This window comes from Alternaria dauci, chromosome 8, assembly GCF_042100115.1.
Source record: "Alternaria dauci strain A2016 chromosome 8, whole genome shotgun sequence".
Taxonomy (NCBI): Eukaryota; Fungi; Ascomycota; class Dothideomycetes; order Pleosporales; family Pleosporaceae; genus Alternaria; species Alternaria dauci.
The window spans coordinates 2,314,013-2,557,700 of NC_091279.1; the positions used below are offsets into that span (position 1 = coordinate 2,314,013).

The 243,688-nt window shown below is 52.7% G+C and overlaps 67 protein-coding genes across 67 annotated transcripts; 32 read left to right on the forward strand and 35 right to left on the reverse strand.

Moving 5' to 3' along the window:
• Window positions 1-1,457: 1,457 nt before the first annotated feature.
• Window positions 1,458-6,573, forward strand: ACET3X_008690 (uncharacterized protein; the record flags this gene model as incomplete). The annotated part of the gene is made up of 7 exons (XM_069454891.1): window positions 1,458-1,736; window positions 1,804-4,492; window positions 4,599-4,863; window positions 4,997-5,026; window positions 5,085-5,122; window positions 5,184-6,101; window positions 6,155-6,573. 7 exons carry the CDS (start codon window positions 1,458-1,460, stop codon window positions 6,571-6,573), a joined length of 4,638 nt encoding a protein of 1,545 aa, XP_069304292.1.
• Window positions 6,574-10,102: 3,529 nt separating this feature from the next.
• On the forward strand, window positions 10,103-12,106 carry ACET3X_008691 (uncharacterized protein; the record flags this gene model as incomplete). Its single annotated transcript, XM_069454892.1, has 4 exons — window positions 10,103-10,252; window positions 10,397-10,649; window positions 10,697-11,098; window positions 11,148-12,106. 4 exons carry the CDS (start codon window positions 10,103-10,105, stop codon window positions 12,104-12,106), a joined length of 1,764 nt encoding a protein of 587 aa, XP_069304293.1.
• Window positions 12,107-13,022: 916 nt separating this feature from the next.
• On the forward strand, window positions 13,023-17,766 carry ACET3X_008692 (uncharacterized protein; the record flags this gene model as incomplete). Its single annotated transcript, XM_069454893.1, has 4 exons — window positions 13,023-13,219; window positions 13,376-13,457; window positions 13,506-13,820; window positions 13,867-17,766. 4 exons carry the CDS (start codon window positions 13,023-13,025, stop codon window positions 17,764-17,766), a joined length of 4,494 nt encoding a protein of 1,497 aa, XP_069304294.1.
• A 630-nt stretch (window positions 17,767-18,396) lies between these two features.
• Window positions 18,397-21,957, reverse strand: ACET3X_008693 (uncharacterized protein; the record flags this gene model as incomplete). Its single annotated transcript, XM_069454895.1, has 2 exons — window positions 18,397-20,145; window positions 20,197-21,957. 2 exons carry the CDS (start codon window positions 21,955-21,957, stop codon window positions 18,397-18,399), a joined length of 3,510 nt encoding a protein of 1,169 aa, XP_069304295.1.
• A 1,720-nt stretch (window positions 21,958-23,677) lies between these two features.
• ACET3X_008694 (uncharacterized protein) lies at window positions 23,678-25,012 on the reverse strand (the record flags this gene model as incomplete). Its single annotated transcript, XM_069454896.1, has 3 exons — window positions 23,678-23,910; window positions 23,965-24,877; window positions 24,935-25,012. The coding sequence occupies 3 exons, from the start codon at window positions 25,010-25,012 to the stop codon at window positions 23,678-23,680; spliced, it is 1,224 nt and encodes a 407-aa protein (XP_069304296.1).
• A 234-nt stretch (window positions 25,013-25,246) lies between these two features.
• ACET3X_008695 (uncharacterized protein) lies at window positions 25,247-26,456 on the forward strand (the record flags this gene model as incomplete). The annotated part of the gene is made up of 5 exons (XM_069454897.1): window positions 25,247-25,502; window positions 25,566-25,679; window positions 25,747-25,879; window positions 25,935-26,219; window positions 26,420-26,456. 5 exons carry the CDS (start codon window positions 25,247-25,249, stop codon window positions 26,454-26,456), a joined length of 825 nt encoding a protein of 274 aa, XP_069304297.1.
• Window positions 26,457-27,238: 782 nt separating this feature from the next.
• Window positions 27,239-27,940, reverse strand: ACET3X_008696 (uncharacterized protein; the record flags this gene model as incomplete). The annotated part of the gene is made up of 1 exon (XM_069454898.1): window positions 27,239-27,940. One exon carries the CDS (start codon window positions 27,938-27,940, stop codon window positions 27,239-27,241), a length of 702 nt encoding a protein of 233 aa, XP_069304298.1.
• A 1,284-nt stretch (window positions 27,941-29,224) lies between these two features.
• ACET3X_008697 (uncharacterized protein) lies at window positions 29,225-30,716 on the forward strand (the record flags this gene model as incomplete). The annotated part of the gene is made up of 5 exons (XM_069454899.1): window positions 29,225-29,534; window positions 29,604-29,812; window positions 29,871-29,988; window positions 30,050-30,197; window positions 30,266-30,716. 5 exons carry the CDS (start codon window positions 29,225-29,227, stop codon window positions 30,714-30,716), a joined length of 1,236 nt encoding a protein of 411 aa, XP_069304299.1.
• Window positions 30,717-33,526: 2,810 nt separating this feature from the next.
• ACET3X_008698 (uncharacterized protein) lies at window positions 33,527-36,739 on the reverse strand. The gene is made up of 3 exons (XM_069454900.1): window positions 36,616-36,739; window positions 35,953-36,559; window positions 33,527-35,851 (listed from the first exon to the last, which is right to left on the reverse strand). The coding sequence occupies exons 1-3, from the start codon at window positions 36,683-36,685 to the stop codon at window positions 34,018-34,020; spliced, it is 2,511 nt and encodes an 836-aa protein (XP_069304300.1). The 5' UTR covers window positions 36,686-36,739; the 3' UTR covers window positions 33,527-34,017.
• A 3,950-nt stretch (window positions 36,740-40,689) lies between these two features.
• On the forward strand, window positions 40,690-41,976 carry ACET3X_008699 (uncharacterized protein; the record flags this gene model as incomplete). The annotated part of the gene is made up of 6 exons (XM_069454901.1): window positions 40,690-40,826; window positions 40,930-41,172; window positions 41,232-41,295; window positions 41,354-41,479; window positions 41,534-41,604; window positions 41,658-41,976. The coding sequence occupies 6 exons, from the start codon at window positions 40,690-40,692 to the stop codon at window positions 41,974-41,976; spliced, it is 960 nt and encodes a 319-aa protein (XP_069304301.1).
• A 196-nt stretch (window positions 41,977-42,172) lies between these two features.
• ACET3X_008700 (uncharacterized protein) lies at window positions 42,173-44,552 on the reverse strand. The gene is made up of 2 exons (XM_069454902.1): window positions 44,353-44,552; window positions 42,173-44,275 (listed from the first exon to the last, which is right to left on the reverse strand). The coding sequence occupies exons 1-2, from the start codon at window positions 44,436-44,438 to the stop codon at window positions 42,517-42,519; spliced, it is 1,845 nt and encodes a 614-aa protein (XP_069304302.1). The 5' UTR covers window positions 44,439-44,552; the 3' UTR covers window positions 42,173-42,516.
• Window positions 44,553-44,882: 330 nt separating this feature from the next.
• ACET3X_008701 (uncharacterized protein) lies at window positions 44,883-47,573 on the forward strand (the record flags this gene model as incomplete). The annotated part of the gene is made up of 1 exon (XM_069454903.1): window positions 44,883-47,573. The coding sequence occupies one exon, from the start codon at window positions 44,883-44,885 to the stop codon at window positions 47,571-47,573; it is 2,691 nt and encodes an 896-aa protein (XP_069304303.1).
• Window positions 47,574-48,329: 756 nt separating this feature from the next.
• Window positions 48,330-53,325, reverse strand: ACET3X_008702 (uncharacterized protein). The gene is made up of 4 exons (XM_069454904.1): window positions 53,039-53,325; window positions 51,750-52,983; window positions 51,588-51,696; window positions 48,330-51,536 (listed from the first exon to the last, which is right to left on the reverse strand). Exons 1-4 carry the CDS (start codon window positions 53,182-53,184, stop codon window positions 51,439-51,441), a joined length of 1,587 nt encoding a protein of 528 aa, XP_069304304.1. The 5' UTR covers window positions 53,185-53,325; the 3' UTR covers window positions 48,330-51,438.
• A 1,106-nt stretch (window positions 53,326-54,431) lies between these two features.
• ACET3X_008703 (uncharacterized protein) lies at window positions 54,432-58,639 on the reverse strand. Its single transcript, XM_069454906.1, has 6 exons — window positions 57,586-58,639; window positions 56,487-57,403; window positions 55,787-56,438; window positions 55,563-55,736; window positions 55,400-55,511; window positions 54,432-55,343 (listed from the first exon to the last, which is right to left on the reverse strand). Exons 1-6 carry the CDS (start codon window positions 58,519-58,521, stop codon window positions 54,649-54,651), a joined length of 3,486 nt encoding a protein of 1,161 aa, XP_069304305.1. The 5' UTR covers window positions 58,522-58,639; the 3' UTR covers window positions 54,432-54,648.
• A 2,061-nt stretch (window positions 58,640-60,700) lies between these two features.
• Window positions 60,701-61,996, forward strand: ACET3X_008704 (uncharacterized protein; the record flags this gene model as incomplete). The annotated part of the gene is made up of 2 exons (XM_069454907.1): window positions 60,701-60,752; window positions 60,805-61,996. 2 exons carry the CDS (start codon window positions 60,701-60,703, stop codon window positions 61,911-61,913), a joined length of 1,161 nt encoding a protein of 386 aa, XP_069304306.1. The 3' UTR covers window positions 61,914-61,996.
• A 2,028-nt stretch (window positions 61,997-64,024) lies between these two features.
• ACET3X_008705 (uncharacterized protein) lies at window positions 64,025-65,308 on the forward strand (the record flags this gene model as incomplete). Its single annotated transcript, XM_069454908.1, has 1 exon — window positions 64,025-65,308. One exon carries the CDS (start codon window positions 64,025-64,027, stop codon window positions 65,306-65,308), a length of 1,284 nt encoding a protein of 427 aa, XP_069304307.1.
• Window positions 65,309-66,158: 850 nt separating this feature from the next.
• Window positions 66,159-68,915, forward strand: ACET3X_008706 (uncharacterized protein; the record flags this gene model as incomplete). The annotated part of the gene is made up of 1 exon (XM_069454909.1): window positions 66,159-68,915. One exon carries the CDS (start codon window positions 66,159-66,161, stop codon window positions 68,913-68,915), a length of 2,757 nt encoding a protein of 918 aa, XP_069304308.1.
• Window positions 68,916-70,482: 1,567 nt separating this feature from the next.
• ACET3X_008707 (uncharacterized protein) lies at window positions 70,483-71,739 on the forward strand (the record flags this gene model as incomplete). The annotated part of the gene is made up of 1 exon (XM_069454910.1): window positions 70,483-71,739. The coding sequence occupies one exon, from the start codon at window positions 70,483-70,485 to the stop codon at window positions 71,737-71,739; it is 1,257 nt and encodes a 418-aa protein (XP_069304309.1).
• Window positions 71,740-71,966: 227 nt separating this feature from the next.
• On the reverse strand, window positions 71,967-73,492 carry ACET3X_008708 (uncharacterized protein). Its single transcript, XM_069454911.1, has 3 exons — window positions 73,297-73,492; window positions 72,380-73,242; window positions 71,967-72,305 (listed from the first exon to the last, which is right to left on the reverse strand). The coding sequence occupies exons 1-3, from the start codon at window positions 73,379-73,381 to the stop codon at window positions 72,015-72,017; spliced, it is 1,239 nt and encodes a 412-aa protein (XP_069304310.1). The 5' UTR covers window positions 73,382-73,492; the 3' UTR covers window positions 71,967-72,014.
• Window positions 73,493-74,089: 597 nt separating this feature from the next.
• ACET3X_008709 (uncharacterized protein) lies at window positions 74,090-74,530 on the reverse strand (the record flags this gene model as incomplete). The annotated part of the gene is made up of 2 exons (XM_069454912.1): window positions 74,090-74,382; window positions 74,431-74,530. 2 exons carry the CDS (start codon window positions 74,528-74,530, stop codon window positions 74,090-74,092), a joined length of 393 nt encoding a protein of 130 aa, XP_069304311.1.
• A 2,092-nt stretch (window positions 74,531-76,622) lies between these two features.
• ACET3X_008710 (uncharacterized protein) lies at window positions 76,623-77,986 on the reverse strand. The gene is made up of 2 exons (XM_069454913.1): window positions 77,641-77,986; window positions 76,623-77,566 (listed from the first exon to the last, which is right to left on the reverse strand). The coding sequence occupies exons 1-2, from the start codon at window positions 77,971-77,973 to the stop codon at window positions 76,925-76,927; spliced, it is 975 nt and encodes a 324-aa protein (XP_069304312.1). The 5' UTR covers window positions 77,974-77,986; the 3' UTR covers window positions 76,623-76,924.
• Window positions 77,987-80,140: 2,154 nt separating this feature from the next.
• ACET3X_008711 (uncharacterized protein) lies at window positions 80,141-82,017 on the forward strand (the record flags this gene model as incomplete). The annotated part of the gene is made up of 3 exons (XM_069454914.1): window positions 80,141-80,302; window positions 80,377-81,180; window positions 81,235-82,017. 3 exons carry the CDS (start codon window positions 80,141-80,143, stop codon window positions 82,015-82,017), a joined length of 1,749 nt encoding a protein of 582 aa, XP_069304313.1.
• A 428-nt stretch (window positions 82,018-82,445) lies between these two features.
• On the reverse strand, window positions 82,446-83,985 carry ACET3X_008712 (uncharacterized protein; the record flags this gene model as incomplete). Its single annotated transcript, XM_069454915.1, has 2 exons — window positions 82,446-83,758; window positions 83,865-83,985. 2 exons carry the CDS (start codon window positions 83,983-83,985, stop codon window positions 82,446-82,448), a joined length of 1,434 nt encoding a protein of 477 aa, XP_069304314.1.
• A 731-nt stretch (window positions 83,986-84,716) lies between these two features.
• On the forward strand, window positions 84,717-86,096 carry ACET3X_008713 (uncharacterized protein; the record flags this gene model as incomplete). Its single annotated transcript, XM_069454917.1, has 4 exons — window positions 84,717-85,068; window positions 85,119-85,734; window positions 85,784-85,829; window positions 86,010-86,096. The coding sequence occupies 4 exons, from the start codon at window positions 84,717-84,719 to the stop codon at window positions 86,094-86,096; spliced, it is 1,101 nt and encodes a 366-aa protein (XP_069304315.1).
• A 337-nt stretch (window positions 86,097-86,433) lies between these two features.
• Window positions 86,434-87,423, reverse strand: ACET3X_008714 (uncharacterized protein; the record flags this gene model as incomplete). The annotated part of the gene is made up of 1 exon (XM_069454918.1): window positions 86,434-87,423. The coding sequence occupies one exon, from the start codon at window positions 87,421-87,423 to the stop codon at window positions 86,434-86,436; it is 990 nt and encodes a 329-aa protein (XP_069304316.1).
• A 940-nt stretch (window positions 87,424-88,363) lies between these two features.
• Window positions 88,364-89,218, forward strand: ACET3X_008715 (uncharacterized protein; the record flags this gene model as incomplete). The annotated part of the gene is made up of 1 exon (XM_069454919.1): window positions 88,364-89,218. One exon carries the CDS (start codon window positions 88,364-88,366, stop codon window positions 89,216-89,218), a length of 855 nt encoding a protein of 284 aa, XP_069304317.1.
• A 137-nt stretch (window positions 89,219-89,355) lies between these two features.
• On the reverse strand, window positions 89,356-90,901 carry ACET3X_008716 (uncharacterized protein; the record flags this gene model as incomplete). Its single annotated transcript, XM_069454920.1, has 3 exons — window positions 89,356-89,408; window positions 89,462-90,421; window positions 90,478-90,901. 3 exons carry the CDS (start codon window positions 90,899-90,901, stop codon window positions 89,356-89,358), a joined length of 1,437 nt encoding a protein of 478 aa, XP_069304318.1.
• A 1,498-nt stretch (window positions 90,902-92,399) lies between these two features.
• ACET3X_008717 (uncharacterized protein) lies at window positions 92,400-94,137 on the reverse strand. The gene is made up of 3 exons (XM_069454921.1): window positions 93,656-94,137; window positions 93,492-93,606; window positions 92,400-93,445 (listed from the first exon to the last, which is right to left on the reverse strand). The coding sequence occupies exons 1-3, from the start codon at window positions 93,973-93,975 to the stop codon at window positions 92,879-92,881; spliced, it is 1,002 nt and encodes a 333-aa protein (XP_069304319.1). The 5' UTR covers window positions 93,976-94,137; the 3' UTR covers window positions 92,400-92,878.
• A 2,314-nt stretch (window positions 94,138-96,451) lies between these two features.
• ACET3X_008718 (uncharacterized protein) lies at window positions 96,452-98,567 on the forward strand (the record flags this gene model as incomplete). The annotated part of the gene is made up of 2 exons (XM_069454922.1): window positions 96,452-98,450; window positions 98,539-98,567. 2 exons carry the CDS (start codon window positions 96,452-96,454, stop codon window positions 98,565-98,567), a joined length of 2,028 nt encoding a protein of 675 aa, XP_069304320.1.
• A 2,868-nt stretch (window positions 98,568-101,435) lies between these two features.
• Window positions 101,436-102,000, reverse strand: ACET3X_008719 (uncharacterized protein; the record flags this gene model as incomplete). Its single annotated transcript, XM_069454923.1, has 2 exons — window positions 101,436-101,732; window positions 101,779-102,000. The coding sequence occupies 2 exons, from the start codon at window positions 101,998-102,000 to the stop codon at window positions 101,436-101,438; spliced, it is 519 nt and encodes a 172-aa protein (XP_069304321.1).
• A 280-nt stretch (window positions 102,001-102,280) lies between these two features.
• Window positions 102,281-104,391, forward strand: ACET3X_008720 (uncharacterized protein; the record flags this gene model as incomplete). Its single annotated transcript, XM_069454924.1, has 3 exons — window positions 102,281-103,279; window positions 103,350-103,426; window positions 103,674-104,391. The coding sequence occupies 3 exons, from the start codon at window positions 102,281-102,283 to the stop codon at window positions 104,389-104,391; spliced, it is 1,794 nt and encodes a 597-aa protein (XP_069304322.1).
• Window positions 104,392-105,708: 1,317 nt separating this feature from the next.
• ACET3X_008721 (uncharacterized protein) lies at window positions 105,709-106,931 on the forward strand (the record flags this gene model as incomplete). Its single annotated transcript, XM_069454925.1, has 3 exons — window positions 105,709-106,004; window positions 106,079-106,743; window positions 106,816-106,931. 3 exons carry the CDS (start codon window positions 105,709-105,711, stop codon window positions 106,929-106,931), a joined length of 1,077 nt encoding a protein of 358 aa, XP_069304323.1.
• Window positions 106,932-106,957: 26 nt separating this feature from the next.
• ACET3X_008722 (uncharacterized protein) lies at window positions 106,958-107,437 on the reverse strand (the record flags this gene model as incomplete). Its single annotated transcript, XM_069454926.1, has 1 exon — window positions 106,958-107,437. The coding sequence occupies one exon, from the start codon at window positions 107,435-107,437 to the stop codon at window positions 106,958-106,960; it is 480 nt and encodes a 159-aa protein (XP_069304324.1).
• Window positions 107,438-111,289: 3,852 nt separating this feature from the next.
• Window positions 111,290-113,375, reverse strand: ACET3X_008723 (uncharacterized protein; the record flags this gene model as incomplete). Its single annotated transcript, XM_069454928.1, has 2 exons — window positions 111,290-113,228; window positions 113,281-113,375. The coding sequence occupies 2 exons, from the start codon at window positions 113,373-113,375 to the stop codon at window positions 111,290-111,292; spliced, it is 2,034 nt and encodes a 677-aa protein (XP_069304325.1).
• Window positions 113,376-114,589: 1,214 nt separating this feature from the next.
• On the reverse strand, window positions 114,590-117,487 carry ACET3X_008724 (uncharacterized protein). The gene is made up of 3 exons (XM_069454929.1): window positions 116,773-117,487; window positions 115,813-116,565; window positions 114,590-115,762 (listed from the first exon to the last, which is right to left on the reverse strand). The coding sequence occupies exons 2-3, from the start codon at window positions 116,420-116,422 to the stop codon at window positions 114,711-114,713; spliced, it is 1,662 nt and encodes a 553-aa protein (XP_069304326.1). The 5' UTR covers window positions 116,423-116,565; window positions 116,773-117,487; the 3' UTR covers window positions 114,590-114,710.
• Window positions 117,488-117,824: 337 nt separating this feature from the next.
• ACET3X_008725 (uncharacterized protein) lies at window positions 117,825-119,252 on the forward strand (the record flags this gene model as incomplete). Its single annotated transcript, XM_069454930.1, has 2 exons — window positions 117,825-118,216; window positions 118,271-119,252. 2 exons carry the CDS (start codon window positions 117,825-117,827, stop codon window positions 119,250-119,252), a joined length of 1,374 nt encoding a protein of 457 aa, XP_069304327.1.
• A 583-nt stretch (window positions 119,253-119,835) lies between these two features.
• ACET3X_008726 (uncharacterized protein) lies at window positions 119,836-121,238 on the forward strand (the record flags this gene model as incomplete). The annotated part of the gene is made up of 4 exons (XM_069454931.1): window positions 119,836-119,961; window positions 120,052-120,263; window positions 120,475-120,658; window positions 120,756-121,238. 4 exons carry the CDS (start codon window positions 119,836-119,838, stop codon window positions 121,236-121,238), a joined length of 1,005 nt encoding a protein of 334 aa, XP_069304328.1.
• Window positions 121,239-121,355: 117 nt separating this feature from the next.
• Window positions 121,356-122,732, reverse strand: ACET3X_008727 (uncharacterized protein; the record flags this gene model as incomplete). The annotated part of the gene is made up of 5 exons (XM_069454932.1): window positions 121,356-121,703; window positions 121,761-121,864; window positions 121,925-122,117; window positions 122,172-122,467; window positions 122,522-122,732. 5 exons carry the CDS (start codon window positions 122,730-122,732, stop codon window positions 121,356-121,358), a joined length of 1,152 nt encoding a protein of 383 aa, XP_069304329.1.
• Window positions 122,733-123,575: 843 nt separating this feature from the next.
• On the reverse strand, window positions 123,576-125,579 carry ACET3X_008728 (uncharacterized protein; the record flags this gene model as incomplete). The annotated part of the gene is made up of 1 exon (XM_069454933.1): window positions 123,576-125,579. The coding sequence occupies one exon, from the start codon at window positions 125,577-125,579 to the stop codon at window positions 123,576-123,578; it is 2,004 nt and encodes a 667-aa protein (XP_069304330.1).
• Window positions 125,580-132,595: 7,016 nt separating this feature from the next.
• On the forward strand, window positions 132,596-133,380 carry ACET3X_008729 (uncharacterized protein; the record flags this gene model as incomplete). Its single annotated transcript, XM_069454934.1, has 4 exons — window positions 132,596-132,646; window positions 132,699-132,731; window positions 132,797-132,866; window positions 133,010-133,380. 4 exons carry the CDS (start codon window positions 132,596-132,598, stop codon window positions 133,378-133,380), a joined length of 525 nt encoding a protein of 174 aa, XP_069304331.1.
• A 344-nt stretch (window positions 133,381-133,724) lies between these two features.
• Window positions 133,725-134,978, reverse strand: ACET3X_008730 (uncharacterized protein; the record flags this gene model as incomplete). Its single annotated transcript, XM_069454935.1, has 2 exons — window positions 133,725-134,928; window positions 134,976-134,978. 2 exons carry the CDS (start codon window positions 134,976-134,978, stop codon window positions 133,864-133,866), a joined length of 1,068 nt encoding a protein of 355 aa, XP_069304332.1. The 3' UTR covers window positions 133,725-133,863.
• Window positions 134,979-135,248: 270 nt separating this feature from the next.
• ACET3X_008731 (uncharacterized protein) lies at window positions 135,249-137,139 on the forward strand. The gene has a single exon (XM_069454936.1). It carries the CDS (start codon window positions 135,278-135,280, stop codon window positions 136,610-136,612), a length of 1,335 nt encoding a protein of 444 aa, XP_069304333.1. The 5' UTR covers window positions 135,249-135,277; the 3' UTR covers window positions 136,613-137,139.
• A 1,224-nt stretch (window positions 137,140-138,363) lies between these two features.
• Window positions 138,364-140,272, forward strand: ACET3X_008732 (uncharacterized protein; the record flags this gene model as incomplete). The annotated part of the gene is made up of 3 exons (XM_069454937.1): window positions 138,364-138,726; window positions 138,782-139,343; window positions 139,395-140,272. 3 exons carry the CDS (start codon window positions 138,364-138,366, stop codon window positions 140,270-140,272), a joined length of 1,803 nt encoding a protein of 600 aa, XP_069304334.1.
• A 2,745-nt stretch (window positions 140,273-143,017) lies between these two features.
• Window positions 143,018-145,650, forward strand: ACET3X_008733 (uncharacterized protein; the record flags this gene model as incomplete). The annotated part of the gene is made up of 3 exons (XM_069454939.1): window positions 143,018-143,451; window positions 143,501-145,236; window positions 145,643-145,650. 3 exons carry the CDS (start codon window positions 143,018-143,020, stop codon window positions 145,648-145,650), a joined length of 2,178 nt encoding a protein of 725 aa, XP_069304335.1.
• A 3,500-nt stretch (window positions 145,651-149,150) lies between these two features.
• On the reverse strand, window positions 149,151-151,708 carry ACET3X_008734 (uncharacterized protein; the record flags this gene model as incomplete). The annotated part of the gene is made up of 2 exons (XM_069454940.1): window positions 149,151-150,541; window positions 150,616-151,708. The coding sequence occupies 2 exons, from the start codon at window positions 151,706-151,708 to the stop codon at window positions 149,151-149,153; spliced, it is 2,484 nt and encodes an 827-aa protein (XP_069304336.1).
• A 754-nt stretch (window positions 151,709-152,462) lies between these two features.
• ACET3X_008735 (uncharacterized protein) lies at window positions 152,463-154,157 on the reverse strand (the record flags this gene model as incomplete). Its single annotated transcript, XM_069454941.1, has 1 exon — window positions 152,463-154,157. One exon carries the CDS (start codon window positions 154,155-154,157, stop codon window positions 152,463-152,465), a length of 1,695 nt encoding a protein of 564 aa, XP_069304337.1.
• Window positions 154,158-158,279: 4,122 nt separating this feature from the next.
• Window positions 158,280-159,356, forward strand: ACET3X_008736 (uncharacterized protein; the record flags this gene model as incomplete). Its single annotated transcript, XM_069454942.1, has 4 exons — window positions 158,280-158,319; window positions 158,388-158,639; window positions 158,691-159,287; window positions 159,343-159,356. The coding sequence occupies 4 exons, from the start codon at window positions 158,280-158,282 to the stop codon at window positions 159,354-159,356; spliced, it is 903 nt and encodes a 300-aa protein (XP_069304338.1).
• A 2,145-nt stretch (window positions 159,357-161,501) lies between these two features.
• ACET3X_008737 (uncharacterized protein) lies at window positions 161,502-162,973 on the forward strand (the record flags this gene model as incomplete). The annotated part of the gene is made up of 4 exons (XM_069454943.1): window positions 161,502-161,541; window positions 161,607-161,803; window positions 162,457-162,651; window positions 162,713-162,973. 4 exons carry the CDS (start codon window positions 161,502-161,504, stop codon window positions 162,971-162,973), a joined length of 693 nt encoding a protein of 230 aa, XP_069304339.1.
• A 108-nt stretch (window positions 162,974-163,081) lies between these two features.
• On the reverse strand, window positions 163,082-165,593 carry ACET3X_008738 (uncharacterized protein; the record flags this gene model as incomplete). Its single annotated transcript, XM_069454944.1, has 3 exons — window positions 163,082-163,122; window positions 163,744-164,589; window positions 164,639-165,593. 3 exons carry the CDS (start codon window positions 165,591-165,593, stop codon window positions 163,082-163,084), a joined length of 1,842 nt encoding a protein of 613 aa, XP_069304340.1.
• A 1,003-nt stretch (window positions 165,594-166,596) lies between these two features.
• Window positions 166,597-170,221, reverse strand: ACET3X_008739 (uncharacterized protein; the record flags this gene model as incomplete). Its single annotated transcript, XM_069454945.1, has 5 exons — window positions 166,597-167,761; window positions 167,811-168,897; window positions 168,944-169,211; window positions 169,261-169,501; window positions 169,678-170,221. The coding sequence occupies 5 exons, from the start codon at window positions 170,219-170,221 to the stop codon at window positions 166,881-166,883; spliced, it is 3,021 nt and encodes a 1,006-aa protein (XP_069304341.1). The 3' UTR covers window positions 166,597-166,880.
• Window positions 170,222-171,314: 1,093 nt separating this feature from the next.
• ACET3X_008740 (uncharacterized protein) lies at window positions 171,315-172,828 on the reverse strand (the record flags this gene model as incomplete). Its single annotated transcript, XM_069454946.1, has 7 exons — window positions 171,315-171,454; window positions 171,502-171,706; window positions 171,761-171,954; window positions 172,006-172,360; window positions 172,415-172,498; window positions 172,554-172,726; window positions 172,783-172,828. 7 exons carry the CDS (start codon window positions 172,826-172,828, stop codon window positions 171,315-171,317), a joined length of 1,197 nt encoding a protein of 398 aa, XP_069304342.1.
• A 5,632-nt stretch (window positions 172,829-178,460) lies between these two features.
• On the forward strand, window positions 178,461-179,996 carry ACET3X_008741 (uncharacterized protein; the record flags this gene model as incomplete). Its single annotated transcript, XM_069454947.1, has 3 exons — window positions 178,461-178,592; window positions 178,642-179,103; window positions 179,157-179,996. 3 exons carry the CDS (start codon window positions 178,461-178,463, stop codon window positions 179,994-179,996), a joined length of 1,434 nt encoding a protein of 477 aa, XP_069304343.1.
• A 239-nt stretch (window positions 179,997-180,235) lies between these two features.
• ACET3X_008742 (uncharacterized protein) lies at window positions 180,236-181,174 on the reverse strand (the record flags this gene model as incomplete). Its single annotated transcript, XM_069454948.1, has 1 exon — window positions 180,236-181,174. One exon carries the CDS (start codon window positions 181,172-181,174, stop codon window positions 180,236-180,238), a length of 939 nt encoding a protein of 312 aa, XP_069304344.1.
• Window positions 181,175-185,733: 4,559 nt separating this feature from the next.
• Window positions 185,734-186,500, reverse strand: ACET3X_008743 (uncharacterized protein; the record flags this gene model as incomplete). Its single annotated transcript, XM_069454950.1, has 5 exons — window positions 185,734-185,784; window positions 185,836-185,899; window positions 185,962-186,125; window positions 186,187-186,342; window positions 186,399-186,500. 5 exons carry the CDS (start codon window positions 186,498-186,500, stop codon window positions 185,734-185,736), a joined length of 537 nt encoding a protein of 178 aa, XP_069304345.1.
• A 1,919-nt stretch (window positions 186,501-188,419) lies between these two features.
• Window positions 188,420-189,526, forward strand: ACET3X_008744 (uncharacterized protein; the record flags this gene model as incomplete). The annotated part of the gene is made up of 1 exon (XM_069454951.1): window positions 188,420-189,526. The coding sequence occupies one exon, from the start codon at window positions 188,420-188,422 to the stop codon at window positions 189,524-189,526; it is 1,107 nt and encodes a 368-aa protein (XP_069304346.1).
• Window positions 189,527-189,964: 438 nt separating this feature from the next.
• Window positions 189,965-191,441, forward strand: ACET3X_008745 (uncharacterized protein; the record flags this gene model as incomplete). Its single annotated transcript, XM_069454952.1, has 2 exons — window positions 189,965-190,574; window positions 190,639-191,441. 2 exons carry the CDS (start codon window positions 189,965-189,967, stop codon window positions 191,439-191,441), a joined length of 1,413 nt encoding a protein of 470 aa, XP_069304347.1.
• A 331-nt stretch (window positions 191,442-191,772) lies between these two features.
• Window positions 191,773-193,280, reverse strand: ACET3X_008746 (uncharacterized protein; the record flags this gene model as incomplete). The annotated part of the gene is made up of 3 exons (XM_069454953.1): window positions 191,773-191,883; window positions 191,979-193,200; window positions 193,261-193,280. 3 exons carry the CDS (start codon window positions 193,278-193,280, stop codon window positions 191,773-191,775), a joined length of 1,353 nt encoding a protein of 450 aa, XP_069304348.1.
• Window positions 193,281-193,454: 174 nt separating this feature from the next.
• ACET3X_008747 (uncharacterized protein) lies at window positions 193,455-195,621 on the forward strand. Its single transcript, XM_069454954.1, has 2 exons — window positions 193,455-193,656; window positions 193,716-195,621. The coding sequence occupies exons 1-2, from the start codon at window positions 193,516-193,518 to the stop codon at window positions 195,600-195,602; spliced, it is 2,028 nt and encodes a 675-aa protein (XP_069304349.1). The 5' UTR covers window positions 193,455-193,515; the 3' UTR covers window positions 195,603-195,621.
• A 1,314-nt stretch (window positions 195,622-196,935) lies between these two features.
• Window positions 196,936-199,394, reverse strand: ACET3X_008748 (uncharacterized protein). Its single transcript, XM_069454955.1, has one exon. It carries the CDS (start codon window positions 199,363-199,365, stop codon window positions 197,458-197,460), a length of 1,908 nt encoding a protein of 635 aa, XP_069304350.1. The 5' UTR covers window positions 199,366-199,394; the 3' UTR covers window positions 196,936-197,457.
• A 2,131-nt stretch (window positions 199,395-201,525) lies between these two features.
• Window positions 201,526-203,638, reverse strand: ACET3X_008749 (uncharacterized protein; the record flags this gene model as incomplete). Its single annotated transcript, XM_069454956.1, has 2 exons — window positions 201,526-201,535; window positions 201,582-203,638. 2 exons carry the CDS (start codon window positions 203,636-203,638, stop codon window positions 201,526-201,528), a joined length of 2,067 nt encoding a protein of 688 aa, XP_069304351.1.
• Window positions 203,639-203,957: 319 nt separating this feature from the next.
• Window positions 203,958-205,890, reverse strand: ACET3X_008750 (uncharacterized protein; the record flags this gene model as incomplete). The annotated part of the gene is made up of 2 exons (XM_069454957.1): window positions 203,958-204,540; window positions 204,589-205,890. 2 exons carry the CDS (start codon window positions 205,888-205,890, stop codon window positions 204,409-204,411), a joined length of 1,434 nt encoding a protein of 477 aa, XP_069304352.1. The 3' UTR covers window positions 203,958-204,408.
• A 12,552-nt stretch (window positions 205,891-218,442) lies between these two features.
• On the reverse strand, window positions 218,443-219,753 carry ACET3X_008751 (uncharacterized protein; the record flags this gene model as incomplete). The annotated part of the gene is made up of 3 exons (XM_069454958.1): window positions 218,443-218,456; window positions 218,518-218,946; window positions 218,997-219,753. The coding sequence occupies 3 exons, from the start codon at window positions 219,751-219,753 to the stop codon at window positions 218,443-218,445; spliced, it is 1,200 nt and encodes a 399-aa protein (XP_069304353.1).
• A 1,521-nt stretch (window positions 219,754-221,274) lies between these two features.
• Window positions 221,275-224,101, reverse strand: ACET3X_008752 (uncharacterized protein; the record flags this gene model as incomplete). Its single annotated transcript, XM_069454959.1, has 7 exons — window positions 221,275-222,369; window positions 222,447-222,584; window positions 222,630-223,042; window positions 223,089-223,473; window positions 223,608-223,757; window positions 223,811-223,880; window positions 223,962-224,101. The coding sequence occupies 7 exons, from the start codon at window positions 224,099-224,101 to the stop codon at window positions 221,275-221,277; spliced, it is 2,391 nt and encodes a 796-aa protein (XP_069304354.1).
• A 586-nt stretch (window positions 224,102-224,687) lies between these two features.
• On the forward strand, window positions 224,688-225,262 carry ACET3X_008753 (uncharacterized protein; the record flags this gene model as incomplete). Its single annotated transcript, XM_069454961.1, has 2 exons — window positions 224,688-224,724; window positions 224,775-225,262. 2 exons carry the CDS (start codon window positions 224,688-224,690, stop codon window positions 225,260-225,262), a joined length of 525 nt encoding a protein of 174 aa, XP_069304355.1.
• A 678-nt stretch (window positions 225,263-225,940) lies between these two features.
• ACET3X_008754 (uncharacterized protein) lies at window positions 225,941-228,604 on the reverse strand (the record flags this gene model as incomplete). Its single annotated transcript, XM_069454962.1, has 7 exons — window positions 225,941-225,994; window positions 226,045-226,062; window positions 226,108-226,840; window positions 227,122-227,335; window positions 227,387-228,359; window positions 228,418-228,495; window positions 228,560-228,604. The coding sequence occupies 7 exons, from the start codon at window positions 228,602-228,604 to the stop codon at window positions 225,941-225,943; spliced, it is 2,115 nt and encodes a 704-aa protein (XP_069304356.1).
• A 375-nt stretch (window positions 228,605-228,979) lies between these two features.
• Window positions 228,980-230,651, forward strand: ACET3X_008755 (uncharacterized protein; the record flags this gene model as incomplete). Its single annotated transcript, XM_069454963.1, has 2 exons — window positions 228,980-229,867; window positions 229,917-230,651. The coding sequence occupies 2 exons, from the start codon at window positions 228,980-228,982 to the stop codon at window positions 230,649-230,651; spliced, it is 1,623 nt and encodes a 540-aa protein (XP_069304357.1).
• Window positions 230,652-232,470: 1,819 nt separating this feature from the next.
• On the forward strand, window positions 232,471-233,638 carry ACET3X_008756 (uncharacterized protein; the record flags this gene model as incomplete). Its single annotated transcript, XM_069454964.1, has 2 exons — window positions 232,471-232,688; window positions 232,747-233,638. 2 exons carry the CDS (start codon window positions 232,471-232,473, stop codon window positions 233,636-233,638), a joined length of 1,110 nt encoding a protein of 369 aa, XP_069304358.1.
• Window positions 233,639-243,688: the final 10,050 nt, after the last annotated feature.

The window sequence follows — 243,688 nt, forward strand, 5'->3', positions numbered from 1 at the left end:
TGAAATCGATCTGTAAGAGTTAGCATTGGCCTACAAGCTGCAAACAATGCTCTGTCCTCACCGTACGAAGCTTACGAAATACTGTAGCTGCGATGCGCTAAGATCCCTGCTGTTGTCGGTGTGGTCGTGAAGGTTTCCGGCATAATGAACCTAGCCTTCGCTCAAAGTTGCTTCGCTACCTAGGTACGTTCCCTCGCCCGTGGTGGAAGTAGACGCATGCGTGGAATAGAACGCTATTTTCACTTCAACTATCTAGTTACGGAGTCGGTCGTATAGAGGTTGTCGATGATTCTGGCTAGGAGTAGACGCTGGGTCGGTGTTGCGCAGACGCTGCATCGGGCCGCCACGTGAAACCCGACGCGTCTAAAGCACGAAAAGTCGCGTCTCTCGAAGCGCGTTGCAGAGGAACATGATACGACGTCGATACGATGAATATCTTGATGGCACAGTGAATTCGTCTTGGCCTCCTCGGGGTTCCCTTGCTTCCTGAGTGCGTATGTGCCTAGGTATACATCACGCTCTTTCTCGGTCTCTGAATCCGATATCCTAAGACATTGGCTACATGACGACGTTGAGCGATGTAGAGCTACTACTCTCTTTGCCGTTTTTCGCTGCAGTATGTTGATGGTCAAACACTACTGATGTTACTGGGCCTACTTAACTCGGATTGCTAGAAGATTGCGAGTCTAGATGAATACAAGGAGCGAGGTCTCGTGTCTGGCAATGCAGTCGCAGCATTCCAGAAACTTCAGGACTGGACGAAGCGAGACGGAACGAAATAGGTGGGAGACGTGATGGGCTTTTGCTTTTGAGTAGCGTGAATGGAACCGGTGAATGATCAGGTAGCAGCAAAGCAAGAGCCGTTGGGCGGGCACGAAGTGCCCCACCACTTTGCTTTTTCAGATAACAGGCCAACACTACGGCCGCACGAGATGGACAAGAGACGATATGGCCCGAGTTGGCGACGAACACATTCGTCAGTTGTTTGCACAGGTTGTAGTTGGAAATGGCATGCGCACGTGATGTGGTGTTCTGACGTCTGCGAACGTGTTCGGCGGGATGGGGATCGGACAAAGTCCGGCCCATCGGGTCGCGACGTTTGCGGACGAGCTGCACGTGGCGACGGTACCTAGGTACGCGCCTCCAGACGGCAGCCACACCGCCGTTGTGCCGTACGGGATTGCTAATTCGATGGATGCAATGAACGCAAGCCGTTGATATCGTCGCATCGTCCATTACCACATACAAGAGGCTAGTTGCCCGTCTAGCTTGCGGCGTTATCGGGAGTTTGGGCTAGTAAGCAGCCATGATTATATCATACCGACGGCCCGAGCTCTGTACTCAAAAGTGCCCTCGCGCCGCGACCGCTCACACACCTTCTCGCCGCTTTCGACGCCCTGGTTTGCCTCCACTCTGCGATACACAGAGTCTCGGCAGTCACAAGCACCATCCGATCGATGCAGGGCCAACAACAAACGCCCTTTCTCTCCAGCATCCCGCTCGCGCATGGCTATCTGACGGCCTCGAAGCACGACCGGCAGCCACTATGCGGTAATAGCGAGGGCTGGGGCCCAATCAGCCCTATACGGTACGACTTCACACCGTGTTTCCTCGACGTGTGGATAGCCGTGGTTGGCGTGTTTGGGATTGTGGGTGGAGCTGGCGCGTTGTGGTATCTGTACACCAAGTGTCCGCCTCAGCCTGTCAAGCGCAATTGGCACTTTTTCGCCAAGTTGGTATGGAATATATCTTGAGACCGTCAGGTGACTAGGGCGAACAGTGGCTAACCATTTGCGCCGCCAGATATCTCTCGGTGCCCTCATTGCCACCACTGCTGTGCAGGCCGCGCTTCAGATCGAATACTACAAGGACGTATGGGCCAGCGACTTCCGTTTCTGGACGTCCATCATCACTATCGTCTCCCTCTGCGTCGTCTTCTACATCCAGTACATTGAGCACTGGCGCTCGCGAAATGCCAACGGCGTGGTTCTCTTCTACTGGCTCTTCCTGCTCCTCGCATACGCTGTCAAGCTCCGCTCCCTCGTTTCGCAACAGGTATATCGCGAGCATGTGGCATACTTTGCAGTCTTCTGCGCCAGTGTTGGGTTGGCCGGTCTGTCATTCGTTCTGGAATGGCTGGTTCCGAAGCGCATGAGCGACTACGACATGCTTGGCGATGACGATGAGTGTCCATATGAATACGCAGACGTCTTCTCCGTCTTGACATTTGGCTGGATGACACCTCTGATGAAGCAAGGCTACAAGACTTTCCTCACCCAGGACGATCTCTGGAACTTGCGAAAGCGCGACACAACCCGACACACCTCGCAGACATTCGAAGATGCTTGGCAATACGAGATGGAAAAGAAGCACCCTTCACTGTGGGTGGCAATGTTCCGCTCATTCGGTGGTCCTTATTTCCGCGGCGCTGCCATCAAGACTATAAGCGATGTCCTGAACTTCGCTCAGCCTCAGTTGCTCAGACTTCTGATCACCTTTGTCGATTCGTACCGTAAAGACTACCCCGGACAACCTCAGCCTCTCATTCGTGGCGCCGCGATTGCACTCGCCATGTTCGCCGTATCTGTATCCCAGACCGCCTGTCTGCACCAGTACTTTCAACGCTCTTTTGAGACTGGTATGCGCATCAAGTCGTCGCTTACGGCTGCCATCTACTCCAAGTCTACGCGTCTATCCAACGAAGGTCGTGCGTCAAAGTCAACTGGTGATATCGTCAACTACATGGCCGTGGATACACAGCGTCTGCAGGATCTTGCACAGTACGGTCAACAGCTGTGGTCTGCCCCATTCCAAATCATCTTGTGCATGCTCTCACTGTACCAGTTGCTTGGTGTTAGCTGTTTCGCTGGTGTAGCTGCCATGTTTGTCATGATCCCTATCAACGGTGTGATTGCACGATGGATGAAGACATTGCAGAAGGAGCAGATGAAGAACAAGGATTCGCGTACCAAACTGATATCTGAGATTCTCAACAACATAAAGTCTATCAAGCTCTATGCTTGGACGACCGCCTTTGCCAACCGTCTAAACACTATCCGTAACGACCAAGAACTCAAGACACTGCGCAAGATTGGTGCGACTCAAGCATTCTCGACCTTCACCTGGTCCACCACTCCATTCTTGGTCTCGTGCTCAACTTTCGGTGTATTCGTCTTGACGCAGAACCGTGCTCTGACGACTGACATTGTCTTCCCTGCTTTGACGCTCTTCAACCTCCTCACGTTCCCGCTTGCTATCCTTCCCATGGTCATCACTGCCATTGTTGAGGCTAGCGTAGCTGTTGGCCGTATCACTGGCTATCTGACCGCCGATGAGTTGCAGGACGACGCTGTTATCCGCGAAGACGCCGTGAACGAGATTGGCGACGAGTCGGTTCGCATCCGCGATGCTAGCTTTACTTGGGACAGGAATGCCGAGCGCCGAGCCCTCCACGACATCAACTTCACCGCGCACAAGGGAGATCTCGCGTGCATCGTCGGTCGCGTCGGTGCAGGAAAGTCGTCGCTGCTTCAAGCAGTGCTTGGTGATCTGTGGAAGATTCATGGAGAGGTCGTGCTTCGGGGAAAGACTGCCTATGTTCCACAGTCAGCTTGGGTTATGAACGCCTCTGTTCGCGAGAACATTGTATTTGGTCATCGTTGGGATCCTCAGTTCTACGAAAAGACTGTCAACGCCTGTGCTCTGCGAGATGACTTTGCATCGCTTCCCGATGGTGATCAGACCGAGGTTGGTGAACGGGGTATCTCACTTTCGGGTGGCCAAAAGGCCCGTCTTACACTTGCTCGTGCTGTGTACGCTCGCGCGGATATCTATCTTCTGGACGACTGTCTTTCAGCTGTTGATCAACACGTCGGACGCCATCTTATCGACAACGTACTTGGTCCCAAGGGTTTGCTTGCGGGCAAGACCAGGATTCTGGCAACCAACTCTATCCCGGTCTTGATGGAAGCAGACATGATTCTGCTCCTACGCGAAGGCAAGATTTTGGAGCGAGGCAGCTATGGACAACTAATGGCCATGAAGGGCGAGATTGCTCAACTGATCAAGACATCTCAAAACGAGGACCAAGGAGAGGATGATAGCACCCGCACATCTGATAGCATCATGAGTGATGAAGACTCTACTGTCTATGGTGGTAGTCCCACTGGTGAAGACGACGAGGAAGACCAAGCTGAAGCTGAGGCGGCACAGGAAGGTGGCGCGCATCTTGCTCCTTTGAGAGTCGGAGGCGGTACGGCCCGCAAGTCGAGCTTCCAGACTCTTCGCCGCGCTAGCACTGCAAGTTTTAAGGGACCTCGTGGAAAGCTGACCGATGAAGAGGGTGGCGCGTTGAAGAGCAAGCAGACCAAGGAGTTTTCCGAGCAAGGCAAGGTCAAGTGGTCTGTATACGGCGAATATGCAAAGACCAGCAATCTTGCAGCCGTCACAATCTATTTGCTGCTGCTCCTGGGCGCCCAAACATCATCAATTGGTAAGTTGCAGAATCACGGGTGCTTGCAAACCATTGCTAGCGTGACCAGCACGCTATTGGCTGGTCACTTTTTCGTCTTCTCGGGGTTGACGCTAACATCATGCAGGCGCAAGCGTATGGCTAAAGCATTGGTCCGAGATGAACCAGAAGTACGGTGGAAATCCTCATGTGGGGAAATACATCGGCATCTATTTCGCGTTTGGTGTAGGATCTGCTGCCCTTGTCGTCGTGCAGACATTGATCCTCTGGATTTTCTGCTCCATCGAAGCTAGCCGAAAGCTACACGAGCGGATGGCGTTTGCCATCTTCCGCTCTCCAATGAGCTTCTTCGAGACAACACCTGCAGGACGCATTCTCAACCGATTTTCAAGGTAGGTCGTCTTCCACATTTGGATTCATGCCCGCGGTCCGGCCCTCGCCCCTTGATAGCCGTGTGTTCGCCGTCCCGCGCGCATGACCCTGGACCCAGTTTGCATAGCGGCATCTGGCTAACTTGCTTGACAGTGACATTTACCGAGTCGACGAAGTTCTAGCGTGAGTTGATTACTACTCTTCGAACCAATGCCAGTGGCTTTCTAACACGTACCTCTAGCCGAACGTTCAACATGCTCTTCGTCAACTCCGCTCGAGGTATGCAACCACCCCACATGCATCCCGTTTTGTGTCACAGTTGACTGACTGACCGATGTAGCCGGGTTCACCCTTGTCGTCATCTCGTGGTCGACCCCAGTCTTCGTTGCTCTCATCCTGCCGCTCGGCGCGCTTTACCTTTACATCCAACGGTATTACCTGCGCACTTCGCGGGAGCTTAAGCGCCTGGACAGCGTTAGCCGCAGCCCCATCTATGCCCACTTCCAGGAGAGTCTCAGTGGTATGAGCACGATCCGTGCGTACAACCAGCAGAAGCGTTTCGAGATGGAGAATGAGTGGCGTGTCGATGCCAATCTGCGTGCATACTACCCTTCGATCAGCGCCAACCGATGGCTGGCTGTTCGTTTAGAATTCCTTGGCTCAGTTATCATCTTGGCTGCCGCTGGTTTCGCTATCATTTCCGTTGCTAACCACAGCGGCCTGTCGGCTGGTATGGTGGGTCTGGCCATGTCGTACGCGCTTCAGATTACGCAGAGCCTCAACTGGATTGTTCGTCAGACTGTTGAAGTGGAGACCAACATCGTTTCTGTTGAACGTGTGCTTGAGTATGCCGCGCTACCCAGCGAGGCGCCTGAGATCATTTCCAAGAACAGGCCGCCAATCAGCTGGCCGTCTCAGGGTGCTGTCACTTTCGACAACTACAGCACCCGATACCGGCCTGGTCTTGATCTGGTGCTGAAGAATATCAATCTCTCCATCAAGCCGAAGGAGAAGATTGGTGTCGTGGGTCGTACTGGTGCGGGAAAGAGTTCGCTTACCCTGGCACTGTTCCGCATCATCGAGCCTGTCGAGGGCAACGTCAGCATCGACAACCTCAACACCAGCACCATCGGCCTTCTTGACCTCCGTAGACGCCTGGCTATTATCCCTCAAGACGCCGCGCTCTTCGAAGGTACTGTGCGCGACAATCTCGACCCCGGACACGTCCACGACGATACCGAACTCTGGAGTGTACTAGGTAAGTCTTCGTTAGTCTGTTTACCAGACGCACTATCTAACTGACCCCCACAGACCACGCCCGCCTCAAAGACCACATCTCCTCCATGCCCGGCCAACTCGACGCCACCATCAACGAAGGCGGCTCCAACCTCTCCTCCGGCCAACGCCAACTCGTCTCCCTCGCCCGCGCCCTGCTCACACCCTCCAACATCCTCGTCCTCGACGAAGCGACCGCCGCCGTCGACGTCGAAACAGATGCCATGTTGCAAACTACACTCCGCACTAGCATGTTCAACAATCGGACCATCATCACCATTGCGCATCGCATCAACACGATTCTGGATAGCGATCGCATCATTGTGTTGGATAAGGGTGAGGTGAGGGAGTTTGATACGCCGGCGGAGCTGGTTAGGCGAAAGGGCTTGTTTTATGAATTGGTAAGGGAGGCGGGGTTGTTGAATAGTTTGGATATGAGTCAGTCTTCGAGCTGAAGGGACTGGCGTTCGCATGAACTATGATTGATGCGTACGAGGTCGGGGGAAGATGAAAGAGGGGTTGCGGACCAGTGGGGAAGGGGCGTTTCCATAATTGCGCGCTTTAGAAGAATGTGTGGAGAGGAACCGCGCGGATGGTGCTGGTTTTGGGGTACTGAGTTACATGTTTGTGTAGTGGGAGGCGGAGAGCGGAGGCGGAGAAAAAGAAAAGCAAGTAGAAGATTAAGTTAATCTTAGTAGAAGTGTGTATAAAATTGTAATACTGGTTTTTGACTCGCAATCTTTTTTCTGGAACCGAGCATGCTTTGAGGGTGTTGGGTGGGTGGATACAACGCGAGGGTGCTGCGGTATCATGGTAGTACTTTCATGTAAATCGTATCGTGAGTAGTAAGTCAAAACAAGGTACTTTTGAACCATCGCCGCTTTGAACAGGCGTAATGGTAGATTGGTGTCTTGCTGGGTCGTCGGTATCTCACGAATCATTATACATGATATCATATGCCATGTTATGCGTGAACAGCTGTTGCAGCCGCGGAACAAAACATTCCATTTTAGGCGATACATTGTTTTACATCACATGCAAAGTCAAGCGGCACAAAACGACCGTTCGTACGATACATGTTTTCTCATGTTAATTCTACTGAGAAGAAAGGCATTTGCTGGCCATTCACTTACAGCCAGGTATCGGAAGGCGCTCGGATGTTTACTCCCATGGGAGAAAGCTCGGAAGGATTCTGTTTCTTTACAGAAGTGTCACAGCGACCGTTATAGTCACATGGTGAGGCGAGATAGCTGACCGGAATCTGGAATGCGATTGGCATCTCATGACTGCAGCTACCCGACACGAATTCGAACACCAGAGACAAGGCTGTCAACTGCAGCGGTGAAAGCAGTACCTAAGCGCGCTTCTCCCATGGGCGACACGAACCGAATGACGATAGCCAGGTGACCATCACTCTATTCCATCTATCTTTGGCACCATGGTTACTTCTCCATCGGAGAAAACGTTTCATCACCCCTACCTTCCGAACCCCGCAGCCGCCGTGTATCGTCATCTAGCGGTGAACGTTATGCACTCCAATCCAGCATCAAGATTGCCATCGCTGAACGCACACTCGTGAAAGATTGCCGACCCAATAGCCGTCTATCCAGCTCGCTCGTCGCACATCATGGTACCCATGCACTTTCGTTACGAAGCGCATGCGTTTACGCTAGTGGTAACTCCGCGCGGAACCGGACGCCGAAGCCTACCGGTACGCGAGTACTTTGTGTGCAAGGGACATTTTGCTACCTTGCTGACACGAGGGCATAGAGCAGTGTGTCACAGCCTTCCGTTGAACAAGGCACATCACCTTCCGCTTCTACGCGGTGGCGCATATATGCTGGATGCTAGTGAGGAAAGATCAGTAGCGTGACTGGCTACGAGGCCCAGTCGGGTATCCGGGGCATGGGTCTGTCATGCGTGTAGGCCAGGTTTAGGTTGTAGGCTAGCGGCCCGTAGCCGTGTGAAAAGAAACTGTGTAACGGTGCGGCACGTTATCTCCACTTCTACTGTTCCAGTGTGGCGCGGTCGAAGAAAAATCCAGGTTCCGGTTCTGGGTTGTCGTATACGGTATGAGCTCATGGCCAAGTCGTGTGAGTTACGGTGGGCTGTTTGCGGTGAGTGGAATCCCTACGTGCCGAGAGTGAGGCAGCAGGAGGGTAGTTGCATTGTGCGGCCATGTGCAGAAATTAGTCCATATACGTACTGCAACAGTGCGCAGGCGTTAGCGAGATGGGCAAAACCTGTCTAACTTGTCTTGGGCGAACTCGCATAGCATCATGTCGATAAGATGTATCAAGATCGATTCTCATCTCTGGCCAGCAGCCTGGTAAGCGGGTGAATGGGCGAGGACCTGGCCGAGATCGCAAGAGATCCTGTGAAGGATTTTTGTATACTTCGTTTGGATGCAGTGCTTGGCGCTATAATGGGCGTCGTATAGTAGGGATGGAGACCCTTCGGCTTTTTGGAGGCGTCATTTCCGTGGTTCGGGGATGCGGATACGTCTACTTAGCGCTCCTGCCACATGTAATGCCCACGCCTCGTGCTGTATACTCCAACGGCCGTGCTATGGTTGGCAGCGGCAATGTGCTAAGTGAGGGTGGAACAATGGGGACGATCCAGAGATAGATGCAAGGCGTGGGATGATAGGTGCCTAACCGGCTTCTGGCCATGGGCGAGACGCCATCGTAAATTTTGTCGCAGCGTGGGATGTGTAGATGTGGGGTTGAGAAAGCCGCACCAGTTACCAATACAGACGCATAGTCTGACGTCAATATAACCTCCGGCCACAGTGATGGTGAGCATGCAGTCATCTCTCAATGAGCTCCTGATCAGAACTGCTAATCGTAGATTGGCGGTCTCGAGATGCGATTTGCATCATGGAATCCTCCACAAAGACCCCGAACATGCCATACGACACGCTTCGACACTAGTGTGTATACACCCATACGCAACAACGTCAGGATCCCTGCCCTACCCGCAACTGGCCACCTCTTCCGGTTAGACGTCGACTGAGCGGAAGCGCAGGATATCCAGAAGAAGTTACATCGTGCAGTCGGGGAAGTGGATTGACGCCAGAGCCAGGTCCACAAGCCTAATCCAGACCCTAGGTCGGTTCAAGTCTCTCAAGACTTAACGGTTACTGTAGCCTCATGTTCAACGTCCGCGGACCAAGAGTTTCATGCACTGTGCTCTGTGTGTTTGCTTGAAGAGGTCAGGATGCCTGCGAGGGTAGGTGCAGTGTGCAGGAGATAGCAGTCCAAAAGTCTAGGGCTTGTCATAACGAACTGAAGCCTGCTTTATAACCTGAGAGCCTGGTTAATACATTCGGTCCTATTATTGTTGTTCCATCAAGACCTCGTTCGTTGCTTTTTGTACCCTTGATACTGCGGCTCTGCCTGGGTTCGCAACATCTGCACCCACGACATTCGAAAGACCGATTAGACTTGGGTGTTGTCCTCTAATTCCGCAAACAGATCTTTCCGGCTGGCTACTGGTACCTCATCCAAGCACCTTCGGTGTGTTCCATAGGATTGTGGCGACATTGATCTTTTCGCTGATGAGTGTAGCTGCGCCTTCGCACTACTACTGAACCCAACACCGAGCTCAGGCTTATCTCGGATCTGCAACCAGAAGAGGGGCATCTTTCGTTCGCCCAAAAGTTGGGGTGTGGTCCGCAACTTGCGCTTTTAGGTAAGCAATGCCAGCGCAGGATGTTAAGCGAAGCATGCGCAGCCAGAGCTATGCACAGCGAATCATGTCTCGATCCTCCCCACCATCTCGTCCTCTCACTTCGCTTCGATATTTTGCTACAATGGGATGGTTCCTGCTGAGTATGACATGTCAACTGACCGGTGGACAGCCTATACTTTTTGTTCTGGTCGGGCGCCGAGGAACGACGATATATGCGCATCTCTTAGAGAAAAAGTTCTGTCGAGCAGTTCGCGGGTTCCATTAGCTGCAGCTCCATAGCTACCCACCTGCATGGCGAAGTTCCGGCCCGTGGACCCATTAGCCCCTCCCGCGAGCGACCGGCAGCCAATGCAGACGAGCGACGGCGCTACTATGATGGGAGACTATCGTGACGTAGACTCTTGGGCGATGGTTCGTGGTGGTGAAGTCGAGCAGTCGTCTGTGAGTGTTGCCTTTTTTTTTCATGTCTTGGGGAGTTGACGATGTTTTGGCTTGCTCCTGCGCTTTGAGCGGCTGCAGTGACCAAACTACCGGGACCCTGGTATTATCGGTAATAGCGATGGGCATATATGCTGAATCCTTCAGGCAACATCCTCGGAAGCTGTCCAAACCGCCACCAAGCACAAAGGACTAGAAGCAGATGTCGCCACTCCAATACCCATTGGCTGTTGGAAGGTCATCTCGCCCAACGGCCGTGAGGAGCGCGTCTTCAAGCCGATTCCCGGCTTCGAACATTTGTTCAACGGCCCAGCACAGCCGCAGCGAGTCTCACGTCCGGAAGAATCGCCTGGGATTGTTGTGCCGCCAGTCTACCAGCCTGTCGTATCCCAAGTACCGGGTAAGATAGAATGCTTGCTCTGAAAGCTCCTTCGCTAACTGGTCCAGCTACGCCAAGAGAAGACCAGACGAAGAAGCGCAAAAGAACTCGGCCACAAACAAGAGCAAGAGGACGCCCAAGTCAAGCCGTAGCCTGGTCGCTAAGCGAAGATGACGATGACGAACAGCACTACGACGGAGATGTCACTGCGCTGACGGCAAAGCCCTACACCTTCTACATTGGCGATGTGCATGAGCTCAAGCGCTTCTTCCGCAGACGGCTGGACGAACTCACCATGAAGCCAGTACGGCCCATCGTCACAGCTTGGGTCAAGCTGCTGGAGCCGAAGCGTTTGGCCAGGTTCGGGCCGTACCACAAGAAGCTGCCTCACGAACAGCCCCAGAAATGTACCCCGCCTTGGTGGCCTCGGGATGTGCCCTATGAAGAACCCTCTCATCTGGACAAGGATGGTAAGCACTCATTCCTGTTTGTGACTGGGTCTCAACTTACTCTACGCAGGTCTGTTGACGTTGGCGGTCGATCTTATGCTCCAACACCGTAATATCGACATGTTCAAGCGTACTATGGACTGGGCTAGCAAACTCAGGACCGCAGCGCACTACGCCGTAGAAGCCACACCGCCGGATCAGTTCTCTTCGTCCAAGGGTTCTGCCTTCAGCGAGAGGATGCAAGCGCGAGCCCTGGACGAGATCATCCCAAATCTTTTCGACGTTGCGCAGTTATACCAGGAACATTTGGCGAGATATTCCCTGTACGAAGGCACAAACAACCGAGATCCTGGTATAGGCAAACATGTCACCTGGCAGCCACTTACGAGGCCGCCGCGCCATGCACCCGGCCCTAGGAAGCGCCTTCGACAGACCAACATCGAGCAGCCTCCAAGGATAGATTACGATGCCCACGATTCCGGCCAAGAGACCGAGGTTGACAACACCACAACCGAGTCGCATCTGCGGCTACAGGGAAGCATGCGGGATCCGCGGCAACAGACTCACGTCCCCGTTCATGGACCTCCAGCTCTGCATGCACAACACATGCATGCAGGCAGCTCCACGACAACGCCCAGTACCTCGTTTGGTCAGTCGATGCACGCTCCCCACCCGAGCGACGACATGGACTTGGACGTCAAGCATGTGCCATACCAGGATCAGACTTTGGGCCAGAGCAACTTCCATTACCACCAGCCAATGCAGTTCTCCGCTAGTCAGCAAAGCTATTGTCCTGTCTTCCAGGCTCAACAGGTTGTTGGCGACTCATCCGGTGTAATCCCAGCGTCCACATGTTTATACGAGCAGCCATTCTCCCTGTTCCCAGCTTTCCATCCTCACGCCGAGATTTCAACATCTTCCGACAGTGCTGGGTTTCCTTATTACCACGATATATTTGCTCCGTCAGTTTTTGTGGACTTGCGGAACGTGAACAGCGCTAGCTGTCACCCAGAAGCTTCTCACAACTAGCCGCCTGCGAATTAGCGTGCATATCTTGCGATTGCCTACATGATGATGTCTTTGTCCTTTTGTTGCTAGTTTTCTGTTTCCTCGATACGACTGATGAATGTAACGTTCTCTTTGCTCGTCTTGTACTGCTGCCACGTTTGTCGAGCTTCTGTTCCAGCACAGCAACTGGGTGGTCATGCCATGCTGGATGCTTCGGCACACTTGCTGGGACATGTTTTGGTGCGATTTCTTAGCTCTATCTTTCTCGATGGTCCGCGTCTTGCAATATACCCCATACGACGTCACGCCGCTCACGACTGCATTGCAAGGACCCTGGTACAACGGTTTACGGCTGCGTGGTGGAGGATGTAATTGAATACAAAAGGAGCATGCTTGGTTTGGGACTGTTCTTGTTAGAAGGCGTTGTCAAAAGCTTGGGGTAGTTTGTCTTTATCGGAGAGGAGGCGGGAAGGTGCAAAGGGAGATAAGTGGTAGAAAAGACATGTCAGTACGAGACATGGACAGAGAATATTTCGGTCATGTTAGATGTCGAATCAAGATATCGAGTCAAAGCGTTCCTTGGATGCGATGCGTGAAGTTGTGGGTGGCGCTGAGGAGAGAGGGGTGAAGATGATTGGGGCCGGAAGTGTGAAACTTAGCGCGGATACTCGGAGCTCCACAGGTAGCTAATGCCAAGGCGCCCGACCGCGTCACGGGCCCGGGCTCTGAGCTCACTGCTCGTCTGGTTCGCGACTTTCATGGGCCTTTGTTGCATTGAGCAGCAACCGCCAGTCGCATCCAACCCGACTCGGCCAAGCAGCAAAAATCACGACTGTTCAATCTCGCGTGCACCGAACCTCTTTTTCGCATGCACACCGTTCGTGACGTTGACGTGGATTGACCGCGAGCTAACACTTTCCGTCATAGAGTCGCGACCATGGCGACACCACGAGGCGGCAGAGGCGGCGGCGGAGGCGATCGAGGACGCGGTTCAAGAGGCGGCAACAGCTCGAATGCGCATCGCGGGCGCGGCAGAAACAATGCGCAGCACGAGGAGCGACCGGCGCAAGGCCTCTACACACCTGGCCAAGGACGAGGACGGCATTCGGATGCGAAGAACAACCACAGCAATTCGTAAGTCTGCACCCTCCCTCTGACCTCAGCACAGGGCGCGGGCGGTCCGATGGCGCCGTCACCAGGAGCACACTACACCACCACCATCGTTGCCATGTCTGCCAGACGAGCGTCTCCCACGGCCGCTCGCGGCCTATTCTAACATGCCTCTCCCAGGAACGCCTCCAATGCAAGCCACTTTGGCGCGTCGAGCACGCCATCCTTTGCGCCCCACGAATATCAGAAGCGACTGCAACACGTAAGGACCATGGCTATCCCGGCAGTTGTCCAGTACTGACCGGCACAGATCAAAGCGGAGCGCCCCAAGATACGCGAAAAGTTCATCCGCGATGGGCTGATGAACCCAGAGGGCCAGATGCGCCTCGTCGACTCCGTCAAGCTATACGGCCTATGCGAGGAAATGTGTCCGGAATACGAGCGCGTGCGCCGCATAGTCGAACTGGACGTCAAGGCGCCAGAATGCACACCCGAGACCCAACACCTACCGTCCCGCAGTCAGCGCATCGCAGACGAGTCGCGCATGGTCAAGGCATATGCGCGCTCGGCGGCAGGCATGGACGTGGAGCTGGTCTCGGAGATCCGGTCGCCGGCCACCTGTCTGGTAAGTTCGCAGCCGTTTATACCTGTTCGTGATTTAATTCCTGCAGAGAACCCTCAAGTACTTGTACGGACGCCTAGATGAAGACGACTTCCAATTCCTTCACTCGTGGCTCTGGGACCGCACACGCGCTGTTCGAAAAGACCTCCGCACCCAACGCATCGAGAACAGAGCCGACATCGCCATCCTGCTCACTTCCCTCGAGTACAGCGCCCGTTTCTACATGCTGTCGGCCCACCACATGGCACGGAGTACAAAGGACGATTACTCGCACCAACAAGACGTCGAGCAGCTGAACCAGACGCTCATCTCACTCAAGGAGCGATACGCCGACAACCGACGCGCCAACATCATTTCAGAATGCGAAGCCGAGTTCTGGGCATACCGACTGATTCTAGCCCCCATCTACGCCAGCACCCAGCTCGAGAATGAACTCCATCGTCTACCAAACGACCTTCGAAACAACCCGCGAGTACAGACCGCTTTGGAGATCTTCCGCCTCCTCAAGACCATCATCATTCACAACAACTACAAGAGCTTCGTGCAGTGCCAGTCCAACTGGAAGCGGTTCTGGGATCTGGTAAAGTCGCCGAGGGTATCATACCTCATGGCATGCGCCGCCGCTATATCTTTCAACAGGGTCCGCCACGTTGTGCTTGACGTAGTATGGCGTTGCTATCGAGTAGGCCTGTTCAGGCATCAAGTCCCCGTCGAGTTCTGGACAACGGACAAGCTGCGAGAGGTTCTTGGTATGGACACCGAAAAGGAAGCCGTCGAGTTCTGTGAGGCGCACGGCTTCGTGTTCGAGGTCAACGAGCAAGGTCGCACGTTCATGGACATCAAGCAGAAGAACTTCAACCGGAAAGCCGACGTTCTGCCCAAAGCCGATGTCAAGCCCCAGTTCTTCTCCGAAACGATTGTCGAGGCAAAGCGTTGTGGGCGCCCGTTATCGGCTGTCATTGCAGGCCTGACCGTCCAGGAGGCCAAGAAGGGCGGTCTGTCTGCTGCGCAAGCTCAGCAAATGGATAACCAGTCTTCACTTTTTGTTCCGGAGACCAGTGTCTTCAAACAACAGCCTGTGGAGACAAAACCTTCCTTCGGCAACCCTGGTTTCAATCCGGCTGCATCTCCCTTCCAGCCTAATGGTGCTTCCACACCATCTCCAAATCCGTTCGCTAAAGCTATCCAACCCGGCCTCTTCGATCCTTCGAAGAACAGCATCCAATTTGCGCAGCCCGCGGAAACAAAGCCCAACCCGTTCCTGCAAAAGAACGCCAGTCCATTCCCTTCGGCATCGCCTGCACCGTCAGAGAACCCTTTCCTGAAGAACACTGCTGCGCAGATGGGATCTACAACGCCACAGACTGCCGCGAACCCTTTTATGAAGTTCAACAATGCTGCGCAGTCAGAATCAACAGTATCAACGACCCCCGCGAACCCTTTCTTGAAGAACAATGCCGCCCAGCCTCAGTCTTCGACACCTCCGACTCCAGCGAATGCGTTCATGCCGGCATCGTTTGCACCCTCACAACCTAAGCCTCAAACTCAACCAGAAGCTTCTCTTCCCGAACCCGCAGTACCAGCAACTACAGCGACACCCAAGCCCGCTTCTGCTTTCAACTTCACTGGATCGTCATTCACTTCCACTCCTGCACAAGGACTGCGTCAAAACGGATTCTCTTTCACCCCTGCGGGATCTCCACCCCCAGCCGGGACATCTTCACAGGAGGAGGAAGCAAAGAAGGCGGAGCAGGCGAAACAGGAAGCCGCTGAGAAGCAACGAAAAGAGGACGAAGCACGTCAGCGCGTACGGGAGGCACAACAGGCAAGGCAGGCGAAAGAAGCAGAGCAGAGGCGACAGCAGGAGGCGGCAGAGGCTGCTGCACAACAACAACGACAAGCGCAGGCGGAGCGAGAGCGAAAGCTCCGCGAACAGCAAGAAGAGTTGGCACGACAGGCAAAGCTACGTCTACTGCAAGAGGAGGAGGCGCGGGCAGCGCGGATACGAGAAAAGGACGCAGCATTGCATGCGCTTACGGCGGATGTAATGTTTAACCCTCAGGAGGGACTGATTATGCAGTTTGTCGAAAACGATATCATGAACATGGCCAAGGCGGCTATGATGACGGTTGAAATGGAGAGGAGAGTGGCGATTGTGGATCGGAAGTACGAAAAGTATTTGGAAGAGTTGAAGCGAGCAGGTTTGGCCAAGATGATGGCGATGGCGGAGAAAAAGAGGCGGCTACAAAAGGCACGGGAGAGGAGGAGGCGACTGAAGGAGCAGCGAGCGAAGTCGGAGGTTGGGGAGGACGAGCAACTAGCAGATGCGCCTGCACCAGTACAACTGGCGGTCTCGAACGGCAAGGCGTCAACAACGGTGCCACCAGAGGGACGAGCATCATTACAGCAATCTGTGGCTTCTCAGAACAGTCGGCGCGCCAAGCGGACACAAGAACGTCACCAGGCTCGAGCCTCGGAGACAAATGGTGTGAGCCCGAGCAAATCAGCACCAAAGCCGGTCAACAGCACGGCTCCTGAGGCTGCATTCGACAAGAGCACGAGCAACGCCAGTACATCGATTTCCGCGTACTCGCAGGCCTATAAACAAGCAGTTGCAAACGCACCCGTCGACCGCACCGAAACTGATTGGTTCAGGCTACGGGCCAGAGGCATTGATCCAAGCAAGCACCGCAAGCGCAGTTTTGACTTTGGTTCATCGGACGAAGAAAAGCCAAAACTGATCGATTCCAAGCGACCCAAGTTATCACCGGATTCTCCTGCGCCAGAGCATCAAGAGCCGTCTGCGCCCAAGACTATGCTTGAGGAGCAGCGTGCTCGTGTCGAAGCCATCAAGGAATCTTTCAGGAGATCAGCATCTTCAGTATCACCTACTCAGTCCTTCAACGGCGCAGTATCTTTCAGCGGACGGTCTTCGTTTAACGACTCAACAAGCAGTCTCATTGCAAGGGCCCGGCAGACACTGGCAAACTCAAAGGCCGATATGCCACCACCCTCGTTTACCCCCAGCAGGTTCTCGTACCGACGAGAGTCTTTCGACGGTAACGCCGGCCAGCTCATCGCGCGAGCTAGAGGTCTCACGTCTCCCGCCGCCTCCGCATCCAACGTCCAACACGACTGGAGTCGCAGTGTACCCAACCTCGGCCTCTCTGCATCGCAAACCCAGCGTCCTACATACGGTACATCTACGTACGGCAGCACCCTCCGCACCAGCACCTCGACAAGGGACCGTCCAGCATACTGGAATCGCACGAGCCGCTTCGTACCCCGCCATCTCTACGGCCAGGGCGCAGAAGCGGTTCGCGCGTACAGGATCGAACAAGGTCTTAGCAAGTCGCCCGCTAGCACTCGGCCTGCGAGTACGGAGCCTTTGGATGTTTCGTCGCCGATACCGACGCAGTTGTCGTACATGCAGCACGCGGAGACGCAGACGATGAGGTATAAACAAGAGCAGTATGCGGGCGATTTCTTGTCAGCTAGTAGTTTTCAGAGCGTCAATGGGGATACTCGGACCGATGATGTTGGTATGATTGGTAAAGAGGATGGGGGTCAGTTGTATGATCAGTTTGGCGCTACGGACTCGTATCCTGGCGCTCAGTATACTTGTCCTTCTTCTTCTTCTTCTTCGCAACAGCAACAACAACAATATCAGGCAAAGGAAGAGTATTACGACCGCGACGCAGAACAAGATGCGGATTCGGAGATGCTCGATGGCGAAGAAGATGAGGAGTTGCTTGATTACGATGAGGAGGAGGAGGAGTCTGAGATTGATGGAGAGGAAGTTGATGAAGATGAGGATGAGGAGGAGCTGGAGTCTTTTGACGAGGAGGACGATGAAGATGATGAGGAAGATGGCGGCAGTGCTGATGCTGTCGGTGGGATCGAGAAACCGGGTGCGACTGAGGACGACGCGATTGAGTTGTCGGATTAGGTGTCCGGTTCTACGGTCTCGAGCTAGAAACCTCGTTCTTGGACTGCGATGACGGCTGGAGAAGTTGGAGGTGGAGAGGTGGAGGTGGAGGTGTATCATATAAAATACTTTGTATGCATAGCGAGGGCGTTTCTTTGTTTTGGTTTCGGTTTTTGATGTTAGTTTCCATCACAGGAACAAGGCATAGCGTGGGTTAGGGACTGGGAGGGTATGCATGATACCCACATGGGCGGGCGAATTATATGATGGGTGTGCAAAAGAGAAACCAAGTACCACATGGTGCGAGGGGATATGTGTAAGAATATGAAAAGGTTGTCGTGTGGCTTTGGGTAGTTGAGTGATTGACTCCATGTCGTGTGAGAGAACTGCATTTCGATCCTCAATGTCGAGGAAGACGTAGTTGTGGATATATATATGGTCGACTTTCAACGATGGTGACGATGGTGGTGCGGTTAATCTGAGTGGCTCACTTCAATGTCGAAGAGATGGATGTTCTAATATTACTACGTCTGCACACCACCGTCTAAAAAACGCCCAACTACCCTTTTGCAAGCTACCAGCGCTCGATACCCCTTCTATCACCAAATTCTGGGGCCAAGTCGTCGTCAGAAGCTACCGTCTCCACCCCGACTATTCATCCGTCCCTTGAGAATCTTCAACAAGACTCCTAAAGTATCCTCCAGGGAGCCTCAGCAAATCCTCAGGACAACCCGATTCGACCACAGCCCCCTTTTCCAAAACAATAATCTTATCAAAGTCCATAACCGTGCTTATGCGATGCGCAATAACAAGCATCGACGCAAATCCACACGTGGACAGCTCACGTATAGATTTCTGGATCGCAGCATCGGTATCCGGATCCATGGAAGACGTTGCTTCGTCGAGAATGAGGAGTTTGGAGCGATCCACGATTGCGCGCGCAAGACTGAGTTGTTGGCGCTGGCCTTGGGACAGATTCTCTCCCCCGTTGAGAATGGGTTGGTCGAGCAGTGGTGGACATGGGATAGACGTCGTTGCTTCGTGGTGGCTGAGAACGACGGAATCAGCGTCTGAGAATAGTCCCATTCCGGATACCATGTCTGCTTGTTCGCTGAACCAGTCATCGGAGCCGGGCCAGTGGACGCGGCCTAGCGCGTGGAGGAGATCTGTATCGTCGTGGACACTAAAAGGATCGAGATTAGAGCGTACGGTACCAGGGAAGAGATGCGGGTCCTGCGTGATGATGGAAAGGCGCTGACGAAGCTGTTGGAGTGTCACCTCCGCTATGTTGATGCCGTCCAGGGTAATGGAGCCCTGTTCTGCCTCGAGGATCCGAAAGAAAGCCATGGCGAGAGTTGATTTCCCGGCACCTGTGCGACCTACAACTCCCACGCGTTCGTTTGGTCCAATGTCGAAGCTGATTCGGTTCAGTGCAGGAGGCAGATGCGGTGCGTGCCGGATGACCAGGTCGGAAACCTGGACACGGCCCTCTTCCGGCCAGGCCGCCGGTGGCATGCGTCCGCCGCTGTAGTTCTCGTTAGGGATCTTGGTATATTCGAGGACGCGACTGGTGCTCGTGAGTGCAATCTCAAGAGCGCCAAAGTTGCGTATAAAGGCACAAATGGTGTCTGTGTAGCGGAGCAAGAAACCTAGAGCGAAGCCGATCATGGCGACTGTGATACCAGGCATTGAGATGATGACCAGGCTAGCCATGGTGACGAAAGCAGATCCAATCAATGCCATGCGGCAACCGAACCAGGAGTTGATAAGCCAGAGGTTCAACAGTGCTCGTGTGTTGTCGTCTACCATGGTTGCAAACTTGGTCGTGTATCTTTCCTGTAGAAGCATGGACCGAATCGTAGGCAATCCATCCATGGCGGAGCAGAAGCTCTCTAGGACGGGACTTCGGCTTATGTTGTCGAGATGCTTCAGTTTGCGAGCCACTCGGAGGAACTGTTTGGCAGTGTATGCGCACAACAGAAGCATCGGGATTGACATGGGTAGTATCCATTTGCTGACGGTAGTGCTCACGCCAAAGATAGCGAGCAACATCAAGGCGCTTGTCAAGGCACCGCCAAGGATTTGACCGATTTGTTCATCGAGGATCGCTGTATCGCTCGTGAAACGATTCATTATCCGACCTAGTGGATTTCGTTCGGTAAAGTCCATTGGCGCAAGTAAGACGGCGTTGAGGAGCATGTCGAATAGTCGTCTTGATGCGTTCAACGTACAATAGTACGTCAGGTAGTTTTGCCCAACACCAAAGACACATGAAGCTAGTGCGAAGGCTACATATATACCCAGGTACCATACAAGGCTGGAGTCGTTCTCATGCCATGCGGTGGGTGAGCTGTGGGTTGCATGTTCGTCCTGCTGCACCCAACGGGCGATCCACCATGACTATCGTGTGTCAGTATCAATGCCATCGGCATCCAACTGTGTGAAACATACCTGGCCTACGATCATAACAACGTAGCTTACATAGGCTAGTAGAGCGAGAAGGAGATACCAGGCATTTCCCATACACTGCAAATATTGGATCAAGGTCCTATGTTGCGATCCAGAAGTTTGTTCCTGCTCTTCTTCGATATATCGGTAAACCTCCACGGCATCAGTGGACTCGGTAATGGGGAATGGCTCAATTGACGCCACCGAGAGAACAGAGGCTTTGCGGGCATGTCTTGATGCGGCTGTCTTAGTTGACGCACGACGACGTCTCGGTACCATCTCATTCGTTGTGTGAGTGGTTTCATGCGGCTGTGCGCGGCCACAACGCTCTGTAAACCTGCATTCGTACTGGCCTCCGCTAGATAGCGATATAATGTAGTCCGCATAAGGCATATAGAGAGAGGGATGATGTGAGGCCAAGATGACAGTACGCCCTTGCACAATGGAGCCACCCAAAACATTCTCCGCTACATGAAGAGCTGTATGGGCGTCGATGGCGCTGAAGATGTCGTCCAGAACCAGGATAGAGGCGGGAGAATAGAGAGCACGCGCAAGTGTGATGCGTAAGCGTTGTCCACCGCTCAGATTCACTCCGTGCGGCCCGATCTCGGTCTGGTCGCCATCCTTGAAAGCCGCTAGATCTGTTTCGAGAGCACAAGCATGAAGTACTTTGTTGAAACGCCTTGCTTGCATCGGGAAACCGAACGTAATGTTGTCCATGATTGTACCAGCTTCGATCCAGGGAGCCTGCCCGACGTACGCGATGGACGAATTCAGAGGCCAAGAGCGACCTGGGACTGCTGGCGTATGGGCAGTGACAGAAGGTTTCGTGATGTTACCAGCAACCAGTTCGCACTCTCCAAGAACTGCGGCTAACAACAAGCTCTTACCAGATCCACTGGGCCCTTCGATGACACTTATACCGCCAGAAGGAAAAGATAAGGTCATGTCTCGGAGAGAAAATACATCTGGACTCGATCCATTCCAGCAAATGGTCGCATTCTGGAGACTGATCTCATCATGGTTAGTCGAGGGGAAGCATTTGTCGGATGCATAGAGGTAGTCTTCAAGACGCTCCAAGCTGTTCAAGGCGCGGATCCAACCGGTTTGCAGTTGCGGGATAGCCCCTAGGGTGCTGTTGATCGAACCCAATATGGAAAGGCTTGTAAAGGCTGTGGAAGCCTTCAACTGTCCAGTAAGGTATGCATGTATCGATATGACAAGCACAGAAAGCAGGATTGGGGTCATCGTCCAGATCGCGCTCGAAGCCATGTTCCATCGATTTACCGCCCATAGACTTGCCAGCTCTTTCTCTCGCTGCTGTGTGATGTATGTCGACCAATGCTGCTCGGCTCCAGACAGTTTGATTTGCCGAACTCCTCCAAGAGCGTCTGTGAGGGCAGCCACGCGAAGGTCCTTTTCCTCCATGAGGTCTATCTGATCGCGCGCATGCTGCTTTGCAATAAGCACGTTGCCAGAGAAGAGCAACACAATCAAGATGATGCTAGCGAGCAAGCTTTGCCAGCCCATAAGCTGCTGAATGAACCATCCAGAAATGACCAGCTTGATTACAGCCTCGTAACCTCGATAGACGTCTCGAATGCAGTTTCCAATCTGCTGCGTGTCCAACGTGACAAGGCTGATGACGTTCAAACTCGCCGGATCTGTCATCTCAGAGCCATCTTCATTGTCGTATTCTTCCAGTGCCGTGGAGACGCCACGTAGCATCTTATCGAAGAGAAGCATGGTAAGTTGCTTCTGCATCTTGACTCCCAGATTTACACTAGAGACCCAAACAGTCCCTGCATCCATCAAAGCGGTACAGATTATGCTCAGACCTAGACCAAGAACCCATGGAGCAGTGGTGATGAACTTGCTTTCAGTGTCAGAATCTCGCTCCAGGGTCCTGAGTACACCAAGAAGCATCATCTGAGGTGCAAAGCTGATGACAGATCCGAAAATCGTCATACTCAGTTGCACAACCAGTTGTTGAGAATTGGTAGAAAATAGGTCTCTCCAGAGTGATCGGTCATCGCTTCGAAGTGATTTGTATTCGTAAAATCGCTGCAACAGATGTAGTGCGCGTATCGTGTGATTGAGCTGCGGAAGGTTGTATATCTTCGGCGACTGTTCCGTCAAGAAATTGCGTAGCGCAGAACGGGACCAAGAGAAGAAGATGATGCTGAATGCGGACGTCGTGAATAGTCTATCGACCAAGATTCCCTTCCAAAAGACATCTGGGCGACGTGGCAGCAGCAGACCAGAAACGCATGCTACGAGGGCTGACAAGAGCTCGACCGCTATGAGGATGCGCTCTCTGTTTCCTAGTATACTCCAGCTCAACGATCCGGCGTAAAGGCCGAGGAAGAGAGCGCATGAAGCATTGATGCAGTTTATGCTTCCGCAGACTGCCAGAACAAATCGACGTGGAGAAGATAATTCGGTGAACAAGGCCACAGATTGTAGCATCAAGTTGATCTGGAAGCTGGACGTCAGCCTTGTGTTCATTATCGCTCAAGGAGGATTAGCGTACCCATATGCCAAATCGGGAAAATCCATTGAGAGAGGTACCGTGGTAAGAGCCGACCACAATCAGCCCAAAACAGGCCAAGCTACCAATGAAGGCATGCGTAGCAAATAGCGCTCGCGGCAGACGATCTGAAAATGATTGTAGTGATTCTTTGGAGGCTTCTCCATCTTCGTCCTGATATTGCTGCCCACCATTGAAGGACGATTTTGAGAGATCTGAGCGCCGTAGCCAACGAAAAAGATGAGTGTAGGCTGGGCCGCTCAAAGCAATCGCTAGAATTAATTGAACCGCCTGGACGATGTCGAATGCGCTCCAGGTGACGACCATGGTATCGCGCCTTTTGACAAGGGATATGCACACGAACTGCAATGATTACATAGGAGAAAGGAACAAGACCAGAACGGGTTCTTAAGAAGCGGACGAGATTGAGGCAAAGATGATCCTCGTAGATGACATGGCCATAGCGCTGAAGAACGAGTGATGGATTAAACGCGCCGTCGTCGTAGCATTTTGGGAACGATCTGGGCGCTACCACTGCTTCTGTCGTAGAACAAATCTGAGGACCGTGCTATTCGACAGATTACTGGGAGCGCCTGACTCATTGTATATGTCCACGTCACACAATAATAGCAACCAACGCATACAAGAGGGAAAATGGGAAGAGTCAGTGTCAGTGCCGTGATACTGGCATCACCTGGGCAGACATTCCTCCTGGAGCGTGGCGGTCTGGCGATTGTATGCCCAGACTAGCTTCGCAAAGCTTTTGGAAAGATATATTTAGTGTGGCTGCGGAAAGCATGCCGACGACAAGCTGAGCTTTTTGCTTCTTCTACGCGTAAAGGCACGAGCAATGAGGTCCGCGTTACTTAGTATGAGAAAAAGAAAGGCGAAAACAAATTCTAGCGATCTAAATACCACTTAGCGTTATAATTGTACGCGCTGCAGGTATCCGTACTAGATGAAAGTTTTTTGACGAACAACAGAGTGAGCCCCAAGGTTATTCAGCCGGTGTACCTCAAGACAAGCGTCTCGACACATCAACGCAGATCTTTGACCACGCGCGCGAACCTCGTCTTCATACTTGTGAATAATGCGCTCTCTATCTCCCTCGTTGGCGTGGATAGCATCAATCGCTTGCAGAAGATTGTTAACATCCATAAGGGCGTGATTGAAACCTTCTCCGCGGTCTACACATGTCAGCGAATCTTCCTCGATCAGCAAAACAGGTAGATAATACGAACATAGAGGCATGGTATGCGCCGCATCGCCTGCCAACGTGACTCGTCCCTTGGATGTGCCCAGCGATTCAGCATGTGGCAGCCACCAGAACTCCAACGGAACGTTGATAACTGGTCCGGAGCTATCAGATAATATGTCCTGAAAGATCTTCTTAAATGTCGGGTGAAAGCCAGCCGACTTTTGTCTCATCAAGTCAATGCGCCCGCCATCAGTCTTGGGGATATCCGCGTGCCCGGTGGAAGAAAGCCACGAGAGACATATCTGAACACGCCACACAGGGTCTGTCAGAGCGGGAGCACCATGGTTCGGGCGTTCCATGACAGAGAACCACATCCACACAGGGTTTGACGGATGACAACCCTGAAAGAGTGTTTTGTCCAGCGCAAGGAGTGGTTTCATCTGGGACTCGGTGGCCAGTGCCTCGGTTCCAAGGAAGCATGCTGGGATGGGCGTAGGTTGAGAGAGCGGCGCGCCGTATTGGAGCGAGCGCACGGTAGAATGGCAGCCGTCGACTCCGATGAGAAGGTCTCCGCTGTAACGACTTCCATCAGTGAAGTCTACCCGAACCCCGTCTTTCTCAACTTCCAATGACGATAGCTTCTTGCCCCATATGATTCGCTCCTCTATTCCTTCCATGAGCAGTTTGCGGAGGCGTCCTCGAACAACTCGCATGCGATCGCCGTATGTCGGAGGGAGAGACCACTTCGGAGTGCAAGTCTCGAGATTCATGAACGTAGAATGACTATGGTCGTGTCCTACGGTTTGGTCTATCCGGGTTGTATGTAGGCGGTTCGCAAGTTCGCTGGGAAGGAAATCCCGCAATAGTGGCAGACTGAAGTGGATAGTGAGAGCCCATCCTTGAGAACGGCTGGACGAGGACTCGTCCCTCTCGAAAACAAGAAACGGTATTCCTTTCTAGTTCTTCCGTTAGTGATCTTGAGGCCATAATGAAGTACTGGACGCATTGCATACCTTCTTTAGTCCTTGCGCAAGGGCAAGTCCAGCTATGCCGGCTCCAACGATAAGTACCCTCGGCTGGTCGTCTTTCATGCCTGCGAACGCCGAATACCAAAGGGCGGTAAATGGAGAGAAAACAAATCAACAATGGAAGAAAAGATTGCACCTAGTGTCCAAGGTCACGCGCAAGGTCTTTGGAAGTCGAAAGATAGAATCGAAATGCGCCTGATATATGGATGCGGCGAAGGCTCGGCTTTTTAGTTAAAGAGGCCTCAGAAACCGATGCATATTGGTAGCGTCACTCCACTTCCAACATCCTTCCGCACCATGTATGCCTCGAAACACCAGACGGCTTTGGCATGCTGCCTCCTGCTGGTGCTTGAATCTTCAGCACAGTCTCTTTTCAAGGCGCCTCTTCTGCGCATCATAGAACTGAACTTGTGTCGTTCCTACCACCTGCAGCTTTCTCCTGGAACCCTGCTCTCGGATGGCGATCTGAGCGAAGAGAACTGTAAGGCGATCGCCATACAAAGAGACCTGGCCATGATCAACGCATACAACGTAACCATATCATCGCTCATTGGTAAGGCTCCGATTCAGCATTCTTCCATACTTGTCACTCAGATCGAGAACTGACAAAAACCAGAAATCATGACCGCATTCCCTTACGCATCGCTTTGCGCACGATTCAGCCGACGTTGGATCTTAGCAGCCAACATTGCTGGCACCGTCACCGCCTTCACGTACACCATATGCATCGGTAAGCCCGTCACAGTCGCCAGTTCCCACCCTTGACCGACGGCAAAGTTGACAAACCCATGATGCAGGCTACTATCACCAAATCTTCAACATCAGGCTCGTCCTGTGCCAATCCCTGTGGCGCCTCTTTGGTGGTGGGGACAGTGTTCTGTTGAGCATTGCCAATGCCTTGATCGCTGAGAGCCTACCCGCAAGTCATCTGTACCACACCCACAACGCCTTGTTTAGCCCAGCTTTTGCTAACCGATAGATGCAGGAGCAAGGTGCTTTTTCTCCTCAACGCCATACGTCTCGTCGTAAATGCTATCGGTCAGATGGTGGGGGCACGCCTCATGCAAGAGAACCTGTGGGCGCCTGCACTAACGGGCATGACGATGTACTGCCTAGCCTTCCCTATCCTCTGTTGGATATCCGATCCCCAGGATCGCGCGCGGCGGGCCAAGGTGTCAGGCGTCGAGTCCGACGAGGCGACAGATCTTCTGCTTGCAGACGTCAGCGCTAGGACGAAAGAGCGCAATGGGTCGTCCCTGCGGCTAAACATGTGGGCACCGATGACCAGGGCGGTCTGGCGAACCTCGGAGCTGTTTCGCGAGCCCACGACGGCCATGGCGCTCGCCATTGTTTTTCTGAATGAGCTGGGACACGGTGTGAACAGCATTGTGCAGCAGTGGAGCAGCCGCAGCTTTGGATGGACCCTCGCGCATACAAATTACTTTCTGGCTGGTCAACGCTTGATGGCAGCCACGACGCTGGTGGCATTCTCATGGGCGTTTCATAGGCTGCAAAGGGTAGGTATCGCTAGCGCGAGGCTCGACATCGGTCTGGTCAATGTTTGTCAGTGGCTCACATTGGTGGGAATGTTGACGGCTGCCATATCATGCCTGAGCGGAGCAGAGGGAATGAGGGTGGTGGTCTTCGTATGCGCTATACTCGTCTACATGATGGGGTGGGGCATGACGGGCGCATTGCAGTCAAGCATGACAAGGTCGATTCCAAAAGCGCACATTACGATGCTCTACACGGGTCTCAACGTGGCGGATCGGATGGCGGGTATCGTGAGCGGCCCCATGTTTGCGGGACTTCTGACAGCGGGGATGCAAAAAGGGGGAAGATGGACGTACCTTCCGTTCTGGGTGTCAGTGGGCCTCTTTGTCGTGGTAGCAGTGTTGACAAGGCATGTAACAGCCTGGTTGAGCAGGGGGGTTGAAAATGCAGACGAAGAAACTCGGGTAGCTGTATGAGGGATAGAAGGCACTAGGACCTTGTTGGAGGTTCGCGTGAAGCATGGTGTGGAGGGGTAAGGGGACCGGGTGACTAGCTGCTTCACACCATAACGACATGGGCGGGCGGGGACGGCACGCGTTTTTTGTTTTTCCTGGACATCTGATACCTCATTCGTCATTCATCTATGGCTATCATCGACCTGTCCTTTTCTCATTCGTGGCGACCCATAGGCGACGAGTCGTTTACACCCATCCCAACGTAAATGACACAAGCGATGTCATGGGCCGTGCAAAGGATAAGGAAGACACGGTGAACAAGCTGCACCTAGATAGCTGGCTAAGCAGAAAACAAAGCAGGACTGACATAAGCGGCAATGTCGAAAGCGTCGCCTTGGTGGGCCACGCCAATCTCTCTGATAAAGGCAGTGTCATCGGACATGTGACCAGCCTCGACTTGACCTCGAAGAAGAGCAGTAGGCTGTACGAAATCGGCCAAGACATGTTTGATGATGGCGCCATCGTTGCAAGGCATTTGGTGGGCGAACCAGTAGAGCTTGCTCCTCAGCTGCAGAGGCAGAATGTCATATACGACCATGCAGTAGCGCGATTGCGGGTGCGGGTCCAGCCGGTACTTGGCCTGCATGTGTGCCCACAGCGTGGCGTAATGGCTCTGCGGTGGCAGCGGTACGGCCCCGTCCATGGTGAGGTAGGGCTCTACGGCCGCAAAAGAAGCGTGAGAGTCGAAATAAAAGCGACTGTACAGCTTGATGCGGGGGGCTGGGTAGCGTGTCGCGTCGATGCAGAGCATGCGAGGCCGCATCACGCTCGAGGCCTGCGAAGCCAGGTATTGGCGCATCTGACCCCAGTGGGCGTGGATGTCTGCTGGCAGCAGGGCGAAAACATCGTCGAGGAGGTCTAGTAGACGTTGCGAAGATAGACAAGCAGGGAGAAGCCAGTAGAGCTTGCCGCGTGCACCGGAACTTGTCAGGTCGAAGCCGACAAAGGTGGATGATGGGCTGCACAGCTCGCACGGGACCATGGTGGGAGCGGCTGAGTCAGCAGAGGACAGGGGGTGAACGGTGTGCTCCCAGTGGGCGAGGCGCGCCGTCACCTCTACCCACACGTCTGGCAGCATCTCGACGCGATAGCCCTCAGTCGGTTCGATCCGTCGCAGCCCATTGATCGTTTCCAGTGCAGCAGCAAGAGATGCCGATCGGGTGAGGGCCCCGTCTAGCGGAATCAAGTCGACCACGTAGCGGACCGCGACCGACGTCCTGCCGTTCCAGCTGTAGCTTAATTCAAGTGGTGTTGCGTCGCATGTCAGCGCCGACGGATATGCAGGGCGCAGCGGAGACGATGATGGCTCGCGACCCAACCAGCCGCAGACATGGTCCCTGAAGAATGTCTCGTGGGCCTTGATCGTGTCTTGAGCGTACGATCCGCTCGCACTCAAGGCGTGTGTCAAGTGCGAGCTAAGAAGGGCAGCCCACTCGATCCGTGCCTTTTCAGACTCGCCATCAACATGATGCGCGTCGCAATCGGGCGCCATCCGAGCTCGTCACTGCTCTAGACACAGGATGATGAAGAAAGAAGGAAAAAAGAGGCTGTTCGGAAAGAGGTATGAATGGGCGGTTGCACTGCGGGAATATCTCAAAGCTGTCTGACCCAAACACGCCGACTCTTGTTCGTTACCGGGTGGGCTGGGGGACGTAACCATGCTGAGAGACGCGCCATGGCAAATTTATACCTCAGCCGAAGCGAACCATCTACATCGCCTGCATCGCGTCCACCCTGCGTTGCATATCCGATTCAGCGCAAGACGATCGTAACGCTTGCCATATTCAACCGCATGGTCCGTCTGCATGTCTCCGACTCGCGTTGTTAGCCTGATCAGTACAGTCCAAGCATATGTTCTACAATTTCTTGCCGCTCTACGACCTGATGCGGAGATAGCGGTACAATTGGTTGTGGTATGAAGAAGCGTAGGATTTGGATGATTGCAAATGACCATTAGGGAAAGATGGCTCTTTCGATCGAGACCATATCACTCAGCAGCCTACGGCGCTTGGGGAAGGCAGCAAGAAGAAAACCTCACAGAATGCAGGAGGTCCATCCATAAAGCCTACCTTCCGTCTTGAAGGCGCACCCAGCCCACTGAATACGAGTAAACCGTCTCTTGGATGCCTGTACTGACCGCTCTTCCAACCCCACATCTCGACGTCAAATAACCCAATACTCGGCACAGCAACCACTCCACCGTGTAGCCGGTGTATAAAACTGGGGTCAGAGAAGGAACGTAGTGTCTCACAACCTCAGAGTCACCATGCCAGGAACACTGCTTCCTAGCCACTTTTCTTTACACTTCAGCATCAGGCCGAATGTGATTGCTTTTCCAAAGTACCAAACGACCACGTCAGACCACGAGAAAGCACGGTCGTCCATTTGCCTCGATGCCAACGAGAATTCTGCGGGTTCATGTCTGGTACCCGCGCCGGGATATGAGCCTTGCATCAACAGCTCGCCTAACCATGGCATGCCGCAAGCACCGATCAGTCTAAAGAACCTGCATCGATATCCGTCCGCATCTCAGGCTTCCCTGCGTCGGCAAATTGCGCAGTGGCGAGGCTTAGAATGTAGGCTTTGCTTTCTTTTCCTCCCATTATCGGCCACACCGAGTCCACTAGCTTACCGTTCATTGTCAGCCCCTGATCAAGTTGGCCTTGGGTCTGGTGCTTCAGACGTGGTTGAAGTCATACTCCGAATGACGTGTACACCTGGTCGAGACAAGATCCTGCTCTCGCCTCCTACGTTTGACCTGTACAAGGTTTGCGCCACTCTCCAAGGCGTTGAAGTGAAGGAGTGCATGCAGGATGTAGCCCAGGACGGGACGTTTCGCGTCCCAGTGGATCAGGTCGGTTAAACATCACGTCAAGCCACACATCCCGCAGGGCTGACCGCCTTTGTTGCAGATTTGCGCCGCACTGTCGGAGGACGACAACATCAAGGTGCTGGTGCTAGCGTCACCCGGCAACCCGACAGGCTCATTGATCCCGGTGGATCAGATACAGCGAATACTTGATCTCAAAGGTTAGTTGAGGGCTGCTCCTAGTCTCCACCTCGATACACGCTGAAATGATTTGATCATTAGCTTTCAAAGGAATTGTCGTGATCGACGAGGCCTACATAGATTTCGCACCAAACGCAGGGCGAGCCTCGGCTTTGCAGCTTTTGCCAAGATACAACAATCTTATTGTTGTGCAATCTTTGAGCAAGTCCCACGGACTTGCTGGAATCAGGTAAGTCGACGGTGCAGTTACTGCCACTACCTCTTTTTCACCTTGATATCGTTCTGAAAATCGAACAGGGTCGGCATGGCCATTGCGCATCCTGCCATTATCGAGCTCTTCTCAAAGGTGCAAATGCCGTACAAGTTGTCAAGCGTAGTCTTGGATCTTGCCGAACGAGCGCTTTCGCGAGAGGGGCAGGCCTGTGCGATCGCGCTGCAGCACCAAGTCATGGTTCACCGAGCATCTCTGGTCAAGATGCTTGCAGATCCTGTGTTTGCTTCCAATGGAATTGGCGCCGCTATTGGAGGCCAGGCTGCCAACTTTGTGCTGGTACCAATTCTTGTTGGGGGTCAACGAGACGATGCGAAAGCTAGGCAGCTGACGCAGCAGCTCCGGGACCGGCACGGTATCTCGATCCGATATGTTGGTGCGCAGGCCGGTTGCAAAGGCTGTGTGAGGATTACAGTGGGTACGACGGAAGAGATGGAAGCGCTGCGAAAGGCCCTTAACACTGTGCTTTTGCAATAGGACGATGAAACTTTGACAATCTTGGCTGATGGTTGCATGTGCGTGCTTGGGCTAAGTGGTTCCTACATGAAATTTGTCTCTTTCGTAATTTGCGCTTGTTCTTTTGAGACTAGAGCCGTTCGTCCCAGTGTGGGGCCCTGCGCTAGGTCAGAAAGCCCATTCCCCCAAACAAGCAAGCTTCCGCGCAACCACGAAACTAAGACAAGAACCCACTCCTCCCACATCTCCACTAACTATTGCACCGGGGTGACAAGAAAAAAGCGCCACGCTAGCCAGTCTGCATAGCCGAGGTATGCCCAGATTACATACCTTGTATAGGAAATGTATAGGAAATAAGCGATTTTAGCATTATAGAGGTATATAATTATTCTATCTTATTATTAAAGCTTTATATTTATACTATAGGAGCTATTTAAATGATAAACGTGCTGGTAAAAGACGCAAGCACAACACTGTTAAAAGACACTATAATAAATCGCGGTAAAGGTGTGTTTCCTAAATACCTATTTTTACTATATATAGCTATATATAGTAAAAATAGATAGGTTAAAACTAAAGCCCTAAACTTTAAGTGGTTCTAGACAGTCGCGGTAACGTTAGGGAGAAGAGGAGTTAAAGTAGAAGAGGAGTTTTTTAGTTAATAACTATAGTTTAGAGCTCACCTCTAGGCTTATAACTATAGTACTTAAGGCTGTAGAAATATTTAAGTAACTACTAGCTCTTTAAATTTCTATTTCTTAACTTCTACTTTAATACTCTATCCTAAAGCTTACTACTAAAGAGAAATACCTTCTTTAATACTATGCGCCTTATAACGTGCAATTACGTTATAGGCGTTAAGTAGCTATTCCTAGAGTTATAGATAGTACTTAACATTAATACTAATATAGACGTAAAGTACTAGTATACTAAGGATTAAATTAGCTTAAACTATAATAATCTTAAGCCTTATAGTGTCTTAAGCCCCTTCCTAGACGCCTGCCTCTCCTCTCTTAACTTATTAGATAATACTACTAAGGACTAATATAAAATTCTCTTCTACACAGATAGTCTGTTTGCCGTAACTCTTATTCGCCTAGGCAGCGTCGCTTTGCTAGCCAGCACTAGGATAAACACAGAAGCGAGGTCATACTATAGGAGCTATATAGACTTAAATCTTATAGTTATAGTTACTAAGCATTACTTTTTACCTAGATATGTAGGAAATGCTGTACTTATAATACCTAATTAGGTATCTTATTAATACGCTTTTATATTATCTTAATAGATACCTAACGCTATTTATATTATAGCTATTTCTTAAGCTAAGTAATACTATTAATATTATAAAGCTAACGCTAGGATTAGGTGTAGATATAACAATTATAGCCCGTGCCTTAGAGTCAAGGCCTGTACTTTGGCTAGCGTGGCGCTTTTTTCTTGTCACCCCGCTGATTGTGCTTCCCGAGATGCCTTGTTCGGCATGAATCGCCGTGTATTTGTACCGCAAAAACAATATTGGCCTGGGTGCTGTTGCATGATCATGCTACTCCCAACTCTGTCCCAATGCATCACGTGCAGTCAACATGATCTTGTAGTGTACCTACCAAGATCTATATGCGACCACCGAGGGGCCGTACAGAGCAAGCATAATCAATTCATCCTGACCGATACAGGCCTCGATGCTTATTGGAGCTCATTGGAAGAAGCAGTCTTGCAAACACAAGGTATCATGTCGGCGCAACGTGCTATTAGCGGCACAAGACGATGCAGGCTCTATGCGGATAGAGTACACTACAACCAGAGTCTTTTGGGCAATACCACATGTATCATTGTTTTGGTTTTGCCGTGGCTACTCATTTCGAGTTACTCTGCGCGAGGATCTGTCCACCCACTTCCGTTATAAAACACTGACCGCACTCAGTGTGTCACGCGACTTATAAGCAAGAGGCACGCTGTCTAAAATCCCCAGAAGATATATTGTATATACTTGACGAGAAACTCTTCTTCTTATTCTTCAATCTTCAATCTCACCGTCTCATTCGATCTCCGGAACTGCGACGACCAGCTAACGCAATGCAACACTTTCGAGCGACATCACTCTTCCAACCTTCCAACTTGGCACATGCCATTCGGAAGACCATGGACCCTTTCAAAGCACCTTCCTACCTCTTTGGATCAATCATGGCTTTCCCGCATACCATGGTCGCTCGAACTATCGCTGTCTTGGGGATGGATTTTGTCATGGTTGATGCATTGCATACGTAAGTAACAAACACCATGCATTGTGCGCTCGCATCTAATTCAAGACCCAGTCCAATTGACGCCGAGAACCTAGTCCGCATCATTCAGACTATCAACTTCTGTAGCGAAGGCAGGACAGTCGCCGTCGTGCGGGTCCCGTCTGCACACTCAGATCTGCTAACGCACGCCCTTGACGCAGGTATGTGTACATGTGCAGACTTGGCTGCATATCGTGCATACAACATTTGTATACGCAGACCGACTTTTCAATCCTGCAACATTTTCCTCTAGCAGAAGCTAACCATCGGATCTTCGTCTCCGTTACAGGTGCAGCAGGAATCATCTTCCCGCATATCGATACCGCCGAGCAAGCCGCCGAAGCTGTTTCCAAGTGTCGATACGCGACCTCTGGTGGAGACAGGTCTCTATCGCCATGCGCCTTGGTCTCTGGGATTACTGATACAGCTCCACACGGACTGACACATGATCGAGTGGCGGATAGCCACATAGCTGTCATATGCCAGATCGAGAGCCAGGTGCGTGATCATTATGAGAAGCCGCTATCGCGCTGCTTGCTAATTTGACGAAGCTTGCAATGGAAAATGCGGACGCCATTGCCGCCACGCACGGTGTAGATTGCCTGATGCTAGGCCCGGGAGACCTCCGCCTCTCGCTGGGTCTTCCTGCTCGGAAGTTTGGCCAACGCGACGACCCAAGGTTTCTTGAAGCCGTGAATCGACTCGTTGAGGTAAAGCATAGACATGGAAAGCCTTTGATGACTGTGTCCTTCAAAATCTCCGCAGAAGAGGATTCGTGGATACAGCATTTCAACCTGTTGCTCGCCACTGCAGATTTTGTGGACGTAGTCAAAGGTCATCAAGCTGCTTTGGAGACCATTAAAGGTACTCTGGAGGGTCTCAATCAGAAGCCTTTGCCGCCGGTGAATGTCAACGGGAAGATTAAGGAGCGTCGTGATAGTCACGAAGAATCGGTCTGATATGATCATTGGTATTTCGCGTTTCTAGAATGTACTTCGTCTTCTACATCGAAGTGTCTTGGATTCTATCTACCAACAAATTTAAATACCTTGCCACCAAAACGTTGCTTCGAGGGAATACACATCTCGTAGAAAGATTCCTCTGCTACTTGTTCCCACAAGCACATTGTATTTCCCATCCTCACATACCCAGCGACCTTCTGCTTCGTCCCAGAATCCCAACGCGTATTTCAGTTCCATGTCTATTTCAACGGTGGTAGTGGTCTGCTTGAGAACATGTGTCTTCTCAAAGCCCTTTAGCTCTTTCACCGGACGGCCGACGCTGGGTTTCTGCGGCTCGATATATACTTGCACCACTTCTGCGCCGTCAAAGTTGCCGATATTCTCAACCTTGACTTTTGCCGTAATCACTGCCTCCTCCTGAGAGCCGTTTACTTCAAGTTGAAGATCTGAGAGGCGGAACTCAGTGTAGGACAACCCATGACCGAATGGAAAGAGCACGGGCTTTTCCATAGTGTCGTAGTAGCGATAGCCTACGTACACGTCCTCGGAATATAATATGCGCTTCCGCTCCGCTTGGCTGCACAGATACGTCGGGTTGTCGCGCAGACAGACGGGGAAAGATAGCGGTAGCTTTCCGGATGGGTTGACATCGCCGTACAAGACATCGCTAATCGCGTTTCCTGTCTCGTTGCCTCCATACCACACATGCAACAGCGCCTTGGTGCGACCGGCCCATGGCATTGTCACAGGGCTTCCTGAACTGATGCAGACGACCGTATTAGGGTTGGCATCGAGAACACTGTTGATGAGGTCGCCAGTGTGCGGTGGGAGTTCAATGTCAGGTCTGTCTGCGCCCTCATTCTCCCAGTCTCCCATGAGACCTGCGAGAACAACGACTTGGTCGACCTGTGCCGCTAACTTGGCAGCTGCGCGAATGGAGGCAGCAACTTCCATCTGATAGCATCCACCGAGACGTATTCCGCCGGGATGAAATGTGAGTGGAGAGTTCTTGATGAGTTCCGAAGTGTGTGCTCCGGCCCAGTGAACTAGCACGTGGTATGTCTCTCCTTTGGTTAGGTGAACAGTGCCTACCTTCTCCACGGTACCCGCTCGGAAGAAGCCTTCGCCAAATTGCTGGTCTTTCGTGTTGTCTACCACGAGCTTTCCGTCGAGATACAGGTTTGCGGTGCCTTGTACGCTGACGCCAAAGTCGTAGGGTCCCGTTTCTGTCGCTACAAGGCGACCTGAGATATCCACGTGCCAGTTCTCACCATCAATTAGCTTCATGTTTTCGTAGTTGAAGAAGTATCCGCAGGAGTTGAGAAACTCGTAATGATCGACTGGCGTGCGGTCTGCAACGGTCGGCGGCTTGTTGTAAACGAACATGTCGAATCCAGGCTTGCCCTGACTGGTCAGGAGTTGATGGCCTAGAAGAGGTTTCTCTTTGTGGTTATAGATCCCTCGAGAAAACTGCACATTTCCGTTGCTTCTCTCACTGATAGCCTCCAGCGGCGTTACAGCGTAGTAAGGTCGGAGATGAGCGATGCGTCCACCTCGGTATGCCGCAATAGCAGCATTTGGACCTATCACAGCAATCGACTTGTCGGGATCTAGGGGAAGTATGCTCTCTTCGTTCTTCATGAGTATTATCGACTCAGCTGCGGCCCGACGAAGTAGTTCGCGATCTTTCTCACGATTCAAAGGCTTCTCGGGTGCTTGTTCCGGTATGTTGGAGCTAGCAGCTTCTTTGATCATATTGAGAACGCGTCGCACGCAGTCATCAAGATCATGCGTGCTTAATCGATTCGCCAGCAGTGAGTGTAACAGATTTTTCCCTCTCCATTGGCTGGGTCCGGGCATCTCGAGGTCTAGGCCTGCTCGGATAGGAGCTGTTGTTGCATACAAGCCGTGCCTACACATCCAACAGTTAATCCTGCTTGTCTTCTAAAGATCCTTAAAGGACTACGTCCAGTAGACATGGGTTCAGAATGAGGACTGGGGGAGTTCACTAACCAATCGCTCATGACCAGACCACGAAAGCCCCATTCTTTCCTCAAAATGTCGTGCAAGATTCTCTTGTCTTCTGTGATGTGAACCCCGTTGATCTTATTGTACGCCGCCATGATTGCGCCCGGATCACCGATCTTGATCGTTAACATGAAAGCCATGAGATAAATCTCTCTTAATGCGCGCTCGGTGACCATGCAGTTCATACTAAAGCATCCTTGTTCCTGGTCAGAGCAGAGGAAGTGTTTTGGTGTAGCCACAATGCCTTTTTCTTGGATCCCGATGCACATATGTCCTGCGAGTGTTCCCGCAAGAAGAGGATCCTCTCCAAGCGCTTCATGCCCTCGCCCTGCAAGCGGAGACCGCGGGATGTTCACACACGGTGCTAAGAGCACGTGTGTTCCTTTTGCAATACATTCATCGGCCAGTAGCCCTCCTATCTCGCGAAGTAGTTTCCTATCCCATGAGGCTGCCAACGCTGGTCCAGTTGGCAGGCATATTGTTGGCGTAGAGTTGAAGAAACGTGTACCTCGCACTGTGTTCGGGCCGTCGCTTGTCCGTAGGGAAGGAATTCCGAGACGTGGGATAGGTACGGTGTGTGCAAAGTCAAGTCCTGCCACCTGGTAAGCCTGAGAAGATTGGGGCTAGTACAAGCGACAGTGAACTCACCAGCTGTTATGTCGCATTTCTCAGCGACAGTCAGCCGAGAAAGAATCTCTTCCACGTCGATATCAGCCATTGGATTGATGGTTGCAATACGATGAGAGAATGGTGATGACCTTCTTTCGTGTCGAAACCACGTACACTCTACGATGGGCGTAGCAGTCCCATGCAAGCAAGGGTCTGGAGGCTTCTACGCCAAGTCTCTGATCAATGAGGTAATCTGCCCGTTGGATCTTCTTTAGCGCAATCTTCTGCATCGATTCTGCTGAGCTCTAAACCTATTCTATCTCAAGTACGCGATTCGTGCATGTGGTTGCACTGCATGGTATCTAAGCACCCCTTGACCATGGCGTATTCTACCCGTATACCAAGTGCTCATTCGCCGAGGCAGCAGTCACGAAGAATTTCGAAGTCGGCACATAATTCTCTTGCCACTCCACCACAAATTCCAGTCCTGTTTCTTTTGTCCACTTCTCTACCAATGGCCGAGCTGTGACGGGAAGTGCTATCTTCAAAGACGCTTGATACCACCAAGGAAATATACCAAACGCCAACATGACTCGGGGTATATTAGTCCGATTTGGCATTCCTGCATGCCACAATCTCAGGTCTCGCAGTACTAGATCTCCTGCTTTAACCGAGATCTGCACCGGTGGAAGTATCTCCCGCCGTTTGCTGACAAGCTCTGGCTTGATGGTTGACAGTCCACCTGGCGAGTCTGGCGAGTCAACATGATCAGCCATGCTGGTGTCTCTGTGGCTCCCCACCCACACTTCTGTGCCGCCGTTCAGAGGATCTGTGTCGACAAGATAGAAGTTTGCCACCAATGCGAATGGAAATCGGAGGTGTTCATGGTCCAGATCTGCATGAACAGTTTGCCGTTCGGTCGAAGAAAGTGCTGTGTTGCCATTTACGTAAACTACGCGCGGATTCGGTCCTAGAATCGCAGCGCTGATGGCCGCTGTGAAAGGGTTCGCCCAAATCGACTGAAACATGAGGTCTGGGGAGGCAGGCGGCCTTTGCGAGATATTCCGGGTAGGTTTGCCTTGATTGAAATGCGTTGATGGCTCGCTGGCCAGCTGTTCAGATCTCTCGGCCATGACGGAGTTCAGTTTTGTTACAGCAGCCTTGTCCACAACGTTTTCCAATACCACGATCCCGTCCCTTTGGAGAATCGATACTGCAGCGCCGACAGTCTCTGCGCTTGGAATTTGGCATGCTCGTTCCGGATCTGGTACGACGATACGCTGGACTTGATTGGAACGCATGGTGGTGACCGATCTGAGAGATTTGTCAAAGAGAAGCCTGCCTTCTGTCTCAGTACAATCGCGATGGTTTAATCAGGGAGGGCGAGAAAAGAGCGGATGGCGGAATGTTCGTTTACGGTATAGCATGCTTTTCGCAAAGCAAGACGCACATGACTGTTTGGTGCTTTGATCGTGCAGAGAAGACTGCTTGGCTGAATCTCAAATTCATTAACTAATCCTAAAGGTGCATGGCAAAAGGTTAGACCGCGAGTGGCAGTATCATGGCGAATCGTTGATCATGATGACACCCTATTGCACTACTCTGATATGCGATGGTCGGACGGCGCACTGGGGGAAGCGAGATCCTTAGCACGGCGCTCTAGTGCAGCACCGAATGCAGATTTCGCCTTCAACCATTCTTTTTCTGCGCCTCTCTCATCCAGAAGCCAGCGGCAGCTTGCAACCAATCCCGCCCCTATCTCACTCAGAGGTGCGTCGCCGACTTGCGTATCGAAGAATCCGTACGTCAATCCGTTCGCCAGCGACTGTCGCGACACCAACTGAGAGGCTGGCCGCCGAATCGCGTCGTAAACCTCCAAAGCATGCGGCAAAGTAGCCACCGTCGTCCTCGGATCCTCGAGCAATCGAGCTAGGATATATGCATCCTCGATGCCTTGGCCCCCACCAAGGCCTTGGTGTGGTGTCATGGCGTGCGCAGCGTCACCGATCAGACAAACCCGGTCCATCGCAAATGCAGGCAGTGGGGCTACGACGTGGACTGCCCACCGCGATGCAATCTTTGGGACGTGCAGCAGATCGTTGAGGTCTTGTTCCCAACCCGCATAACGCTCAGCGATCTGTGCCGCCGGAATCTCGGCAACCCATGGGCCGTCGAACGGGAGCGGGACCCCGTCCGCAGCGAAGACGTTGTCGTAAGCGGTTAGCTGTATTTCGTCCCTGACCAGGTTCGAGGTTACATGTCGGCCCGCTCCACACCACTGCAGACATGTCATGAGTCGTTAGTTGCAGACACTAAAACGATGGAGACGGCGCCTTACGATCCTGAAGCCGCGTAAGGCAACGCTGTTTGGACACCTCTTTTCGACCTCGGCTCGGGGGCAACTCATCCTGTATGCATACTGACCGCTGAATTGAGGCGCAGACAGGGTATGATTTCCCAGGAACATGTGCTGTCGCACTCGGGAATGGACACCATCGGCTCCGATAAGCACATCAGCTTCGAACTGGCTACCGTCTTCGAAGAGCAGAGTGACCTTTCCCGATTTGCCTTGAGTGTAGGATCTCAGCTTTTTGTTGGTTTCAATTTTACATCGTCCAGCGTCAACATGCGTGTGGAGTATGTCAAGCAGGCTGTCTCGAGGGATAACCCGGGGCCCATGTGGCACCTGGCAAAAGTCTTCTCCGCTTGGATATATATCAGACTTTCGAAGGGCCGGACCACTGACTAGGAAGACATTAGTTTTGACAGATATCGGGTGGCTATGAGGTTGAAATCCTCGGATGTGTTTCCTGCTAGACTTGCCTTCTGACCATGGAACACATTTCAATCCTCTAGAAGTGCATTCTCCATCGAAATCCATGTATTCGCCAAACAGGTCCCAGAATCTTTTCCACACGGCGACCCCAGCGCCGATAGCACGGATCTCAGGTTTGCTCTCGAAAAGATGGACCTCGGTATTTGAACATCTTGCCAGGAATGCTGCAGCTGTCATCCCCGCTATGCCACCCCCACTAAGATAGATCAGTGAGATTCAGATACTGAGAGTTTCTATGAATAGGCTTACCAGATCGCCACCTGTAAAGAAGGTTTCGTTCCAGGCACTGCCATCATGAATCAACGATGGGAAAGAATGGAGGATTCGATGCGAGATCGGAAGACTACGACGTGAAACTGAAGTACATCTATGAGCATACTTATCAACGAGCGATGCCCAGTTTGGGCGTAGTGGAAAGCACGTTAGCATGCATACGTAATGCGCATTAACACTAGCTAGCTGTAGCATATCGGTAGCAGCTTAACACGCGTGAACTCTACCGCCACATATCTATCACCCGGCGTCTCCCTATTGACGTACTAGCAAACAAAAGAGTTCACACTAGCTGTGGGACTCTGTTCATCAATATGCCCCGTTCCCATATCGTACTCTCGTGCAAGGCAAACTGGAGTAAGTGCAGACGTTAGAGTGCCTAGGCATAGATCATGGCGATCTAACAAAACATGTAGGCCATCTCCGCTCCATGTGCATCCTCTCCGCTCGAATAGTGCATTCCAGAGCCGTTCATATCACGATCTTAGTTTCCAGCTCGGGCAATGTTGTGGAAAGAGTGGCCCAGGAGGTTTCCAGATGCGCGGATGTTGAGGGTGTGAATGGTGCCAGTAAAGTCAGGTATGTCACTTTATTTTGCAGCAATACCTTCCACCTATCGTTTTAATTCATATTCTGTACTCATTTTAGCCCAGGGTCATTGGTTTGTCGACAGAGGCTACGGACAATGAAGCTGCGGATCGGCCCTTCAAGCTTGTCTGGAAAGCTCTTATGAAAAGTGAAGCCACCACATGTAGCTATACATTGGAACACTTCGAGGCAATTCCACCACCCTCGGCTGTGGTACTTGATGTAGGTTTACGCCCCTTTCTCAATTTCGAGGACTCAACTGACTGTCATGAGTAAAGGGATTCCAACTATCATGGCTCGAGATCATCCGATCCGAACCTTCGCCTCCGCCCATTTTCCAATGGATGATGGCATTTTCAGGAGGCTTCATGTACATGTGCGGCCCTAGGGAATCACGGAAAACAAGTGCAAAGTCCATGGAGCAAACCGTACACGACTGCGATGAGGCGGTCCTCATCCCAGGCATGCCCCCAATGACATGCCGCGATCTGAATCCCCAAGACGTAGGGGACAAAGCAATCAAGATCCAGATTGCTGAGACCATCATGAAACAGTACGTACAACATGTAATCGACTTTGTCCGCTGGTAACTAACAAATCAGATTTGCACAGGAAGCAGACGGCCTTTTGACAGCATGTGCACCAGAGTACGATAGTGTACAATGTCTCGATGCCATATCGGATTGGATCGCATGTCAACGGGATCGAAAGACGTTCCATCTCGGTCCCATGTTGCCACTTGTTCCAGGCACTGCTACCTTCTCTGCCAAAGCTATCGAGGTTGAAATTGATACATGTCCGAATGGTTCTGGTATCGCCGTCACTCGGTTCTTGGATCGATGCATGTCATCTCATGGACGGCATAGTGTTTTCTATATCAGCTTTGGTACGGAGCATTGGTATGTTTGCTTTCTATCAATGACTTTGAGATTACAAGGTGTGGTTAATCATGTCCTAGGCCGTCTTCTCTGGATCACCTCGAAATCCTTCTTGATGCCATGATAGCCCGTAAACATCCCTTTGTAAGTATAGTGACATCCTACCATCTCTGGAACAAGGTTCATCTAAGACGCCGTCTAGCTACTAGCGCACGCACACGCACACGCAGACGCCCAGACCATTTTTAAGCTAAAAGACAAGTACCTTGGTAACGAGAATGCACTCATCCTACCATTCGTGCCGCAACAAACCGTCCTATCACATGAGGTATGTCATTCCCCATCTTATACTATCTGGACAAACGTGATCCTAACCTCCCAGGCCTGTGGATGGTTCATAACGCACGGCGGCGCAAACGGCGTCATGGAAGCGCTTACCCAAGGAATCCCAATGTACGTAACAGCAACACCACCATCACCACATCCGCATACTCACATGCATTCAGGATCGGGTGGCCCTTTGCCATTGATCAGCCTTTGAATATCGCACACATGGCGCATACCATGGATGCAGGTTTTGAATTGACCCAGATGCGAGCAAACTACTGTCCCGTAAAAGGAACAAGATCTGACGACATTCCACCCGATATGAATACTTGGGAAAAAGAAGTTGGAGACGTTTTGGCCGCGACTTGCACAGCTGTGGGTGAGAGGAAGCGGAAGAATGCTGTACAGATTGGCAAAGATCTTGGGAGAGCGTGGGCAGAAGACGGGGGGAGAGCTAGACTACAGCTGTCTAAGTTTCTGGATATGGTGGGCGTTTGATGGGCTGGTGATGGGAGGAGATGGTGGTATTTGCTTGTAGGCATGGCTTCAACGTTAGCCTCGCCTGGTCAAAAGAAGTCAGTCTCGACGACTACACTTGCCCTTATCTTATGCACATCCAAGACCTGACATCAATATGCATAAAGATACAAGCACTACCCGAAAGCTCAAGTATATTCCCCGTGTCATAGAGCACATCCATCATAATCATATTCTCTATCTCTGTGTAGCGGAGCTCCTGCTTAACAACTCCAACTCTAACTCCTACTTCTACTCCTGACTCCAACTCCTACTCCTACTCCTAACTCCTACTCCTACTCCTATAGTACTGCGATGACGCATATCAGCTTGAGCCAATCACAACTTCCACAATTCTCAACGATCTGAACGATCTGGTTTTCTCAAAATGAGAGAACTCGCAAGTAAAAGAATGCTACTCCTACTCGCACTCATGCTTAAATATACGCATCACCCTCACGCTCAACTACATTCCCCACATCACATACCCCACACATCTCATTCACATCCTCCACTACCCATCTACACCGCCACCACACCCTCTCCACCCGCACCTTCAACCTCAACCTTCCTCTTCTTCTTCCCATGATGCCCCCTCGCCTCGACCCGCCCCTCAACCGGCAACACCCTTGTCGCCGTAAAAATATACCCCTCGGCCCCTCCCTTACTCGTCATCATAGGATGCGTCCGCCCAGGAAGCACCTGCCACTGTCTCGCACGCGCCGTCTGCAACGACGGCGCAAGCAACAACGTCGGGTTAACCGGGAAATCTTCTTCTTCATCATCTGCATTGCCGCCTTCGGATGTACTAGCAGGTGTATCAACATCCTCTTCTCCTCGCTTGCGATTCTTGATCCCGTTGACATGTGTCGTTGTGGTTGTTGTTTGCGGCGGCGGTCCGAATTCGCGAGCAATGTATGCGGCTCTGCGTTCCTTGGAGTATAGATCACAGAGTTCGACGAGCGGTTCGACGTTGGGGTTGTATACGACGACTCTGCCGCCTCCTCTGACTAGCGGAACGAGTTCTTTGAGTACGGTCTTTGCGTCCATGGCTGTGGCTACGACTAAGCCGTCGAATCCACCCCGTCTGGTCTCATCTACAACGCCCTTTACCCTCTCCCACCTCCTCCTCTTCTTGTAATACGTGCCCCGTTTCGTACTTTTCATGCTGGCCAGCACCTCTTCGGATATTACCTCGGGCTCGTCGTATGTAGGGTCGTCTTCTGGGTGGAGGAGCGCGAGCCAGGATAGAGATTTTAGGTGTTTGTAGAGCGGGTGGTCGGGGGTTGGGGCGCCGTAATCGTAGCCAAAGTATTTGAGGTAGGAGAGGTTTGGTTGGTTGTTTGGGTGGAGGACGGTGAGGGTGTTGGTTTGCGCAGACATTTGGGGGACGTGTGGGCGAGGAGGTTTTCGGGGGCGGGCGGGAGGATCTGAAGGGTCGGCGTCGGGCATGGCGGTATCTGTGTCGTTTGTTTCTGGGGGGCCGCTCGTCGCTGTCGCTGTTGTTGGCGCTGTCGTACCATTCATTTCAACATCCTCGGCCTCCTCTTCCGAGTCTTCGTCTTCGTCCTCTGGGTAGAGAATGCCCATCTTCTCTGCGAGGGCTGCTGTGACGAGACCTCCTGTATCGTCTACCACGAGCCATCGCCCTCCTCCTATCTGGCTGACACCATCTTCTCCGGTGAGGATCTGATTCGTGGCTCCCGAGTGTACGTTCGCCCAGCTGTTGATCAAGCCCAGTAGATCTTCCCTCAGCTCCATGATCTTGTATGCCTCCTTCTCCAGCACATACTCTGTAAGCAGCCCGACATCCATGGGCAGCGCCGTGAAGCGCTTCATGTACTTTTTCGACTTTCGTAGCGTGTACTTGGCGAGCGAAAAGCTCGTCTTCTCGTCAATGGCATTGTGGGAAGCCATGATCTTTGCGATAATCTCCTTGCCGGAACCTGTGCCTGCCTTCTTCAGTTCCTCAATCTCGGCCATGGACAGCGCCTGCCGCGACGCATCGTCGACGGTCAAGCGGTTATTCCGCATCAAGACCTGCCCGTCTTCACCAACAATGTCGAATCCCGCAGCGCCCTCGGCATTCTCGTCGCCTGTCTCGGCGGCGGGCGCATGGTCTTCGCCTAGAGCTTCGGCATGAAGTTCAGATGCTGGCACGACGCGCAGCTCCGTCTTGGATTTGCCGTCGTCCTTGTCGAGGAGTTCGTAGGTGAGGTAGTACGGTCGGCCGAGGAGAAGGTTCGAGTTGAAGGTACCGAATTTCCCAAGATTGATGTTACTGGGAGATAGTCAGGATGGGCTCAAATAGAGTACATGTGGATGTTCTGGGGGGCTCACGCCAGCTATGCGACGTACGTGTTCGGTGTGATCTCGACTATCTTGAACAGGTCGGAGGGCAGTCGCAACGCGACGTGCGTGTTTGGGCGGACAAAGGAATGCATGGCGAGCTCGGTCGCGGCTGTCAGGTTTCACTATGTCATGTGCGACAACGACTATGCGTGTCGTTAGATTCCCCGACACTGCAGTCCAAGGTTGCGTGGTTGGCGCAGATGGCGAGGTGAGTGAGCTAGTGAATTTGTTGCAAGGAATAATTCCGAGCCGCAACGCCACACTCTACGCCACGCCGCGCCACGCGCCAAGCACAGCCACACGCTGGTACGTCATGTCCATCCGCCTGTACGCGACTTCCGCATATCCAACACCCTGGCCGCGTATGCTACTCGGGTCTGCTACGTCGCCTTGATTGCTTCTTCCCCAGAAGCTCTACTTCGCTCCCAACTCTCCTCCAACCGCCTCTTCCACACCTCTCGCAACCCGCGCTGCGCCGACTACCGCGCAAGCTTCACCACATTAATCACATCCAGCCTGCGCCAGCACCGCCAAATATGGTGCGTCGAAATTCAAACGACCCCGACGACGTCGTGCCAGCGCCCCTCTCCAAGGCAGTACCTCCATACCCTACGACACCCTCCGACGAGCACCCGCCTGCGTTTTCCGTATCTCCAGACCATGGCGTCGACGCACCCAGCACGAGCAAGTCGCCCGCCTTCAACATCAAAACGCCAGAAGAGACCCGTCTGCCCGACGACAGACACAACAGCGACTCTGACTTTAGTGACGACGAGTGGAACCAGTCCGACGATGACTTTGAAGACGTCAACTATAACGACGTGCCTGCCGCGCTGAAGCCGGCTGCCGGAAAGAGGCCCCCTGTGCCCTCGACTACACACGTCACCGGTGGCCTCCCGGATGCCTTGAAGCCAGGGCCACCACCCGGAATACCCATCAAGCGCTCGCAGGACAGCATGTCGCCTATGCCTACCGGCGCCAGTGCCGCCTCGTACAACGGCAGCACTGTGTCCGAGCAATCAACCGGATCCATCCCGCTCAAGACCAACAATCCCTATCTCAAGATGCAGACGACCGGCCAGAGCGGATGGGGCGATGAGAGCAGCGACGCCATCTGGGGCGACGCGCCGAGCCAGGCATACAAGTACGAGGCACCCGTAGAGCTGCCGGCGTTCCAAACGCCAAGTACGCCTTCTCACGAGATGAAGAACTTAGGGTTAGATGACCACGCCCAGCCAGCACAGTCGAAGCCGGCAGAAGAGCCGCCTGTGATTGCGGTCAACTCGCCCACCCCTCGGTCGGAACATCCCGAGGCGTCTTTTGATACAAACCCATGGGAGCCGGTCTCGCACGATGGTCGTGCTGAGACTCCAGCATGGACACCGCCGCCGCCTCCAGCAGGCTTCCAGAATACAAACTCGTATACTGCGCCAGCACCACTAAGCGATGCCGCCGTTCAGAACACAAGCTCGCACACTGCGCCTGCACCCATCGTCCCGGAGAATACGCACATCATAGATCCGACGCCTCCACACTACACGCCGAACGAGACACCGCCTATCTTGGAAGGACCTCCGCCAGCCCTTCCACCACGTAGATCGCATGAAGACATGGCGCCCACCATGGCGCCCAGGCCCATCGATACAACTGCAGGCTCTGCCGTTGCGCCAGGCCCAGAGTCGCCAAACACTCGGATGGAGAGACAGCGAAAAGAACACTACCAAATCAAGCACATCCGCTGGCTCGACCACAACACCCAAGATATGCGTGTTTCGCCCATCCTGACGCAGAACCTCAACGGTCCTTGTCCTTTGCTTGCGCTCGTCAACGCACTGGTCCTCTCCACCCCTGCCAGACTCGACACCGCTCTCGTCGAGACACTCCGCACGCGCGAGACAATTAGTTTAGGGTTACTCCTCGATGCCGTCTTTGATGAGCTCATGTCCGGCCGACGAGGCGACGCCGCGCAAGCCTTGCCCGATGTGAGCGAGCTATACAAGTTCCTCCTCGCTCTCCACACGGGTCTCAACGTCAACCCCATGTTCGTTCCGGACTCAAACATCCCGAGTGACGGCCACACTACACTCACAAACCGAGCTGGCGCGTTCGAAAACACTCAGGACATGAAACTATACCGCACCTTCAATATACCTTTGATGCACGGATGGCTGCCAGAGGCTGGAAGTGATGCTTACGCTGCTTTCAATCGCGTTGCGCCGAGTTACGAGACTAGCCAATTTGTGCAGTTCCAGGAGGAGGAGCTGAATGCAAAGTTGGGCGCTGGCGAGAGTTTGAATGAGGATGAGCAGCAGATGTTTACGGACATTCATGCTATCAAGGAGTTTTTGATGAGGTGGCCAACCCAGCTTACAGACCATGGTTTGAGAGTCATCCGTGAGAACCTCCAGCCAGGTCAAGTCGCCATCCTATTCCGAAACGACCATTTTTCCACACTGTGCAAGAACCCGCGAAACGGGGAGCTGGTTACTCTGGTCACAGATCAGGGGTATTCGACGCACGATGAGATTGTCTGGGAGAGTCTGACCGATGTCAATGGCCAGGGTAGCCAGCTCTTCTCCGGAGACTTTCGAAGCGTGGATAACAGCACGGGCAATGCCGGAACAGCAGCTCAGGAGCAGCCCCACGACTACGACAACGGACAAGGCTGGACCACCGTACAAGGCCGTCGCGGCAACAACCCACAATCCAACGTCCCTCAAGACGCCGACATCACATCCCCCGAAGCGCTCAGTAGAGCCGAGCAAGAAGACCACGACCTGGCCCTCGCGCTCCAACTCCAAGAAGAAGAAGAAGACCGCCAGCGACGCGAAACCGAACAAAGAAATCGTAATTCCGCGGCCCCGCCACCACAGCCGCCCCGTAACCAAGGCAATCCTGTTATCCCCCCACGCAGAAATAACATCGCGGGACACCGTCCTGCAGGCGAACCTGCGCCGCCGCCACTATACGAAGAGGCGGTGCAAACACCACAATACAATCCGCCAGCGGGCCATCCAGCGAATCCCGCGGCGCCGGTGCCGGGGCAGGGCGGCAGTGCGTTTCAGGCGTCGAGTGGTGCGGGGATGAATGGGCTGCCTGGTGGTGGTGGTGGGCGTCCCCTTTCTAATATGATGCCTGGGGGACGGACGGGTGGACGGGGTAATGGAGGTAGGAGGCAGTCGCAGGGACAGCAAGGGGAAGATCGGGATAAGTGCGTTGTTATGTAGAATAGAGCGATTTCGCTGCAGTTGTGGTGGGCGATTGGGAAGGTTGGGGGGTGGGAGCCGGGGAAATTGGTGGGAGACTGGGAGACGGTGAGGTTGACGAAGGGGGAGGGGGGAGATGGAGAGGAAGAGGCGGGGAAGGGACATGAAGAGGAGGATGTGGAAAAGGGAGAGGGAGAGAGGGAAGAAGAAGCCGAGAAGAAACGGGACTGAGATGTGGTTTTGGTGACGATCATTTTGCTGACTTTTTGTTTTCTCTCGTTAGGGATGATGATGATGATTTGGTCTGTCGGTGGTGTACGATGAGTTAGTGGGCAATGAGGATGTGAACAGGTATGCGGATGAGGACGAGGATTGGCGTTTGGCGGAGTACGGATATACCCGTTTTCTGTTTCCTTTTTGGATGTTGTATTACCAGGTATTCTTGAATCAAGACTGCTGCAACTTGTCACACTTGCTTGTACATGTATAGCTCGACATGTCTTTTGAAGTTGAACAGCGTGGTATCATATTTTTTTTTCATTCTAGGAAGTTAGAGGGACCCAAGATTTCTCCGCTCACATCTGCACTACAGTCCTCGCCACTTGCGACATTACACATTGAAATGCATATCCCAATCCATTCTCTCCACCCCAATCCAACCAACTACGGTGGAACCTCCTCCACGTAACCCATTTCCATCTCCTAGAGCATACAACTCACCACCTTCCCCCCTTATGCGACCTCAGCGCCCCCAACTGCCTCACCCTCTCCCTACTCTCCATACCTCTAAGCTCCCTATCCCACTCCTCCCTTTCTTCCTCTCTCCCACGCCTCTCCCCCACTCTACCCTTCGATCGCCGTGTACGCAATTCCCGTTTCCATCCCGACCCCGACCGCGTCGTACTCCCTTCCAGCACAACCGCTTTGCTGCGATTAAATCGTGGATAGATCTCCTCCTCATCGTCATCGGATGATTCTTCTTCCTGAGCTGCGCCCTTGCGTGACCGAGCGAAGGCCCATAGGTCTGGAGGTGGTTGAGTAGCTTGGCGTTCGGAGGAGGTGGCGGCGTATCTGTTGTAGCGGGGTGGGGGGATAAGGATGGAAGATGGGCGGGGTGGGCAGCGGGGTGGTGAGGGACGGTGTTTGGCTAGGGTGGTTTGGAGAGAGGAGAGTTTGATGGGTGGGTGAGTGGGTGGAGATGAGGATTGAAGTGATTGGGATGGCTGGCGCGTGTGCTCGGGTGTTGGTGTGGTTACGTCTTCATCTTCGTCGTCGTCGTTGTAGTTGTCTTCGTACTGGGAGCCGTGGATCTGAGCCTCTTCGTCGTTGGAACTGGAAGCGCAGATGACCTTGTCGTGCTCGTCGTGGCCATCCTGTTCGACCCCCGTGGCGATACTACAACGCCAACTCTTCGTGCTGCTCCCTTCGCCTCCGTCCTGCTCTTCCTCGTTCTCCCCACCTCCCCGTAAAGCGGGATGCATAAAACCATTCACCACCAAGCCATTATCCTTCACATCAACCACCGCTACATCGTCCTTAGGATCAACCGCCAGACCACCCTCTTCCTCTTCATAAACGACGTTTTGTCTACCCCTATTCCCCCGACTTGCGAATGCAGTGTTACTCCCACTGCCGCCGAGTCGCATCTCCGCCCTCTTCCTCTCCATCATCTTCAGTTCATCGGCCCAGCTACTCAGATCCTCAATACTAGGACCCTGGCGACGCGTGCCACGTTCCTGCGGACTAATCAAGGAACTTTGTCTGGTCGACGAGACACTGTTGTTCGAAGTCTCGACACTAAGACTAGGACGGGATCCCGTCGTCACGTTACTGCGACGTATACTGTGCCCACTGTATGAATAGCTGGTCGAGTACCTGGGTCTACGAGCCTCAGCCGGGTACGAGTCGACATGGCCATGGGTATGTGGATCAGACGATGCAGCGCCGGCTAAGAGGTTCGAAAACGTATATGTCCGGTTACGAAGCGGTAGCGTGTCGTGGGCGTTCGTGGGCTTGACAAGACTGCTAGACGACCGCTGGGAGAACGCAGTATCCAGATCTGAGTCCCGGCTACTGCTGTATGCCGTCGAGCTGTTCGTCAGCGGCACATCGAGCGTCGATCCACTCCAGCGCTCGTCGGCCGTCTCAGCGCTATTCCTACCGCCCAGGCTCCTGAGAAAGTTTCCGTAGTCGTAGCCTTCGTCGTCGCTATCTTCTCCATCTCGCTCCCTCTTTCTCTCCATTTCCATTTCGATATCGCAGACAGCCTTTGTTGCCCAGGCCAGTCTAATACCGCCCTCTCCAACCGCGATATCCCTTCCCTTCCTCCTCTCGCGATTCATCCGCAGCAAATCGCGCTGAGCCTCCAATATCGTCATCAATTCCCCCGTGTTCTCATCACGATTAACCCAAGCATCCACATCCCTCAACATCCTTCTCTTCGTAATCCTATACTGCCGCAAACCCTCCGCCTCATCATCCGCATACCGCTCAAGCTTACTCGGCAACATTTCATCAACATGACCCGCCACCGGCCCCGCCATCGCATAGCTCGCCAACGTAAGTTCAGCAGCCATCAACGTATCTCTCGGGCTCACCATCGCCGGATGAATAACATCATTCTCCGCGCTAAACGAACGCCGCAACGCATGTCGACTAGCACACAACTGCAGCGCCAGCTTACTCACATCGCTCCTAGCATCTTTATACGCCGCTCTAGCGCCAGCCTCAATGCACGTACCTGGCTCCCACTGTTCGCCCAGTGCACCCGTAACAGGCGTCGTCGCACTCGGCGTCCCGGCCGCAGAACTTCTAGGCGTGAGAGAAGCCCAGTGCCCGCCTTCCGCGAACGCGTTCTTGACAGGCCCAGATGTAGCGGACAGAGGCGTAACCGGGCCTGCGGAGACGACATCCCAGCGTGGCCGCGGTGTACTCGGTGACCCGGTGTCGATACGCGGGAGGTACGCTGGACGCAGTGGGTGCGCGCCCGTCGGTGCAGTGAAGGACGAAGAGGTGTAGAGTCGTAAATGGCGTCCGTCGGGCGTGGGAATGGAGTGGTACGGTCTAGGTCGTGGACGACAACCTAGGACCATCATGTGGTCTTCGCGGTTCACGCGCTCTATGCATTTCAGGACTTGGTTCCATTTAGCTGTGGAGAAGTGGGCGGTGGTCCAGTGTCGGACTTCCTCCCAGAACCTGGCGTGCTGCTCTGGAGTTAGACCTTTTAGGCCTGCGGCCTCGTGTCTGGCGATGAGCTGGCCGGTAATGGGGGAGATTGCGCTGTCTGAAGGGGCGGTTGTGATGCTTGGCATGTTGGACTTATCGCATGGCGGGTGTGGTTGTGGTGAGTGTGGTAAGTGCGATGGAGGCAAGAGTGGAAGAGCCCAGGCAGGGTGATTTACAGCCATACGCGTCGTGAAAAGACCGACGGGTGTTTGGAAGGAAGGTGACAGCGAGATTGGACATTGCGGGTGATTTATTGCGTGGCGCGACTGTCACACGCAAGGAACGGAAAGCAAACGCTCAAAGACCAACTCGAGGTAAACAGACTCGGTGAAGAGAAACATTTGTGGATACGACGCAGAGAGTATCCCTGCAAAGGAAACAAAGTTCAAGGTTGGAGACGCGAAAGTGAGACGTAATATTGGAAACGTGTGAGCAGTCGAGAGAATCTTTTTATCCAGTTACTCTGGAAGTGAAGTTGCGAAACGAACATCGTCACTCTCATCGCAACAGCCGCATACTACAAATCGTAACGTTCCGGTGCTCAGAAAACACCCGCACAAGCAGAAAATCGAAAGCAGACAGACATGTAAATATAATTGACCCAGAAAGGTTTTCCAGGTGGTATCCAACCTTTTAAACTCCGCCACTGCAGATGCGACATCTAGTCTAAGAAGGTAAAAAGATTTGTATGTACAACATTGAGAGCGCGATCGGCTTCGCGCTCTTCAATGACACAGGAGATGTTGATTTCGCTGGCACCTGGAGAAAGTCAGCGATCTGGTAAGTGTGGTTGTGAGTAGCGCGCCGTACCCTGCGAGATCATCTCGATGTTGATGTTGTTTTCGCCCAAGACGCTGAAGAATCTACCAGAGATACCAATCATATTCTTGAGCTGTTTACCGACCAAGCTCACAATGGCCTGCAGACATGCGTCAGTATACATCTCGTGCATGTCTTACAACAACAACTTACCATGTCAGGTACAATGTCAATAGTACCGAGTTCTCCGAGGTCTTCGACGGCGCCCTGGAGATCCTTGCTCTGGATCTTGTACTCGTCCTCGCCGCCGCCACTCAAGAGCGCAGACTCAGAGTGCAGCGCCATGGACACGTGGACCTCGGAAGAGGAAATGAGATCGACGGACAAATGCCAGCGGTCCAGGATGCTAAAGATGTTCATCAGGAATCCGTGAGCGCGCGTACGCTTGTTACTGTGTACGTTCAGGACAACAATGTTGTGCTTGATAGTCACAGCCGTAGGCCTTTTTGGGCCCTCGAGCTGCGTAAGCAGGCTGGCGGACCTGGTACGGAATAGCTTCCCGTCGTGGAGGGGTGCGCGGTCGTTGATCGAACCAGGGTCATCGGGGAAGATGACGGTGCCGGCGTTGCGCGGGTTCATGACGTTTTTGATGCGGATGGGGATGCGGGCGCGGATGACCTGCTCCATGGTGAAGGGATGGATGACCTCGGATCCGTAAAACGTCAGCTCAGCGGCCTCGGAGGGCGTGACGGTGGGTAGCAGCGCGGCGGTAGGGACCTTGCGCGGGTCGGCGGTAAAGATGCCATCGACCTCCTTCCAGACCTGCAGTTCCTTGGCCTTGGTGCCAACCGCTACGAGGGCAGCGCAGAGGTCGGTGTAGCCACGGCCGATGGAGTTGAGCAGTCCGCCGGGAATGTTGCCAAAGTAGCCGGTGATGACGGGGACCTTGTCGCCGCATGCTGCCACTTCTCTGCCCAGATCCTCGGCCAGCTCCTTGTAGAACATGTCGTACAGGCCGCCCTTGACGGGCGCACTGAACTTGACGACGTCGCTCAGATCGACAAACTGCGCGGGCGTGCCGCGGTCATTCAAGAGGGCCGTCATGTACCGGCAGCTCAGCTTCTCGCCCTTGCTGATGATCTTGTCCTCGGCGCGGTTCGTCACCTCCTCCAGGTGCTGGGCCGACTCGAGGATCTTGATCAGACTCTCGCACTCGGCATTCACGTCGTCGATGTAAGCCGCCAGAATGTCTGGGTTTTTCAGGACGTCCCTACCCGCCTGGACGTGGTCGGCGCGGACGGCCTCGACAATGTCGTCGTAACCGCGGTGGTTTGGTTGTTCGGCAGCACGAGCGGCGCGGAGGAGGCGGTTGGTGGTTCCCTCGAGCTTCGTGTTTGAGCTGCGTGCGGAGCAGACGATAGCCGTGCGGTTCGTCTCAAGGCCAGCTCTGGTGTCCGGTCAGTGTCTGTCTCTCGTCTCGTGCGCGTTGGCATGCGACCTACTTGACGATGCCCGCTATGTTCTCCGCGAACTTGCCCACGCTTGTACCCCCGAACTTGAGCACCACCCAGCCGCCCGGCAGGTGCTTCTCTTCCGTGTGAGCTATCCGCTCCGACTCGTGTGTGGTTCCATTTGTGTATGCAGACATATTTGCGGTGGTGGTTGTGCTTGTATCAATCAATTGGTACTGTGTGGTTTCCTGCTGGTTGGTATAGGGTTGGTGAGAGTGGGAGACGTCGTGTCTATATGGTATGACGTGTGCAGAGCAGAGCAAAGTCTGGAGTAGTGGAGAGCGTGTGAGGTGTGAGGGAATTCTCAATGTCTTTTAGTGGGGCCTGAGTCACAAACTTGACCACTCGCGCCGCAATCGGCTGCACCGCCCGCCCGCGAACCACGACACCACAACCCTTGGACCGGTACAAGCAAAACTCCACGGCACGGGTCGGCGCATGCATTACTCCTCTCGGTAACCAATCATGCTTCTGCAACTCTATTACTCCGCCCTGCACCGCATTCTCTGCCATCCGCGCTGAGACACGGCATCGTGACACGTGACAGCTGTCGTCGCGTGTCGGCGCCTTGATATTCTGCCCTTGTCCGCGCCCGGGAGTCGCGAATCTGGGCCCTCGGCAGTTGGCTCCTTGCCTGGCCTCTCCATCCCGTGCGTTGCATGTGCAACGCGACTGCAATCACGCCAATTTCTAGTCGTCTCTCATCCACAGCAGATGACCTGAAGGGACTATACTCACGTTCGCGAGCTCATGTTGCAAACGCGGATCCTCACCAACGAGATGCGGACCCTCACGAGCCCACGAGAAAGACACGGAACCACACGCGGAACATCATCGTCGACACGATGCGGAACCTCATCCACCACACGCGGAGCTTCACCAATGAGACACGCATCTCGCCGGAATCAAGATGCAGCTATGGTCGCACGTCCATGGCACTTGCGCTTCCTACCAATATCAATCCCAGTCCGAGATTCAAGCGAATCTGGTCCCAAGATACCCCTCTACAGCAGAACAATCTCCGTAAAACCTACGAGGCACTTCTTGACATCACTAGAGCATGGCCATGTCGACCTTCTAGCTTCCCTTTATGCAGCTGCTCCGTCCCGATAGTTTCGGGGGTGGCTCGCAATATGCTGCCAACCTCTTACACCATGAGCCACGAGACCTGCACATCACTAACCCTTGGCATTTCGTACAAGCGCAAGCTGCGTATGGCGGAGAAAACACCGAAACGGAAAACTGTCGTGTGAGTGGTGTGCTAGCACGTACGATTGATGAAAGCATCCGCGACAGCACTTGGCACAGTCCACGCAATACACTACTGCTCGACCTGAGTCTGGTGATAGGTAACTGGTGCGCTACCGGAGCGTCATATTTGTTGTTCTCATCCGAAAGAGCTAATACCAAGTACTAAGTACCCTGGTAATCACCTCATCTATCTTCTCGCTCAGCCTTTGCACAATTAGGAGCAATGCTTCCGGCTCTCAATTACCCTGACAAGCAGTTCCAGTGTAACTCCCTGGGCTGAGACTCAGCCATTCTAACCCAGTCAGTCCACTAACAAACCAATGCCTAGAGTATCAACCCCTCTCCCACCGCTACGCCCTAGCCGTTTTCCTCAACGTCTTCTGTATACAAGCACAAAGCTCCGGTATCCTGAACGGCTTACTAATCACATCATCCATGCCCGCCTTGAGCGCCACCTCTACCTGCTCACTCCGCACATTGGCCGTTACTGCTATAACAGGTACATGCGCTCTGACCACACCCTCGCTCTGCAGCTCCCTGATCGTCCGCACACACGTCAATCCATCCATCACAGGCATCTCCCAGTCCATCAGGATGAGCGCGAGAGCCTGCCCAGACCCATCAGATATACAGTACTTTGTCGTACGCAGATACTCGAGTGCTTCCCCGCCGTGATTCGCTACCGCGACTTTCATACCCGTATTCCGCAGCTGCTTGGCCAGGACACGCTGGTTGACTAGGTTATCTTCTACGATGAGCACGTACAAGTCCTCATGCGGTATGTCGTTTGCGAGCACGGCTGGTTCGAGCGACTCCTCCGCCTCATTGCGCGCCCGACTCAATCGCAGCGTTTCCTGTGCACGTATGCTCAGACTGACAGCCGCATAGCTCTGTGTGCGGTTGAAGTCGGGACGCAGCGTGCTTCTGCGGCTCTTGACGTAAAAGGAAAAGGTGCTGCCGACGCCCGCTTTGGACGCGAAGCCAATGGCGCCGCCGTGCATTTCGGTGAGGCGGCGGGAGATGAAGAGACCGAGGCCGGAACCGCCTATTTGCTTGTTAGCAGAATGTCTTTGTCTGTCTTCTTCTAGATGGGATGGGTACCGTAGTCGATGTGTGTTCGTGGCGAGGTTTGCGAAAAGCGGGCGAAGAGGAGCTCGTGTTCTTCGTCGCTGAGGCCGCGACCCGTGTCCTGTACTGAGAAGATGACATAGATCTTGAAGTGTTAGCAGTAGCTCTAGCACGTATTGCTTCAATGACAGCTTACAATCTCGCCCTTTTCCCAGTCTGCTTGTAGCGTCGCTGCCTCGGAAGCTTCCGACGTGCGAGAGAACGGCACGCTGAAGCTGTGCGTGGGCTGCTCAAGAGAGATACCCAAGCTCACAGAGATTTGCCGTATCTCCTCGAGCCGCGTGAACTTGATGGCATTGGTGATGAGGTTCTTTTCCACCTGTTTAGCTCTCGCCACTTCTATACACATTGCGCACTTACAATGAGTATTTGCAACACCCTCGTCGGATCAAGCGACACACGGTCCACGCAAATCTTGTTGCACGATTCCTCGAGCTGGAACTTCAAATCCACGCCTGCGGACCTGGCTTCGCCGTCAAACATCTTCACCGCGTCTCTGGCGATGGAATCAAACTTTACGTCGACGGGCGTCATGACAAATAATCCAGAGTCGAGTTTAGACATGGTCAGCACGTCGTCGACAATTGTCTTCATATGCTTCGAGCACTGCACAATCGTCTCCGCCGCATCCACCGTCGTCTCCAAGATACTCTGGTACGCCTTCTTATAATCCGTCGACTTTCCAAAACTCTTATGCGCCGCGATAATGCTATCTGCGCATTGCACAATCGCAGAAAGCGGGTTCCGCATCTCGTGGGACGTGGTGTCGATGAAGTTTTCTAGACTGCGCTTCGATTCTTGGGCGCGTGTGGCTTGTGCTGCTTGCAGCTTCTCGCCCCATTTTTGCTGGCTGATGTCGGTGCAGCAGCCGATGATTTCGATGACTTCGCCGTCGGAGTTGAGCTCAGGGAAGATGGAGGTTATGACCCACATGGGCTCTTGCTCGGGGTATAAGTCGTCGAGGTTTTGGCTGGGTGCGTTCCAGCGTTTCTTGAGGCGCAGCTCAAAGGATCTGGTGGGTGTGAGCTTCGTTATCCAGCGCGAGATGGATGTGACTTACTGGTGCTGTTTGGTCTTTATCAGTTCTTCAAACTTTAGCTGCCCCATCTCGACAAAATCGTCGTCGATGAGCATCTTCCATGCGTCGTCAAGACCGATCGATGGGTCTACAGGGCCAAGCATCTCGAACCAGGCTTCGTTTCTGTATGAGTAGACGCCATCCATACCTATCAGGAAAATACCAATATCCGCGCGCTCCGCAAAGCGTTTAAACTTTGATATATTCCGCTCAGACTCTTGCTGAGACAGCGTCAACTGGTGTTTGAGCTGGAATTTCATAGCTTCAGCATTCGCAATCGTCCGCTCTCGGCGCCCGATATCCTCTTCATGGAGCAGAATCGACGTCAAGCACGTAGACAACAGTCGGCTAGCAACTAGAATAAACTGGAGATAGTCTTCGTCAAACGGACGCCGAGGATTAATGCCAATGACCATGAAGCCGAGAATATTATCCTTCGACGACGTCGGATTCAATAGGCAAATAGCCGCTGCTCGACACGGATCACCGAAACCTTGCCAGTCGACATCTTGCACCAAGGCCGCAGCCACAGGATCCTGATCGAAACGAATAATTATCGGCTTCCGCGCCGCAAGGGCCTGGCGAAAGTACGGCGTAAATCCATGGTCTTGTTGGAAATCAAGATGATCAGGACCTGCTGGTGAACCTTTTGGCAGACCGAAGGAGCCGCGCAGCTTGCAGTGTTGCTGGTTCGTATCTGAGAAGCGTGTCCGGCTTGATTCTGAACCGTGGCCGTCGGCTTCGGCGGAATATAGGAGAGCAAAGGGAACGTCTTTGTCGTTGCGGGCTAGAACTTCGGTTGCGAGGACCCAGTAGGTGTCTGTGTTGCGTGCTCGTGGTATTTCCTCGCTCAGCTCTAGGAGCGTGCGTGAACGTCTTTGCGTGATGACTTGCTTGGTCTATGCGTTTGTTAGTGATTTTCATGGCGGCCTTCAGTAGGTGGAAGTTATTTCTGGAAACGCAAGCATGTGTTTCCATAGTTCTTCCAAGTGGCGTGAGGTTTTTGCTGTCTGGTGATTCCACGAGTGTCGAGGACGAAGCGGCAAAAGAAGAAAATGAGGCCATGAAAAGCATAACTTACCGTCTCTACCAAAGGCTCGTAATGCCCCACCGTAACACCCTCGGAATCAAATATAGGTATAAACTTTAAAGAAAAGTATGTTTCTTCCATGAAGCCGTTCCGCACCATATGTATAACCGTGTTCGTCATCTCTACAGTCTCTCCCGCGAGATTCGCTTCTATAATGGGGTCAAAATACTCGGACCAGACCGAAGCAAGAGCGACACGAGCACTCATTCCCATGCAAGGATGAAAGCCGCTCAAGAGCTCAATCTCTGCTTCGTTGTAGATCATGATCAGATCTGGTCCGTAAAAAACTACCGCAGGCCTTGGATCCTGCATGACGAGGTTGGCAATGCTTCGTAGTTGCGCTGACCAGGATGACATGGGTCCAAGAGGAGTGGAAGCCCAGTCGATGCTGCGCGCCCATGCCGCGTGTGGTGTCAACCGCAGAGGCGGAAGCTCGTCTGTCCAATCAAAGTTTGGTGCTTTTGGTTTGGACGTCTTTCGACTCAGAGGCATCATTTCGGAGCCTTCGCTCCCTGCGTACATAGTGGTGGGAATACCGCTGATGACGTTCCACCGGTCGGCCACGTGAACTCTCATCCAGTTGAATCCGTGGTAGAGAAGAGGTTTACTCGTCGTGTCATGTTCCAGAGACCAGCTTCGGAACTCGGTGAAAAGAGCATGTTCGTTCTCGTTGGTACTAGATGCGCCGTCATCGCGTTTTAGTTGTTGCAACAGGCCTCCAGGGTCGGTCGCGGCCATGGCCAAATTCCAGTATTCCAAAAGACATCCGTTCTCAGCGGTCAAGCCATCTGGCGAAGTATCGACAACAAAGGTTGGTCGTGGATCCAGTTGTAGCAAGTCCAGCATGCCGACATGATGCAGGGGTGACGTGCCATTCTGAAATGTTGGTTCGAGAGGTCGCTGGTCGCGTAAAGGCAAGGCCGTCATGATTGGGCTGATCCTGTCGCTGCATGTGGCCGCCTGTCCTCCTCTTGCGCGGTCACTATTGATGATAATGCCGTGTTAGATTTTATTCTTGTCGCAGCCATGTGGAAGTGGTGTCATAGGATTCTAGGTGGGCTTGGAAAAGTGGAATAGATCTAGGGGCCTAGGCCGGCTATGTGGATCAGCCGCATTGCCACCAGCCGGGTTTAGCGCCGATTCTTCGCGGTATCTCGAGGACGCGTCCATCTTCTGAATAGTAGTACATCTTCATCACCTACCGTCTTCAAATTGCTGTTATCATTTGCGAATTTTTTTACTAGCGAAATTCGAAAGGCGCGATGGGTATAAATATTAGTTTGTTGCTTACTGACGATAACATCCGATGACGTCGCTCCTCGGCCAGGGATCCCCGCTCCACCACTGCGTCACGCCTTATCGGTTGTAGGACACCTTGAGGTGAACTTTGAGTTCTGACATAAGCGCCTCTCACTTTGCAGCGTCATCCTTATCGGTGGTAGGGAGTACGGCACAGCGATAGTCATCTGGGGTGGCGTTGAAGAAGAAAATTGGCAGCCACAACACGCCTATGGCAGGGCTAATCTCATAGCTCGCCATGAGATTCCCTGTCAACCGAACCTTCAACGGACTTCATGCAGCTCAGCTTCAGCATAATGCGTGTCCAGATCGGTAAACAAGGCCTTTTACTGATCGTCAATCCCGCATAAGGCTACGCGAGGTCGCTACGCCGGTGTATGATCACACATCTTGCTACTCAGCGTCGTCGATATGCTTAACAGATGGAAATTCACATACCTCCGCTGTGATATTTATCATCGCCATGATCGTTACTGGGCCGGTGGTCGCCGAGCCCGTCATAACAGCCTGGGAGATGGAAGATTTAGAAGCCATTCTGAGTGAATACATTAAGTTGCCAGTTACGAGGTACAACATACCCGCACCAGCCAGTAGGTTGACACCGACCGTCAACACTCTGAGCCAACAATCGCACCCACACCCAAGGGCTTTTGTACAAGTACACAAGGAAGAATCGACGTAGTTGTAGCCCTTGCGGCCGCCGTTGTTGGGGGATATCGATCTTCTGGTGTCTGCGACGTCGTCGAAAAGCTGATGCGACCAAGGGACCTGATATCGTGATATCAGAGGTGGAAGATCAAGATCATTTGCATACTGGGCGCAAATGGTACTTTGGTGGGCGATGGAGATGCGAGGTTGATACCCAAGCGACCCCCAAAAAAGGAGCTTGACTCAAAAGCGGTGGACGTCGTCCCTGAGCCACCGGCTGAACTGGAACCACATGAACCTGACTCCGATATCACAGGAAACGAGGACGGCAGATCTCTTGAGCGGGTGTGGTATAGTTCCACATGGCTCTGGCTTTGTCCATTTCCGGTCCACCAGCAAACTGCAGCGAAAATTACATGGTGTCCCCATCCCCTTTGGCCCAACACGGTGCGCAATCATTGCTATGGCACGCCGATTTGCGAGTTTCATGTCCTCAACCGACCGATTGGGTCGCTTGCACAGCTTGCACATGATATTGCAACTCCTGTCGCAGCGGCCTCTTCGTCTCCTTGTGGTGTAATGAGATTGCGATGGCGATGTTGGGTCTGTAAGGAAGAAAACGCACTCATGTCCGCCTTGGTTCCAGTAATCTCCGTTGCGGCCTCGCGAATCACGGTGAAACAAGCTTCTATGAGCAGGGAGCGTTTCATGAATCCTTCATCTACAAGCCGCCCGCACTAGCCTCGAACAAGCCGAAAACGGGTCTGACTATGACCCGTTTCGGTTTAGTGCCGCCGTCGCGAATGTTTCAAACCGGACTTTCCATCACCAAACGGCTGTCATGCCATCCGACGTCCTGTCAAAACTGATCAGGCCTGCAGGTACGGCTTGCGCGATACTCAATGTGGTTGCGCGCGTTTCCTGGATATTGACGATGCGATGTGTTCGCGCTGTCTAGGAGCCGAGCTAGGCTTTGGAGGAGTATCCGCCGAGTCAAGTGGGATTCTTATATTGTCTGCTGGATCCCGTTGTGCCAATCTCTTCTTGTTGTTCCATCGCTCACTACAGTCATTCATTCTTCGTCTTCGTAGTATCTTCCTTCGTTTTCATCAACTTACAGCTGGTCTCTGTTTCTTACCTTCCAAACACATACTTCAGAATGTTTGCCAAAACTACTCTTATGAGCGCGCTGCTTAGCGCTGCATCTGCTGGTAAGCTTCTCCCTGTATTGTGTACGAGATCAGGTACTGACCATGGCTCTAGAAATCCTCTGGGATGGCCGCTTCAACGACATGACCTCCTCCGCCGAGCTGTCCGAATGGTCCTTCTCCAACCCCGTCGGCAGCTACCAATACTACATCCACGGCTCCGGTCCCGTCACCGACTACGTAAACCTCGATGCCACGTACAAGAACCCCGCCGATACTGCTTCGGACCAAGGTGTCAAGATCACCATCGATGAGACCGCAAAGTGGAATGGCCAGACCATGCTGCGCACCGAGCTCATTCCCGAGACCAAGGCTGCCATCAACAAGGGCAAGGTCTACTACCATTTCTCCGTCAAGACAGCGGCTGAGAACGCGCCGACCGCCACCAACGAACACCAGGTTGCTTTCTTCGAGAGCCACTTCACTGAGCTGAAGTATGGCGCGTCTGGATCTTCCAACACCAACCTGCAATGGCACGTTGGTGGCGTCTCCAAGTGGGATGTTGAGCTCGTCGCAGACGAGTGGCACAACGTTGCTTACGAAATCGACTTCGATGCTGGTTCCGTCTCGTTCTGGCACTCCACCGGCGCTGATGAGTTGAAGCAGACCGCTGGTCCGTTCGATGCGAGCACCCAATCCAACGGTGCTGACTGGCATCTTGGTGTCCTAAGGCTTCCGGGCAACGCCGACAAGGACGGTGCTGAGGACTGGTTCTTCAGCGGCGTATACATTGAGGACGGTGAGCTCACTACCACGATTGGGAGTGGAGCTGCCGCTCCGGCCCCAGAGAAGCCTGCTGCTAGTGCTGCTGCGCCTTCCAAGATCGCTTCTTCTGCTGCCCCTGCTGCTACTTCTTCCAAGGCTGTCGTTGCTCCGGCCTCTTCCAGCGCTGCGCCTATCCAGACTCCCGTTGCCTCATCCGCGGCTCCGGCCTCTTCCGCAGCTGCTCCCGTCGAGACTCCGGCTGCTTCCTCTTCTGCCGCCGCCGTTTCCAGCGCCGCTCCCGTTGAGACTCCGGCCGAGACTCCCGTCGCTTCGCCTACCTCCGCTGTAGCTCCCGTCGCTACTCCTACTACCGGAGCCGGCTCTGACGCCAAGCTCCCCGAGGAGTTCACCATCAGCGAGTTCGTCGCTTGGCTCAGGGCCAGGACTGGCAAGAACTAAGCACGCATCATGTGCGCGCTCTGCCTTGAGTATTCAGCCAATTGGCATCTTGTACATTCATGTAGATATCTTTTCTCTTCGCTAGCTATTGCAATATATTATTCGCAATCCTTTTCCTATATGTTTGGCCACTGAGAATGGTGGTTATCGCTAGTCAAGTCCTAGACTAGGTCACTTGTCGAAGGTCTAGTGAGAAGAGTCTTGATGCGTTGTTTTCCAAGCTTACGTTTTCCACCAGAAGCCCTTGTCTCTCTCGGTTTTCTTTCCTTACGACCACTCCTACGTCATTACCCTTGTCGCACACAAAGTCTGGACTCGGGTGAGATTATCCCTAGACCCCTCGCGAAGACAACACCAAGGCCTACAATTCCATATATGAAACCTCATGGAATCGGACAGACCGAGACTTCGCCGTGTACTCGGTTGGAGATCAGAAGCTATAGGGTAGAGTCCAGCTCATGCGGAATACTTTGACCCGCATCATGCGACGTCGATGTAGAATATCTCCGAATGATGCATATCTGCAGGAGGCTGACAAGAAATGCTAAGATGGCGGTTTCAAGTCGTTGATTTCGTCCGAGAACCAGTGGAACAAGGATCACTGACTTTAACGCTCGACTGTTGACCCTGTGCCGGCAGTCAATACTAAGAGGCTTCCAAGGTCTTGTCGTACTGCAGACATCGGAGTGGTGTAAGTGATTTGGCCGTTCGAATATGCCTACGGCCGAATGGTACCCTTGAGAGAGCGGCTTGCATTTCGTTCTGGGATTATGTGTAGATATAGACACTGGCGGTCTCCCGAGTCTCGAACGATTGTTGGCGCTTCCTAGGTTGCTTGGTAAAAGTGGACGAATCTCGGTGACATCTTGTCCCGAGGTAATATACAGTCGTCGCCCCTAGTTCAATTGCATGGAAGAAAATCAGGCCTTGGCAGGCGTCAGGCCTCTGGAATAACCTGCAATAGAGGTTTTTCTAAAATCTGGGGTTTCTAAAGCGTACAAGGGGAGCTTATTAGACGTTGGGATGTCTTAAAAAGGTTAAGAATTACCTCTGTAAATTGCTGCTTTTTGGCACCAAGCAGTTGAACTGGGGGAAGGCTGTACGCATCATCTGTATTCTAGACACCTAACCATGATTGATTCGGAACTATCGAGTTTTGCATTTCAAGACTAGAATCTGCGAGGTAAGCACCGATCTGCCGGGGTGATCCTGGGGTACATGGTGAGACGCGCATCGTGCGAAGCGGTGCACTACCGGTAGTTCACTAAAAAGGTCCGATCGGTCTGGCTGCAGCCAAGTCTGGGGAAGACCTCCAGTAGATTCGTCGCGATCTCAACAGAGCATCAGGCATAATCGTCGTGCCACCCGGGGCCAAGAGCGACCCAAGATGAGAGAAGACATTGTTCGCGACCCTTGTCCGCAAGGCGTTTGCCGACAGCATGCTAAACATAGTCAAACCGAATGCGGCGGACCTCAACGTCGGCCAAATTTCAATGACCCCAGACCCAGTACCGTCAGCCTTAGCACTCGCAATACAGAGCCTCATTTTACAAATCTTAGAGGGGAACCGTATTTCCAGAATACGACCGCATCCGCATACGTAAGGCAACGTGCGCAACGGCTTTGCACGCGGACATCAACGAATACAAGGCGTCCGATCGCAAAACCCACGCTATGAACCCAAGTACGGACATCATGTGGGCATCTCCAGGGGATCCGTGAGGGCCATCTGCCGTGTAGTCCAGGCCCTCAGACCCTACACTCAACACTAAAGAGATTCGCCGCACGGAGAAACACAGAGAAGACTAAGGCTTTGCTTGCGGTAAGTGTCAGAAGTGCAAACTTCCGCACCGTATCAAAGCTGCAGCTTCACGGGAGCCGCGAGGCTCCGAGGCCAGAGCAATGATGGTAGGAATGTGTATATAACTCAGCAGGGAGATGCAGTTAAGAGGCATCAATCACGAAGAAGCCACCTCTTTGGAACACTTACTACTCTGCATCCTTCCCAGTTACTTCTATCTGTGATAGTTGGCATAAGAGAGTATCTTTCTTTGAACTATTGTTACCACCGTTCTCTTTCTCTTCACGATACACATCACAATATACCCACAATGTCTGCCCGCACCATGATACGGCGACCAGCAACGGTCCGCACTCTCTCTCACGCATCCACACGCACCATTCCTCTCCGCCGTCTGGCAACAATGGCCAATACCAAGATCGGTAGCATGCCACCCGGTCACAAAGCGGTAGTGGGCCACCTCCAGACCTTCGAGCTGCCCGAGTCATTGAGCGGCAGTGCCTCCGACAAAGCGCTAGGCAAGAGCATGATCGACGCATGGAAGCGCGACGGCATCCTGCAAATCTCAATGGATCCCATCAACCGCAAGCTCGCTGACGCGGCCTTCCTGACAAGCAAGAAGTTCTTTGCCCTCGACCATAAGGAGAAGGCTGCTTGTCTCGATGACCAGAGTTTCGCGGGCTACATTGCTTCTGGCGAGGAGATTACGGATAACATCGCTGACTACAGCGAGATCTTCACTGTCACAAAAGATCTCGCACTGTCTGATCCCCGCGTCCAACAGAAGTGGCCATGCCATGGCCCGTGTCCATGGCCGTTTACGCAGATGAAGACCATCATGCAAGCGTACATGGACTACCTCGGCGAGAGCGGCGAGAAGATGTTGCAACTCATCGCTTGGGGCCTTGGTCTCAAAGACGGAAATGCTCTGACAAGATACACCCAAGATGGCTGGCACCACATGCGCGTCCTGCGCTTCCCTCAGGACAACAAAGTCAACGGCAAGGGTAAAGCAGGTCGCGGCATTGGCTCGCACACTGACTACGGTCTTCTTGTCATTGCCGCTCAGGACGATGTAGGCGGTCTTTTCATCCGCCCTCCCATCGAGGGCGAGACATACGCCAACTGGAAGGAGACAGCCGCAGGCAAGAACGAGGATGCTGATGGTTGGGTCTACGTCCCACCTGTTCCTGACGTTTTCACTGTCTTCCCAGGCGATATGATGCAGTACATCACCAACTCTTTCCTACCCTCCACTCCCCACAAAGTCGGTCTTAACACCCGTGAGCGCTTCGCTTTCGCCTACTTCCACGAGCCTAATTTCTCGGCTGTTATGAAGCCTCTGCCTGGATTCGAGGCAGGTCCGGAGCCTACCGAGGGCATTCACTATGGAACCCATTTCACCAACATGTTCATGCGCAACTACCCGGAGAGGATCACCGCTAACCGCATGAGGGCTGAGGGCAGGATGGCGTTGTTGGAGTCGCCCAACCTGAGGTGGAAAGATACGCCTGCTATGGGTGCGCAGGATGTGGATGTAGACAGCACTCTCCCCGCGGTTGAGTCCATGAGCGAGAAGAGGCAATCCGCCTGACGGTCATCTGTGGATGCTTTTTGTTTCCCTCAAGCATTTTATTTTTAGCGTTTAGATTAGGATACCGGCGTTATACATCTGTAGTATGGCTGTTGTTACAAATCAATATTTACCAAGTTCGTCTCATGACAGTGCCGACAGTTGCAAGTGATGACTTCATCTTTGCATCTTGACATACATACTGTAGAATCTTATTGCTTAGCGCTAGGTATGCCTTGGTAGACTGCTTTTATTTGCGGTACGTCTCTACATGAGAACTTCTTTTATGTAAGGGGCGTATGGATTTCGGAAGTCGTGAGTGGCTCGTCGGTCTTTGGTCATCACTATACCACCAGGGCATGGTTGATTGCCTCAGTCTACCAGGCCAAAAAACTGCCCAACCACCCTGGGGTCGTTCAAAACAATGAGTCAGGTAATGATCTGAAATTGTTTGCTGTAGTCAGTATAACACTATGTCTTGAGCGTTCGGCTTACCATTGCACTCTCCGTCGCGACTGATTTAAGTACCACTGAAGTGATGAGTGTTCCTTTGTACCAGATTCTAGCACACCTTATAAGTCTATCTCGCGCATCTACCACTTCTATATTCGCAATATGAACAACTGAAATCACATTGGATAACGCTTTCTGGGTCGTTTAACTCAGGTTCCGCGAAAAGCTCGGATCTTGAGTGTATACCTCTAGTGAATCCCACGATAGTCATGCGCCGACGTCATGGCAGTTGCGCGGTGCGTGAATGACCAGCGCAACCCCAGATCTCAACACTAGTCGGTTCCTTTGACCATCTACTTAAATCTACCCATCGACTCACCACCTCTTTCTAACCACACCTTGCGTTCCACTCACGACCATGTTGAACACAATGATTGTCAAAACAAAGGCGCCGCGCAAGAATGCTAACACGACTATCCCCAGGATAGACATTCACCAGCACTACGCAAAGTGCAAGATCGATCGCGAGAACATCGCACGCCGCCAGGAACTATCCGAGGAAGCGCAGATCAAACGTTTCCGGGAAAAGTCCGCGCACCAGGACAAGGCCGCTCACATCGAGAACCAGCTTCCACGCTACTGGACCCCGGGAGACAAGGTTAGTATCCAGATCAACATGAGAGAGGATGCGGATGCTAAAAAGATACAGAAGCAAGTGGCTGCCCGTATCGCCGTCGCAAACAAGACGATCTGGGAAACAGCGTTGGTTGCAGTCGCGAAAGACAACCCGATTGCCACGTCGAAGACAACTTCCAACTCTTACAGCAATCTCGACAAGTCGAGCCCTGAGCCGGAGAGTGACAAGCGGAGCGCAAGTCGCGAGACCGCCGAGACCTCGCACTATGGAAGCTACTACGGCGATACAGCGGGCAAGCTCAGTAAGCTGTTGGTCCTGCTCAATGGCGAGTGCATGAACCTGCACGACGAACTCAACAGTACGAGGCAGCAGTTGAGCGAGAAGCACGCTGAATACGAAGCACTCGAGCACAAGTACGCCAAACAGCGCGGTCAGCGCATCAACGACAAGCAGCTGGTGGATCACTGGGCCCAGGAGGCCGCTGACGCAGAAGTTCACTGCGAAGAAGTCAGTGACGCCAAGCAAGCCCTGGAAATCCGTCTTGTCGATGCAAATGAAAAGCATCGAGTCGACCTCGAAGCAAAAGACTGCGAAATCGAGACGTTGAAGGCAGAGCATGACCTCGTCGTCAAAGCCAAGGACGTAGAAACCGAGAAGTGGTACCAAGCCAGTCTCCAGAAGGAATCTACGTACCAGAACAAGTTCGCAAAGCTGGTTGCCGAACGTGAGGAAATTCAAGCCAAGGCCATCCGTGAAAAGAGGAAGATCTGGAAAGCCAGCAGGAGCAAGGTTGACGATCTGAAAGAGAGCCTTGAAGCATGGAAGACAAAGTACGACCAGATGTCAGCCGACTCTGATGATGCTACCGCCAAGAACGAGGAGACTATCATCAGCCTTGTCGCACGGAACCAGCAATTGGAGTTGGAGTATGGAGCCATGAGGCAAGTGCTACAAGAAAATTGCACAAGAGGGTCCGACCTACACCTGCTCAGCCAAATCATCGAGGCGAGTACCGCAAGCAAAAAGGAGTCCAAGGACCTTCGAGCGACGGTGAAGCGGCTAGAGGAGCACATTGAGAATCTTCTCGATATTATCCAGAACCTTCAGAATGTCTGCGCACGACATCGAGAAGCCGAACAGGATATGCGAGCTGCATCGAAACGTGCCCACGATATTGTGCAGCTCTTGGAAGACAAGCTAGCACTCACGAAGACTCAACTTCGCGATGCCACGAATCAGCTGGAGAAGATTCAGCAAGGCGCTATTCCAGCAGGCGCCCATTGCACCGCGCTCGATGCGCTTGAGCAAGAAAATGAAGACTTGCGAGAAGCACTTCAAACCGAGCGGAATGACAAGATGGAAATACAAGCCAAGCTGGATAAGCTTGACAACGAGAATCTCGGTCTTTCCATCGAGTACGATAGCATTGAGGCTGAGCTGATTGAGCACAAGAAGTCCAGCAGTACGCTTCGCGATAGCACAGAGGCGGCGATGCATGAGCTCAACATGCTCCGAAAAGTGGTCCAAGGTCAGCAAGGTGCTCTCGGTGAACAAGATCATCATGAGCTACTGAGTCTGGTGAGCAGAACCACGGAAGAGAACCGGGGCCTTATTGAATCAACAGCAAGGATGGAGGCAAGGGTTCAGGAGATGGAGCAGCATAGCGCGACCATCGAAGACAAGTCCGAGAGCGAGGTGATGAAGGCCAGGGACAACAGTGAGTTTTGGTTCCACCTCTACTATAACGAGGCCGTTTCGACTACGGAGCTTTTACATGCTGAGATTGCCGCCCTCAAAGCAGAGAAAGGTGAGCGGCATTTTGTCGAGTCAGCTCCGCCCGCGAACCCAGTCGTGTACGACCGGAAGATGCTGCCATGCGCTACCATGTACGGTCTTGCGGGCATCCCGGCTCATTTGATCACCTCGGCTGTGTGCGATGCTGAGGGCGTTACACACCTCTCGGCGACCATGGAAGCTTTGCAGATGCTACGACCTCTGGGTTGGCAACCAGTCGCTGTCGCGGGTAAAGTCTGGCTATCGAAGGTGGTAAAGCCATTGTCCGAGAATGATGCCGCGAACCAAGTCCAGACCAGCCGTCATAATGGGAATATGAGTGGCACAGGATCTGGACAGTCCTCGATGAGCAACACCTACAGGCCACGCAACCACCCCACGACTGTTAGCTCTATGTTCTACCAAGGTCTGCCGACGGACTGTTCGGAGATGCCAACACCATCTCCGATGGACACTCCAAACGAACAATTGCGTGGTTTTGTCATTCCGGAGCGTGGCGACCAAGTTGTGGCCAGGCGCGAAACCACGCGATCAACCACAAAGCAAACCCCAGAGCCAAAGCCTCGAGCTGCACACCGAGCTGCGGAAGCCTTCGCCATCGACGCACCGCGAGCACCCGAGTGGCAAGCATCGTGGCTGAAGATCGATAGCAGGATGACGCGAGAAGCGTGGGAAGACGAAGAGCTTGACTACGATTTCAAGGTCAACTGGATCAGGCTCAACGTCATGAAAAAGGGCCATTGAACCACTGGTGATGCGCACTGTCACACTGAACGAACAGTCCGCATTATTTGGACGCGACGAAGGCGATAGTGCAACCAGCGGGTGGCGACGCGACGCGATAAAGCCAAGATGACATGATCGTGGGATGAACAGGCATGCAAACAGATAGTTGCAAATAATCAGAGGGACGCAGAGATACCCGGGCCTTGAAGGATATATATATGGTAGGATGGGATTGTTAATGATGAGGAAGGGTGACAGGCGAGGTGGCCTTCGCGCGCGGAGTTTCTGCCCATGATCGCGCTAACTCCTTCGGGGCAACATCTGGGGATCCGAGGATGACACATTTGATCGGCGTCGTACATATCAACGTCGTTTCATCTTCTGGAGTTATTGTTACCAATTATAATAAAATGCCATGAACATAAGCCGTTTCAATGCCCTTGCGCTGTGCACGAATGATCGCTTTACTATATGAGCCTGCCATACTCTTCTTCCACGACCCCACACTTTCCGTCCACAAAATCTCCACATCTACGCAAGGACACGTATCACAATGGCGCAATAGAACACATCTCTTATTATATGGCGTTCAAATCACTGCACTAAAAATACAGTGCGCAGCCTCGCTTTAGCAGGACGGTACGTGTCGCGATGGACGACGTCATCAATTCTCTCACCAAACGGCCACACCGCCGCTGCTACGACGGAAGTGCAATGATAGGACCACAGCTTGGGCACATATAAACCTCGCATTCAAGCGCTTTCTTGAACTCTACATCTCTGCAAGCAGCTGGACGATGCTCTGCCAGGAGCGTGAACTTTTGACGCGACAATATTGCTCTCACTTTCAAACCGCGCCGGCCACTGAAACGCCATCGCGCACAGCATGCCCAGATAAATGAACAAGTAACGCCATATCGTTCAATCTCTACCTACCATGTTCGATTGCCAACGTCATTCGCAGGTATCCTGGCTCGCGGTATCGTCGCCGCCCGCCGTGCTTGCATCAGCACCTCTTCACCCACCTTCACCCACCCACCCACAACACCGCAATCGCGCCAGCAGACACGCAGAATGGCAATGATGTCGTTTATGGGCCGATACATTCTCCGGCGTATCCGTTGCCATTGTTGCGTTATTGAGCCTTTTCTGAGCCAGTCAGGTCTGCCTGCGCCACAAAGTGAAGGTGATCTGAAACACAACCTTATACCCCAACCACCCCTTCTACGCAAACCGACACTTCAGTCTAGCTAGACTGTCAGCTCTTTCGAGAGGTTGGGCCAATGGCGTCCCGTCGCTGCCTTTCACATCGCCAAATTGGGTAACATCGTACCCACGACCACAACGAGCACCGCCCAAGATAGATAAAAAAAAAGTGAGCGATTTACCAGTTTTATACCCACAGCACTGCTAGCGAGCCCTCAATGGCTTAGACGAGGCCCAGACTCCTTCTTTCAGAGCTCTCCTAGTAGCCGCCGACTGCGATTTCCGTCCTTTCTTCCTACAATCCACACGACTTTCTGATAACATCCAAGCCCATCTACTGCTACTTTCATACTCTATCTCATACCCAGTACTCCGTACCATGCCTTTCAACCAGACCCCTGAGCGTGCCTTCCAGCAGGTTGCTGCCGGAATGGATTTCGACGCCTTCGACATGTTCACCGACAGCACGTACTTCGACGACGACATGCTCCCCTCTGCCGACGTCCCCATCCCCTCTATTGAGTGCACCAACGACCTCCCGTCCAACTTCTTCGACTCCGCCTTTGACCTTGGCCTCGACAATGAGGGCATCCACGCTGACATGTCCGTCTGGCCTGTCGGTGAGCTGTTGGAGTGTGGTGACGATCTCCCGGCTGGCCCGGTTGATCTCCCCTCCTCGCCCCCTGGCCTCACTGAGGTCCGCTCGGTCCCCTCCTCTCCTCCATCGTCAGGCGCCATTGAGGCTCTCTGGAGGCCCTTGTTAGGTTCAAATCCCATCAAGGCTGCCCTTCTAGATCCTCTGACACCCTCCCGCGCCCCCGTCAAACCTCGTGCGCCCAAGGCGAAGACGTCGGTGTCCGCCAAGGTGGCACCAAAGCCCAAGGTCACCAAAGTCAAGAAGCCCGCGAAGCCTGCAAAGGCTCACAAACGCACCGTTTCGGCCCCCTCCGGCGCACCTCGTAGTGTGCAAACCCTCTACACCCTCCCCTGGTCTCAACTCTCCCAAGAGGAGAAAGGCCTTCTTCTCCTTCCCCTTCTCCAAGGAATCGACCCAAACACGGGTGACAAGATCAACGAAGCCGGCAGCCTCCTTCCTCCGCCTTCCTTTGAGATGGTCGCCGACGATGTTTTCGGCACTGGCGATAACGGCGCCAACTTCATGGACAGGTCTTCTCCCTTGCCATCTTCAAGTCCGACTGCAACCTCCACCATCGACCTCACTGGCGATGAGCACCCCGTCTCGGACGCGGATGCCGCTGTCTACCGCGCCTGCCAGGCTTTCAACATCCAGCACGAAGCGCAGAAGAAGAAGAATGCCATGTCCGCGGTTCCAGAGTTCAACTTCGACATCCCTGACTTTCAGTTCGATGAATCCAACTGGGATATTTATGACGGCTTCATGCCTGCTGTGCAGGGATTTGGTGGCCACTGCGGCAATGGTGTCGTTGACAGCTTTGTTCAGCAGGCTACGACTACCAGCGACAACGGCAATACCGGCTACGCCTCACACGTTCCTGACATGGTTGGCACTGGGCTTGTCCAGATGCCGGTTCCTTCTGGTGACTATGGACGGAAGCGTCAGCAAGAGGCTCTTGATCGGAACGCCATGCTTCGTGCTGCTGGTCGTCGTCGCTAGAGTTTTGGATGCTGTGGTGGTATTGCTTTGCTTTGTTCTGTTTGGTTGATGGTACGGTTTTGTAGGATTGGTTGGTTCAGCCTGACCGACATGATGTCTGGTCAGCAAATATGGGCGTTGGGCGCACTGAAAGGATAGAGATGCTGATATGAAACGTTCACGTTGAGTAACGTTGAGCATCGGATGAGCTTGAGCAAAAGCATTGATAGAACAATATACAGATATAACCCATCTCCTCCCTCCTGTGGTGGTTCATCGTCACCTTGCGACAAGGTTCAGATTTTGGGTCCACCGTTCTGCCTATGCTTCTCAAACAGCCCATACACCCCTTCTTCCCACTTCCTCGTCAAGGCTGCACATTTTGGATCACCTGGCGGCACTACCTGTCCACCATAAATCCCACAAATCCCCGTCTTACGATCGATCCACCATATCAAGTTGGGATAGCCGCCCCAATGCATCGTGCCCGCTTTCTTGCCGTCGGGCGCATCGGATGTAATGATTATGCCGCCGAGACCGTGATCTTTGATCAAGTCTTTAGGAGTGCCACCCATTGCGTTGTTGTTCTTTGAAATTGTTACTCAGAATGCTCTTCAAATTTGGACTGGAAGGGACGAGCAGGTGAGGAGGAGAAACATACCATATCGTCCTGCACAACCGCATTCAGCATCTCGCGACTCCCCTCGCTCAACTGCGGCTTGAAAAACTCGTCCAAGCTCGCCTTACTCAGGATCTTGCCCTCACCACCCTCGTCGCAAGCCAACACGCCCTGCAATACCTTGATGTACTCTGCCACGCAGGTAAAACTGCCATGCCCACCCATACAATCGCTGACTTCCTTACCTTCCCCATCCAAATACGGCATCGGCGCATCACTATGCTTCACCTTGCCCTCCTCCGTCCTCTCACTCATATTTGCCTTCCTACCTTGTAAATCCGGGCGCGTGGACGGGAAGAACGTAACGTCAGTCATACCCAGTGGTCCCCACAAATTCTTCTTCATATATTCTTCGAGTGTGAGGCCAGATATGCGCTCGACAAGTAGACCGGCGTAGTCGATACCAGGGCCGTATGTCCAGCTGGTACCGGGCTCGAACATGAGAGGGCAGTTGAATCGCTCTAGTAATTTCCCGCTGGAACTGGGGAGCTGCTTATGGTACTTTAGCCACGCCGCTGCTTTCGGATGGCCCATATCCTCGTACACCAGGCCGCTCGAATGTGTCAAAAGGTGTCGCAGCGTGATTGGATTCTTGTGCTTCTCTTCAATCGGAACGCCCTCGTCGGTAAAGCCGGTCAACACTTTGAAGTCTTCTAGTTCGGGGATGATGCGGTAAACAGGTTCGTCCAGAGTCACCTTCCCGCGCTCAACTAGCTGCATAGCGCTGATAGAAGTCATGAGCTTGGTGCAGGATGCTACCCACATGATGGTGTTGAGATCAAAAGGTTTGGCGCGAGAAGAGTCCATGGATGTGGCCCCAAAGGCTTTGGAGTAGGCAAACGATCCTGTTGCTTGTCAAAAACGGCGAGCAGGGACTATAAAGAGTAGGGCGTGTTCACCATCGCGGCTTTTAGCTGCCATAGCACAGCCGGGGATTTCTTGCGCGGCGATGGCGTCTTGGATGGCGGTTTCAAATTCTGTCATTGCTGCAACTGGAATGGGGGTCACACTGTTCTCTGGAAGACTCGGTAAAAGACAGATTTCTAGTGTGCTTCTTCGATGTATAAGTACGAAAACACGCTAGTGCTGGGACAAGTCCGAAAATCCCGAAAGACGTATCCGATGTCAGAAAGTCAGCGATCCATATGTCAGAATTTCCATTTTGGACCTAGCGCATCCGACACGGATCGAGCATACGGCAGACTGACACATAAAAACTTTCATCATAGCGGTGCCGCCTGATGTGCGCTGTCGGATCTTCGTCCGTTGTATACTGCAACGGGTACCTCGGTTCACGAAGGGCTGGGCTTGAATGCTCTAGCCGTTAGTCACAACGTCGACAAGACGGCACCGGCTCATCGACTAGGCAGCCACAATGAAAGCTTGAGAACAATTACATCGCACCTCGGTTGCTTTGAGACTACCTGTTCCTCCCGGCCAGCCGATCGCATCCGTCCCACCACACGCAGTAGTGAAACAATGTACCGCCGTTACCAACATTGATCGTCTTTCGCAACATCGCATGTTCCTGACGACGAACACGTAGCGTCCAGAACGCTCTCACCCATCTCACCAAGAGTTCATACTCGCTGGGCTCGCGCAATATCTTATCTTGTCATGCATGTCCATCTGAACTAGAGTCCCCGTCGAACCTGTGTTGATGATCAGTATCGGGCCTTTGTACGCATGTGCTTAGTAATCCTCGCCAACATACTCCTCGAAAGGTCGAAGCTGACCTGTAGCCTTAAATCCCCATACTAGGATCATGAGTCCGTCTGGCAGGCTGTGAAGTTCCTCGTCGTTCTTGTAACTATCCTCATTCCTAATGACTTCCGCCATGCCTCGTATCATTGTTGGTCCGTCTTCTGGTTCGGGCTCAGGATGAAGGTCGAAATGGAATTTCCGTGGGCCAGGATCGAACATCTCCACAGCTTCGGTCAAGGTACGGTAATCGAGTATGGTGAGGTTTTGCATCGGTTGGATGTCTAAATGCTATTAGTGACGAATTGATATGCTACAGTCATGACACTTACTGCCAAGATGACAGTCCCATGTATGGCCGTCGAATTCTCCACAGTCCATACATGGAAGCTTTTCCAGCCCTTTCATGTAGGTGCGTAATGGCTCGGGCATCTCATCGGTCGCCTGCGCGCTCACTCTCTCGTTTGTGTCATCTGCGTGGGGAGAGCGTACGTCTAAATGACCGGACTCCTGCGAAAGGCTGGGCTTGTTGTCAGAAGGCTGCTTGTTTCCGTGATCAGTAGATGCCGGCCTATAAATCGGTCCTGCGAGAGTCTCTTCTGGTGCAGATGGTTCTCCAAGCGGTGCTTCTTCAGTACGAGGAGGTGGTGAATCTGGTTGAGGCAGGATTGGGCTGCCCATGCTATCCAAGGAAGGCTCATAAACTCTCCTAGGGGGTGTCGTTGAGTTGGCATGGCGAGGCGTGTCAGGCCTGATTATTGCTTGACTGTCGCGAGCATTCTCGGCGGATACAGAAAGCGAGATCGTGTTAGCTACCGGACTAGAGACGCCATTAGCAGGAGCCGGTTTGGAAATAGTGACGGATGTGGTCGCTGCGCTACATGGCACTATAGCGTGCTTCTCACCCACCAGCGGCGGTGTCTGAGACGCTACGATTGGGCTCTTATGCTCTGGTTGGGCCCCAGTCGCAGCATACGGAGATTGATCTGGTAAGCTGGAGGAGCGTCCAATACTCGAGCTGCGAGAAGACGGGTGAACCCAGTTGTGCTGTGAAATGCCTTGGCCGAGATTTGGTGAAGCTGGTGACGTGGACGACTGTAAGCCCCACTCCAATGCAGCGCGTGGTATTGATGGCACGTTTCTGCCAGCACATGAAGTGGGTAGTAACGACTTTGAAGCTGGCGGAGTATATTGAGGAGGTTCTTGGTCTTGGTTGAGCGTAGTGTTGGAAAGGCTCGGGAATGCACTTTCTTGGGACAATGGACGCGCTGCGGAAGGCCGTGTCGGACGCTCCTTAGTAGCGCTGGGTGCTTGTTGTGATGGCGTAGCTCGCGCTGCCTGTGAGATCTCCTTACTTCGAGCTCTTGTAATTCGACCTGCGGGAGACTTTGGTGCTGCTGGTACTGAATTCTGGGGCTGTGACGGATTCAAGGTTTCTGGACGTGGCGTTACAGGCGAGACAATCGGTTGATCTGGTATCTGGTTCGCTGGGTCATTTATAGCCGGTCTCTGTGCTCTGTACTTCGCTTCCCAGTACTGCTTCAATCGTGGTTTGGTGCTTATGGGGTACAGCGGAACCTGTCCTCGTGACGACACCGGCAGACCGAGTAGTAAGCGCAGTTCGTAGATAGTCTGGAGATGCTGTGACGGAGTGCCTGATAATGCCATTTTGAGATTGGGATCGTTGGCTCCCCTGATCCATCGAATGAAGATCTCGTCGAAGCTTTCGTCTGTGGATTCGGCAGCGCAAAGCACATCCTCGGGTGTGGTAAAGCCGCGGGCATGGGCGCGCCGGTCATCGTCGACAGACTGAAACCTCCAGTATCCGCCTGCTAAATGTGATGTCTTCAATTGTCGTACGAAGTGATCGAAATCACCGTTTGGTGTTGTCGCAATGCCGATATACGCCGTTTCGTAAGGCATGAATATCGGCGGATCGATGATGTTCGATTGGCGCGGCAAGGAAATATTGTTAACAACGATGGATGGTTGCACGTTGCGGTTGGAATAAAACTGTCGTGGTTGCTCTAGGTGGGAGGCGATTTGGAAAGGTGGTCAAGGTAAACAGTGGGATGTCGCCAGATTTTGGAAGGCATGCGCTGGAGAATGACTTGAAAAGCGAAAGAGCGCGCGCGACTATTTCTAGTATAAAGTGCACTCGCAAACATCTACGACTGCTTTGTAGATGGCATCTATAATGTGATTGATCTCTCGCCGCGTGTTTACCGCTCATGCTATGGTGCACGTGCGAGGCAGTTGCCTGGTGAAAGTGGACAGGCATCACCACACAACTAGATGATTGTCAAATGTACGAGGAAAAATGTACAAAGATTTGATGAGGCTGATCGATAAATGAGAGAATACTTCACCTGCCCTCTGCAATGACACGTGGTATGAGACTGTCGCGCGAATGCTGTCCAGAGCGCTGTCGCAAAGGCATCGTCGAAGCCGCGAATCAGTCAACTACTCTGCAACTTGGATCTTATGGAATTCAACCGGTATCTTTATTGTGGTTCATCCCGTAGGCATACCATACAGACAACAGATGAGAGAGATGAGATGAGATGAAGAGACCCTGTTCTTCATTGTTGTTCCGTGTGGTGATGACGTCATAGGTTCACCTATCGTTCTGCCCGCCTCAGCTCTTCCTCGCAAATCCCCTTCGTCTTGTCATGACCTTCGAATCTACATGCATGACGACCATTGGAATGAGGAAATGGATTCTCACTCTCTAGTGATATTGCAAGCAGTCGCTGAAGGTCCGACAAGCAACACTAGTCGCGCCTATCATCTGTGCCTCGGCATGGCGTCACCCTGTAGCTAAATCTACAGCTTCCATCTGCCAAACCACTCTAGGATAATAGGCGTTGCCTCCGCCTCCTTGCAAGTCAGCACACCCTCGTTATCGCCGGTGTCGCCGTTGGGGAACGAACTAGGCCAATCATGACCCAAGTTCTCATACTTGTAGTGCACAACCACATCATCCCAACTATAACGCGTAACCTTTCTGCCCTCGTCTTCCTCACAAAGATAGCTCGTCTTGTTTGCGCTGACATCGAGTCCATCGCGTCTAGCCCAATCATCAACCCACGTCGTTACATCAGTCGAGTTGGCGTTTCCGCGCGTGTTGATACCACCCGCGTACGGAATCGTAGCATCCTTCAGCCCATGGAATTCCATAATCGGCACGCGTCTACTAGGCTCGCAAGGCGGAGGGTGCTGGTCTGCGTCCAGGTAGAATGCACCAGACACAGGTGCGAATGCAGCGATACGTTTCGTCGCTTCTGCATCGCAAGCCAATACGCCGGTGAATCCTCCGCCGTTCGATTTTCCAGTCGCGTAGATCCGGGATGCGTCGATGCAATATGTTGACTGTAGGTGGTCGAGAAGCTCCAGTGTGAACGTTACGTCGTTTATTGAGACCGGAGAGTCGGGGTCGCCTTGATATTGCTGAGTGCCTTTTGCGTTCTGGAGAACTTGTTAGCATGTCATTTCAACTTTTTTTCAGCTCGTCGACCGGGCTTGGGAGGGGAGTCGTGTACAGGTACGCCTTCGAGGTATGCGACGATGCCATCGAAACCGTAGCTTGCGTTTGAGAACCGGCTGAGGGCTTCTTGGTATTCTGCATCTTTACCACGGCCATGGAATGATAGGATGAGTGGGACGAGAGTGTTGTCGTCGTATGAGGGCGGAATGTGTAAGCGGTATTTGCGAGGCGAGACACCGCTTGTGCTGTCCAATGTCAAGTCGACGGATTGATCGAGCTTGACGCCTGATGGAAGTCGCTTTTGACAGCCGTTATTAGAACTGGGTCTTGAGTCAAGGGCAGCGGCTGCTACCGATAGCGTCGCGAGGACAGATAGTGTTGCCTTCATTGTGGTGATACAGTACCTGCGCAAACTCCTAGAGCTCAGATCGCATATTTATACATTTCTGAGGACGTTCAGGCGCGCCACAACGTCACATGCGCACGTAGTGGATATGCCTTTCCTCATTCGGGTTGAGGGCCGTTGATTGTGCCTTACGGCCCGCATTACTAACCTTTAAGCTTCGTGTACAGCGCCGATCGCAGATCCGGCCAGGTCTTTGAAATGTAGATTACCTCGATAAGTTTCTAGAGCAATCTTCTTCAGGATCCGGACATCGTCCCGGAGTTGCAGATAAAATATCCTACGCCAAGTCTCGAGACTAATTCGGTATCCTGCCGTCGTTTTCGTCGCCATTTTGCACCAGTAATCGGCAATCTATTCACTCAAGTCTCTACCGAAACGTTCCAAGGAGGACCATACGGCAGCCGCTTGAGTGCCGGCATTCGTGTCGCTATCCTGGCGAATCATTCAAACAAGGGAGAAAGATTACAAGCAGGGGCGATATGAAACTGTTTGTTACATGCAAGACGTGCACAAGTTCCGCCCAATGCATGGGAAATCATCGTCTATTTCCTCATCAAGTCCCGCAGGTGGATAGTGACGACAGGAGGTGCTGGTGAGGAGAGAGGCACGTGCACCTTGGTCTTGTCCTACCGGACCCGAGAAGCATCACTGGCCATTGTTCTGCAGATCTGGCGACCACATTTCTGCTTTGCATTTGCGCAAGCAGTGCAAGAGTCCGACTCGCATCGCAACAACATTACCAAAGTTATGCCTTCTCAGTATATTTCTCGGGACTACATCAGATCAGTCCTTTCTTATGCGGTCGTTGAGGTGTAGTCAGCGCGCATTTGTCATCTGCTGAGTGCATGCTCATTGGACAGAAGTCTGGATGGGGGTGACTAGTCCGGTATCGACTACGTCGTTGGCAACGAAGCATTTTCGTCTCTCTTCAGCGCTTACGTCCCTGTCGGCGCATTAGAGGCTTGCAACCTTATCCGTTTAGACGTCCCGTCCGTGTCTGACATCGGTCATTCGATATGGGTGACAGGGTCTTGGAACTAGAACAAGTCTCCTCGAAGCTTTACATGACCAACGTTGTTGGCTACATCTATCTCTTCATCCCCTTCCTGTTTCTCGTTGTGAAAGGCAAGGTGAAAAAGGCCATCGCCATCGCGAGAAGGCCGGCATTAAGAATGGGTATGGTGGTGCATTTCTCCACCGGGGAACCAATCTGTAGCTTTGAACCAGGACACATGTATCGTTACTGCAAGTGGGGCTTGTATACTTTCCTGGTGAGCTTAGAGGAGATACCCACGAGGATTAGTAACAACAACTAAATATCCAGAGGAAATATACTTTGGCGTGGTTGAGAATTGCATGCTTTTTCCTCATTACCTAGGTAGGTACAAGCCACTGACACGCAGCGACGTTCAAAACACCTTGGAGAACGCGGAAACATCTTTCATCGGAACTTAGGTATCGAGACATTGCATGTAAAAGAACCAGCATACGTCTCTTGAGCCATAATTCGGTGATACTGCTGCTGGTAATGCTCGTGTCGTGGTCAGAGTTACAACGGTAGGTAGTCACTCCCGGAAAGCCATGGACACCCTGCCAAGCTGCGCTAACTCCATCGGGATGCCACTCACACAGTACCATGGAACGCAACCCACGATATACGCAAACACATTCGGGGGTGCAGAAGATTTTCGCATCTCAGCTCGCGGTCCTCGGATGCGCAACATGCAGTATGGTCAGTAGATAGCCCGCAATGAACACAAGACGATCGCGCAGGTCCCCACCAATTCCCGGCGATCGTTCATATGATTGGTCCAACTCGCTTGCAACTTCCTTGCCTCTCAGCCCGCCCAAACGCATCCGCTTGTTCACGCTCGACATCGCCGCTCACCGAAACCTTTTCCATCGCCAAACAGCACCCCACGCCCTCTTTTCATCACTTTTGACGCGATAAATCGCATGCCGAGGCCAGTGCGACACTTTTGACACCCATATCAGCAGTATTGCGGCGCGTTGGTGGTCGGATTAGCGCTTCTGGGAGCGTGACTCTTCTTCGCTGGGCCGCCCCCAGGCGCCAGATTTGCACCACGCCCCATACGCAGCCCAAACGACCCAAACATCTGTCACGTGCATCTCGCTGCGACAACAAACAATGACGGCTCGCGCAACTGGGCAGCGCTTCAGGCAGCGCAAGCTTTCGACCAAGCAGAATTTACCCGTCGTCCGCGAAAGTGAGGTTGAGCAGCTTGCTGACGACGATGCGTCGCGCCATATTCCCAAGGTTGAGACCGGTGTTGAGAAGGGCGAGGAGATTGTAAGTCGCGCTAGTCCGCTTTTGGCCTCCACTTCCCCTGCCCAGCATGTTACACATACTTACATCATTTCTAGGAGCACCATCTACAAGCCGTCATCTCCGCCGCCCAGGCAGCTGCGCAAGGCGCGACTGGCGGGAAGATTGCACAACTCTACATTCCGACTCCGGATGCTGTCGCCAGCACACTGCAATATGAAGATGTCTATCCAAAACGGTTTACACAACCTGCCACTTACATACGGTTCTCGTCAACCGTTGAGGATACGTCCGGCTGCCCGTATTGCATGAACAGTGATGATGTTGCCTTTCTCAAGTCGTACAACCAGAAGAAGGGCAAAAACAACCATTGCTCAGAAGACGAGTTCGAAGAGGTTATGAACTTCTTCGAAGAGACCACAGCAATCAAGCAGCCGTATGCCGCGGTCGACAACTCGTCTGCTCTTGCCTATGAGGAACTTGAAGCCGAGTTTGATGAGACCATCAGCGAGTCGGCGCGGCGATTCGCCAAAGACATCTACCCACATTGGAAGAATCAACGGTTACTAAAGGGCAATCGCCCGCTGATGCCCTCACTGAAGTTCGAGACGAATCTCGAAACCGATGATGCTGACCCGTATGTTTGTTTCCGACGTCGTGAGGTCCGACAGGTCCGCAAGACGCGTGGTCGCGACGCGCAAGTAACGGAGAAGCTCAAGAAGCTGCGGAAGGAACTGGAAGAAGCTCGTTTGCTGATGTCGCAAGTCAAGCGACGCGAGGCAGTCATCAGAGAACAGCTTGCCACAGACAAGCTCATCTTTGAACAACGCCATGCCGTCAAGGAGCTTAAGCGCAGGCTCAGCATCAAGGGTGATGACGATGAACTACTCATCACTCAGAAGGTATGTTGCAATGGACTCACCAGAGTTTTTGCCCAGTTGACTAACTCGTCACAGCCTGCTCCTAAGCCCAAGAGAACTGCCGATGTTGAGAGACAACGCCAGACTCTGCCAGGCATGAAGCCTTCAAACACACGTCCAGACGGGCGTCTTGTCGATGGTGATATTGTGTACCTCGAAGAGCAGCAAGCCAAGCGCACCGAGGCCATTGATAGCTTCATCGAAGACAACCTGGTCAAGCACCAGAAGTGGAATGTGGGCTGGGTCGACGCAACATGGCGGCCGATCACACCACCTCTGGAGCCGCCTGCTGCGAAGTCAGACTTCCGTACAGTCTTTACGGAGAGTCAGCTTCCCACGCCTCCTGCATCCGTGTCTGATGGTGAAGGTGCTGATACAACAGCAGTGGTTCCGTCAAGTAAGCAGACAGATCCACGGAGAAGTGCGCGCATACGTTTTGCCACTCCTCCAGATGACGTTCCGTTCCATGACCAATCTCGTTTCCGTCGGAGAATCGGTCGAGGCGGGCGCATGATGATCGATCGCCGAGGCGTGAAGCGTCAAAAGACCGAGAGAGTAGACGACCGCTTGGCCGACCGATGGCGCTTCTCCGGCGACAGCAGTGAGGATGATGAGACATACCCCGTCGACTGGACAGACAATCTGCACATAAGATATCGCATCATGATTGAGCGCCAGGGCGAGAAGACTGCGGTCCAGCAGCCGCCACCGAATCCGAATCGCCGGTCCATTGAAAACCACAATCGATCTGCCTCGGGCCATCTCCTTCCTCCTACGCCGACGACAGCTACTGGAGCTGGAGGTCCGTCCGGGAGGTAAATATCCGCAGTTTACAATGTCTTCTTCTTTTAGCGCTTTACTTCTCGACAAGTTATACCCTTTGTTTTCTATTGGCTCGGCGGGCTGGCTCCAAAGATCTACCAAAGTTATGTACAGTAGCCTTTTAAATTAAGGAGGAGTGGGGAAATGTTGGATGGTTGGTGTATGTTTGGGAGATGGAGGGTGTTGCGAAGGTAGCCTGGACACATAACAAGTCAGCAAGTCGATACTTGGAAGTACATATTCAGACGCCTGAGGAGGTGCCGCAAGGTCTTTGATCGGCGACAAAAAAAATCAGAAACTTACCTTACTCATTCTCAGATCTTAGATCTCGCTCTCACGATCCGTGTTGTTGTTAATCGTCCCGTCAAAGAACTGTCGGTGACGCCGCTCACGACGGGTTTTGATGCATGCAATGATCTTCTTCTTTACGCTCTGTGCTTCTTGCCCATACCGCCCATCTCCACATCCCCCTCTTCGTCAACACCCCTCTGCCTCTTCGCCGTCGCCGCACCACCATCTCTTGCAATCTTCTCCGCCAATGCGTCTTTCGTGTTGGCCAAAAGCTGTTTCTCGCCAATACGCACAGCCTTGGCCATAGCAAATCTCCGCTGCTTAGGCGACGCCGTTCCGGCAGGCGGAACCTCGCCAAATGTTTGCAAGTCTTCTTCCAGCGTTGTAGCGTACTGCGCGATGCGAGCCTGGACGATGTGCAGTAGCAACTCCGCTCCTTGGCTGGTAATCTTCTCTGGTTTCGGCAGCTTGCCTTTGCTGGAAAGACGCTCAAACTCTTCAGCTGGGAGAAGCATACTCTCGACCAGCACGACGAGTTCGGGGGAGAGACTTTCTTGAAGGGTGAATGGTGTGCTGGCGACGATATCGTAGCCTGAATCGATGACCTCTTGCTCGTCCAGGTATTCTAACCTGTCTTCGTGCCAGGTACCCTCCTTAGTTAGAAGATCAGTGACGATCTCGGCAGGAATCTCAACAACGTCGTATTGTGCGTAGTTGTCGGTAACGTAGCCGTATCTTCTCAGTAAATCGCTTCGGGGCAGGGAACCGTAATCGTTGAAGATCTCACTGCCGGCAGTGATTGGTTTCAGTGCCTTCATCTCTAGACAGTCTTTTTCGTAGAAGAGGCGCGCGTTGCACCTATCTGCGTCGGCATTGAGCATGTCGGCGAGCGGAACCATGCCTTTGGGTAGTGCAGCGTCTTCTTCCTCCTCGGCAAAACCCTCGTCGTCCACATCCTTGTTTGGTGTCGCGGGCTCAACATCGAATGCGTAAGCCATGATCAGACTGCCCATTTTATGCATCAATTCCAGGTTCTGTGGGCTGCGCATCTCCTTGGCTTTGTCCTTGGCTCTCTCATCCCCACTAAATATTATGTCCGCAAATTCTTCTATCACGGGTAGTAGTTGCTCCGTGAAAGCTTCATCTGCACCTTCCTTTCCGATTTTGCTGAGCACGGCGCTGGCTTGGAGCTCGGCTAGCTCGTCGTCGGACCAGAACATCAGGGTGTTGAAGTCGGTGGGGAGGACGGCAAAGTAAGGAGCCCAGTTGGAAGCGCTACCATTGTGGTATTCGTAGAGCATGATAAGGATGAGCGAGAGCCAGGGGCCGAGAAGCGCAAAGGTCGAGGCGGGGATTTCGGTACTCAGGATGCTGTTTTCGACGCTGAGGATGGAGGCGCGGGGTATGCGGAAGAGGAGCTCATGTTCGGCGATGTCTTGGGTCGCGACTGTTTGAGTTAGCTTTATTGTTTATACAATGTTGCAAAAGTTCGTAGCGATGGCGGGTGAGTCTGTAGTGTCTGGGTGTGATGCTGGAGTGGAGTAGCTACTTACCAACGCCTCGTCCGGCATCCTTGTTTCTCAGATCCTCCAATTTGATCTTTGGACTAATTTCTGCTCCAGATTGCTTCAGCCATGCCAGGAAGTTCTGGCTGGCGGTGTCAAATTCTGCCATGCGCAGAGAGTCTGGTGCGATGTGGGACGTTTTGGAGAGTTGGAGGATTGGATATTTGGTGGATATTCTTTAGCGGCTCCAACGGGGAACCGAGGCTGCTTGGTCCGAGCGGAGTACGAATTGCCGTGGCTGGGATGTGCAAGTTTTGCGAGGTCCAGCACAAATCTTTTTGAGACTGTGTGGAGTAAGGCACGTTTGGAAGATGGGATATTTCGAGCTGATTGTGAAGACATGTGAAGATCTGTGAAGTAATTAAGGACTTTGTTGTGGTAATGATCGGACCCTGCAGCACATGACTAACGGCGGTGACGTCTGCTCGTGCACTCTTCAAATGTCGATTTGCTCGCTGCATGCGCGCAAGTTGATGTGTCTTGATGATTGTGAGCAAGTGACCATCGCGTACACTCTCGAATGTAGAAGAGAGCTTGGTTGTAGTTTTCTTCCGATATTTCCTGAAGCCTTCGCAGGTTGGAGGCCGTGTCCGTGGTACCATGCCCCGCTGATCGAGAAACGTTTGCGATCGTCAAGTTTCGTGTCGGCAATTCTCCAAACTTACCAGAGATGAAGCATTCTGGCAGATGCAGCTTACGTCGTAGAGCAACCGGCCAGCACCGCTTGCCGAGCGGTGGCTTCAGCCCTACCATGCATGTCATCCCTTATCGATAGCTTTTTCCAACGACACCCCGCCTCGACGCGCCAAACACCAACATCAAACCGCGACGGCCGCCACAATGATTGCCATAGGACTAGAAGGAAGCGCCAACAAGATAGGCGTGGGCGTCATCTCTCATCCAGGCCCAAACAAACCTCCCATCATCCTTGCGAACCTGCGACACACATATGTTTCCCCGCCCGGCGAAGGCTTCCTGCCCAAGGACACAGCGATACATCACCGAGCATGGGTTGTGAGGCTAATCAAGCAAGCTGTGCGACAAGCAGGAATCAAGATTGAAGATATCGATTGTATATGCTATACCAAGGGCCCAGGCATGGGTGCACCGCTACAAAGTGTTGCGCTTGCAGCTCGGACGATCAGTCTATTATGGGGGAAGCCCATGGTGGGCGTGAACCACTGCGTTGGCCGTTAGTCGTTGCCACTTGACAGTCCAAATCTACCGGCTAATGCGTACCAGACATCGAAATGGGCCGCTCAATAACGCGCGCCGACAACCCCGTCGTCCTTTACGTATCTGGCGGCAACACCCAGGTCATCGCCTACTCTGCCCAACGGTATCGCATCTTCGGCGAGACCTTGGATATTGCCATAGGAAACTGCATCGATCGGTTCGCTCGCACACTGATGATCCCTAACGACCCATTTCCTGGATACAATGTTGAGCAACTAGCCAAAAAGGGAAAGAACCTGGTCGATTTACCATATGGAGTCAAAGGCATGGATGCAAGTTTCTCGGGCATCTTGGCTGCAGCGGATCTGCTGGCGCGTGGATTAGACGAGTCACTACCGGACGCGAAACGACTAAAGACTGAGGACGGAGAGCTGGTCACGCGAGCAGACATGTGCTTCTCTCTCCAAGAGACCATTTTCGCCATGCTGGTCGAGATAACAGAACGTGCTATGGCACATGTTGGGTCGCAGCAGGTGCTGGTCGTGGGTGGTGTGGGTTCGAATATGCGGCTACAGCAAATGATGGGCATCATGGCGAGAGACAGAGGTGGAAATGTGTTTGCGACAGACGAAATGTTTTGCATCGACAACGGCATCATGATTGCGCATGCGGGTTTGTTGGAGTATGGTACAGGGGTGAAGACGGAGTTGACAGATACGACGTGCACACAGCGGTTCAGGACTGACGAGGTGTTTGTGGGGTGGAGGACCGACTAAGGTACGCTTTTCTCTTAATATGATACCCCGTTCGACTCCAGAATTTCGTTTCCGGTGCAAACATGGATTGCATGTTTAGCATAGAAAGATTCAGTACCGTCCATGGCGATGTGCGGAGTGCATATGGTGTTACATCCTACTTGCGAAAGGCGTATCCACGGCTAAATGACGTAAGAACTAGGCCAAGGCGCATGTAATACAACAGTGGTCCGTGACCGACGCAAAGGCAAACATCAGACCACCAAAAGTCTCTGGTTATCGCTTCTGACCTGTCCAGCATGATCAGTAGACAGCTCCAAGAGCACTTGAGGAGCCATGTGAACACCCACAAGGGAGAATAGATTTCAGTACAGTTTTTGCACAAGAAGGCATCCATGAAAGGCGAAGAGTTCTAGTATGATGAGAGTCTTTTTGTAGTATGTAAGTGCTAGTAAATACATGTGAGAAACGAAATTATCTTTGCCTTTGTGGGCGAGAAGATTGGGAAAAAGATTGGCACTAAGTCCCCATTACGAACATGGCCCTACCTCTCCCTTTGATTCATTTTGAATGGCCAATCACTTCGCACCATCATCCCCACAGTTGACCAGGCCCACAACGGCCGCTCACAGCTCAATCGCGACGATCTTCCCTCCCTCAACGATCGACCCATTCACCGGCGCAGAGGTTCCTCCATTAGTAGTAACATATAACACATTACGCGCACCCTCCGTTCTCCCAAACGCAGCCGAAGTCGCGCCCGCCACATCGGTGGAATTGAGATTACCAGCAAAAACCGCCTGAGTGCCATCCAACTGGACACGCGTAACCACGTTCTCAGTCATCTCAGCCATATAAACTGTGCCATCCTGATCAACAGCGAAATCATCGCCAAGAACGCCTTCAGCAATGACTTCGTATGGCCCTACGGCTTTCCCACTGGCACGATCTACGCGGACGCGGCAGACAAGTTGACCGGGGCTGTTGTTGTAGTACACATAATCTCCCGAGAAGCGCAGGCCGTTGATACCGATGAGGCGGTTTAAAGTCTGTTGCGCTGCCATTGTGTCGTCTTGCAGAGCGATTTCGTACTCCAACGTCTTTGTGTCGACGCGCCAGATGAGGCCGAGCTCAGAGTCTGCGACGAGAATTATTCCGGCATTGGCGTCCAGAGTGGCTACGCCGTTGAGGAGGCGCGAGGATGCGAGGTTCACGATCTCGGAGACGCGGCTTGAAGATTCCTCGTTCATGTCCACGCGCCAGATGCTGTTCCCGCCTACGACCATGAAGACGTCTGGCTCCACCTCACTGATTCCGCTGGTGTGATCGGCAGTGGTACCAGTGAAGCTGTGAACCAGTGTGGTGGCGTTCGATGCTGGTGGTTGGGAAGGGTCGACTTCCCAGATCTCAGGCGGCGTTATCATGGTAAGGAGGATTTTGCCATTTGCGCGTACGGCGAGGTTTTCGATCCATGTTCCGACGGCATATTGAGCCAAAGTGACAGGTGAGGACGAGGTTGTTTGGGATACGGCTCTGGGTTCGGGTCGGAGGCTTGTTGGTAGCGCGAAGGCGACGGAGCCGACGAGACCTGCGAGGAGGAATTTGTAGGTAGACATTATGTACTGAAGCGGTTTGTAGTGATTGTTGCGAAGTGAGAGGCAGATGAGTTGTACAAGAAGGGAATATTGCGTTCTCGTGGAAATATAAAGCCAGACCGTCGGTGGTCACGGACTACCTGCTGGACAAACGATGCCGGGCGAAATTGATTGCTCCATTGCTTCCCTTTGTCGTCATGGACCTTCGCACGAAATTTGACAATGTTGAGATTCATGCACTCGGTGCTTGGAAAGGTGTAGATCCATACCAAGCAAGACGATCAGTGGTCACGGACTACCTGCTGAACGAACAGACTCGGGCGAGATTGTCTGCCCCATCGCTCATCTCTGTCGGATTTCGTGCGGAGGTCCATGGCGAGAGTGCTAAGGTTCGTGCACTCTGTGCTTTAGGAAAATGTAGAATCATACCAAGCAAGTAGAGTTATGATTCTGGTAATCTCCAGCGGCCATTGGGCCCCGGGGCCGCCGGGTGCCGGGAGAACCGCCGTGTCGTTTCACGTGCGCGTTCCGACGGCAGCAGCATGACTTAGATAATATAGGGCCGTGATATTTTAGGAACAATCAAAGAATGGAATCTAGGAAAGAATTACAAAGTGATACCATGTCATCTAGGGAACGATTAGGTGATGCTACTTAGCTTCCTCACCCATTTCACTCTTTGTAATCGAATAGTAATCTTAAACTCCAACTTTGAAATCTCGACATCCAACTTCTCACAAAAATGAACTCAAAAGTCTACATTAATAAAGGCGTGGCTATAAGTCCCTCTAATTGCAACACTACATAGCTCGAATCATACATAAAGCCACAGTATCCCGTCTACTCTCGCACCACTCAACTTCCGCCTCACCAACTGCCCAAACACCAAAATGGCAAGAAAAGACATAGCCCCAGACTTTCCATTCGCGAAAAAAAAACAGTCAAAACCCTCGACTCATTCATGTCCTACATCGACACAGGCAACCCCAACCCAGCCGCCCCAACCATCATCTTCGTGCACGGAAACCCAACATCCTCGTACCTCTGGCGCAACATCATCCCCCACATCTCGCCCGCCGCGCGCTGCATCGCCCCCGACCTCGTCGGCTTCGGCGACTCAGGTAAAATGCCATCTAACGGATACTACATCCACGAACACATCGAGTACTTTTCCGCCTTCATCAGCGCCGTCGTGCCCGCGAACGAAAACATCATCTTCGTACTTCACGACTGGGGCTCAGCGCTCGGCTTCGACTGGGCGCGAAAGAACGAGCAGCGCGTGCGTGGCCTCGTATTCATGGAATTCACGCATCCGTTGATGAGTCCAGACGACTTTGCGGGCTGGGACACGTTTAGCAAGATGCGCGACCCAGAGACCGGGCGCGACCTGGTTCTTGAGCAAAATTTCTTCATTGAAAGGATTCTCAAGCATAATGGTACTTCGGGTGTGGTGTCAGAGGCGGTCATGGAACACTACCGTCGTCCGTTTTTGAAACCGGCTGATCGCGAACCTATATGGCGGTTTCCGAATGAGATTCCGCTTGAAGGTCGTTCGCCAGAGGTGGGCATGATGATTTGGCAAAACTGGGATTGGTTGAAGGCGGGCAATAATCGGGTTCCGAAACTGATGTTTTGGGTGGAGCCGGGTATGTTGGTGCCACCGCAAAAAGTCAAGGAGATTTCTGAATGGATGGGCGATATGAAGGTCGTTGGGCTTGGGCCTTCTCGTCATTTCCCGCAGGAGGAGTATCCTGATCGTATTGGCGAAGAGACTAGGAAATTTGTTGATGGGATCTTAGCGAACAAAACAGCTTAGGATACTACGAGATTACATTAGTACTCCGCCCTTGATCACACCAGTCCTCCATAACAGATAACATAATCAATGATTCATTCCATTCCATTTCATTCCACTCGTCTTACCTAAGCCGATAATCCTCCTCCTGCAGTATCCTACAGTCCCAAGCTCGAAACCACCAACGCAACATCCTTAACGACACTTGGACCTACGCGCCATAAGTCTCTTAACGCATAAAAGAGCCAAAGTTCAGGAACGTACTGCCACTTGGTTTCTGCGTGCTAGACCGTGGTGTAGCAGGCCTTGCCTTGTCCGCCATGTCATCTCTCGCCTGCAAAGTGACTGGTTTGAAGGGTTGGAAGGGTATGGGCTGGTATCCCTGTCCTTGTCCTTGTGATTGAGATGGCTGCTGCGACTGAGACTGAGACGGCGAGTACGAGTACGATTGTGACGACTGTGGCTTCCAAGGCGTAGGAGACCACGCCATAGTGTTGGAAGAAGTAGTAGTAGGAGCAAATGTCGTTGGTGGCTCTCTCGTATACAAACCAGACGGCTGCTGTTTCGCCGTCGAATACGTGAGCAAAGGCTCACTGCGTTTTCTATGGATGTTCCTGCGACGCGATTCCTGAGCACTCGCTTCCAGCTTGTCGGCAATCTTGCCTGTCTGCGCCGAATCCATCGTGAACCAGCCCGCGTCCAGAATCTGCTGGGCTGTAGGTCGATCTGTAGGAACAGGGTTGAGGACCCAGCTCAGGAACTTGATCTCCTTCTCTGGCACGCCCTTGGCTTTCAGATGCTCCCAGTGCTGGCCTTCATGATGGGAACGATCTTGATAAGGAAGTCGACACCCATCATAATAATCCAGAGCCCCGAGCCCGAAATCATGTGCTATTGCGCGTTCGACTGAACGTTCTTTCTGGCCCTGGCCTGCGTTTCCTTGCAAGAGTTCGTCGTAGAGACCGTACTTGTTGAAAGAAGCTTGCGCTTCGAGGAGCTGGCAGTAAATCACTCCCCAGGACCAGATATCTGCTGGTTGGTTGATTTCATTGCGGAAGTACACTTCGGGCGCGCGGTATACGATGGGCTGAACGAGGCCTTTTGCTGGCTCCATGACGATTCCTAGGTCACCGAGTTTGGCAGTGATGCGGTCATCGCCGATGTTTGCGTCGGCGTTGGGTTCGTTCTCGAAGCCGCTGAGGAGGATGTTCTGCATTTTGAGATCTTGTTCATGTTAGCTGTGTTGGCTCGTTCAGAGCGAGTACTGCATTTAAACGTACCTGCATACACGAGACCTTGTTGGTGTACGTCGCGCAGGCCCAGCAATGCAGAGCGCATGATGCCCTTGAGCTCCACGTCGCTAAACTGACGCTGCCTTCGTGCATCCCAGAGAGTAGACTGGAGGATCTCGAGCACGATGCGTGGCGGGCCACCTCTAGTGGGCGGGATACGGTCTACTTGTTGTCTGATTGTTGGAATGCCCTTGAGAAGCTCGTGCATGACCATCTCGTGCTGGAACTTTGGCCATCCATATCCGACGTCATCGTCTCCGGGCTGCTTCACAATGAAGATCTTCTCTTGGGAAGCCGCGTCGACGGCGACCCAGACGTTGGCCTGGCCGAGGGGTTTGACAAGAAGGTACCGAAAGCCGTGTTCTCCGACGAGCTCGGCGCCCTCGCGCATCTGAAGAATTGCTCCGACCATTGTGAGGAGTGGTGATGTTCAGGCGGTCAGGGTTCTGATGTATGACGTAGAAAGCGTAGTTTGGTTGTAGACGTGGCAGGTGATCAAGTCGCGTCCATGGAAGGTGATGTGAGGAGAGACGAAGAGACGTCAGGTACGAGATCAGGATATGAGAAACAAGTGGATCTGAAAGACGGGTACCGGCTGTCAACTTCTAAACTTAGAGAGAGGAGGCGAGGTTCCAACATTTCGCAGCTCCAGAGTTGAATGGCTGCTTGTTTGCGCAAGTGCTGGACGATGACGGAAGGCTTGTAACGGTTACGGAAGTGGCGGGCTGGCGTCATTGGTCCGAGAGCAGGTCGACGCAGCAACATGATGATCTCGCGTTGTCGATGGTCAATAAATTTCAGGCATTGTTGCAGTTCCTTCAGGAACATGATGCCAACAGCGAGGTCCTCGCGACTTTTGATACGTTGTCGCAAAGGGTTAAGCTGGTGACCAGGGAGGATGTAGCGAGGCGGGAGTGCCGGCTGATCCCGGCCATCCTCCTACAACGCGTCCTGCTCACCTTGCCAAGGCTCTATCGTGTCCGGCATCGTGTTCTATCCCTTTATTTCAGATGAAACTCTACCAAGGCCAAAGTCCAAAGTCTTCTAAAGCTGTAGAAGGACTCCGGTTAGCGAACAGCAGGGTTGCTGAGCCTCTCTGGAGACGCGTACCATTGCGATGACTATCCAATCGGAAAGCTACAGTGCGGTTCCGTATGAGAAGTCGCCGCGGATCATAACACTCTTCCAAATGCGACGACCTCTGCACAAGACTACTCGCTTCTGTTCATCCATCGCGTGTTCAGCCCTAAGCTCCCGCCATGGCCCTCATCAGATTCGACTGGTAGAAAGCCATCACCTCCCTTACACGACGCCTCCCCCACCCCTGCATAAAGCCGCCCTCTCCCGTACAAAAAATAGCCATCGCTCTCACATCAGATTGCCACCTGTCTCACGTCTCACACTAGGTAGATGTGGACCACACAGCACTCCGCCTCCCCTGCGCCTTCCCCCCCGCCCACCCGCGCATCAGCCAATCGCGGACAGGCTCGTATGATGCGTATTGCCCCACCCGTCTGTTCGCATACTTCTTCACTGCAGACCGCGTGGCATGGCAAGGGGGTTGGGCGTGGGAGGGGAACAATAATCGATGGTTCCTGATTAGTTACCTATTTGAGAAATTGGCATGAACTTCCCGGAACGGCCGAGCTTGGTTGAGCGTCGAGTGAGAATACCTGGGAGTCGCTATTGTGGCTCGATAGCGATTCGTCTCTAGTGCTTCACAACGACGTACCTCTCGCGAGAGTGTAGAACTCGTGCATACAGTATCGTTCATGGCTAGATCGTTTGACGGAAACGTATGATGCGATACGAGAACAAGGACCAGGTGCTGAGAGGAATGCGGCAATGCCAAAACTCAACCAAGCCCACATAACCTTCAAGTCACTAAGCGCGGGTGCTCAACATCGCCCTCTCCAATCATGCAGCTACATTCTCGCATTAACATAAGCGATAAAGCTTCTTCTACATATCTACATACAACAGCGTCTCCAACAAGACCGAGCTCTTCGGTCTTTCTGAACTTTGCCGGTCCCGGTCCGGTCCTTCTATAATGAAAACCCCAGGGATCCTCTCCTCAACAACAACCACAACAACAGCGGTCCAGCCTCTTCCAATGTGTGTACCCAACAGCGCCATTGCCGCCAATGTTATTCTCCTGCTACCCACAAAGCAAATTAAAACAAGCTAGGAAGGCATTCTACCCTTCGATGGAAAATGATATGGATAGAAACGAAAAAAAAAGATCAAGCGTAGAATAAGAAGGGGGATAAAAAGTGCGAGGCGGCCGCGATCCGACAAGAAACTCCGGGTAAATGCAAGACACGTGATACGGACATAACGCTCAAACAATGCAATGCGCGAAACTCTTCTCAAGAGTTCTCTTTCTCTCTCAAACCTCATGTCGGTCGTCCAGCTCGAAGCTCCTCTTCTGGCTGATGCGGCGGTAGAATGGCATCCTCTGGTTGAAGAGGCGCATCTTCGGGCTTCCGGGACCAGTAGATCGCTTGTTGAGCACAAAGAACTTGTACAGCATACCCAGTATCGCGAAGCCAACCACGAACCCGAGGATCGTGACCAACAACCAGTGCTTGGCGAGCCAGAAGATGATCTTGACATCTGTTCTGTGCCAGCTGTTGCCGAGGTGGTGGGTGAAGAAGGACCACGAGTGGTTGTTGTATTCCTCGGGGAAGAGGATGCGGACGCGGTCTGCGTCGACGGGGGAAGCGTTATTGTAGTGGCGCCAGACGAGAGACAGGAAGAGAGGGCCAGTGGATGCCATGACGGTGATGTAGGGGAGGGGCCAGCGACGGTTGTAGTCGGTCAGAGAGTCGATGGCCTTGAGGAAGAAGGGGTGGCGGGGGATGGCACCCATCGCGTCGTTGGAGATTCCAGTGGGGATTGTGCGGCGGACCCAGGCTGGGTAGGCGAGAAGAGGGTCGAGGCTGCGGTTGCATCCCTAGGATTGTTAGTATGAGGTGGTTGACAGAGAAGAATGTACGCACATCGTCGAGGTCGATGTAGATTCCGCCAAAGTGGTGCAGAACAAAGTATCGGATGGCATCGGCGCGCTGAATGGGGTACGGGTAGCCGTCAAAGGTCTCGAGGAACCACGGGTATCTGAGCATGTTAGCGATACGCCTTATCGCGTTCGTATTTTCCGACATACTCAGCAGCGATGAACTCGCGCGACTTCTTGTCGGTCCACAGCTTGTACTCGTAGTCGGGGTGGAGATCCAAGCAGCTCTGTTGGGGGCCCTTCCAGTGCGCGGGTATGCTCTCGTTGATGTACGTCTGGTGAATGATCTTGGGGATCAATTGCGGCGCCTCATTGATAGCGCTCGAGTTGGGCGCAGGGAGCTCTCCGCGGAGAATGGCATCTTCGCGGCCAGAAGCGATCAGAAGACCGAGTAGTGTCCATACGCTGTGTACTGCAAAGCCGAGGACGACAATGGTGACGAGCAGGAATATGGTGACGCCTCTCCGCATGGTTGCTGGTATTGTTCTCTGCCTCCTTTCCCTCGGGGAGCGTCGTGCACGGGCTGGGGTGGTGGAAGAGAGCCGAAGTCGCGATGGCAGTATAGCGATGTAAAATTAAAAGAGGTACAATTTCAAGCTTCCGGCAAGCATCAATGTCCGTCTAGTACTCGGCGGGAGAGGGAGAGAAGAAGGGCAGAGGCGTGAGACAAAAGATGGGCGTCTGCTGCGCGCTCTAGAAGGAGGCTGTGCTCGGACTGCCCAATCTCGCTTATCCCGCAGACCCCTGTGCCTGGCCGATCTCCAGACCCACGTTAGCGCGGGTCGCTCTTGCCCCCTCCAGGCACTTCACATGCCAACACGGGGCGAGATGCGAACACACCGGCCGTGACCGTTGCGGTGAATGTCCTGCTGTCTGCCTTTGCTCCACCATGTCCGACTTTGTCTTCACCGTCTAGTCAGCAGTCATGTACAGCCTCGTCTCACACTCTCGCACCAAGCTCTACACTCGGTCTTTGTCGCGAGAGGCTGTGTCGTGAGGCATTTCCGTCCCGCCTATAACGCGCCCTTGCAGCACACTACGTTTCCCATGCTCGCTTTCCACATGTTGTCCACCTTTTTACGCATCCAGCCAAGAGTAGCACACAAGTCACCTACGTCTACCAAGAAGCCGCACATTACCCGCGATAAGCCAGCAGCCGCTGCCTACTACTAGCTGTTGCTAGGGTGTTTGGCGGGCAAATTTGCTTTTACAACCGCGGCTAGTGGAGCATGGCCCACCGAACTGGAGAAAACCCAAGCTTTGGTGGGCTGGCAAAGTGCTCGACTGCAACCAGTGGGGAGTGCATAGTACACAATGCCGCGGTTATTACTTGAACTGGTATTGCAACCTGGGCTGGGTATTGCGACCCTGGTACTTGTTCGAGACACTTCACGGCTGGAAGCGAGCTTCATGACGTACGAACCAAGGCTGGTCTACGCAATGACGATGGATGTCCAGAATTTGAGAGCTTCGCGGCAGCGGGCAGGTTTACACTCGGTTGCACCACTGTTTTCGGTCTGTCCGTTACGAAATTCTTAGCTTACAAGAAGCCCTGTTTGGTTTAGCGCAGTCTTGTCATTCGAGCAGCTACACAGACACTACTAAGACTACTTATCAGAATTACTTATATCATCATCTTATTTAGAGAGCATTGCCGCAAGTGTCGTTCTCCCACAGTTGTCCTGGGCTTGACGGCCGCTATGATGCCCGCCAGCCATGGCTCCACGGCCACTTTTCTTCCTAAGCTGTCCACCATGTTCTTACCCATCTCTTTCTCATTGACAAGCTTGTCAACCAAGAACACCGGTTCTAAGAGGCTGCTTATTCAATCCGCGTGCTGCGGCAAGCGCAACCCTTGCATCGGAGAGCGAGGTCATATCACGTGACTGAAGTCAGCGGCTTCCCTCTAGGCTTCGGCGGTATTGCTAAAACGGCAACAACACCTCACATCCATCACGGATTCTACAACTGTTGTTTCTCTTACAACACACAAGCGATCGTGAAGACACACACGAGATATGCGACAATGCACGCATCAGGTTATTCGCGAGCCCATTATGCTCGAGCCGCCAGACCCCTGGTAGTCTAAGCCACTGCCTGCACGCCTCAGCTCATCACCTCCAGCACTTCAGCCTTCCCGTACCTAGGCAGTAACACTTAACACAGTCACTCCAACTCCGACTCCGACCCTCGTAGGCACCACAAAAACGCTTTCTCATATCGTTCGTTGCCCGACAAAGTGCCTGCTTCGAATGCCTCTCGATGCGGCTTGTACAGATAAAGGCCGACAGCAGCTTCAGCCTTGTCAACCATGAAAGCACCTCCACCCCGCCCTATGCGATACTGTCGCATACTTGGGGCGACGATGGAGATGAACTAAGTTATGACGATATGCGCAACGAGACAGGAAAAGAGAAGAGCGGTTATGCCAAGTTGCAGTTCTGTGCTGAGCAAACCATCAAAGACGGCCTTCAACATTTCTGGATCGACACTTGCTGCATCGACAAGTCAAGCAGCGCGGAGCTTTCAGAGGCTATCACGTCCATGTTCCGTTGGTACAAGAATTCGGCCCAATGTTACGTGTACCTAGCAGATGTTACGACGAAGAAAAGGAAAGCCGACCACTCACCACCCGATCACGAAACGCCCTGCATCACCTGGATCTCGGCTTTCCGAAACAGCAGATGGTTCACTCGAGGCTGGACACTTCAAGAACTACTTGCCCCTCGCGTTGTCCTCTTCTTCTCTCGCGATGGAGAGCTGCTTGGCGACAAGTTCAGCCTAGAGCAACACATCCACGACGTCACGCGTATTCCCATCCCTGCCCTTCGAGGAGCCCCCCTACACAGCTTCTCTGTCGATGACCGTATGTCCTGGGCTGCGAACCGTATCACAAAGCGCGAAGAAGACAGTGCGTATTCACTGCTCGGAATATTTGGCGTTAGCATGGCGCCAATATACGGAGAACAACAGGCAGCAGCATTTAGGAGGCTTCGGAAAGAGATAAGGGAGGCTACTCAGGACCAAGGTCCATCTTCGGACGACGGAAAGAGGCAAGCACTCATGGAGTCGCTGCGGTTCGACCAGATTGACGCGCGCTATGCGACAATCAAGAACGCCCATGCCAAGACATGCAAGTGGTTGTTGCGAAAATCAGAGCATACTGAATGGCTTGACCCGAAAAAACTTCATATCCATCACGGCTTCCTGTGGATCAAAGGAAAACCAGGAACCGGAAAGTCAACATTGATGAAGTTTGCCTTCAGCCAGGCTAGCAAAACAAGAAAAGACAGCGTTGTGATTGCCTTCTTCTTCAATGCACGAGGTGACGTCCTCGAGAAGACTATCATCGGAATGTATAGATCACTTCTACTGCAGCTTCTCGAGAAAGTTCCTACGCTACGGTGCAATCCCCGCTCGCTGAGCCTGATACCATCGACTATCAGCGCGGATTATCAGTGGACTACGTATTCGCTAGAAGATCAAATCCAGCAAGCTGTATTAAGTCTCGGAGAAACACCCGTGATATGCTTCATCGATGCGCTTGACGAGTGCGGACAATGGCAAGTGCGGAGCATGATCTCCTTCTTTGCGAACCTTGGCGAGCTCGCAGTTTCATCCGGCAGGTCCTTCCGAGTCTGCCTGTCGAGCCGACACTATCCTGAAGTCACGATTCCGACAGGTATCAGTTTAGTGCTCGAAGGACAAGAAGGCCACACCCAGGACGTCAATAACTACCTTGAAAGTGCGCTAAAGATCGGAACTAGTGCACGGGCACAAAAGATTCGAAGGGATCTACAGGAGAAGAGTTCCGGTGTGTTCATGTGGGTTGTGCTTGTGACTGACATCCTGAACGAAGAGTATGACGGCGGCCGGATGTATGCTCTTGAGCGAAGATTGAAAGAAATCCCAGCAGATCTACACGAATTGTTCCGGGACATACTCACACGCGACTCAAAAGACAAAGAAGAACTAGTACTGTGCTTACAGTGGGTGCTCTTCGCCCGGCAACCATTGCAACCAGAGCAATTGTATTGTGCAATCATCGCTGGAACTGAGCCCGATGCACTCGCCAATCAGCACCATCAGGACATGACACCGGATATAGTCAGAAGGTTTCTCCTTAGATCGTCCAAGGGTCTTACTGAGATGACCAAGTCCAAGAAAGAAACGGTACAATTCATACACGAGTCGGTACGAGACTTCTTGCTCAAGGAGAATGGTCTTAGCAAGATCTGGCCCGAGTTCAGAAGCAACTTCCAGGGCCAAAGCCACGATCGATTGAAGCAGTGCTGTTTCAACTACATTAGCATCGACATTGCCACATCTTTACAGCTTCCCGACGATCTACCGAAAGCGACCTTACCAGCGTCGGCGGACTTGCGCAAGTCTGCGGCCGAAAAGTTTCCCTTCTTGGAATATGCTGTCCAAAACGTGTTGTACCATGCCGACACAGCACAAGGCGGAGGCATCTCTCAGGCGGACTTTCTCAACAGTTTTCCGCTTCCCCGATGGGTCAAGCTCGACAACCTATTTGAGAAGCACCAAATACGGAGACATACGCAAGGCGCTAGTCTTCCCTACATACTAGCTGAGCTGGATCTGGCGAATTTGATCAGAGTTCTCAATTCAGCCAGCTCTTGTATGGACATTGAGAAAGAGCGCTACGGTTGCCCTCTTTTCGCCGCCGCTGCTACGGGCAGTGAACAGGCTCTCGACCTGTTTCTGGAAACCATCGAGGTTCAAGATATCTATAGCAGCCTCGTTGCGGAAGTGGATGAACAAATATCCCAGCGTAAATCAGCGGGGCGCGCTGCAAGCCGTGACTTTGTGTACTCAAAGTCGAGAAATCTTCTCGTCAATGCGGGAGGGCTTGACCACCATAGGGTTCTTGCGGTGTTGATCGCATCAGGGAAATTCAAGATCGATTCGCAAGACTCGGACGGTAGGAATGCGCTGTGGTGGGCTTCCAATAATGGCTTTGAGATGCTGGCGAGGTTGTTGCTTGCTGTAGATCCTGCTATGGTCGACAGTAGAGACAAGAAAGGCAACACCCCACTGACTGCAGCATTGAATCAAACCAATACAGGGATGGTTGAACTACTGTTAGAAAAAGGCGCTGACGTCAAGGTGGGAAGTCCTCGGAGGAAAGCACTCTATTCAGCTTCATTGGGCGGTCACAGGAAAATCGTGGCGATTCTACTCGAGCAAGGTGCAGACGTTGACTCGCTGAGTGGATATTATGGCCCTGCACTCCAGGCAGCTACATGTCATAGCCACAAAGAGATCATAGAGCTACTACTAGAAAAGGGCGCTGATGTTAATGCTCAGGGTGGAGTTTATGGGAACGCACTCCAGGCAGCTTCAGTAAATGGCAACAAAGAGATCGTAGGGCTACTACTAGAAAAGGGCGCAGATGTTAATGCGCAGGGTGGACATTATGGCACTGCACTCCAGGCTGCTTCAGCCCTAGGCCACAAAGAGATTGTAGCGCTACTATTGGAAAAAGGCGCTGATATCAATGTTCAGGGCGGAAAATATGGCACTGCACTCCGGGCGGCTTCAGTCAGAGGCCACAAAGAGAGCGTAGAGCTACTACTAGAAAAGGGCGCTAATGTTAATGCGCAGGGTGTAGGACATGAAACCGCACTTGAGTCGGCATTAGCCGGTGGCTTCACAAAGACCGTAGCGCTACTATTGGAAAAAGGCGCTCATGTTGGTAGTGCGCTTCAACGAGCTACAAAGGAAGGTCGCTATGAGATTGTGGCGCTGTTCAGAAGCATATCGAAGCGGGGGGCATCTAGGTAGCGTCATAGTTATCACCTCTTCATCTTCAACTATTCTAATAAACAGTGACTGAGTGATTGATATCTCCCATAAATCTCCAAGAAGGGCTCTGTTCAAGGGTAGGCGTTTCCCAATACTTGTTAGCATGATGAGGTCGATCGTCTAGTGGCGTCTTGTGAATGAAATGTCTCTTTGCACGTTCGAGCGGGCGAGTTACTGACGGAGTCACTTGCCCTGAGAGTGCAACAGGAAGATGTCCGCCTTTGACGCAGCTGGTGGACAGCGGGCCATGGAGTGATGAATTTACCAAGAAGTGCGCCTATGGTCAGTGGGCCGTTACTTCCCGTCGAATTTTCTGCCATGGGGCATACAAAGGAAGGAGCGGTGCAGTGCGTTGACCTCACCATTAAGCAGTTGCAACTCCAGGACCATGCACCTTCGCATGTTCACCCCTTCGCCATCATCATCCTAAATATCTCACCTACGACCTATGTTTTCTTACTAGTCATGCTCCTAGCTTCCTCTCCTAATTGAGTCGCGTGCGACTAATACTCCGCATGAGTCCTCTTACCACGATGATTATCACCCTAGGACTCTGGATCTTCCTCGTTGCAGTAGCCACAGCAACACCAGTTGTAGCCAATGCGCCAACCTTCATCCAGAATGCGCCTGTCATCTATGGCGAACCACCCGGGCCACGTACATCGTTTGTTGTAACTTCCAAAATCTGCATATGTTTATTATCTGGACTACTTGGTAAACATGACTCGTCGCCACGTCTACTGCAACACTACGACTAACACGCCTAGGATACCGCATTCGAGTTCTCAACGGCCATTCGTACAAACGCATTACCTTGACTCAGGTGTACGTCTTCGTCCTCTACTTCCTTTCGATGGGATTCGTTCTCGCTGCTGCAATCGTCAATAACGGGCTCGGGCTCAATACACATGGTGTGTGCAGGATAGCGATGAGGATATGCATTGTCTTTTACGCCGGCAGCAAAGTGAGCATGTACGTCGGCCTTCATCCCGAACAGCATGTGAATATCGTAGAAACAGCTCACGGGTTCACCAACAGGTATCTATTCCTCGTCGAACGAGCACATGCGCTCCGAGCACCTTACATGTCCCGCTACCACGACCTCCTCTGGCTATTCAGCACAATCGGAATCATATCGAGCCTCGGCGCCGTCGGCATCGTCGCATTCGTCTTACCCGTGTACTGGATGTCTGAAGAGGACAAGCGCTGTCGTATCGGTGTCAAGCGGTACACCGGCGTCCCACTATTGACATGCGACATCATCATCAACGTCTACCTTACGCTCGTCTTCGTCTACCTCCTCAGCCCGTTGATGAGAGGCGCACAGCTCTCGGGCTCGAGTGTCATGGGTCGTTTGGCTCTGTGGATCGGGAATACGTGTGGTCGAGCAGAGCGCAAGGTCGCGGTTGAGCTTCGGCGGTCGAATCAGGTTATGACGAAGAAGGTGGAGAGGCTGCTTTGGAAGACGTGCATTGGGTCGCTTCTCGTTATTGTGCCGACTGCGGCGAATCTTACGTCGTTGTGCATTCTTCAAGGAAATGAACTGGCTTTTGTCAGTTGAGATCCAAGAAACTCAGAACTCACTCACTGACATGTTACTGGTGGCAGGTTTGCCTTACTATCTGCACTTTTGATGGTATGTTGCTGCTTAATGATTTCAGATTTGGCTGACTCGTGTTGCGACAGTTACATGGGCTGCTGTGGTTTTCCACTGGCTCACGATGGCTGGTACCGACGAGCGAGAAGAGACTTCTGCGACGTGGGTGACAACCTCTTCGTCTGTTCACAGCTGACGCGTTGTAGACCATCGGCACGCCAAAGTGCATGTACACCACGTCCACGGGCTGCTCCGCCTCCTCCAGTGCGAAAGAAGTCATCAGTATTATCGACCCTGGACTTGGAAATGATGTCGATCGATGCGGACGAGGACGAAGAGGAAACTGCTTCCGGTGGCCCAAGTCTCAACAAGATTGACACATCGACCGCGAAGAATAACAATTCTGGCATACGTTCGGAAGCGCATTGGAGAGACTCTGGACATTCTACCCTGGTGGCTGATACGAACATGTCCAACAACGCGGCCAATCCGCATTGATCCTGTTCAGAAATCCGAATCCTCCTCTTCGATGATGACTTGCGAGAGCAGACCCCGCCTGCGAGGCCCAGGGACCTTTTTCAACACTACGGGCGTCGCACTGGGGGAGTGATCGATGCACTCCTCCTTCTTCACACGTCGCGCAGCTCTATATTCAGCAGCTGTTCTGCCCTGTTCATGCTCTACGGGGACAACAGTTGCATCGATCTTTAGAGTTGATGAGAGAAACCTAAAGACGACGAAGAGGACGGTGCCGGTGATGCATCCTATCAGGCCGGCTGTTCCGAGGTAGACGTATAGAGTCTGTGTAATCAGCATCAACAAATGAAGGAGATACTAAATTGAATACCTCTATTCTCTCGAGCCACTTGGCGCTGAATGGTATGGACAGCACTCTGATGATGGCCTGCCCAAGGCGGATGAAGGGTAGTAGGAAGAATGTGGTGACGTTGTAGAACGGCCGCAACAGAATGATGGCTAGATTGATGAGTTTACTGATGGGGAACCAGATCACGTGTGCCAATACGACAGCGACGCGTGTGACGACGTCGAGGACGGTGGCAGCATCCATGGCGGCAGACGTGGTGATGTCTAAGCGTGGGTGGAGGAGGCGCAGGCGACTCAGGACAGGGCCGACTAGGGCGACGATCAGCGTCATTGGCTAGTGCGGCGAGGTGGCTATCGGCGATTGAGTGGCATCAGGCATGGAAATCTTGACCCCTGTGTCCCGCTGCAGCTCCCTCCAAGCAGGCCGGCCTAGTAATAGCTTGACGGGTGCGTGGCACGCTCTCTGACCTCAATCTGTCGTGATCTCCCCATGCACTCGACCGTCGCCGTCGCGTCTCGTTGTCATGGGGAACCAGAATTCGCGGTCGACGACACCCACGTCGAACCCGCAATCGCCCACCAACACCAACAACGTGACTGCATCACATGGCCCTGACCGTCCGCACAACCACCACCCTCACCACCACCACCACCTTCCCCATCTCCACCCCCCACACAGCCAGCACCACTCGGCCCGCCGCCGCGAGTCGATCCAGGCGCTCAGTGCCGCCAAAGCGCCTGCAGCTCCCAGCGTGAGCCTCGAGAACGCAGAGAGCCATCCCACGTCGGCCCGCCCCATTTCGCGTGGGAGGGCGCAAGCCGGAGGGACTAGCACAAAGGCCGTCACGACGCAGCTGCGCGCCGCCCAGGACCTGTACAACACCACCAGAGCAGCAGCAGACAGTATGGGCAACGAGCAGAGCAGCCACAAGGGCCACAGGGACAAGGACAAGCACCACGTCTCGCCCCGCGATGCAAACACGACCCCGCCGTCGCAGCCCGCAGCTGCTGCTGCCATTGTACCTGACACCGTCGCCGTTCAGCAACAACAACAAGAACAACCCGCCGCCGCCGAAGCAGAGATGGAAGCTACACCCGAAGTCCCCGCCCGCTCGCCCTCGCCCTCGCCCACCCTCCCCGTCGACGTCCCCTCCTCGACCTCGCACCCGGACCCCCGCGCCCCATCGCCCTCGGACCTGCCCTCGCCCACCTCCGCCTCCCTCACCGCCGACTACCTTCTCCCAGCCTCGGCCTCGCAATTCTCGCGGCCCCCGCGCCTGCCCCTGCCCATTGAGGAAGAAGTGCACACGCCCGGTAGTCCCATTATTGCGCCGCAAGAACTCGCTGGCTTCAGCGGCGTAGACGAGATATGGACGCCGGTGCATGAGAGCGATGCGGATGGCATGTTGCCGCGGCGGAGCTCCATGGTGAGTAGTACGACGGCGGGGGAGGATGAGGATGGGGATTTGGGCGAGGAGTTTAAGGGGGGTGAGGGGAGGCCGACGGTGCCGACGTTGATTGAGGTATGTGATGCTTTCAGTTTTTGTTTTTTTTGGAGTCGGGGTGTGGGAGATTTATGCTGACTATGGATAGTGGGAAGGGCCTGGTGAGCGGGTTTATGTGACGGGAACGTTTGCGGGGTGGAATCGAAAGTACAAGTTGCATCGCAAGTAAGTGGATACTGGATTTCCTGGAATATTTTGGGGTGGACTTTGTCTGCATCAGCCACACGGGTAGAGGCAGTGGAAGACGACTCTTTCATCCTCCCTGCGCATACCTGCCTGCATCTATCCGTTCGTGGCTGTTGGCTCCACTCGGCTGAGACTTGGTCAATCATCACCCAGAGGCTTGAACTCTTATTCACGACTGCCTCTTTCGAGGTTACACTGCACACCGACAATACTGACATGTCTATAGCGGCCCCAGCAGGAAGAAAGATGCCCTCTCCGCCTACGTCTCCGTCACCCCAGGAACCCACCACCTCACCTTCCTCGTCGACAACGACATGCGGACATCCGACAAGCTCCCCACGGCCGTAGACTACACCAACATCCTCGTAAACTACATCGAAGTTCCCTATCCAGAACTCACGCCTCTCCCCGCCAGCCCTCCAGCTGCCGCAGCAGCAAACGACCCTCTAGACGACTCGGCAACACCCGTCCAAGAACGCGAAGCGCCAGTTGGCATGTACCCGCCCCAAGTCCTACCACCATCCCCACCCCAAAACGCAACCACGAACCCAATCCCGACCGTCACCGCACCCCCCATCGAACCGAACAAACCAGTCGTCCCCGAGCCAACGAAGAAGTACCACCAAAACATCCCCCGCTACCTCCTCGACCTCGACGCGCCCGAAGAGTCATCCCGCTTCGCCCGCGCAAACGCCATGACCAACAACCTTCCTACTCCACCTACGCTCCCCGGGTTCCTCGGCAAGAGTATATTGAACGGGACGACGCCGATGAAGGACGATAGCAGTGTGTTGATTCATCCGAATCACACGGTGCTGAATCATCTGGCGACGAGTAGTATTAAAGATAATATACTGGCGACGAGCGCAACGACGAGGTATAAGCAGAAGTTTTTGACGACGATTATGTATAAGCCCAAGGAGGAGGGTGGGGAGGTGTATTAGGGGGGGATGGATTTGTGTGTGAGCTTCGGCTTTTGGTGCTGCTAGTTTTGGCTTTTGCCTATTGTGTCTATATTGTATCGTGTGTTTGTTGGGTTTTCTTTCTGGTTCTGAGAAGGAATTTCTGGGAGCTGGGGAGTTTTTTCTTTCAGTTCCATGGTTTTCTTTCAGGGAGCGGCATATACGCGGAAGCTATGAGTTTATGGGTTTTTCTTTTCTAGGTTCAATACCCCCAGCGGTAGGTCTCTTTCTCTCTCCTCTCCTCCCCTCGTGTTGGTCCAAGGGTCGGGGTATGATTGCGGAAAACAAAATGGAAGGCAGACATGCTAGCATCGCGGGAAAGAGTATAAGCAATGATTGTGAGAAGATGTTTGTATGAGCTGCTGCGAATCATCGATGGGTTGTATGTGCACGTAATATCGCGGTCATGTGATGGATGGATGTACTTCATGACTAAGCAAGGGCGCGGTACAACGCGAGGCAAACCAAGCATCGGAAAGAAAGAATAAAGGGCCAAGCCAGGGATCCTTCATTCCAAGACTCTTCCAACCGTATCTGTGAGACAGTCTACTCGCGCGGAGACCGTGAAACAGTACGCGTTCCTTTCGCACAGAAAGCGGGGCAACATGGCTCGGAGCCGACGGCTCCGCTTTTGGAGGGAACATCCCCAACGTCAAGATCGCGCGACCCCCTGGTAGAAATGGCATTATGTTGTACCTGCGATCGGATTGGAGAGAGTGCAGGGGATATGGTGTGAGGAGAAGTTGTGATAGGGCGGATTTAAGGTTTTACTTCCCCCCACTTCGAGAAGCGTGGTGATCGCGGTTTAGCAGTATGTCCCGTTTGGTAATGCGACTGCCGTCAACGCAGGGATGGCATGTGAGTCCTGGTCTGAGGTACAGAACGAGTAGCTATGTATTGCCGCTGCGCAGTGTAATTGAGACTCGGTAGCTGGCAGAGAGGGACGATGCATTATGGAAGTAACGAAAGCAGATCAAGGACTCGAAACAGTAATGTAAGTTACAAGCTTCTTCTACGAATGGGGATATGGTCCGATTATCTCGAGAGGTACCTGCGGTGCCGACGAGCGGCCCCCCTCATCCTCTTTTGTCAACACGCCATGCAACTTCCGGTCCGCCGCTGAGAAGACATGTGCGGAGCTTGGGGGGATGGGAGATAGGGTCGCTGGTTGTATAAAAAGTACCTTGCAGTCACCTTCCAACGCCAGATGATCTACATTCAAGAATTTGGTATCTCTTCCCTTGGCTCGATTCACCCCGTCACTTTCAATCCGGAACCAGAACGACATCGTACTCCACAATGAAAGCCCTCATCTACAATGGAGTGGGAAAGTGCAAGATCGTAGACAAAGAGATCCCCCGACTGAGTGGCGGCCTTGATGCTCTCGTCAAGATGCAACGAACCACTATCTGCGGCTCAGACCTACATATCTTGAAAGGCGACGTCCCAACGTGCACTCCAGGACGGACACTGGGCCACGAAGGCATCGGCGTAATCGAAGATGTTGGACAAGAAGTCAAGAACTTTAAGAGAGGCGATCGCGTGCTAATTCGGTGTATCACGTGCTGCGGTACTTGTCAGTTTTGTAAGAAAAGGTAAATCTAAACACGCACATCCATCGCATTTCAAGAAACCTTGCTGACATTCACCTTTTCCCCTTTGTTACCAGTATGGCCGACTGCTGTACAAACGCCGGCTGGATCCTCGGCCACACCACCGACGGCACCCAAGCCGAATACGTCCGCATCCCCTACGCCGACACCTCGCTGTTCCCTGTCCCACCCAGCGGCGTCGACGACCGCACACTCCTCCTCTTCAGCGACATCCTGCCCACAGGTCTCGAAGTCGGTGTCCTCCGCGGAAAAGTCCAACCAGGCTGTACCGTTGCGATCGTCGGCGCGGGACCCGTCGGTCTCGCAGCAGGTCTAACAGCGCAATTGTATGCGCCGCGCAAGCTCGTGTTTTTCGATATGGATGAGTACCGGCTCGGTGTTGCGAAGAGGATGGGGGCTACGCATGTGTATAATGTGAAGGATGTACGGGGTTCAGTGCGGGAGCTGGTCGCGGAGCATATCGATGAGGCGGATGGGTTTGATGTTGTTATGGAAGCCGTGGGTATCCCTGTGACGTTTAATATGTGTGAGGAGCTTGTGGCGAAGGGGGGCCATATTGCGAATATGGGGGTGCATGGGCGGAGTGTGGATTTGCATATTGAGCGGCTGTGGGCGAGGAGTACGATGATTAGTATGGCGTTGGTCTCGGCGCATACGATTCCGATGTTGTTGGGGTTGTTTGCGGCGGGGAAGATTGATGCGAGTGCCATGGTTACGCACGGTGAGTTCACTTTTTTTCACATGGTACGCGTTTTGGGAGGTGGTTGTATGTGCTGACAGTTTGTGTTCGCAGACTTCAAGTTTAGTGATATTAAGAAGGCGTATGACCATTTTGCACGGGCGGCCGAGACAAAGTGTCTCAAAGTCAGTATTGAATTCGACACTCCGGGGCGAGAGCAAAGGTTGTGATAATTCCACCCCTTTTTTTTTCGTCCCTACGTAGAACTAGTCGACACAGAACCTTCCTTGGCGCACTTCAACGTCCACTGTTTCGCATGCATCTCAAACGCGCCCCTTGAATTCGCATACTCATTCGCGATCTTGACTTCCACCGCGCTCTCCAACTCAGGGTGATCCAGCAGCGTCCTCAGACTCATCAGAATCTTCTCCATGGTGTGGTTGTGATGCCAGTCTTCTCCCAGCATCTTCCAGCTCACGACTCCCGTCCTGCTGTCGATGTTGGGGTGGTAGATTTTGGTTGTAAAGTTCATTTTTGGCGGCTTCTCGGGGTAGTCGTCGGTGAATTGGATGTGGAAGGCGAACGTACCGCCTTCGTAGGGCGAATTGTCGAGGCCTTGGAGCGTGCCGGTCCATTCAAAGATGTCGTTGTGTTTGAGTTCGACGTGGTAGCCTTCTGCGGGGCTTTTGCGCAGGCTTTGGAATTCCTTCTCGAGGCGTTTCTTAGTGGGCGTCATGGTTGGTGAATGATTTTGAGGGGTGAGACAGAAGTTACAATGGATTATTTCTGCAACACGTCGTGCAACTCAAGAAAAAGAGGTGTTGAGGTTACTCGCGGGTTTTGGCGTACGTCATGGTGCGTGTACTACCACGCCTTAGTTCAACGCGACTGCCAACGCTTAACATCGTCACGATTTACGAACTGCACCAAGGGGGAAAGAGATCGGATTTCGGCTCCAGAGTTGTTCTCGTCGCTAATCTGCCTGCTGGTCCTATTCCTAGTGATGACAACAAACAATCCCATCCGATCCTCGATCTTCCACAACAGACCTACCATCCATGTCTAATAAGACCTTGCACTACTCTAATCTACCATTCTTTGAGAAGAACCTAAGTAGGACATCCGTCGCCATTGAATGGAACACAACGAGCTGAGTACACGGCATTATCCTGTGTGTTGCCGCCCCACTCACGGCAATCGGTAGGAGTCCACGGCGCTTGGGTAGTAATACACTGTACCATGGTTCTTAGCTCTCCTGGAACCCCGCTTGCGAAGCGTGCCAACACATACCGATATCGTGTTTCCTTGGGCGTGAAAACACGCCCTTCCGCCTACTGCTTCACACGGTCGACCCGCGAATATAGCACCTTGGTTGCCCGGGGCGGGGGTAATGCGACACTCACAGGCATATTGCTGTGGATCGTTCTGGCCGAAAACACAAGAGGCACTGAGGTTTGGTCAACACGCTACTAGCGCAGTGATATTGCGCATAGAACGTACCTAGCAAGTATGCTGGTGATGAGGAGGTGGGCCTTCATGATGGCTTTGAAGATAGCGGTAGAACTGATTGATAGAGGGGTAGTAGTTGGAGATGACTTGTGGATGAGAGCAGAAAGATCTGGGAGGACTTCTCGTTCTTTATAGATTCACCGTACTGTCTACCTTCACATCAGTCTACAGTATCATCGTCATGCTACAAGTCCAGAGATGGAGCAACGTCACATTCGTGCCGCGATCCGCTGGGCAACGCTGACAGCTTTGATGTGAGCATATTGACGCCCGCTGACATCCGAGCTTAATTACTACTTCTGGGCATTGATTACAAAACCTCGGCAGTTTTTCCTTAATTGGAATAAAAACAATCATATTGTAGTAATTGTAGTCCAGTGCACAAACCAAATACTTCACGACGAAATCTTTAACCCAAGAAAGTCACAAAGTGATAATTCTTTTGTCAACACTTTGGGCAGATCTCTCTTGCAATAGAATTGAACATCTCTATCTGGATTATGTACTCTCGCTCTCGGTTTCTGACGCGGTCCTTTAACAGTCAGCTAAGAGTTAGGCGCGATGAAACCGAACAGTGTATCCTTGACCTCCAAAATGGCAAGGCAGGTCGTGCGATTACTTTACAGAGTATCTGATCCTTCTAGTATCAACTTGGCATAAACTGTTACGTACCCGAGTCTGCCTCGCAGTGAAGTAGTCGTCACCAACATCGGGTGCCAAGTTTGCAAGTCTCCTGACTTTTTGCATGTATCAGCTCATAAAACAAGAGCAATCTAATCATCCAACCAAGAACATGCGGCCTTCTGGGAAGATTCAAGGCAGATAGACAGTTTGATATTGCCCTGAGACTGAGGGGTAGAAGCTGTCCGATGAAGACGTGAGATTTCTTCGCAAAACGATCGAGTCTTGTCCTCCTAGATACCTCTGCCTTTTCTCACATGACGGAACTTAGTCCTAGTATCAATTGAGCACATTGTACTGTTACAAAGACAACAGTATCCCGCTTATATACGATATTAATTTCAAGTCAGTGCTGTTCTGTTCAGTATCTTGCAAGTCCCAGCCGTTAGAAAATATGATGCTGACTGTTCCCACGAGCTCCCCGCATCAGGTTCGGTGGTATTAGAACCTTCAGAATGGGGAGATACAACTCCATGTAGCTGAGTTGGGCTTGGCCGGGCTTGATGCCGGTGCAATGAGGAGAAACTGTCCACGGCATATGCACGCCTAAGTGTTGAAGAAGAGCCAATGGCGTCTTACATACTTGAGATATTCTCTATATAAACTACTCCCATTTGCATGGTCACTTATACATCGCTCACCTGTCTTCTTCTCTCTCGCAAAATAACTGATTGCATCCAAGTACTTGCTCATCGAGGCATCCCAACTATTCCGCATCATGCATTTCAACCTTCAAGTCATCAGCCTTCTGGCTCTATCTTCCATGGCATCTGCTCTGCCTTCAGTACCTCTAGCAGAAGAAGGCGCAGTGGGAGACGCTCTCAGCCATCCGCACCTGGTGACAAGGCAGCGACAATACAGTTGCGTTGGATTAGATGAAGGTTTTGCGGGCGAGTGTTTACTTGCAATTACTCGATTAAGGCAGCTGGAGAGCAATGGATGTAACGTCTGGAGTAAGCATGCCTATCTTCGTATCCTTTCCACTGTGCGGGACTAATTGGAACGTAGCTTGCATTGGTGCCAATGTCAATGTTATTGCACAGTGCGCTCTCGCAGCTGGCATGGACTTTGCAAGTAAGTTGAGATTCGGCTCATTTCAACTTGTTCTAATACTTGTTTGCAGATCCTATGCAAGATATTGCATGCATTACCTCCGCTTTTGCTTTCGAAGGAGCGTGTGTTTTCTGCAATTAAGCAGACTCTTCTCACGGTGTGCGGTCGATTGTTAGTCCAGTATGATATCCACTCGCCCAACACTCAAGAGTCACCGTATGACGCTCGCGCAACTTCGCGCTGACAACAGAAACAAAGGTATAGACATGAAAACAATATCTATTAGTATCAGAAGCTTCGTAGTAATAGAACTTATACCTATGCGATCACTTTCTCGAATTCTGCCGCACATCAGCCACCGTAGGAGATGTCAACTCCCTCGTCTACCACCTCTTCATCGTCGCAAGTGTGGCCGCAAATCGGATAATTCCTGAACTCAATGCTTTGGCTAGAGTCGGGAGGATTCTTTGGATATGCAGGTATCCACCTGTTCCGTCATCTCATCGTTCCGTAGTCCGGTCTGGGTAGCGTAAATTCTGTATAGGTATGTGGTCTTGGCGCTACCATCCCGCGCACTTTCAGCAACGAGAACCACAACTGAGACGCTTCATTCTATACCTCGATTAATTCAGCCACCTTTGAAGCTAATTACGAAGATCTCTTGATGCCATACGCATCGCAATCAGAACATGCCGGGTATTTAGCGGGGGCATCCCATCTTAACTCGGTAGACTTACGCATGCATTCATCTCGAACAAATTACGTATCAGGTCTCGTGGAGACATTACGCTTTCCACTTCGCACGGCCTTATGCGATTGCCTTGAGCGCCGTCCAAGTCGGAAGACTGATGTCTGGGAGGCCATGAAGAGGATGTAGTGATTTGACAATCTCGTCCACGCTTTCCTCTTGATCCATACAGAGGATGTCTGTTAGCGATAGTGTCAATGGTGATGCGAGAGACGTGAACGACTCATCAACTGAGTCATCGGGGCCAACGGCCACGTGCTCAAAGTCTAACCCCTCGGCTGCTGACGGAGCGTTTCCGACTCCAATGGTCTTGAGAAAGGCATCTCGCTTAACGACTTTGTCACACTCGGCCATGTTCAGTCTCGCGTTCGCATCGCTGGAGGCTTTCTTGACAACGGGCTTCCAATCGTGGGGTGCAGCACCTCAGATTTGAAGAAACATAACCAGAACACGTCCTGATGAGATGATGAATAGAAGGAATCGAAGATGTTTATATCAGAAAGAAGAAGACTTAAGAAATACACATCCGCCACATCCTCACAGCTGCTGCATATTATTAGTCCCTTTGTAGATTAGTCGAAGATCAAACAGCGGAGCTCAGCGCGTAGAATGCGAGAATTTCCTTCGCTTGCTGGGAGCATGCGCATCACCCTCCACATTCGCCCTGTCATCACGCATCCACACATCACAGACCGGTAGATCATCATCGGACAAATATCCATGGTGGCGAAAGAACTCAGGCGGCGTCTCTTGGACAAGAACGGAATCTTGGTCATGGTCTTCAATCTGCTGCCGTTGGCGATAAGTGTCAATGGGTGTCTCGCTTACCAGAACGGAGTCGTTCCCTGGCGGTGGCGGAAGATGTTCATAGTATCCTTGCTGTGAGTAGTCGTTCATAATCCCATTCAAGCTCTTCTCGGAGTCATCGCTGTCACCGCTGTCATCTTCAGTGACATGATACATACCTCGTCCGGGTTTGGATGGAGCCTTTAACTGACTGGCGAACTGCGATGCCTCATAGTCTTGCATGATGGATGGCAACGGCGTGTTTACACGCCAACGTTGAGACGGTAGGGTCGTCCTATGTGTATCTTGAGCCCGGCGCAAAGCGAAGGGCCGCGAATTGGTGCCTGGACTCTGAACGCCACCGATGAGACCAGCCGCAGCGCGGTTATAGATCGACTTGGGAATAATGTCGACAAGATCACGGTTCTCTTCGCGCGGTTCCCAGTCTGCATTCGCCTTCGCGTACAGGTCCTCAAAGTCTTGGGCATACGATGTAAACCACTCGTGATCGAGAGCCTCCGACGCTGTCATACGCTCTTCCTCCTTGAGGACAAGCAAACCTTTGATGAAGTCTTTTGGATGATAGCTGACATTGGCCCACGACGGATGATAAGGATCGTCCAGGTTACTGAGGTCGCAAATGGCTGCGAGGCCCATGATTACCCCGCGAGGGTTGGTGTCATACTCCGGGTGTCTGCGATCGCTGAACATCAAGTCGCCTGTAAGCACAGTAGCCGTAATCGAGCCAACAGACCACATGTCGACAGCTTTCGAGTAGCCGTCATCGACTGGAATCGCCTTGTTGAGTCGGTGAATCTCAGGCGCCGTGTACTCCAAGGTACCGACGTATGAGAACATTCGGTGGTACTTGTTGTTCTGTGGTGGGTTCTGGCTGTTCTTCCCAGGAAGGAATCTAGCACTGCCAAAGTCGGTGATGATGACGCGAGCGCCATATTCAAGAGATGACATGAGTATGTTGTCTGGTTTCAGATCACGGTGTACGATGTCTTGATCGTGGAGGTACTCGATTCCTCTCAAGACCTGGTAGATGATAAGCGCAGCATGCAGACCATCGATCCGGCCGTCCTCGAACTCGATAAAAGAAAACAGGTCGCCGCCCGTGACGAGCTCTTCAAAGATGTAGATGGTGTTGTTACTCCGAAAGACCTTTTCGATGGTGATGATGTTCGGATGGCTAAGGTCCTTGAGAATGTCAAACTCGCGAAAGCACTTGGTCACTCGCGTTGGCAGTTGTTCCATCTCCGATTTCTGCAAGTTTGACATCGCCAACGTGTCGTACATTTTGTCCAGTTGGATCATCTTGCATGCAAGCTGTCGCTGTGTCTCTTGGTTGATGCCCACAAGTACCTTGCCATAACCACCCTCGCCGAGCAAACGCCCAGTAAGGAGATAACGCGATGCAAATGTCTGTCTCTCCCGCTCCTGGATGGCGGTCAACTTGACTAGGTCTACCGGTGTGTTCGAGTAGTAGACTAGAGTGACGGTGTCTGAGATACGCATCTCATCCCTGTCTTCTAGGAGGAAGGTGCTTTTAGGGCCCATCAGAATGCCCGCATCTTGCGACGCTGTGTATTCTGAATTGCTCTTTCTGAGGTAGGTACCATTTGCGGAGAGATCTGTCGCGTAAACGAACGGTGCGATCTTAGCAACTGGGTCCTGCTCATAGAGAATGCAGTGGATGCGCAGGTGCTTCCTTGAGATGGTGAGGTCCTCGACCCACGAGTAGCGACTGATGGTAGGATTAGAACAATATCGTATCCAGCTCAGGACACAGCGCTCACCAGAGCTCTGGATCCCTCCCAAGATAGAACTGCTCGTTCCCACACACTTCGATCTTGCCTCCGTGCGCTCCTGCATCCGTTAGTTTGCGGATCATGATTCGAGAACCACGACTCACCATGTGAATTCTCACCCGCGACCTGGACATGCAAGCTTGCGACTGCCTCGCCCGCCATCATACAGCATCTCCCTTCTAGAAACAACGCTGCTTCGGAATGATGTTGGTGGATGATTGACGCTTGACGCAAGGCAGGTGACGCGGCGCGTGAACTCCTCTTGGCGCCTGCTCCAGGGCTGGACGCTAATCCGCTTTCGCTAAGCGAGCCCCGCACCCACCTAGGTATTTCGTCCAGCTCGTTCCTTCCTTTGTTCTACACTCACGACACTCATCTCGACAGCAATGTAAGTTATATGCAGCCAGCCACGGCGGCGCTCGCGACACTCAATTGAGCGCAACGACTGCTCTTTGAGTGTCCTTGCACTCGCCGTCAACTCCGCACTTGTCAATTGCACAGCCGCTGACCTCATATCACAGCCCGCCGACAAGATGAGAGCCAAATGGAGGAAGAAGCGCGTTCGACGTCTCAAGCGCAAGAGAAGAAAGACTAGGGCTCGTTCGTAAGTTCTCACCATATCCTACCGCCAGCACTCCCGAGTCTAACAAATGGTTCAGCAAATAAACGTCTCGCCCCTCAATCTCAGCAATTCCAACCTCAGTTCTGAAGGATCACGATCACTAAACGACACGTTTTCTACGCACGACCTTCCGACCAGCTCGCATCTCACTCGACTACACCGCGCAATCTAACCCCAAGTTACGTCATACGGCGGATTGCGGCACGCGAGCTTTCAACTACCACTTCGGAGGGTGACGACTGTGCTGGACTGGGGAAGAACGTCATGGAATGCTGGTCAAGCGCCTGAATGGCACATTGGGTTCTCACGGGAGTTTATCTGAACACTGATTACGACGGTCACTCTAACACCGGCGAGTCTTCCTCTTGCGGAGGCTGGCCTTTGACTGATGCGTCGCCATGTGGACATGTGATAACGGAATCAAAAATGCTTCACGACAATATTGCTTTCTCTGTGCGTGATGTCGAGTGACGATTCGTGAAATGATGCAATGTGCGCGGACTGGGTGTTAGCCGATCGGGATGCTGGAATGCATGCGACTTATCGATAACAATATGTACTAACAGTCAAGAGGACTCAGGTGCGAGTGTACAATGCAAGAGTTCTCACGCATCCATCATCGAAAGTGATATTTGTACGAGAATCGGTTTGGCAAAGATCTCATTACTACTTTACACTACCACACAAAGAAAAGAAAGATACCCGATATACTGTGTCAAAAAAATCCGCAATTACCCATGACCACAAAGAAAGAAACCCATCCTTCCATAGCCAACCAAGCAAATAATGTTTCCCATCAAGCCCAATCCCTCATCTCCCTGTCCTCCACCTCACACTCACTCCCACCCTTCTCATCCCTCCGCATCTGCACCTCCCTCACCACATGCACACTATTCCCCACCCCATGACCGCCGGCAGCAGTCGTAACCGAAGACGGACAAGTTTCCTCCGCCCAGGCACGCGCATACACACCAGCTGGTGGCTTGACAACAGTCGACGAAGATGAAGAGGATGGCTCTGTAGGATCCGTGGCGCGAGTATGGTTCCAGACGGGCATCTCAGCGATACTGCGGTGCGAGAAGAGGGGGAGGAGTGGGCCGTGGAAAGACGGGCGGGCGAAGTAGCGGCGGAAGAAGGAAGGTTGGGGGGATGTGGGTGGGGGTGTGTGTGAGATGTGTGAGGTCGAGGGCAGAGCGGTGTTTTGATGTGAGAGTAATGTGTCTTGTGTTGTGGCGGTGTGGAGACGGGGTATAAAGTCCAGGGCGATGGAATCTTGGGTCGTAGGGTCGGTGGAAATATCCTTTGTAAAGTCTGTAATGGTCGATTCGGTGAGGGTCGATCCGGTGAGTGTCGACGATGATTTGCTGGACCAAAGCATACGCTTTGCCTTGCTGGAAACATTCGAGGTCCAGGTCCTTGCAGCCGAACTCCTCTTTGGCGTACTTGTGTCTCTCGATTGAGCGTGCAGACTAGGCCAAATCTTGCCCACTCCCATTCTCACCAGCACTCGCCGGTAATGCGCATTTGCATCGACGCCCGTGCCTAGGAGACAAAATGTAACATATCCCGTAGCAACCTGGACCCACTTCTCGAAGCTAACAACCCCCATAACGGGGATCCTGACGATCTGGCTTAGAGTCTCGGGGTTGTGAACCGCAGACCAGGAATAAGGCGACGTGATCCATGATGAGGTGTTGACGAGGAGATAAATGGAGTAGGACAGGTAAACAAGGACAACGACTAGACTGAGGATGAAGAGACGGACAAAGCGTGACGAGGTGGTGTTGCGGGCAGCGACTAGGCGGTGGAATTCACGGCGGTAGCGATAGAGGCGGTAGACGAGTAGGCCTGTTGGGTTGATTAGTTGAGATAAAGTTAGAGGAGCAGGTGAGACTTACAAGCCCAGTAGGAAGCGAACAGCATGCCGATGGTTGGCCACATGAAGCCCAAGACAACGCTGGGCCATGAACTGTCGTGAGCCGATATACATCCGACGATGCCATAGATGAAGTAGCGGGCGGGTTGCACGACGTAGTAGAGAACGATCAAGAAGCCTGGCACAACCCAGCACCACACAACCTCCCAGATCTTCGCCCACATCCTGCTCTTCGGGCTCGTTGAAACCGTCATGTTGTTCGTATCCATGACAATGGCGAGTTTGCGTATGACGAGCGCCACCGAAGCTGTCATGCCAACATAGCTACCCACCTGGAGACGCACATGGATGTCGCACCAGCCAGAACCATCCCACCATTCGTTTACATTATCGCGAGGCCATATGAGTGCGTTGAAAGAGTTGAAGAAGTTGGCTAGGATGATCCAGAGGATGAGGGAGCCGGCTGCGATGTTGGTTTGGTGGAAATGCCAGATCATGGGGGCCATGCAGAGGAGCCAGGATGGAAAGGCAAAGGCGGGGAAGATGATGGCGGAGGGGTAGAGAGGGGCGTCTGGTCCGAAGTATTCTGGGTGGGCTCTCATAAACGCCTCCATGCCAAGTGTCGGATCCATTATGGCTGCGGAACTCGGTGTAAAGAGGAGGAAGAGACAGAGCAGGGTAGATAGTCTCTTGTGATGCTGCAAACCTGGAGGCCTGAATCCAGTCCACGAATGTAGCCGTCGTTGAAGAGATGTCCTTGGAACTGTCGATGCTACTATCTCCAGGATAGATTGTCAGGTGGTGTCGAGGTTTTTAACGATGGGAGAGATTGTGATGAGAAGAAGAAACAGAGTGGTGAGCAGTCAACATGCAGCATGGTGTAGTCCATCACTCCATGCTGTGCCGAGTATGTCGAAGTTGAATAGAAAGTTCCGATGTCTCAAGCTTCAATACGGCTCAATAGGATCTCTCGTCAACTTACGTTCACTTGGGTGGTGAAAACCAGCCTGCCGCCCGCATAGCTTCTTTCTTATTGCACCCGCCAAAGTCAATCACAGTCTTTGTGAAACGAGCTGATCCGTCGCTTCGGCACAGGGGTGCCTGGTGCTCGCGATATCTGGTGCGGTGCTGTGGTGGCGCGGGTTGTACCGAGACTTTGATTACTCCGCATTTGGGTCTGAATAGGAAAATAGCACGGAAAGACGATTCGTGAATAGAAACCCAGCAAGAAGGAGACGAGACATGTCTGTGATAAGTAGTGCAAGCAATCAGAGAGTAGAGGAAGAGGAAAGGAGGTGTTGAGTCCCCGCATTCGCGGCATGGTTGCAGGTCGGGTTGTACGCGGGGTTTATCCAGATTATCCAGTCTGGCAGTGACATGCGTCCAGGAACCGGTGTTCAAGTGTCAAGTCTTGTGTGTATCTGTCGCCATCGGAGTCCGACAGCGGGTGTTGGTGGATGAGAAACACCGAGCGCGAAGATACCAATGACAACTTCTTTTCATCGAGTGCCATATTGCCTTTGCTATCTCAGCGCTTCGTCGTCTCGTCCGTCTCTGTGAGATTAGCTGGGTTACACGGCAGCATGGTGACCACACGTGCGGCACGGTGGTCGTCACTATCATGGTCTGATTGTGCGGGGATACAGGGTACGGCCAATACCACTTGACAGCACCCGGTCGCCGCGAAGGATGCCAAACGAGTCTGCGAACGCGTCGAAGGCTAGGCGATAGCGCATGTGGTGAGGTGGGTGGGAGAGGGTCCCAGCTCTACAGCTGACCCAAACAAGCCATGACATGACGTAAGATAGACGACTCGTTCCGAGGCGTCTTCCACTACGGCACACGACCGTCTCGGTAGTACGTGTGCGCGCCACCAGAGCCTCTGCGATGCTTCCACGGCGCCTACAACCATCGCCATCAGGTGACTCGCATCTCTGTCACGTCGCGCCTTCTTGAAGCGGCGTCTAGGCACCAATCGCCCACGCTGTCGTCCACGTTGCTTCTTCCCAGCGAACCAGTTCCCGGACGTCCGTCATGGACACTGCGCCCGCCGATGGACAAGGCATTCACCCCCAACTTCGCCAGCGGATGCTGAACCGCGCCGCTACGTTTGCTGAGGGTGCGCGGCCGTCTACTCCACCTACAGCGCCCTCTCGACGCCGCAGTTCCCTCGTTTCCGACCTCTCCGACTCGCGCTACTCGTTGCGATCGTCCAGCGACAACCTGCCCAGAACGGGTGGGCGGAGTGACATGGACAAACATGCGTCTTCGGATGAGCCGTCACGGTGGATTGCGCTGCCTGTTGTGGCGGCCGTCGTGCCTGCCATCATTGGACTGACGGTAGACAACGGCGCAGATGTCGCTACAGATGTGTTGATATTGGTACTTGCGGGGTGGTTTCTGCATTGGAGTGTCAAAGTGCCATGGTGAGTGCAGCAATACAGGAACTTCACATGTACCTCATAGCTGATGTGATACAGGGACTGGTACCACGAAGCACAGCAACGACGATACCTAGACGACGATACAGATGATTCGACATACGACGACACGATACACGAGGAGGACGAGGATGCGCCGGAAAGCATCAAGGAGCCTGTAGGGGACTCGCAAGATCTAAAACCCAACCCTACAATTGACGCGCCGGCCTCGCGGGCGCAAAAGGAAGCCCGCGAAGCATTGAAGCGATCAGAGATGCTAGCATTCGTCGGCTGCTTCCTAGGTCCGCTACTCGGCGCCCTGCTCATGCACACCATCCGCGGCCAACTCATGCGCGCCGAGGGCATAGTATCAGACGCAAACCTCAGCATCTTCCTCCTCATTGCCGAGATACCGCCCGTCAACCGCCTGATCAAGATGCGGACAGAGCGCATCCTCCACCTCCAGCGCATCGTCCGAGAAGCCCCAAGAGAGCCAGTTCGATCCGCAGACGCACAACAACTCTCGCACCGGATATCGGAACTAGAGGGTCGCATTGACGGTGCGCAAACCACCAACAACAACAACAACAACAACAACGAGGTAGACGTAGAGAAAATCAGTGCAGAAGTCCGGCAAACAACCCAACTCCAACTCGATGCCCTCAACCGCGCAGTCAGGCGCTACGAAAAGAGACACATGGCGCAGTCCCTCCAGATCGAAGCTCGCTTCCAAGACCTCGAGGCACGACTGCAAGATGCACTGGCCCTGGCTGCCGCAGCTGCTAGGACTGGCCAGCGACCCGGCGTGATTGCGTTGACGCTGAGCTGGATCGCTGGTACCATCAGCTACATGTTGCAGCTGGCTTGGGATATTGCCATGTATCCCTTCCGCACAGCTGCAACTGCGGTTTCAATGGCTAAGAGCCTGTTTGTGCGGGATGAGCGGCGGGTGAAACGGAAGGGCAAGGGCGGTGGAGCAGGGCAGATGAATGGGCATATGGGTGTAGCGACGGGAAGACTGCAGGCGAAACCTACGCGATAGATTACTTTATCCTATGAATATACCTATGTCTATTCTTCAGACTTTGATATCAAACTTGGTGCTCGTTAGTCTCCATCAGCGCCGTGTACGCTGTCTGTCGGCATAAATGTTGCACAAAGGTCCGCGATAGTCGGCGCCGATGCCGGCGACACAGGAGACTCCGAACTCCTATCACTCACGAACCTTTTGCACACGCACGCTGCGACTACCTGGAGTCGTCCGAAGCAGGTAATCCGAAAATGCAGGTACCGTGCATGCTCCCGGGATGGGATTACCGTTTTTTCATTCGTCCAACCGCGTTAAGAGAATAGTGACTCGATTTACTACACACTACGTAGGGCCCGGCTTTATACGAAGTACCCCGCCCCCACTTTGATAGCTAGAGGGTTGTTGTATGGCCGTTGGCCGATGTGACATGTAACGTAACAATCGGGATTGATACTGAACTGATTTATATATACTTTGCTCTTAGGTCGCTGCTCTTCCATCCTTCTTGGGGTTTTCATTTCGTGAATTGAATATTCCTAGCAAAGGTTACAAACTAAAGAGCAAGGGAACAAACAAACAACAAAAGAATACCAAAATGACCCTAGACTCCGACATCAAGATCCCCGCCGCGAAATTCGACCGCAGCACAATCGATCCGCAAACCCTCGCGTTCAACGAGAAACTGATCAAGATCTGGGCCGACGGACCGAGATGGTACGAGGTACGTTCTCCTTCCCCCCTCTTCTCCCTCCTCCTCCTTCCCTTCCTCCCCCTTCCTTCCTCTCCTTCTCTTGCTCACAACATGCGATAGGTCGGAGCCCCAGCGTACCGGCAAATGCGCTGGGAAGGCAAGACGCCGCTCGCTAAGCCGGTCGTCTTGCCAGAAGGTGAGAATGGGTCTTTGCCGTCGAGGGATGCCGGAAGAGAGATTCCGTATCGCGTGTTTAGGCCGAGTGGTGGGGTGAGTAGGGGGGTGCATATGCATATCCATGGTGGGGGGTGGGTGTTGATGAGTGAGGCGTAGTAAGTTGACATGTTTCTTTATTGTTTTCTTGAATGTAAGCCATGAGGTGTATGTGCGGTAAGGATGAGTACCTAGGTTGGATATGATTTGTTAGTGTCTCGTCAGACGGCTGGAGCAGTTTCCAATGCCGGAGTCAAGATTTCAAAATCGGAAAAAAAAAGGAGGTACAGGCAAGGGAGAAGGAGAAACTAATCATGTTATTTTGTTTAGCCAAGATCCCTACCTGAAATACCAAGCCGACCACTTCCAAGTCACAGTCGTATCAATCGGGTACCGCCTCGCGCCCGAAGACCCCTGGCCCGCGGGCGCAGAAGACTGCTACGACGCCGCCGAATGGCTCGTCAAGAACGGCCCATCGGTTTTCGGCGGAGAACTCTTGTTCACAGGCGGCGAGGTAAAGTCAACAAATCTCCCCCTTCCCTTGCACCATCTCCCCATCTCACATTCTGCCACACACGTTAGAATTATTCTTTTACTAACTTGGAACACAGTCCGCTGGCGGCCACCTCGCCTGCCTCGTCGCCCTCCACCTCCTTGAAACAACCCCCAGCTTCTCCTTCAAAGGCCTCCTCCTCCACTTCGGCTGCTACGACCTCTCCACTTTCCTGCCCCACGTACACCACCACGAAACACACCTGATCATCGACTACGACGTCATGAAAGCCTACATCGACGCGCTCCTGCCCAACACCACAGAACTGCAGCGCCGCGACCCGTCCATCTCCCCCTTCTGGGCTGATCTGCGTGGCAAAAAGTTGCCGCCGGCGCTGTTTACGTGTGGTAGTGAGGATCCGTTGTTGGATGATAGTGTGATGATGGGGGCCAAGTGGGGGATGTGGGGGGGTGAGAGTGTGGTGAAGATTTATCATGGGGCGCCGCATGGGTTTATTGGGTTTCCGCCGGGGACGATTAAGAGTGTGCAGGAGGTTTTGGATGATACGGAGGAGTTTGTGAAGAGTAAGATGGGTGTTTAGTTGTGGTTGGGATGGAGAGATGGGAAGTGGGTCGTGGCAGATGTAGGACTGGTGTGGTATCATGACAATATACATTATATTAACACATCTTCCATACGATAGTTACAAGCGATCAATCTACGGCGCACATAGTCCTGGCCCGCCAGCGCCCGGTCCGCTTCCAGTGTACAACATGCCGTTGACCTTGCCATTCGGACATTGCGCGCTTGGTGTTCCCGACCCGGTGCCGGGGACAGAATAGTAGCAACTACCTCTAGAGAAGTATGCCCACTGACCGCAGCCTTGTGGGTCGTTGAAGCAGGCTAGGCAGCATTCGGAAGGACTCTGAGTGTTGCCACCATCTTTCAAGGTTCCGGGTCTTATGACACTGATACCGTCTACACCGGCTGTCTGCTGGGGGCACAGCGTCTCTGTTGTTGTGCTAGTGATGGTGGTAAAGGCCATGGCGGTGGTGGTCGATGTTGCCTGTAAAGCGTTAGTCAGCTGTATATTATACTCGGCGTGATGTGGAGGGGTACGTACGGTAATGGTCGGCGTTACAGTAGTCAAGTCCGTGACGGTGAACGTCGTAGCGATGACCTGCGTCACAGTCTTCGCTGTGGGGGTAACGCTGACGGTGCTGGTAGCTGTCACAACAGCAGCAGTCGCTGTTTGAGTTCGTGTGCTTGTCACAGTCGTTGTCTTACAAACGGACACGGTCTTTGCTGGGGGCGCAGACCAGACCTTTGTGCACGCTGGGCAGATGAGGTTCTTTGCTACGCCGTTCAACCACCACGGCGGGCTGACGTGACGGGCCTTGAAAGTTGGAGCTGGAGCACTGGGGAAGCTCAAGGTGGTTGACTGTGTAACAGTTGTTGTGGCTGCTGAGGTGATGGTGACCTGGAGATTGTTGTCAGATTGGAAGGTTCAACGCATACAATGTTGGGAGCTTACTGTCTGAACATCTGAGACGGTGACAGGGGCATCGGTAAGAGTCTCCTTTGCTGTCTCCGAGACCGTAGTCGTCTGCAGCACCGTGGAGTCTGCTGGCGCGTCGCCGGTCGCCGTTAGAGTTATAGTAGTTGGTGCAGGAACGACCGAGGTCGTAACAGTTACAAACTTGGTGAAAGTCTTCAAACTGGTCTCCGTCACGGGTTTCTTTGGCTGATATGCCGGGCAAAAGCCATTGCAGAAGCCATAGCCATTGTGTTTTCTCAGGAGCTTCGCAATAGCATCTTGGCTCATTTGGTCTGATGCAATAGTCAGCAATTGAATTACCAGGATTGGATTGAAGCTCAACTTACAGGTGCGCTTTTCGAGGGCATTTTCTCCGTGCTCGTCAATATGCTCGACAACCACCTTGTGCGTCTCCGGGTCCGCGTAAGCAATATCGAATGGGCCGGTGCCCTTCAGTTCTGGAAAGACCTCAAGCGCGTGCGCTTCCTCAGCAGCAACGTTCTTGGTGATGAGGGCGGCAACGGCGAACAGTACGCTAGTGGGCTTGAAATGAACCATGACTGCAGCTAGTGAAGGGGAAAACCGGAGTGATCAACAATATCAAACAGCAAAGAACTGGCACATTAAATACCAAAGACTCCCCTAACAGATCGTTGACCATTGCGAGGTCGTCTAGATGCGTGCTACCCCTAAGCAGCAAGCCTCAGGGCACACATGCAGTGCCACCATTACGGTCAGTCGACGCCGTGGCTTGAAAACACCAGCTGAAAAGCCACGACGAGGCCATTGAACTTATAACTGAATGCCAATTTCCCAGGCACAGTGTGTACACGCAAGGATTCCTAGTCGAGTGCCCCTTCGCAGATCGTGGAGTAGTGCGTGAGCCTCATCCAAGCTAACTCTTTCGGGATCGACTAGTCCATGTGGCTTGCATCTGGACGTGCAGCCTAACTGATTCTCAATCTTGGCTTCCGATCGCCTAACTGTATTCCAACGATGATTCCTTTTTCGAGTGCAGCCTTGCTGTAGTTCATGCCCCTGTGATCGCTTGGCGGAGACTTGTCGAGGGGATTCACGGTCGAGAGGCTGCCAGGCCAATGAGCACATCGTGTCACTCCGCTCTCGCAGTCTCGTCTTTGGTCCAGCCTTGCGGCGGCGTTGGTGTGTAAATGATGGACTGAGATCGTCGCGTATTGGTCTGGAATGTAGCTTTCCTATATCATGCCCGGTAGCTGCGATGTGGTAGGTATAGTTTATTAGGACGACAAGCCTCAATTGAAGAGACTACTCGATCAGTTTGCGTCGGGACTGTCAAGACAATCCAGAGGGTGCTGTATGTTCCTGAGCAGCTGATCAAAGCGAGAACGACGAAAGGCACATCAAGCCCTGGCCCAGGCAAGCCTACGCCAAATTCAAATACTGCGGCTCCTCCGCCTGGTGACGAAACGGGAACGCGAACCTATTCCACGCATCCACCTTCGCCTTCTCCTTCCTATATCGCGTAGGGGACCTGATCTTATTATGCAGCGGCCAGAAAGACGTCGGATCGAGTACATGGCCACTGCCAATCAACCGAAAGACTGGGCCGCTAGTTGCTTCACTCCAGCTAATCTGTCGGAGTATGAGCACCATAATGAGTCCGTCGCGCGTGTGGCTCCGGTTCCAACCTTCTATTGGTAAAACCCGGTCGCCTGGTAACAGGGCCATGTTGCCGCAACCAACACCGTATACTTTTGTGATCGGATCTTGGAAGCAAAATAGTTCTGATTGGCCTAGGTCGTCAACCAACTCCATCATGAGCCTTCCAGCAGAGCCGGTAGGGGATACGTAGCGTGGTGCTGCACTGTGTTGCAGGTCTGCCAAATGTTCATCGAGGCTCGCCAGGAAGTCTGTAAGGGAATGTTTCGGCTTGAGCGCTCTGATCATGTCGATGAGAAAGTTGGTATCGCCTGCTGTCTCCGTGTCCTCGGCTTTGGAAAAGTACTTGTGCAAAGGATGTTCAGATTCCAGTACGCTCCCTGGCTTGCGGAGCATTTCGTAGAGCGGTAAAAGCTGCAACGCGATCGGAGTTTTGTCGTCATTTGCCTTTATTGAAGTTTTCAGTTTGACGGAATAGAGATCTTCAAAGCGTCCGTCTCTTGCAGGTCTCTTGCTGTGGACTTCCATGCGAAGAATGCCTGATGCGGATTCGCGGACACCGAGCCATGGATAGTCACGAAGGGATGGGCGTAGCTGCCACGTCTTTTCCGGGGCAACGCGCCAGTCTGGCACCCAAGAAGGCCAGTCTTCCCGTCGGGGAGAGTACTGGCGGGAAAGCAGAGCTTCCCACATTTGTACGTTCGTGTCGATTCCATTGAAGCAACTGACGGCGAAAGCCTGATATGATTTGGAAACATCCAGGGAATAGTCAATGCTCATGGAAATAATCCGGTCTTTTCGTGTCTCATATGAAATGCGCCTGGAGACAAAGTCTTCTGAAGACTGCGAAGCTCCGTCAGCTTGCCGCACATCAGTGGCCATGCTATACACGGCGAATATGCGATCTCGCTGGTCTGTGCACCCATACGGCCTGAACCTTTCTATCAGATCAATGATTTTGGTGGTCATGGAGCCATCATCGGGCGTGTCGTTCCAGAGAGAATGGAAACTCCACAGTTTCTTGATGGTGGCAATGGCGTTCCAGTTAGCCATGTCCTCAGTGTTGAGCCGGATGGTGTTGGTTTCACGTTCCATATAATGTAAGGCAGCGATGAAGCGAGAGAATGTGAGCTCTGTTTCGCCGCATATCAAGCAAATCTCCATGCTGAAGACGACCTCCTGCACTATCCAGAGGCGTTTAAACCAAGGAAGACCCAGAAAGCGGAAGACGTCGCTAAAGTCTCTATGTTTATGCGAGCTCTTATTCGGGACCCGGAGTTCTCGCGACAGGCGGTCCATTTTCAGCATTCCATTCTGTTCGCGTTCAGTGTCGCCACCGGGATCGACCCAAGCCATTACTCTTCGAGCACCTCGAAAGATGCTCACCATGAGAGGGATCTGGACTGCTTTTTCGCTGTTGTCGACCTGGTTGATGCTCGCAGCATCAGCCCAGAGAATTCGGTCGCGGTCGGTACGGCGCAGATGCCTCAGAGCGCGGTCAAGGTTCTTGGTAACAAACACCTGTGTGCCGTCGTCGACATGAAGAGCAAACGTCAGTATCGGCTCGCCCCAGGTATATGATATGGCTTCGTAGCATCCTTCGCTGTCCTCGAGTGATGATGAGAGGAAGTTGATGCGCAGGGGATCGTCTCCAGACGAGGCGGGGTGCAATGCGATCAGCCTGATGTGGTCCCGGTCTGGGAGTGGCTGGTACACATGTCTGCGGACGCTGGGGTCATCGGAAAGAGAATCGTGGCGAGGGAGCATCGAGGGAAGGAGCCAAGAAGTGGCGCACGAGGACGGCAGGCGGAAGCGACGTATCCAAGGGAAGTGACTGCGCGGGTTCTTAGCAACTTCCCATTTGACTCACTAGAACGGCACCGTACAACAGAAGGTGACGATGTACATACCCGGACCACAAGTCGACAAACCTGACGGCTTTGCTCTATTGTCTTGACGTGTACTGTTATAACCTACAAGGCAGTTTAGTGTCATGTCAGCTGTTCAGCCGCTCCTACTATGAGGCACCACGGGCAATGGTTAAGCAGGCTGCAGCGCGCCTAGCGACGGAGACATGCAGCTGCAGGCGTGAACGGTATGGCTGAGCCAATCATCGAAGCGGCCTATGAGATACTGGGCGGCGTGATAATGCGGTTAGTGACTTGTCGCTGCTTCACGGCTAGCCGGGAGAAATCCGGATCTACTCTAGTTGTGCCGCAGCCGTAAGCTCTGCAGTTGTTCTTTACTCTATTGCTGGTGGTGTTGAGTGAGTCGGAATGGGAGCACGAGGACCGGCGACAGATCCCGGGCTAGCTCCAACGTCATACACCGCACGGCCTATCTCCGTGCCCCAAAGCGACGCGACTGGAAAACTTCGTGTCTCACAACGACGCCCAACAATGGCCCAGTAGCCCACGACGGCAAACCTCACGAGTCGCAATGGCAGACAACGACAGCCCCGAGCGGCGGCGACCGCGCAGAATGAGCGCCATGTACCGCCGTGGCTCCCACCTGAGCGAGTACGTGTGATAGGGCCCCAGGCCAGCTGCACGGCGCGACTAATGGCGACAGCAGGGCCAGCTTCATGGAAGACGTCGAGATGGCGCAAGATGAGGTATACGAACTCGGGCCCATGCCTCCTCCTCCACTCCCACGCCCTCCCTCACGCCCTGCACACACCCCCCGTGCGCCGACGCCTGGCCAGCAGCTGACGCCCAAAATCCAGGTCTTCTCCGGTCCCATGAGCGAGAGCATCCCCACGAGCGTATCTGGCTTCCACCACCGACGGTCGCGCGCCGACTCGAGCGCCAGTCTGACGAGTTTCGCCTTTTACGACGAAGAGCAGGATTCAGAGGGTGAAGATGAAGACAGCGCCATTTTGGAAGACGGAGAGAGCACATACAACAATGGCTATACCGTGTCGGAGCTGGAAGACCTCGAGGCGGGCACATCGTCGCACTCGTCGCAGTCACCGACACCGTCGCGGCGGAAATCGAGCGGCAGCAGAAAGTCGTCCGAGAGGCCCCTGCTGCGGAGGAAGTCGTCGGCAGGCAGCACAGGCTCGGGCATCGACTGGCGAGGGCGCAGGTCCAACCAGAAGATCTACATCATGACCGAGGACCTCACCATTGTCATCGCCGGCTTCAAGACATCCCCCTTTGGCTATGCGCTGTATGCGCTCCTGTGTCTGGCCACGCTGGGCCTCGGCTGGCTGCTCTTCAGATGGCTGCCGCGATGGAGGGTCGCCATCATCGGAAAGACGACGCCGCTCAAGGAGTGCGACTGGATCGTCACTGAGAACCAGTGGGGAGAGTTTGCGGTGCAAGACGTCAGCAAGCAGACCTACGGCCGCTCGCTGTCAACCGTCTTCGGCGACCCTGAAAAGGGCGGACCGAGGGAATGGGACGAAGAGGATGACCCGCTCATTGGCGAGCTGAGATGCCTGGACTACCGCTACATCCGCTTCGTGTACCACCCCATCAAGGACAAGTTCGTGCTCGCAAACACCTGGAAGGATCCCACCTGGACCGACGTCTCGGCTCTGCGCGAGGGTCTTGACAACGACGAACGCGACTACCGCGAACTCGTCTTTGGAAAGAACGTCATCGACATCGCCGAGAAGACCATCGGCCAGCTGTTGGTCGACGAGGTCTTCCATCCCTTCTACGTCTTCCAGATTGCCAGTCTGATCCTCTGGTCCATGGACGAGTACTACTACTATGCTTGCGCCATCTTCATCATTTCGGCAGTCAGCATCGTCACCACGCTCATCGAGACAAAGGCTTCCATGAAGAGGCTACGTGAAGTTTCAAAGTTCGAGTGCGAAGTCCGCGTACTGCGCAGCGGCTTCTGGACCCACGTCGACTCTGCGGAGCTTGTCCCTGGCGATGTCTACGAAGTCACCGACCCCTCCCTTGCCTTGTTCCCCTGCGACAGTCTGCTGCTCTCTGGAGACTGCATCGTCAACGAGAGTATGCTGACTGGCGAATCTATCCCTGTCTCCAAGATTCCCATGTCGAACCACGCGCTGGAACTGCTTGACCTCAGCGCATCGGCGGTTCACCCAGAAGTCGCACGACACATGCTGTTCAGTGGAACCAAGATTATTCGCGCTCGCAGACCACATGAGGACCACGTTGACGACGAAGCTGCTGCGTTGGCCATGGTTGTACGCACTGGTTTCAACACAACCAAGGGCGCGCTGGTCCGATCTATGCTCTTCCCCAAGCCATCTGGATTCAAGTTCTACCGCGACTCTTTCCGGTACATCTCCGTCATGGCCTTTATTGCCATGATTGGCTTTGTCGCATCATTTATCAACTTTGTACATCTAGGTCTCGCGTGGCACTTGATTGTCGTGCGAGCTCTGGACTTGATCACCATCGTCGTTCCTCCTGCGCTGCCGGCCACGCTTACCATCGGTACTAGCTTCGCCCTGTCGCGCTTAAAGCAGAAGCAGATCTTTTGTATTAGCCCGCAGCGGGTCAACGTGGGCGGTAAGCTGGACGTGGTTTGCTTCGACAAGACTGGAACCCTCACCGAGGAGGGTCTGGATGTACTCGGAGTCCGCGTAGTCGAACGGCCCAGGAACAGGTTCAGCGAGCTACTCTCAGACGCCTATGACATCCTCCCAGCATCTCAACATGACCGCGACCCGACAGTCGAGTACCTAGCGCACAAGACTATTCTATACACCATGGCCACCTGCCACTCGCTCCGCAAGATCGACGATGAGCTCGTAGGTGACCCACTCGACGTCAAGATGTTCGACTTTACCGGCTGGAGCTACGAGGAGGGAGAACAAAAGGCCAGCAACGGTGGTGACGACGACGAGCAGAAACTGTCGCCGTCTGTCGCTCGACCGCCGCCAGGCCGAGAGTACGACGTCGATGATGTTGAGGACGAGACCAACAGGAAGCAAGTCGAGCTCGGTGTGCTGAAAGCCTTTGAGTTTGTCTCCCAGCTACGTAGAGCCAGTGTCATCGTCCGACAATTCGGCTCAAAGAGCGGACAGGTGTACGTCAAGGGCGCGCCCGAAGTCATGAAGGAGATTTGCCGCCCTGGAAGCTTCCCCACGGACTACGAGGAGCTCCTCGCGTTCTATACTCACCGCGGCTTCCGCGTCATCGCCTGCGCCACCAAGACGATTCCCAAACTGAACTGGCTCAAGACACAGAAGATGAAGCGTGAAGAAGCAGAGAGTGACCTGGACTTTGTTGGTTTCATCGTCTTTGAGAACAAGCTCAAGGATAGCACCGCGCCTGTCATTGAGGAGCTCGAACGCGCAAACATTCGCAAGGTCATGTGCACTGGCGACAACATTCTCACTGCCATCAGTGTAGCGCGCGAGTGCGGCCTCATCAACAAGACCGCGCATTGCTTTGTCCCTCACTTTGAAGAAGGAGACTCCCGCACCGCGTTGTCGAAACTCTGCTGGGAAAGCGTGGACGATCCCGTGTTCAAGCTCGACGACAATACACTTAAGCCCCTTCCACCGCCACCCGAAGCCGATGTATCGCTTCCATACGATATCTCCAACCTCCGCAACTACAGCCTGGCAGTCAGCGGCGACGTCTTCCGCTGGATCGTCGATTTCGCGTCTGAATCCACGTTGAGAGAAATGCTCGTCTGCGGCCAAGTCTTTGCACGCATGAGCCCAGACGAAAAACACGAACTCGTCGAGAAACTTCAAAGCATCGACTACTGCGTCGGCTTCTGTGGCGACGGTGCCAACGACTGCGGTGCCCTCAAAGCAGCAGACGTCGGCATCTCTCTCTCCGAAGCAGAAGCCAGTGTCGCCGCGCCGTTCACGTCCCGCCAATTCGATATTAGCTGCGTCCCGCAGGTCATCAAAGAGGGGCGCGCAGCGCTCGTGACTAGTTTCAGCTGCTTCAAGTACATGTCGCTGTACTCTGCTATCCAATTCTGTTCCGTCAGCTTCTTGTACGCGAGCGCGAGTAACCTCGGCGACTTCCAGTTCTTGTTCATCGATCTCGCACTTATCTTGCCGATTGCGATATTCATGGGCTGGTCCGGCGCGTATCCTATCCTATCCCGCAAACGCCCCACGGCGAATCTGGTTAGCAGGAAGGTGCTTACGCCGCTGCTGGGTCAGATGGTGTTGTGTATTCTGGTCCAGTATCTTGCGTTTCATTTTGTCCAGAAACAGGAGTGGTATGTGCCCCCTGTTGTGGATCGACAGCATAGCAATAGTCTGAACAGCCAGAATACGGCGCTGTTCTTGACGAGTTGCTTCCAGTACATTTTTTCGGCTGTCGTGCTCAGCGTGGGGAAACCGTATCGTGAGCCCATGGCACGCAATTTGCCGTTTGTGACGACGATTTTTGTTACCCTGGGGGTCACGTTGTATATGTTGTTTGATCCGGCGGCGTGGGTGGTGAGGGTCATGGAGTTGACGTTCTTGGATACGAAGTTCAAATGTTTTATTTTGGCCCTGGGATTGGGGAATTTTGCGGCGGCGTATCTGGGGGAGAATTTGTTGTTTCCTGGGTTGAGTAAGTGGATTGGCGTGGCGAAGGTGAGGTTTGGGAGGAAGGGGATGCAGAAGAAGAGGAAGGAGTATAAGGTTATTTTGGAGGGGATGAGGATGTAGGGGTCATTGTGGTGGGTTTTGTGGGTTATGGAGAATGGGGATTGGCAGGGCGTGTATGTGTGCATGTATGTATATGAGGGATGGTGTTTTCCTTCTGCATAGAGAAAGAGAATAGAGGGGTTCTGTTACAAAGCCGTTCTGGTCATACTGTCTTTGGTTGATTTCGGGACGGGATTGCTCCGTCTATGTGCATGTCCGCCTTGAACTCACCAGCCGGGGTTGGAGGGTGACTGTTGGGATTGGTGGGACGCGCCATCGCACTTGGCCAAATTGCAGCGTCGATGTGTTATGTTGTGTTGCTGTGGTGAAATGGATGGAATGCGTGAGGTGAACGATCCGTGTGTTTGATCGCAGAAGTGATGCATGTGTCTCGATGGGTACTGGGAGGAACGCTGCGTTGGGGAATCTTTCCTCTCTTGCTTGTCTCACGATATGTAGGGCTTGAGATGACTGCTTTTGCTCTGCTAAGGCTTCACATAGACGGTTGGAGGTGTTGAGATTAATGGTAATATTGTGTGTGTTGAAAGTATCTCACCTAGCTCACGGCTGCTAGCATCATTCCAAAGCACGCGTATCGCAACGCAACTAGAAGACAGTTGTCCGGTTACGTAGACGGGCCGGATGATCTCAGCTGGTTATAACAGTAATCATAATCGCGGACATTTGAACTACAGGACAACAACTGCGCTTTTCAGCGACAGTGCTATGCAATCGGATACTACCTGTGGACGTATCGAACTTCACGTGTCTTCTGATATGCGCGCAGCCAACATGCTCTTGTGACAGCTCTTCCAGTATCTGTATGTTTCCATGGCGGTAATCTCCCATCAAGCTCACGGTGAGGGCGGACTTGTTCCTAAAGGCTGGCATATTCGCGTTGCCCGGCAACTCACTCTCACCTCTCCTCATCGTCCGAGACCTTACCTATGTATCTTGCTGCTGCTTTCCTAAACCTTCCCGACACTCAACCTACTTCTTCAGCACAGATTCTCAAAACCAACAAGCGGCACACAGATTTCAACAGAGATCTTCCCAAACCGAATTCCAGATCAGTCCGTCTACGACAACTAAGATGCCTCCAAAGAATAAGGTCGTTGCTGATGAAGGTGCTGAGACTGCTGGCGATGGCGTGAGTACAGACATTTTACAAGCATTCTTTCCAAAACTAATGTGTACGGAGACATTTCGCTGGACACCCGAGAACGAGCGCGCAGTAGGTCATCCGTTCAACCCGCCAGTGCATAGCATACTAACTCAACTCGCAGCTCTTCATCTTGATCATCGAGCGCCAACTCACCACGGACGACTACCACAAAATCGTCGAAGCTCTGCCACGTAAGCTGCTACCCACCCATCCCTAATTTCGAAACAGCGGTTGACCCATACCAGCTGGCGCCAACTACAACGGCGTCCGTCAGCGTATATCCAAGTTCCGCAAGGAGCAGCGTGCGCGCTTGGAGGAACTTGGATGGGCTCTGCCGGACGGCACTGCTACCAAAGCTGTTGCGAAGACTCCTAACAAAACCTCGAACAAGCGCGCTGTCGATGCTGGCAACGGAGAAGAAGATGCAGATGCTGCAGCAAAGTCTCCCACCAAGAAACCGCGTGCCAGGAAGCCCAAGAAGGAGACTGTCAAGGAGGAGATTGAGGAAGAGGATATGGCTGATGGTGTTGAGATGGAAGACGGAGGTGTCAAGGAAGAGGTGGTTGAGTATAATGTCTAGGCAGTTTGTGCATCGTCGAGGGGAGGATTTGGAGGCGATTGATGGTCGCTGACGGGTTTCCGTGATAGCAACATCCGTGATAGGGATACATGAGACATATGGCGGCTTGATGGCATCGAATGCTTGCATCATCTGCGGGATTACCTATACTGAAATGTTAATTTCTGTGCATTCTCTCATGTTCTTTTCCTCTTTCGTACACTGCAAGGTGAAGGTGATCGTTCCCCAGCAACGCGAATCAAAACATCACTCTCACCTCACCTCTCTCTGCGCTCTTTGCACCTGTCCCTGCCTATTCTCCTCTCGAGAGAGATATTTAATCCCCTCACTCTGCCTGTCTCTCGACACCCGCTTCCATCACTCTTCTTCTCTCTTCCTCAAGTATCTCTTGACCGCAACCCACGAACCTTTCTCAACTCCCACATCAACAAAACCCAGTAACAATCATGCCACCCAAGAAGTCTGTCGCCAACGGCGATGTCAGTGATGCTGGTGGTGTACGCATATCCTCGCCAACCTTTCCGAGCTATAAACTAACAACTACCCCAGCCTTTCAAATGGGAAGGTCCCAACGATCTGAAGGTAACACCCTCCACCCACCAAAACATCCATCCAACCACCACACGAGGCCTAACAAACCCCCATAGCTCCTCCTCCTGACCCAAGGCCGCTATGTAAAGCCAGACGAGTATCCCCAGTTATCTTCCGCATTCCCCGGTAAGCATCTCCCTTATAACCCGTATCCTCCCTCCACTCCCTTCTTTTCTTTCCCACCTTCCCCTCTAAATCTCCAGTCCATTCCTTGTCCCCTCTCCTCTCTCCCTAAACACTGAAACTAATCCTCCCTCCCTCCCTTTCAGGAACCTCAGTCGGCAGCATCCGCAACCGCATTTCCATGCTGCGCGTCAAGCAACGCGATCTCTACCTCGAGCTCGCGTGGGAGCTGCCTGAAGGCGGCGCCGGCCACAGTGCAATGAAAGCTACTAAGAACGGCAGCGCGACGCCCAAGAATGGTACCCCGAGGGGCAAGAAGAGGGTGGCAGATGGTGCGTTTGATGATGTGTCGGGCGAGGAGGTGAAGACGCCGAGTAAGAAGGCGAGGGGTCGGAAGGCCAAGGGTGTAGAGAAGGAGAAGGAGAGTGGAGAGGAGGGGGAGGATGGTGGAGTTGAGGAAGATGATGTGTCCATGGGTAAGCGGGTCAAGGAGGAGGAGGTGGAGGAGATGGTGTAGGCATTCTCTCCCTTCTGTTTCTCGTTCTCGATGACTGGTTCGATTTTCGCTCGGTACGGGATATATCTACATCTTGGGATTGTAGTGGGGAAACCGGGACTGGAGGAAAAACGTCTTGTCATGAGCGGTTTCCCATCTTTCAGCCTGTTCCAGCGAATTCGGCGCATGACTGATAGCGCGAAGAAAAAAGGTGCGCTGAGCAACAAACTCGGTACGCCGATCAACAAAAGTCAATTCATGGAAAATAACCTCCTTTTCTGTGCGTGTTAGGACCATATGTCTGAACTGATATTAGCGTTCTCATTGCGACTAATAAGATCAGCAACAAATAGAACAGGAAAAAGGTGCATATGAGCTGTATTAGTTCCTTCCCAGCTCTCATGATAGGTATCAAACGCCCTACGCCACATAATCTCAATATCCTTCATCTGCGCCATGCAATGCTATGCTCTAGAGCGCCCATCACCACCCTGGGTATCTGCCTCATTTATCGCCCTTCTTCTTGCGCAGCGACTGTCCAGCACCCTCAAAGTGTTTTGAGTCCTTCTGCTCGCCCTCCTCCTCTTTACCCTTGAGCGGCTTGATCTCGTACCCAAAGAACAGTTTGTTGGGCGGCAGCCTAAGCGGCTGTGGGCCGTTGGTGCGCCGTACCGTAGGGGGTGGGTTCGATGACTTTCCTGCGACGGGTGTGGAGGCTTGGGGCGTGGGCGCCTTGCTGCCTTTCTTGAGCAGCTTGTGGCCGGTGGTAAGGAAATTTGAGGACGTGGCCTTGGCTCTGTTTGCGGCGGTTGTTGACGATGGGGCAATGGCGGCGTAGTTGATTGCTTCTGCCATGGTGCCGTGGGGATGAAGTGTGCCGCCCTTGCCGGCCATGACACTGCGCGGGGTGCTTGTGCCGCTCGTTCTCTGTGGTTCTTGGTAGCCTACTGGTGGAGCAAAGTCGACTGAGAGATCTGTCTCGATGGTGCAGACGGCTTTGCTTGGGTGCTCTGGCTTGGCTTCCAATACAGCTATGCTGTACACATTGTCGTTGTATGAAAAGGTGAAGATGTCGCCGATAGTGACGCAGGCAAAGTTCCGGAATGCATTCTCGAGAACGGCTTTGGGATCGGAGATTTCGAGGAAGGAGGAGTCTTGAGGCTGCAGCTTGACGAAGGAACCGAGCGGGATGTCGGTCGATTTGACTTGTAGCAAGTCGCCAGGCTCCAGCTGGAGCGTCTCCATGAGCCAGTATGGCAGGTAGATCTTGCCCTCTTCGGCTATAAACTCCAGTACACCTGCATGTGACTTCTTTCCATCTGCCTTGCCATTGATGAGTTCGAAGATCATGGGATATGAGATGTGCAGCCTGGTGAGCTTGTCGAGAGCGCTAGGAGGGAGGAACACTTTGCCGCCGTGGTTTGCCTCATGTCGCTCGGGGCCGGGCAGCATGGCGATGGGATAGCATCGGAAGTACTCATCGAAGCGTCTCGGAGCGCCGCCGCGACGGGCGGCTAGGGACTGATACATGGCCATGGGATCGTCTTGGTCGTAGAAGTTTGGGTTGAACTGTACGTGGTGAGTTTGGATAGAGAAGGTGGAGGGGTCGCTCTTACCATTTTAGGTATGGAAGAAGCGGCTAGAAATGTAGGTGGTGGATTACGTCAGTCAGACCGGGTGTTATGGTGAAACGGCGAGCAGGCGGTAGAAGTGAGGTGTATTGCATTCGATCAAAGGCCGTGGAGATGACGAACCATGGTCGCACGTACAGCGGGCCGTTGATGCCAGTTGCGCTAAACTCGGAACAGCGCGATCTGGCCCGAGCTCCAAATTATCGCGTCTCGTGAAGACGTCACTGCCTGATTGCCTAGACTCACTTTTTTGCAAACCTCAACTCCAAATCACGTTCACTGTCACCATGGCCAGCTCCAGCGGAACTTACAACCCCGCGCGGCCAAAGCGCGCAGGCGAGCAGTTCACGCGAACCCACCACATGGACGGCGACGAACCATCGACCAAGAAACCCCGCTTCGACCCGCGCAATCCTTCGACGCTCGCTCCAGATGCAGCCGACGATGAAGATCCTGCGCTTGAAGCCGACGTTATAGGGAAGAGCGCAGGCATCAAGCGCAACGCCGTTAACATCGACGGCTACGATTCGGACAGCTCGACGGAGAACTTCGATGCGCGCGCAGAAGCCCGAGCGAACAAGGACGGGCCACCAAAGACCGAAGACGATGACGACGACGACATGTTCGCAGAGGAGGACAAGGACGACGACATGGACGAGGAGTCGCGGAGAGACCAGACGAAGAAGAAGACGCTGCGATTCCTCGACGACCACGAGATCGAAGGCCAGGAAGCTGACAGCAAGGCCGGAGGTCACGTCGCTGTCGACTTCACAAAAGACCCGAAGAGCAGGACCGAAGACGTAGAGAGCAGCAGCGACGAGGGCGACGACGAGCTGCGCGACCAGCTCGATCCCGAGCTGGATGAGGACGTGGCGAGAGAACTAGGCGCGGGCAGCAAGAAGAAGCATGCGCCCAAGCTGGATGCTTTCAACATGAGTGCGGAGCAAGAAGAGGGCCGGTTTGATGAAGCCGGCAATTTCGTGCGCAAGGCCTTCGACCCGGATGCTGCTCAAGACTCGTGGTTGGAGGGCATATCGAAAAAGGACATCAAAAAGGCAAAGGAAGCACAGGACAAGTTGGATGCTGAGCGAAAGGCTCGCGAACGGGCAGAAGACTCCATCGTCACCAGCGACGTCTTGTCGACCCTCATCGCACATCTGGACGTGGGCGAGACGCCCATGGAAGCTCTCGTGCGCTATGGCAAGGCGGCACCGAAGAAGCCAGCCAAGAGCTGGACCAAGAAGAAGAAGAGCCAGGCCATGGACGTCGATTCGGAGCCGTCACAAGACGCTGCAGCCATCAGGGCAAAGGAGGTCATCGACTCCATAACCGAATGCGCAAGTCGGCTGTCCGATCGCGGCGTCGACGACATCTACGAGCTTCCCCGCGAGTCCATCATGCGACAATATAAGCGCGAGACGGGAGAAGATTGGAAGAACCCGAATCCGCAATCAGTGCAGTGGGAGTTTCACTGGCTCAATGCACCAGAGGGAGAGATCAACGGGCCCTACGACCAAGCGACCATGCAAGCATGGGAAGCCAGTGGGCAGTTTGCAGCGGGTGCCGAGTTCCGGCGCGTTGGCGAGACCGAATTCTCGCGACTGCTTGACTTTGAAGACTGAATAGGTATACGGTGAATGTACAAAGGGGCTCGTCTATATTGCAATGTACCCTTGCCAAACCAACTCTAGAGGTATACACGTTATGCTACGATAAAAGTCACCAAGGAGAGAAACAGTATACCTTTAGGGTTTGGCATAGGTGGGTACAAGCCATGAAGCGAGCTCCTTTGACAGCACAGCCACCATGGCCTTTGCCTGTTGCGTAATCGTCGGCAGGAGAGCGACAAGTCGCTCTAGAGTGTTCTCTAGCCAGCTGGCTGGATTCACATGATCACCTATGCATGCGGGCTAAGCGATCCTACAAACCACTTCTGCTGTGCTTAGCCAGTCGGAAACTTGATAAAAGCGGGCAGCCGTCGTGATCGTCTGGAATGGCCGAGTTGATGCTTAATTTTGTCGAGTGAGGTGCATGGTATGTGTGAGTATGTAGTGCGACGACGTTGGAGCATTTTTGGCGCGCCTGCAGGCGTTGAGCAGCGGTGGAGGGATTGTACACAAACCCATGACTACCAGCATATAATATGAACAAGAAGTGTTTGGTCAATCCCTATAATATGCAGCCTTATTCCAGCGTGCACATCTGGGGTGCAGCTCGATAAACTGTACCAGGGGAGATTGCCGGGTGGCAGGGTGCAGCTGACGACGGCGCGTGTGCTCATCATGCACCCCGAGCGTCTTCGGAGGATTCTGGCTAGAGCAGCAGGTACCTCGAGCTTGTGAAGACAGCACACGTTGCCGTGTTTGCAACGCCGTTGATATAAACGTCTGCTAGGCAAGAGGCAGCTGGAATAAAAAAGTATAGCTGGTGCTGTTTCCACGTTGTTGGCAGGGAGCTAACGCTACGGCCCGCGACCTGGCGACTTCCAGAACGCCGGGCCATCCCTCTGTCGCATTTTCGTGAGGCTGGGCCGGCCGTGATGGTCGTCGGTCGGTGATGTGTGTGGCCCATGAGTAGACATGGGCATGGGTAGTGGGTAGTGGCGAGTGTGTTGGGCTGCGGTGACAGGACTAAAATACCCTTCTTCAGCACAGATGTCTGTCTAGGAGACGTCTTGTCAGGACGCGAATAAGCTTGGGAGCCGATGGACAAGTCAATACCAAACACGAAACCATGTGCTCTCGACGTCGCAGCGGCCGCAGCGGGAGATGGCTTCACGATTGGCGGCGAGGCGCGGCAGCCAATCAAGGGGGCAAAGCGGGCGACTCCTGACCTGGCCAGGCGTTCCCTTGGTGCTAGACAATATTGAAACCTCTCAGCTTTGGTGCAGTCGGGCCCTCTTGGGTTCAAGTGCACGTGTGCAGCCGTCTCCCCGCGCCGTTAGTGGGTTACAGGACGACTTTTGCTTCCAAGCGTCGGCCATCCTCCCTCCCTAAACACGAGCCTACGCATCGCCGTCGCGTGTTAGCGATATTGAAGCCTCTCTGACGTCTGCTAGCCTGCGTGTTGTTCGCGTCGTCGCCCCGAAAAAGTGCGGCTCGAAAGGGGAGCGTGTGGAAGCTGGGTCCGCCAGACATCCCTGATTATTACCATCGCCAGCCAACCCTCGACCACGCAAGCTCGAGCGCACGCCGACCCCTTTTCCCATCCCTCCGCTCCGACCTGGACCTGTTTGCGACGGTCGCCTTCCGCTCATTTCACGACATTACGAGCTTGGACCACGTGCTACTCTTAACCTCCGTTCTTAATTTTCCCTGTCCTCGCACCCCCAAGCCCGCTCACCGGGTCTGTTCCTAATCTTGCCACGCATATAATGTACGCCTCGGGCTACGACCAGTCCTCGTCGCGTTCGCCCATTGCCCAACGAAACCAGCCCCAGACCGGCACGCTGCACCGCATGCCTTCCCGCCAGTTCGACGCCTATGGCCAAGTGCCACAGGCCACCACCAACATGTACGCCCAAGACGACCATCAGCGCTCCTACGACCAGCCTCGCACCTACGAGCGCCTCAACCAGACCATGCACGCCGGCGGCTATGGCTACGACATGGGCGCGCCCCAGGGCTGGAACACAAACGCCTTTTCCCAGAACGGCGGCCTGGGTTCGCTCGGAGGAGCCCAAGCTGCACGCATCAAGTCGCAGCAGCGCGGCGGAGGGCGCAGTGCCCTGCCATCGGTAAGGACGACCGCAGACATATTTATTTTGACCCGACACTGACGACGCCGGCCAGGGATGGATGGATCAGCAGCCTCAGGGTCTGCCTAGCTTTGCTCTGAGCAACAGCAACCTCAACGCCATGCAGAACACGAGCTACGGCCACGAAGTCGATGAAGAGCTCATCCCCACCGCCATTGTCATCAAGAACATCCCCTTTGCCGTCAAGAAGGAGCAGCTCGTCTCGCTCATGACAGAGCTGCGTCTGCCCCTGCCCTATGCCTTCAACTACCACTTCGACAACGGCGTCTTCAGGGGTCTGGCGTTTGCCAACTTCACGACCGCCGAGGAGACGGCGGCTGTCATCGACTCGATGAACCACTTTGAGCTTAATGGCCGGAAGCTACGTGTCGAATACAAGAAGATGCTGCCACTGGCCGAGCGCGAGCGTATCGAGCGGGAGAAGCGTGAGCGTCGCGGACAGCTCGAGGAGCAACACCGGCCTCTTGGAGGCGGTGGCGGCGGCGGCGGCGGTCTCCAGTCCCAGGCCTCGTTTGGCTCTCTTGCCTCCCACATGCCAGCTACATCGCCTTCGCCTGTTTCAGCCATGCGAGGTGGATCGGCACAGAAGACTGTTGGTATGTTTGACTATTCGATATGCACCAGCAACGATGCTAACTGATATTTAGATGTCGACCTAAACGACCCTCAAGTGCTGCAGTTCTATACCCAGTTGCTTTTGTTCAAGGAGACCAAGGACCGCGACAGCATGACCTTCCCTCCGAACCTAGCCCCCCTCCAGCGCCGCACCGTCCACACCCTAGCCCACCAGCTCGGCCTGGCCCACGTCTCCAAAGGCACCGGCGACCAGCGCCAAGTCCACATTTTCAAGGTCCATGACAACCAGGGCCTCAGTCCCCCCATGCCCCAGATCCCCAGCAACCACATGGAGCAGCCGCGCCGCAACCTCAACCGCGCCGCGACCACCGACTTTAGCGATGTGCGCGCCGAAGGCGGCTTCTACAACGCCTTCAACAGACAGCCATCCGGTCTCCTCGGATTCCCCGACAGCCCGGGTGGCTTGAACGCAGTGCCTAACCTGCGTGGCGCGAAGTCGTATGCGGATCTGAGGTCGTATACCCCGTCTCCCGCGCCGAGCACAGCTAGCCATCCTATTGGACGCCCAGGCGGTATATCACTTGAGGGACTAGGGTACAGTGGAAGCTCGACGAATCCCAACGGTACGCCTACGACTGGCTCGATGAGCCAGCGCGACGACAGTCTGCTGGAGCGCGAAATGAGCCGCATGCAGCTCGGCGGTGGATACCCGCAGAACAGCAGCAGCCCGAGGTCTCTGCGCCAGATGACGAGCTGGGATGCTCCGGGTCCGATTGGTGGACATCGCTCCTTCAGCACAAACTACGACGACAGACCGTCCAGGCAGCCTCGTGGACCGCTTCCGGAAAGGGGGCAGGGATTTGGACGACCGAGACAGAATGGTCATCAGAACCGCAACTCTGATGAGCTTTCGTCGCAGTCTAACGTCGAGATTCTCGTTGGCCAATAGTTTCCTCGCACCCCCTTCTTCAGCCCACGCCACACGCTCGCAGACGAAAACGATTTCAGTCTTCGCACGTTACATCATCACTCCTTTTCTCAACGTGCGAACGGCGCCCATGAAGGAACGAACGAACCCCACGCTGAAAGAATTTACAGACGCGACACAAAAGACGGAACGAAATTATTTTTAACGGCCTTTTTCTCGCCCGCCTCTCCACCCACCACAACAACAACAACGACAAACAAAGAACCCATTCGGTGCCCTCGCTATAACAACTCCCACTTGCTGGATTGAGAAAACTTTTACGATGCATACGAAGAATGATGCTACGAACGGTAGAGAAGACATTGTCACTAGTATATTCAGATCCAGAACTAAATCGGGCTCGCTGCCCTTTTTTTCCCACTCATATCCTCTCCATCATCATCATCATCATCAATCATCATCATCGCCCAGGCCCCCTTCATCTTCTCCCCCCTCTTCCTCTAAACAGAAAAAGCATTAGGTTCATTGTTGATGAAAATGTATCGGGTCGTTTTTTGTGTATGGGGGAGACTTAGTGGTTATTGTTGTTTCTTGCTATCTATTGCCCTTGGTTCTTCGTTTTTTTTACACTGAGAGGTCAGGATGAAACTTGCATATATAAGTTGTGTTTCTGGTTTTTATTATTTAGTTTTCTCTTTTTTTCTTGCCTGTCATTTACAGTTTTTGGTTCTGTTTTTCAATCGCTTCCTTTGTTACTATAGTCTTTTGGATGGTGCCTGGTGCCAATGTCCGGTAATGGAAGGTGAATTGATTGATTGTTGTGCTCTTTTTTGCAAAGTTTTTGGTTTGTTGCGTGCTGTTCTTGGGCTTGTGCTCGACGTGGTTTTGGTGAGTGTGCAAACTCTGTGATGTGAGAGAATGTGCTTGGAGGAATGTTGCTGTTGCCGGTTTTGAGTCGAGTTTAGTGCCCAGGATTCGCAGCGACTGCGGCCTGACTGCATGCCGTCTTACATGTCATGGCATCATTCATCATCATCGATGCAACGCTGCGTCCTTTCGCCCTGTATCATATTACCCAGGCCACCCTCCCGATCTCCAGCAATCCCCAGATTCCCATGTCAACGATCTTCGGCATGCTATCTCGGATGCCATTTTGTTGAAATTGCATGATCAAGTCAAAACCTGATGTTGGACCTCATGGCATTCACGGATCTACTGCTCGACATCATCCATCGCCGATACAACCTGGTAACATGCCTGCACCGGCCGCCTTGTCAGGGTCACTCTCCCCGATTCCTAGTAAATTTCAGATTTGCACATCACTCATCTTATCAACGCCGAGGTTGCCATCACTGATGCCATCCATGTTCATGTAGGTATCGTACGTTCACGCTTTGGCCCGAGCAGTATCCTAGTATGGTACGGTGCCCGCATGACTAAGGTCAACTACCGGCGCCAATAAAACGGCTGCTACTAGCTGGCACCTCTCGGAGAATATACGCGTGCCAGTTCACCCACACTCTGTTTACTCAATAAAGAAGCTTCTAGAACGTTCGACGTCTGGGACCCTGGGCCGTAGGATTACTCGCGCTGTGACAGATCGTGATGAATATGTGCTCTCCATCGAAGAATGTATAGGGGATCTGTTGTCCGCCTGTAAGGTACAGGATTGAGCCGAGCAAAGGCAGTGGGGGTCTTTGTCAGTGTCAGGTCCGGCGCCGGAGTCCCTGCCTCGAACCTTTACTCGTTCCGTGGCCGAATCTCGATGAACATGCGCTGTGATCGGCTGAATATATGGGAAATCTGTTGCACAGCATCGGATTTCAAGGCACTTTCCCATCGTTCCACCTCGAGACGGGCCGAATGCAAATCATGCCGGAGATCATGGGTCGACGTGGCTGAGGGGAGGGGGGCTGGATGACAAGTTTTGACGCCTGCATGGCGTATGGAACGGTTTGTTGGGATGATTTCCCGAGATATGTATACTAGGTGTAAGTAGTCAAAAGCGGAGGACGTTGGCAGTGGTACGACGGACAAGTCGCACGTCGGGCCGCGAGTCATGCTAGCGCGGGACTAAGCGAATGACGCTGGCAGTGCGGTGAAGTCCACTACTGATCTCATCGCGAGCATTCGTACGCGACAGCGCCGTCGCTGCCTTGCAACACTATCCAACCCGCTCGTCTCAAGGCTCCCAACGCATCTGGACACGTTGCGCACTGCGCCTGCCCTTCACCCTCGCCATTCCTCTGGTCGGCCCTCCCATTGGACGCCCGTACCCCGGATTTCTCCACCAAGAAGTTAAACGATCGGACTCACCTTCGTCCGCCGACTGCCAGCCTGCCCTGCGACGCCCTTTTTCGCTCACGACTGCGCCATTTTCCAGAACCGCCTTCTGAGACGCTGTATTTGCGCCTTTTGCTAGAACAGCCTCCGATCCTTTGTTCGACTCGACCAAGTGTTTGGAGACAATTGCCTGGTGGTGGAGTAAAACTGCGACAACGAGACAACAATCTGGACCAGGCCCTCTACATAATCGTGACAGCATCGGGCTGCCCGCGGGTCGCCATCAGAGACTGGCGCTGATTCCATTCGCCCATTTGCACTTTCCACGGCTTCGCGACTTTCACGGAACCCAACAAGGCTGGTAGCGGCGCTCGAGGACAAGCGAAGAATCTTCTCAAGCGACGGCATCGCCCGGATACATACAGGAGACGACACCCATCCAAAATATCACACCACCCCGCCACGCGAGGCGCGCAGACACCAATGACGAGCCGCAAGCGACGCGCGCCAGGCGCTTCACCACAGCCCCCCACTCAGACATACCAGCACGACATCCCCGCGCCCACGGATCCCTACATGGACTGGAGCAACCCCACGGCCGGCACAGATATGAACTTTACCGACCCGCCGCTATACGACAACTACGGCCAGAGCATGGGCGGGGGGCACAACCGCGTCGTGTCGCTCGACGGATATACCGACGGCGCCGAGATGACGGGACAATTGGTGCGGCGGAACACGAATCAGCAACTCGCACCAGCGCCGCGGCGGAACCAATGGGATGGCTTTGCTAGTCCGACGCAGCAGTGGGAGACGGTGGACGACGACGACGAGCTCGAGCAGAAGGCGGCTATTGCGAAGAAGGATGCACAGGCGAAGCGGAAACAGATTCCGCCGTTTGTGCAGAAGCTGAGCAGGTGAGTACTCATGACATGGTATTGGAGAGTGGTTGACTGACGTTTATAGTTTTCTCGATAACAACAAGAACGAAAACCTCATTCGATGGTCCGACGACGGCAATTCTTTCATCGTGCTCGACGAAGACGAATTCGCGAGGACGCTTATACCCGAGCTCTTCAAACACAACAACTACGCGTCGTTTGTACGGCAACTGAACATGTACGGCTTCCACAAGAAGGTCGGACTGTCGGACAATTCCATGAAAGCAAGCGAGACCAAGGCGAAAGCACCCAGCGAGTACTACAACAAGTACTTCAAGCGCGGTCGCCAAGAACTACTGTGGCTAATCCAGAAGCCCAAGAATCCCGTCACTGGACCTAAGCGGAAACGCGACGAGGAGAACAAGGGCGATAGCGATGAGGACCGCAAGTACATTCAAGACACCGGCGGCGGAGGCTACGTCGAGGAGGTGGCTGTCCGAGGCAACGAGCAAATGGCCATGATCCCGCGGTCTGAATACAACAGCCTGCGGGTCGAAGTCAGGGAGCTCCAACAGCAACAGAAGCTCATTTCCAACGTTCTCACCCAGATCAAGCGCCAGAACGAGGAGCTGTATTCGCGAGCGACGTCATTCCAGGCCCTGCACGACCGCCACGAGAACTCCATCAACGCCATCTTGACATTTCTCGCTACCTTCTACAATAGGAGTCTAGAGGGTAATGCGAATATGAACCTGGCGGACATGTTCCCTGCGGCACGGCAACAGCCTCACGGTAATGTCGTGGATGTTGATGACTATCCAATGCAAGATGCTCACAAATCGCCACAACTGCAGAGAAACAAGAAGCCACTGGCGATTCTGCCCGCACCAGTTGCAAACCAGCAGGATTACCTTGCACCGACGACTACTGGTCGTGCTACAACTATGAGCCCAACAGCACGACCCCTCGCCAGTCCCATCACACGCCCAGGAAGCCGCCAATCAGTATTCCGACCTTCCGTCTCGATGAATCGCCAACAATCACAACCTTCCTTCGCCCAACAACAGCAACAACAACAAGGCCGCGAAAGCATAACCCCTTCACAAGTCAAGCCCGAACCCGCTCAACAGAACTCCCACCTCTTCCCCGAAAACTCCGCCATCATGTCCGCCATCCAAAACGCAAACAACGCAGCCGCAAACCACTCCGCCACCAACGGCATCAACTCTGTCAACGGCGCACCCCCAACCGACTTTGACTACGCGGCCGCGCTATCCAACTACCAAACCGCCGACGGCCACGTCCCGCTCACGCCCCAACAACGCAACGACGTGCTCTCGCAAATCGTAAATAACGCCGGCGCCCAGCATACTAATAACACGCTTACGAACCCACATCCGCCGGAGATGGATCGCTTGTTGGGCGATCTCGCGCAGTACCAGGCGACGCAGCAGCAGCTGGAGATGTTGCAGAAGTTGTCGGATCAGCAGAATGCGAAGATTCAGGGGATTCATGAGCGCATTTTGCCGTTGAGTCCTACGGGGCAGATTTCGGGGTTGGAGGATGGTGGTGCGAATGGGGATGCGGGTGCTGGGGGGTATTTTGGTGGAGGGGAGAGTGGAGTGGGGGAGCCGGGGGGTTACGATCTTAATATGGACTCGTTTGTTAATGATGATGATTTTTTTACGGCGGCGGCGGCGGGGGATGAGATGGTGGGGGGTGTGGAGCAGAAGGGTGGTGGTACTGGTGTGAATGGGCATGGTGGCACGGCGGCGGCGAACCATGTCAACGGTGGGATACCGGACTTTACATTCGATGACGGTACGCCGTTTGATGTTGGGGATGCTGCTGGGGATTCTGCATTTGATTTCGCGGATGCAACGGGGACGACGAGCACTGCTGCTGGTGCGAATGGGATTGTGGGAGATGAGGATGCGGGGTTGTTGGGGGTTAATGGGGTGGGGGGAGGAGGGCATGGGCATCATGAAGATGGGAGTACGGGTGTGAACGGCCTTGCGACGACGAGTAGTAGTAGTACGACGTCGACGTCGCCGGCGGGGAGTGCGACGGTGGAGGAGGTGGAGGATGAGACGAGGAGGGGGACTAGTAATGGGGGTGGAGGGGGTGGGAGTGGGAGTGTGAAGAGGAGGAGGAGATGATGAGGAGGCGGAAGAAGAGGAGGGCTGTCTCAAAAGCTTTTGTTTTTTCTAACGAGCTGCTGTGGTAGAGATATAAGAGTCGGGGATTTGAAAAAGGGGGGAAACGAGGAGAGTTGTGTGTATGTGTGTTTCCTTGTAACGAAGTTTATGACTTTGGGGATTGGGGATTGGGGGAGGGGAGTATGTAACCGCGTTGTTGTGCGGTGCGGTGTTTGGGACAAGTTGTTCACATGGCCCGGGTTCTTTTCTTCTTCTTTTCCTCTTGTTCCTTTTTTCTTTTCTTTTTTTCTTTCTCATAACATATCTGGCTTTCTGTGTAGATGGCTATAGTGTATAAGCCCCCGGAATATAGATACCCCACTTCTTTAGCCGCTGGTGTTTTGGTTTATTATGTGACTGGGTACGTGAGAAAGCTGCTAGAGTACTACTCTGATGCATGCACCCTTTGACGAGCCTTAGATTCTGATCTATGACTACTTGAATGCTATTGCTAATGGACTTGCCAAAAGTTGTTGCAAAGCTGGCTGCCGAACAGGCTTGAGATGGTACAAGAAAGCTCCTGCAAGCTTCTTAGTGCCCGTTGTTTCATTGACAACAGGCCTTGCGTCTTCCGCCTTTTCCAGGCAGCTCAACTCCAAGAATGCTCATTGCAGCGCTGGCCTTTGGGACCAAACGCGCTGGAGCAGTAACTGGGATAATGGTCGCAGTCAGTATTTCTATGCAGACACCGCTACTCCGTCGTTGTAGCTAAGCAGCAGATCCATCGCCAGCAGTATCCTTGTATCTTCATCAATTAGCAGTAGCTTGTCTACGGGGACTTCTCAAACGCCAAGTGCCTCCTCGTCTCTCTGAAGCTGCTAATTTGTCACTATTAGTAACGAGTTGTCCGGCAGCTTAGTAACTTTGATGCCAAGTTCACCGAATCGGGTTCTATCGTCCGCTATCAACTTCGCAACTCTATTCTCGTTGGAGGTGGTCGGTGACTCTAAGACATTGTTCTCATCGGAAGCTCTTACTAATCCTAGATACACACATACCTACCCCTGCATCCACAACATCATCTTCGGAGGTGGTTTTGATTACCGTCGTTTCATGGTCCGTCAAGCCATCGGTCTGTACTTCCATGAGGAGTAATGTTCTGCTTAACCCGTCATTCGAAGACATTACTGGCTCTGAACTCCGTGGTTGCATTCAATGCTGATCTGAAAGAAGAGGCCGCGCGTACCCTCATCAGTTACCAGCGGCTGCGAAAAACGCATCTATATATGCCAGGTAGAATTACGCAAGCTCGGTCACTCCTCATGAGGCGAGTACGCCAGACTCTGCATGCGTTCTACACCGTGCGAGAGAACATCTTGACCTTCTGGTACGACGTTTACTTAAATACCGACTCCGTATCTTGCTTGTCGACGTCTAGGAGGTGTCAACGTGTATACCGACACTTTGACGAGCGGATAGCCTAGGATCGTCAAGTGGAAAGGACCGATTACAATCACGCCGTTGGTGCCGTCGGGTAGTGAGGAGACGTTACGTTTTGACTTTGACTGTAATTCATCCGACGCGGTGCTGTGGTCTCGAGTTACGTGTCCTGAATGAGCATGGTGTCAAACGAGGAGATGTTGTTACCCCGTTGCGTACAACTATTTGTAATCACATCTCCCTTCCCGACAGGATTTTCAACCAGGTCGCAAAGAAATAAAAAGCTTAACCAGCGCATGTACCCGCGGAAAACACAAATTGTGATGGGTGGAGACGGAGATGGATCTGTGTATAGGCTCTACCGGGCTGACTAAGATGGGACGAGCTTAGTGTATACGCGGCATCTGCCATGCTTGGCAGTCATGTGACAGAACAGCAGAGTTGCCTAGGCTTCCCGATGTCTCCTAGGCTGCTTCCCATCAGGTAACAACATCCGCTGCCTTGGAAGCGACACGGAAGCCTTGAGAGAAACTGACAGAGTCGTGACGACGTTGAATGCACAACTCCAGACGACTGCTGGGGAACCTCAGTAGGCTGGCGAGGTGTGGTAGGCTAGGATGCCCAGATATTTAGGGCTGACATATGGTCGTCAGTGAATCCTAGCGTTCGGCACCGCCATTCCCTGCACACGACACCATGAAGCTTGTTGCTAATCAGTAAGCATCGCACTGCAGAGATGTACGCCCTGTCTTCTGCTACGCCCATTGTGTATACGTACTCCGACGATGAGCCTCGGAATATCTCATCAAGATCGGCCCTCCTCTTTGACATCGACAGACGCCTCACCATTCTCCCGTGCGTATAATACCAGTGCCGCGGATAGCGCAGTACCGTTGTCGCAGTGGGCGAACCACAGGCCGCAGCGATCCAGTGACCGCAAAGCCATGTGCGCCGCTGAGACATCACCAGGGTCTTAGCAGGCGGCACTGGGCCGCGATTCGACAGCCAAGATGTCTATCTGACCTCAAGTGCGAGGCGTCGTTCGGTGGCTTGATGCCCGTCGACCTGCTCCCTGCTTCCACGCGGGTGCCGGCGGCCAGGTAGGCCCAATCTGATCTGGATCACCAATGGGACAGCTTCCTGTCGTTGGAGCGCACCGTTTGACTAAGCAGGACAGCCTCTCTCGAAACCTCCGCTAGGCGCAGCAGAGAAAAGACAGTGGTTATGCTTCACACCATGCAAGGGTCATCTCCCGCTAATCCCGAACCCGAACCGATGCCTACAGAACATGCTTCCGCAGCCTATGGAGATGGTCACATTGCTCATATACCTTCACTTTGATTTCCCATGTATCAATGTATCTCTCATTTCATCAGACGCACTTTGCGCAAACTTGCTTCAAGACATTACCGTCGTTGGCCCGAGCTCCATCTCCACAGCATGTGTATTCGCGTAGTCGAGAAGTTTCCCGTCTGCGGCTGTATCTACCATACGCATTCAGTAGACCAGTGCGCCTACTATGGACGACACCCCGTCATTGAGAAGATCATCTGGGTCGGCGCGTCGTGTGAGAATCACAAGAAGTGCTAATGCGCATACCAGCAGAAGAGCATACGTCAACATTTTGACTGTGACTGCTGATCAGCATCGACAAAAGTACAATGACCGCCTTCCAGACTGACGGGCGAAGCCCATTCCAGCATACCAAGCTAGAGCATCGGTCATCTGGTCAGGGGCAACCGGACACAGAAGAAGGTTCGATCACGCACAGAAGCAATGCAGTCCGTACGTTCATGGTCATGTCTAGAGCACTCGAAACTGACAGACTGGTGCAGGTGGCGTTCGACGCAAAAACACCCTCTCATTCATGCTGGGCTTTGCTGGACAGTACAGAGCACAACCGTTTCTCAACGAGCAACTGAACCCGAGTGTTCGGTGAACAAAAGGACCTTGGCCCAACGCACGAAGGAGCGCTCCGTTTAACCCAGCACGAACACCGTTGGAACCCAACAACATATACGCACCAATCATCCAACAACTGCTACATCACTTCCAAAGACTACCGCTCCCACCAACACGACGAAAACCCAAACGTAGGAACCGGTGCAGGATCTATTCCAGAGCTCATGCGCCGTAGTGGCGACACGAGTCATACGATCACTGCTGGATAATGTTCTGACGTCTGGGATACCGCTCCTCGTCGCGGGATGGACTTGTGGCAACCACGTCCTCCGGTCTCCCACGTTCTCTGGTCCTCCCGATACGAGCCGACTCGCCGTCTACAAGTCCACTGCCTCCCGACGCCCGACTAGTTCGTCCACTGTTGTGGTAGGTCTGAACGCTCTGCATGATTTGATAAGCAGCGGCACGATCCTGAGCGCTGGTACGAGGATGCTTTGGGGGGTTTCCAACATCGACCATGCCCGGTTCGTCGCGCACAGGTCGCGCTGTGGTAGCGCGACTCTTCGACCTCGTGGGACGGTCGCTGTATTCAGAGGAAGATCTCCTAGGAGCGGCGGGTCGCGGATCCGCCTGGTTGACAAAGGGGAGAGATTCTCTGAAGGCCAAGTTCGCCGTTGCGCTGATAGTACGAAAAGGATCAGTAGGGGGCTCTGTGATCAGATCGAGGGCGCTCAGGGCATCGTGCAGCTCCTGATCAAGTGGGTACAACTCAGCGCCTGATGTTCCCTCTCGCGACTCCTGATACTCCAGCGCCTGCCTCTGTCTCTCCGATCCCTCCCTCCCTCTTCGCTCTACCAGGGCCTGCCTCTGCGCCGCATTTCCAAAACGATGGCGACTTGGGAATATACCCAGTGTTGACAATGATCCTTGTACACCACGTTGCGTCGCCTCGAGGCGCGCAAGGTCTTTTCTCAGCTCGTGCTGTGCCAAGATCAGGAACTGTAACGTATCGACGTCGGCTTGGTATCGAGGGCCTTGAGGTATGCTTCCAGACGCCTCAACGCTATGACAGTGCGGACACTCGTGTGCATGGTCAGTGTCTGGTGCTGGCGTCAAGACGGATACTTCTTTCAACGCCGCTTGAAGCACCGCTTTGTTCTCACGATACTGCTCGGCTCGGGCCTTGAGTGCATCATCTTTGAGAACGAGAGCTGGGGTCGTACTTGCTGCTTCGATCACCTGGAGGCTATGGTCTCTTGGCCGATACTCATAGGTCCAGGCGACGAATGGATCTGGCCCTAGAGGAGGGCTGAAATTACTCGGAGAAGGCAACATCTTGCTCAGTCGTTCGTGCAGCGGCACCTTCAGATTCTCGTACACAGGACAGGTGGAAGGATTCGGTTCGGCATCAGGATCGTCGATACATGTCGCTCGCCTAGCAGCTTCCTCGTTCATGTGCTTGGTTTGATCGATTGATTCAAAAAAGACGTTTGATACTTCGTACCGGGGGTAGCCGGAAAGGGAAGATTGAATAACGGTGTATCGACCGGGCTTTCGTTCGGAGAATTCGGCCGGCTCGCTGTGTCTGCCTTTGGGTGGTATCGCCGACTTAGAGCGATCGGGTTTGACACGAGTGAACCTTGGATCTATACATGCTGGTCAGCATCCGACCACGGGCCTTGTAGGTAGCGTAGCAGGATAACACGCGACCCGGACTTACCATTCCCGGCCAAAATTTCATCGCCCGTTTCGTTTATTCCAGCACTTGTACCGTCCCAGAACGTCCTCACGTCCTCCCACCACTGCGCAACCGATAAGTCAAGAGGTGACGCCGAAGAGTATACAGAGTCTGGCATCCTCACATTACCCTGGTTGCTACTCGATGCAACAACAGGAGGCGGTGTCAAGAAATTCTCCCCTCCGATCAGATAATGCGATAGAGGCTGTAGACGGGGCTCTTCTTCTTCCTCGTCCCCGCTCCCCCAGTCATATTCTTCTTCATCTCCAATGGCATGCTCATTGTCATCTCGTCGAGTGATTTGCTCCTCCAAGTCATCTAACACCGTTCGACTACGCTCTACACTAGGTCTAAATGCTGCCTGTTCCTGCTGTCGTCGGTCTGCTTCCACCGTCTCATGATCTAGCAATTCGGAGAGTTCATCCGTCGCCGAAACGTACGAGTCTGCAAAAGGAGACAGTTCTGAAGAAACGGATGGTGATCTGCGGCCTTTGCCCCCCTCGCGCGTTGGTTGGTCGAACTCGCTGGTAGGCTGTGCAGAGAGAGATGCGTGATGAGTGGTATGTGGCTTGTTTGAGTCGTCTAGCTTGTTCACGGGGGCAGATGGCTGTCCAGGAGTCCTCAGGGTCCCAGCTTTATACAAAGGTATTGGTAGTTGTGACGCAGAAGACAGTCCTTTGGCTTTGTCTGGGTTGGGGACTATGGGCCCTGTAGCGGCTCTTGTGGCTGCTTCTGTGGTACGTGCTTCGTACGCTGCGATGCGTGCAGAGGTCAGTTCTGATCTTTTCGCTGAGCGGGGTGGAGGAGTAGGTGTGGTTTCTGGCGAGGCCAAAGGATTGGCGTCATTTGCAGGGAAGTGTGGTGGGGCTTTGTATGTAGAGGAGAAGGTGTTAGGTCGCGGTATGCCAGAAGGAGCCTGGCCCTTCTTGTGTGGGCTAGGGCTGAATGGGGAGTGGAGGGGAGGGGGAGAGGATGCTAGAGAGTCGTTGTTGTCGTTGGGACTGGAAGAGAAACTAGCCTTCTGGGATGGCGAGGTATAGGGCTCGTCTTCATCGGAGACCCAGGTGGCGGGCATGGGCTCGTCGTCTGGTAGATGCGGGCGCGGAGAGGAGGTTGTAGCTGCTGCTGCTTTCTCGCTTGCAGTAATAAGGCTGTTAGAGTGGTGGTTCATGGTTTTTGTTGAGCTTCACATCAGCAGTGAATGAGGGGACTGGTTGGGTCCTGTCGTGTTGTATTTTACAGGAGCTTCCTTTCTGTATCGTGGGAAATGGGGAAGCGGTTTGTCATGAGCAGAACACGGCGGAGGCAACGTCTTTACAAGGACCCTCGATTACATTAGCTCGCTCATTGATGACACTTCGAACGACCGAAATCAGCCTCAGGGTCATCTGATGATGTTTTAAGGCACGTATATGATCAGGATCAAGGACGTTATGATAACACGATGAGATCATATTCTCCACAAGAATAGCGACGGAAAGGATTTCATAGCTCGCTCAGGAATTATTTCGTACTCAGTATTGACGTTGTGATTGACCTTAGTGGAAAAGAATTGTCTGTAATATACAGGACGCGAGCTGTCATAGTGGTTCACAGAAGAAGTTTCCGTCGCTAAAGGGATGACAGAGAACAGACAGAGGCAGCGGCTGTACATGTTTTTCTCTGTTTCTCCGCTACATATAATCTGCCTTCAAATGACATGTTGATACTTCACCAAGCCTCGAGTTCCGGTCCAGGGTTCACATGATGGAGCAATGAAGTCAATAGCCTCAACACAGACTGACCAACCAGCATGAATAGCTTTGTTTATTCAATTATCAGCTATCGCTTCACCTGTCTTGGTTGAAATCTGCGCTTGGCACGCTCTCAGTCTCCGAGATGTACTGCTCCAAGCCCTTGTATCTCCACCGTCCAAAGTACGCCTTTGGCGTGGAAGCTGGGCAATCCAGTCCAGATCCAGCCCCGTTGCAAGTAGCGTAGACGCCGATCAGGGTGCCTACAAACGAACCCGATGGACTTAGCTGTGCTGTTGAAGCTCTGCCAAATGAGACTTGTTTCGACTTGCCGCTCGCTAGAATTGCCGAGAACAGGTACGTTTTGGGATCCGGCATCGTGATCTGAAGCCGAACTGATTTCCCGTGCCAGGACTTCGGTACGGGCGTCTTCTTCTCCTGCTGCTCCGTGGAGTTATAACGCAGATATGTCGTCCCATTACTGCGCGCTAGTCCGAGCTGAATGTTTGCCGTTTGCCATAGGAAAGCAGTGATTCCAGCTTCCTGGCCGTTGGAGTTGGGGTCGAACGACAAATCCACGCTGAACTTGAATGTGCTATCGGTCTGACGGCGTCCAATAAAGTTTACAGCCCTAGAAGCCGGATCAGATGTGTTGGATGGGCCGGCAAGATTATTGCGACCGAGTGTGACTTGTAGGCCTTTACTGGTGGTCTTGAAAGCTCCATCGCGGGGAACACGCCAGTACACCAGATTTCGTGGTATCGCTGAGCCGCGAGGAAAGTTGTATACATCTGGGTCTGAATTGAACGGCCCGTCACCTGGAAGATCTCTTGAGCGAGCAGGTAATTGCCAGCCCTCCATCTTCCCTCGTACAGGCTGAAACACTGGCCAATCGCCAGACTCCCATGTCACAGGCGTGAGCACGGTTTCACGGCCCATGGGGAAAGAAGTACCGTTAGGACCCACGCGCGTTGCGAGTGCGACAGACCACCATTCACCGTTGTTGTCTTGGAACAGGTCTGCGTGGCCGACGGTCTGGAAGTATTCTGAAGTACCGCGATTCGTGAGATGAGGATTGAAAGGGCTGGGCTCGTAGGGTCCAGTAATGTTCTTAGCGCGAGCCATGGTGACAGCGTGGTCTTCTGCTGTTCCACCTTCAGCGATCAGGAGGTAGTACCATCCATCTTTCTTGTAGATATGTGGGCCCTCTGGCCAAACACCGCCTGTTCCGTTCCAGAGCTGCACAATAGGTCCCATTTCCCCAGTGTCAATGTTCATCTCTTGTAATATGATGCCCTGAGTCGCAACATACACCTTGCCGTCATCATCCCAGAAAAGGTCGGGATCAATCTTGCCAGCCACAAACCTCACTGGATCGCTCCAGGATTCGTCATCAAAAGGATCCGTAGTCTTGAACAGCACACCTGCCAGGTCACCAGATCCTAGGTACTCGCAGATCACGTAGAAAATACCCTGGTGATGCCGGATAGTCGCTGCATACATGCCCTCCTGTTGGCCTTCGGTGGCATAACTGTAGCCTGGAAGCTGAGATTCGCGGTTCCATGCGTGGCTTATATGTTTCCAGTCTACCAAGTCTTTTGATGCGTAGATGGGCAGTCCGGGGAACGAGATGAAGGTAGAGGTTACGCAGAAGAACGTCCCGTCCACGTTGACGCATGATGGGTCGCTGTGCCAGCCTGGAAGGACCGGGTTGAGGAACGTCGAGTTTTGCGCATGAGTTGTTGTCAAACACGCAAGAATAGCTGTCGTGACCCTGGTTAAGAGCCGCATCGTGTACAACCTCAAAGCGTCTTTACAGACTCTACGTATACGTTGCACCCGGCGATACGGAAAGCTTTATGCATACCGGTGGGCATCAGATGCAGATGGTACCTAGGTGCTACCCGCTTGTTGGGAAGAAGCATGATCGACGAATACCTCGTATACCGGCTGTACTCATTTAGCCAGAGTACTCCCGCGGTGCTGGAAAGTTAAGCAAGTAACATTTTTTGCCTAGTATGCGGGGAAACACGATGAGCTGCAGAACCACCGGGCTTAATGAGCCTCAAGATCCGGGGAGGGAGGGGAAGCCGATTTTGATCGTCGCAATCTCACGCAATGACGTCATAATTTTTCCGGACCTCACAATTTTGAACAAAGTGTCATGACTATTCATTCGCAACGCTGTATAAGGGATTCATTCGACTAGAAAGAACAAAAAAGCCTATCATTCCTCGACAGCGATATGATGCACGTCTCCACAATGTTCTTGCGTGGACTTGTCCCTCCGGATATAACACGGTGGCATGTGATGCGCACCGACAGGAGAAACGACCGCATATAATGCTGGCAGAACTGAGCAGGGATGGTACAGGATTTACCTCCTGTGAAGATTAGTGTGTACACAACACGATCTTTTCGTTCTGACAACTTACGACCTCGCGTTGACCTGACACGTTTGGTGCAGCTTCTATTCGCTTGAAGAGGCTCAAACTCTTTTGCTTCTATGATCATCTGGACAAAATCTCGAAAGAGCATGCGTGGTCGATATTGCGGGACATGTGGATGGCTTGTATCTTTGGGTCATCGTAAACCAGAGGGTAGCTATGGCGTTGATGACGCTCATGACCACTCGCTCAGGGACCCATCGCCAGATATGCCTGGACCGTCTGGACGAAGCAATCGACATCCTTGATCTGCTTCAGCATGTCTTGACCGGCCTGAATGTAGAAGGCCTCTTGCTGTTGACGAGTCAGAGGCCTGCCGATGTGCTTCTGGTCAAGGTGGTGCAACATCTGAGCCTCCAATTTCAGCGCAAGATCTTCGACCTGACCCGGTTGGAGAATGGTCTGGCGTGCATTCCGCGCGTTGCTGACGTCGCCGTTCATCTTGCTGATCGAGTGCTTCAGAGCGATCATGAACTGGCCCTTGACGTCCTGGACCGGCGGCGGAGGAGGAGATGCATGGCAAGCAGCAAGAGCTACGTTGCTCGCGCTAGCGATGCAGAACGCGCCGGCAACCTTGTCTTTCGCTGATGCGAAGAATTTCTTGATGCTTCTGTGAAATTCTTTTGCTTTACTCACGAAAGATTCAAGTTTGCTACAGTCTTTGAGCTCATGCTCCGACTGTGCGTCGTACTCGTGTTCGATTTCCTCAGGAGTTGGTGAACGGTGCAGACTCTTCATGCGGTCTGAAATGCCTTGAAGAACAGCGAGCTCTTGTTCCTTGACCATGGGTAGCATCTCCGATGGTAGCAACCGTTCTTTCAGTTTCGCTGCCGCTTCGTGGTTCTTGCGCTTCATTGTCCAGAACAGGCGACGCATGAAGTGCACGCGTTTGTCGTGGGAAAATCCGTTCAGCGACGCTGGAGCATTCAAAGGCTGGATGCTGTTGAGCTCTTCCTCGGTGAGTGGCGCATCTATCGAGCTGGCCTGAATTGGAACGGAGGTTTCCTCAGCGTTGACCATCTCCTCGTCCCTAGCTCTCGCCAGAAACCTCTGCTCGTCTCCCAAAGCGGCATGCTCTGCTCGGACACCAATCTCGTACTTCTGGTTAAGCCAGTCTTTGTCTGGCAGACTTGATAGCAACAGCACCTCCGAGTGTATGCTATGGAGGACGTTGCTTTCAATGTCGTGCGTCAGCTTGACGAGCGCGTCCTTGTGAAGCAAGAGCCCATATCTCGGAGAGACTTGGCGCTGCATCCTCTCCAACTGGTCATGTAGGAAGATGAGACCATATTGGCGGAACTCGTAAGACATTTCGCCGAGATATTGGTGATCACTTTGGATTGGCGCTAGCTCGTCATGACTGAGCGTAGCAGGCTGCTGGAAAGAGACATTGCAACGAGGTGCCCATGTGGAACTAGATGCAGATCCATTGGATGCTGATGCGGAATTGCCTTGAATTCCAGAAGCACCAAAATCATCGATGTCCATCGCATCTGATGCAGATACAGCCGGCGTGGTTCGAGTAGAGATGGTGATCGAAAACATGACGCCCGTCGAAGCGGAACCCGCGTTTTGCTTGGCGGCAGCAATGACAGCAGGCACAGGTACTCTAGTTACATTGCTGACGTTGGACACGAAGTGCTTGATCATGACGAAGAAGCTTTGCTTGTCCTTCATGTCGTCAAGCTCGGTGACTACGACATCAGTCAGCCTTTTGTGCTCGTCGTCCGTAGCCGTCGTAGCAGTGACATGGTAGTCGACTGCTTTGCTCAAAGCACCTTCGAGTAGGTCCATCGCGTCCGACCCATTTTGGGTGAATATTTTCTCCCGGTGGAAGATGCTGTTCAAGAACAGTCTGATCTTTTCCATGCCGGCTTCGCGGACATGCTTGAAGATGGTAGCTCCAGAGACAAAGGCGATTGACTGTCGCCCCAAGTTGGCGTCCAGAAAGGCACTGGAGGGTCTGCTGAGCGCCGCCTTGACGGTCTTGAGCTCGCCATCTGCTGCAGATCTTGCAGGCTGTAGAGCGTTAGTCGCGGTCTTCGCGACTTGGACGGGACACTAACCATAGACACACCAGGCGCAGCACCAGTTGTGGACATGATGACCTGGTTCGTAGTCTTCATATTGTTAGATATTGTCCCTGTTGGGGTGCTGTGTATACACTTACGGGATTACGATAAGTTGGTCTGAGAGTGGAGGCGATGACTGTGTACTATGTAGTATGCACGAGTCCGTAGAGGGAGTGACAAATATGTCGATAGAAGCGGAATGCTTGGTGGAAGAAGTGGTTTTATAGCGAGCGGACAGATGTATTTCGATGATCGACAAGTCGGGTAGGCTGATTGTCGGAAATGTATCTGTGGGGCGGGTGTTGAGTGGAAGCGTTGGCAGGCGATGATGTGGAGGCTCAGCGTCGGGGAAGAAATACCAACGAGAAATCTCCGCCAAGTGCAGGGCCATAGCGTAGCAGGCGCCAGGCACCATTATCGGAGGCTTTCGTGGTAGTGAAATAGAGAAATGCTCAAAAGTCGACGCCACCTGGGCATGGTCGGTGCACCAGGGAAAGTGGAGAGCCCCGAAATCCATCGACTAAGTAGCTATATACAAATGTTTGAGTTCGAAAGATAGTGTTTCATATATATCCGGACTAGGAAAGATAGCAGCCCAGCGAGCCGATGCGCTATATAACCAAGGTCCGGAGAGGGGTTTGTTCGAAGTGGTTGTTGTTTGGAAGATGCTGTACAACACTCATCAAACCCAGTTGTGAGCCCGCAAGCTCTCGCAATTTCCTTTAATATCCACGGACTGACACGTGAGTAGGTAAGATGGGACGTGACAGATGGGTTCTCTTGATTATCACGTGGCTGGGGATAGAGTCTACATCTTCGTGTTACCTGTGGCTCGATGATGAAGCAGTGAAAGAGGCCAGGTAAGCTCATGTCTAGGCGGCCAATTCGCAGATAGCTGGAAGGTGTAGGTGCACCCAAATGTAGTCGTTCTCCTCGCACGGTAACACTGTGCCTCGACCACCGTCACGTGACAATGACACGTCTGCGCGGTAGGAAACATGGTTTGCCACAATTATCGCTCTGCGTATCTAGCTCTGTTTCGATGCTGGTGCCTTGTAGCTTTGAAATAGCTATGGATCATATCGGGATTGTAATCGAAGAAGATAAACAGGGGCGCGCTCATGAGCCGTCGCAACAGGTGTCTCTGTGATGGCAGGACAACGGGATGCCAGAATTGGAACTTTTTGATAGGCTGTGTAGAAAGTAGAGCTTTTACTATGCAGAATAGCGATGCAGTAAAGATGCAGTGTGCGTGTTGTGTGGAAGAATCGCCGCTGCTCAGGTGGTGAGATTTGACGTTCATTGAAGCTACCTAACCGGCTTTAGCCTATCATGACAGTGGGTCATATTACTCAGCATGACGCACCCTTTGCCCGCGAAGCACCAATACCAAGATGACACCTATAGGCCCCTCGAACAAAAAGCAGCCCAGCAGTATGAACAGAGCGCGACGTTCCGCCTCTTTGCGCCATGTTGAGATATGAGCCTAAAATTCGTGACAGTGTCTCATCCCGATCAGATCAAGGATCGAAAGAAACAACAAGGCATCCGACAGCATGCCATCCGCAGCGGCATACAGCGCAGCCGTGCCGAGCGCTCACAACATAGGGAATTGTTTGTGCCATTCATAGCGAAAGAGAAGCGCCAGAAGCAGTCCTCGATGGTTCTGCCACATGCACCATCCATTGGGCTATTGGACCCATTCAATACCCTCTGCGCCTGTCCTGAGAGGCTGCGCAACCTTCTGCGACACCGTATGTACATGCGCACGGTCTCTTTCAACTGATGATACTGACGTTAGAGAGCATCGGCGAAGCAAGCAGGTGAACCAGTCTTCTGCTTTGAGGACTCTGGCAAGGTGCTTTTCCAAGGCATGGACGGTATCCTCAATGGCGCATTGATAGACCCGATCTTGTTCCACGCCCTATTGCTTGTTCTCACACTTGCGGCAAACGCGAACGTTCCGAATGTGGAGATACTCGCGTATCGCGGCGAAGTTCTCGATCGCATGCAAACCGCTATGCGAGAACCCGGATGGAAACCAAAAGTATCTAGCATCACCGCTATGCTTATGCTTATTGGATATGAGTATCGCACTGAGGACGGTGATTGTGACAGTATCTCCACCCACATACGTGGAGTACAAGCGATGGTTGACAAGTTCCAAAAGGAATATACTGCTGTTGTTGGGCAAATCCAGCGCACCCTGTTTTGGCAGGATCTGTTGGGTTGCTTCGTGCTTGGTACCACACGCCTGCTCTCGCACGAGCTGCATAACGAATGGCTGTATTCGCACACCAAAGAGATCCCGTCATATTCTGTGGCACACGACAAGTTTCCGGCAATATTTGAAGATTGGCCGCCAGCCTTTGCCACCGTACTCCAAGACTTAGCAATACTTTGTAAGATTCTAGATGACTGCGCAGTCACGGGGAACGCATTCCTTGTCGATGACAGTCAAGCCAACCTAGAGTCACGACTAGTAGATCTGCTGAGCGCGTCTCGCCTCTCGCATTCACCCACAGATCCCATTTACGAAGCATGCATCTACGCGGCCTATCTGTGTACCTATAAGCTCTCTGTTGGGATCTGGAATGGCTGCTTCATCCCCGAGATATGTGTCGATCGGATTCTTTCTCACCTTGCAGATGCTTTCCATGACCTACGCTGGGCATCATCCCTGTCTCTCTTACTGTGGTTGTTATTCGTGGTCGGTGGCTTGGCCGAGCGCTCAAGCTCGAGACAGCGGGCCAAAGTAATGATTAGGCACACGTACGCCACGCATTTGAAGATGCTACATCAAGACTGGGATGTTGTGAAGACAAGTATGGAGGATTTCATCTGGTCTCAGTCCACCATTGAGAAGAAAGTCTTTCGGTTTTGGCGAGAGCTTCACTCGGATGCGATACCGTTACCGCGCTGGCATGAGACCGCTAGCAATCTGCACTACGCAGCTTAGCCTAAGCAGCTTCTTCCAACTGGTGGAGGAGTTCGCAGGATATTTGAAAAGGTCACAATGGCAGAAGTTGAGATCACTTGTCCATTTGAGGCGCTGAGTTAGCCACACGACTGATCTAAAGCAACATGGTTTCCTCGTGGAGACTGTCAAAACGATCAAGATTTTACACCTACATGATCAAGATATCTCGTACTCGAGATGAGATTGTTGCTTGCGGCTTCGGATGCACGCCCCGGCTCTGAGTACGCGTCTTTGGCAAAGGACTATCTATACGTTGCCGAAGCTGGGTTCAGAACATGACCTCCGCCGCGCCACCTCACTCGATCGCCCTTGTCCAATGCTGTTACCTACCAGCTGGAAATCTGCTACATACACGATTAGCAACTTGAAACGCCTTCGCCGAATCTTTTCAACACATTTCAGTTCGAGCCAGGTTCGATAGATCTGGCCGAGACTAGTAGGAAGTTCCCCTGCCTTTTTATTTAACAAGAAATGATCGAACAAGAGAAATGATTTCATACGGGAAAAAGCTCTGGACCGCCTATAACGGAATCTATTCGCCTCACCATCAAGAGTTGAAGTGGTCGATTTCAGCCATGCGGGCGATCCATACTGGCGGCCACTAAGAGCAGTCCCAAAGCATCCTTTGACTAATGACGCTGCAAATGATTTACCGCCCTCTTGGATGCGTGTCGTATTCGATATGGTTTAGTACTGGGAGACCTGGTTTGACATGGAGATGGAACCACCAGCACCTCTCATGGTCGAAAACGTGGACGGCCGAGTGATCACCATCGGGCAATTTATCCTTGAACTCTCCAGCTACGCCATGAGGCGGCAGTATGATATTTTCGAAGTCGAGGGCCGCCCCGGATCACGGCCGAAGATCGTATGCCTCTATATTGATGGAGCCTATGGACCGGCTCAAAAGGACGCCGAGATCCGAACGTCGTATCCCACGTCGAGGTTAAATCGGACAATTGGTGTTCGAAACGCGAAATTGAAGAATTATGGGTGAAAAAAGAGCGGAGATTTGTCAGAAATTACTCCAGATAGCGCGGAGAGGATGTTTCGTATCTGAGTTGTCGAAATGCTGCCGCACTCGATGCTCAAAATATCTTATTGCCGCCGTACACAGTGGGATTGCCTACCATGTGATCAATAAGGGATTGCGCATTAGTGTCTTGGAAGATTGATCTGGAACAGACATTAGCTTGGACGACAATTGCCCTTGGTCTGCTGGAGATGGCACAAACGTCCACCGATGTGCGGTTTTAAGAACCCTAAACTCCGACGAAAATGTACGTGTGGAGACTCCCTAAACTCCGACATTTTGCTTAGATAACATACAACTAATCAGATCTTTTACAAGGCTCGTTCGGAGGATCGTGAACAGTAGCGTAGACAACCGACCAATTGTCTTGCGCGATAGCTGGTAGACAGTAACCAAGCCCCATCGCGGCCTGATGGCCAAGAACGAGGTGTCTGCTTTCATCAATCTGCAACATAGGCTGAACCGAGATGGCGGTATATGAGACGTATGCTGCAGGACTGAAGTATAAGTAAAGACGTATAAAAAAAGTATACACTGCTTCCTGCTACAACACCATCATACAGTTTATCAAGATTTATATATACCCCCTCTGTCACTATCATTATGTCTTCTGATACGCAAACAATCACCTTCATCACTGGAGGTAAGTTTTACGCAACATACATTCTAGTACTCAGCCGTTCTTCGACATTAACCTCTTGAACCTAGCAAATGGCGGGATAGGCCTTGCACTTGCCCGCTTACTTCTCTCCGATGCTTCCAATACCGTTTTACTTGGTAGTCGCTCGCTCGAGAAGGGCAGAGCCGCTCTCGAAAACTTGAATGCGCTCGGCTTGCCTGGTACCGCCGATGTGGTCCAGCTCGACGTTACGTCTGAACAAAGTGTAGCTGAAGCTGCGAAGCAAGTCGACAAGAAACACGGAAGGTGAGCACCTGCTACATGGTCTTAACTCTTTTCCTTTTCGTCTTTGGTGACTACTAACGATCTTATCGTTCTTAGTCTTTGTCATGTTCATCACTTGAGCATCCATTCAGTATAACGGTACCGTCATTCTGACCACCCCAACTCCAGGATCGACGCACTAGTCAACAACGCTGCCATCACTACGCTAGTAAATGGGTATAGTATATCCAGCTATAGGTATCAGTTAGGTCAGCGTAGTTAAAGCGTGGGTATAGGGTTAGGTTAGGGTATCCTCTAGCGTGGGTATAGGTTAGGTTAAGGTTACTATAGCGTGGGTTAAGGTTAGGTTAGGGTAGTTAAAGCGTAGGTTAGGGTTAGGTATAGTATACCTATCTAGGTTACTATATTTATATATAATAATACTACCCCGCCTTACTATAATATTAGTGTAGAAGGTAGGTATATATAGGTATAGATAGGTATACTATACCTAACCCTAACCTGCGCTATAACTACCCTAACCTAACCTAACCTATACCTACCTCTAGCGCTAATTTAGTGGGTTAGAGGTTGTGGTTAGGTTAGGGTCTGACAAATCCAACCTAACCCTGACCCAACCCTGACCCATTTACCACCGTAGCCATTACCGGGGAGCACGAGGGCTCTCTCTCCGAGCGCATATCCTCCACAGTGCAGACTAACGTCACCGGCCCAGCCATCACCTTCGAAGCCTTTACCCCCTTACTCTCCAAATCAACCAAGACACCCCGCATCATCAACGTGTCCAGCAATACTGGCTCCATCACTCTGCGCCTCGATCCCTCTTATCCTTCCAGCAACCATGAAGTCGTACGTATTCCCGAATCCCCCACAGACATAGTGATAGTGCATGCGTCTCACCGTCTTCCAGGTCCCATACCGCATCTCCAAGGCCGCGCTCAACATGCTTACCGCATGCCAGGCGTACAAGTACGGCCCCCTGGGCTGGAAAATTTTCGCGTTTGATCCTGGCCACACGGAAAGCAACTTGAGTCCTGCAACTACGGCCGAGTATGGCGCGAAGCCGACGAGCGAGGGAGCGAGGCCGATGCTGGACATCTTGGCTGGGGAACGGGATGCAGAGCATGCTGGCTTTCTCAACGGGCTCCCGGAACGACAACACCCTTGGTAGATCTTAGGGATAGATGGGGTTAGAAGATAGAGATTAGTCTACCCTGCGGCTATGAAGAAGTAAGACACCTGTAGCACTAGGCAGCTTTATACACTTGCTACAAATACTTTAGCCATAGAACTCTGTATAGAACCTTCCATCAGCCTGATCTAGATATAGTAGTGAACAGCACGGACATGTCGATCTAGCAGATGTAAAGAAAGAAGGAGAAAAAGGTGCAAATAAATGACATTATATGCAAACAAAACATGCGTTGGCGGGGTATTCCAGTCCACGAAACAACCACCCTCCGTCCTCTCTCCAGATCATCTACAACCCCCTCTCTCCCTCAGCCACCCCCCTGCCCTCCTCCTCCCTCAAATCCTCACAACTCCCCTGTCCCCTAATCCCCCTCCAAAGCCCACTCAACGTACTCAACGCACTCAAACTCCTCCCTCTGCCCACTCTCCTCCCACCCGGCGTCCTAGCACCACCACCACCTGGCGTCCTACTCCCCTCCTCCCCCACCGCACTATCCCTCGTCCGCCGCCTACTCAACGGCTCACTCATCATCCCCGCTCCCATCATCCCACCATCCTCGCCCTCCACATTCCTCGCTCCAATACCAACACCTAGCGCAACCTCGCTCTCCCTCCTCCTCACCGCACCTCCACGCTTCAAATCCTGCACCATCGTACTCAAACTCGTACTCAACGGACTCGCCAGCAACGGGCCTCCAACCACACTATTCCTCGCACTCTGCACCCGATCACCCGCTGTCCGCAATCTACGTAATCCCGAACCAGGCGTAGTCGGGATCTCGTTCTGGCTCTTGCCCCGCGTTGGCGTGCGAGGTGGTAGCGTTTGCGGCGCGAGATCAGTGTCTGAAACTGAGACGAGCGGCGGAATTGGGGGCGCGGCTTCAGAGGGGAGGACGGGCGTGGAAGTATGTCTGTTTAGGGGCGGGGTATGATATACGGGGTCGTTTGGTGCGGACCACGGGTTTGCGACGAGCGAGGAGATGATGTCTGCGGTTGCGGGGCGGGAAAGGGGGTTTGGTGGGGTGGATGGGGGTTCGGTGGGTGTTAGTGTGATGTTTGGGGTTGAGGGGCGTGTATCTTCGCCGTCTTGGTAGGGGCGTGATGTAGCGATGGAGGGAGATTGTGGTCGTATTGTTGAAGAGCGGCGCGAGACTGCTTCGCTGGGGTCGGCGGCGCCGTCGGTGTAGACGTCGCCGGCCAAGTGGATTGCGTCCTCTGGCTCTGGATCGTGGTCTTCGTCGTCATCGTCGTCATTGTGGTGGGAAGGGCGTCCACTGGTGATGAGCCAGACGCCGAAGAAGGTTAGAGCGCATCCGCCAATGAATTTTCCCGCGTCTTCGCCAGAGGTGCGCTCGAAGTCGCGGTAGAGGACTGCTGAGCCGCCGATGACGGAGAGGGTGAAGAGAACGAATTGGACGGGGATGACTTGCGTCGCGTCGAAGCGTTGGAGAGCTCGATTGATGTATTTAATCTGCATGACTGCTGTGCCGACGAGGATGGCAACGAGCAGGTAGAAGACCGGGAACGTGATGGCACGCCAGAGCGTGTATGAGAGCAGCGATGCAACGCCCTTGGTGGACAAAGCTGTGTATCCGCCTAGACATGGGTCAGCAATTGGTTACCAGGTAGATTGATTCCAACATACCAAAAAGCCCCACGAGGCCCAGATCAATCAGGATACTCTTCTCGCCATACCGGTTACTAGCCACCATCAACACCGCAATAACTCCCACCGTAATCCCCAAATACGTCTCAAACTCCCACCGTCTTATCAGATCCCAGATCTCCCCCGGACCCAGCTTAGGATTATTATCATTCGCCGACAACACAACCGTGACGGCGCCTCCAACCGCAATCACAACGCCCAACGCGTCCCGCCCCCGGAACGGCTCCTTGAGCATAAACGGCGCAATGATGCAGTTGGAAATGAGCGCGACCACACCGAGCGGGGAGACAATAGACGCCGGCGCGAACCCGTATGCCAGGAAATTCCCAGCTTCGCCCACAGTCATGAGGATAATGCCAAACCACCAGTACGGCGACTTGAGATACGACGTCTGCTTAAACGCCTGTTCCCGTTTACCGCCCGACTCCGCGCTATCCTCTCTTTGCACTTTCGGTCTCGGGAGCAAGGGATCGTTTTCCGAGGCACCAAATATATCCTCTTCCTCTCCCTCTTCACTATCTCTTCTCCTCCCCGCCTCAACCATATCCTCACTCCCATTCGCCCTTCCCATCTTCCGCCCCTCCTCTTCCAACCTGCCCACCCCACCATCACTCCCCATCTCCTCCGCCTCGCGCTTCCTTCTCTCCCTCCTGCGCTCGCGCTGCCGCTCCTGAAACTCCCTATCCAGCCGGATATGCGCGTACCGCTGCATATTCAGCGCAAACGAAATCAGCACGTTGCCTATTATCGCGGTGATGATGCCGATCAGACTACTCCAGTTTTCTGTGTAACCGCCGCCGCCGCCGCCGCCTCCGGTGTGCGCGTTTGTGGTCCAGGATAAGACATGGTATGGTGTAGTTATTAGGCTTTGTACGGGTGTCGCTGGGCCAGCAGCGACGGGGTTGCTGGGTGGTAGTGGTGGTGGGATATGCATTGCGCGGTATGCGTGCGGTCAGAACGCCGCGGGGATGCGCTCGTTGTCGTGAATCGGTAACGCGATACTCAGGGCGCTGGTATGTCGCTGGCTCGTTGGCTTGTGGGAGGCGGTCGTCTTGGTTCCGTTGCGCTTCGTTTCCGTTATCGTGAGGTTCAACAAAGAAGCTATGTACACTCGTCCGTCCGGCCGTATGTATGCCCGTCCACTATCCTTTCTATCGACCAGCAGCAACTGACTCAGGAACGAGAAAAAAGGGCTATATGCGACGATAACCACACAATGGCATTACCATGATGTATGTAGCTCCCAGAAAAAAGCTGTTGGGCAAAAATAAAAAGAGACAAAGGCCTTGGTTTCGTGGTTCGGGGCGGCGGTGCTACGAAACCTCTCGGCGTTAGCTAGCCAGGTAGCACGTAGCTAGCTCGCTGGGTATGCCGCGCGAATGATGTGCAGGGTTCTTGTTCGGAGCGGAGGCAAGCCTTGTCTTGTCTCTTCACATGACGATGGCAGAGGTGCCCTGTGCGCGAATGCATGCACGCTAGCTGTCACCGTGCATACGCGTTGTCCCGTTCATTCCGGCGGGTCGCACGAATGGGTACGGAGATGAGATGGAGATGGAATCGTGGTATTGGGGAGATGCGAGTCAACATGTACGTTTTTGCAAAGCGGCAAGACACTCACTCACTTGCGTCGATTCTCAAGGATACAGTTGCAGCGATCGAGTATTGTTAGTCCCGCAGACGCAGATAAGCAAAAGGCGCCTCTTGTTTCCGTTGACTAGTCAAACGGTAGTGAGCAACAAGTCGTCATCGAAGAATCTCGAAGCCGCAACTCTAAAAGTCTTGTTTCGAAGTTCCATGAGACTGTCTTGTCGTGAGGAGTATTATCAACTGCCAAGTAACCTGATGCAAATGTTCAAGAACAGAGACAACGCATCATCTCACCTGATCACATCACACACTCACAGAACACCCTCGAAGCAGCAAGACGAAACACCTTCATGGAGTTTTTCACGAATACCCATTTTTGAGCTATGTTATACACCATCAAGTAACCTCGATGTCCCCATAAAGAGTAAAATCGAAAATAAACCTCCTATGTGCAATGCCCTCTCTGCAAAAGAAGTCATGCCCGTCGCCACGAACCCCTAGAACGCAACGCGTTCTCCTTATGCTTTTGTAATACCCTCGACTCCTTGCTCACACATCGCACCCTCCAACTCAGCTGGGGGACCACCACCTTCTCATACCGAATCCCCTTCAATCTAAACACGTTGCCTCGCTCCTAAGCAAGACTCATCTGCGCCTCGCCATTAGTAGCCTCAGCCACACCATCACCATCGTGCTCCATGCTCTCAGCAATGACATCCGGCTCCGCAGCCAGCAGACGAATGCGCGCCTCGACCGCCTCCTCGCCCACAACAGACTCTTCGACCTGCGCCTTGCGGATAAAGACCGTGTGCCAGCGCTTACCCCACGCCTTGATGAGCTCAACCTCCTCTTCCGTGAGCGCGCCGCTCGACGACTTCTCAACAAGCGTATCCGCCGAGCCCTCCGCCACGCCACGCATAGAGTCTTCAATGTACTTGAACAGCTCGCGCGCATTATCACGGTCCTTGGCCAGCGTCGCCTCGACCATCTCAATCTGTTCCTGAGGAAGGCCCTTCTGGAGACGTGCGGATGCGATTTGGCGATTGCGGTTGGTAACCTTGGCGACGGTATTGCTGACCATTTCAAACACCCAGCTCTCTGTTAGAGCCTCGCCGGCTCCCATGTGGCTGCCAAAGACCCACTGGACGACAGTCATCGGCGCAAGAATCGTATAGTTGAGCAGAATGTCGATGATGCGGACAGCAACACCGGGCTGGTCTTTCCAGTACTCGACGACGCTGGCAACAATCTGGCGGCGCGCGACTTCATTCTGTGAGAGCTCGAGCAGGCGGTCCTTGCCGCGTTCGATGCAGGACAGAACGTGAGAGAGTGACTTGGCTCCCAGTCGGCAGATGGCGGTGACGAAGGCATCGGTCGAGGGTACGAGAACCTCAGTGACGCCCTGTTCGAGCGCCTTCTCGTGAATCGTGTTAATGGTGACTTGAATCTCCTCAGCTGTAGCCTTCTTCCTTAGTTGACTGAGAATCATCTGGCCTTCGGCAGCATAGGGCGTTTCTGGAGGCGCTGTTAGTAACAATCAATTCCAGATGCAAAGCATACATACGAGGGTTGTCGTATTTGAAGTCAGGACTGTTGTCCGCGTCCAGGCGCTCGGGAATCAAAGAATGCATCGGCTCTGGCAGCGTTGATCGAATGCGCTTCGCAAAGGACAGACGTATCTCCTTGTCCAGGGTCGCCAGGATGAAAGCTTTCTTGGGATGCAAGTTCGAGAGCTCAAGATCCTCCAGCCATTCCGTCCATCTCCACCTAAATTCAAAGTTGCTGAGATGGTGCGAGAACCAGTCGAGGAATCGGTAGCCTAGCTCCAGATCCATCATAGACAGGTTCTTGTAGATGGTACGGATGGCACGTCCAAGGGAAGGGGCGATAGCAGCGGGTGCGACCTTACAGCACTGTGTGATGAGCGAATGGTAGTAGACGAGCTTGTGTTCTGCGCTGGGCAGCTTGAACAGCTGCGAAAAGATGGCGTCGATGATCATGTCCTCCGACTTGTACTGGACCTTGTCGCCAACCAGCTCGCGGAACTTGTCAAAAGGTGAGCCGCGCTTAGCGAAGATGTCGACTGACCAGTAGCAATCGACATCTACAAGGAATTTGGCAACCATTTCGCGGTTAAAGTCGAGTTGGTTGATGGTGTCGACGATGGCATCCCGAACGAGCGATGATGCAATGTCGGTGGTCTTGGGCACGGTGTCAACTTCCTGGTCGGCGAACAGGGAAAAGTATGCCTCTGGGAAAACGGGCCGCGGGCCAGGGTTGACAGGCGACGGGATGGTGAAAGTGGGGAAGGCGTGAGTCTGAGGGGCCGTGGGCAGAGCGTCGTCCTCGGTGTTCATCCTGCGCAGAGCGTCCTTGTCGATACGTGGAATGCACCTCAGTTCAAAGCCAGACTCGGCCTCGGCTGACAGCTGTGCTTGGAGAAGGCCAATGACGCTGTGGTGGTCGACCGGCTTTGACTCGAAATCGCCGACGTACGAGTGGATGAGGCTCTCGATGGGAACCGCGTTGCTTGCTACTATGCCAGTATTCTTGAGTAGTTGTTGTGCTTGCTCGTGGAAACGCTCTCCTCCCGCGACGATGGCGTAAGGGATGGTGAGAAGAATGATCTTGACCAGCTCGATACCGACAACCTAATAATGTCAGTGGGTGTGATAGTTGAACGCAGGTAGCTCTTACATCGTTCTCGTTGGCACTCTGGAGATCAACGACTGTGTCGAAGAGCTGTCCGAGGAAAGTAAAGACACCGTCGTCCTCGTAGAGCGACTGCAGGCAAGCGAAGAACCTCAGAAGCAACTTGAATTCTTTCCACTCGCCAGCGTTCAGCGCTTCCTGTGCCCGGTCTCCGACGCGCTTCATGGCCTCGATTGTGATTTGTGAGTTGACGTCGTTGGCGTAGTAGGCGACGGCTGCGACGAATGGGATCTTGAAGGGCTGCTCGATGATACTACAACAGTCAGTAAGATGACAGTTAAGGCAAGACTGATCGTGCTTACAGCTGGACAAACACATCGAAGAAGTCGGAGCGAAGACGCTCGTCTTCAAAGTGCTCTCCAAAGAACTTTGCGATCTCGATAGCCTCGTCCTGTGGTAGCTTGGTGGAGCTGGCAATGTTCAAGAGCAGTCTACGCAGCTTGGGGAATGGCGGCTCTTCGTATCGGCGACGGGGACCATCGTCGTTGCGGCGGCGCTGGGGTCCGCGACGGTCGTCACCACGGTAGTGATTGTCGTTGTCATCTGCGGGACACTGTGAGTATCGTAGAAATAGGTAGCTGAGAACGCCCAAAAGCAGAACAATGAAGGCGTATTGCATATCCATATTGGGAGACATGGTAGCGATGGAATGAATAAGTCGTCCACACCACATGTGCAGCTTGCGCAAACGTCGGGGGGAAAGATGGATATGTACTCACCATCACGACGACGCTTGTTGTTTCCTCGATAGTTTCCACGGTCGCGCCTGTCGTCACGTCGGTCCTCGCGCCTATCCTCGCGTTCTTCCTTGAAGTCTGCGTCCGCCATGTCCGCGACCAAGATTGCGCGTGCCGTTTCTTCTAGCGTTTCTGGAGAATGTTCCTTCTGATGCGATGGGAGCCAAGCACGGTCGGCGCGAGAGTCGTCGCCGTCGTAGATTATGGGCCTACGCGGTGAATTAAAATGACCACGTCGGTGTTCAAATGCGCGGTTTCGGAATGGGGCGGTTCGATTGCGATGTGGGCGGATGGTTCGCGATAGTGAATCGTCGAGTTGGCGCGGAAGTCGCTCTTGAGCTTGCGTATCGAAAGGGTTAGCGGCTTCCGCGCCCGTAGCTTGGCGCTCGGTCCATGTACCCTCCACGTCGACGTCCATCGACGAATTATTGAAAGGGAGGACGTCCCGGACTGCATCTTGCTGTGTTTGTTCCTCGCTCGAGGTGAGCATAGCTACCTGATCTGGTGAGATGAACGCAGTGTCCATCACGAAGTAATTCTCTTGTTTTTGTTCGTAGCTTGTCTTATGCTGACCATCACTTGGTGGCGTGATTGACAAGTCGATGGTGTAGTATCTTGTAGGAAGGTTGCTTATAAGCATATGGAGTACATTCCATATACAAGACGTCCAGAGGTCATATCACCCAGGTAAACCACAAGTAAAGGCACACCGCATACAACGATAGAGCTACGTAGGCCGTGTCGGACGCAAAGGCACAAGGTGAGAGACAAAATCCAACATCTTCACATGTCGATCAGGGCTATAGAGTTTCTTGCAACTTTGGACATCGCAGCCGTCAAGAATATATATCACTTCCATCACGCAAATGCGTCACTCGGATATCACATCTCAGTAGCATCAAGGAACATGAAAGAAGTCTCCGTTCTAGAAGGTATGCTGAGAGATGGGCGAATGTCATCATGGTCATCGTCCAGTAGACATTCGTTCCGCTGCAAAAGCGCAGTGCCTTGCTCTAGTGCTTGCCAGGCTGGCCATCCTTTGATCAGCCTCCATGGTCCCCATTACAGGAATAGCATTTCCCAAGTTCATAAAAGCTTCATCGCCCGATGCGCAGCCCGCCGAACTCGTCTCGAACACAAAAGAAAACTCCCGCATGCAACCCAGGTGACGCATCGTAACCACTGTTGAGGCGTCGGAAGTCGCATCAGTGAACCCCTCTCCCGGTATCCCATACTCAGTGCATGTCCGAATTTTGCCCATTCCCCATTTCCACCATAGTTGCAACCTTTTGCGCCCATTCGTCATTTCAAAAGGGGATCGAGGAACATCATTTGCGGTGCCGGTCCATGATCATTTCGCCTAAACGGGGAGGCCATTGGCCACCAAAAGAAAAGCAAGCCAGGTCATTCTTTAGAAAGGTGAATGTCGGTATCATTTCAGACGCGCTGAGATAAAGCAGGAAAGGGTGTGCTCCTCGTAGTATACACCTGACAAAACCGACGCCCATATGAGACTCCATTTTGCATCTCTCCGGACGGAAAAGCTTTGTGCTTAGGCCCAAAGAGGATCAGAAGCCGCCGCATAAATGAATGGTATCGTTTCGTGTGATAGCCGGGGCTTAATCTAGCCTCGCTAACATCTGATCCCGCGTTAATGGCTTGAAGTTCGGCGATTCGAAGTCGAGGCCACGTGCGGCCAGTGTCGCGCGCATGTGCTGCGGTACCAGCTGGTTGTTGAGGTGGGGAGCAATGGAAAGTTCTGCACTAGTTAGACTCTGTGCCCGCCGCGGGTTTGATCAGACTTACCGTGGTGAGTAAAGTTGTACAGCTCGGGCAGATCACGAGTCGCTCCGTTGGGGTGACGCGAGTCTGGCAGGCGTGTGCTTGGATCCCTCAACTCATCGAAAAAGGGGTGTACCATGGCATCGATAGCGGAAAGACGCTGGGTAGGCGTGTATTCGAGCAGCTTGGAGATCAGATCGATCGCGTTGGGATCCGCCTTTCGGAACACCTGGACAATGTAAGTAAACGTACGCAGTGGCTGGCAAGAAACTGCTCCACATACCTTACTGAACGGATGAGGCTTAATCTGCGGGAATTTGTGCTCCATGTAGTTGGGGTTCATGGTGCGGATCTGGTCTCGAGTGGGCGTTCCCAGGACCTTGATGATCTCAACGAGCTGGTCGATACCCGACTCGCCTGGGAACAACGGCTGTCCGAGCATCAGCTCCGCCATGACGCAACCTGTGGACCACACATCTGCAGAAAAATTAGCACTGGCTACCTTCAATTACACCGCATACAACATACCGATCTTGGTGGTGTAGTTTGTGGCTCCAAAAATCAGCTCAGGCGCACGGTAGTACCTGGAGCAGATGTAGGACACGTTGGGCTCGTTCTCTACCAGAATCTTGGCGCTTCCGAAATCGCACAGCTTCAGGACTCCAGTTGAAGGGTCTAGCAGCAGATTTTGGGGCTTAATGTCCCTGTGGCAGATGCCCTGCGAGTGAATGTAGGCGAGCGAGCGGAAGAGCTGGTAGATGTACAGCTTGACTTCGAGGATGGGCATAACCGACTTCATCTTGTTGAAGTAGCGCGAAGCACGGTACACGGTCTCAGGAACGAACTCGAGCACGAGATTTAGGTACACCTCGTCTTTCTGTGGCTGAAACGGTTAGCTACACGAAATGCACGCACGCGCTTGCTTGTAGATACGTACCCGCTCGCCGTTGTTGTAGAAGAAGGCCTTGAGCTCGACAATGTTGGGATGTCGGACAATGCGCATGATCTGGAGTTCGCGGTTCTGTTGGGAGGGTCAGCTGAGGCTGTGTGTTCTGGCGTGTGTTGCGCAAACGCACCTTGAAGCGCTTGTCTTGCAGGACACGCTTGATGGCCGCATCTTCACCACTGGGCGACAGCTTCGTCTGGAAGACTACGCCGAAAGAGCCGTTGCCGACAATCTTGCATTGCGTGTATGCGAGGTCCTTGTAGTCGCCGGTCAGGCCGTCCTGAACCTTTTCGCGGATAACTTCTGCGGGGGTGTGAGCATGACATCAATTACGCGGCGGGTGCACGGGGGAGACTTACCACCCATTCTTAGCGATGAGAAGGCCGATGGCCGGTTCTGGCTCATTGTTTGGGGTTATGCGTGAGGGAGGGGGTCCGCAGGCGATGCGCGGATGGCTGGTGGGGAGTTTGCGGGCGAGTTGGGGGCAGGGGAGTGTGTGCAAGCGTCGAGTTTGGCGGAGCAGAGGCGGAGTGTTGTGGATAGAGTTGTAGGCGCGAGGTCGAGTGTCAAGAGGGCGTGGTCCCGCGTGCCGTCTGTGCAGTACCAGGTGACGCTTGTTGTGGCTGACGGAGCTAAGGAACAAGGAAGGCGCAGGTGGACCCCTCAGCAACAGTGGTCGGGCAGAGGTGACAGCAGGAGGGGGGAAGGGGAGGGTGAAGGATAATTGACGGCGGAGAGGGAGAGCTTGTAAAGGTGCGAGGAAAGGCGACGATGGGGTTGAGTGACGGCAGTGCTGGGGATTAAGGGCGGGGCACTGCTAGTGCGAAATTGGGTGCCAACGTGATCAGAAGGCCTGCAATTCACCTACTTGTCAGCGCAGGCCAGTCGAGCGGCGTCTAACGCTGGCAGGCCTGGGAGCGTACAGCAATAGCTCGGTGCAGGAATTATGGACCTGCAGCAGGTGGGCGGGATTTGGGATGCAGAGGATGGACGTTCGTGGAGCCCTGGTAGGAGGTACACAGGGCTGGTGGTGTATTGCGGAGGCAGGAGCCTGCGGATCGTTCTTTCTTGAAACAGAAGCGTCAGCAGTCGCGGCTTCCCTTCTTGCACGCACACGCACGCTCTCACACACGACACCACCAGGGTGTTTACGAGAGCTGGCCCAGCCAGGCTCTACAAGACAACACGGCGAACATTCAACATGACCATTGCGTCTGCAGCTGCGGACGCCGGCCTGCACGTGAGGCATCAGATTTCTTCCCAGCACGCCGTCATGCCGCCTGAAATGAGGTGCATCCACTTGCTCGCTGGCGCGTGGCTGAGACGCACTCCAATCATCGCTGGAGCTTGCCATGCTTATACCAACCTGGCAGTACGAGCACCGAATGCCGCGCCCGCGATAGGTTGTGCGCGCGCTGATTAGTGAGTAGCTGCCTCTGATGCTCCGTTTGACCTGCGACCACCGTTCCCATTGAGACGTTGGCAGCCCATTGAGGCCGTTACCATGGCCTGAGCAAAACCCTATCCACCGGGCCCACGACGCCTCTAGCGAGCGTCCCTCAACACGCCGCGAATGCTCGACAAACGTCAGCCAATTCCATGCTGCGGATGTCTGGGCGCCCGCGGCAGCAATTTCATGCAGCACGCAGTTCGAGCAACCACAACCTTGTCTCTGTTTGCACCACCGCCCGTCAATCAAAGCCGCCGCCGCCGCACATTCGACGACGACGTACTACGACACTCGCCAGAGTACAGGGGTCGGTAGCCGCAAAAAGTCTTCCGACTGGCGTTGGAGAGGCTGAAGTGCGACTCAACAACATGTCTTTTTTCCAAATCTCTGCCCTCTCACCCTTGCAGCCTGCAGCAAAACCAAAAATCCCTCTGCCGCCTCGTTTTGCTGCAGCATCCAGCGCATCGTCATTATTGTCGAGGCCCCGGCCACGCCCTCGTGGCCTGCAGCTCCACTTGGAGGGCAGCTGATGTTCTCTCACGCCCTGGTCCTGGCGCCCCCCTCTTCGTCTACAGCCGAATGTCCGGGCGACCCAGAGGCGTGGCGTGTTATTGTGGTGCATATCCTCTCACAGCCGCCCAGCCCATAACCTCGCCATGCCATTCTCGTCTCGTCAAGTGCCACTCCACCGTTTGTGCCCCTTCCATCTTGACCGGCCGCTGCAACAGGCGGAAGCGGTCCAAATCATCGACACCGCTGTCCGAGCATGTCAAGGGCCCACTGCCTGGTGTGAACCACTGCTCGGTGCGGGTTGCACATACCCCCCGTAGACCCAAATGGGCGACACTTGCAGGAACCGACATCGTTGCAGACTATTCATGACGCTTGTGTTCCCCTCTTCGCCATTCCCGCACTTGGTGCTGCAAGGCACGTGCAAGTCGCGCGCGTAACATGGTCCAGACGCGTCAACAGCCATGCCTCCGGTGTGAATTGGCATCACGACCATGTCTGCTGCAGCCTACTGAGACTGATCGGGCTGAAACAATTACTATGGATTTTGCATTTGGCGCTTGCTGTGTGGGTAAGCTAGTCGAGCTACACCATCGATGCCCGACTGGCCGCTCATACGTCAACCTGCAGTGAGCATTGCCGTTCGGAAATCCGACCCACCCTATTGGCTTTCATCATGTGACTGCAAGCATCGCGAGGACGATATGCCCAGCCGCTGCAGACGGCTGCATATCCTTTACCATAGCCATGAGACCCACCAGCACCGTCATTACTAGGACTATCCTACTACCGACGGCCTGGATCTCGTCCTAGTGTGAACTGGGTCACGAGTATGCTGTTCCTTTATTCTGTCACTCTTGACCTTTTGTCCAGACCCATCACTATCCCATCGTCCCCGATAGAGGAAATGTATTGTAGACCGTGGTGGATCGTAGATGGCGAAGCCCCTGGAGCACTACATTGGTGCGCCGCAACCTTGTGCGACGAAGCCTCCCGCTGTCTTAGATCTGGTGGCGGGAGTTATACGTAAAGTGGCGATCAATAAAACGCAAATCTAGATCCCTGCGCCTCATCCGCTTGTTGACACTTAGGTAAGAGACGGTCCAAGAGACGCCGATATTTGCTTCGTTCTACTTCAAGCAACGCACGCATACATACTTCAGCCCTACGGAGTACCCGGCCTCTTGTCACACTCAACGACCGGACTATACCGACCCGCCTATGCTGTCGAACATTCGGAGATTTCCTTCCTGATAGCGCACTTTCATGCAGCACGGAATTAGCATGCTCCATTTTAATAAAGGCAAAGGATGCACGGTGGTTGTACCACAGTCCATGTAGAGCTACCGACATCGGCCGGAGCGCTTGCGACGCGTATCTACAGCTGTCACGTCGGAATGCGTAGCAGTGCAGCTTGGTGTCGTGGTTACATTGTGTCGACTCGGATGGGAGCATGAGATGTGTGCGCTGAACCGTGACAGAGCCAGCAACTCAGCAGCTTCCCGCACGGATGATACCTGTCTGTCAACGATCAAGTACTTGTACGACTGGAATGGGCTTCTCCGGTGCCATCATACGCCACAGCCAATCGTGGCAACACCTTCTGATGCATCACGGTCAGCCTTTACAGCAGAGCCTCAGAGTTATGATATGGTAATGCACACCGCTCATCAAAGCCACGATCTCTCACCGTCCTCCCGTCAGTAGTTCCAGCCATCATCGCTCGTGTTCCAGCTGTAACAACCAGAACGCAGTCTGGGCGCTCTTGTCATCGAGAACAGGTACACAGAACACTTCGCTCCATGTTCCACAATCTTTTGCGTTCAATCCCGCCCATAACGAGGAGTCCTTCCGCAGCCTGACCCGGCGAAGAGGGCTAAGTAACGTTTCAGCCTCGCGTTGTATGTTACCGTCACTGATTTATGTCACCGACATTTAGAGACTCAACATTGTGGCTTTGACCTCGCTTGTGGATGCTCAATTCGGTCTGGATTTTTTTTTTTTTTCAGCAAACACTGGTAGCATGGATCATCTCTTCGGGTTGGCTCTGGTTACGTTTTAACTAATGGTCACCCAACATCGTCCCCATGGGATAATAGTATTCATGTGAGCCACAGTATACTGGCCGTAATCAAGACAACGCAGAAGAGGAGACAGAAACTCTGCAATCTCTGTTTTGCTCGGTCCCTTGTATCAATTCTCCACTGATCAAACCCAAAACGAGTCAAGATCCAGGAATTCCTCATCCACCAAACGTTTTTCCAGCACCTCGTCACTGGCCACCTGCCTTCCCCTTCCTTCTTGCAGGCAATCCTCAAGAAACTCCTTGCAAAGAAATCCGTGTGGTTGACCAGTAAATCTATGTAGATCTTCAGGCCAAAAGAAGCGATGCTCAATCATCTCTTCGCCCACGCGCAGCTGCACTATGTCGCGTATGCTTAAAGTCTCCCAACCGGGGACTTGAAAGACCATGCTCTCTTCGTACTCGGGATCCTCAAAGTTTCTGTGTTGATTAGTGTAGAGCCTTTCTCCGCCCCTGTAAACATAAGGTGTAAAGTCAAAGGGTTGGGTTGGGGTGCGTGCTTTATGAGAATGGCCATCTTCGTGGGCGTAAGAATGTCGATACCGGCGGTAGGCGGAAAGCACATGCCTACGCTGGTCGTAGAAGTGATTACTCAAGTGGTAGTGTATAGCTGATTTCCTCAGTTCTAGACTCATCCCCTCTTCCAACGACGGCACGAAGACCTCGAGAAGTTTATCCCGGAACGTCCGCAGAACCATCTCCTCGGTGAAGAGCCGGGTAAAGAGGGCTTTCCAATCAAACGACAATTCCCAAGGCCACGTATCAACATTGATTGACAAATCGGGAATGACAATGTCGTTCCTCATGCCGCCTCTTATGTAGCCCTTGTTGAGCGTGCCTTCGCCGAACCGCACAATCACGTTCCAATCGGATTGCTCCCATGGGTGTCTCTCGTTTGATTTTCTGACTTTTTCAAGCCAACCTTGGGGCAGGTCTGATAGATGAACATCCCACAACTCTCCAAAGGTTACAATGTCTGTATCCTCATGCTTTTCGTCAAGCTTCTGGTCACATACTGAAAATGACGCATTCGCACGGGACATTGAACGTATGTATGGCCATAAGCAGCACGTGCATTTCAACAACGGCAAGAAAGCTGTTGGCAAAGCTATTTGCGTGTGTGCTCGGAAAGCGCTGGGGCGGGGTCTCTCTCGACGGGCACGGGTGCAAGGTTGTCTACGTGCTTGGAATTCGGCTGACGGAGGTGATGTACGATATTTACCAATTTGGAACGACAGCTTGGGGACCCAGAAGCCGAGGAAGTGCTGCTCGAGATGTGCTTTGTGGTGGCGCGTTATGTGGCGTAGGTGTGTCCATTGGTAGGCTGGGTCATTATCGTAAAGGGCAATGAGCGATGAGATGATGTGATCAATGAGCTCGCGGGGTAGTGCGGGGAGCTGCGACATTGGTGGTGATTACGAATTGAAGGTTTTGGTGAACAAGCTGAAACGTACTCAGTTGCTCCTGAGGTCGACTGGGTGCCTTATGAGGACTGACACGATGGTGAGCTAGTCCCATGGAGGCTGTGCAAACATCGGTATTCTGGAATACGGATCGTACGATTGTGCAGCGCTTCTATGAGCATATCGAACGATCTTGTTAACACATATTCAGGGTCTCCACGTCCCGTTGTGGGGGTGAACAAAGCGCGCCACGCGTAACGGTGGCGTCGCGTTCACAGCGCACCATCGTCTCGTACAACCGCATTACCTACAACATTATCATTCATCAATACCTCGGCCAACAACTTGTTCCTGTAGAGTGCCTTTTCCATCAGCTAAACATCTCGCCTCTGTGTGGTGTGAGAATGGTTGATTGCAACGGCTAATGCGGAGTTGTTCCAGATCGTACCTCGGCAACTCTTTAGCTTCCCAACGTCAATGACCGAAGCAGTACCCATGAACGACTCCTCTCCGCGTCTTTTATTAAACTACCCCGGATTTTCCTCCTGAACTATCATCCACACCTCATCCTACCTCCTACAGACCGCAATCATGTCTGTACCGTACGACCGCGACATGGACCTGCTGAACAACAGCCAGAATGGCCATGTTCCCGCCTCTGAGCGCATTCCCGTCATCGCGCGGCCATTCGTCAGCGAGAGAGCGGCAAAGACTCTCGACATCGTGAGATACTCCACGAGCTATATTACATGGCATACTAACGATTATGCAGGTAGAGAAGTTCGTCGAAGAAGAATGCATTCCCGCCGACGCTGTCTACGAGCGCCAGATCGGCCAGACGGTCCAGGAGCGCTTTTCATCACATCCATCCGTTGTCGAGGACTTGAAGAAGCGGGCACAAGAGCTTGGACTCTGGAACATGTTCTTGCCCAAGGCACACTTCAAGGAGGGTGCTGGCTTCAGCAATTTGGAGTACGGCCTTATGGCTGAGTACCTGGGCAAGAGCCGGACAGCATCCGAGGCTGTCAACTGCGCTGCCCCCGACACCGGTAACATGGAGGTCATCGCCAAGTATGGTTCCGAGGCACAGAAGAGAAAGTGGCTGGACCCGCTGCTGGAGGGCAAGATCAGGTCCGCCTTCTTGATGACGGAGCCTCAGGTTGCATCGAGTGATGCTACCAACATTGAGATGACCATCAAGAGGGATGGCGACCACTACGTCTTGAACGGCCAAGTTAGTCTGCCTTTACCCCAAGCCCTCTTCCACCTCACTAACACGTCCCCCAGAAATGGTGGTCCTCAGGCGTCGGCGACCTTCGCTGCAAGGTCTTCATCGTCCTCGGAAAAACCGACCCCAACAACCCCGACAAATACAAGCAGCAATCCGTCATCCTCGTCTCCAGCGATACCCCCGGCGTGACCATCAACCGCATGCTCTCCGTCATTGGTTTCGACGACGCGCCCCACGGCCACGGCCACGTCACCTTTGAGAACGTCCGCGTCCCCGCCAGCAACATGGTGCTCGGCGAGGGCCGGGGTTTCGAAATCATCCAAGGCCGTCTCGGACCCGGGCGCATACACCACGCCATGCGCAGCATCGGGTCTGCGGAGAAGGCGCTAGAATGGTTCCTGGCGCGCATCAACGACGAGCGCAAGAAGCCGTTTGGCCAGCTGCTTAACCAGCACGGCATCATGCTCGAGCGCGTCGCGCGCTCGCGTATCGAAATCGATGCTGCGCGTCTTGCTGTGCTCAACGCTGCTATCAAGATTGACGAGACGAATGCCAAGGGCGCGCTCAAGGAGATTGCTGAGGTCAAGGTCATGGTCCCGGAAGTCAATCTCAAGGTTATCGACTGGGCAATGCAGGCCTATGGTGGTGCAGGTGTGAGTCAGGATACACCGCTCGCGCAGATGTGGTCCAACGGTCGCACCATGAGGATTGTGGATGGCCCGGATGAGGTGCATTTGTTGCAGCTGGGTAGGAATGAGAATAAGAGGGGGTTGGCGCATAAGAAGAGGATTGAGGCGCAGGAGAAGAAGGGCGCGGAGTTGTGCAGGAAGTACGGGATTGAGCCGCGGGATCCGTTGTATCTTAACAGGACGAGTGGGGAGGCAAGTAAGTTGTAGATTAAATGTGTTGGTTCGTAGCTGAAATTACATTGCTTGGAATGGAAAACCTTCGAGCATCTTGTTACTTTCGAATTCTCTCGTAATAGGAAATTCTTCGACTAAGGAAATGCTAATGGAAATGTGAAGGAAATACTTCTCCGCAAACTCAACCCAATGATTGTCCCGATAGGGTAGGTCTCCACCAGGAAACTGAAAAGCGACTCTACACTCTCATGATGGAAATACTGCGAATATCTCTACTGTAGGAGATCTTCAAGGATGGTAACATCACCACCAGCCCACGCGCCCACACCCATATCCACGGAAAGCATTCCTTCCTCAGCCAGAGCCTTCTCATACAATTTGTTGGCGAGCTCTTTTGCAGCATGCTGGTGATTGTCCTCCGCAAATTCAACAGCACGTCGATACTGAGCCCCGTTGTTCGCGAGAAGATTCGCACCATGATCAACCAGAAAAATCATCATCTCGAGACGTCCATGCTCTGTGGCACCCTCGAACGCCGTTCTACCATCGCAGAAGGCAGGCGGCGCGTTAATGTCCGCACCAGCGTCTCGTAGAATTTCAACGACGCCAATGTTACCCTTGATCGCGGCTAGTTGGAGGGCTGTTGCTCCTGCGTTGACTGCTGGAGGCTCATCTGGACTAGCGCCTTCGTGTAGGAGGTATTCGACAATGTCTTTGCTTCCGGCTTCTGATGCTGCTTGTAGTGGTGTTCGTTTGATCTGCCATTCGGCAGGAAACTTGATATCTGCACCGGCTTGATACAGCTTCTGGACGGTGGCCAATGAACCCAGGGAGATGGCGTAGAGCAAAGAAGTCATATACCCCTGCTTGTAGGTTTTGTGTACAACAGCGTTGAGGTCCTTGACTAGGGGCAGAAGATGCTCAAGCGCTCTACCCGTACCCTTGTTTTCAGCATGTTGACGTACTGCTTCACCGAGTGGACTTGTGAACACAACATCGGGTAGAGAATATCGAGGTTCGTTGGATCCGTCATCTTCGATGACTGTTCCAATGAGATCGACATTTTCAGCAAGTAGTTCAAGAAGCCGCGTATTGCCACGTCTTACGGTCTGGTATAGTGCGTCCGACCCGAAAGATTGCGCTCCATCTGGATATCGAGTCTTGAAGGCAGAAAGCAGTAGCATGACAACTTCTTCTTTGGAGTCAATCATAGCGCATATAAAAAGAGCGCTGTTGTCAAAGGGATCCGCCCCTATGCGCAATATCTCTCTGATCAGAGAAAGATCCTTTGTGAACGTTGCAGCAGCAAGCGGGGTTATTATGATCCATCGGGCTCTGAACTCGAACCCCCCGGAAAGGTCATAAGATGTACTATGTGACTTGAACAACACAGCCTGTACACCACAAGCCATGAAAATTCTCATTGCGGGAGTATTCCTTCCTAAAATTGCAGCGCCCAGAGGTGTATGTTGACACTTTTTGATAGAGTCAGATTCTCGTATTTCTGTTAGCAACTCCCAGTCTCGGAGCTTGCCGTGTAACAATTGGTCGGACACATTGATACGGTGTCCAGCCCTGACTATATGCTCAATGGCTGTCTGATCGCCCCATCGTAGAGCCTCCCATATGATGGGATTACTCTGTCCACCAAATCCGGGAACATCTCTATGACCAGCGAGGTCGATAAACTTGGCTACGAGTATGACGGTTGGTAGCTGCTTTTTTTGAATTGCTAACTCAAGGCTCCTTGCGTTTGGCTTCATTCCTGCAGATAGGAGCACTTCAATAATGTGATATTGATTTTCTTCCATGGCAGCTTCGATAGCCTTTTTTAGTTTTGCCTGTTTACGTGGAAAGTTTGGTGATGACAGAAGTTGCTCAACAAGCGCGCTGTCACCGGCCTGACACGCTGCTACGAAGGCTGAGGCAAATCCGGTCGGGTGACGAGATAGACGTAAGACGAATCCTTGCTCTTGAAGTACTCGAAACGCCCCCCTAGAGCGATTCATGATAGACACACTGAGCGCAGTACAATCTTTGTCCCGACCCCAAGACTCATGGTACAGACGACGGGGAATGGTGGTAATTGGTGCTACGCTATTGGGGTCCATGCCACGGCTCAGAAAGTCCTCCAGGATCTGCACATTGTTACTTTGAGCGGCACTGATCAAGCAGTGTGTGTTTGCAATTGCACCCATAGAAAGCAGTACGTCGACTGCTGACGCACGGCTGCGTAGTATTGCAGCAGAGAGTGAGGTTGAAAGTATTGACTTCCAAATTTCTCCCTCACCATTGCTTTCCACGAAGGCCTTGTCCAGAATGAGCTTTAATGTCTTAGAGGATGGATCATCCCATTCTTCTTGCAGTAGAATTGTTGGTAAACCATCGTGTCGAAAGAAAGTTTCAAAACTCTTGTCCACACAATGGGTAGCTAATAACAACAATTCATCTCGACTGCCATAACGCATGAAGTACACAGATTCTCTAGGAATAGGTTCCAGACCATGAGCAATTAGGAGCCGAAGAATTTGGACTCCCACTCCAGGGTCTCTTTTTTTCCATTGCATCCCGAGGATCATTTGCAAAAAATCGGTACCATCTGTTTGCAGATTGGGATCTGCACCGTGATCGAGAAGCGCTTGTATTGCTTGAAGGTGCCCTTCTGTAGCCGCATACTCCAATGGGTAGCAGTCATTGCCTTTTAAGGTGAGAACTCGATTCGCGAGACCCACTTGATCCATTTTCAAAACGACATTCAACACGGTTCCATTATCCAGGACTAGCGCAGCGCGGAATATGTTCTGCTCCAAGGCCAGGTTAAAGGGCGATGGGGCTGATTCGATGAGACTGCGAAGGAAGCGTTTTCCGAGAGAGAAGAGATGCATTACGCCTGCCTTGAAAACCTGGTCGAGCTCTGTCATAGGGTCGTCAAGAGCTGAAACAGCATCGCTATCATTGATCAGTCGTTGAAAGATCATGTAGATGATCCGATAATCGATGCTTTGTTGGCGAATGAGCTCTAGCGTACTGGGATGGGACTTGTTCCCAAGGGCAGAATCAAATGCACTACCGTCTCCAAGAATGACCAGATGAGAGGAAGACGCAGCTCTTGAGTGCATGTGTGGAATGAACCGGAATATCGAGTTTGCGAAATCAAATATGGAGAACAACCCTGGATCAACCGTTTGGCGTCGTGGAATGTTATTTGGAAAATTGTTTGAGTTTGACAGTCTAAAGTCGTTCTGCGTTATGAAACCGCCAGCATATATCGCATCTGTAGAGAAAGGAAGACTGCCAAAATCCTGAGGTAGATTCATGATGTGTGGATTGTTTGGTGATGCTGGGCAAGTGTCTATCCCGGTGCTCATATGCGATGCGGAATGAAAAGGGTCATTCGAAGACACTATTGTTGTCGAAGTCCAGGTGGGGTCGTGGATGATGGATGATATGAATCCGCACTGGGATGTGGAAGATTGTATATTGACACTACGCACGGGCAAAGATGGGACGTTGGGCCAGCAATCGACTAAAGACGATGAGATACTGCGAGGGAGGTGACTCCGCGGAGATGGTCGTAGATTGGAGAGTTGTGGAGAAGAGGTCTGAATCGTAATGTGCTGTGCGAATGGATTGCCTATGAAGAATCATCAATAACATGCAGTATTTGGGAATACTTAAAGCTCTTACTTCCATTAGGGGAGGCACTCTCAGGCCCTCTTGTGTGTTGCTCTGTTGCTAGATCATGCACCCTTTGGTCATCAGGCACTGGCGCCTTACTGCGGCGATCAGGTGCAGCTGTATATTTAGAGCAACCCCATTTCTTCAGCCTTGTCTCATATTGGGATTTGCTATCCATACGTCAACGTAAACCACTCATAAGTAAATGGCAACCAAATCTTTGCGATGCACTTACGTTGCCGAAAAGCCATGTTCCAAAAGCATTATGTCCCTGACTCCACCAGAAGCTGTCAAAGGCTTCTTCTCCAAGAGATATAGGCGCAAGATGGTCTGTTTGTGCAGCTCCCATGTCTGCCTCGGGATACGTTGTGAGTACCTGCTTTCTGACATCGTTGTGATTGGCGAGCTGATCTATTATGCGAATGAGAAAGATCGCGAAGTGAACGAAAATCTCCACATGAGTAGAGATATTGACGCGAGTAGAGGGATGATGTCGAGGCACCAGGCTGAAGGCGGGGCACCCGGCATCTTCTATGAAAACGCACGTGATGTCACTGCCCAAGTGGCATTCGCAATCCGAATTCAGCCACAAAGCTCATGCATGCATGCTGGTCCAATGAGACATAGGATGCTCACCGGTGTATGCAGCCCGTGAAGCGGAGTCTGAATTGGAGCCCACCATTGCGATTGATTCGTCGTAGTCGTCCGGACTCCGCCCGCCTGATTCAGATTTCAACCTGCTAAGCCTTGCGCAATTAAGATTTCAACAGTCCATCCACTTTCATCCCGACGTATTGCCAAGTTGAAATCTCAATTTCCTCCTGGATGTGAAATTTGACTGGCAAGTTTTCTACTGAAATTTGATTTCCTAGGAGCGGTCTGAAAATCCGAATCGCAAACCTGCTGCCAAAAGGCCAAGCTCCACGAAACGAGGCTGAGCTTTTAGAGTCTCAATTGCGTCCTCCAAATCCGAATCAAAATCTTGTCTGGAAATCTGCTTTCTGTGTGCATATAATGAACATGCCAGAACGAAATGTATCGGCAGACTTACCATTGTGCATAGTTCGACGACGACGAGAAACCTGCACACCTCATGATGACCTGGTCAAAGGATAACACGATCTCCGTTCTCGCTCTTCTGGCAAGCTGCACGCCGCTATTCATCCTCGTAGTTGCATTTCTACTCCGCCAAAGACAAAGGCGCGCCAAGAAGCAATGTGAGTACCAACGCGACTAGACCATGACAGCGACAATGCTGATGTAGACAGCTCGGTTGGATGTAGAAAGGCCACCTGCAATACCTCAACCACAATCTTTACAACATGTATGGATCGGAAGTGAAAATGCGCCTGTGGCATTGATCCTTATTCCAAAGGATGCCCACCTTGCGGATCGCGGCACTCGGGAAACAAGAAGTAGACCTTGATGCACTCCGATGACTCCCTGGAAAGATGCACGCCATATGTGACCAAGGCATAGCCTGAATTTATGAGGCAGTTTTTCTCCACATGTCCCTCATGCGTGGTGGCACTCGCGTTGCGGGGATCGCGGGCCGCGCAGCGCTCTGCGTCGATCCAGTACCGGTGGACGTGGCGCGCGCAGCTCTGATCGTATCGACAAGCACGATGGTACGCCGCGTGCGCTCTCGCTGGATAGACGAGCAATTGGCTGCATGACGAATTTTCCATCGTTCTTCGAGGTTGCTGTTGTCGCGTGTTAGATGTCAAAGAACTTCTTCCAAGGTTCCCAGAACTCAGCTTGGGTGCCAAGCGTGGGCTAGATCTGCGCTAGGCCTAATTAGAAATGGTCTAACCTCGTTCATCAACGATCAACTAGATGACCAAGAGCGTAGGATTGCCTTGGGTCTTCCTCAGAAGACGTGATCTGTATGGCAATGGTCACTGGTTTGTGTTTTGAGGAACGGCGGGGACGGTTGGATCAACTACACCATAGTATATTACTGCCCGCTCCAGAGTTACTAAAACAGAGGAGCTAAGGCCACCTTCAACGACTGAACTACACTACACTTCCTCCATTCCCCAGAAAATCGACTATTACTACCGCCTCGAAAGCGACTGAAGCAAGACCTTGTCTAGCAACGGTATTCAGAGCCAACGTGCTGGCACTGACCGGCGTAGGCAATCTAAAAACTCCTTAGTATCAAAGTCTGACATGGACATTGGGTAGAACTCACGTTGATGAAACCTCCATCACCCTTGTTGTAAGCGGTACCGGACTTGATCTCGAAGCAGTCGTAACTAGTGGAGCACTGTCAGAAAAGGGGCTTCTTCTAGTTTTCCAAAAGGAGCACTAGACTTACTCGGTGTTGTACATGTCCCACTCGAACTTGACAGCAACAGGGCCCTCGTAGGAAGCACCACCGCTGAAAGAGTAGGGGCCGTTGTAGCAAGCAACACCCTTGGTACCAGGAACTTTCTTCGACCAGAGGTCCTGAACCAATTTCTTGGTGAAGGACTCACGAGCCTGGGGACGACGTTGTTAGCGAAAGAATCTCAAACAAACTCAGCCATGGGCATCATCTTACATCATCGAAGTTGTTAAAGTCGTCCTTTGCGACTTCCGCCTCGAGGTGGGCCTTGGTCGCGTCGACGGCAACCTTGGCTGCACCTGCGAGAAGCTGGCCGCCGATGACCTTGATGAGCAGAATGGCGATGGGAGCAGCGCGCTTGTCGACAACGGCCTTTTGTGCAAGTTAGCTGATGGGATCTTTATTGTTCTTGAAAGAGCAGTTCTTACGGGGCTAACATCGACGGTTCCCTCGACCCTCACAGCGGGGACGGCGGCAGCCATGGCCGAAGTGGCAAGAGCGAGAGCGCAGGTGATCTTGGAGAAGTGCATGATGGCGGTGAGAAAGAGTGTGTGTATAAAAAATACTAGATAGGAGAGTAAAGAGAGTAGAAAGTTGGCTGGAGATGCTGAAGAAGCTGATGTAGAAGGCTGTGGTTTGAAAACTGAGTGACTCTGCCCGTGATACTTATACTGTCCGCGAGATGTGCGAATCCATACCGTGTCGGATAAGTTGTATACTGTTGTGGTCAGCACCGAGTGAAGCCCCGTCGGCGTACTGCAAAACGTACCGTGAATCAGTGCGGTGTAGGTAGCTGTCCATCTGTGGGTCTGGTGTTTCTATGAGCTAAGCATCCGGACTACTGAAACTCGAGCCCACGGCTACATCCATCCTATACAAATGACCGAGACATGTGATGTCCGCTGTGATGTCTCAGAAACGTGCCAGTCAACTTGCCATCTTATGGCATGGGCTGCTGCTAGACGTGGACACCAACTCGCCACTGAACACTGTCCTTTTCGTAGACTTGACAGAAAGCCATGGCAGTGGTTTTCCATGATTGACCCTGGACAAGGACTAGAATGTCGTTGAAATGCAAGCTGCGCCCATGCCAATGGTTTCCACAATCTTCGATCATCTCGTATATGCGCTGATCGCAAAGTAGGGCACCGCTCGGCCACAACGTAGTGTTCCTCCCAAGCACCATTTCCTTCACAACAAGCCCGTCCATCAAGCCTTGTCACTTGGCCAGCTAACGAAAACTGGGTAGAAAAGGGAGGTAGAAAATAAGTATTGTAAGCAGTAGCAGTTGAGTCGCGGTAGTGACTCAGACCGAAGTTATGCCGGACATAGTCTTCCTGACTGGGCAGGAATCGCAGGATGCCGATCGTCATTTCGCTCATGTCTAGAGCCAGATCTGTACCCTGGGCAGATCGCCCCTCGTGTTCTACACCGATACGAGACACGGTGGTGATCAAAAGAGGAAACAAGAGCGGGGATGGGGGTAGTCGGCGGTCAAACCCGTCGCGGCAGTTTTTTTTAGGGAGAGGTAAGACCTAATGGAGGCAGTACGCCTCTTGTCCGTTAGGCAGTGAGGCTAGCGCAGGACCTGACTCTCTGGCTGAGCCTCACCAAGGTCGTAAAGGAGAACTGGAAACTGGACAGAACGAAAGAAACGGGTGGGCTGGGAAGTCATGAGGTCAGGTGCTCCAGTAATCGGAAACTGGAATTGTGCTGTCTGTCAAGACTACAGCAAGCGTAACGATCGCGTTACGCAGTATCGCGAGTTTTGCGAAGAAAAAAATCGAAATTGGCATAGCCAAGGTCAGGCTGACAAGCTGCAGTCGCTCGCACTTTTTTCTGACCGAGCGCCAAGCAATGTGTAGCTAAGACGGGCATCCATCTCTACAAGGCCGTATTCATCTCTACAAGGCCGTATTTGTTGCAGATACTGGTCCATGCTTTCGTCTCACGTTGTGACAACGAGAGAGCTAGTGGACCACGTGGGAGTTTCTGTCTGGCCTTCCTTTGTTGTTGAGCTGAAGGTCGTGGATGTGGTGTCTGTTGTGAGGATGGTGACCGTACGCTCATCGACAGCCAATTGTACAAGTCGCTCGTTATGCAGGCTAGCGAAGGTCGGATTTGCTCTTGATTTTATTCGTTGGCAGCTTGGATGATAAGATATCGTGTTCGTTGACCTTTCCCGCATATGCTCCTCAGATTATCAGGACTGTGAACACAAGCCAGAATAGCCTCACGACAGAAGCTGAGTGATGGAAGCGTTGGACCATGTTGTATATCAGGACTCTTCAAGCAGGCGATGTTCCTGTTGATCATAGAACTGGCCCACCCATTGGACAGATGATGCGGAACGGTTCCGCTAGCGCAAACGCGCAATTGCGAGGCTCCAGCACGCGATACGTGCAGCAGGCTCACCTAGGCACTTCGCGCCAAACTGTACCTCAACGACATGCCACCACATAGCAGAGGAGACTCTGTGCCCTCGGGCTTCTACTCCAAATCGACGCCTAATCTGCCCACTTTGGGCTCATTCGATGGGCAAAGTCGCGATAATGAGTCTGTGGCATCCCCTCCGCGCTCCGCAACCCGGCCAGGCGCAAGTCCCCTGTCTCCAGTATCAAACAGCGCGCTCTCCGAAGCAGCATCCGTAGAAGACAACCAGGACGAAGACGAAGACTCGTTTGTGGTAGAGGACATGGCGAGCGAGGACGACGAGGACGGGGAAGAGCCAGCGCCCACATCGCGACCACTGTATACGTCCAAGTCGTATAGTCACCTCCCTCGACATACTGCGACTGCGCTCTTCCCGCCCTTCTATAACAGGCCGCCCACACCTCTCCCGCCATCCCCCTCGCTGACATCGCTCCTGCGCCCCGCGTTCAGCCGTCCAACCTCGCGGCCCACAACACCAGACTCCTCCGACGTAGAGGGCTACACACGAGCTGGCTCGCACACAACCGGCACCAGCACGCCCACGAACCTCGCTAGTTCGGCACGGCATGCGCCGACGGTGCCGCGGGCCTCGCCGAAAGTGCCCACGTACGAATACTACGGCTTTGCACTGTACCTAGGCAGTTCCGCCGCATTCCTCATGTACATTCTCTGGGCCTATGTGCCCGCGCCCATGCTGCACCAGATGGGCATCCACTACTACCCGAATCGGTGGTGGGCGCTCGCAGTGCCGTGCTGGCTGGTCGTGCTAGTCATTTACATTTACGTTGCGCTCGCAAGCTACAACACGCGCTACCTCACGCTGCCGCTGAGCAGCTGCGAGAACCTTGTTGACGAGTGCGCGCAGGTCGCTGTTGTGGATCGGGTGACTGGACAGATTGTGCGCGACCCGGTGCTAGCAGCCGACAAGCTTCACGGCAGAGAACAGGAAAAAGATACTAGAGCGAGTGCACCACCCAGTCGACGGAACTCGTTCTCGGCATATCAGTTTAGTGCGGCGGACGAAGTGGATTGGAAAGCGTTCTGGAGCACGGGGACAGACGCCGTCATGGACGTGCCAATTGGAGGCGTCTGTGAGATACTGTATGGCCAGGGGTGGGAATAGAGTAACAGTAAGAATGACGATGGATTATTCACGCGCACTGTCATTGCCGGGCGTAGGTGCGTCGTTGCGCGGAAAAAGCTTGTATTGGGCTGTGGGTCGCTCTAACCCCCACTTACTATACGCCCCTCCTTGATTGCGAGATTCGGATGGCACGATGCGTGTGCCCCGCTATACCGTGGGCTGGAGATTCCTCGGATTGGATGTGATTGCGTTTGCTATCTAGCTGCTCTTTGTCGACTCCGGAGCTGGTTTCCTTGAAGCAGCGGGGCATGCAGCGAAGATGGTGGTATAAGTCGTGCCTTGACGCCCGTTGTTTGCTGTCTTCTTCATCCCACCTCTGCTCTGTGAGTCTTGCTGCTCTGCGCTGTGTTCGTCTTGCTTTCCTCGTTTTTGTGGACCGCTTCCTTTGGTGACAAGCTCTCGCATCAATTGCCCATCATGAAGTCCGTTGCTGCTCTCTCCGCTCTGTCCATGCTCGCTGGCGCCGAGGCAGCTGAGACGGTCCTTGGAGCCTACATTTTCCACCGCCACGGCGACCGCACGCCAAAAGCTCTTGCGCCCACGAACCTGACTACCCTCGGCTACGAGCAGGTCTACACATCCGGCCAGTACTACCGCTCCCGCTACCTGTCCGGCGCCTCCAAGATCCATGGCATCAACGAAGACGAGGTCAGGCTCTCCCAGCTCCAGGTCCAAGCACCCGTCGACAATGTGCTGCAGAACTCGGCTATGGGCTTCCTGCAGGGCCTGTATCCGCCTGTGCAGAGCGTCTCTGTGCTAGCGAATGGGCAGAGCGTGCAGGCGCCCATGGACGGGTACCAGCTTATTCCTGTCAACACGATTGAGACGGGTGCGGGCTCCGAAGATAGCGGGTGGCTTCAGGATGCATCGAGCTGCCAGAACGCGGAGACGAGCTCCAACTCGTACTTTGATAGCGAGGAGTACAAGCAGCTTGCGGCTAGCACGAGTGACTTTTATAAGTCGCTGGTTCCGTCTATCAACGGCGTTATGGCGGATGATCAGGTGACGTATAAGAACGCTTATGTCGGTATGTCTTTCTACCAAGCCACTCTTACCCATCTATGAGCCAGAACTGATGCAGGTGGTAATAGTCTACGACACCCTCCACGTCGCCGAAATCCATAATACTTCTATCCCCAACAACGACACCCTAACCAACACGACCCTCCACCAACTCGCGACTCTCGCCAACGCGCATGAATGGGGCCTCGCGTACAACGCCACCGACAACATGCGCGCAGTCGCCGGCATGCAGCTCGCCGGCGAAATCCTATCGTACATGAACAACATCATCAGCAGCTCCGGCGCCAAGAAACTCGGTATCCAGTTCGGTGCCTACGCGACCTTCATGTCCTTTTTTGGTCTCACTGAGCTGAACAAAGTGTCAGAGGACTTTACGGGCGTGGTTGATTACGCGAGCTCGATGGCGTTTGAAATGTTTACGGATAAAGATGTTGGGTCGTCGGGATTCCCTGCGAGCGAGGATTTGCGGGTGAGGTTCTTGTTTCATAATGGCACAGCGAGTAATGCGAGTGAGCCAACCGTATACCCGCTCTTTGGGGGTAGCGATAACGCGGTCTCGTGGGCGGTGTTCCAGGATAAGTTGAAGGAATTTGCGATTAGCAGCACGGAGCAGTGGTGTGACATGTGTGGGAACACGGGGGGGTCTTGTGCTGCATTTGCGAACAACGGCGATGCGAGTGCGTCGCAGCAGAGCGGTGGAAGTGGAAGTGGAATTTCGCCTGCGGTGGGTGGTGTCATTGGCGCGTTTGTGACGTTGGCTGTTGTGCTGGGCAGCTTGGCGGCGTTGATGCTTGCGGGTGGGTTCAGGCTGGTGAGCAAGAAGGCGTTGCAGAGGGGGGTTGCGAGTGTGAGTGTTGAGCCCAAGGCTTAGGCTTGGATGGGATACTGTGTGGATGGTGCGGTGTGAATGAGGTAGGGTGATGAGGTTTGGTGTGGAAGAGTGGGCATGATTTACATGATGTCAAGGAATGAAGTTATGACCATGGACTCGAAGGGTTTGAATGTAAAATCTAGATTCTCGTCACTAGATACCTGTACTACGGGTATAACATGATCCCAGCCGTCATCTAATCCCTATCCCTTTTCCCAAACGCCAACAAATGCATCCATCCATACCCGTCACATCATCATCTTCAACAAAAAGAAACCCCCATCAACATCTCTCCCCAGACCCCGCACCTCAAGCCCTCAACACACTAAACTTATCCTGCGGCTTCACCCTCGGTGCCCCCAAACCCCTCCTCACTTCCTCCAACTGCTCCAACCCACTCTGCTGCTTGCCCTTCTTGACTCTCCTCCCACTCTTCCCCACACTATGATGATTTCCCAAAAAGTCATCCATGATACTATCAAAATCACTACGTAGCGGCGGCGCCTCCGAACTCGACCACGCACTCATCCCACTCACACCCGACATCTTACTCATTCCAGAGGCCATACTCGCATCATCCGGCATATCATCGTAGTTACCAAACCCATCGTCCGCGTATTCTTCTTCGATCTTGTCGAAGCGCTGGTCGAGCAGTGTGAGACCTTCTGTTCTGTGCAGTGCGGAGCTCGACATTGAGTAGCCGGAGGTAGATGTCTTTGCGCCTTTGCGTTTCTTGTGGCGGCCGCCGGAGGTCAGTGCCGAAGCGTCTGTGATGAAAGATTGGTTGTCTGGAATATCCTTTGTAGTAGGCTTGGAGGCCTTGACGTCCTGTTTAAATTTCTTGAATTCGTCGAGGTACGCGAGGTCTTGTGCGTCGGCGGGGGCGGGTGCTTCGTCTGGAGCGGGGAGCTGGCCGTTTGCTGGTTTCTTTTGGGCGTTGAGCTTGGGAGACGACGGATTCGCGGCTTTGACCGTGTCGTCTGATTCCCAGCCTGCGTCTTCCTCGTCGTCGAGAAACCGGTCCATGGGGTTTCTGTCGTCGCCAAGTGCGTCGTAATCTGTTGCTTCGAATTCTCGCTGGTCGACTTCGTACCCGTCTTGTGTGAGGTCGTTGAAAATGTCCTCGTCGTCTTCGACATAGGCTTCGTCTTCCAGCGCCTCGAGCACTTCGCGCAGGCGCGGGTCCATGTCTGGCTGGAACCCCTTGAGGGCATCGGGAATGTTTTGTTGGTCTTGGTATGTCGTCTTGCGGACGAATTCCGAGGGCGCCATGTCTTCGCCAAAAAAGTCGCTCACGCTGCTGATGTTGCTGCTGACGCTGAGGTCGGCCTGGCTTCTGCTGTCGCTCAGCGAGGCGTCGCGCAGCATGTCGGCCAGATGCATCTTCTGCTTTCCCTTCCTCTCGGCCTTGGCTTCGATAAAGTAGGCGTCGCCGCCGCCGGAGCCCAAGTCGCGCATGTGCTGCATGTAGTCGTATTTGCTGTCGTCGTAGTAGATGCCGTAGTTTGCCGCTTCGCCCTCGTTGTTGCGGACTTTGTCGCCATATTCGCTTTCCAGGTCGCGTCGCGACTTGATGGCGCTGCGGCCCGTCACCGACGAATATTGCGATGCACGCGAACTCCCCGCGGGCTGGTCGGCTTCGCGTTGGTTGGGCGCGCTGGTCTCAGCAAAGACCATCTGCGGGGCATCTTCATCGTGGATGCGCGGGTCATTCTGGGCGCGGTGGACAAGACGGAAGTTTGTCGCGTTCTTCTTGTCGCTGTCGCGGGGTCAGCGGGGCACTTTTTCTGATTGCGCACCCACATGTCTCTCTACTCACATGAACTGTCGGCGAGGCATGGTGGCGGGCTGTGTGACTCTCTCACGACAATTCTTCGGGCAGTGGCGAGGGTTGGTTGCAGTCGGCAGTCTGGGGAAAGGCGCTTACAAAGGGTCTTTTGGCGTCTGAAAAATAATTTAGGCGAGGGCAGCCGGTGAATGACGTGGTGGGGCAACTCCGTCGCAACTTTCTCTTTCCACTCACCCCTCTATTGGGTCACAACACATACGACAACCACAACAGAAGACGGCAAATATGGTGCTCGCCAAATCCAAAAAGAGCGTCGGGCTGGGCAACAGCCTGATGAACGACAGGTTCGCAAAGGGAAAGGGCGACAATCTGCGCAAGGGCAACTTCAACGCGGGTATCGAGCGAACGGGGCAGAATGGCGAAAAGGTATGTCGGATATGCGCAGTGTTGAGGCATCCGAAAACACACGATACCAACACTCCCAGTACATCACAAACGAGAAAAAAGAGGCGTCGTACATGAAGATGCGATCCGTCACCGAACAGGGCGCCCTCGACGACTTCCTTTCTACCGCAGAGCTGGCCGGCACCGACTTCACCGCTGAGAAGATGAACAACGTCAAGATCATCCACAAGGACCAGAAGAACCCATACCTCCTCTCGCCACTCGAGGAGCGCAATGCCACCAAGAGGCACAAGGAGAACAAGAACAGGCTGACTGTACCAAGGCGGCCTCGCTGGGACAAGGACACTACGCCGCAAGAGCTGGACGAGAAGGAGAGGGCTTCCCTGCTGCAGTGGCGGAGAGGCTTGGCTGAGCTACAGGAAAACAACGACCTCCTCCTGACGCCCTTTGAGCGCAATCTCGAGGTCTGGAGGCAGCTGTGGCGTGTCATTGAGCGGTCGGATCTCATTGTGCAGATTGTCGACGCCCGCAACCCACTCATGTTCCGATCAGAGGACTTGGAAGACTATGTCAAGGAGGTGGACCCCAAGAAGAACAACCTGTTGCTGGTCAACAAGGCGGACATGATGACGCTAGAGCAGCGAAAGGCCTGGGCCGACTACTTTACCGAAGCGGGCATCAACTACAAGTTCTTCTCGGCTGAACTCGCCAAAGAGATCAACGAAGCCCGTGCTGGACTCGAGGAGGATGAGTCAGACGACGATATCGACTCCGATGAGTTGCTGACAGACGATGGCATGGGCGATGACTCGGAGGACGAGGCTGATGCGCTCGCCAAGGAAGCCAAGAAGATTAGCCTGCAAGACAAGCAAGAGGACAAGGAGCATTGGGTGGACGAAGAGACCGTCGACGTGCCCGGCGCAAGCCAATCAGAGGCCGATGGCGATGAGCGCACACGGATACTGACAACCGAAGACCTCGAAGCCCTATTCCTCCAACACGCGCCCGATGTCGACACCGGACCCAATGGCGAGCCGCGAAAGACGTCGATTGGTCTTGTTGGCTACCCCAACGTCGGAAAATCTTCGACAATCAACGCCCTGATCGGCGCGAAGAAGGTTTCGGTGTCGGCCACACCTGGAAAGACCAAGCATTTCCAGACCATCCATCTTAGTGACAAGGTTGTCCTCTGCGATTGCCCCGGTCTAGTGTTTCCCAACTTTGCGACCACCAAGGCCGAACTCGTATGTGCAGGTGTATTGCCAATCGACCAGCTCCGCGAGTACACGGGTCCTGCCGGTCTCGTTGCACGTCGTATCCCGCAACCGTTCCTCGAGGCGCTCTACGGAATGAAGATCCATCCCCGGCCCATTGAAGAGGGCGGAACTGGTATCTTGACGTCTGACGAGGTTCTGCGTGCCTATGCTATTGCGAGGGGGTTCTCGACACAAGGTCTTGGTCAGCCGGATGAATCGCGGGCTGCGCGGTATATCCTAAAGGACTATGTCAAAGGCAAGATTTTGTTCTGTCACCCCCCACCGACGGATCCGCCGATCGACCCGAAGCATTTCAATCGCGAGCTGTATGACGTGAACCATTTACCTGCGAAGCGGCGTCATCACCCGTTGGCGAATCTGCCTGGTAACCATTCGCTTGCTGGGCCCGAGGCAGACGACATGTCGCTCATGGATGACGAGCTCGACGGCGGTGGTGTACCTGTCCAGGGTGAGAAGACGCAGCGTATGGATAAGAGGTTTTTTGGCCCGGGCCAGGGTATGGCCAAGGTGAATCAGCCGTTTCATTATAAGTATAGTGAGCAGGGGAAGGAGTTGAGTGGTAGGAAGGCGAAGATGATGGCGGCGTTGGAGAAGGATGTGGACCCCAAGGAGATGCAGATGGGGGGCAAGAAGCATTTCAAGGCGAATAAGAGGAGGGCAAAGAAGGTGAGGAGTGAGTATGTGGATTAGTGTGAGGGGGAGAGAGGGACTCGTGGGGGAGGATGAGGAGGGGAATGGTTATGAAATGCATGATTGGCGTTTTTTTTTGGTATCGGACTTTGGGATGATATACCGGGATTTGAATGGGTAGAATAAAAAAGTTTCATCATCAAGTCCGGTGTTTGATGCTATTGCATCCATAGAGTAAGCAAAGGGGGAAAAGGGTTGAGAATGTCGAAGCACATCGTTATGGAGACGAGCTCGACAAAGTTTACTTTGGTTATGCCTCTGGGTTTCTGGTATCGCATAGGACCTCGTTTGATCTACCATGAAAGGTGTTCGTGGCATTGGTATCAATGAGCCAGGTCTTTACCATGTGCCAAGCCATCTAAAGGGCGGTTGTTTGGTCTATTCAAGGTCTGTTAGCGAAGTAAGAATTTCCGAGGAGGCATACGACTGCTTTGAAAGACCCGCTCAGATTGGCTATACCCTCTGTTCTTGCCTTTCCTGGCCTTCTACAGCTGTTAACTACTGTTCGTTCGCCATAGAACTCCACTGTAGGTTTTGGCGCAAACGAGCAGTAGAAAGCTACCCGGAAGTGGTCTTGTGCACGAGAGATGACGGGATGTTAGCCAGTAAAGCACTGAGAACTGAGTTGTTGCTCAGCCAGACTGCACTGCGATTCTTGGCGTGAAAGAGCAGTTGGAAAGACGAGGCTGAACTGGCTAGTGTGGAGGGGTCGGGTAAGTCCACCTTGCTATGATATTGAATCCATATGTATCCCGCATTTGTGAAGGAAGTTCATGATCCAAGTCTGTGTGTTGAAAGCGATGTATGATGGGTGTGGCCGAACCAAATTCTCGAACTCCTCCAGAGGTTAGGATTGTGCCTGTAGACTCCAGGGTTACATATATTGATGGCACCCAACACTGATCATGGGGGTGTGAGACACAAAAACATATGGTCTGTTTTTGGCAATAGCGGCGATAGCAGACTTGTCAACAATTAAGCCAAGCAAGCTGGGTACCCTAGCTTAGCTTAATTAGTAGGTACCTCTACCTTAGCTTAGCTTATTTAGCTTATTTAGCTTATTTAGCTTATTTAGCTTAATAACTAAGGGGTACCTCTTAAAATAGCTAAAATAGGGATAGTACAGGGTATCCTTACGTAGTCTTATTACTACGTAATCCTATTTATCTAAGGGGTACTACTTAGCTATTACGTAGCTATTAATTCTATTAAGCTAATTAAGCTAATTAATTAAGCTACTATAAGCTAGCTTAGCTTAATTAATCTATACCTCTACCCTAGCTTAGCTTAATTAAATAGCTAGCTTAATGCGCCAGCTTAATTGTTGACAAGTCTGGGCGATAGGGCATACATGAATATCGTAATAGAGGTAGAGGCAGAGAAGATGAAAAGACTTGATGTTCAGACGAAACAGACCACTCCTAAGAGTTGATGTAATGCTGAGACTCCGAACGGACCCTTTGTAGTGGCACCCAGCCCGCTGGAGGCCATCAGCCTTTCAAAATGCACTGCAATCTTTAGCGCGGACTTGGTGTCGGCTTCAGCCTTGAGGCAAAATGTTGCGACGTTGTCAAAGTTGTTACAGTCGACAGTGCCTTGAAGACTTGCGTCATTTGGAGACTGCCACACCAGTTATGTAAGATTCATGTCTTAACTAGCTTGGTGTCCCGCTATAGGCTGTGGGCAGTCGAGAAAGTTGCTGCAATCGATGGCCATTAGCCCAAATTGCCTGATCGAGACAGGGACGTGGCATTTATTCGCAGCAAGACCATCTGGTCATCTGTACTGTCGTAAACATGGTCTGCTATAAGATAATGCATATCTAGGTAATTCTGGAGACTTGGTACCCGCATGATCATTTCCGTTGGCTCATTACATGCACCTCTGTAGAATTAGTTGCAGTCTCCTTCTTCTTGAACGCAATCAGATCCGGCCGTCCATTTCCGCTCCAATCCGCTACCGCGAATTCGAATAATCCATGACTCCTAGATAATGGCGTTTCCGCTCGCAGAATGAATTCTTGGAAATAGGACGATCCAGATAGCACATGCACCTCTGTGCATTTTGTAGTCGTCTCGCTCTTCTTGATGGCGACGAGATCAGGCGCACTGTCTCCATTCCAGTCTGCCACAACAAAATCCCATGTCGAATCTGTCTCGTGCAAGGGGGTCGAAGTGTTGAGGTCTAATGTTTTGAAGCGATCATTGCCGTTCAGAATATAAACTTCAGTAGTCTTGCTTGCAGTGTTGGACTTTTTAATGGCGATCAAGTCCGGTTTCTTGCTCGGGCTCCATTTTTCCATGCCAAAAGTCCATGTATCATCAGTTTCCGTGAGGTAAGTGCCGCCTTGGAACAGAATTGTTTGGTACTGATCAGATCCAGAAAATATATAGACTTCAGTACTCTGTGTACTAGTGTAGAACTTCTTGATCATGACGAGATCTAATATACCATCACCAGTCCAGTCTGCGAGGAAGAAATCTAATGGTCCACGCCCGGCTTGTTCAGTCATCGTCCAGTTTTCACGCAGCGGCGTAAAGTTTGGTGTCGCGATGCGGAGGACAAAGTTTTGGTAACTTTTAGCTCCATATAGAAGATTCACTTCAAGGTTTTGGAAGTTGGTACCATTTCTCTTGACAGCACATAGATCTGGTCGATCAACTTCGCTCGCGTTGTTGCCCATAAGAAGGCTGTACTGATCGTCTGTTTCATGCAGCATTGTTGAACTATGCAGGATGAATTCAAAATGGTCAGGCTGAAGCACAACAGCTTTTGGTTCCGGGATGACTGGGCCGACAGCGACTTGAGACTTTGTTATCTTTTTCTTCAGTCGCTGAAACGCTCTTTCCCTGCCTTCACCGTAATATAGTGACATCTGTATGTCGAATATGCCTAGTAGGGAATAGGCCAGATCTTCCTGACGCGTGGTCTTCCGCCCTTCTGCCCACTTCATCCTTTGGTCGACACTGAAATGCGATAGCGGTGCTCCCTGTAGAGCCTTCGTGGGAATACCAGTGATTTCCTCGATCCAATCAACAATATGTTTCTTGCGTTCAATAAAATTGCCTTCCCTGGTATAGAACTTGACGCATTTTGGTGCAATGAGCTCTTGGAGTGTCCATCCCCTCGTAAACCACTTGCTTTCTTCAAATTCCCGCGAGTAATAGTGCTTGTACTCTTGCACGTCATGAAATGAATCCTCCGACACATCTCCCAGATATGCATAGCACGCCGCTGAATCCCTATACCAACGGAACATGCAGCCAATAGCTTCCTGAAGCTCCGCGCTGCTAGATTTATCGATGCAACATGTATCGATCCAGAAATACTTCAGACCATCATCCGCTGCCTCTCGTGCACAAAATTGAAGTTTTCTGTAACCTAAATCTTTCGTTTTATATGTCCCGTTAACCAGGTCTTGGTAGGTAAGTTCATCCTCTTCGCGTCCCCAGGTGTGCGAAAGAATGGCGTAAGGTGGTATCTGCTCATCGACGCGATAGACTAGCCGGAAGCTGTCGTTGCCTAGGTGCTGCAAAAGGCGCATGGCGGGGATGGCAACCGAGGCGGTCGGCACGACGCACCACCAATTCTCTGATGTGCGGTACGTCTCTTGATGAGAGCCTTTTGCGTATAGGAACGACGCACCACCAACATTCGGACAGGAGTGTGTAAAGTCGCTATTGGGCTGCTGGTGGAGGCCTACTGTATCGCGATAATCATCTGGTTGTGCTTTGGGGACATTCGGATAGCATGGAACGAGCATACCAAAAGAGCTGCAGAGGCACACAGGCGCCTATATATCAAGCAATGAGCTCGAAAGAGAGCTGGACGCCATGCTGAGGCTGAAGTCGAGTCGGGCGCTTATCCATGGGCGGTTGCGGGGATGCGGATAGGCGGTCCATTTGGCCCCCAAGCCTGCAGGCGATGTGCTGCAGCGCTGTGAAACCTCGTGCGATCCACGGCTTTGGAACTTGCCTATTTCGGACTCTAGCCTTCGAGTAACAAGCGTCGGCAAGAATGTGAGAATGGCCTTAGCAGGATACGTCGTATCTGAAAAGGATGTATGGAAGTCATTCCGAGTTTGGAAGCAGACACGAAGGGTTGAACCAGCGAAACAAACCCAAAACTATACATATAATCAACCGTTCCCCAAAGCTCAAACCTAATGATTATCGCGACACAGTAGGCCTCCCAGGAGACAGAAAAAGCGACTTTGCTCTCATGGATGACATGTCGCAGCATTGCCAGAACCCACCGTAACCAACATGCTTAGATAAGATCGATCCATACTTCCTAATCAGGAAACTACCAAAAAACCATCGATTCCCTCCATGGCCCTTTTGGCCCTGTGCGCGCCAGCACCCCCCTTCTCGCACCCATCGCCCACGTCCGCCCCGCTCGCCCCAGTCGCCATCGTCGCCCCATTCGCCGCCCCAGGCACCATGATCGCGGTGGCAGCTCTAGCACCCCTCGTCGCCATGGGCGTCCTGCGCGCCCATCGTAGAAGCCTGCTGCAATCAACACCTTTTCTTACATACTTACCGGATTAGGAAGGTGGGCTAAAGATGATCGTAGGGAGAGGTAGGGTAGTAGTAGTGGAGTTGTTGACGGAAGGAAGTAGGATGGCAGGACGAAGACTTGACTCGTGATTCATAGCTTTTCATAAACTACTGAGTTAGGAAAGGGTTTTGATGCAAAGACGTTCAATATTCATATATGCCGTATCCCACAAACGCAGTTTTGCAAACACTATAACACAGTCCATGCATCTCACAGCTCCGCATCCAAATCAACGCCATACACCATAAACTCCCGATTCGCAATTCCCAATCCCCGAGCCTCAATTCTCGTTTCCTAATCCTCTCCTCCCCATTCCTCCCCATCACTCACTCTCCACACCCCCCATCAAAATGACTCTGACTCCTCCTCAACGGACTCCTCTTCTCCGCCACACCTCCCCCTCCTCCTCCACCCTTTCCCCCCTTCCTCCTCCTCTTCTTCCCCGGCGACCCCGGCGACCCGGGTGGAGAAAACATACCCTGCCCTAGTCCTCCTTGCCCTTGTTGCTGTTGTTCCTTCTCTTCCTCCTCCGCCCTCAACAACCCAACCGCACGCTCCACCTCCGCCCAACTCGGACGCGAATCGCGCGTCCCATTGGGCGTCGCGGGGCCAGATTGTGTTTCCAGGACCTGGATTCTGGCGGCTTGGTCTTCGGGTGTGATGTCTATTGGAGTTTCTGGGTCATCCGCTTCGTGGCCGTGGTCATAGATCCCGTTGGTGTGGAGACGAGGAGGAGGAGGAGGAGGAGGAGGAGGAGGACTAGCCTCTGAATCCATATCCGCGTCTCGCCCGTGGCTGTGGTGATGATGATGGAGGTGGCGTGTGGTACGCCGTGTACCAGGAGTCTCAGGACTCGTCGGCGTAGGCGGACTATAGCGGATACTGACTGGACTGCGCAGGCCATCCGTTTCTGTATCCGTACCTCCTGCGCCGCCGCCCTCGCTATCCCGACGGCCATGATGAAGATGATGATCGCTCAAATCCCTACTCGCCTCACTACTCCGCCACATACTCCTAAACGACCTTCTCTGCCCGCCCATGCCCTCGCCCTCTACCGTCCTCCTTGGCGGCGACTGCGGCGGCGACTGAGGCGGCGGGCTCGGCTCAAAAAAACTATTATACTTTGTCCCCAACTGCCTAACAATGCGCATCTCGCTTCCCGCAGCTCCACCCGCAGCACTCGCAGCACCCCCCAACGTCCCACTCCTCACAAACAAAACAAGCCCCAAACACACCAACAACAACGTACTCTGCACCACCGCCATCCTCTTCTGCCACACCACCTCATCCGCCAATAAACTCAGCCTCGCACCAATCTCGCCCATCTCGCTCCTCTGCCTCTCCTTCATACTCTCCAACTCAATCACCGTGCTCTGCCACAACTGATCATACATATTTCGAAACCCTTTCAACTCAAACATAACCGTGCTATTTAAATGGTCCAGAAACTTTTCCGTCTTGGCCAGTTGCCGTTTCTCGACTGCGATAAAGGCGTCGCGCAGGGCGCGCGATTGCTCTTCGATGTATTGCAGAGACAAGGTGCTGTTGGCTTCGAGGTATTGGAGGCGTTTGTGGATGGATTTGAAAAAGGATTCTTGGGTTGAGGGGGTGGGGGCGCTGGGTTGGGTGGTGGAGCTGCGGGGCTGGGGCGTGGTGGTGTTGCTTGATGCTTTGGGTACTGGGGTGCTGGGCGATGGAGCGGTGGGGTTGTCTGTGGGCGCGGTAGCGGTGTCGACTCGAGATGAAGAGTCCGAGGGGCTGATGGCAGAGGGTCCGGATGAGGGCTTTTCAGCATGTGGTGCGCCTTCTGTTGGTCTTTGTGGAACAGGGTCATAAAAATATGGTTCTCCGTAGGCTGTGATGTTGTCGCTTCCGGCTCCATAGGCGTTTGCTAGGGACTGAGGTGATGTAGTCGGTGACTCTGGCTCAGGCTGGCTGTGAAGTTGTTCGTCCACCGGCTCTGCTGTAACCGTAGGTGAAGACGAGCTTCCCGCCGACGACCCCAAACTCGCATCCACAGCGACATCCTCGTTCGCATCGTCCGTACCAACGACCTTTGCCGCTTCAATCGGAATCTCCTCTGGCGACAACGGCCCACTATCCGCCGCCGGCTTCTTGACATCCACACCCTCAGCCTCCAGATCCTCATCATCCTCAATACCCCTCGCCTCCTCCTCTTCCTGTCTAAACTGCTCCATCATCGTCGTCCCATGGACCCGTAACACACTCAGCGGACAATAATACTCGTTCCCATACTGCGTCAGAAACTCGACCCTCAGATACCGTGCCCAGATCTGCGGCTCCGTAATCAAAAACGGCTGCACATCTCTTGAGTTCCGCGCCTCAAATGTACCCAGCGTGCGCCACTTCTCCAGCTTCACCGGATACCGATCCGACACGCTGACTCTGAAGTGGCGAAACATGGACGAAAAAAACTCGTAGTTGGCGAGGACAATCGTGTCGACGAGAATGTCGTCGCAGAGCTCTACGATGAGAAACTTGTTCTTTGCTGAACATATATTCAGCATATAACTATCTTTGTTCTCCACGAGGACTGCCGTCGAGCTCTTGGCTTGCTTGTTCGTCTTGAGGACCGTTGCCGCGCAGTCAAATGACGCAAAGTTGAAACGCTCCTTGCACGTCTTTCCCGCATCTTTGCTGAGCGCCCACGAACTCGGTGCTGCGACTTTGCCGTCTCCGTCGTTTGTGGCTTTGGTAGCGCCTGCGCTCTGTTGCTTTTGCTTGCCGTGCTGAATACTATCCGCTACGTTTCCGTCGTCGCCAGGGGCCCCGAAGCCACTAAAGTCGATTGAGATTTCTCCTTCGTCGCCGAGCGAGTCGAGAGCATTTACATTGACAGGGCGTCTGCGGGCAGGTTGATTCGTGCCGCCAGCCCGTCCCTGTCCCACATTCTCAGGCGACTGTCCCACAGCCGCTAGATTCCTCTTCTTCCACTCCTCAAACGACAGAAAATTCGCATTATCAAACGGCGAGTCCGCTTCCAAATCGAGCTCTGGCTCCGCGGTGCTCGTCGTGCCCGCGTCGGACGTTGTTGATGCAGCGGTAGCCCCGTTCTCTACACTTGTATGGCTCTCAGACCTGTTTCCAGGCGCGGGCGTCGCACTCAGCAAACCCGCTATGCGGCCCTCCTCAGCGCCCGTCGCAGTCGCTGCAACGGCCTCGCCGGGCGCCGACCAGCTCGTCTTCGCGCATTGCTGCGGGAGCGTGTGCGTAATGTAGTTGATGGTGCGGTACGCGCATGTACTCTCGGTACTCGTATATTTCGACGACGGAGACGCGGAAGTGGGCGTGGACTGCTGCGTGGCACCTTCATGTGCAGTAGCAACAGTCGTAGTAGTAGTTGTGGTAGTGCCGTTCGCTGCCTCGGCGGGGCCAGCAGACGCGGAGACGCTGCATAGTAGCAGCAGTAGCAGGAAAAGGGTCCAGTTACGGAGCGGAGTAGCGGGCGTGCGCATTGCTTGGTTGCATTTCTTCGAGGCGCCCAGTGTGGTCGGAAAGGAACATGGGGTGTCGCCAGGGAGGAGAGTGACTGGGGGGGTGGTGGGAAGGCGCGGGCGTGAACAGGTGTTCGTCCGTTTGAGACACGTTTGACTGTTTCACCGCTTGCGCCTAGTGAGATCGTGAGGCGCATCTGTCCTTTTAAGCGATGACGCTGCCAAGAGATAGGGAAGCATGGCTGAGGCTTGACTCGTGGGTTTTATGTATTTGCTTTTTTTAAAGAGCAATAGGAGTCTCTAGTTGATATAACCCATGTGTACGGTTTGAACTCTCACGCATGCAAATGTAAGCAAATCATGTCTTAATAGCGCGGCACGCGGCACGCTCATATACAAAGATGCGTGCTGTTCGTATAGAATATCATAACCGGCTGCCCTACCCACGGCAGCCACGATAAAGTAGTCCGCCAGTACCCATTACCAAGCGAGCGAAGGTCTACACTGCACCCAAGCCATACATAACAATCAAACCCACCCTCGCTCCCAACGTCTTACGCCGTCGTCATCTAGTACTCATGTATATCGTTATGGTGATCCGTTGATGCCGAGAGGAGAAAAACGCCATACCAGAGCCGATGCCCAAAATCTCGCTATGCTGGTTGGCATCGGGGCGTAAAAGGGGGTATGTCCAATAAAAAGAGAAAATCAAAAGTCAAGAAACAAAGGCACACATGCCAGATAGATGGTCGTGGTGGTGGAGACGAAGGCTAGGAATACGAAGGACCGGCCTAGAAGCCTTCGTTGCCTGCGCGGCACACTTTGGCCTCGGATACCCATTCAGAGGCGAGCACCTGGTGCGCGGTCAGGCGACGGGCGGGTATCGGGTCGAGGATTGAGTAGATGACGTTACGACATTGTCGCTGGGAGTTGTTAGCACTATATCTAGAGTAGGGCAGATCCACACTCACTCTTCGCAAGACCTCAATGGGCCGATAACCCTCCTCCTCTTTCCGGTCCTCGAGGTAGCGGTCAAAGAACTCGTCTTCGCCCTTTTGAGCCACGCGCCAGAGGTGGCGACCCGTCCGCATGGCCATGTAGATGATGCCGCACGCCCAGACGTCGACAGCACGCGGATCAAACTCCTTGTCCACGTACTCCTCCGGGGCAATGTAGGGGGCCGAGCCACAGAGACCAGCCGTCATGTGTGCCTCCTTCTCCCAGGCCATGCGGAAGCACTCGCCGTTGCCAAAGTCTGTGATTTTGATGGAGCCGTGCGTGGTGAGGAGCAGGTTCTCGGGCTTGAGATCCCGGTGCGCGACGCCCATTTCGTGCATGTACTCTACGCCGCGCATCAGCTGCTTGAAGAAACAGTCTGCCTCGGCGACCTCGAGCTGGCCAGCTGCGAGGACAAGCGTGTACAAATCGCCTCCAGAGCAGTACTCCATGACCTCGCAGTACGTGCCCTTTTCGTCCTGGAGCAGGTCGAGCGTCGTAATGACATTCGGGTGTTGCATCGACGAGGATATACAGAACTCGGAGGTAAGGCGCTTCTGGTACCGCTTCGCCGACTCGCCGGGTCGTTGCTTGAATTCCTTGACGGCGTAGAGCTGCTCGCGCTTCGAGTCCTTGGGGTCCTGCTTGTGTGCGACGCGGACGATGCCAAAGGCGCCGCGTCCGACCACCTCCTGGCACTTGCCGTACTTTTGGACGAGCGTCTGAGGCAGGGCGTTCACGGCGTTCTTCTGCTCGGCGAGCTTCTCCTTCTCGTTGCGCATGACGTCGACCCAATTTGACATGAGACTCAGCGGCTGCTCCTCGGCGTTGTCGCCCTTCTTCTTGCCGAGCATCAGGCTCTGGAACATGTCGGAGAGCTTCTCCTGGCGCTTGGCGGCCTTGAGAACGTGCTCGTGGTTGCCGTCGTCGGTCAGCCAGAAGCGCTTGTAGGGCGCGGCGGGGCCCTCTTTCCGCGTGACGGAGCCCTGGCGCACAGGCTGGGGGCGGCCGTTGGGCGAGGTGCCGGTGCCGTTGGCGGGCTTGACCTCGCCGTTCTTGTCGAGGTGCGAGGTTTTGATGCCCATCATGCTGCTGAGGCGCGACGTCATGGTGGGCTTCTTGGGCTTGAGCAGCGCTTCGGCGGCGGCTTGCACGCTGCTGGCGCCAGACTGGTGGACGACGGGCTGGGCGAGGGCAGGCACGCTGTCGGGCTGCGAGTGGACTGACGAGGCAGTCGAGGCAGAGGCCGAGGGCGAGGCAGCGGATTTGGCCGCCATGGTTCCCTGCTTCTGGCTGCTCTGCTCACTGGCCGGCGTGGCTAGGAAGTGCGGGTGGGTCTTTTTTTATGGAGTAGGCGCAGGAGGATTTTTATCTTTTTTTGGAGACGCAGGTGTCTCGCGGGCCAGGAGCCCAGGGTGTGTTATTGTACGGCGGTCAAAACGGCGTATCTTCGTCGGCGGCGGGTGGTGGAGATGAGGTTCGGAAGGCGCGCGTGGTGGGCTTTATGCTGCAAGAACACGGTGACGGTGACTGTCGGAGAGGGAAGAGTCGCCGGCGCTGACCAAGGCAGGCCACGGGCAATTTTTGGCTCAGGTGCGTGTGCAACGTGTAAAGAAAAGGTGTAGTTCAGCGCTGACAAACGCCGTCGCAGCGGAAATGCAGCGGGCGCGCCTCTTCAAATTGCTGCGTACCACGGGGTCGTCCGGAGCCACAGCAGCGTCCGTCGTGGCTGTGCAGTCGAGTGCCGAGCAAATTGCGGATCAGCGGCAGATGATGTCGCTGGCTTGGGCTTGGGCGAAGGCAGCGTGGCCGGTATCCGCGATAGTGCAGCGCAACAGCGAGCTGGGCAGGCTTGGGGACTACGACGCTCTCTGCCGTGCTCTCAACGAAGGGCCACGAGTCTAATATTCAGATGTGCGAGGGGTAATCCATGGGTAATTGTGCACTGCCTCGTCCAAGTGTACGTTTTTCTGCAACAGGCCTGGCTTGCGCGATTTTCATAAAACACCATGTACGCCAGTCGTCGCCCAGTTGACCGCTGGAATCTCACTCGGCTGCGGGCCACGACCACCGAAGAAGCCTTGCCTAATCGTGTTAAGAAACGGCACAGGCTTGGCTGTTCCCTGGTTTCCCTCGCGACAGCAATGCGATTCCAGTGTTGAACAGAGGCGTCTCCCATGGCGCAAATAATGGTGAATAATAGCATACCTCATAGTGGAGTGTGACCAGTCCAAAGGTTCCATACCTGAACTTGCTGGCCTTGGACTCCCGCTGACGTATTGCTACCATAAACACCATCCCCAGACACGTACCAGATCCGGAATATGACCTGCCCTTTGTCTGCCCTCTGACTGGCTTCCGTCATCCCCCAAGCACCGTGACGCCACTGTACTTTGCACACCCCATCATTCCATGATGCAGCTTGTCACCACTCCAGCCCTCGACCGTCCCGAGGCCCGCCGAAACATGCGCCGGCAATTACTATCGTCGAGCTCCAAGCTAATCCCACCAAGCGCTGCTGCACCTCGGTCCTGTCCCGCGCAGCTCTATACAAATGCTTTGTAAGCCGTCTCGACGAGTTCTCCAGCCTCGCCACAGTGTGCAACTCGACATCTCTCCGCCATATTTGCGCGAATTTGCAGAACACCAGAGCCTATCCCAATATCCGTCTTACATCCTACAGACGCATGGCATGCTGCTACAAGCCAAGGAGGGGCATCTGCCTCGTGCTCGAAACCTAGTGCCCCGCATTACAGCGCTGCAGCAGCAAGCAGCAGTAGGCGGACATGAAAATAGCGCCCCTCATCGTTTTTGCCCTCCACCTCCCCACCACTCCCGTTCCACTTCACCATGCACACCGCAACTCGCTACACCAGCCCGCATGCAACAAACTGATATCCGACCACTAACAAATACCGCAGCTGCCGCGAACCAAGACATAATAGCGACTGACTGACTGTCGTGCAGCAAGCAAGCCTCTTTTATGCAGCAACGGCTACTTACTGCTTTGCTGCATGTCTCTCGCACTGACCTCTTGTAGTCGTTTTACCGCGGTAGGAACCGTGTACTTGGGTTCTTACACAATACCAGGTTCCTGTTACACCCGGGTAGAGTCGTTCTTATTGGTCGCTGTCTGCGTCTGGTCAACTGCTCCCCGTCCTTCCTTCCATCCTTGCTTCCTGACGCAACAGCGGAGGACCGCGCATCTCGTCCGTCGCCTTACCGCTCTGCCAACCGCCATCCTGGGTCGCGGGGTTAGTAAATGCGCGTGATGGACTCGAACACTATATCTTTTGCCTTTGCGCTTTCCAACTTCCAACTTTCCCTTGGAAGCTTTTCTGCAGAGTCGCAGACGCACATGCGTTTCAGATGGGAATAAAGCGCTCAAAATCGCACTTTCGCAACACCGATCGACGACTTGCTGCGCACGCAGCCAGTTGGCACTTGTCCCGCAGCCCGTTGCATCTGCATGCTGTATAACAGGCGTTGTAACACACGACCATGCAGTTAACAAGAGTCGGATGGATAGGATTCGGCCCGGGTAAGTGGTCGCACGTCCGCTCCCCGTTCGTTCCTGACTACTATGCATCGACATGTGGTGCTCGTGGCTGTTGCTTGAACGGTGATTGGTTCGTTTCTTTTTTTGTTTTGAGATAGGGAGCAATGCATGGACGTACATACCCGCCTGTTCATGTTGGATGTTTTCGGGGCTACTACGCTGACCGCATGTTAGGCGAGTTTGGGGCCCGGGTATATGGGTGAATAAGATGATGAATGGTCGTGGTATAGTTACACGGTTTCTCTGGATCTGCTGACAACTGTTGGTACGCTTCACTGCACGAACTGACGCGCTTCTACAGCATTCTTCATCTTCGCGCGGCTTGAACGAAACATCGTACGGTCTGCCAGGTCGCAAAAATGTCACTCCATCTATTTTCATGGAAAGATTTTTTCTCAAATTTCTCTGGCCGAGCCACATGGATTGACATTTCATGCTGCATTCTTGACTACTTTGATTTGCCTTATTTCAAAACTCTAGTACACTTCAAAAGACAAGCAAAAAGCATCATGTGCTGCACTTCCCTCTCCGGCCTTGCTCCAGTACAGCCACGCTTCAAGCACGACACCTATACATCTGTCTTTCAAGAGTTGCTCGCTTGTAACAGCTTTCGGGCTAGCGTACAGTCTAGCGGGTATACAACTGTTGCTGTTCTGCCTTTACTCACTCCTTTCCATCCTTCTCTCTGCATTATTCAAAATTCAAGATCTGAAAACTGGAGGGGATATTTGTTTTCCCTCTGTCAGAAGTTTTCAAACATTTCATCTTTTCCGAAAATTTCAACAGTCAGCTTCAATGTCCGCGTCAAAACTGACGATCGAAGTGCAATGGATTGTCCTTCCCTCTCGAAGAAGAAAGGTGGTACAAGATTCCAGGATGGCAACTCCAAATTCAACCACACAGATCAGATGGATTGTTCTGCCGCTTCTGAAACCTATTCACAAATACCATTCTACCACTCTGTTACCCTAAACAAGACATGTGGCAAAATACAAATGACTTTTGCAGGCCGAGAAATCTACAATTTTGGTTCTGTTTCCAAAAGGATGCAGAGAGAGGTTATGTTCGCTTGGAAAATTTCGAGTACGGTTTCCATGACCCGCCTTTCACCAGCCGGAACAGATATAAAAGCCTCATCTTGGGCAGAGGACCTCTTCTTGTCAACAACCACTTTCCTGGTTCTTATCAAAAAGTACGAGATAATCTGCCATGTTTGCGTTCTCAAATCTGATCAGACACGGCCCTATGTTTCTGTTCTTGAAAAGGCACACATCGCCCTTTCTGTTCCTTCCTCCTTTCCTTCAAAACACGAAGTAGTGGTAGTGATGGCGCGCGTCTTTGACTCTACGACAACTATGAAGACCGCCGCTCTAGTGGACTATGTCTTTTCACAGTCCTTCCTCTCCTCTCTTTTCTCGAAACTGACAACATCCCCGGGATGTCTGCGTTCTTGCAAAAAAGGCCGAATATCAGCTGATGTTCCTTTTCCCGGAACGGTTGGGGGAGTAATCGATGGAGCATTCTCTCGATTTCAGGATTGGCATAGAGGGTACTACTTTCGTATGCTGGTTCCTTCGGGGACATGGGACGTTATGGATACCAACACGATAGAGCAAGGCACCAAGCTGTCCAGGCACCCTCAACTCTGTTTGGCACACTCCAAAAAGATCAGATGAGATCAAAATTTTCCAAGCCGCGGGAATATTTCCTTTCATCGACACTTGTGAGTGTTCTTACCTAGTTGAGCAATATTCACGCGGCAAACTGCTACTGTCTGGTGTTTTTGAGGTGCGCTGAACAATGTTTTAGGGTGCTCTAAAAAGATTTTCCGTTGAGTAATCACGGCACAATTCTTTGCCCAGGCGGAGTTCGGAAATTGAAGCATGCGCCTGGACTCGTATTATTTCGATATGTGGATAGAGATACCGAGGCGGTGTAGTAAAGCACAAGAGCTTTTGCTAAGTCTTGTTCCAAGAACTGGTCATGGTCCCATGGAATCGGGTGCATAGGTACGGGACGGCAAGCGTTCCGTACGGTGGGCCAAGTGACGCAGGACTAGGCGCCTCTCTAATTCGTACAATAAATGAGAACGTAAAGTCGCTTTTTCGGTCTCCTAAGAGGCCTACTGTGTTGCGATAACCATTGGTTTTAAGCTTTGGGGAACAGTTGATTGTACCTAGGTATGGCTTTGGTTTTGGTTCGCTGGGTCGTATCCCTAGGAGCACTATCAAGCCAAGCAACAAGACGTCATCATATGCGTTGCACACCTCTGATCTTACTCAGGCTCATCTCATCTCTTAATTTCTTCTGGAGTTGTCCGGAATATCCATAAACTCCGGAACAAGTCCACCGCCGCATTACGCTCGGAGCGCACACAGGCTCGACGGGCCGCACTTAGGGCCCATAAGGCGTAAGACCTAAATTCGAAACAGCGGGTCCGAAGCATTGCAAGCACAACAGCAGTGAGCGGGTGAAGAAGCGTCGCGAACAAAGTAACGACTTGGATGGAAAGGTCTGCTTGCGGCTTGAGTCAATGATACAGCACAGACTCAAGTCACTGCGAATTCGACTATAAGAGTGTCAGATACATGGTAATAGATACCATCGACGGCCATTCAGCCAAGGCTCGGCACGTCATCCCCCGTATTACCACCGGTCCACCATGTTTTCTTGACTGACCGACTACGCCTCAGATGTCCATCCGCTACTAGGCCAAGTTCAAGACGACGATCAGGCACTGCTTCTACGAGCAGATGGATCTCTCCTGCTCCGAAAGGACTCACACATTCCCTTAATGTTTGTACATCAACATTCATGCTAAGCATAGCATCGGCACTGAGCATAAACGAAAAGTAACAGGCCCAACTTAAGAAGGTAAATTTCGCAAGCGAGCATCAGCACTCTTGGCGCAGATTAGTATGCACATACGACATCCGTTGTCCGTGTAGAAAAGCTTAGGAGGTAAGCAGAAACCAGGAAAATAGCCCGAGCTTGGAAGCGCAATTAGGACAATACAGACGTCAATCCTGCTGTTTATTAAGCGTAGGCAATATACACCCAATAGGAACAAATGTTCAAGCTCCACATAAGAGGCAACAGGGAAGTAGGAGCGAATAAAAAATGAAGATGTGAGAAAGCACATGCGGCCATGACGGTGTTGGTGCTAATACCGAGACAGGGCAGCACACAGCAAAGAAATTTGTAGATAAAAGGTGCCTACCTGCGTCTTTTACAGACCTCATCAGCTCTACAGCCAGATCAGACTTGATTATCACGCACTCGAGAAACTAAATCTGCCATATCGCCGCACCCTGCCTTCATCTTAACTTTTCAAGTCAATCCTCAACCTTTTCGACTATCTATCTCCACAATGAGACTCGTATCAGCTCTTACCTGCGCGCTTCTGGCAACTGCCGCCCAGGTCCGTAAATCCCTCCTTTCTCTTCTCCATCACCACCATAGATCTAACAGCTCCACCTAGGCAAACTACCGCTGCAGATGCACACCAGCCGGACGAGTCAACGGCATCTCTGACAATTGCTGCGAGAACGGGGTCACGCTGTCTGACGGGACGCTCGTTTCAGGCAATGTTGAGTCTAATGGTTTCTGTGCCTACTACTCTACTGGGTGGTCGAAGGCAGAGTTTTCGAATTCTTATGCCAATTGCTGCAGGGCTTCTGATGGTGAAAATAATGAGTCTAACGGCGCTCAGTGTAATGATTTTTAGAGAGGCAGACTTGTCAACAATCAAGCCAAGCAAGCTGGGTACCCCAGCTTGGCTTGATTAATGGGTACCTCTACTTCAGCTTAGCTTAATTGGCTTGATAGGTTAAAATTAATAAGCTTATTTAAATAGCTTAATTAGCTTGATGGCCAAAGCATATCCTAAAAGAGAAGGAAAAGGAGGAGGAAAAGGGGTTAAGATTACGTGTCTTATCTCCACGTGATCTTACTTTATCTAACCTTCTTAATTCTGTTAAGCTTATTAAGCCAAATAATTAAGCTGCTATAAGCTAGCTTAGCTTAATTGTTTTATACCTCTACTCTAGCTTAGCTTGATTGTTGACAAGTCTGTAGAGAGGGAGATGGAGGTGGAATGTGGAACGGGCTGGGCGACGGGAAAGAGGGGAGGCGGCAGGAGTTGGTGGGTGGAGTTGGCAAGTGGATGGGGTGGAGTGGTGTAACGAGATTCTGAGCATTGGTACGCGTGTGCGACGTATCTGTTTATATCCGAGAGATGATATGAAAGACCCACGTTGTACTTTTCTTCTTCTTCTTCTGCTCAATAAATCTTTGTTTGGGTGATCCAATGCTAGGAACAAATCCTAAAATCCGATATCTTTTGAGCCACCATTCGCATAGCGACTTCAAATCATGATCTTCTTCCTCCATGAGCTCTTCTCGCTGTTTTTTTTTCTGGTCTATATAAGTGGCCAGCATCGACTCTTTCGCTCCCTTTTTTGAACATGTTCCGCTCGTTTTTACAATGACCTTTGACGAATCTATGTCCGCTTTCTACGTATTCGAAAGAACTTATACTTATTATTCGCTATGCCTAAAAACACAGTAGTATTTAATGATGTTGCTAGAGAGACTGAGGTTTCACCGCAATCTGGAAAAAGATCTAGCGTGTACATACAACGCGCTATCTGCAATCCGAACGTTCCTTCACTCCAATACGTTAGCAAAGAACATTAGAATTGAAATGGAAACATCTGCGTGGTTTGCAACTGTTCTTCGACTTTATCTTAGGGCGAGTCATATGAGAAGGATTTAAAAGACCTTCACAAATAATGTGGAAGACGAAAGACCTTCCGTTAGCAGTACAGAAACTATAATATCATGCATAGAAACCTTTTGTGTACGTCGATAACAAGAAATGAAAGATATTCTTCTTGAGATTCATCAGAGCTCTGTTACTAACTCGAAAATTCACAAGCAGGCTACCGATGTGCAGAGAACGATTTGGCGAGCTAGGATGATCTTGTAGACTTCATATGCAATCTAGAGTTCGTAGCAATCCTTCATCTGCGTTTTATGTCCAGAATGTCTCCTGTAACAAATATGATGGACCTCTAGCAACATGTCGAGGAGTCGGACGAAACGCCCCGACGATAAGACCATGACTGTATATGAATCAAGACTAGTACTCTTTGCTCAGTCCTACAGTGTTCTTCCACACGTCTTTAGGCAAACATTCAAAGCTGGAGCTAGATAACGCACAGATGTGTCTCGTTCTTCGAGGAGAATCTCCATCTCGACATTATAGAGAAAATCTTAGAGCGTGAAAGATTGATTACAAGCAAAGTTGGGCTTCCAGTCGATCAATATGTTAGATAAACATACTTCCATTTGCCACTTGTGATGAATCAAACAGTTCTGAGTCCGAGCTCGGCAGCAGGGGCGACATGACCAGTGCACCCCTCGATAACGGATGGGAATAGCTGTGTTGCCTTAAGGCCGCGGAAGCCGGGGGTGTGTTACGCAACGGTCATTGCCTTTGTGCTTCCGGTACTTGATCGCGGGTTTATTGATGGTGTCGGACTAAAGATCAATGTCGGCTTTCGACTCGGGCATAACGCATCATTGCATTCTTGAATTCATGGATTCGTTGAATCCTGCCTGGGTAGGTACCTGGGAGAGAGCAAAGGATCTAAGCGCAATTTCTTGGAACATGACAACATAGAATGCATGATTATTCCGTGTTTAACCGCAAGACAGGGATTTTGTGGACCATGGGCGGTTGTTGTTGCGATGCAGACCTACAGGGCTCCTTGTTCTCCAGCGAACCCCGCATCATCATGCGGCACGGTAACGTTGTGCGCCGTCATGACGTAGCTCGGTCAGCAGGTCAACTTGCCATCTTGCAAGACGTATCGTAATCGCTCGGATGGTAGGGAATCACTACTCAAAAATAACATCTCCGTTGGCCAGTGAGTACAACTCAATTTGCGTAATGCCCGTTCCCGAGGTCTGTCGACGCGCCAGCTATACCACCAAAACCACCAGAATCGACACGAACACCAGACGAATGCCATAAAGAGCACAAGAAGCATCAGTGGAATTAATATGCAGGAACATACTTCGCCGCCTGCCCACTTATGCGCGCATTGCGTGGATATCGTATTCCCAGGAACTCCGGAAACGATACATGTGACTTGGATTAGCCCACCAGAAACTCTGTTCATTGGAAAACGCTTTTTTCGACAGGATTGGAACAACTTAGGACTCTCTTTGGCGGATCTCAGAGTTGGATCCGACGCTGGATACGACTTTTCGCAGCACCTGAAGGACTGTGTAGAGCCCTGCTTGTACGAAGATACAATTGCTGATGCAGTGCAGCTGTATACTCACCAGAGCGATGATGGTACCATACTCATAGAGCCCTTGATATCTCTACAAAAGTTTCAGCATCCAGACGATGTATTTGGTGGTCAGGATCCGAGTAGCTGCTTTATGTATGCTAGTAGGTGGAGAGCTCGCGCAAACATCCCTTGTGTGTTGACTAAACCTTCAGGTAAGAGCTTTTTGTGCTGACACAGAACATGCTGTCATAGGGCTACAGAAGCATTGACTTACAAAAACAGGAGGTGATCTTGACAGTCAATTTCAGTTCCAAAGGCCAATTTCCCTGAATCCGCTGTCTGCTTGCACGGTCACAGATGTATGTGCACGGTTAAAGCGCTGTGAAGAGGAGCGTGATGGGCGCCACAAGATTTGTTCATTGAGCGAGCGCGCGTATATTCCCACCCGCTTGCTCAAGATATCAGGCCATCCAAACCGGCTACAGTTGAGACTTGTTTGTGGAGAGGATATGGAAGAACGTGATATATCAGGATATGTGGCCCTGAGTTATTGCTGGGGTGGAGATCAACCAAGCAAGCTGACAAAAGGGAACTACAATCTCTATAAAATGGAGATTCCTTGGAAAACTCTGCCAAAAGGAATCCAGGATGCTGCTAGAACGGCTGATGCCCTAGGGTTACATTACCTCTGGATCGATTCAATGTGCATCGTTCAGGACAGTAAGGAGGACAAGGATGCTGAAATCATCCAGATGGCAAGGGTCTATGCTCATGCGACGTTGACGGTCATCAACAAAAGAGGCGACAAAGTAACTGACGGCTTCCTACATCCCAGAACACTCCCCTCTGGAACCAGTTCAATCCAAATTCGAACCGACGACAGCCAAACACATCGTGTCACCCTAATTTTCGCAGAGGCCTCGCGTCTAGAGGACAATGTTGCTATCAACACACGAGGATGGGCACTGCAAGAATACCTTCTCTCCCGTCGCCGGCTTACTATTGGCACCTGGTCAACAGAGTTGCGCTGTCGACGTGAAGTTGCAGCCCACAGAGATGGTGGGGTCATCAGCATTCACCCGGGACGCACCGAGGGTATCCCTCCCATGTCCAATGGTGGCGACTGGGCAGTTGATAGATCTTTTGAGTCTGATGAAGCGGAGTCTGTCTACAGCAGTAATTTCATCGACGCAGTAATGTTCTTCTCGGTAAACCCAGAGTATCCATGCCGTCAACTGGTGGAACTTTTCGTCCGTAGACGGTGGTATAGAATCGTTGAGGCTTACAGTTCGCGGTTTGTGACAGAGTGGGAAGACAGAATACTCGCCATCTCTGGAATTGCTGAAAGATTCGCACGTTTCATACCAAAGCGATACATAACAGGTCTTTGGGAAAGCATGATGCCCGACTCCTTATGCTGGCTGAACTGTGGTGTAGTTACAGATAGACCGGTCGAGTACCGAGGTCCATCTTGGTCGTGGGTATCAATCGATGGTGGAGTTGCACACAAATTCAGCTCGCACTACGTATGCGAGGTCCTGTCCATTGAGTACGCGCTCAAATCAGTTGATGTTTCATACGGGGTCGTAAGCAGTACCACATTGCATATCAAAAGCCGTGCCTTTTGCGTCGAGTGGAAATACACTAGGTCGGAAATATCGCCAAAAAAAGACGTGAGCGAATTTAGATGGCGCAGAGATGGTCACTACCACAAGGTTGGAGGAAGCTGTGAAGATCAACGACACAACTGGCAAAGTTCGCTGGAGCAACAATACCTAGATTCTCGAGAACAAAATACAGAATGGAGCGAGGTGGTCGTACTGGCGCACGGGCTACGGGACCGCGATTCTATCGTGCATAGAACCTGTTGCATATTGCTAATGAAGGCAGACCAGGTTGAAATTGGCAACGAATTCCGGGATAGATATCGCAGACTTGGAGTTGTCTTGTTCAAGAGTCATGGGGACCATCTCCTTCCACATATAGATAGCTGGCCGATAAGGTCCTACTATGTTATTTAATGATGACCTTGATGTGAAGGGCCTGGACGTCCTTTGTGAATATAATCAACGTTCACTATCGTCTCATTCTATCCACTCGTCTCAGAAGCCTTATAGCAATCACTAAAAAAAGAACACTAGAGAGCATGTAGTACCCCTCTGCTTTCAAACATAGACTGATAGGAGGATAAGTAGCAAGCTAGATTAAACTTTTATCCCCTTATAAGTATCAAAAGCCTTCTTTCATAAACCCTCAAAACATGTGCTGCTACAAACGTACTCGAGATTTAATCACTCATTCATGTAACCCTGTAGGCTGCATATATTCTTAACTCTAGCATGTTTCGACATCCCATCTCAGAACTGTCGGAAGTTAGGAAACGACCAGCACCACAATGCTTCTCTCCAGACTGCAAAAGATGACTCTACCTGTGCAATGATTAATACGCGAGCAGCCGATATTGCATTCACACGAGCACGATCGACACTCCGATTGCAACATCAGAACAGACGCAGTCACCGATCCATGTACGAAAGGTCTAGCCCACGCGTTGCCAGCACGTTGCGGGCCGCCTCCGCAAATGCGTACATATCCTGTCTACAGGCCAACTTTCTCTTTCCTCAGTTCTAATTACTTTCAGTAAGAAGACTCAAAAACAGGAAGCAGAAAGCTTGACACTGTGTGGTCCACTTTTTGGAAACAACTACATCATGCAAGATGATCTCACTCCGGAAGTCCTGACTCGGCTGATAGCTATCATTTCTTCCTTCCGCTCCTTCTCTTTACAGATATCGATGCTCGGTAAGACATCACTGAAGTTCAACGTCGCCAGTTATGGAAGTATTGCCCCTACCTTTTTGTGGTGATGAATTTCATAAGCTTAAGCTAATACCACATAGCTTTAGCGCATGCAATAGAGAATTCCATGCTTTTGGAGTATCTAGAGTCGTACGGTTGTCCCACGCTCCGTAGTACATACCATTGGTGGAGATAGTTCTCTTTCTCTTACCTTGCCTGCATATCCTTCCTTAAGATCGATACTTACAAACAAAATGATCTTCGCATGAGACGGGTGATGGAAGAGCCAAGATCGGCAATTAATTCGTTTCATGTCGAGCGACCGGTTGTACCTGTTCATAATGATCAACCATATAACTACACGTGTCCAGCCGGTAGACCCACCCTATGCCTAAGCAGCCGTCTGTATATTCCCATAATCAACCATTCTTTCCATCGGTATCCGATGTAATCAAACCAACGTCTCGTATTCGTAACATCCATAACTTCATATCGTCTATACACATCGCATCAACCAGGCCGTCTGCTCTTCTTCAACCTAGCCCTCTCCTTCTTACATCCCGTCCCATGCCGCTCATCACGTCCATCTGCCTCCGTATCTCTCTTCTCGTCCCGAGCTACACTCCCCACACCATCCGCCCCACCATCTGGACTCCGTTCCTCGTACCGCGGTAACCTAGGACTCCCACCATCCCACATACTCTCCTCGATCCAAGTCGACTCCCTACTCAGCGGCTTTCGACTCAACCTCGCCTCCTCGACACCCCTCAAATACCGCTTCCTCAACTCCTCGTCATCAAGGACATGAAACGAAACATCCGTGTCTGACCTCACCAACGGCCTAATCTCATGCTCTCCGACCGTCGAAGCCGGCGACGACGGCCAATATCTCTCCTTGCCCGGTGACGCATACGTCGGGCTCAGCGGCGACAATGGCGTCATCGTCGTCGACATCCCTCCCTTGCCCACATCCCCATCCTTCTCCTCCCCCTCACACGCCTCATCCTCCACACTCTCCACAAACAAATGCCCCTCAATCAGCGTCCCCCTCGTCCCCCTCCCACCATACAACTCCCTCTCCAACCCCTGACTCCGCACCCTCACCAACTCTTTCCCTGACAACCCCGTGCGCCTCCTCGCCGCAACCGCCATCGCAAACGCCGCCCTCAACGGCGTAAGTCTGTACCCGCGTTTCACAAGCCCACAATTGAACTGCGCGTCCTGCCACAAAATATACATACTCAGCGTCCATATCGCCGTGACAAAAATAAACAGCCCAGACATGAGCGTCGCGAAGCCCCACGCGTAGCTCGGGTTCGCGGTATCAGGAAGACATCGCGATTTGTCGCTGAGGAGTGTGTAGTCGTAGCCGACGTCGTTGTAGCAGTATCCGTAGCTGCCGTTTAGAGTCGAGGCGTCGTACGCGATGTTGGCGATGGTGATGGAGAAGGTGGCATTGCAGGCATATGTGTTATCCGGGCGGTAGAAGGGGGCGGAGTCGATGTAGTAGTGGCTGGATGGGTCGGTCCAGGTTTGTGTGTTGTTGGGGTAGGTGAAGGAGCAGGTGTCGTAGTTGGAGAGGTACTGGTTGTAGTAGTAGTATGAGTTTCTGTACCAATCCCAGCGCTCGTCGGCGGTGGCGATGGTGCCGTTTGGGAATTGGCAGTCGCCTAGTTTTCTTGTTAGTATATATCTGTCAGGGTAGGGGAGGGGTGTTTACATTTATGGTCTCGTGCGTCTTCCATGTAATCATACGCACTTCTGAGATTGTAGTCGACACATGCCGGTGCCTTGAACGTTTCGTTCTTCGTACCCGCTACAACCCAGGTCTCGTGCAGCGCAGTCGCAGGGATAATATTATTCTCCCCTTGGAGATCAATCCACGCAATACTCGTAGCGTCGTAACCCGTCATGGCGCCGAGCACAATCGGCACAAGCAGCACGTACCCCGTAGACCAGAACATGTAAAAGAAGAGTGCCTTCGTCCGCGCGCTCTTCGCATTCCAAAGCTCCTTGATCAGCGTCCACAACGAAAGCAGTCCCGGCCCTTCATTCGCGATGCGCTGGAAGATTTCAAAACTCGCTGGATGCCGCTCAATCGCGCGCAGCAGCGCGTCGCAAAACACAGTGTAGCTCGCCCACCACGCCAACGCCTGTGCGCCTTTCCCGACGACCAAGTCCCACAGCACGTCGATGGCCTTGACCTGCGAAAACGAGAACCGGCCAAACGTCGCGTCGAGCGCGAACAGCTTCTCGATGCCAGTCACCGTCGCGTTCTGCGGCTGTCCGTACACGCCATTGCCACAGCTCAGCGTTTTATCCGCAAAGATGGAAGTAAACGGCGTGAGGTAGCCGATCAGCGTCATGGGCACTACGACCCAGACGGCCATGAGACAAAACGCATAGAATTGCTTCTTGCTCCAGCGCATCTGCTTCCATACCGGCGCGTTCTTGATCGTCTTGACGAGCCATTTCATCGCGTTCCAGAGACCCAGACACGCGTCGTGCAACACCCAGGTCCAACGGACTTTCCACCGTGCTTTGGCTCGCCAATCCCATTGCCGCGCGGAGCGGCGTCGTGACACACTGTCGTTTCCCCAGGTGGTGATGCGTTCCCGTTGGTGTGGTTGTGGTGGTAGTGGTGGTTGTGCAGGCAAAGACTCGGTAGACTCGCACGTCGAATCAACACACGTACACGCGACTTTAACAGCATCCGCATCCTTCTCTTTCTTATCATGGACAGCACCAGGATCCGGACAACAATCCCCCGTCGTACCACCGCCGCTGCAGGGCGCACCAACACTCCAAGACACCATCTCGTATTATCAAAGATACCACCCAGCCAAAAGTGAACGAAAAAAGTGGAATTGAGACTAGGAGCACCGCATCAATCGTACGCGGTGTCGAGCGAGCGAAGGAAGGAGCGAGCGGAGCGGCGTCGTGAGGCTTCCCACACACACACACACACACACACACACACTGACACAGGATACGCGAACTCTGCTCTGCGTCTGGGGAGCAGAGAAAGGAACGAGACAGCATGCAAACTGCAAATGCCCTCGTCGCGCCACTCCCGTTTTACGAATCGCGCAGGACGCCTGATGATGCGGGAATACCGCGGACAGACAACACGGACCTAGTGCGCTGCATGCTGGATGCTTGTAGGTACCAGTCGGTACATGGGCGTTCAGGCACGTTTAGCGTTTGGCTGGCAGCTCGCGTCCGTTTGTCCCCAATTCTCTCCTCTCTCCTCTCACCTCTAATCTCCCTACAATCATCATTCACTATCCTCTTCCTAATACACACTCCCACTCCTCGCCAACCCAACGCTGAGCGACACAGGATTACAATTGCAAAAACAGCGGTCCCGGGCATTTCATGTCTGCCTTGCGGTGTGCAAGGTGTATCCCGGCCGCTAGCATGGGAGCCCGTACCTGAGGCTAGCTTAGCGAAGCTTAGCGTGGCGTACACAGCCTCATCCGGGGACAGGGGAGTGATACGACCGGAAGTATGGCTAGCGGACCGGAGTTGTAAGCTCAAGGGACAAGATGTTCAAGGACAAGAAAGATGCCATAGTGCGGCCGTGGATTCGTATGCATCTCGAAGTGATTTGTCTAGTTGTTGATGATAAATGTCATGAATGCTGTTACTGGTTTTTTATCAACCTGTCGATCCTTATTGATCTTAGAGGACGGCGGCGCATCACAGCTACTCACTCACGACTACAATGATGCTGTCGACACGAACAAGACCAACGCCCACTGTTCAAGAGAGACATCAAGAAACATGCATGGAATCAACCATTGACAGCCATGCTCACTCTCTCAACTCACTAAAAGCATATCAGAAACTCCCTCCATTCACCAATATACTACTGCCCAGCATCGAGCACCAGGCCCAACCCACGCATCGCATCCCAACCAATCCAACACCCTTTATGTATTACAAAACGCCCATATCAAACCACGCCCTGAACCTCTCCGTCTAAACAATTCCTCTCAACCCCCCACCGGCGTCCCACTCCTCGACACGCCACTCCCATCCCTCTCCCTCGCCCTGCCCAACACCGGCGTCGCACTCCTACTCCTCTCCCTCTCGCGCTCCCTCTCGCGCTCCCTCTCCTCCGTCTTAACCCTCTCCCTCGCCTCCTCCACCAACCTCTTCGCCTCCCTCACATTCCTCACCGTGCGACTCAGTTTCCCCTCTTTCCCTTCTTGCAACTTCTGCAGCTCCCCTCTCGCTTCAATATCTTCCTTCGTCTTGGTCACAAAGCTCTTCAACGACACTTTAATATTCTGTCGCAGATCCTGGCCCTCGTCGAAAATCGCATCGCTGTCCCGTATACTCTTTACGTTTTCTACGCGCCGCGTAAGATAGAGTGTTGGACGCCGTGCATTCGCGGCTGCGGCGGCGTTGGCAGCGAATTGCTCGCGGCGCTGGGCAATGATGCGTTGGACTTCTTCTTCGTATGCGGTTTCGTAGACATTGATATCGACGTTGGACGGGGATTCCGAGACGATACATCCATCTTCTGGACCCGGTGGGAAGTCCTCGCCGGTGCCGATGTTGAGGAAGAGCGTGTCTTCTAGCGGATTGTGAGCGTGTCCTTTGCCGAGCGGTGTCGTTGGTGTTGATGACGGAGAGGAGAGCGCGATGCCGGTGGGCGTGGAGATGGATTGTATGGGCGCTGGGCGGATCGACATGTTTTCGTGAATGACCTTGCCGGTGGTGCCGTCGAGACCAGGGACTGTGGGTGTAGTCGGGCTGCTGGTGGCAGGTGATCTGGGGGCGGGACGTCGTGCTGCTGCTGCGTCGGCGCGGAGGCCTGGTCTGGCGTAGGCTACGTCGTCCATGTTGTGTGGCAGTTTCTGGCCGCGCTCGTCGATTTGGATGCGGTGGTGGACGCCTTCGGTTGAGAGTGCGCTTTCGACTGGGCGGCGGTCGTGGGTGTCTTGTGATTTTGATTTGCGGAGTGAGGATGGGCGCATGGATAATGGAGGCTGGACGATGCGCGAGGCGGTGCCTAGTATGCTCTCGATGCGGTCGGGTCGCCGTCTGAATAACAGTTGCTTGAAGCGCTTGACTGCCCGTACCTGTGGCATTGTTAGCTTCGACCAGTGTGCCACAGTGATAGCAATCTTCTTGTTCCTAAGGGGTGACATGCACCTACCACTGTGACCAAGTGACCCATGTTGCCTGTAATGGCAGCATTGACCTCCTCATCGGTTGGCGGATCAATAATGACGGCAACATTCTCCGACTTTGCGAGCAGAGGGTCTGTCCCTTGCCGTGTAACCCACGGGTGTTCCTGCTCACGTCAGTCGTGCGCAACCAACCCAAACAACCAACTCACTCTGATCTCCTCCATGGTGATCCTCTTCTTCGGGTCCTTCTCCATGAGCCGCTGGAGAAGGTCCTTGAGCTCGGGATTGCACTCGGTCTCAAACTCCAACGGATCGGTGCGTATCGACTGGTAGAGCTCAATCATGCCGTGCTTCTCAAACGGTATCCGTCCAAACAGGAGGCAGTAGAGCGTGCAGCCCATGGACCATATATCTGCCGCTCTGCCTGACACATGCCCGTGCTTGGCCACGCACAGCTCGGGCGGCATAAACGCTGGCGAGCCCGCCGACTTGGCCGTCTTCATCTCGCCCTCCTTGTCGAACATTTCTGATACGCCGAAATCGACAATCTTCAGCACGTCTTCTTCGGTGATGAGGCAGTTGTCGGGCTTGATGTCGCGGTGGATAATACCCTGGGCGTGGACTGGCAGGAGTTAGCCTTGGGTCACGCAGCGTTGCGTCTCACGTACGGTACTCGAGACCCAGAATCATGTCTCTGAACCAACACCGACACTGCTCTTCGCTGTACGGATCGGCGCGCTCCTCGAGACCGACTTGCATGACAACGCCCTTTTTACACATCTCCATGACCATGTACAGCGAGTCCTCTTCTGGGTCGTCCAGCACCTCGATCAGCGTAACCAGGTTCGGGTGGTTCAGCTTCTTCATAATGGCAATCTCTTCCTTGATGAGCTCAAACGCATTGTTCTCTTCGGTCACGGAGTGGCGATGCAGCGGCGAGTTGAAGCCTATGCCGGCGGGCAGGGCGCGCATACGTTTGGCAGCCGCGGGCCGGCGCAGGAGGTTGGACTGAGCGCGTTTGCGCAGTCGCGACTTTGAGAATTCCTTGACAGCCTGCGCGGTGATGCGTCAGCGAAAGCCATTGCGTACAACGTCGTAAAGGAATGCGCATCGTGTGGTGCGTCTTTCCCGTGGGCGCATGCGCCGTGTGGTGTCTTGTCTCTCCGGTGTTAGGCTGGTGTCCTCACATATTCTTGGCCATATTGGTCTACGGCGAGGTGCACAGCGCCAAAGGAGCCGCGGCCAATCTCCTGCTTGACTAGGTATTGGTTGATGCGGTGCTGCGCGCTGCCGTCATCTTCGCTGTTGCTGTACTCTGAACGCGCATTGAAAGTTTCCTGTCACATGAGCGTCAACGCGTGATCCGCATACTGGAGACAGTCGTGCGCACCTTTACGCGTCGGGTCGAGGAGGCTGCGCGCCGGTGGTGTCGTAGCGGGCTCTGGTATGCGGGTGTTGACCTGGTTGGAGCCGTCAGCTACCAAGACGACCAGCACCTCCGCGGGGTAGCAGCAATGCCTTGGCCCCGGGCACACACGCACATAAACTTGACGGGCGGGGGTCGTCCGGCCTGGCCGACTGCAGGGACGTCGAGCGAGGGGTGCGAGGTGTAGATGCGCAGGTCGGATCCAGAGGGGTGCTTGGGGGGAGCTGTCGGCGTAGGCGTAGGGGAGGGTGACATAACTCCCTCTGAGTGGTAGTAGTAGTCGTTGGGCCGGGCGGGTCAGCCAAGGTAGGTAGTTTGATAAGATTGACACGGGCCCTAGGACGAGGGTTTAGGGAAAGGAAGTAATATGGGGACGTTCGGGACAATGGACTTGAGCGTTCCGAGAGTCCAGCATCCAGCTCAGAGAAAAGGGCCCGGCTAGAGAAGGGGGAGGGGGGGACGACGCAGAGAGGGGGGGCCGTTTCCTGACATTTCTTTCAGCCTCACCCGCCTGCCTGCCTGCATGTCACAACATCACCGCCGACGCAACAACACGCCATTGCTGTCCACGCTTGGCGTCCCCCTTCTCCACCGCCTAGACTGCTTTGACGGCTATCCTGTGTTGATCCACGCGACCTGAATCCGCCCTGCATCCACCTTTGCTCCGAACCACCCCCCCCCTTGACCGGCCATTTCTGACGTACCTGCCTCCCGTCAATTGGCATCGGTGACCGCGCCCGCATACGCGCTTCCCAATCACACAAACACGGCCTCAGTTACCTTGACCGTTATCGCATCACCTTCCCTTCCCCAACCACCCGCCTACGTCATCTCTACTACAATGGTCCTCTACAGCTTCTACATCTTCGATCGGCACAGTAAGTTTTCTCATCCATGTTGTCGCATGCACGCGCTCACCACACCCCAGCCGAGTGCATCTACTCGCGCCGCTGGACACCCGCACGCCCCTCGTCCTCGTCCTCGAAACCCACCACCACCGCACGCCCGCAATCCAGCACCTCCATCGCCTCCAACACCGGCGGCGACGTCGTGGCCGCCGTGCGCAAAGGCATGTCGCATTCCGACGACGAGAAGCTCGTCTTCGGCCTCGTCTTCTCGCTGCGCAATCTCGTGACCAAGCTCGGCGGCTCCGACGACACGTTTCTGAGCTACAGGACTGGGGAATATAAATTGCATTACTATGAGACGCCGACGCGGATGAAGTTTGTGATGCTGACGGATACCAAAGTGATTAATTTGAGGCAGTATTTGCATCAGATTTGGGCGAATTTGTATGTCGAGTACGTGGTTAAGAATCCGTTGGCGCCCGTGGAGCATCCGGGGGGCATTGGGGTTGCGAATGAGTTGTTTGAGAGGGGATTGGAGGCGTTTATTACGGCCGTGTTGCCGGTGTGAGGGGAGGGGGTAGTCAAGATGGATATTGGCAAAGAGGCAGGTTGGGATATGGAATATGGTATGCGATGCGTGGTGCGCGTGGAAGGCGGACAGGCGGTTTTGGTGTAATCCAGCCACGGTGTCCCAAAACACTCGCGACCCTTCTACACCGGAGTTTCTGAACCCAAACATATCGCGAAAGAGACCAGACCTCTGCGCCAAATACCTCGGTATCGCATGCCAACGACGGACATACATACAAGCTTCGAGCAGCATCGGGAGTACCCGCGCTACCATGGACCCCCGACGCTCCACGCCCCACATTCATGTACACAGCCTCATACCAAGCCTCGACTAGGTAGCCCGGCACAGCTTCTGTCAGCCCACGCAGATATATGCGGGGTATATGGTCTGGACTCGTGTTGGGCTATATAGAAGGGCGATGAGCAAAAGGAGAAGTACGTCGCGTCGCAATACAATATATTCAGCATATATTCTCTGCTTAACGGCTTTGTTGACGCCTGTGTTTTGGTCTTTGTTTGCGTTTAGATTGAGTGGACATGAGATTGGAAATGGAACATGATATTCGTGATCAGAAGAGTTTTGACAATTATCCAAAACATGGGTAGAGGTAGAAAGGTTTTGGAAAGTGCTCGGACAAAGGTCTCATGGTTGTTCGTCTGGTACTTTCTTTTGATATCACTTTGGGTTTTTGGATAATTTAGCGGACAGGAACGTCTTCGATGGATGGACCTAATGTTTGTCATGTCGGTTTCCAGTGTCGAGTCTGTTGTCAGGATAACTTCATTAAGCTTTGCTTCCTAGTTAGTGTTAGTCAGGCATGTGTAGAGGAAAGGCGTGAGTACCAAGCGCTCAAGAGTAGAGCCAATTCGCGGCAGAGACATGATGGGTTGTATAGTATGTTGTAGGTGCTGTACATCGGCGTGGAGACTATGAAGGTTTTGTGCCGTAGCTGTGCATCCCCTTTCGACTACCTGTGAATGTCCAGCGAGCTGCAGTCGTATCTTGTCAAATACAGCACGCTGCAGTTGTAAATTGGAATGGTGCTGCGCCGTTTGATCCATGGCCAACTGTGTGAAACGTAAACGAACATCCTCAGAGGCTAAGCGTTGTTGATCAATAACGAGCGCGAGGAGCGCCGTCTGTAGACTCTGTTGTATCGTACTCAGGACGTCTTTCCAGTATCCAATCTCCGCCTCTTTGAACGGGTAAGCCATCCGCTTGCCCAGCCTCTTCAAGCTCGACTTGATACTGCCGTTCGACACTTGCTCATCTGGTTTCAATTTCTTTCTGATTGTCGCAATGGCGTCTGCACACGATGCGATACCCGTAAGAGTGGTCGAGACTGAGTGGGACGGATCCACCTTTGCGACGATGGTTTCGAGCAACTCAAGGAGGTCGGTAAGCTCTTCGATCTCCGCCGCGAGCTGTTCAGCCTTGTCCTTTGCCTCTTTGACGCCGCTGATGTACCATTCCAGGCCTTTGCAAAGTTGAATCGCGAGAGAAACAACACCGACGGCGCTGCCGGTGATCGAAAATGGGTCTGCCATGACATGAGGTGTTGCGACGAACGCGGTTCTGTTCGAAGGGTGAGGGGGATGGGAAGCGTGAGATGAAGAAGCGGGACATGGGAAGGCTGAGGCTGGAATTACGACAAGGCACAGTGCATGCAGCCATACAATGTTCAACCACTCACATCGATCTGAACCGAGCTGGTGACAACACACCAAAATCAGCCACGTTCCGATGTGACATATTCGAACAAGTGGCGGGTCATATTATACGTGAATTGTTCCTATACGCCTGATAGTCTATGTTGAAAGGAAAAGTAGGGGGCTCAATGCTGCGCAGCCAGGGACCTATGCTCCTTGTTCAGCCGCGGCGAATCATCGTCCTCATCGGAGTCGAGACCTTCCAACTCGAACTCCTCTGCATCTCTCACTCTACGATCGACCCTGGTGTAGCCATTTATTTGTCCGTTCGCGTGACCGTTTGCGAGGGGGGCCTCGGGATCAGCCTTGTCGTCTTGGCCCCAGGCGTATACAGCGTAAAGATGAATAAGCATGTTGACGACTAGACACAAATTAGCTTTGGACAGTACTGGGGAGGTTTGTGATGACTTACAGAGGAAGAGCAGGAAAGCGACGCTGTACAGGATCAGCACGTAGGACACATGCGTGACGTTCGCATCAGATAGCAGCTTCATCTGCTCTTCGGTAGCACCCATGAACATGAAGCCTCCGGCCATCAACAGGAACGGTGTGAGGTATTGGAAGCTGTTCGGGTCTGAGCCGTCAGTCGCAACGGAAGCTCGGTCCTTGAGCACGAATGAGATCTCGATGATGCGCGCGGCGCCAGCAGCCATGAGAGTGTAGCCAAAGATTGTGTGGATCATAGTCGAAATCGGGAGATGTTGCGGATGCGCAGACATGGCCCAGCCTGTCATCAGGATGATCATACCAGGAATGAGGTTCCGCTTGGGCTGTCCGTTGCGCTTCCGGCTCAGCCAGACACCGACTAGTCCCGCAGCCCACCATACGATGCCCATGGACGTGTGTTGAAGATCGTTGTGCACCCATGGTCCTCCCCAGCGGTGCTCGGTGAAGGTGTTGACGCAGCCCCACGCAGCAATCACGAGGGAATCGAAGAACTCCTGGCTCCTTCCAGTCCTCCGCAGCCACATTTGCCCGACCAGAAGCAGGATCAGGAGGATGATGCCGTATGCGATGAAAGCGCTTCCCATGATGAAGTGTGCCAGACATTGTCCGGTGTGGTCCGCCCTGCAGAAGCCGAGTGCGGTGATACCTCCAAAGAGGAATTGCACCCACGTAACTACAGGCATAGCCTTTCCGACGACGCCGTGCGCCTTTACTACCACGTGCCGTATCTTTCCGTTTATGCCTTTCTCAAGGTGGAGCTTTAGGTAGATGCCCATGGCGACTTGGGAGACCAGCATGAGCATGATGACTGGCACGAACTGGGAATGGATGTTCTCGGTGAACTGTCTGCCTTTGTGCTTGTGGCCGAGGAAGTAGCCGATGATTGCGAGGACGGTTCCTAGGGATTGGACGGGTACGTGCCATTTGGATCGTATTATCTAGCCGAGTCGTCAGCAAAGATGGCAGAGCTTCGTCATGCAGTATGAAGTTACATACCCCCAACACCATACCCGTGGGAAAGATGATGCCCCATGCCAAGGACTGGATCAAGATGTGCGTCCATAGTATCGAGTCCTACAACAGCAATCAGTTATTCTGCGCGCACGGCATATATTCGCCCGGCGGTGTGTGAACGCACGATTGGATCAGGTGATATAGCGTCGCCCTCTGGAATGGCATCCATCTCGTGGTCGTGAGCCGTGACTACCGCGGCACAAAGTAGCGCCACAAGGGCTGCTCTTCTTGTATGCAGCGCCATGTCGCCGGAGGCCCTTTTCGAGTACGGTTGGCGTCGCTGCAGCTCCGAACAGGTGATTATCGTCGTCGTCTGCTGCGTTGAGAGTTTCAGGATAGCATCAGGGCGTGTGCAAAGGCGGGAACGAACAGGGTGGTTGAGCGTTGTTTGTTGTTTCCCTTGCAGCAGTCGTCGCAATCCCGTGATTACGTTACCACCAGACGCCACCGTCATTGGCTTCCGCCACACTCCGGACGGATGCGATCAACACCATCATTTCCGACACCAACGCCGAATTGCAGCTTCACCTTCACCACCCGCGACATGGCTATCGAGGAGGGCGTCACTGAAATCGCGGATTCTGAAGATGATCCGATAGCGTCGTCGCCCGGTGTTGTTCCGGATGAAGCTGCGGACAAGCTTTGCGCAGGGGCAGGCGTTCCGTACCAAGAGCGACAAGACGCGTTGCATGGGGCAGACAGCTTCCACCAAGCATTCGCGCAACGCGATGCCAACGCAGCTTCGTGCTCAGCCGAAGGCTTGGATGGTGATCGCGACGATGTTTCAGTTGACGACGCGTCGAAAATTGATCAGACTAACATGACACTTCATGATACCAAAAAAGCGCCAGAGGAAGGATCAACCAACGAGTTGGGCAGCCAAGTCCTGGAAATGCATCCAAAACTGCGTTCACCGAAGCGGGAGCCGATGACTGGAGCCAAATTGTTTGGTCCTAACGTGGTGATGATGCAAGCCTTACCAATGATCGAACCACAGCATTGTGAGGATGTGCCAGCTCGAAGAGCAGATACCGAGATCCAACAAGACAAAACTTATCAGACGACCAAAGACGACTCTATTAAACGAAGCGATATGAAAGCTGTAGGAGATGCAGTGGTGAAAGACGTGGAGAATGACCCCCTAGCCGACCTTCCAGAACGACCGTCTATCGCAGGTGGTACCAGTCCCGCTAGGGAAGAGCAAGCAACCATCGAGAGCATCCATCCGACCGTGCTTGATAACCCATCACAGGCGCTGACTGCCACTGAACAGCACCCATCAGATGCCAGCGTGCACGTGGAGGTATCCGATAGGTTCACTTCACAATCGCAAGATCGTGTTCCGCGCGACAGTCTGTTCCCAGGAACAAGTAATGATGGCAGTCAAGCCGCAGACCATTACTCAGGACACAGATACTCAAACGAAAATGCAGTCTGTCCTAGACCCATGCTCATCCACTTCACTGGCTCACATTCAATAGGCTCACACCCCAGTTGCCTCCACGGCAACCTCCATATGGAACAGTTCGGCAGTCACTGTAGCGGACGCGTCAGACGACAAAAACGCCGACTATGCAGCCCCCAAACTTTCTTTGAGCTCCGCGCATCATGATGCCCAAAGTCCAGGAACTACGCTCTGTAGCTCGCAGATAGATACCGACACTAGTGAAGCTGCCATGAGCGCCAGAGAGTCTAGCTCAATGATCGACGACCTACAGACTTTGCCAAGGGAATCTACGGAACAACATCGAGCCGTGGAACAGCTGGACTCATCGAAACAGAGCGCAGACCACGATTCCGTTGCTGGTTCGCCAACTGCCGAACCACCTGCCCATGTTCAATCACACACTGGTGCGCGGTGCATGGACCCATCTGCACAGGTCTCTCCATCAAAGACCCCCCAGGAAACCGTTCGGGACGAACTGAGAGCACAGAAGGCCGCGCTGCTAGCTTCTCTCGGTTCTTTTCCAGCCATCCAGGTGCTCATAGAAGAACATGCTCTTTCAGACGTCGAATCAGGAAATGCAAGCGACGTGCCTATCGAGTCTGACATTATGGCAGCTGCGAACAAGATCGTCAAAGAACACATCAAGTTACTGCATGAATACAACGAACTGAAAGACATGGGCCAGGGCTTGATGGGGTTGATAGCAGATCAGCGGGGGACGCGGATCGTAGAAGTGCAGGAAGAGTTTGGCATCGAAGCAGCGGATTGATCATCAACATCACGGGGATCGGCGGGGGTAACAAGACTGTCGATAGCAGCATGAGCTAGTCTTGACACATGCATGACAGGCACGGGGTGGCAGCGTCAAATAAACCTTATACTGTAGGTACTTCCATTTTCGCTCCATGTGCGATCTGCCGTCTTCAAACTCCGCAGTAGTAATTCCTTACCTAGTGTGACAGCCCGCAGATGCGCCGCACTGGATTGGACTCTACGACTCGCCCAAGTTTTTAACACCAGCTCATGCCGCGTCTCTTCGGCGTAAGACTTAGTGGCGCTGCTTGGCCTTGACACATCATTCGACGAACCTCATTTGCGAACAACACCACAAGACATGAACCGCGGCGGCGAGCGCACACTCAACATATTCTCCAGAACTGGGCCAGGCCTTCGACGCCCGCCATGTGTTCTGGTAGCGAGAACGCCTGCGCACGGACTCTGAGCCGCGTCGCAGGGACGCGTTTGACCACACTGCTGGGAACCGGAGAAATGCCGATTGGAAAGAACGTGTTCCAGAAGATTGGACGTCGCAAGGAAGAACGCCACACCCACATTGCTTCTTCGACCTGCGTCGAGTCGGCCATCTCTCGCAGCATCGGAGAATTGTTAGAATTCCGATCAGCTGAGCCGAAGTCATGATGCGATGTTTCATGACTCTGCCCACATTGCGCTTTCGGTCAACATCGGCCACCAGTACCTCAGTATGACATTGGACTGCAAACACCGTCTTGTATTATTGCGGGTCTTCTTCGGTCGTTTTCACTCTTGTAGTCAGGGGCCGCGGCGGAAACTACGATCGTACCCCGAGCACGCCAGCAGAGACGGCCCCATGCTTTGAGATGGTCTCACGCGGGTGTCAGTGCCTGATGCGTGTCAGCTCCGCGTCAGCGATCGGTGAACGTCGGAGGCGGGCACCTCAGCGGCCAAAAAATTACGCAATGCCTCTAGGTCGGCGACGAGGAACCAGTGCTGGATATTCGCCTAAAAGACCAACAGAGGAAGTGGCGGTGCAGAGTCTGCTTCTTGCCGACCAGACGGCTGAGTCGCATGTCGTGCATTCGTGCGCATCGTGTCAACGGTCTTCAACAGACTTGAAGATCCGCGGACCCATGCAGGAACGCATCCTTGGGAAAATCTCAGAGATCCCAGTCTTTGGATTCAATATCGCCACATTTATATTTACCATGACTTGAGTTGGCATGACTTGGTCGTTACGGTGGCAATCGGCATTCGACTTCAGAAGTATGACTGCGATGCCTAGAAAGAACCAAGCACAAGAACTGGATGGCATCCTTTGGCACACATCACCCTAACCCAATTTCGGGGTTAAGATCACACTCACTTTCGGATAGCAGGCTCGTACACCCAACTTCCGATGGCACTCTAGATGTCAGAGGCTAGAGTTCATAGTGTCCCACTCGCCGATACCAAGCAAGGGTCTCGCTCCACTTTACAATGCACGTCTACTCGCGAACCCAACCGAGAGTCCTTAGGACACATCAAATCACTAGCGAAGAGTGTCGAGCCGCGATGATTGGCAGTCAAAGGAGCTGCACGACAATAAAGTCCCTCGCTAAGTTGACAGCTCCGCGGTGCATGCCGTCCCGCCCACTAACACTCTCCACTGCTAGTCTGCCACCCACGACGAACCTATCGGCAATGACAAGACGCTTTCTGAAACGGGCGTACCTCCTTTCTGGACCAGCATCGGTCCATGGTCGTCTTGAAGACCCTTAACCCTTCCCGTCTGGGACCTTTTGACCGGACTCCTCCTTCCCCAACTTTCGGCGTTACTTTCACCACACACCATGTCGGCATCCATACAGGACTTCCAGCTTGCCGCTCTGGCCGCCGGTTTCACGATCGGGTTTGGGTTCTTGACGGTATGGGAGGCTGTCAAGCAGACGCGAAGGAATCACAGCCCGCTACGGTCTGCCTACATATATATGATATGGGGTGAGATTTTTGTCAACGTGGTTATTGGTATTATTGGATGGCTGTTCTTGAACGACAGACTGGGGCCGACGTGAGTATCTTCCAAGGTTGTACAGTACAAGAAGTCTTTGCTGACGGAGAATTACTAGTGTCCCGGTGCTGTTCTTCATCCTGTTCTTCTGGGTCTTCGAGGTCCAGCTACTCATGCAAATCATCATCAATCGCATTGCGCTCATCGCAGAGCACCGAACTACTATCCGTAACCTAAAATGGGGAACCGTGATACTCATCACTGCCATCAACATCGCCGTCTTCTGTATCTGGATCCCATCCCACACCGTCCCGCCCGTTAGCGAAACATTCGTCAAGATCAACAACGTCTGGGACAAGATCAGCAAAGTCCTCATCCTCATCGTCGACGCCGGCCTAAACTGGTACTTCCTCCGGACCGTCAAGATCAGACTCGTAGAGCAACACGGCCTCACCAAATACGCACCCCTCGTCGGTTTCAACGGCAAACTCATGATCGTATCCATCGCCATGGACGCCCTCCTCATCGGCCTCATGTTCCTCAACAACCAAGTCGTCTACGTCCAATTCCACCCTGTCGTCTACATGGTCAAGCTCAACATCGAAATGTCCATGGCCTCGCTCGTCGTGCGCCTCGCACAAGGCAAACAGAGCGACATGGGTCCCGAAGAATTCCACAGCTCCTCGGGCCCAGACTCGCACTCGCGATCCGGAGTCCTCTCGCACCAACCAAAGTCGCTGCAGCTGACGAGCCGGTCCAAGCGCAATGCGACGAATGTGCGCAGCCCGGGCCTAAGCAAGATTGATAGCGATGATAGTTTGGATCTCGGAGGCATTCAGTGTACGACGGATTTGCGCATTACGCATGAGGACCGCAAGGATTATGTGGATAGGAAGGATTTTGCGGAGGGGAGCTCGAGGAGTAGTAATGAGGTGATGGCGCCGAGTGTGTTTGGGGATGAGACGCCGTTGCATAAGCAGGGGATGGGTGTGAAAGAGAGGGAGGTGTAGAGCGTCGTTTTTTTTAAACATGTTTTGTGTGCTGCTGAGCGGTTTTTCTAGGTAATGATACCCGTGGATATGTAATCACAGTTGGTAACTAAATGGTCTTTCGCAATTCCGCTGTGGAGGAATTCAGTGAGTGTCCAGAACACTCCATCGTTGGCTGCGCATTGGAACTCGGCTCTCGGGGTATTAATAACGCCTGGCTCGTCCATCCATTCACTGTAATGCCTGTCGAGGACGCCATAAGGAAATCTTTGGGAGTTGTGACCAAGTAAACGGGATTAAAATATTGTTAGGAACGCGGCTTGAGGATTCGTGGGTATTGAAGAGGAACAAGAGAAGATAGATAAGGTGGGTATGACTTGGGCGAGTGGGACGACGGCAGCTATGTTCTTTCATCCTGGGTCCAAGACTTAGCTTGGGTTTGTGGTTGAGTATGGCAGTATTACGGCGTCCATTGAGGATGGGGACGAGGATGACGTGACGAAGATGTTGAAGAGTCAGAAATAGCTAGTAATCTGTTCGAGAAAGTGGAAGAGAGCAAAGAGTCGTCGGAGATGCCGAAGTGGCTGAGAGATGCGGTACAAGAGGCGAGATGATCTAGGACATGGAATCGAACTGTCAAGTCATGATGAAGGAACGGATTCGCTGTCTTCAATGTTCATTGTTAATCGTTTCTGATCTAACATCCTTTTCACACACACTGGTATTCAAACATGGAACGATGGACAAAGTCTTGCAGGTATATCATTAGGTATTACAACAGTGTTCAGAGCCACTGTCCCAGCTCCTCCTCGGCGCTACTAATCGTTCGTCGGGGTATAATGCTTGCTAAAAATCCACTTTTATCTCGCTCGAAATGCACTTTTGGTTCTCGTGTCGTCGTTCACGTCCTCCTCTTCCTCTTTCTTGGTCGCCACACCTCTATCTACAAGGGCTTGCCTTGGGTGACCGGACCGTCGGGAGAGCCGCATCCGTAGCTGGCTATATATGCAGCGTTGACGCTCTTGTGGTGCTCGATAGCGTGCTTCTTGACGCCTTCCCACATCTTCTTGATGCTGAGGTTGAGCTTGTGTTGCGTCTTCTCTTCTTGGTTGACGAAGTGGTGGGCGTCGTGCGCTGACTCGTGGGATTGGCGGCGAGATTGCGAAGAGGGTGTTGCGGGGATGGAAGATGGAGTTGAAGCGGAAGAGAGCGACAGGATTCGCGGGTGAGAGTCGAACTTGTTCATTTCGGTGGTAGTTTTGAGCGTGTTGAGAGTGTTGATTTGTTCGAATCACTCGAGATGTATAGGAGAGTTTGTTGATCGTGAAATAGTAGTATTAGACTGGATGGCTTGTTGCTGATGCTTCTACAATGAACCCACATCCCCGCCCCTTTTATACCCCATGGCACAACAAAAGAATTTTTTCTCACTTTTCCACTCCCAGCCAACGATCGTGAGATCTTGGACACACCCTCCACGTGCATCGTGACTGGTTTTTCGCAACGGTCGCACATGTGGGTCTAGTAAGGTAGTATCGCCTCGCCTTGGTTTCCACCGAGTGTCTAGAAGCCACAACACACACCATAAGACGTCATCATAGTGTCGTTCACATCTGCCCTGGCTAAACCTCTTTCATTGAAAATCAAGCTGGAAGTAGTTAACGCCCATGGCATGATCTCCGTTAACCGCTTAGCTCCCGCGAGGTACTCACGAGAACGTGGTGAGAGGCGTTGTGCGGCTTCCGTCGGCTCAGCCTCGTCAGACTTTTTATACCGAAAGGTCCCACTGCGCAACCATCACGTTCTTGATCTTGACACATGAGTTACCTCTAAAGGCGATTTCGTGTGTCATAGTTGCTATTTGCGCAAGATCGAGTATTTCGTCGTGCTTGCAAGAATTAGGGAGATTGGTTGCTATTTTTGCCGTACGCTGGTGCGTGCGGCTCAACGAATATTCTTCGCGTGAGCTGAAATATTAGCAAAGATGCACGTGGATTCGTGATTGGTGGCGAGAGCGTTGCCATCGCGCTGATCATGTGAATGTGTGCTACGGTGGGAATAGCGGGGCGGTTGTGCGGGATGCAGGCGGCCCGACTCAGAGCACGTCATACATTCTTCGGCAGTCCGGCAAACAGTTGCGACCTCTAGTGTTTATCTGTTATACATACTTGGAAACGAATCTTTACTCTTCTTTCCTTGAATAATCTCAGTGCCTAATGCATCCAAGCTAATTCAGCCTGTAGTTCCAGCTAGGAACGCTATAGTGCGTTGAAAGGCTCTCGTGTACTGTAACTTAACTTCCTTGTCTCTATGATTCGGCCTCGCTGCAAAGCCGTGTCCTACATGTGGGTACATTTCCAAAGTAAAAGTTGCCCCTTTATTTGATAACTTTTTCGACCAACGTCAGAAATCCGAGGCAAGTATTGCAGGGACCATGGTGTCTTCTTCAGCTAACCCGACGTAAACAGGCGCCTGGACATTGTCCATGTCGTCGGCTTCCACGAAACTCGGGTGGAAGGACACAGCCGCTTTCAATGATGTCTTTGCTAGTCTCAATACGTGCTTTCCGCCAAAACAATACCCTACTCCAACGATAGGGATGTCCGGATATCGCTGTGGCAAATGGGCTACTAGCTCGACCAGCAATAAAGAAACGCGTTGAGGATTATGGCGCTCTAGCCACGCAGAAAAGTCGTGATCCCGCAACTTTTCCTCATCTTCTTTGGACCACGGTTTTTCCTGTGGTGATATGATTTCATTTCGTTTGAGATACTGAATCGGTAGCGCATCGCCTGTTTGAGTGTTAGACCAGGCCCCGAGGAAAGTTTTAGACAACATAGGAACAGAATGTGATGTGATAGTAGTCTTTCTGTTGGGTATGCAAACTAAGAAATCCTTGCTGACCTTCAAAGTAATCTGATAGTACAACATGCCACCCTTCTTTTGCAAAATCATCCGCGAGCATGAGGTTATGTGTAGCATGGCCGAAGCCGTCAGGCAGCAGCAACAATAGACCTTTATTTGGATCTGTTCGAGGTGCCAGCGTCTCGTATACCTGGATGAGGCCTATTCTGGTGACCTCACCGCGAGGCTTGTAGGAATCTTTACCAGGTTAGCTACTTTCTGTTACGAATTGATGCTGACAAGCTGTGTGAAAAGAGAACCCCGCCCGTTCGGAACTTTGCGTAAGGCTCGAATGATAGGTAAGCACTGGAGAATCAAGTACCTGGTCCAGCTGTCCCACTCTCGCAACAATTTGCCATTGTGAGACGCAGCAGGCTCTGCCTTCCAATTCGTGAGTTTAGGTCAAGTACATGCGAGGCTACAGTTTGGCTCTACTGCGTTACACGACCCAAGAAGGTACAGTGTGCCGAAACGCTATATGACCGTGACAGTCAAGCGGGGACAAATATATAATTCGCTGTCATGTCGGGGAACGAATGCAGATACTATTGCTCATGTGCTAATTCGAGTGGGTGAGGATGTCGCGGCCGGAATGAGGTGTGGTTTCCGGACTCCGGTTTTGTTTAGTAATCCTGGGACTGAGCGAACAGTGACTTTCCCCGCACCGATAACTCGTGTCTGTCTGTCAAACTAAGGTGGATAAGTTTGCAAATCTGGGCGTCCCTGTTGCGATCAATTCGCACAGTGCAGGAATTGATTGACAAGAACCTGTAACGGAATTTCACTATTACATACCTACCTAGGTAGGTAGCCTGGCAAGTACAACATTGTTCTCTCACGCACAGAATGCGCGTCAAGAACGGATTGTGATTATCTAAATGAACCGCTGAATGATTTCGGCGTAGTCACTACTTTTTATTCCTGACCGGTTGGGATCTGTCAAGTTGTTGATGTCACGATACGGGCAGGCACAGGACATGGGCACACGTGATCGGTATATCCACTATGGACAGTAAATGATTGCTGGTCCAGCCATTTGGCAGAAGACAACTGGAGGAGCTTAGCGGCTTCGTGAGCAGATTTCTGTGCGTCAGCAGTCTGTGTTTTTGACAGCTAATCGGAGGCGCGCCTTAATTGGTGCTCCATCAGATTAGCACTAAGGCCTTACAGGCTCAGCGCCGTGTCGGTTAAATGCGTTCGTAATCTGAATGAGAATGCTGCGACTTCGAGAGCTTGACATCAAGGCATGTTTCAGGATCTTTCGTTGTTCTAACAATCGACAGTGGATCTAATCTCTTCAGTTCAATGAACGTGTATTCCGTACCAGTTATATCGACTGGAAGTCCATGTTCTTCTTTCTCACCCATTTAGGCAGATGGTACCCAGGGGGACAAGATTCGACAACATAATCAGTTCTCATGCCTTCATCCTTGCTCCCGGCGTCTTCTGTCCTATACTTGATCGCCGAAGCAACTACATCCATGTTGACTAATCCCCACGCTTGGCCACTTGTTGTCTGGAAATACTCCTCCTTGAAGACTCTCTCAAACTCTCGATCAGCAAGGAAACCTCTGATAGCGTGTTGCTTCTTTCCATGACTCATAATCTCGTCGTAATGACGTATATGGCCGACGATGCTTTTATTGCGGGCCTTCAATCTCTTCTGTTGATCTTCATTATATTTCCCATAACTCTGCATGTGAAGATTGGACACAAGTAGAGAGCATTGCACAACGTATGATCCGCCTTGAACAGCTCGGGCATAAAGCGCGTGAAGGATACCCGCGGCACCAGCATGTCCAGTTCTATACTCTAGGTTAGTAAGGCAACACACGCTTCACCTTTCGAGTATAGAGATAACAAGAGTACATACAAGTAGTCGACGTTGGGACCAGGGAAAATGTGAGGTTCGTCGAAGCCATGGAAATTGCCAATGCCGTAACCCACACCTGTCACCTGTCCAATGAACTTGTCAGTTTTCAAGATGGTTCAGCGTAAAGTAGGCGGGGCCATGTGCGCACCGTATCTGCAATTTGTGCCCATCCAGGCCGAACCACCCACGGACCCTTCCAACCATAACAATTCTCCTGGCAATAGACAATTCCTTTTTTTCTGTTGGCGGTTAGGCCTAGAACCGCATCCCGGCCAAATCCAAGGTGCTCGAGCACTGCTGGACGATAGCCGTCAATGAACACGTCGGCGTCTTGGATGAGGGTGAGAAGTTTCTTGCGGCCCTGGAATATTTTCAAGTCGATGTCGACACTCGTATTTCCTAGACAACCTTCCATCAAAGTGATAGGCAATTCCGCATTTTTTGAACAGGACACCCGAATGACTGTTGCGCCCAGACTTGCACAGACTTTCCCGATAGTTGGACCAGCAATAGCACGAGCGAGCTCCAGAATCTTGATGCCGGACAAAAGTCGATAATCTGCTGATTCAAAAGCAACGTCGTCCCATGATGCTGGAGGTTGTTTATAATATGGCTGTGATATGAGGTTGTAGTAAGGCTCATCCTTGATTGCCTCTCCATGTGGCGTGGCCTTGAATGCATCTTCCCTCAAGCATATTGTTCCAGGGGTCCGATAGACGTTATTACACCAATCATCGAGTACACCGGAGTCTATCTCGCCCACAACTTTGGTGTACATCTCTATTATCTTCTCCCAGTCGAGATTATTTTCGTTGTGTTGGGGGATTTGGAGCATCTCTAGCAGCGGAGTTGGGTCCATACTGCCATGTAATGAATACCAGTGGCCATCCTTGGTTTTGTAGATATTCGTGGCCAATTGGCGGTACATCTCTCTTGTATTGCCATGGTCCCAACGTTTGACTGCCTCAACCATTTTCGGGTTTCCGGATAGCCATTCTCCTTCGTGTCGAGTGAACAGCGCGCCCAGACCATTGAGTAAAGCATGAGCAACATCGACTTCGACACACTGTTCGATTTTGTAACGATCCTTACTGATGGCAAGACCCAAGACTCCAATATATCCTAGAAGTGCTGCTTGAGTTTCTGCACACTTATAGGGCACCGGGAAAAAAGGTTCTGTCTTCTCCGCAACAAAATCAACCTTCCCCATCAACTGTTGAACATCCTCCGGGACATTGAGGCGTGGGTCTTTCACGATGTTCTCGAATATTCTTTGCGCTTCTGATTGAATCGTATAACGCTCTTCACCGCTAATGGCTTCTGGTCTAACCATGATGACTCCAGCGATGTTGGTGATAAGTACCTAGGTAATGAGAGTTCGAGCCGTCACTTGCGTGGTTGCTATTGAGGCGAGTTCATCGATCAATAATATGAAGGATCGTTGTTAATGAACTGCACGGTCTAGAACCACCGCGCTCCGTAGCTGTGTTCGGGGCGGTGCTCGTTGTGGTTCGGGAGCGGCGCCCGTGGTGGTCCGGAGCGCCGAGCCGGCTGTGGTTGGAGACGGGGGTTTCGGCCTCAACATCAGATAGTCTACTCATAGCCTGGGCCTCGGGAAACTACCTTAAGTCCCGATGCAAGGATCTAAACCTGTAGCAGTAGCACACTAGGCATTTTCTTCTCCATAGTTGCTCGACAAACTGTTATTGCGGATACACTTGCCCACCTGATGCCTAGGTATCGGTAGCTGTCTACCGGCAGCTGTAGTAGGCGGTGAATGCCTGCGTTTTAAACATCACCTATATATATATCCCCAGAAATCGTGGTTCATCTTATTCATTCAAATGATAAACGTGCTGGTAAAAGACGCAAGCACAACACTGTTGAAAGACACTGTGATAAATCGCGGTAAAGGTGTGTTTCCCAAAGTTCATCTTATTCATGATCTGACTTTCTTTGTCAGAATCGCTTACTATTTTCACTTCCTCGATACAGGCCTCATTCTGTACCGGAATCTCTCGGTTGACCGTCAAAGATGATTCCTTCCGAAGATCAGCAAGTGCCAGTGCCAACGAAAGCAAGTAGCGATCCTCCGCCGATCAAGTCGTTTTCATCCGGGACTTTAGGCGATAATGAGTACGGCGCTTTGAACGGCTTTGGCAGAAATTGGATGAAAGAACAAAAGTTCGGGCCAGTATCCACTGTACCGAAAGAGCGACGAAAGAAAGTTATCATTGTCGGTGATGGAATCAACGGAATCCAACAAGCTAGCACTATTCTGAGAGATGGCTGTGTTGAACTCAACGACATCCAAATATTTGACGCCTTGGACGACTATGGAGGCGTTTGGCAAAAGAACAAGTATCCAGGGTGTGCGTGCGACGTTCCCGCAATGATATACACGACGTCGTACAACATAAATAAAGGCAAGAATCTTTTCCTGAGCTGGTTGACTCACCGGTGACTAACTAGTTCTAGACTGGACACATTTCTATGCAGATCGTGCAGAGATACAGGCATACTACGCAACATTTGCACACGACTATCACCTTGAGCAATGTACCCAATTCAGCAGCCTAGTTCAAGCTTGTACCTGGGATAATGATTTCATGGTTTGGAACGTGGCTGTGGCCAATCAAGCGTCAGGTAAAGTTGAGCATTGGATTTCTGACGTCGTCTGCCAATGTGTTGGGACACTGGACAGACCTAAATGGGGTACAACGCCTGGTCGTGAAGAGTTCAAAGGCGTCTCTTGGCATACGGCGCACTGGCAGAACAACGACCTGACTGGTAAACGCGTAGCTATTGTTGGCTGTGGGCCAAGTGCGGCCCAGATCATTCCAGAAATTGTGGAAAAGACAAAACTCCTCACGATTTACATGCGGACACCGCCGATATGCGTTCCTAGAGGCGACTTCGCGTACTCAGGGTAAGTCCAAAGCACTGTACACTGGCTACTAAGGTTATAACCAGTCTGACAGATTCTTTCGCTGGGCTATGAGATGGGTTCCATTGTTTGCTTGGTTTCTCCGACTTCGCATGAATTTGTGTATGATGATCAATGGACGCAAGATGGCTACAGATGGGGATCCGTTGAACGATGAGATGACTCGGCTTGGAACATCGTTCATGGAGTCCCAGATCATAGATCCCGACCTTCGCAAGATACTCAAGCCGGAATCTAAATGTACGTTCTGCGTGATCAGCGCTATAGATCTCTTTCATGTCGACACGCGTTCTAACCCTTCTTCTCCTAGACTATTGCAAGAGACCGTTACATCTCGACAACTTTTCCCCGCACTCGCCAAACCTAACTGTACTGTCCTGCGGGAAGACCTGGTACGATATACCGAGAAAGGAGTACTCTCTACCCAAAAGACAACAGGGAAGGAGATTGAACGAGAATTCGATGTCATAATCTTTGGTACAGGATTCAATGTGGCACAATACCTTGAGCACGAGAGTATCAAGGGTCTGGATGGCCTAGATCTGCAAATGAAGTGACAAGATCATCCCGAAGCTCTTTATGGCTTGGCGACTAGCCAGTTTCCGAATATGTTCTACTGCTTTGGGCCCAACTCAGCGCAAGTATGGTCTTCACAGCAGGATACTTGGGAGCAGCAAGCAAGGTTTGCCGCCAAAGCAATCAGAAAAATGTTGCAAAAGGAACAGGAAGGGATCAAGTTTGCCATGCATCCGAAGAGGTCAACAGAACTCGTATACAATGCTGAAGTGCAGAAGCTTCAATCTGGTGTCTATGTGTGGGCGAACTCAAGCTGTGTTACCTAATACAAGAACGACAATGGCTGGAACACATTCACCATGCCCTGGACCTGGTGGCAATTTAGAAAAATGCTACGGAGGATCAATTGGGACGAATGGGAAGTTATCGAGAAGCCAATAAAACCGTTCTGAAAATGCCGTTCTTCTAGAAATATCTATGAGTAATGTCTATATATTTGTAATAGAACTACTACTAGATAACAAATAAGCTATACTAGTAAGCTAAGCCTACGAATAACGCCGAATGTCACCTTATAAACTGATCTAAGACGTGTTCCTCATAAAGCGGCGGTCCTATTTCCGCGTGGTTATGTATATCTGTCCTAATACCACTTACTTCGTTCTGACTCGAACCGACTATATTACCCACGCAATCTATGACTGTATCTGGCGAGACTGACAGAATGGCTGGAAGCGTAACATGGATCTGAAAGAGTGTAAGTGTTTGAGAAACTGCAATGCAAGGACATTGCTACCTTTGATCTTTGGTTTTCTGGGTCCTGTACTTCTATCGCTATGCTGAACAGATGCCGCACCTTAACTCCAAGTACGTTAACATCTTGTGCACATCTGCTCAACGCTTTCGGTAAAGAAAACGACCCCGAAAATATATAACTACTAGGCTCATGGTTATTGATCAAGTCCTTGTGGCCTTTGAACTGCCACTGAGCTACCTCCTTACAAGCCTCGTGTGTTGCTGTTGAGATCTGTAGCGTATGGATCTCCATCAAACAACACTGGATCTTTCCGACCTTCACACCCTGCAACAATGGCTTGATGCATATATTGGCGTGTATGGTAGACCCCAGCGAAACAGTTCGTTGAGGTAGAGATATCCGATATTCAACCTTGCCTAGCCAAACACCTTCCGCTCTGCCAGTATGTTCGAGTAGCGATATAGGTCTTGGGTCGGACCGGATAATTCGAACTGGCATTGAAGTGTAGTTGGTTGGTAACAACTTCCCTCGAGCCATGGCTGCTTCTATTTCATACGAGATAGAAGCCTTGTGAGGCCCTTGAATGCTCTCTGGAGAGTTGCCAGGGATGCGGATCTCGAATGGCCAGTTGTATGTTCCTGGGTTCATGACGGTCGGGTTGGAATAAGCTTCGGAGTTACCTTTGTTTCCAAAAATTGCAAGCTGATGCGAGAATACTTCGGTAGTATTGTCGATATTGCGAGAGGCTTGTTCGTATATTGTTCCCAATTCTTCACGCCAGCTTCGAGCATTCGTCAGCATGATGGAAGATAGCAACGTATGGAGACATGGACAGCTTACGCGACTCTCAATCTGCCCGTCATCTTGAGTTGAATTGATTCCACTCGCATCGCCTTTGTTAAGCGCAACACAACTCTCCCTTTGAGAAACTGGTCTGCGGCTTCATTTTCCGGTCCGCGAAGAACCACAAACCTATCGTCAAGTCTACAAGAGTGTTAGTAATGTATATATTGGGAAGGTCTCGCGTGGAATTTCACCGAATCTGGAACAGGTGATCTCTATGCAAACCTGGCA

Bases quoted from the DNA above. Each gene is read 5' to 3' on its own strand.
- ACET3X_008747 (XM_069454954.1), top strand. From the start codon at position 193,516: ATGGTGCTCGCCAAATCCAAAAAGAGCGTCGGGCTGGGCAACAGCCTG. The intron at 193,657-193,715 runs GTATGTCGGATA...CAACACTCCCAG, and splicing joins CGGGGCAGAATGGCGAAAAG to TACATCACAAACGAGAAAAA.
- ACET3X_008698 (XM_069454900.1), bottom strand. From the start codon at position 36,685: ATGGCTGATATCGACGTGGAAGAGATTCTTTCTCGGCTGACTGTCGCT. The intron at 36,560-36,615 runs GTGAGTTCACTG...ACCAGGTGGCAG, and splicing joins GAAATGCGACATAACAGCTG to GACTTGACTTTGCACACACC. The intron at 35,852-35,952 runs GTTAGTGAACTC...TTGGATGTGTAG, and splicing joins GGTCTGGTCATGAGCGATTG to GCACGGCTTGTATGCAACAA.
- ACET3X_008700 (XM_069454902.1), bottom strand. From the start codon at position 44,438: ATGCATTCCTTTGTCCGCCCAAACACGCACGTCGCGTTGCGACTGCCC. The intron at 44,276-44,352 runs GTACGTCGCATA...ACTATCTCCCAG, and splicing joins GTCGAGATCACACCGAACAC to TAACATCAATCTTGGGAAAT.
- ACET3X_008708 (XM_069454911.1), bottom strand. From the start codon at position 73,381: ATGACAGAATTTGAAACCGCCATCCAAGACGCCATCGCCGCGCAAGAA. The intron at 73,243-73,296 runs GTGAACACGCCC...GACAAGCAACAG, and splicing joins GGCAGCTAAAAGCCGCGATG to GATCGTTTGCCTACTCCAAA. The intron at 72,306-72,379 runs GTATGTTTCTCC...ACAATTTCAAAG, and splicing joins CGGTTGTGCAGGACGATATG to AACAACAACGCAATGGGTGG.
- ACET3X_008702 (XM_069454904.1), bottom strand. From the start codon at position 53,184: ATGTCTGCATACACAAATGGAACCACACACGAGTCGGAGCGGATAGCT. The intron at 52,984-53,038 runs GTAGGTCGCATG...ACCGGACACCAG, and splicing joins AACATAGCGGGCATCGTCAA to AGCTGGCCTTGAGACGAACC. The intron at 51,697-51,749 runs GTAAGTTGTTGT...GCATGTCTGCAG, and splicing joins TTGACATTGTACCTGACATG to GCCATTGTGAGCTTGGTCGG.
- ACET3X_008731 (XM_069454936.1), top strand. From the start codon at position 135,278: ATGGCCAGCTCCAGCGGAACTTACAACCCCGCGCGGCCAAAGCGCGCA.
- ACET3X_008703 (XM_069454906.1), bottom strand. From the start codon at position 58,521: ATGACGGCCTTGCCTTTACGCGACCAGCGACCTCTCGAACCAACATTT. The intron at 56,439-56,486 runs GTAAGTCACATC...CACACCCACCAG, and splicing joins ATAAAGACCAAACAGCACCA to ATCCTTTGAGCTGCGCCTCA. The intron at 55,512-55,562 runs GTAAGCTGTCAT...TAACACTTCAAG, and splicing joins ACTGGGAAAAGGGCGAGATT to ATCTATGTCATCTTCTCAGT.
- ACET3X_008710 (XM_069454913.1), bottom strand. From the start codon at position 77,973: ATGAAGGCAACACTATCTGTCCTCGCGACGCTATCGGTAGCAGCCGCT. The intron at 77,567-77,640 runs GTACACGACTCC...CAAGTTCTCCAG, and splicing joins CATACCTCGAAGGCGTACCT to AACGCAAAAGGCACTCAGCA.
- ACET3X_008748 (XM_069454955.1), bottom strand. From the start codon at position 199,365: ATGCTCGTTCCATGCTATCCGAATGTCCCCAAAGCACAACCAGATGAT.
- ACET3X_008724 (XM_069454929.1), bottom strand. From the start codon at position 116,422: ATGGATCCGACACTTGGCATGGAGGCGTTTATGAGAGCCCACCCAGAA. The intron at 115,763-115,812 runs GTAAGTCTCACC...TCAACCCAACAG, and splicing joins GTTCGCTTCCTACTGGGCTT to GCCTACTCGTCTACCGCCTC.
- ACET3X_008717 (XM_069454921.1), bottom strand. From the start codon at position 93,975: ATGCGGAGAGGCGTCACCATATTCCTGCTCGTCACCATTGTCGTCCTC. The intron at 93,607-93,655 runs GTATGTCGGAAA...TAACATGCTCAG, and splicing joins CGCGAGTTCATCGCTGCTGA to ATACCCGTGGTTCCTCGAGA. The intron at 93,446-93,491 runs GTGCGTACATTC...TAACAATCCTAG, and splicing joins TCTACATCGACCTCGACGAT to GGATGCAACCGCAGCCTCGA.